General features: G+C 39.1%; 11 protein-coding genes, 3 long non-coding RNA genes and 1 other non-coding gene across 24 annotated transcripts in view; 9 read left to right on the top strand and 6 right to left on the bottom strand.

The window, feature by feature from the left end:
* The window catches only part of got2a (glutamic-oxaloacetic transaminase 2a, mitochondrial), an 8,121-nt gene extending 253 nt beyond the window's left edge, over positions 1–7,868 (top strand). The window contains exons 2-10 of the mRNA XM_007256231.4: positions 3,270–3,426; positions 3,663–3,791; positions 3,905–3,964; positions 4,072–4,233; positions 4,988–5,092; positions 5,186–5,336; positions 5,498–5,663; positions 6,001–6,151; positions 6,356–7,868. Coding sequence (XP_007256293.1) covers positions 3,270–3,426; positions 3,663–3,791; positions 3,905–3,964; positions 4,072–4,233; positions 4,988–5,092; positions 5,186–5,336; positions 5,498–5,663; positions 6,001–6,151; positions 6,356–6,478 — 1,204 coding nt within the window. The 3' untranslated portion in view covers positions 6,479–7,868. The remainder of the gene's footprint in view (positions 1–3,269; positions 3,427–3,662; positions 3,792–3,904; positions 3,965–4,071; positions 4,234–4,987; positions 5,093–5,185; positions 5,337–5,497; positions 5,664–6,000; positions 6,152–6,355) is intronic.
* A 667-nt stretch (positions 7,869–8,535) lies between these two features.
* si:dkey-12e7.4 (SDR family oxidoreductase) lies at positions 8,536–14,146 on the top strand. Its single transcript, XM_007256232.4, has 6 exons — positions 8,536–8,804; positions 11,143–11,194; positions 11,300–11,487; positions 12,466–12,624; positions 13,102–13,212; positions 13,707–14,146. Exons 1-6 carry the CDS (start codon positions 8,658–8,660, stop codon positions 13,818–13,820), a joined length of 771 nt encoding a protein of 256 aa, XP_007256294.3. The 5' UTR covers positions 8,536–8,657; the 3' UTR covers positions 13,821–14,146.
* On the top strand, positions 9,442–9,560 carry LOC125804645 (5S ribosomal RNA). Its single transcript, XR_007440803.1, has one exon. It is a non-coding gene; the product is annotated as a 5S ribosomal RNA (ribosomal RNA).
* Positions 14,147–15,194: 1,048 nt separating the features above from the next.
* On the top strand, positions 15,195–25,618 carry syt19 (synaptotagmin XIX). The gene is made up of 7 exons (XM_007256255.4): positions 15,195–15,971; positions 17,364–17,559; positions 17,812–17,882; positions 19,653–20,051; positions 20,822–20,941; positions 21,077–21,188; positions 21,961–25,618. Exons 2-7 carry the CDS (start codon positions 17,385–17,387, stop codon positions 22,266–22,268), a joined length of 1,185 nt encoding a protein of 394 aa, XP_007256317.3. The 5' UTR covers positions 15,195–15,971; positions 17,364–17,384; the 3' UTR covers positions 22,269–25,618.
* A 6,602-nt stretch (positions 25,619–32,220) lies between these two features.
* Positions 32,221–50,890, bottom strand: chka (choline kinase alpha). 2 transcript variants are annotated; one of them, XM_007256233.4, is made up of 12 exons: positions 50,491–50,890; positions 48,988–49,096; positions 46,557–46,610; positions 39,798–39,911; positions 38,275–38,408; positions 37,648–37,752; positions 37,315–37,373; positions 36,968–37,055; positions 35,090–35,198; positions 34,887–34,993; positions 34,523–34,604; positions 32,221–34,037 (listed from the first exon to the last, which is right to left on the bottom strand). In XM_007256233.4, exons 1-12 carry the CDS (start codon positions 50,721–50,723, stop codon positions 33,978–33,980), a joined length of 1,254 nt encoding a protein of 417 aa, XP_007256295.3. In that variant the 5' UTR covers positions 50,724–50,890; the 3' UTR covers positions 32,221–33,977. The 2 variants fall into 2 exon arrangements, with proteins under 2 accessions (XP_007256295.3, XP_015463078.3); XM_015607592.3 differs by lacking the exon at positions 46,557–46,610.
* Positions 50,891–54,407: 3,517 nt separating this feature from the next.
* Positions 54,408–63,136, bottom strand: kmt5b (lysine methyltransferase 5B). Its single transcript, XM_015607604.3, has 10 exons — positions 62,752–63,136; positions 61,209–61,529; positions 60,869–61,016; positions 60,526–60,691; positions 60,298–60,407; positions 60,045–60,211; positions 57,744–57,763; positions 57,503–57,639; positions 57,154–57,350; positions 54,408–57,024 (listed from the first exon to the last, which is right to left on the bottom strand). The coding sequence occupies exons 2-10, from the start codon at positions 61,360–61,362 to the stop codon at positions 55,634–55,636; spliced, it is 2,490 nt and encodes an 829-aa protein (XP_015463090.3). The 5' UTR covers positions 61,363–61,529; positions 62,752–63,136; the 3' UTR covers positions 54,408–55,633.
* A 2,882-nt stretch (positions 63,137–66,018) lies between these two features.
* On the top strand, positions 66,019–70,758 carry si:dkey-12e7.1 (F-box protein). 2 transcript variants are annotated; one of them, XM_007256234.4, is made up of 3 exons: positions 66,019–66,494; positions 66,642–66,732; positions 67,806–70,758. In XM_007256234.4, the coding sequence occupies exon 3, from the start codon at positions 67,867–67,869 to the stop codon at positions 69,001–69,003; it is 1,137 nt and encodes a 378-aa protein (XP_007256296.1). In that variant the 5' UTR covers positions 66,019–66,494; positions 66,642–66,732; positions 67,806–67,866; the 3' UTR covers positions 69,004–70,758. The 2 variants fall into 2 exon arrangements, with proteins under 2 accessions (XP_007256296.1, XP_007256297.1); XM_007256235.4 differs by lacking the exon at positions 66,642–66,732.
* A 2,700-nt stretch (positions 70,759–73,458) lies between these two features.
* anpeplb (alanyl (membrane) aminopeptidase-like b) lies at positions 73,459–88,079 on the top strand. The gene is made up of 20 exons (XM_007256236.4): positions 73,459–74,594; positions 75,452–75,588; positions 75,827–75,972; positions 77,854–77,974; positions 78,070–78,224; positions 78,901–79,014; positions 79,396–79,539; positions 79,681–79,746; positions 81,924–81,989; positions 82,167–82,300; positions 82,621–82,703; positions 82,795–82,928; positions 83,435–83,490; positions 83,588–83,735; positions 83,841–83,929; positions 84,442–84,546; positions 85,019–85,186; positions 85,663–85,803; positions 86,055–86,136; positions 87,367–88,079. The coding sequence occupies exons 1-20, from the start codon at positions 73,996–73,998 to the stop codon at positions 87,523–87,525; spliced, it is 2,847 nt and encodes a 948-aa protein (XP_007256298.3). The 5' UTR covers positions 73,459–73,995; the 3' UTR covers positions 87,526–88,079.
* An 881-nt stretch (positions 88,080–88,960) lies between these two features.
* On the bottom strand, positions 88,961–100,694 carry arpin (actin related protein 2/3 complex inhibitor). Of its 4 annotated transcripts, XM_007256240.4 has the most exons (7): positions 100,577–100,694; positions 100,276–100,346; positions 93,841–93,916; positions 92,986–93,118; positions 91,613–91,819; positions 89,598–89,761; positions 88,961–89,095 (listed from the first exon to the last, which is right to left on the bottom strand). In XM_007256240.4, the coding sequence occupies exons 2-7, from the start codon at positions 100,332–100,334 to the stop codon at positions 89,087–89,089; spliced, it is 648 nt and encodes a 215-aa protein (XP_007256302.1). In that variant the 5' UTR covers positions 100,335–100,346; positions 100,577–100,694; the 3' UTR covers positions 88,961–89,086. The 4 variants fall into 4 exon arrangements, with proteins under 4 accessions (XP_007256302.1, XP_049339417.1, XP_022535417.2 ...); XM_049483460.1 differs by lacking the exons at positions 100,276–100,346; positions 100,577–100,694 and adding an exon at positions 98,062–98,140; XM_022679696.2 differs by lacking the exons at positions 100,276–100,346; positions 100,577–100,694 and adding an exon at positions 97,248–97,344.
* Positions 100,695–106,713: 6,019 nt separating this feature from the next.
* Positions 106,714–109,082, bottom strand: LOC125804559 (uncharacterized). The gene is made up of 3 exons (XR_007440668.1): positions 109,056–109,082; positions 107,757–107,816; positions 106,714–106,799 (listed from the first exon to the last, which is right to left on the bottom strand). It is a non-coding gene; the product is annotated as an uncharacterized LOC125804559 (long non-coding RNA).
* A 2,096-nt stretch (positions 109,083–111,178) lies between these two features.
* On the bottom strand, positions 111,179–112,750 carry LOC111194744 (uncharacterized). The gene is made up of 3 exons (XR_002651207.2): positions 112,220–112,750; positions 111,674–111,776; positions 111,179–111,381 (listed from the first exon to the last, which is right to left on the bottom strand). It is a non-coding gene; the product is annotated as an uncharacterized LOC111194744 (long non-coding RNA).
* Positions 112,751–122,156: 9,406 nt separating this feature from the next.
* igf1ra (insulin-like growth factor 1a receptor) lies at positions 122,157–253,355 on the top strand. Its single transcript, XM_007256243.4, has 21 exons — positions 122,157–123,553; positions 143,569–144,129; positions 221,025–221,328; positions 222,876–223,012; positions 224,321–224,465; positions 227,544–227,752; positions 230,398–230,524; positions 230,769–231,004; positions 231,389–231,556; positions 231,671–231,878; positions 238,841–239,118; positions 240,595–240,737; positions 241,064–241,229; positions 241,800–241,902; positions 241,991–242,061; positions 242,143–242,372; positions 242,522–242,629; positions 244,732–244,894; positions 245,089–245,218; positions 246,718–246,852; positions 251,402–253,355. The coding sequence occupies exons 1-21, from the start codon at positions 123,475–123,477 to the stop codon at positions 251,868–251,870; spliced, it is 4,170 nt and encodes a 1,389-aa protein (XP_007256305.3). The 5' UTR covers positions 122,157–123,474; the 3' UTR covers positions 251,871–253,355.
* Positions 214,883–218,169, top strand: LOC125804558 (uncharacterized). Of its 5 annotated transcripts, XR_007440667.1 has the most exons (4): positions 214,883–214,925; positions 215,120–215,173; positions 215,540–215,895; positions 216,543–218,169. It is a non-coding gene; the product is annotated as an uncharacterized LOC125804558 (long non-coding RNA). The 5 variants fall into 5 exon arrangements; XR_007440664.1 differs by lacking the exon at positions 215,120–215,173; XR_007440663.1 differs by lacking the exon at positions 214,883–214,925 and having other exon boundaries at positions 215,040–215,173.
* A 3,456-nt stretch (positions 253,356–256,811) lies between the features above and the next one.
* On the bottom strand, positions 256,812–262,594 carry pgpep1l (pyroglutamyl-peptidase I like). The gene is made up of 5 exons (XM_022679691.2): positions 262,229–262,594; positions 261,914–261,966; positions 261,263–261,379; positions 259,574–259,800; positions 256,812–258,492 (listed from the first exon to the last, which is right to left on the bottom strand). Exons 1-5 carry the CDS (start codon positions 262,263–262,265, stop codon positions 258,285–258,287), a joined length of 642 nt encoding a protein of 213 aa, XP_022535412.1. The 5' UTR covers positions 262,266–262,594; the 3' UTR covers positions 256,812–258,284.
* A 1,141-nt stretch (positions 262,595–263,735) lies between these two features.
* On the top strand, positions 263,736–274,726 carry synm (synemin, intermediate filament protein). The gene is made up of 4 exons (XM_007243145.4): positions 263,736–264,746; positions 267,385–267,509; positions 269,119–269,189; positions 269,302–274,726. The coding sequence occupies exons 1-4, from the start codon at positions 263,940–263,942 to the stop codon at positions 271,503–271,505; spliced, it is 3,207 nt and encodes a 1,068-aa protein (XP_007243207.3). The 5' UTR covers positions 263,736–263,939; the 3' UTR covers positions 271,506–274,726.
* The last annotated feature ends 13,632 nt before the right edge of the window (positions 274,727–288,358 follow it).

Here is a 288,358-nt window from a genome sequence, read left to right as displayed (position 1 = left end):
CTAGAAAGCTAGGTTAATGCCTGGCTAGCACAGTGCATCCATTACCTAGGTGAACTATTAGTTAGCTAGCTAACTTGAGGTTAGCTACTTTACTTAGGTTTAGGCCTGAATGAGTGATAAGAACATTTGTTGCTGCACTGCTAAAGTTATGTAAATTGAAGATCGTTAGCTAGCTAACTGAACCCTACCTGTCAGGTAACGTTAGCTAGCTAGCCTGAGCGCTAAGCTAAGTGTCAGAACTATTACTATTAGTTACCTAAGGCTAGCTTAGCTAACTGTGACATTTAAGCACTTCAGCATGTGTAGCTGTTAATGTAACATGTTTCCCCAGGTTAGCACAGCTTGATATAAACAGCCTTTTTATCTAGCCTAACACTGGGTGCAGAAGATGAACTGGCTTAGTTAGCTAGCTGTTAGTTAGCATGTTCAGCTGAAGGCCATAGTCGTGCAGTGCCCGGCTAGCTAAAGCTAGCCTTAGCTAAGTTAGCTCGTGTGGCTATTCCAAGGTTGTTTCGTGTCTCAGGGCGTCTGGGTTTCCTCTTGCAGGGTCGAGCCGTCCAGAGAATCGGGTTTCGTTTAGTCGTTAGATAGCGACGAAAGTTGTCAAAAGCGTGACGAGAATAAGAGCTAAGACCATATTTGTCACGGCATTAAATTAAGAGAGTTGTGGTTTGGAGGTGTGTAGTTAGTTTTGGTAACTCGGTAAAATGCGGACTCGCGCCACATACTTGCTTCGCTAGGTTACCAGCAAAATGGTTATTTATACGATTATGCTTACTAGCTTAGCCAACCTAGCCGGCTAGATTAAAACAGAACATTTTACTGTGTAAAGTGAATGAATTCAATCAAACTCTGAGATAACGAGAAGCTCTAAACATTTATTACTGAGCTGACTAGCTAGTTAATTTAGTTAGGTTACAACTAAATTTACTCTTACCACAATATTCAGTTCTGAATCAGTTTCTTTGATTTTGCTATTTATAAGTTTATGTTTGAGTTAAAAATAAAAGTTCATATTCATAAAGTGTTCAAGAGTTCAGAAATCAATATTTGGTGGAATAACCGTAATCCAAATTTTCATGCATTTTGGCATGTTCTCCTCCACCAGTCTTACACACTGCTTTGTGTCACTCCTGGTGCAAACAATTCAAGCAGTTCAGCTTGTGATCATCCATCTTCCTCTTTATTATATTTCAGAGGTTTTCAATTTGGTAAAATCCAAGAAACTCATAATTTTACATCTCATCTCATCAACTGGCTCAGTTTTAACCTTCTCTTACAAGCACAGCCCTGATATTTAGGTCTGCAGTTTTAATTCCCTGACCTTATCAGATGCATTATCACTGATCATTTATTAGTGGCTAAAAAGGCAATTTAAATCACAATAATACTTTTGCCATTCTTATGTTAGCACATAAGTGTGTTTCATATTGGTTATTTGCTGGTAAATAAAGGGCAAGGTCGGTCATAAGTGAACAAATATTTCCTCAGTCCTTTTTGGCTTGATACTGTATAAATGCTAGCTAGGTTCCAAAGTGCTCTTTTATCAAAGTGCACAGAGTGATCATCAGATATCAACTGAGCTGAGCACACTCACTGAATTTAATAGATACTGGCAGTATGGATAATCTTTCATGAAGCATTTTAGATAGAGATGTTCATATTTAACATACCCATACCTATCATACAAGAGTGGTAATATGTGCCTTAGTGCAATTATAAAGTATAGACATGTCACACAGAGAAAGAGCGACAGAGAGTGAGAAAGAAAATATTAAAAAGGCAGGCACACTTAGTCATGTTTCTTACTGTTTCTGTAACTATCAAACAGTAATAGAACTGCGTAAAAAAGAAAGTTTTCCAGTGTGTTTTTTAAAAATATAACCCTGCTTTTTTGTCTCTTGATTACTGAACACTAAACTGGGTGAGTGTTTTTGCAATGAAGGACATCACATTTTTCAGCAGTAAAATATTGCATTTTAATAGTTATAGTGCAGAGAGAACTTGCAGGTAAAACATGATACTTGTGCAACTGTGTAGGGACGTGATAAGCTTTGTGTTTGATTTGTAAACTCTTGATTTACACTTATCACACTCACACTGGAAGTAAAAGTCCTGCTGTATGTCTGCAGAGGGCATGGCTTAGGGAGTGTCTTTCAAAAGATTTCTCATTGGCTCACACTGGGAAGGTGGGGGCAGGATAACAAACTTTATTGGCTAAACCTTTGTGGGTGGGGAGTGGGTGACACTAGTTTTTTTAGCTTTGTCTTTTGTTGATGCTGTACAGTGTACTGTATACTTTATTTTAATAATACTATATAATTGTCTTTAGAGGAAATTTTAGTATTTGGTTAATAATTGGAGTATGGAGTATGGTAATTGGAGTATTTGGTTAATAAGTTGAAAGCGAATCAAGAGAAGACTTGGTTGGTTTTAAAAGAGAATTGAGGGAAATTGCAGGACTTACCTTTTTGAGGCCCATTTAAGTGGGTTTCACATGACCCGCTAACATAAGCCTCATTAGTGCTAGCAGTTGCATTTTACAGTGACTGTTGATGAATACATTGGAAGAAATCCTCAGCTAGTTTAATGAGGAGATTAGGCTGAGCACCACTTCTCCTAATCCAGTTACAGGTTGTGCAGATTTAAACATTTTAATGCACAATTACTGTTCCTATAAAAAAAAAAATAACAAAGTTTGTGGCACATTTTATGTTCAGTGTGTTGTTCTTTCCAGAAGTGCGAAATTATACAAATTGTATTAATTCAGATTGTGCTCTTAAATTTTTTTTTTTTTTTTTTTTTTTTTTTTAAGTTGGTTGGATCTTAATTTTGTTTTTGTTTTTTTTATACATTTGCGCATAACTGAAAATTTAACACTACTGAGGTTCAGGTGTTAAGATATAGTGAAAAAACATAGCCTGAACCTATTCTTGGGGTAAACCCCAAATGAATGCTGCACCAGCGTGCCTGAGAGTCAAGCTATTTTTATGTGCATTGAACTTTAGATGTTGACAACGCTCCAAATTCCATTGAGACCAGTTCATGAACTTGGCACTTAGTAGTCCAGTTAAGTTATGCAATCAGTATTTGACCCGTATTTTTTTTACCAGGCCTTTTAACAGGCGGTTTGTTAGATTATGCTGTTTTGACGTTTATACAACATATTATGTACAGTGCTGTATATATTTGTTATTGTTTTATTATCAATCTATGCAAGTTATAAATGCTTTATATTGAATAAAAAAAAAACTGCTTGTATTTTACAGCTCATGGTGGACTGATGTACAGATGGGCCCACCTGACCCCATCTTGGGGGTCACAGAAGCTTTTAAGCGTGACACCAACCCTAAGAAGATGAATCTTGGAGTGGGAGCTTATCGTGATGACCAGGGCAAACCCTATGTTCTTAGCTGTGTTCGCAAGGTGCAGCTTAATCTTTTCTCTTTCTTTAAGACTTAATTGAAATGAGTTGTCTTCATAGATTGAGCATTGGTTTACATCCGGTTTATATTAGGGTTCAGCTGTTATTTTTTATTATTATTTTTTTATATTCTTAAATATAAGTGGTAAATAATTATCATTAGCACTTTATACTTGTATTAATAGCTTTCAGTATGGTGTTCTGAGTTCAGAATTAATTTATGGTGTATTATTCTCAGGCTGAGGCTCAGATTGCTGCTAAGTCCCTGGACAAAGAGTACCTTCCCATTGGTGGCTTGGGAGAGTTCTCAAAGGCCTGTGCTCAGCTGGCTCTTGGTCCTGACAATGAAGTTCTTAAGAGTGGCAGGGTAAGCAGAAGATCCTTGGTGCTATAATGTTTGTTATTTAATTATTAACAGTACCTGGAAGAAGAGCTATTTAGTCAGATAATAGTAAATACATTTTCCTTTTCTGTACACAGAGCATCACTGTCCAGACCATTTCAGGAACAGGCTCTCTACGTGTTGGAGCAAATTTCCTGGTTGGTAAATAATCATTCAGTGATTTCATATATGGATCCAGAATAAAGTATAGATCTTATTTTCTTGTGACTTTTTTTTTTCTCTCTATTCTTTTTTTGCCATGCAGTCGCGATTCCACACTGCTGTTCAGGATGTATATCTGCCTAAACCCTCTTGGGGCAACCACACTCCCATCTTCAGGGATGCAGGCATGCAGCTGAAGGCTTACACCTATTATGACCCGAAAACATGCGGCTTTGATTTTAAAGGAGCCCTTGATGACATCTCAGTAAGATTACATGTTTTTTAATTGGAAAACAAATGGATTGAATAAGCTAAAAGCTGGTTTGGGAAAGAGGGCAGTCCAGTAAAAAATTATATACATAAGTTGGACATTTTCATTTTTAAAAAAGTTATTCATTTAAGGAAATATGCATTATTTAGTTCATATATACATACAGCCACTAGAAAAATGACACAATATTTATACATTCATGCACTTTGTAAAAAATGCACATTTATGCATTAGTGTTTGATGTTATTGGTGTATCCCAATCTAGTCTCTTTAATATTATTCTCACAAAACACAGTTCTGCACAAGGACAGAAGGATGTCAACTTGTGTTGAAAACTCAGGTGCTAAAGACAACAAAAAGTAAAATAATGTCCAGTGATTTTTTTTTGTATCCAATTTTTATGCATTTCTTTATTTCATATCTAAAATATTTTTTATGCCTCAGTTTGGTGATTCTGTCCATTCATGGAAACCATAGGGTCCTACAATAGTTTCTCAACTCTTCTTTTTCCCCTTACAAAATTAGAAATTGTTAGTAGTGTAGTCATCAAAATATATTAATCCTCTCTATTATAGATGCTATCATGATATCATTAAGCACCATAGCTAGTAAATCATTGCATGTATACCTCTGGAACTATAGTACCTATGTCTTTGCCAACAGTTTAGTAAATGTCAGTGTATATTTACACAGGGCAGTGAACCTACGCCATAATAGATGGTAATATACACCTGTTTACCTCTCTTAGAAAATTCCTGAGAAGAGTGTGATTTTACTCCATGCATGTGCTCATAACCCAACGGGAGTGGACCCAAGGCCAGAACAGTGGAAAGAGATGGCTAGTGTGATCAAGGTACTGTATATTATACTTAAGAATATGTATAGTTTAAACAGAGAAACAGTTGTAGTAACTGTTTATGCATGTGCTTTAATCTCTCTCCCACAGAAAAGAAATTTGTTGGTGTTTTTCGACATGGCTTATCAAGGCTTTGCCAGTGGAGATATTGACCGTGACGCTTGGGCTGTGCGCCACTTCATTGAGCAAGGCCATAACATTGTTCTTTCCCAGTCCTTTGCTAAGAACATGGGTCTATACGGTAAGTGCTACATGCAGTGATGGGCCTTGTGTTATGCAGTAAATGAATGGGGGAAAATATGGATTCCTATGTAACATGGTTTTTATACAAAGAAAGTAGGCTTGGAAAATGCTTAATTTGTCATGTCCTGGAATTAAATTGTGGGTCTGTTTGGTGGACAGGTGAGCGTGTTGGAGGCTTCACAATTGTCTGCAAGGATACTGAAGAGGCCAAGCGTGTGGAGTCGCAGTTGAAGATTCTCATTCGGCCAATCTACTCCAACCCTCCCATGAATGGAGCGCGCATTGCCGCAACTATCCTCAACACACCTGAACTCTACAAGGAATGGTTAGTCCAAAATAAGTAACACTTTTTTTGACTGAAAGTGTTGCACATTTACACATTTATGATCGGATCACTCTAACCACTGGTCACAATGTGTATAGAGGGTGCATCTTTTTAAGTAAACAAGCTATATTTAAATTTCATCTGATCACCAAAATGAAGTTTGTACTGATTGGATCAAATAGGTTACAAAAATGTGCAGTTGTTTCTGGTACTGTGACTACGCTTATACCTACTTACAAGTCGCTAAGTCAATTGTGGAAAATGCTAATTTGTGCATTAGTGGTTTCCAGATTACAGCAGTAACAAAATGTCCTTTCTTGTAATTTTTTCCCCCTAGGCTGGTAGAGGTAAAAAGCATGGCTGACCGCATCATTAGGATGAGAGAGATGCTTGTCTCAAACCTAAAAAGTGAGGGCTCCACTCACAACTGGCAGCATGTCATTGATCAGATTGGCATGTTTTGCTTCACTGGACTCAAGCCTGACCAGGTTAGTCATTTAAGGGGACTGTTACATATCACCTGTTAAAACCGTACTATGTATGTTATGTATACATGTAACCTAATGCAAAATTTGCCATGAAACAAAGCAAAGTCTCTATTTATTTAATTATTTTTGATATGTAATTCAGTAATGGTTTGTCTCTGTGTTGATGACTTTTTTTAATGTCCTTTCTTTTTTTTTTTTTACCAGGTTGAGCGTCTGATTAATGAGTATTCTGTCTACATGACAAAGGATGGCCGTATCTCCATGGCAGGAGTAACCTCTGGAAATGTGGCATACCTGGCACATGCCATCCATGCTGTCACCAAGTAAAGCCAGTGCTCCCACACTGGTTGCAGACTGTAGTGGAAGTGGAAGAAAGGAATTAGGAGTTGCACAGGAAAATGTATTTCATATAATTAATTTAGTTTCTCTTCTTGGGGGGGAAAGAGTAAAGTAGGACTGTACTGTATTCTTACAGCTCATTTGATTGGAACCATTATTGTTTACATGTGATGAGCCCCTATGCATCGACAGACCCAAGACTAGTTGAAAGATGGCACTTATCATGCATTTTCCTTAGATGAGAATGGAGTTAGCAGTGAAACTAAATTAATATTGTCCATATTGGAAAGTTCCCAAAGAGCACAATGTGGTGGTGGCTATTTTTTTTCTTATGGTAAATTAACTGCACCACTTGTAAATAAACTATTTTGAATCTGAACTCATTATCAGGAAAGATGAACATTAAAACTTTTGGTCTGCATTTTCTTGACTGCTTATCATTGATTGTGGAACTTCACACCAGATGAAAAGGGCAACTATTATTACCCCTATTTATCTGATAATTTGACTGCAAGAACAAGTAACCAGTAATCATGGTTTACTTTCTTTGTCCAAGCAGTATTGATGGGCATAAATAAATGTGATACCAATAGAGCAAAGGCACTTTTCAGAGGAGAATGTGTGGTCAGGAGTGGGGAGGGGGGTAGGATGGTCGTACTGTGTTTCAGGTGTGTTCTTTTGTGTGTAATTTATTGGGGTGTCATATCACTGTAACTACATGGCTCATGCATCTCTGTTGTAAATCATAAACTGAAGTAGAATTTCATGCCAAGGTTGAAGACATCAGGACATTATTTTTACACAAAGATGCATCATTGTTCTTACTGGGTGGGTGTGACTTATGCCTTGCACTTAAATAATTATTAAATTGTAAACGCCATTACCCTATCTAACTCTTAACTAATTTATCTAACCCGAAATTTAAAACGGCCTCAAAAGTTGATTACATGCTTGTCTTTAAATTTGAAAAAAAGCTTTACATTCATTTTCCTTTGTGGCTTTAAAATTCCCTTTAGTCTCTTCTACTATAAAATCTGTGAAGGAGTCTTTGGCCATGCTGGTTTCGACTGAACAAATGTGGACTATAACATTGTCTTTAATAAAATTCGTTTTACTGTTGTGTGAGGAAATGTCACTGGCTGAACTGTACACTTAAACAGGATTTTTATCTCTTGTCACAAGGTTAAATGCATGATTTGTGATGTTTTGCTAGATCATAAACATTCATGGTGAAGAATATATATATATTTTTTTTTTCATTCCTAAAGCAGATTAACCGGTCATCAGATTTCCAGTATGTTGTCAATTGTGTCAACATATGAAATGTTAAAACTCCTGTACTGTACGCAGTAAACGAATAAAGGTGAGCTTAAAAATATGAGTACAAGATTTTTTTTCTACCAACATTTGAGGCCTTATTAGGCACATCCACTTTTTAGTAGGCAGCATCCCGCTAAATAAAATAAGCATAGACTAGCATGTTGTAGTTTTTCATGCTGGTGCGCTGGTCAACCATCGCGACTGGTTGACCAAATAAGATTAAAAATTCAAAATCAAGATTTTCAACAGGATCATTTACAGAGATGTAGTCTACTTTTGTCTACTTTTACTTCACTACATATTTTAATACGTTTTTACTTTTACTCTGATACATTTTTAGATGCTGCATTGTTTCTTGTTTCAATTATAAAAATATTACAGATCATTCTAAAACTACATTATCACTAAAGTCAGAGCAGTCATCGGGTTTGATGAAGCTCATCATTGAGTGAATCAAGCAATCAAGCAGATCTTATAAGAAGACACACTGCTCACTTCCTGCCTTTTGCTCTGCTGTACTGTACTTTTACTTTCAGTTAAATTTTAGAATAAACTACTTGCAGTACTTGAGTCACTTAATATTTATGATTATTTTTTAAGTGGATTAAAGCAAAGTGAATGTACATCATAGTTTAATGCATAGATATGCCTGTATAGCAGATACAGCACAGTCAGTAGAGAGCAGTCCTCGCTTTGTGCAGATCCTCTTTAGGTTAGGGAGCTCTGTAGCTAATTATCCTATCATGTGACACTCGGGGTTAGAGACAGACAGACCGGAGGTGCTGTCAGTACGGACAGACAGACACCCTCTTATTGCTGTAGAGCTTGCCGGAGCTGAGTTGCCACCATGAGTAGCGCGTTTAAGAGCTGCAGGAGTGTGCTGATAACTGGAGCTAACCGGGGGCTCGGTCTACAGATAGTAGAGAGCTTAGTGAGTGGAAGCTTTTGTCCAGGGAAGATCATCGCCACGGCAAGGACTCCGGCCACCGCCAAGGTAAAAAATAAATAAACAGCTGCACAGACTGAGCGCTCTGTCATACTGTAGTTTATACAGGTCATACTGTAGTTTATAAAAGTGAAGATAATCGTCTTCTCTCCACACTGCTGTCTTCACACATTTACTGTAGTGGGCGAGGCCTGTTTCAGGGCTGACCTTTTTATACAAACACACACACATTGTATAGAGAGGAGAACACACACTTCAGCATGTGATCCATCCGGGTTCCTCAGACACTAGAGGCGCTCTCCAGTCATAACACGTGGTTTATGTCTGCAGCAGCCCGGAGATCCAGTGGGCGTGTATAAAGGGTGGAGCGTATGTCAATCATTTTCGACTGCAGCCAATCAGATACTAGACTTTCGTTGTCGTTCACTTTTTATTAAGCCAATTGACAACAGGAGCTATTGTAGTTAGTCCTGCCTATTAGGCTAAACCAAGAGAAGCTATATGCCGTTCTTATAGAAGTAGCTGAATGAAAACTATAGAAATAGACCACTTAAAAATGACGAGTTTCTTTGAATTTACCAAGTTGAAAACCTCTGGAATATAATCAAGAGGGAGATGATTACAAAATATTGATTTGAAAGACTGTGAGTGTGTTATAAAGAGGCTGGATAGGAGCTGTATGTTAGCTTACGGCCACACCACCCTGAGAACGCCCGATCTCGTCTGATCTCGGAAGCTAAGCAGGGTCGGGCCTGGTTAGTACTTGGATGGGAAACCGCCTGGGAATACCAGGTGCTGTAAGCTTTTCCATCCTCTCTTTATTTTATACTCCCTGCTACTTTCTTCAAGCTATAATTTCACCAATCTTTGAAAGTGTTCACTCTTTAAAATAAAAGGATCACTGTAAACTATGTTCACAATAAATACTAAAGTACTTTAAAAATCTATGGAGCAGATTCTTTATTTGTGATTTTTTTGTTAGCAAAGTAGTGATACCTCAACACATCAGGAGGGAGAAGACTAACACATGCTTCCTCCGATACATGTGAAGTCAGCCACCGCTTCTTTTCGAGCTGCTGCTGATGCAGCATTGCCGAGCAGCCAGCGCGCTTGGAGGAAAGCACAGCGGCTCGGCTCTGGTACATCAGCTCTGTGCTGCACTTGGAGTGATGTGGGGAAAGAGCGCCATCTACCCACCCAGAGGGAGCAGGGCCAATTTTGCTCCCTCTAACGCCGGCAGCTTGATGGCAAAGCTGCATGAGCTGGGGTTCGAACCGGCGACCTCCTGCTCATAGTGGCAGCGCTTTAGACCGCTGGACCACTTGACGCCCTTAGTTACTATTTTTAATCTGAAATTCTAGCGATTAGCTCTATTCCCCCCCATTAATTTAGGACTGACTCTCGGGCTCCCTCTAGTGTTCTGCAGTCATTTTTTAAAGTGGGTGGGCTCTCCATTAACCGGCTCTAGTTAAGGCACGGTAAAATGCACTTTCGCCATAGAGCCCGCATTACTAAACTCCAGGCTTTTAATTCAGATAATGTTTAATCTGGTTTCAAATGTTTATTTCAGAACATTCCTGTTCCACCAAACTAATTGCAGATGCGTTTCAGCCTAACTGAATCCCGCAACCAGTATAACTTAAATAAAAGTTGTATTTATTATTATAATTTTCTTTATTCTTGGTTAATATAAGATGTATAATGAGGTCTATGTTTTAAGTATTTAAAGATTAAAAGATTGAGTTGACACATTCGTGTTGTAATAAAGGTTTATTTGAGTGAAAAAGCTTTAAGGGAAACGAGACAGAAAAGGTCAGTGTAGGAAATTAGGATGGCCACTAGATGGCATCGTACAGCCACGTGTCATAAGCTCTACAATACTCAACTATTTTTCAGTTAGAACAAAGTCTGTCCATATTATGCGTACAGCCGTTTCAAAGTTCCATTCTATTTTTCATTTTTATGTTTGAAAGAAAATTCACCTTATCCTAATCCCACTTATCTAATAGGTCATTTTACATATGAAGTTATCTTACATATTAAGTTATTGCTAAGAAGTTTCAAGAGCAAGAGAATAGTGGAGCACTGTTGACCACATAAGTCAAATTATGAATTATTCTTCATTTGCCACTTTTATCATCCTTTATAAATAAAGTTCTGTTTAACTAAACATTTCACTAAATAATTTTACATCATACCTAGCTATTATTTCACTCTCTGTTGTTTGTAATAGTGGCCTTTGTTAATTTTGTAAATTAAAGGTCTCTGTGTATTTAAAATCTGTTTACGAAGATTTGAGATATTTCTTTGTGCTTTTTTCATTCTACTTTTACAATAGCTTCATCGTGAAATATATGTTTAACATTGTTTTACTATTTTTTAACAGGAATTACAGAGCCTTGCAGAAAAGCATTCCAATATACACATTATCCCCCTTGGTAAGTTATTAAAAAGTTCTTAAGATTTCCATTTAAACTTTTAAAGTTTTTATTTTTACTGTAATCAAATGCTGCTATAAACCTCACTCACCTCCACCTGTGTAGATGTCGTCAGTGAAGAGAGCATAGCGAAGGCTGCTGTGGAGGTGGATCAGATTGTGCAGGAGGATGGGCTCTGTTGCCTCATCAACAATGCAGGAATCAATGTTATCGCTAATTTTGAGACTGTAACGGCCGAGAAGATGCTGGAGAACTTCCATACTAATTCTGTAGCTCCCCTCATGATCACCAAGGTTTGATATTGTTATTATTAAACATGTGGTAAATGTTAATTTGTGATTTCCACTATAAACTGGGTTTATTTAGAGAACAACTTTATAACAGATGTTTGTCTAAAACTGTTAAAGAAAAATAGCTTAATAAAGAGGTTAAAGGAGTTAATACTGAGAATTTGGTTTTAGACGCATATGAGATTCGGCATCCCCACCAAACCCTGTTATTAAACCCACAACATTATAATCTGCAAAATCGTTAAAAAATGAAGAACTATAGCTTTGTAACTCTAATTAAACACATTCAGTTTAATCATCGCATTGTTTCTTAAACATAAATAATGTTGCATAGTAAAAAAATCATATTGCAGAAATAATACCTAACAAGTTGGTATCATTTCTACCACTTACTACATGCCTGTTAAAAAAGAAAAAAAAATCAGTAGCAAATGTTTTAGAACACAATACGTATTGTATTGCAGCATTAAAATTACAAGGGCACTTGGATGAAAAATAGTTGAGTTTATTTTAAGACTCCTATGTTTCGTCAATAAGTGTGCTATTATTGTGGCAAATCTAAACAAAGTGTGAGACTTCATTTAGCATGTATACATGCTAAAGTCTCCTTTGTCTTTCTATCGAATCTCATTATTGTCTAGGAGAAACAACAGAGATAATAAGGAGATCTACTTTTTAATTTTTTTTTTCCTCTGGGAGTTTTTTTATTTTTAAAGCCACAGTTGTTGTCTCACATGTTGTAGCAGCTATATGAAAACTACTGCCCTTCATTTTGACAACACTTTGACAATGCTTTTTCTTGGCTGAACCTGGACTTGTACTATACTGCTACAGTCACTTAGCACAATAGGGATTCTAAAACAGTATAATGAGCATTATCCTGAACAGCTTACTAAGAGTTTAAATGATCGTTAACTCTATGATGCTGTGGGCTAAATTAACTGGGTTCTGACTGATTTGATGCTTTGTGTTGTCTGTCAGGCTATGCTTCCAATGTTAAAGCGGGCAGCAGCCAGAGAGACTGGCATGGGCATTCACAGAGCAGCAGTCATCAACATGACCTCTCTCCTGGGCTCAGTGGAGCTAAACTGGGGTGAAGGTGCCAACAACTTCAAATGGTACCCATACAGAACATCAAAGGTATGAGTGCCTCAGCTCCTGACATTTCACATTCAACTAATAAATAGCGTTTTTTAATAATTCATAAAGAGGATCCAAGAACTGTATAGACCAGATATTCTCAACCTTTTCCACCTCACAACCCACCTGGTCATAACTAGAAATCATAATAGCCCATTGTTTTTTCGTCTATGCAACTTATCCATATCTGTTGCCTTGATTGTGTAAATCGGATGGCTTGAGTCATTTGTGTGTTTATGAATGTTTATATGAGATTTACAGTTTAAACTAAATTGATCTGTCTATTTTTACAAATACTAAAAACATCTTCCCATGTAAACTTGGTGCAGTTACTGGCTCAAAATAGATTACTGCCTCCCTCTGAGGATGGGCTTCACGACCCACTGGTGGTCTGAAGACATGATATAAACTACTCCACTTTTTATATTTGGGAAACGTTAAAAGTTAACAAGTTGTTTCTTTGGGCTCATGTAACAGAGTGCGCTGAACATGATCACTAGATGTATGGCGGTGGACCTGGAGGCAGATGGAATCCTCTGCATGGCCATCCACCCTGGCTGGGTGCGCACTGATATGGGTGGGCAGCAGGTAAGCCATACGTACACTTCTCAGTGCGGTCAGTGAGTGTACAAAGCTGTTTGTGACATACTGTAGATAGTCATCTACAGACATGTGTTGCCTTATTGTTCACACATGTTTAATAGCCACTACAGAAGCCTTGTATTGTTCTTGCTGGCATTGTGTGTTATTTCTTGGGTAATCTTAATTGCTTAGGAACAAAAAGCATAATAATTTGAATAATTTAATGTTCATCATTCAATACATTAGTTTTTAGCAGAGTTTCTACATCGTTATTCATGTGATCAATACCACGGTCATTGCCATCCACTGCACTGAATTTTATGTTGTGTTCCCGGTCTCACATTATTCTGAGGATCAAGGAAGGTTACATCGCCACACAGTTTTGGAGAAATGGAACGTCCCATTCATAAATCATAATTCACATAACTGTAATGTTCAAAGACAATAATGCAAGAAATGCATTAAATGCAAGTATTCTTAATTGATTGTTTCTTCTACAGGCACCACTCAGCACAGAAGAAAGTATCTCCTCTGTCTTGGATGTGATTGGTGGATTAACAGAGAAGGATCACGGCTCATTTCTGCATTACACCGGTGAACCTTTGCCCTGGTGATGTGATGCTGCCAAGGATTAGCAATATAAAATATTATCAAAAATACTGATAAACTATTAAGATAATTATCAATTATTTTATTATCAATAAAATAATATCAAGCTTAAAGAAATACAGTTTTTGTTATTTATTAGTTACACTGCTTTATGTTTTTCACTAAAACCGTCATTGTTAGTGTTACTTGTCGGCAGCACTTTATTCTTATGATCAGTTATTAGGGTGATGGAGTATGAAAACAATATCCTATTATCTTACAGTGTTAAGAACATGACTTTTAAAGCTATGCATAACTTTCACTAATCTGATTAAATTGTGTATAAAAGCCACGTCAGTGTATTGTTTTGTTAAATATAAGAAGAGCAGACTGTGGGTGTTCTTATAGACTGGGATCTTGTTTCTTATGAATGCTTCAGTGTGATGTGAAAAGTACAGTGTTCTATAAATAGAGTTAATATTATTAAATACACTTTGATATGACAAACATTTACTGTTGCTTTGCATATGGTGATTAAACTGAACATCATTGTCATTGCACACATTTTCACCAGCAAACAAACCTAAAATCAACAAGACGCTTCCTTATGTTCATCTCCAGCCCATTTCCCGGTCTACTGTTCACATGTACAGTACAACTCAAAAGCCCAGCACTATACAAAGGGGGTTTCTTACTAATTTATTGTCAGTTATTATTTTTCAATAGATATTTTTAATGTGAAAATATCATTATTGCCACACAAACTGTATATCTCATTGGGAACATAATGAATGTTTTTCTTTTTCCTGTAAACTTAAATATTGTGGTGATGAACCAAAAAAATAGAAAAACACAGCAGTTTCTATTTTGTACTTTCATTATTTTTGCTATGCACAGTACCAGTCAAAAGTTTGGACATACATTCTTATTTAATGTTTTTATTTTGCCTAAATTGTAAATTAATGCTAAAGTCATCCTGACTATGAAGAAACACATGAAGAATCATAGTAACTTAAATAATTCTGCGGTGCTGTTAACTTGCACTTTCTGAGGCTTGTAACTATGATAAACTCTGTGCATCTTGCTCTTCCTTTCCTGGGATGGTCTTATTTGGAGCCAGTTTCATCATAGCACAGCTATGAAGTTCAGCACAGCTGTTAACTGAGAGCCATTCCAGGTGACTCTACCTCATAAAGCTCACTAAGAAAATATAAAGATGTCACCTAGACAGTTTATAATATGTGAAACGTATACAATCTCTATTTAACACTTTTTTGTTTACTTTATAATTCCAGATTTTTTTTTACAGAGGTTAGATGACAATTTAAAAATAACGAAAAATCCACTGAAATTAAGATGTATCCAAACATTTGCTTGGTACTGTATATACTTCTTTGAGTGTAGCAGTCAGTGTTTAGAAAAGGTAAAGAGGTGACAAAAGAAAGTTGCATGTTCCTGTCAGGGTCAGTAATGGGACCAGGAGGGGTTAAACATGGACCTTATCTGGGTTGTACACTACACATGGGGCCTAAATTATTAAAATGACTAGATCTTTGAGGAAATTTAAAAGGTTCTTCAATTCAAAACATGTTCTTCTAAAACCTTTTCCTGAAGCATCTTAAGGTTTTTCTCAACTGTTTCAAAATGAGAAGGCCCTAAAGGTTTCTCAAGGAACTTGTACTTTCCCAGTAAAATTTCCACTTGAGCAAACCCATGGACCACATGGAGCCCACCTGGAACCCACCCAGCCCACGTTCCACCCTTGTGAGCCCCACATGAGCATGTTGTCTAGGTTCAGTGTAAGGGTAAAGAGCAGCTGAATGAGTTCTATAAGCTTCTCTAATCAGTAATCTCGAGAGCTAGCAATTTGAATATTGTGTTGTGATAAAGCGGCATTTGCAAAGGCTGAGCAGTCAGGTTGTAAAGAAGAGTCACTTCTAGTTAAAGTCGTTTCAGAAAGGTGCCTCGTCCGCTCATACAAACATCTTCTGAGTTTTGTTATGAATAAGAGATGGAGACACTGAATAAGAAAGTGCCCTGACTGGTTTTCACGGGTGTTTACTGATCGTCTGTCAGCTGATGTCTTCAGTAAGCTGAAGTCTAAAGATGGACACGGACTAAAGCTACTATGGTTTTACAATCGATAACCAGCATAACGTCCAAATTCCTAGAAAGAGGTGAGGTTGATCTTTCATTTTCTTCTGTTTAGTCTGTTTTCATCAGGAAGGTAAAAGGAAGAACATGTTTAGTGAGTCCAATGGTTCTGTAACTGTCAGAAGTAAAGTTACATAGTAATGAATGGGGATCTTGTGTTGCTTGTTGGATTTATCTGGTCATGTTTAGGAAATGTTCTGGTTGTTAAAAAGGAATTCCACATTTTTTTATTTATTTTCTATTATTTCAGCACAAATAATAATTTAAGATATACAGAAATTCATTGAGAGTAGTTTGGTGTTAGGAACCATATGTCTGGAACTATGTGTCTCATGGCTTTTGGTCTAAAGTTACCTCACAAAATGTGTATGCAGGTTTGGCCTTTAATGTCCTTTAATGTCTATTTTAACACATTCATGATGGAGAGGTAGATGTAAGGTGTTGCAGGGCAAAGTAGTACCCAAAGGTTTAAGATTGACTGCTATTTTATTATTTCTTTACACATATTAAAAAGACACATTTTTGATGTTGTAGAAATTCTTTTTCTCTCTTTTCACATTACAGTTAGAAAAAAAATCTGCAAAAAAATCTGGAAAATGTAGAATTCTTCTTCATTTTCTTCAAATCTAGACACATACATCAATTGATGGCTATAAATGACCTGGCTCAGGTGTGAATGCCATCCTTGCAAAGTGAAATAGCATCTCAAAATACTGACTAATCTCAGAATAATTACTTAATATCTCAAAATATTGAGAAATCATCTTAAAATACTGAGAAAGTATCTCAAAACAATGAATTAAGATATCAGAAGTATTTAGTATCTCAAAACAATTATCTAAAAATAATGAGATTTGAAAGAGTATCCTAAAAAAGTGATTTATATAAATGATATTAAGATTATCATCTTAAAATAAGAAGGTAATATCTCAAAATATCTCTCATAAAAGAAGAAAGAAGATAGTATCTCAAACATAAAGAGATGTTCTGTCTCATAATGAGATGTTCTGTTTCATTTGATAGTCTGTCAAAAAGACTTATTACCTCAAAATTACTTAGTATCTCAAAATAATCCATAATATTAAAATAATAAAAAATCTTCATAAAATGTCAAGAAAGTGTCTTAATATTATCTGAAATTATCTTACAATAATGACTTAATAGCTTAACTTTTAAGAAACCTCCACAAAACTAGAAATCTCAAATGGACAGCAAAAATTGGTGATGTTTTCTTATATTTTCTATTAAGTATTAGTAGCAGATTTCCATATATACATTCATATTGCAGTAAAGTTGAGAAGTGCCCTTATCACAAAAGTGCCAGCCATGCACTCTATATTACTGTCTGTAATTTGAATAACAAGCAATAGACAATCAGTTAATCTAACAGACACCATTGACTTCTTTCTCTACAGGGCTGTAAATGGCAGGGGAACATGTCTTTCCCAGCTCCTTTAGAGAACTCATTCTGGGACATCCGTATACCTCTTTCACGGGAGGTGAAGTTCAGTATTTTAGGGATTTCTGTCACTCTTCTCTTCGTGGCCCTCTGTATTCTGTTATGGCAGCTTTGTAGATACTGCACACAGCCACCCACTCCTGATAATGATGGTAAGTTTAAACACAATTCATTTGTCAATTAAACAAAACACAATAGTCCACAATAATCCAAAACAGGGATTAACACTAGTCGTAGATGATATTTTCCTTTCAGTGGAAAATCTCTTCATAATGCTGTTTAATTCAAGACTAGGCTTAATCCCTGCCTGGAGAAAAAATTAAATAACGTAAATCTGCATTTGATTGTATATTACCACACAAACTGTTATTGCAGGATAGTAATATTTTTACATTTCGTTGCAGTTATTTCTCCAGTATTAGATGGACAGTCTTATGAAAACCTTCAAAACAACTCCCCAGCTCCCCACTACCAGGTGAGACTTGTGTCTTATTAAATGCAGCCTGAGTGACTTCTATCATTGAACATTCCTCTTTCCAGAGTAGAGCATTCATTCTACAGCAGTTCTTTTACTGTGTAAATACATAATCCTATTCTTAGGCACACAGTTAGTATGTCTCTGGCCCTTCGTGTGCATCCGCCCTCTGACTTAGATTAAACATGCAGTGTTTAGTTTGGAAGTGGGTGTTTCATAGCTTGAGGTAGAACACAGAAACTGTGTACATGATCCCTGGAGCAGTAATTTAGGTTTCATGGCACATATATCCATTCATATGACCATTCAGTCATGGTGATGCATAATGGAACATAAAAAAAGGCTGTTACTATGATCCAAAGGTTCCTGATTCAAATCCAGAATTTTGATGCTGCTTGCCACCAGTCAAGTCAAGTCAAGTAGTTTTATTGTCAATAATGCATATGTACAGGACATACAGAGAATTGAAATTACGTTACTCTCCTTCCCAAAAAATACAGCAGTACAGAAACTAGATATATAATACAAAAGAATGGGAGACACTATATGTACAATAACAAGGGTACAGTAGACATGCGTGAGACAGAAGACAACAGTGCAATAGTAATCTAGGTGAAAATAAGATATATAATATAAAGAATGGGAGACACTTTATGTACAATACAAAAATAGACGTAAGATAGAAGACAATAGTGTAATAGTAATGGGGGTGATTAAGATGGGATAACAGTTCTAGTATAAACAAAACCCATATAAAACAGTAGTACAAATATGGTAGGATAATAGCTTAAAGCTGTTCACAGTTTTATGGGGAATTAATCAGCAGCCGGACTCAGAGGGAGCACAACTGGGTCCCTCTGGTGAGTGGGTCCCTATGGTGATTTTGATCAGCACAGGCATCCGTAGCTGCCTGGCACCCTGAAACTTAAAAAACTGTTGATGCAGAATTGCTAGGCAACCAATGCAATAGGCAGCTCTTCCCAGCTCTGATACATCAGCTAACAGATGTCTGTGCTGACCAAATATCTACAGTGGCTTGCATACATATTTATACCCCTTGAACTTTTTCACCTTGTCACCTTACAACCACAAACTTTTATGTATTATGTTGAGATATTGAGGGATAGACAAACATAAAGTAGCACATCATTGTGATGTGAAAAAAAAATATACATTATACAAATGTTTACAAATTTTAATCGCCAGTGTGGCCATGGCCCTCCTGGCTGATTCTTTGTCCAGTGCTCTCCTTGCTCGATCTGTCAGTTTGGGTGAACATCCATGTCTTGGTAGGTCTGCAGTAGAATACTCTGCAGTAGCATGCAGTAGAATACTTTTTTTTTAATTTTGGATGATGGCTTAAACAGTGCAACAAAATTCGAGATTCAAACCAGCGACCCATGAATCATTGTGAGAGTGTCTTTTTAGAGAACCATCTAAACAAGCCTGATGCATTTTGTGAAAAAATAACATAAGGTATGTTTTAAAAAAAGAAAAAGTGTGCAGAATTATACTCGAGTATAATTGCATGCTGCTGTACAAAGCCATGAACTACATAAATAAGTTCAACAGATATATTCCCTAATAACCGGTCTGGTTGAGACAAGTCTGACTATTTAGTTTGCGCAAAACTAACCAATACAAATATAGAAGTACAGTACAAGCTTCCAGCTAAAACTTCAGACATCAGTGGGGTCTTGTTTGATTAAGTCAATGTGAGATAAGAGGAGATTTACATTTAAGGTTCTTTATTTCCATGTTATGTCTTAGTTGGAGTGCCGCCATGATGAGGCGGAGCGGATGAGCCGTTGTCTGTCCCGCAGCTCTGACCTGGCGAGCAGCATGGACAGTCTGGGGGAGCTGGATGAGGAGCGTGTTCAGGGAACGCTGCGCTTCTCGCTCTTCTATGATCAGCTTCAGTCACGTCTGGTAGTGACAGTGCTGGAGGCCAGAGGCCTGGCGATGCGGGAGTTCAGCCGCAGTGCTGACCCTTTCGTTCGCCTGCGTCTGCTGTGGGCCTCCAAGGAGGATGATGAGCAGCGACTGAGCTGCGTGCTGCAGGAGTGGCAGACTCGGCTAGTGAAGGACAGCTGTAATCCTATGTTTGGGGATCAGTTCTCCTGCATACTACCCGAGGAGGACGTGTCCAGGGTCACTGTCCGCATGGAGGTGAGGGTTTTGCTGGGGGTCATAATATCAGATTATTGGTTATAGTTGAAATCAGGGTTACTAATCAAGTTCTCTAACTAGTCCCAAATTATGCCCCAAACTGTATAGTTCTCCTTTAAGGTCACACTTATGTGACATCAGCAGTGTATGCACCTATAGCAAACTTTAACAAACCAACTAATGTATCTTTGTTGAAGCAGAACAATTAATGTCAGATTTGTATTATTATCAATTTGCGTTTTAGGATTTATATCTCTAAATAATTGTTTTAAATTTCTAACTTTCTACTCTGCAACAATGCTCACAGTTTAGACAGAATCCACATGCTCTGATTGGTCATGGCTGCTCTTAAAAAGGAATTTGGTTGTTAAACCTGTCCGCTGCTAACAGTGTTGAGCTACAGACAGACAAACTGATCTGTTTTAAATAGGTTGTGTTCCCTCACAGGATCTATTCAAACAACTAGTGTAAACTGTGTGTTCTGCGTGAACTCATTACACATTCACAAATAATTTTCCTGCCTCAAACATAAATGACAAGTTCATCTTAAAAAATATTTCTTAATTCACATTTTGGTCTTTAAGTTGTTTTTATGCCATATAGATGTATTGGTTTTCCTGTTCATAGCATGTAAACTATAACTCAACAGTTGAACGCCAATCGGCTTCTTTTTTAATCATTATTTCATTATTACACATTATGGATCTATGTGTAGTATTTCTACAATAGTAATAATAATTACTATTGTCCTAATAATTGTTCACTTTCAGGTCAGAGATTTTGATAAGTTCTCCAGACATGGAATCCTTGGGGAAGTCCGTGCTCCTCTCAACAGTCTAAACATCATGTACCCCTTGGAAATGATGGATGACTTACAACATCCAAAGAAAGTGAGTTGTTTTGCTTGGAAAAAAGAATAAGAGCAAGAAAAAGAAAATGTAGGATGTGATAAAGCTGCAACACAGTAGATCATTTGTAAAGTATGCAAAGAATTTTAGCCCACATATCTCTACATTTATTTGTAGGATGCTGTTGGAGAGGTCCTTCTCTCTCTGAAATACATGCCGACATCTCAGAGGCTGGAGGTTGGAATTCTAAAGGCCAGGACCATTTTCAGGTCCAGTAAGGCAGAGAGAGGTAAGCTATTTCTGATTAAACAACTTTTCTCTCAGCTTTTCTAACACAAAGGCATTAATACAGATTCTAGAAAAGCAGTTAAATCAGGATTTCTTTGGTGCATAGACCATAGATTCCATAGAGTCTATAGATTTTATAGCAGTCACTTACTTTAGCATACAACTCTACATCATAAAACCTTCAGAATAGGTTATTTTATATAATAGATATTCTAAGAAAATAAATATTTATATTCTTCAAATAAATGAGCAATTCTCAATAATGACTGAACTGATCCAGTTGTTCAGTTGTTATTCACCGTTTTTTTTTATTTGCAGATGTGCATACATATTAAATAACAGCACCATTTATAGCTATCAAACATAAAAAATGAAAAGCAAGCAGCTCCATTAAAAAGCTTTTTTATTTAACATGGTATAAAATAACTTATATATATATATTTCAGTGCAAAATATATAAATCACTGGCACACTCTGGCCATAAAAGAGCTTTTTTTACAGGTTTCTTAATAGAATCCCTTTGGCAGGTTCTATATGTAAAGATGTACAATCTCAATTATCCTATTTGGACAATTGCGTTAAACCAGTAATTTGATTAATCAACTTATTTGATTAATCCAAGCACTACTTCTGGACAATAGCCATGAACCTACACAGTCCATTACACTTAATAAGGCTTATCCAGCTGTAACCCAGGATTCAGGGTGCTGAATTAGTTCATGGGCAACCAGTCACACAACACTGTGGTGTCTTTTGGTGTCTCTGTTTTGCAGTGCTCTACGCCAGAACCAGTGTCCTGTGCAACCAGTGCAAAATTCGACATCAGAGGACACCAGAGAAGGTTCGGTGGGATGTGACAGTCTTCAACGAGGTCATGATCTTTGTGCTGCCAGACACACAGATCAGAGAGTGCTCCATCACGGTGTCCATCTATGAGATGCGTCCTGGGAAGAAGTCCTCCAAGCGCCTGATTGGTCAGGTCACTTTAGGGAAGAGCAGAAACATAGAGGATGAACATTGGAAGCTCATGATGAGGTCACTTCGACAGCCAGTGGCCAAATGGCATTTACTCTTCTTATAAAGACAACTTATCCAGGCTGAAGGATCATAAACCAAGCGTTAAAGGGTTTAAATTCAGGTGCTGGAAGCCCTTAAGCCAACACAATGTGGGGACACTTATTTCAGCATACCAGCCAAATACCAGATTTGGACCAGTTCTTCTGCACCTGAGATGGATCTCCCGGCTGTAAATGACTACGCACTCAAAACATGATGAACAATATTTTTGTTATTGTGCAATAAAATTAATATGGTGATAATTCAGCACATTCACATTGCTAATGCATTTGTTAGCAGTCAAGGCAAAAGAGTGTTCTTTTTCTGTATGTAGGGATTGATGAATGTGAGAAGATGGGAGGCACTGTGGAAACACATGACTGACTTTTATACAGCTCTGATCCACATGATATTGAGCAAATAATGATTTCAGGCTTCCATTTTAGTGCTCTTTGCATTTTCCAAGATACAGTCTGGATCCACAAGATGGCACACTAGCCACACATTTTTTTCCACACTGGATTTAACGCCACATACATTTGAAGCTGGAGAGACATACACACAAATTGTACTGTTGCTTACACCATAAGTAAATACTTAAAGCATTTTTAAAAGATTTTTTCTTTTAAATTCTTTTAAAAAGCAGTAGTATTCCTGAATGGAGAGGAAACACACTATTCCAATTAATGCCATCAAAGTGTTCCTGTGACCCCTGCAATGCCAAATATATACTTTATTAAAAGAAAGTAGTCAGGTGAATGGGGCTGCTAATAATGCTGGATATATTCTAGTGGCAAACCTAGGCCCAATATTATTTCCCCTACCCCTTGTTTTCGAGTGTAACCCTTCACCTTGGAACAGAGTTAAATTTTCTTCCTAAGAATTGGGACAATACTTCTTCGGAGAGCTACAGTTCAGCAACCAAACTTTTGGTTAATTTGTAAACTTTATAAAATAGTGGTAAAATAGTGGTTATCATAACTTTTAACAAAGAAAATCCTCAAAACTGAGGGTTACTGTTGTCGCCACTAACTTGCCAGAGATTCTCGTACCCCTCTGTTTTGAGTGTGCCTCTGAAAAGTCTCTGTTTGAAGGATCATGTAGCCCTAACACTTAACTTCCCTTCCCTACCCCTTCAGCCTAACCAGAATCAGGACATCCTACCCCTTGGCATGCACATGCAAAATGTATGCATTAATAAATGGTCAGTTCTAGAGAAACTTGTCCATTCAGATTTTTATGACAGTGTTGTTATATTTATGATATGATTTTGAGCTTAAACATGAAACATAAAATGTGAGTAGTCCCCTTTAAAATAAGTTCTACAGAATAAGGTATAATGTCATTTCCCCATGTTTACTTTACACTGTTTAAATTTAAGTCTCATTTAAATTAAATGTTACTGTCCTTTAATGTTGTTCAATTTAATTTATTTATAAACCTAATCTTTTCCCAATGCTATATAAGACACTGGCAACAGTCAAGCAAGAAATAGAAAATGTCAAACCACTGTTTACCCAAAGCCATACATTTCCACACAAATAATGTGTTCATGCATTTCTTTAACACTGATTGTTTTAAATGTTTCAGACAGCAGAGGGCTCCGCTGCACAGTGTTGGAACTTAATGGTAATTCCTAGGTGTGGCAAGGAGACCTTCAGTCTGAGCCACCTAGTTGTAACATCCTTGTTTGATCTAAAGTTGTGGCTCTTAAGAATAAACTCAGGGGAAATAAATAACTGATAAAGACTGACCCATATCGGAAAATAGCAAGGCTGACCAGATATGGAGAAGGCCGTTCCCACGTCTCCAACTTCATAGGCCTCTTAAGGACACCATATAGAGGAGAGCTGCAGAATGCCAATGGTTTGGGCATTTTCTTACTTGGAATGATGTACAGTATGAGGTGGTGACCCATCCAACAGGATTATGTGGGACTAGTGGAACATTGGTTCCAAGTGAGCAAGAGTTCTTAGTTCTGAGGGTTATACGTGTGTTGTTCCTGGGACCATATAGGGCTCTCGAATGGGCTCTCCCCATTGTTATAGCCCACTTTCATCTCAAATGGGGGCCATCTAAGCCCCATGCGTGTAAAGTGTACAACTCTATGGGGCTCATGTTTAACCCCTTCTGTTTCCCGATTCCTTACATCCATATGTGGGCAAACATGGAACCCTTGGGCAAAATTTCCCTGGTCCCTGTTGGACCCTTGATACAAGCCCCACATGGGTGTGTTGACTGGGAAATGATTTATTCTATGCATATTAAAAGCCAACTGTCGAAATGGCCTTCTTAGGATATTTTTAATCTTGTAGAAATATAGAAAAACAGCTGACCTAGTTTAAGACCATCTTATAAGGTCATCTTATAATGATTTCAAATATTTGGTCTTATTGCCTTTTTTCCTTTTTCCATTTTGCTTCATACCTTTGCTTTGCTCATAACAGTGCAGTATAGTATTATACAAGGCTGTGGCAATCATTCTGTTTGTTTCTGCTGATACGTAACCAGGCTGGCTCTCTCTGGTGTCGCTGGCAAGGAAAGAGATTCTTGCACTGGCCTAAAAAAAACATTGATTGCATGACCACTGTCCTGGGCACAGGCTAAGCCTGTTATTGTGCCATGTTGAGTTTTGAGTGGAAAATTACAATTCGCTGTGCGTAGTCCAGGGGTTGGGTGTGTCTTGAATACCTTCTTATCAGATTAACTTCAGCATGTCACTTGTTCGGCAGCCATGCACCTTATTTGGGTACACTTCCCATATTGATCTTACCTATATTACCCTGTAAATAAAGTAGATCTAAAGTGTTGCCATTTCAGTGCTTATGTTCATACCTTTGGTGTACAGGGTGCCTTCCAATCCAATGACTTTAAAAAATACTTTTTACGTTTTTATGTAATTTTGTGTTGCCTGTCTAGTCCTTATAGGCAAGTCTGTTCACTTGGGGGCCATTATGTCAAAATCAGCCAGCAGTTTTCTCCAGTCATAAGATTCCCAGTTTCCCATCTCTTTAAATTGTCTGGGATTAAAACGCTATCACTTGAGTTGTTTATTTTAAACTAAAAGAGGACAAAATATTGTAATAAATGACATTAATTGAGACCAAAGTGTGTTTTCTCTGGCCAAGCTGCACCTCATGATTTGCTGATTATTGAGGAACACTAAGGCTGCTGATGATACTGATACAAGAGCTACTGAACACATGGAGATATCAGAACAGCAGAGTCCTTGTTTGCTTATTAATGCACAGTTAAACCAAAGTAGCCCAGGATTAGGAACTGATGAGTGGCGGAGTGACATTTTTCTTACTGACTGTCACTTTAATGAATAAAATCTGTCCAAATCCTTGTAAACACAGCATGTCTGATGTCTGATGTCATGACAGATATCATAATGAGCAATAAAAGAACTCTCATTCATCATTCACCAATGTTGAAATTTATTATATTCCCTTTGTTCTCATATGGTGCATACTTAAAAAAACAGACTGAAGACTACAGAAAAAAACACATATAATATAGTAAAAATATTATATCATATAAATAAATATAATAAAAAATATATTTAATAAAATATGTTGATCATAAAAGAGAGAAAGAAAGAAAGAAAACGAGGGTGTGTCTGGGGCATACGAGAGAAAAGAGAGAGTGAGAAAAATGTAGATGTGAAGTCAAGGTGAAGTAAAATAAAGTAAAGCAGTCAGAAGCAGGGGGAGCATTATCATTTACAGATTACTCAAATCGGCTGTTGTGTACAGATGAGGTAAAAATGGGGGGTGCGGTGCTGGGTGCTTGATTCAATTTTATTATACGGCAAAATAGTGGCCTAAGAGAACTTTTTAAAATGTTTTTTAGATTTACCACCATTTTATCATCATCAACATTATATATTCATCATTGTCAAAATACTGTGCTTTTTGGCCCTCAAGATCTTAAAACAACGACTATGCAGAAATCATATTTTCTCAGCATAATTACCTTGTTTTCACATGCATGCATTTGACCCTCCTGTCATGGCAAGCTGCTCGACAAGGTGGACTGTTTTAGTGAAACCTGGGATTTAATGAAAACATGGTTAACCTAGATTGACCAAGACATTTAGAACTGTTCATGGTGACTTTATTCTGTTTTAAAAATATTGTTTTATTTTTTACGTTTATTTTAATTACTGTGGACACCTTAGGTAAATGTGGAGACAATAAAAGAAATATTAAGTAAAATGAATATTATTAATTGCTGAACAGGAAGCATGTGTCTTTAGTTCCTTTAAAATACAACATTTGTGATCTGACTGATCTCAAAGGGTACTTTCTTAAAAGGGGAGTTTATCCTATGCTGACAGCAAGGGCAGGGAATTTTCAGGTAAATTTAAACAGCCTGATATTCATATTCTTATTACACCCCTCCACCCCACATTAAAGAAGCTGTGTAAAATATACAAGATACGCTGATATTTGTAATAATGTGTTCATTCATGAGCGAATCCTGAAATAGGTATTGTTACACTGTGTTTAAGTTAGTACCTATTTCTACAAAACATAATTTTACATCAAAACACTCTGAACGACTTTGTTTGCATTTCTAAAATTCAGTAATGTGGTGGTTTTAATAGTGGTTGATACTCCTTGGGAAGTCCAGTACTTTTAAAGACTTGTATCTACTGTATTTCTGATTGTTATGCAGAATAGAAGCAAATGCCTCTTTTAATTAGTAGGATGGTAGTTGCTTAGGACAGCTTGGCTCCAAAATGCGTAGAGGCTCCTCTGGCCGGAACCAATCAAACTCAAGCTATTACTCTAAAAGCTCTTCAGACTGCAGACCCAGGAACAACAGAGGCTGAAACACTGGCTTATATAACACCAATATCTCATCCAGACAGGACACTGCGGCGTGACATCACTAGGAAGGAGACAGCGAAAATCCTTAAATGTGCTAGACAAGTGCATTTACTTTATTCCCTTTTTAAACTTTTATTTTAATATTTATTACATGATGATTTTTAAATAACAGTTTTAAGTTTGTTACAAAATCAGGGGGTAGATTTATACAGGTGAAAGAAAAACATCTTAGATGCCTAGTACTTTCTTAATTTTATATATAGAAAAAAGATTAACTATTCACTGCACAGCTTTAACTGATTAATAAAAAAATTTAAATGTGGTTCATGATAATGTGGAAACCTCTTAAAAATATTTTAAAAAGGGAAATTCAATTGAAAAGTCAATAGAAAAGTCCAAACAAAAAGTATATGTCTAGTTCATGAGTTTTTAAACTGCAGAATGCCAGAATCCTCATAAAAACTGCTTTTTTGCGTTTTAAGAAGAAATTTCTTCTTAAGGACAGTTGGTGAACGAGGACCGTTCTTTCAAATATCTTGATGTTTATTAAAATAGTAAATTTTTCTTAGGAAAGCTTTTGTGAATTCAGCCCCTTCTGTAATCTAATCCAGCTGTGTCTGCTAAAATGAGCCCAAGGCTAAAACTGAATGTTGGATTGGTGCCATCTCTTGATGTATAGCTTATGGTTATGTAATATGACTTTGATGTGTTGACAGGAATGTATGGGATGTTTTACTGTGATGTTATTTCTTAACAGCTTGGGACATGATGTGCTGGTCTGAGTTGTTATTCTATGTAACTGACGGTAACATAGAATAACATAAGGATATAATGCAAAGCGCTGCTGAAGGTGGAGGAAAGAGATATACAAAAGCAAAACATAAAAAAGGACAGATCACTCTTCCTCTCTGTGGTGATGAGAGTTGCTGTGAAGCCTTGGGGTTGACCAGATGATGTTCAGAATCCTCCCTGTTTCCTGACCACCTGTGTGATCTATGTGTGTGTGTTTGTGTGTGTGTGTGTGTGGTTGAGAGAGAAAGAGAGAGTGTGTGTTTGAATCCTTAAAGTGATTTAGCTGTGCTGAAATCCTTCCAGATCTTCCCTTTTGGCACCCTTTAGTTGACGGATCTGCCAGAACACCTCCCCCTCCTCCATCAAACACAAAATGAAAAAACTTCTCTGGCCACAGCGGCTCCCTGGCAGCCGTCTCTCTCTCTCTGGCAGCGTTCTAGATATCTAGCTCACGCTGCTGCAACATTGTACTTGCAATATCCTCTAAGTGTCTCTTCTGAACTAAAGTTATGGCTTTAATTATATCACCTGCTATTCATCACTGGACGGTGGCGGAGCAGGACTGCAGTAAGAGGAATAAAAGGAACTGTGCTATAAACCAGAGCGATTAGAGCAGAAGGCTGTTGCTGCCCAGGCTTAGTTTCAGCCACCATTAATAGTTTCTCACAAACGCAATGACATCACTATTGCTACGTTCACATCACCAGAACAAAGTTGCTTAAATCAGGTGTTTTACCATAATTGTGATACATGGGTTTCTGTGATATCAAGGTTGAAGCCAGCAACAAACCATTTGATATTTTCTTGAATTCTCTGCACTTTTGTAACTCTGTTTTTAATGAGTTGCTGTTCACACAAAATCGCATTAAAATACGTATTAATTTACCAGAGCATAAAGAGTGAAAAACCTTAATAGGGCAAAATTGTATTTGGGATGACAGTCTGAACATTGCCTTTCATCATGTGTATGTGGTTCTAGATTGGATTTGTATCCAATTTGTAGGCAGATTAGTAGAATGAAAATGATCAAATTTAAGTGTCCTTTATGACTTTACACAAAATAGGGCTTTCATCATCATCCAGCAATGCTGGAATAACACAATGCATGAACGTATCAATCTGCCCATGTGTGCATTTCTGGGACAGAGTTATTTACATTACAGATAGATACAGGAACTGTATACAGAATCTGTCATGACAGACAAAATATCCCTCTCTTGGATTAGCTTCCGAAATAATTAGATACAAAAAGGTCTAATAAAACCAAAGAAAAACCAAGAAACGCACCTTAACATCATGAAAAGTACAGTACATACCATTGATATAAACTAGATATAAACTAGGTCATTCAGAGTGCATTTTGATATGAAACCAAACCCACCAGTGAACATTTTGAGCTGGAGTTTGTGATGTAGAATAATGGCAAAGCGTGTTTTTTGGGATCTGCTGGACCTTATATCACCCTGCATGTATCTCTCCTGTAAATGCATTTGGGATAGAATCATTTTGAGAATATATATACAAAATACATAAAAATGATTTTTATTTTTTTTTGTTTTAGTCTCCCAAACTTGATCCATTAGTAGTCATGATTAGTTTATTAGCACCACAAATATCTACTATTACTAACCTTTTTTATCTATTTCTTGCAGTCATAATCCTGCCTTACATTTACATATTTAACTACAGAGCTTTTATATCTTAACTCTTAATAGATTATTAAAATCATTTAAACACACACAGGTGATTTCTGGTTAATTACATTTAATATTTTAAGGATTTTAAGCAATGTATAGCTACATAATACATGTATGAAGGGTGTAAGTGTATTGACATGTATATGTATGATGTATAAGACGTATTGTTTGGAACAGCCCTCTATCTATTACATCCAAATACATTGTGCGAATACATTCATACATATAGGAAGCGATCACATGCATTGAAAGCAACCATATGTAACATTTTCCCTTTTAACATAGATTAAATCGAGTAATAGTTGTCTCTGTTGTTGCAGCTCAGGGCATGGGACACCAGCACTATTAAACTTTGGTGGAGCTGAATGAGAGATTTAGTAAAAAAAAGTGAACTAGAGCAGTTTAACACAGGCTCAAAGCTTGATTTCTATTAAAGATAGAGCTCCAGGGGGGTGAAATAAAACATAAAAAAACCTTTTAAAAGATATGAGGAATATACTATTCTGCTAATGACCTTTACTCTACATTGTACTCATTTCCTGTTTACTTGCTAACTTGGTCTGGAATTCTGTTTTAAAAGCCGTTTTCTGTAGTAAAAACCCTGAATGAGTTGCTTTAAATAGGTTGATAAAGACATAAACTTAATGAGGTTTCTCAGCCACTCTGCACGTGTTCAGCTGTGCACGAGTAACCAAGCTACTTATCTGAGAGATCTGGAGTGGCCAGGCCTGTAAGCTGGGATATGAGAAGATTAATCAGTAATGGGAATAGCACTAAATGACAGGACATTAGTGAATTACTCAATACCACACAGCAGGCAAACACAATGTTAAAATGCTGCAGTGTGTTACACTGTACCTCGCCACCATTCTTTCCATTAATCCACAGAGATGATTAAATACCTTTTATGGGAAATATCTGTCTGATATCAGCTAGTGTCTCCAAACACTATCTTTATCAGTGTTTATTACTCCTACTCACTATTTGTGTAGTGATAATACTAATCGGTCACGCTGATCACATAATGACTGACTGCGTGATGAAACAACACTGAATGGTAATGTTTTTTTAAACACTTGCAAATAACGTTACTCACCTGTATTACTTTCATTTGGCAAGTAGCTCAAATGGATTAAAAGTATTAACTAAGAATTTGGAAACCAGCCAAACACTGAACAGGTCTTATGTGCTCTGTCTTAGCTCAATACAATGTGTAACAACCTCAATTACATTTTTTAATTTTCCTTTTTTTATCATTAACAGAGTTTTCCACAGAATGGTAAGAGCAGATGTGTGAACGTTTGGGAGGATGTGTTAAATTTAGCCTCTTCAACCACGGACGCAGCTCTTCTTTACTGGAAGGCAGTGGATTTATTTAGCTCTTTTTGTGTATTGGGTGTAGATTGCTGTAAATAAGACTAAATAGCCTGTATATAAGAATGCATATAAAGTAAAACATATTTTAAATCTTTACTCACTACAATTATAAAAATGTTACGGATCATTAAAAAAAAAAAATCCTTTATCATTAAAGCCAGAGAGGTAGATGCTCTGCACTGTCACTGGGTTTAATGAAGAAGCTTAATCATTAAGAGAATCAAGTGATCAAGCTGTATTATAGGAAGACTCCCATTCTGCCTTTTGCTCTGCTGCCAGTCTGCAATATGATTTTCAAACCATTAACTGCTTTCTTTAATAACTACATAACACAACACTGTACTTTTACTTTCAGTACCTGAGTCGAACATTTTAGAATAAATTACTTGCAATACGTAAGTACAAAACATGTTGTACTTCCACTAAAGTGTGGAACTCAAGTCTGGGTTTCTAGTACTTTATACATGTCTGCCTCTACCTAAAGGTATGTCTTTTTTACTGACCATTGCATTTTTTTTATTTACTTACTTATAAGTTGTACAAAGTGACTTTTATCAAGCACTTAATCTTTTTTTTTTTTTAACTGTGATTAGGTTCTGGCCTCCAGTGCAAGGAGTCTTGGATTAGAGCCATTGTTTACATTTAGCTGTCTTGTCTTTTTTTTTTTTTTTTTGTGATCCTCTTAATTAGCGGACTTATTTAATTATTGTTCTTAGATTCTTCTTTTGTTTTTTCATTGGTAATTTGTTTTTTTTTCCAGTATATTGGCTGTAGTCTTTTCTTAAAGAACTGGTCAATTACCTTCGGAAGGCTTCTTCTCTCCTTGCCCTTTTTTAAAAGTTGTAATGTGTTGCAATAATGTGCACTTTTCTTCTAAAGCCTAGTACCTGTGTTTGTTTGTGTGCTTGTGCTATTTCAGGTTCCTATAGGTAGGCATGATACGGGTTATAGCAGTGCCAGACTTGCTAACATATGGTATTAAATGACCTGAACAGGGCTGTGCATGTAAGACATCCCAGAAATACTGAAGAACTAAAACACATTTTCAGGAAAGAATGGTCCAGTGCTCAACTCTTTTTTCGAAAGGTAATTAAACTTAAGTGTTCACTTACTTTTTCTTGCCTGCTCTGTGGCTGTAATTAAGCCTCAGTGTACTCAGCAAAAGAAATTAACAGAACAACTGTTTATGTGTTGTTATCAATTGTAAATCAATTGTGAAAATGGTGAGTTGTGTCTTTCATTGTGACATATGTTAAATGATTATCAGACCACATTTTATCATTTTATCATTTTTGCATAATTTTATTTACCGTTTATAAGCACAGTCTGCATAATTACAGAACACTGATGAAGTTTGCAAAGGAATGAAAAAGCTTCTCCCTTTTTAAAGAAGTATAGCATAACTACATTACAATACACAGAGAGCAATCTGTAGAATGATTTGAAATCACCCCATAGAACTGTACACACATATCCTTTCACGGCCTGGGGAGTTGGGACAGGTTCATGTCTGACATTATAGGATATGACTTATACATTATGCTTCATTACATTCACCCAACTCTAGCTGGTTGTAGATACCAAAACACTGACAGAATTAATATTACTGTTTAAAGAGATTTAAATATGTGGAATTAATACTTAGATATTACACTGGTGATTATAAAGAAAATTGATTTCAATTCTTTCAAAGAGCGCAACTTTCTTATTAAGAAAAAACACATCTTCCATTCAAGGAAAGAGAAAGTTCTTTATAGACCGACCAGTACTTTCTTTAGGGACCGGTACAAAGAGTGACCTTCACAGTAATGTTAGCAGAATTAATACACTGTCTCAGCACTTGCAAGTAAATATTATAACAAGATACTCAAAAATATAGTATAGCTTAGATTGTAAAAAAAAAAGTGAAATATTTATCACAGTTTAGTACATACATACCAGGTTTAAAAAAAAATAATCACAGAGAAGTAGTGTCCAGTTTTAACTGTTATTACAAGGTAATACACACTGAAACATTCTACAAAATGATCTTGCAGTCTAAAAAGTAAAAATATACAAGCTGGTATATAAAAAAATGATTTCAAAAGGGAAAGATTGTCATTAAGTGACACGACATTTAATTTGACAGTTACCACTGTATGCACAATTTGGATGAGCCAGTAAAGCTAATAGAACTAGCTGTTACGACTCAGTGTTTTTCTCATGTAATAACAAATCACACTCAGACGCAGATGGCCCAGTCCCACAGGATATCTGTTTTTCACTCTATTGCTCTATTGACCTACTGCCACAGAAAGAAAATAAACAGCTAATGGTTGTTCAAGTAGAGAAAAAGAAGAGGTAAAGCCACAATATTAAGGATTGTAAAACTTCACATAAAAAGTTGGATGAGTGTAAAAATATCCCACAACACTAGAAATCGTTAAATCTACAGTGCCAACAGAGTTTGATCTGTTGTACCGCTTTTTAGCTTGAGGTCCATGTATCTGAACCTCATTCATTCACATTTCCTACCATTGGCTGTAAATATAACAGAACGGAGTATTGCCTACTGCAATAAAAATGCCACACGTGGCACTTCAGGGTCGAGTACTTTTCCACCACAGACTGGTGCAGCTTAGCTTCTAGTTAGAGTTAGTGCAGTATAATATGATATGTTTGTCTATCTGCGCAGCCAAGTATTTATACTGGCTTTATATTTTTTCATGTTGTTTTGCTGACATTATTATAATCTATCTTTTGTCTGCCCTAAAGCTTTTACAACCAGGCAGGTGTGAATGAAAAAAATTGGAGCTCAAAATGGTTAACACTGAGAAGCAAGGCATGGCACACTATTCAATACATCGGGCCTGATGCAGAGTGAAGGTAAGTGGCACTGGTTTTGGTCCATGCAGCACCTTGTAGCCATTACAGTAGCAAAGCACCCCTCTTTCTAGTGAAAGCCAGGTCATTGGTCTCCACTTTGCTCCTTTCAGCTTAAGACTTAAGAGCAGCAGCTGTCCCTCTGTTCTGTGTCCCTAGAGCATTAATTCAAATGCCCAGCTCCTTCTTCAGCTCAAAGTACGAGTCAAACCTGGCCATGGCATAGTCCTGGAGGGCGGGACATTAGAAGAAAAAGAAAATGGAATGGGGTGGGTGGAGAATGAGAGAGACACAACAAAATGTCAGGAGATCAGAAGTGATGTGGAAATTTAAACACACTGATGTAACACTGATGTCAAGCTGTCGTAACCTGCAATATCCTCATTTGATAAATCTTATTTTGCCACAAAAAAAATACTGCTGACATAAAAAGTCCCCTTGAACCAGTAAATATTTGCGAAAGCCTGACACACTGCATAATTCTACTGTCATGATACCCTGAACAGGCAAATATTTGGTTTCGGTTGTCAGGCAGCAGAAACACTGCACCGGCCCTGTGTACACTTTGACTTGTTCCATTAATGAAGATATAAATGGTGTGCTCCTTTCTTTATGCACTAAGCAAAACTCTGTAACTGTACCTTCTGTAAGCAGAAATAAACTGAAGGCTGTTAGAAGCTTTACATAAATGCAAACATATGGAAGAGGCTCACCAGATAGCCAAACTCGATGGTGGATATTCGCGCCTGGATTATGGACCACAGACCCCAGAAGAAGTGGGAGGCAAGGGCAAACCTAGTTCAAAAGCAAAAAAAAAAAAGTTTATTTAAATTTTTGGGGAGGACACGTGAATGCCGAGAAACGAATGCCTGTTTTAGGAGATGAACGTCACACTTGGACAGCTTCCAAGGAATTATTTCTCAACCCCTGGTAGCCCTGGAGGCCTAGAGAGGGCAGATCATTACTGTTCTGATTTACAGTGCTCTGAGAAAAAAGCACTTTTCATCTACAAACATGAATATATACATATAGCATAACTGACAGCATAATTAGAACAAAACAATAAAGCATAGTTACCTGTTAACTTCCACCAACATGTCCTCTCTGAGTTTCAGCTGATCTTCCTCACCCAGGTTCGCTATTCCTGGGTCATACTCCAACAAGTAGCTTTTGAAGAAATGCATCTGTAGGGAATACAATTCAAAGAACTAGTTATAGAGTTTCTGGGGATCACATCCACAAACTAAATCAACATGCTGGGGTCCTTTATATTCTCATACCTGCTGAGCTTTGGTGGGGTAATTCTTGGTGGTTGTTTTGAAGTATGGAGACACGTCGCAGGTGTAGTCATAGGTCCACTCACAGAAGAAGTTTCCGATGTCAAATCCTCTGCAAATCAAGGAGAAATACTTTCATAAGGCACACAGCACACAATGCCCAGAACACAATGTTACAGATTACAGTTTGTATTTTCTAGCTTGTGCTTATGTAAGGCTTTTTAATCACAATACACAATTTGCACTCTTTGGCCAAAGTCTACACATTGTACTTTTTGACTTTCAGAAAAATTCTCCCACTTTGGAAAAGACAAGTATAGACATGGCCCGAAAAACTGCTAATCATCTGGCAGATCTTCTGAGCTCTCAGAGAACTTTCACAGCTGCTGTGGAAACCATACAAAAGACTCCCTGGATTGAGTGATACAGTGAAACTCGACATGACAGCTTTCCTGCATGATTTCAAAGACCAAGAATGCAGTTAGACAGGACATAAATCATGCCTACACACGGATGGCTTTCCTGAAGCTTAGGACAAAATGTTCCCATTTACGGGACTCCCTTCTGTGATTAAAAAAACCCCAGAATCACCACTTCAGTGGTCCCTTTTCTAGAAGCCACAGAGCGACACATTTTTTTGTTTGTGTGTCCGAGGATGCTGGGTGAAATCCGATCCATCTTGTGTTGGAACACGTGTGGGAATGTTAAGGGCCTTGACAAAAGTGTTTTGACTGACCAATGGGATGGCTGCCAGAGACTTCAATGTCTGCAAGTCACTTCCAAGAAATGAGGCACCCCAAGCATTCCAGACTTATCAGACGCAGCGCTCTGGAATAATACCGAGGGCAGACATTGAAATAACCACCACCTCTGACTTGGACCCAAGTATATAACAATCAGAAGCTCAAAAATGAACCAGCATATCAAGCCATTTTTAATACATAGAATGTGCACGGTGTGTGTGTGCTGAGAGAAGCACTCTACATTGTCTCTAATATTAGCCCATGAAAAGTCAGGCAAATGAAGTGGACGGCCTTAAAAGGTCTGCCCACGCACTTCAGAGGACAAAGTAGATTGTCCTCCTGGTGGGGTCGGGGTTTGACTAGCTTAAAGTGCTTGGCACAAACCTCTTAGTACTATCAGTTCTGTCCTTGCAGATCTCTAAAGACAACCAAGCTGTGCAAAGTCACACTGAGAAACCAAGGCAATTCACCCAAGACACAGTTCTCTAATATAAGATCACTATCATTATCTATTTCTCATTTGTACCCTAACTCATTGTTTTCAAGGGGAAGTGGTCCTCCAAAAAATGGGCTGCTGGACATACATTTAAATAGACCCACACAGTTCAATTTAGGGCAGCATATCTCTTTGTTTTGTCCATCCCTAATTCGTCTGTGATACTAAGCTGAAGCTGAAGTTAGATATCCTCTAGCTTCTTACAAAATTTGTATATGCCTCCTTAAATCATGCAGCTTTTTCAAATGACAGAATTTAACTTAGAATAGGATTTGAGCTGGCTAGCTACAAATACCTCTAAAATATCTCCCTTTTTTCTTCCATGTAGTATAAAACTTCATCCTACCCATCCATTCCAACAATACCTGTGACATCCAACCCCTTGGTGCCCCTTGGTGCCCCTTGGTGCCCCCTGGTTTCCCCATTCATTCCCCAATCCCAATCATTACAGTGGTCTTTTAGCAGAACATGGTATATCAGTATCCAATCAGTACAATTTAAATAAATAGTATCATAAAAGAAAATGTGGAGTGTTCTCTTCCTTTCCATATATATATATATATATATATATATATATATATATATATATATATATATATATATATATATATATATATATATATCACCACAAAACTTTAATACCTGTAGTTGTAGCTGCTGTACTCAAAGTCAATCAACATGAGTTTCTGCTTGTCCATGTTCTCCCGGCCACTCAAAAGCAAGATGTTTCCTGTGTACAGTTGAATTAATGATACATTTAATACAACCCATAAAGCAAATATTGTGGCTAAAAGTGGCAGTTTAAGCAAATAGGCTGATCGACCAATACACGTCTAGTATCTCAAGATAGTTTCTTTAGTTTTTGTACATTTATACAGTAAGAATAACACTTTGCACAACAAACATGGTTAAAAATTAGCTTTAGCCAATCCTGAGGTTTAAAATCTAAATTTGTAGGTAAGTAGAAATGGAAAATGCTTTAGCTCTACCTTCTTGTAAGTCATTGTGGCAGAAAACAACAGGAGATTGTGTGGATTCCAGTAGACACCTACACACAAACAATCAATTATTTAGCTTCTCATGCTTTAAATAATGTCTACATTCTATAGCTTTTATTTTCTGTTAATCTGATATCTTGTTCTCAAATTCTAGAGCTGTTATGACAAAATGTCCCATTAAAGAGGAAATACCAGGAACTACTTTGAGAAAGGATGAGACAGTAAATGCCTTTGAATGTTAAAGAATGTATTTGTTTGAAGTGACTGTTTAGAATGTATCTGGAATGTGTAAGTGCACTCTCTACATTTCCTTCTTTGCTTTACCTGAGGCTCTCCATCTCCTGACGCAGATTGTAACTCATAAGCCGGGAGAACTTGTGCAGGTGTGTCTCTCTGGTGAAGGCCAGGCTCTGCACCTGACTCATGTATCTGCATATTTGGGAGGCACAATGAAATGGCCTTGAGCAACAGACAGTAGATTGCTTGGCTATAAACAGTAAACAAAACACTCTCTCAATCCGCTTGCAAATTCCCAGCCCTGTTCTTCGTTTATGTCTCATTCCGGCTTCAAATTGTCTGAGACTTTCTCTTTTTGGTTCTTCCATCTAGGCATGTCCTTTACTATCATCTAGAGCAGGGCTGTCCAATCTTATTCACAACAGCCAGACGGTGAGCAGGTTTTCATTCTAAACAACCAGCAGTACACCTGATTCCACTTGACGCACTTCTGCTTGGCTGGAATGAAAAACCTGCAGCCACACCGGCCCCTTCCAAGCAAGATTAAACACCCCTGATCTGGAGAAAATATAACTAAAATACTTGAGCCAAGAGCACATGGTCATAGCTAATATTTACCTACAGCTGCCTCTCTGGGCAATTACTCAAAGTTAAGGGACTTTCCAGTTCATCAGCACAATATTTACTATTAAAACCAGGATTGCATTCACTCACTTTTCCATGGTGCCAAACAGCCATTTGGGCTCTTTGTTGAAAGGCATTCTCATCCTGTGAAACTTGGCAATTTTCTCAGCAATCTCAGAAGATATGCTGGGAATTTTCAGCTCATCCGTATTAAGCTTCCGGCTCTGTGGACACAGAACAGGCAGGATTGAGAAGGATAAGATAATTATTTATTTAGTGAAATTATTTGTTAGTTCTGCATAACTAGGTAGCGACTCCCACTTAACCCCCCCCCCCCCCCCCAAAAAAAAAAAAAAAAAACATTTATAAGCAATATGTCTAAATTAGGATGTGGTATTAAATGCTGGGTGTAACTAAAGCAATGATTTCTATTTTAATAGGGCCAATATTAGTGATTTTGTAGATGCTGGCCTTGCACACATTATAGAGGGAACAGAAATGTATTAAAATTAAATTATAAAATTCTTAAAATTATCTTACTATAGATTGACCTGACTGACCAAATTCTGACATGTGTAATCCAAATCAACCCAACTTTGCACATTTAAAGAAAGTATCCCAAAAAAATGTGGTAGAGGTAAGTTTATTTATTGGCGCTGTAATGCAAAAATGTTGTCTCTATTTTTGCCGTTTGCATTTTTTAACTAAATTTAAATATGGCAGTGCTTTATCACAAACCTATGATCAATTGACCAATAGAAATGCTCCAAAACAGACTTTGAATAAAATATTTTCAAACTGTAGTTGAGAAGGTTTTTCTTCTTTCTGTAAAATAGATGTTTTGAAATACACATTTTTTTATTGGAGAATAATGATCTGTAGATATTATGCTTCACATAAATCAACTGTGACTATGATAAAATTACAGTTCATTTGTTAAAGCACTCGTTGGCAAATTGATGGATTTGTAGAATGAACACTGTTAAAGTGAAAAAAATTGCAAATCCTTTACAGAGGAAACATTTTACTGCACAAGTACTGCTTAATTTTTTTAACATAACATATAAAACAAACATGTGACATACAATTGTATGTATGTCAGCTAATTGTATACATTATGAATTTTTTCAGTTAGTTAAATTCAAAACTGGTGTGTCCAAATCTTGTGTGCACACTAGTATGTGCATTAATTAAAAAAGGAGGATGTAATAAGAATTTTGCACCTAAAATTCATTTGTCCAGTAAAATTACATAATCCCCACAATTAGATGCTATTTTTAGCCTCTGGTAAATGAAGGGCAAGTGTTAATGGATCAAAATGCCCACTGCAATTAATGAAACACCACTGCACATGAATAGCCCACCACACACCCTCACAGATGCACATGCAAACTAAAAATGGCCACCAATGAATGAACCCTTTTGAGTTCCATGCAAATATGAGAAAACAAACATGAAGGCAGTCATGCATGCTGTTTTAAACACACACACACACACTTGTTTTCCTATCATCATGAGGACATTTGTTCCTCACACTCACGCACATGCAGACACACACGCAAACAACCCCTTCTGTCTGATCGATCATCATGCCTTTACACTGTAAGACTCACTGGCACAAACTGCTCCAGTCTCCCCTGAGGGAAGATGCCATAGAGCTTAGGGCCCAGCTGCCTCTCGGCCAGGATGGCAAACATCACACTCTCCAGGATCATAGCTTCAGCTCCCTGCAGACACACAAACACACACACATGATTTAACACATGCTCTTTGGTCAAACAAAAGGTGCAGTCACCTTGCAGTCTTCTCACATTTAACCTTCAAAATCCCACCGCTAGGACGAGCCCCAGCAACTGGCGAATTGGAAGGTCAAGTGACTGGGGCTGACATTGGAGTACTGCTGGAAATCTGTTCAGACAGGACAGTGGGAGTGTTAGTAGGGGTCGTTAACACTGGTCTTCCTTAGGAAAGGGGGGTTAGTAGGACAGTGGGACGAACTCATCCACCCTCAGAGACAGTTTAGGCTAATGACTAATATGCTCAGGCTTAGTTATAACAAGCTTATTGGTTTCCTCTCAATGGAACCACAGTTCACTGAATATAGGAAATGTAGCAAGCTAATAAGCACAAATAAAAAATACAAACAAAACAAATAGACGTAAAACACTAGAACTCAACATACAAATTTAAATAGTTTGAAAAATATTTTCCAATCAATTATCTATTTGAGATAATATTGACAACATCATTACAGTACAATCCATTTTCCTATGTCTTCTGTGTTTGTTACAGTACAGTCTTCATCTAAAACCCCCTCAAATAAAATGAATTCATTCTCCAACGATTTTAAAGAAACGGCAGCTTTTCAAGCAGGACTAATGGTCACATGTGACAGCAGCACTACAGCAAGTTCAACTTAGCGAGAAAGCAACAGCTCCAAGAAACAAGTGGACGATTGTGAGCAGAAGAGCTGAGCTTGCCAAACCCCTCCAGTCTTTAATTGTAACTGCTTAACTGACAATGACATCAGGCTTTTTCAAAAGCGCCTCAGAATTGGATGTGGATGCCAAACACACTGAATTCACTAGTAGTTTGCCGCTTATAAGAAATGCAGTGTAATTAGATTTTTACAAATGTACAAAATGCAATGTATCACAAGAAGTGAGCAATGTATTTTTAGGATAAAAATGTAAAAAAACAATATATAAAAATAATTAAGAAAACTTTTACCCCAGTGATCCCTGTATGCCTATAGAGACATAATCAATATGATAGCATAGTGCTCTGTGTCTGTCCAATACAAATACTTATGGACCCGTATCATGTTTGCTGTCTCTGTGGTGGGAGACCACAGGCTGTGTTATGTAATGTATTTTGTTAGTGCTGATGTGGGAATTCTGACATGAAAATCTTCTAAGCTCCTAATCTCAATTAGAGTAATCATGCTGGCACACATTTCGTACATGTCATTCCCACAGACTGTGTCAGGAATGCGCCATTGATAATGCATTGACAGTTGAATAGATTCATCATGGATTTATTTTTTTTTTTTACATTTTTCTTTTAAAACAAAAGTCTTTTATTTTCTAAAAAAATTAAAAACAGAGTTTAAAAAAATACTAGAGTATATTTGCTATAAGTTGCTGGCAGAAGGGCTGGAAGGTAGTTGTTATAGTTAAAAATTACAACACAAATAATGGTTTTGAGAGACTGTTGGTTTTACATAAAGAGAATATGCTAGTATGACACAGATTAAATATGTTTTGCATGTAGACATGAATGCGTGTTCTTACAACCCAAATAAATGTGCTATTCACATTACATTATTCTTTCTATTGCTACCCTGATGAGTAAATCACAGTGTGAGTTATTCCCCCAGAACACCCTCTTAGTGGAGTTATGTATCATAACTAAGTTTTGGGAGTGATCCACGCCCTCACTCCTCCCACTTCCTTCCCTATTTAAACCGTCACTTCCTCTCTACCTGCTCATTGAACAAACCTCGCACCCACCTCCTCCCCATCTTCCTCCTTCTTTAATTTTATTCTCTTCTCATGTTACTCTTCATGAGAGGGGGGCTTCGGCTTCACGCTTTACAGCGAAGCTGCCCTGAACTCCACCCCAAATACTCTTGAGTTCGCTCCCCCTCTTTTATTCTTCTCTGCCCAGTCAAGGGCGTGGGTCAATACTAGCAAATATATGGTTAATACTGCCTGGCGTGAGAACTAGTTATTAGCTACATCACTAAAACATGATTGTGCAATCTTATTTATAAAGATGGTAATTGTTGAAATGTAAGTTATGTGAAGACTAAGATATTAGGTGAGTAAATCAGTTTCAGTGGAGCTGGATAAATAAATACAATTTGGTCAACATATACAATAAACACAAAATACAATACATTACATTTGTTTAAAGTGTTGCTTTTTGAATGTACTGTATATTGTGTTAGCTGTGTTGTAACTACATGGCTACAATACTGTTACAGTAACCCTACAATTTATACTCCCCATGTTTACTCAGCAATTTATTACACTTCAGTGACTTCATTACACTCTGCCTATAGGATGTACATCTCCTGGTTATACAGTATGTAAAGGCTGCAGAGGGAACTGGTCTATTAAAGTGATCCTCATCTCCTTGTCCCCTGTGTTTAGATTCATGTGATTTTTTCGCACTATGGCCTCCTCTTCTGCAGTGTGAGGAACAACATCCTGTCCTCGACAACAAAGCAAAACAGGAACATGAAGAGCTGAAGGAAGCTCCAGCCCCACAGCATGGAAGGAAGCAGCACTTCCTCTAAACGCAGGGCCTCAACCTTTCACACAAGGGGCTTGAATCGTCAGGAGAAATTAGTTGCGGAAAGCAATTGGAAGTACTGAGATATGAAACATTTAGGCCTAAATTAATGACAAACTGTGTCTTCCTCTATTGTTTTGCTGAGGGCTTTATGGACTTTGTAATTCTCTGCTCATTAACATTGTGTTTAGTTTAAGAGGGCATATACTTCACCCAACTTTCATAAACATTTTGCACAGGATGGCCTTAAAGCAGCTAATGAACAGTTTTTGTAGCTACTGAATAATGAATCTTAAGATTAATAACTAAATTATAAACCTAAATGTGCAGTTTAAATGGTTAAGTCCCATACTTGACTTACTTTTTTCGCAACAGAATAACTTGCATTACTTTCAAAGTTAAAAAAATAACAGGTGGTAGTTACTGAGTAATGTGTCTACAGATTTATAACGATGCTGATTCATAATGAGGCCTGCAGCCTACCACGTCATGGACTTTTAGGTGCATGTGAATTGCAATAGAGGATTGGCAAAAGATTTATCCTAATTTAGATACAAAAGACAAAAACTGTCTCAATGTTGTTCTAATGCTCATTTGTAAAGAATATAGAATGCAAAAGCTGGATAATTGTGAACAACTAAACATATTAAACATGTTGCATGTATGACATGCATCCAGTAACTACACTTATGGCTGACTTAAATAAACAAAAGGGACAACAGGAAGCTTTTCACGTGTAAATATTCTGCCGTTAGTAAGGTAGTTCCTATCCATTCTATCTATCTGTGAACCATTTGAGGCACAGACAGAAGGTTTAAAATGTGTCAGAGGTAAAGGGGTATCAAAATGTAAGATTGATGAATATGGACAAAATTACAAATCTATAAATTAAAGAAGATTTGAGCTGTGTTTAAAATGTGTCACTTATTAACTATATTTTAGCATTTAATAAAAGAGTACTGACTAGTGAACGACCAAACAAAAAACTCTGCTTTGTTTGCGCCACTCTGAGGACTCTTGAGGACTGACACAACACCACATCCATACCTCCTCCTCTGCTCCTGACCGGTCCGCACCTGCTCCAACTCCATCCTGCCAACTTCACAATCATTACCACCTGCACCTGTTAACTGGACTATGTGTTATTTCATGAACACATTTATATATGCTCCACAGTTTCCCCTCATTATTTTGTAAAGCACTGCAACAATTCTAATGTACTTGTTTTGCACTCTTCAGGTCTGAGGATCAAGCATTTACCTTTGATGACTACGCTTGCTTATGCCGTTGACTGTAATCTATAATCAGAAAGTTTGTAAAAACTCAGAGCATGTATTCGACTCTATTTGGCTCACATATGGCTCAATATGCCCATTATTTATGACATCATTCACTTTTCATATTTTTGTTTGGCTGCTCTCTTAGTGATATCTTTGTCGACAACAATTTATAAATATGTATAGCTGGTTCAGTAATGTTCACTATGTTGTGGGAATATTACAAAGGCCATGCATTAGGTATTATGTAATATTAGAAATTCTGAGCTTTGATCAAAGCATAGCCTGTCTAAGCACATGGTCCAACTCCAAATGGTGACAGGTCCACGTAGCCATTAAGAGATATTCCTCCAATAAGCTGTGGAATATCGACCAATTAACTTCAGCTATTAAGAGGGACTGTAGTTTAACTCATTGTACCTTGGGAATCATACAGTAGAATTATCAACTTAATGTAACTAGTAACATAAATTATTCAGTAACCTTTATAAAACTTTATCTATAGCAGGCTTGTAGTTATGTGACAAATGTGAGGAACTTGATAGATGCCCTTTATGAGGTAAGGTTCACCCTGACCTGTTCAAATATTGTTTTATTTTCAAGCTATAATAATCTGGTGTCTTTAATTTGACAGCCCTGGATAAGGGTGGCGAAGAACTTCACTCAAAATTCTGCATCACCACAACTTGAGGGTGGGCTTAGGATAGGACCCATTCCTTTGTGTTCATTACCCTCTTCATCCTCAGGTATTACTTGGCTGGTCACCCATTTCTTATGCCATTCTGATAACCTGAAATGTGTGACGTCTGTTTAGCTGCCAAGATGTTGTTATGATTTGGTTTTCCAAACCTAGCCTTTCCTTTTGTTCTAACCTGGCCACCTCCCAAGTTGGTAAAAAGTAATTCACTCTTAACCGTGTGCATTAGGCAAAGAAACAGAGCCCTTTCAGCAAGGCATTACGCTGTGGAATGTTCATGAAATGCACATTTTATAGGACTGTCTGCAATAACAGCAGGAGATCTGTTTATCTGGAATGGACAAGAATTTGTTTTTTTTCCTTTAAATATTTGAGCAATATGAATATTTTTATCCATAACCATTAATTTATTCTTATACATATTAAAAACAAAAAAGTGAATTACCAAAATGTGTACGGCAAAAAACAGTCCGGTTTACACTACTGTCTTGTCAGTTAAGAGCACAGAGCACAGCTTCTGCTCTGACCGGTTGGATGACTAAATCATGTGATAGACTCTCTCAACAAACAAATATACAATGAATGATTCACATGATTCACAAACAGTTTTTCTTTTACCAATGCTATAAATCTTTCTATCTATGTACACTATTTAAGTGTCAGTGTGTTACTAGGTACATTAGTGTAATATAAAGCATCCATCACTAATTGATGGTCATTACAGGCCACATTATATGAATTATACAAAGTTCATTTTTTACGTGACACGTAAAACATACAAGCTTCACAGCTGTGGATCACTGACTATTAAGTTTGGTTCCCTGGGCAACACCTGCTGCCTCACTCTCTGGCTTAATCAATCTCTCTCTCTGTTTCCCACTCTCTGTCTCTCGCTCTCTGACTAAGCAGTGGTCATGTGACTTCAGGGCAGGGCAGCAGCTGTGGGGTTTTTCCACTGCTTCATGCCCCATGCAGATAAGCCCACTCAATCAGCAGTGAGTGGACTGCAACATCCTACACGGCGTAAAGGTCTACCACATCATAGAGACTGAGTAACTAACTACACATGGAGCTCATGCAGGGTGAGCAGAGTGCAAGCACTGGATATGGGATAAGTAACTCTTGCTGAACACATGCAGAACAGAGCACATGCAAAGTAGTGCAAAAGATGAGTCCAAAGAGGGCAGACGGACGAGCTGTCTGATGCCTGACAGCAGACAGTGGGGTTAAGCTTCTAATAGGATCCCTCACTACGTGCTTGTGATGCCAGTAATGTCATGCCAGTCTTCTGCGTCACGCTTTTGCGTGTGTAGGTCACTAATTCCTGGTCATCACTCCTCAAAGAAAGAATGGAACTGCTGTAAAATAATATTAGTTATATTGGCATTGTATTTTATAGGTATATTAACTCAACATTGCCCAAGCAGTTTTAATATTTAAGACATTTAAGGCCAATGTCTAAATATTTGCATTAATTTTTTAAAGTTAATTGCTCTTTAAAATGGTTTTATATTCTCATTTTATCAGTGCCATAAAGTCTTTTTAAAATGACAATAATATAAATTATCACAATAATTTCTCTGACAGTAAATCATCCAAAGAAATTGGATATTTCAAGCTTTTGATTTGGACTGCATTCATTTCAAGCACCTCTGTGCTGTAGCAACAAGCTAACATGGCAGTCCAGGCCATGTTTATGGAAGAACATGACTTTTAAGGTTTAAGGAGTCACAGCGAGGGCAGTTCAAAACACAAAACACTAGAAGACCCAAATGATCTCCAACTAAGAGGCCTGTGCTGAGAACATAAACACAACTGGGACCCTCCAAAAATAGCATTATAATACCATGTCCATGTACAACAGATGTCTGTCGTGAAATGAACTAAGTGCAGAATGTAGAGAAGAATATTAATTTTAAAAAGAAAGTCTAATTTTATGATTAAGTTACGTTCTGTGGCCACATATCTTATGAGGAGGGATGATGAGAAAATTCCTAAAAGATTCTTAGAGTTTTAAAAAGACACGCAGACCTCACACAACACCCAAGGAGCCCCAAAAATAATATAAAAACCAAAACCCTTTTCCATGTGTTACTTACTTGAAAGTGATTGTCTTTGTTTGACTGTCTGGATTCCCCTTTATTACAGGACATCTAGCAATGAGAGAAAAAGCAAAAGACTAACCATGAGCACAAAGTGTTTGTTGTCTTTTTCCCCTTTTTAAAAAAAAGCCATTTCATCATCTTCAGAAGAAGGCAGCAACAGACGATGAAAAGTGGTCCCCATTCAAAGGTAGAAAGACAGTTATAGTTCAATACATTCTATATAGACACCGTGTTGCAAAAACAAGGCAGGACCCGTTTTAACAAAACCCATATTACATTAACATTATCATCCATCAAAAGTGGAGAATACAAAAGCATAGGACGGACTGAATAATTGGGATTTTATGGCTGTCTGTTTGAGATACGTGGGTCTCCCAGGTGGTGACCCAAGACTTTTTTTCCCTTCTTTTCATAGTTCTCTCCGAGTTCAGCATTTCATTAAGCAGGTTTATAACTGCAATTATCAAAACCACATTCCAGCTGACTGAATCCTAGGCTGTGTTCAAATAATGTTTAGGACAAGACTCCATTAGCTACTATTTTAGAAGAGAATTAATGTATTAATCTAAGCGGTTTGGTAACCACAGTGCACAATACAAACTTTCGTCTACGTTCGGTGTTGACATATAAAATGGCTGTTTTACAACAGGTCACCATGAGCTACTTTCAGAACATGTTTACAACTGGCATTAATATTCATTTTTGGAGATTAGTTTACAATGAGATATCACTTGTCCACATGAAATGATAAGTATAAATACCTCCAAAATGCACTGTGATTGGATTAATATAAGAGCACCAGAGATGAATCTCATCCATATTCAAAATAAGTGTTAACAGACAGGATTGTGACAGACAAGGGGAAATGGAGAAGGTGAGTAAAGTCTGTTTTCGACTGTACGAGTTTTCTGTAAAACCCCACAGTACACAGTTTCACTGATCAGAAACTGTTGTTTAAAGGAGGTAATATAGAAATGATGTACACGCTGTTGTGCTTTTATGTAGGAAAGTAAAAAAGTCCAATCTCATCCAGCAAAGTATATATAGATACAAAAATACATGTTAATGCCAGGTATAAACAGGCCCTCAGTTTGAGGTGCAGAAAATTCAGGTTTAGGTGTCTGAAGCAATAACCAAACTATAAGGTTGAATAAGGTAATGGCTCCAGCATTGATTGCGATTTATATCCAAGGTTTCTCTGACTTAACCACTGACTCAACAGACTGGAATGTGGACTGGGTACCACCTCATCAGAGAAGACATTGCGCACTATGAGCTTTACAAGTCTCCTTTCTTTTTATAGCAACTGATAACCACCTCGAGACCATTGATAAAATCAGAGGAAAGGAAAGCCTGCCTGTCCTCTGAACTGCACTGCTGTTGTATACTTAAACTTATACTGTTTTTGCATTTGTTGAAGACGTGTGTAGAAAAAGCAGACAGAGGAAGAGAGAAATGCACACAGAAAGGGTCAATGACATAAGGTTTAGGTTTGTTTTTTTAACATGATGTGCGAGAACTTGGTGTGTCCTTGTTTCAATGCTGTGGCTTCATGGGATCTAATACTGTACCGTGACTGGTATGGTGGGATCACCTGGAAACAAGAGTGCTCAAGGCACGCTCCTTTGGCAAGCCTACGGCAAAGAAGACACGCATGTACAGCCATGGAGGTACATCACCCAACAAATACGGCAGTCCTCATTCAGACACCAGCATGCAGACGGACAAAAACGACACGCATGCTCTCATTTTCCCTCCATAAGCATACATACACACATACATACATTCCCTTTCTCAATGAGAATTACAACAACATGCCCACCCTCTGATGTTGACCTTAATGAAAGATACTTTTAAAAACCTAAAGTTTTATATAATGTTAAGCAAAGTACATCTACATTGACATCTGTAGGGTTTTCTTGTATCACATGGGGGAAACAAAATATTGGTCTAACATAGTAAAAATGATTTCACTTGGGATTTTGAATTGATCCCAATGAGGTCAATACTGTAACTCTCCCCACAGACTCTTATCAGCTTACCTGTTAATGATTGACTGACTTAAAAGCAGGAATGTGAATGAAGTGAGGAAGGGACTGACGTGAGTGTGGTCCACCTACTACAACCAAAGAGGTTAATCTGGCCTTATCCTTCTTCCATATTACTAACAGACTGAACTGAGTATCCTCAGCCATCTTAACTGAATGACTGTGGCCACAGACAAGTGGTTTCTATTTGTTTTGTTCTAGGGTGGGGCTAATATGGGGGGGGGGGGTTGTGCTAGGTGATTGTGTGGAAACATGTTTAAAGCATTCTATGTCATGGCAAACCACCATTACCTCACTACACAGCATACAGCAGCTACAATGAAACTTAAAGCAGATGGAAATGGTCTTTGTAAACTGGTGTGGATGGCGAAGCCCACCTGCAGAATGGCTCCGTAAAGGCGCAGTAGCACGTTCCTCGGCTCATCCCCAACACTCTGCTGCTCTTCTGGGAGTGCACAGAGAAACAGCTTGTTACTGAGACCCCCCCTGTGATTTAAAAGTGAGGAAAAGGCAAAATGAGAGGAATTTCATTATCAATTTAGGTACACAGCATTCTATTAAACTTTATAAGCCCTACATTGCTGTATCCCTGCTGAGAAAGCATGAGCAGCTCAAGCTGGTAAAGCTGGTTGATATGAGCAGCATGGGTGTTGACAAATAAAATCAATATATTTGTGGTTGATGGTTTAGCTGGTCTACAAGCATTATCAACCTGAACAAAATAGACAACATAGAGCTCTGAAAAAGAGACCACTTAAAAATGAGTTTCTTTGATTTTACCAAATTGAAAACCTCTGGAATATAATCAAGAGTAAGATGGATGATCACAAGCCATCAAACCAAGCTGAACTGCTTGTACTTTTGCACCAGGAGTGACATAAAGATATCCAAAAGCAGTGTGTAAGACTGGTGGAGAAGAACATGCTAACATGCATGAAACCTGTAAAAACCAGCGTTATTCCACCAAATATTGATTTCTAAACTCTTAAACATTTTATGCATCATTTGAGGTCTCAAAGCTCTGCATTTTTTTGTATTTTCATCCATTTCTCATTTTCTGCAAATAAATGCTCTAAATGACAATATGTTTATTTGGAATTTAGGAGAAATATTGTCTGTAGTTTATAGAATAAAACAACAATGTTCATTTTACTCAAACGTATACCTATAAATAGCAAAAGCAGAGAAACTAATTTAGAAACTGAAGTGGTCTCTTAATTTTTTCCAGAGCTGTATATGACAAGCTTGAAACTTGACCATGCTGGTTAAAAAAAACATGACCAGCAAAGCAAGATGATGCTGGTTGACCAGCATAAACCTCATAATCCCTCAACAATTTGATTTTGGTTATTTAGTAATTTGATTTGCGAGTCTTGCTGCTCAGGCTGGTCAACAAGCATAGTCAAGCTGGGCCATATGGGTCTAGTTTGGCCTGGCTGATCATACTTGTAGACCAGCTAAACCACCAAACTGGTCCCAAACTGGTTAACCAGCAAGCTTACTAGAATAAGGTGTGTTTTGCCATGATGGACAGATTTCTAATCACACTCACTATCAAAAAACAGCTTAGATAAAAAAAAATCTAAAACCAAAGCATCTACTAGAAAAGCTGGCCTTGTCCTGGGTTTTTTTATAAGGGGTGTGACACCCTGGGTGCTTTTGCTTGTTTTTTTCCAGCCTTAATTTAAACAAATAACACATACACACTAGATAATTAGCTACAATGGCCCAGAAATTATAGTTATTAGAATATAAATACGGTGTATCATGGATGCTGAACCAGGAATGACCCCCTATTATGAATTAATCGCACCCTCTCTAGGCAGTCTAGTGAAGCAGCGGACCGCTGAATAGGGAATACGCCACAGATGAAGCCCTACCTGATGACTGTGATCTGGAAATCATTTTCTTCAACAGTCTTCCAGGCTCCGTGGAGGAACTCTCTGCACCACAGGAACGCCTTATGCTTGGTCTGCTGGTCGGGCTCGTCTGGCCGTATGTCTTTACAGGCGGGCTCCGTGTCCGGCTGCACCTGGAGCGCGTTTTCTGTCACTAGTAAACCCAGAGACATGGAGGGGGACGAGGAGACCCCATTGATGAATTTGGTCTTCATGTCTGCCTTTACTGAGGAACTCGGGCTCTCACAGGCCGCGGTGACTGTGTTGTGTGTGCTGCAGGAGCGGCTCTGACTGTGGGGAGCGGGGAGGACAGACGCGCGTACGCAGTACCGTTAGCTACAATGAACTAGTGCGCCTCGCTGCTCGCCCTGCCTGCGTGCGGATGGATACACCGTGTATGGCGTTTGTTGTCCCGCGCGATTGGCTACAGCAAAGAGGTGAGTCACTTCGTCGTCAAGCCACGCCCACCACCCTCTCTGATTGGTCAACGGCGGCACAACCCCACGATCCCACAACAAAAATAAGAACGTCGAAAAAAGAGTTTTGATGATTAGTCGATCTGAGGTATGGACTCACCCCAACGCCCATAACACTGAGATAAAAATAAAAATTACTAAGTGTGAAAAATCACTGCAAATGCAATTTATAGGCAAGCGGAATGTTCTCAGACTTTGTAAATATATACAACTCTGGACACAATTAAGAGACCATTTCAGTTTCTGACTGATTCTGCTATTTACAGGTATATGTCTTGAGTAAAATAAACACTACTGTTTTATTGTATAAACGACAGACAACATTTCTCCCAAATTCCAAATAAAAATATTCTCATTTAGAGTATTTGCATTTGCAGAAAACGAGAAATGACTAAAATAACAAAAAAACGAAAAGGATGGAGAGCTTTCAGACCTCAAATAAGGCAAAGAGCAAATTAAGAGTTCAGAAATCAATATTTGGTGGAAAAAACTTTTTTCTTGCATCTTGGCATCTTCTTCTCTTACACGCTTCTTTTGGATAACATTATGCCACTCCTGGTGCAAAAATTCAAGCAGGTCAGCTTGGTTTAATGGCTTGTGATCAGCCATCTTGCTCTTGATTACTTTAAGGTTTTCTACTCTTATTTTTTCCCAGAGCTGTATATACACTGCCTGGCCTAAAAAAAAACCTTTCAGACGCTGCACCCATTACAATGGACATCATCATGTATTTTCTTATTTTTTCAAATATTATGTTGCACATAACCCTAAGTGAGACCTGTTGTTAATTAGAATAGACTATAAATGAGCCAATCAATAAGTGTATAAGCCAATGAAACAATAGCTTAGCCCTGCCCACTGCACTGAAAAAAAAACGCACTAGAGCCAAAGAGGCAAACTAAAATAGTTTATTTTTACTAATTGTATGTTATTTTTATGTTACTTTTTCATGTTTATTTTAGTGTTTGCGGTTACTTATTTTAGTAAATTGGATTTAATGTTAATATAGATTTTATATAGAGTTTTTCTTTGTGTGCATAACATATAGAAAATAGTATTATTATTCATATATTTCCATCACTGGCACAAAATTTAGGTCTGAAAGAGTTAACTAAGCAAACAAAGTGGGATTTATGCAGTTGGTTAGGTCTAGGTTCAGCAACAGTATGTGCTGAAAGAATGAGGTCAGCTGACTACCAGAATATACTGAATATAGACCAGGTTATTCCATCAATTAATTTTTTTCTTCCCTGATGGCAAGATGGCAATATTTCAAGATGACAATGTTAGGATTCATCAAGCTGGAATTGGGAAAGAGCGATTCCTGGGTTATGAAATCATGACTTTCACACATGGATTGTTCACAACAGCTCACCACATTTTTCATCCAGACCTTAACCCCATTGAGAATCTTTGGGATATATATATATATATATATATATATATATATATATATATATATAAAGAATATATATATATATATATATATATATATATATATATATATATATATAAAGAAAATAAATTATGGTACCATGGTTTCATCCAACAGTAACAGATATTGTGTTAATTATGTATAGATATTGTGTTAAACCGTACGTTTTAATGTAAATTTCATCTTGAAAAAAAAAGTGGCGTTGATCCTCCCGACAGGCAGGCAATTTTGTCAGTGCTCTGCCTGATATTACACTAACTATCTTGAGAGTTTATATTTAAGCAAAACATATATCATTAAATTAAAGTATGGCTTCAACTCAAAACACTTTGGTTTCATCTGTATGGGACTCGGCATCTTATTAGTGTACTGTTCATTATTTGTATGTAGAAGTTTAAATGTTTAAATGAACGATGAATCCAACTGAAATGCAGGTGCACATACACCCCAACACCCATAACACAGAGTTTATCAAGGTACATAAAAAGAATACCTGCTAAACTGGACTCTTAAGAATTTCTCCTTAAACATTATATATAAAGATTTCAAGTTTGATACAAAACATTACTGAAAATCCTAATTGTAACTGTAAAAATTGTAAAAAGTTAAAGAAACTCTCATAAAAGTTAAAAGTAACTATTATAAAATTGGAGCTTTCCTAAACTTAATTTTAAAATCAATATTTTCCTGAATACAATTTCTAGTCTAGTCTAGTTTTAATGTCTGTTTTTGAACATGAGGAATTTCGGTCGATTCCTGTTACTGATCGGATATTATTAATTGGAGTAGAGAGTAGACTCCAAACAGAGAGTGGAATTCTCCAAGGCCCAATAACATTTCATCCATTGGCCCTACCACTTAGGCATATGTATGGGGTAGGGTTTGCCCATTCTGGTTAGGCTGGAGAGGTTGGGGAAATCTAAGTGCTATATGGTCCTTCAAACAGAGATTTTTAAGACACACTCAAAACAGAGGGCTGACGATCACTGCCAAGATGGCAAAGTAAACGCCCGAAGAAAGCCACAAATTTTCGTATTTTCCTTGTTAAAAATGACAATAACCACTAACTATATTGCCATAGTTAAATTTTCTGTGTTTTATGGCCATTTCCTTCATAACAAGCACAAAAAAGATGAGTCTGTCTCATGAGCTTTGTTTCTGGTTCTATACATACATACATACATACATATTTATATGTTTGTATTTAAGCCAGATTAGGACTGATAAATTCTACATGTTGCAATTGTCTCATATAACATGATATTCCTTGTATAGGGTTACAGATAAAAATGTCTGCTATTTTAATTTAATGACTTCATTCCTCAACCATGTATTACCTAATTTCTGCAATGTGTACAAATGTGCAAAGTCTAGGAAACATTCTGGTAAAGTGACTATGACTGTATTGAGTGAGTCATTACACCATGTGGGAAGTGAGGACGTGTGACCTACACTCCTGCCCTTCTCATTAGTTTAGAGAGAAAGGAATAAGCCCCAAAAAATGCAGTGTACAAGATATTTATCAGGTTTCAATAGGCTGCATAGATCAATCTGTGCAATTACATCTAAAATCTCCAGCCAAACAAACTATAAGATTGTCATTTTACAGATATTCTGATTTTTATAATGTTATGAATGAATACTATGATTTTCAGTCACAGTAACAAACTTCAAGTAACATATCTGTCTTTTGCTTATGAATTCTGCCAGTGCCTTAGAGCAGTTTTGGATTTACCATAAATGAGGCCCTGAAAGCAACATGTATGGGCCAGCAGCAGGTAACTGAAAATCACCAGTTATGCAGACAGTCTATATCATATGACACAGAATGTTTGTCACTTCTGCAATAAACACTAACGTGTTTCGTCACAAAACAGGAAGGTCTTAAAAACTAAAGGTCAAGTTAAATAACTTTAAAAATCCTTACATACTGTTAAATCTTCACCAAACATTTAAATCCTAACTGAGGACACATGCACACAGCAAAATATATTGAAAATGACTTTTATATTGTTTTCAAGTACTCAAAACAGTTAAATAAAAACAGGTTCCAGAATATACAGAGTGAGCAAGCTCCCCCAAAATGCATGTATACATCCCACATTGATACTTTCATCACTTTCTACAAAGGAATCTAAGAAGAATGACAACTTGGGAGATTTTTTGTGATCATTTGTGAAAACCAAAATCTGAGTTTTTGGGAACCAGAAAAAAAAAAAAAAAAAAGATAGAGAATGTCAGCTGCCTACTCATATTGTGAGTAATTTAATTAAAGACTAAAAACTACTCTCCATAGTTACCTCACTGGCCAAGCACAAAATGCACAAAGCCCCAAGGTCAAAAAGTAGTATTTAACTAAGATTTGGGAGTAAGTACATTTTGTAATATATACTTTTGTTTTGATGAACTTTTAGCCACATTTTCTTATTAGGGTTAATAAGGTCAAACAAACATTTCTTGATGTTCACACGCTGTTTTAGGTGTCTTAACTTTTTAATGGACCAGCACCAAGCCACAATGAGCACCATGGCCTTGGATGGCCAAAATATCTGTACACAATACAAAGAATTTGAACACAATAAAAATGATGTGGAGAGAATTATCAGTTTAGTTTTTTGTAGCCCCTCTGTACAGTTTTTCACGATTCCCTTTAGACAAGTGAAACACATGATCTTTAGCACATCTGAACTAAAAAACTGATGCCCAACATCTGAGGTGGACTCATGCATTGTGTTTCTGAAAGTGGATGAATATATCCCAGCCCTTTTTGCCTCTCACTTGGCTGAGATGTTGAAGGAATAGTCCTACCAAAATTCATTCAACACCAGTGATGATTGGAAGCTTGCAGGGCACATTAGCAACATGCTAATTAGATCATGCCAACTGCTGGCATTCAGTGCCCTACAGGCTTTTATTTGACATCTGTATTTTGATTAAACTATTCCTACAATGGGATAAAACAGCAAAGCTGGACAAAAACGGTGACAAACATCTGCACATTAAACAGACTCGGATAGAATTCATACATATCTGTACACTTTTTATAATATTTATATTCGTAAGGAATAAACAATAAAGAAGTGCCATCACTAAAATGTAGAGAAAAGATATCTTGTGTCAATTTTAATTGTACACTGCCATTTTTTCACCCCCATTTAAATTACATAATTCAAATGAACACATGATTGGTAGGAACATGGGTTATATACACAGCTTATGCATTGAGTCTGAGAGACTGGTCCTCTCTTCTTCTAGAGGAGATGTCAATGTCTATGGAATCTTTGCCCACAATCAGACGCAGGCGTTTCGCTGGTGGAAGTGGGATGAAATCATCCTCGTTGTCAAAGTAGTCCTCCTCCTCATCTTCAGAAGTCAACGAGTCCTCCTCAATGTTCTGCCCCACCTGAGCACCCACCTCATGATCAAGCACCTCCCCCGCCTCCCTCTTGACTATCCCTCTAAAGGTAACGTCCTCAGGGTAGGTCCTCCGTAAACCTGCTCCATCCTGCTCGCGCTTCAGCTGGATCTTCAGCTTTGTAGAGCTGCTGTGAGGACCATGGCCAAAGCCATTGTTCAGCTTGGCCACATACGAACCAGCCCGCTCCTTTTCACGTTCCTTGCTGAACTTAATGCTGATTTTAGAGGAGCTGGACTTTGTATGTGTGGGCTTGGCGTCCCGGGCTTCTGCCTTATTGCTGCTGCTGCTGTCCCGCCGTCGTCGCAGCGTTAGCTTGGGGATGCCAGTGTTGTTCTCCAGGATCAGCTGGGCATCATAACGAGTAATGCGCCGCTTCTTCTTGCCCTTCCCACGGCGCAGTGGCTTACCGCTCTTGGTCAAGCCATTGTAGTGCTGGTGGTGGCCCGGGAGGCCGAGTGGCACCTTTCCGCAGTCGGCCACGTCAGCAGCCCGGGCCGCATGCCGTAGGTCTGGCACGCCCTCCTGGAGAAAGTCATCCCCATAGGAAACCCCCGTGTCCTCCTGCTTTATCGTCCTCCTCCGCCTAGGGCAGGTCCCTTTTCTGGGACAGCTTGCTTCAAGGCTAGGGGTGTTCATCTGGTGCTCAAGAGTCACCGGAACTGGCTCTCCTGGCTCTGTCTTGAGGGCCATGCTTCCAGCTAGCTTGGCTGGGCTGCTTGACTTTGGCCTTCGCCTACTGCCAGCAGCTGCCTCCTGAGCACCGAGGGAGGTCTTGGTGGACCTACGAGTTCTGTAAGGGCAAGGAACATTGTCCTTACACGATGAAGCACCCTTTGAGGAGTTCTGATTGTTTTCGTGAACTGCTGTGCGAGTCACACTACCCCTACAGCCAGACAGTTGGGCAGGCCCTCGTCTGTCCGCATCTCTCCTGGAGGACTGCTTTACACTCAAGCTCCCAGCGCTTATACGGCTGGAAGTTTTCAGCTCCGCTGATCGACGCCATCTCCTTCCCTTAGACAAAGGCTGTGTGGGCTTTGATTTTAGTCTCTTTGGTAAACTGGAGTTGGTTGTTTGACTTCGTTTAGAGGATGAGGTAGAGGTAGGAGTGCTTGACAGAGTTTGCCTTGTTACAGCTCTGGCTTTGCCATGCTTTTTGAGACAGGCCTGTGATGTCCTCTTCCGTAATGCTTGAAGAACATGAGAAGGAAAAGAGACAAGTCAAACTCATTCAATTATCTATCACAAGATTCAATTTTCTCAAAACCAAAACAAAAACACATTAAGCTCATTAAAGGTCAGTCTCTGCTTTCTCTTACATGTTTGTCCACTTGGTGGTTCCTGAGACTCTGCTTCTGTGGAGGCAACAGACTGACTGTCTGAGTTTCTGCATCCCTCCCCCATTTTCTTCAGTCTGTTGAGGCGCTTGTCAGTCTCCCTCAGGCCATACTTGCTATTGATCACTGGGACCTCCACAGGCAGTCCTGCTTTTGACTTAAAAGCACCAGTGCCGCGCCTGAAATGATATCAAATTGAACACAGCAGAACATAAGCCTATGCCAAACATACAATTAAATTTCTTCTTACATTTTACACTTTTGTTTTTAAATAACTTAAGATTATCAAGGTGCTATGCAACAAAATAAATTCCTCAAAAGGCTGCAGTACCTTTCACAAGTATAGCATTCACAGAATTCATTGTTTTCTCCAAAGAAACCATCTCCATAGTAACACGAGATCTCTTCTCCTGGTTCAATGTCCCGTAAGACCTTCACACACGCAGTGTCTCGACCTGTTGATACAAACTATAACAAACCCTCCAGTCAGCTATTTTAATTTTAGCACATGCAGCTTGTTAACGTTCACAGAAAAAAATTACCCTTTGCCATACAGGAAAATTTGTACTGACCTTGCAATTTGGCCGACAGTCTGAAACAGAAAAGGTAGAAATGTAGGTTTACTTAATTAGACAGATAACTTGTTCATGAGGGGAGTTTTTTTGTGTTTTTGAGTGGAGTGTGTTGAGAAGTCATTGTCCATGGTTTAAAAAATATATTAGCATTAGGTTATTGTACTGATACAGATAACATCAAAAGCTAAAAGAATATAACATGACTTTGCTGCTAGCAGTGACAATTTTGCTCTACTGAAACACAAGAAAAAATACACACTTTGATTTACTGCAACTCTTAAGTAGGGCTGTCCCTAACGATTATTTTTTAAACGATTATTCTAACGATTATTTTTTTCGATTAGTCGACTAATCTATTTATTGAGAAACATATTTAAATAATTATTATTTTACGTTTTAAAGCAAACGATAAAATACTATATTTATATATAATAACAACAACAGCAACACAAGCCTACTAAACCAAACCCCACACTTATAATCACTTACATGTACAACACGTTTAGATCTATAACGCTAAAAATGGATAAGCTCCCATACACCACAACCGTGTGTTGCACTGTTTTCTGTGACCGCTAGATTTTGTGACCACGGGCAAGTAGTTCTCAGCAGACCGGTGCACTGGCCGATTCGAAACGTGTTCGTTTCTAATGTTTACCCCGACTGGCCAAAACGGTTAAGTTTAGGGCTGAGGGTAAGGTGTAGGTATAGAAAGCTTCCGTTTTGCCAATGAACGCTCATAACCGTGAGCACTGGTCACAAAATTCCGACGGTGACAGAAAACGGTGTAACACCGCAGCGCCGACGGCGCTAGCTAAAATAACTTAAGGCAGCTAGCTTAGCTAAACACCTGAACTTATGAATAATGCTACTTTTTCTGGAAACTGCGAAATGCCATGCACAAATATAAACCAAAACTGTATAATTTCTGCCTGTGGCAGGTTTAAAACCTTTGGTAGACAGCCTTAAGTCTTTTTAAGGACACCCGCGGAGACCCTGATGTAAACGGTAACTTACTGTGTGACCCTGTTGACATAGTGCTCCTGGATGTTTGCGCTATAGTGCTCCTTTTGCACATATGGCAGAGGACCACATTGTTGCCCTTTTGCGTTAAATGCTCCCAAACTTTAGATGCCCGCTGGCGTTTTTTTGTAGCCGTTTTCACTACCGCAGTTCTACAGCGGGGGTGTTGTGCCGATTCTGTCCGCTAAGCGGGAGTCAGATTCAGCAGAGAGTCGGATTCGGCACAAGCGCGGCTGCACCTCGCGGTCCGCGGTGTCAGTTGTAAGCGCTCGCGCTAGCCGCAAAATACGGCGGAAAACACTGAGGGAGCTGCAGAATTATGTCTGTGTCTCTCTCTCTGTGTGTGTGTGTGTGTGTCTCTCTCTCTCTCTCTCTCTCGCACGTGAACTCCTCCGCGTTTGACTTGCAGAACTGTGTTTAGCTGTTCTTAAAAATCATTTTAATTAAATAATAGTTCTATGCTTCTATGTTACCGTGTTAATTAACATATTTACGACGCGCCGACGCACGTTATGCAAATCGATGTATTTTCGTAATCGATGACGTCGATTATGTCGACGCGTCGCCCCAGCCCTACTCTTAAGTTTACAAAATATATGGAAAAAATAAAGCAGCGATGCATAAAATTTTTAGAAACTACAACAACAAAACAAAACAAATGAACACAAAAATACTGTAAAAAAAAATATTGCAGAAGTAGCACTTCCAAAAGATTTCAAGAGACAAAACAGAGCCAAAACACAGGAAAGTTACAGTTCTGTATGGATAGAAGGGCTCATTATATCCACAGGGCAATGTGAAGACACATTGGGACCTTGGTTTGTCACCAACTTGTCATGAAGCGAATAATCTAGCTCAAGAACATTTTTCATTGTGCCACAGCATAGCTGAGCTGGCTCATAGACTGTATAGTTCGACTGATGTTTGAGCTCTGCAGCATTAGCGCACCTTGTTTAGCCCAGCTGTTGGCAATCATGGCTAAATTGCTCTAAAACAGAAGTGGTTGGTACTAGTTTCTGCATCCTCCTGCAAGGTTTTGTAACTGCTTGGGCCACCGTTTTATATATGTGGTAAAAACACTGCACTGCACTTTGTTGGTAAGTATTCAAGAGTTAAATAAACAAAAACAATTTTCTCCAGTTTTGGCCAAGATTTTTAAATTTCAATGCATCTAACCTACACAATTGGCTATTAAAATAATCATATACTTTAAGAGTGGGCCATTTCGTTTTCAATCTTTTCTTAGTAGTAAGGCAAAATATATTATACACGTACCATGATTTATGAAGGCAGCAGGTCCGAGCCAGAGCTGAGCACAGTTCTTTCGCGTAGAGTACATGACACTAAAGTCATTCTCTCCATGCCGTAACAACATCTTTTCTTCACTTGCAGACAGCTCAGCAATGCAGCCAACGAGGTGTTCAATTTTATCATTTCTTTTCCTAAAAATCAAATTAAATAATTAAAAATGACAGATCCAAAAATGAAATTTAATCCTTAATGATTTTATACATTAACTGCAGCTTACCAATCTTTTGTTGCTACAATTTTGGCTCCATTTTGCTCTGATGAATAGCGACTGCATGGAAGAATCTCAAACCCACTGTCCGCAGCAAACATACGCAAGTAAACAAACACCTGCACAAAGAAATTAAAATATAATATTAATAATTCAGGAATAAATGTGCAAAATGAAATACAACTAATGTGTGCATTACAGGAGTTTTAAAACATTCATGTTTATAATAGTACTTACGTGTGCTTTAAAGAGCTTTTCCTGGGCCTTGGTCTTATTGAGAAAGTGATGTCTGCTCCAGTCTCCAGAGGTTAAAGCCTGGAAGGCTTTCTCCAGGTTGTCACTCTTCTTGAAGCGTTCAATCACATCTCTTAGCTCTGCTTGTCGACCCTTGACTGGTCGAAACCTAAAAACGTAAAAATCACCCCAAGGTTACAGACACAGGACCATCTAATTTCAAGGCTACCAAATATTAAGTAGTAAATACATGGGTGTGTGTTACAAGCACTGATGTACCGAAGGTCATGCATGCACTACAGAAACACGAGCGCACACACACACACGTACGCACGCGCACACACACCTGGTGTTCATTTTGTGGGTCTGGAAGCCCAGGTAAGGGTCTAGGATCAAGCTGGTGGACAGGTCATCATACTCGCACAGCTCTTTTGCAGTCATCCCAGAAGAGGGCACATGACGCCTCTCTGGTTCTGCAGCTGCTCCGCTGAAACCTGAAGCACAGTAAACACAAATGAGCTGAGCAACCTGCTGAATACAAATCTAATTGAAACTCTGTGAAACTTAGGACATTTTAAAGGAAGTGCTAACTGTAGTTAAACAATAATGTCTGAATATCTGTATAAACTTAAACACTCCAGTTTTTTTCTGCTACATCTTTTCAGCAGTTTAACTGGAGTACTTACGCCTGCTGCATCTCCTGCCACTAGGGGAGCCCTTGCTCTGGCGCAAGTGGGCCCTCTGCGTGTTCTGCAGCCTGGTCTTCCCAACGGGCTGATCACCGGAGAACCTGCTGCCATGTCTCCTGCCATTCAGCACCATGTTCTTGGTTTCTCCCATCTACTTCATACCAGCTGGCTCCCTGGTGAAGGTGCATTTAGCTTGTATGTGCTTGTGAGAGATCATGCAACATGTGGGGAAATGGTGCTACTTGGTTTTATCTCCTGCTTGCACGGGCAATTCGAAAATGTGCAGCAGCCTGATCCAGATCCTGATCCTATTTCCTCCTGTTAAAATAACAGAAATGTAATTCAGTGCAAAGGGGTTCTGTATACGACTACTGACAGAACATAAATAGGTTGTGCTTAGATGGTTGTGTTTTTTGCACAGGGAAAAGTTTGGACGTAATATGAAATCTGAGTAGGAATAGGAATAGAAGATATATTGAACCTTTGATTGTGTGACTGAACAGTGGACAAAATAAATAAATAAACAGATAAAAACGCAGTGTATGAACAGTTTATCCTGTGGAGCAGGCTGAGATGCCGGTTGATAGCAAAATATTACTGAGCGCAGACTGCCACCCACCGGCTGTTAAGAAAAATGAAACCAGGTGCCTTGAGCTCAATTTAAAGCTACATTTTCAAAACATTTAGCTTAGCTAGCTTGGCTAAGCTAGCTGTTAGCTGCTGCTCATGTGTGACTGTATTAACTTGTTATTATTATTATTATTATTTTTAATACATCTAGCTAGTATCTCATTGCACAAATCTTCAGCAATCAATGTTCCAGAAGTCTACGCTAGCTAGGTTAACTTAGCTAGTTACACATTAAGAGAGCCAAAAGGTTAGCTAGCTAGCTGGCTATCTAACCTAGCTAACTAAGCTAAGCTAAGCTAACTACTATCGAACCCTTTTGTCCATTTTAACATTCACAGGACACACCACGATATGAGCCCAAAATAATCAACAATACACCATAATGTAATGCCCACCGCTCAGTCTGCATATCAGCAAGCTTAGCTGCCTAGCAAACAAGTTATCTACGATTATATGAGCTTTGGGTTTTATGAAGCTTATCATAGCTAGCCAGATTAGCTAAGCTAACGCTAGCGTTTCAAAATTAGAACACTCCCGTCGACTGACACCAAGATCTCAGCTGGGCTAACGCTACCCCGACTAGCATCGAGTTAGCGAGTTAACAGGTCCAGAAAATACTGAATGCCTACAGCTGGGTGAATTTATTACACTAGTGCTCGATGATAAGGACCGTAAGGGCCCACAGCAGGTTAAATCCCTGCCCCGGGGTTGTTTAGACAGCTCGTTATTATTAACTAGCTGCGATAATCGACTGCTTGCCATCAGCTGGGCCTGAGAGACTCTCAGGTTAACTATAGCTCTAGCGGTTAGCTCACACGCTAACCGCCCTGTCGGCTAACAAACGCACCCGGAAAGTGCAAAACAGGGAATTATCTCGCTCCGGAGAGTCGATCGCCGCTTTAATACTTACTTCGCACTTTTTCCTAAGCTGAGCCCTGTCCGTCACGAGCGCCCGGGGCGAGCGGGGCGGCTCTGTAAATCTGCCATATAGCAAAACAAAAAATGCCAGATAATTTACATTAAAATTCAAGATGGCGACTTGAGTGGAAAGGCAGCACACAGAGCCTCCTCCGAAAGAACTAGATCCCCAGAAAAGCCGCTCCGCCGATCCGCCGGGGCTCTCTAGCCCGCTTCCCGCGCCCGTCCCGATCCCAGTCCGGCCAAATAAACGCGGTCACGGAAGCGCGCGGCGGTTCTTTTTATCAATGACAACAGTGTCCTGCGAAACTCGGATGTGTACAAAGAGGAGCGCTGTTATTTCCCTTTAAATGTCCCCTCGTGTGACTGACTGCGCAGCTCACCGGCGTGCATAGCAACAACATCCTCCTCTCAGCCCGAGCCAGCAGACTCACCGAGGCCCCGGGCTCCACATCTAACACACCTAACTACTGCTGCCTTACCTAACTACAAACCTGTTGCTGCACAAAGCACAGTTTACACACATTTAACACAGCACGAGACCCTAAAATCACACTCAGTGAGACAAGCCCTAACTATACCCCTCTATAGCATGGTTTTGCCCTTAAGGAACAAAGCAAACTTTTAGTTGTGTATATATATATATATATATATATATATATATATATATATATATATATATATATATATATATATATATATATATATTTCTTCACAGACTAATATTAGAGATATTTTTTTTACATTTAATATTGGTGGTAAAATCTTTTCTAAAACCAAAGCAACATGGAAGCAGTGCCAGCAATTAGTTTCAGCTAAAATAATTTTGGAGACTGCCTGCTCTGCATGCTTTAGGGAATTCCCTGCTTGAGATTTGAGCTTAACTTGTGTTTAACATAACATTTAATCTTGGGGGGAAAATAATTTCTGGAACCAAATTAAGCTACATGGAAGCAGTGCCAGCATTTAGTGTTTAAGCTTAAATTAGTAGTTCAGGAGAATCCCTGATGCTTTAGGAGCATCCCTGCTTACACACACCTGAGCCAAATGATCAGCTTCTTAGTCCCCAGGCTCAAATCTAAAATCACACCCAGTGACACAAGTCTTAACTTTAACCCTCTATAGCATGTTTTTTTTTTACATCTGTATGTTTATGTTTTTTTTTAAATATAATGTAAAACACATGTCTGAACAGACTTAAATCATCTAACATCTACTACTGCCTTAACTACAAACCAACCCCTGCATAGTGCCCAATTTACACACTTAATACAGCACTAAAGCCTAAAATCACACCCAGTGATGCAAGTCCTAACTTCAGCCCTCTATAGCATGGTTTTGCCCCTATAGGCAATAAAGCAAACTAGGTAAAGTAATTCATTTTTTCATCTAGACTGCTAGATAGGTAAGATATTAAGCTAATAAAATAACAAAAACAAGCAAAAAAACCATTAATGTAATAGATATGTGCTTATTTGATACGTGTACAAAAAAGCTCTACAAATATTTGTGATTATATCAGTTATACTTATAACTGATAAATGGTTCTTTATTACAAAATAAAAAGTGTATATTACATTGTTGAGAGAGGTAATATGGATAACAAATAACACATTTATTTTCATTCATGTCAACACACTGCTTTGACTGCTTAGTTTGTGGATAATTACAAGTTTGTTACAATGGTGTTTGAGATCTATAAATATTGTAAAAATTCAGAACCTGCAACTGCAGCCGTATTAAAAAAATATGAAAAACTCTGTCTCTGATATTAAAAACAAGTAATTCCAAGTACAAGTGGAAACTCAGACTACAGAAATACACACCCCTCATTTCCAAGGCCTTTAATAAAACCATGATTGTAAAACATGCAAATCATGATTTTGCATAACTTTTATTGCTCATCTATTTGAAAGCAACACAGAGTTTAGATGAGACTGTTTCAAGTTAGCAGAAGATGTTCTTAAAATCACCTCTAAAAAAAGTCCAAGGTTCAATTTTAGGGTTTTAGGGATTATACTAAATGCCTTTAAAAGCTACATCAGTAGAAGTTATTACATAAAATGTAACAAATGCGCTGCCTGATAAATTACATTGTTAAGACATAAGTATTTCAAACATAAACAAACACATACTATATACTACACTTTGTGCATGTAACTCAAATATATTTACGTACAACCCCAATTCCAAAAAAGTTGTTACCCTGTGAAAATGTAAATAAATGTAAATAAAAGTATATTATTTGCAAATCTCACAAACCCATGTTTTGATCACAATAGAACATAAAACCCATATCAGGGAGACGTTTTACCATTTCATGAAAAACATTAACTGATTTAGATGGTAGCACAAATCTCAAGAAAGTTGGGATGGGGCAACAAAAGGCTGAAAAAGTTAGAGATACTAATAAAAAACGCTGAAGTAAAAACAATTTGTGGATAATTCATGTGACTGGTCATAAAAAGAAAATCTTTAGAGGCAGAGGTCTGTAAAAAAAATCTGGAGAAGCCTCTTTGTGCAAGGGACAAGGCTGATGATCGGTACTGGATACTCATGATCTTTGGGGCCTTAGGCAGCACTGTACTGAAAATTAAAATTGTACAGAAATGTCTAGTACAGAAATGATTCTGTACTAGAAATCACTGCATGAGCTCAGAAACACTGAACAGAATCAATGTCTGTGAACTAAAGCTGTATCATCCAAAGACGAAGCCACTGACAATAAATGTTGCAATTCATTTAGAAATCGAGGGACCACAGTCTGAAGTGGAGAGGCACACAGTCCATTGTGTTATATCAAGTCCAAAGTCAGTGCAATGCTTTCCCAGAAAATTTTTACAGCACTTTATGCTTCCCTCTGCTGACAACTTTTATGAAGATGTGGATTTTATTTCCCAGCAGGACTTGGCATACTGCCCACACTGCCAAAAGTACCAGTTGGTCTTATATAATATTTTATTTTTCTGTGATACTGTTTTTTGGGGTTTTCAAAAAGTAACGTTAACTTTTTAATGATATTCTCTGATATTTTATGATGCACTAGTACTTCTCTCAGACTGTTGTTCTTTGATTCTGTGCAGAACATCTGGAACGCCTAGGTTAAAACCTCTTGAACGGTTAGTTCAGAATAAGAGTGATAAGTGAGTCATTGCTACAATGCTTCAAAAGCCGTTTTAAACAGAGAGAAATCAGCTTTATGATCTGTAGAATATAACTGCTGCTTTCCTTATCAGGAAAAGTGGGAGCATGTTGATGATGTCATGCAGTCAGAAAGAACAACAAGAGCCCCTCTCACAGAGACTCAGAGCCACAGCCACCAGTTTAGCATTACTATCACCTCCCTTTACAGATAACAGGCTCAGCGAGGCTGAACCCAGTCAGGCTCGGACAGTAGTTTAGAGGTCAGCGCGGGGTTTAACCCGCTGGCTGGAGATAAACGCGCTCGGTTAAAGTGTGTCTCTGTAGTTTTGTCTAGGTCCGGACAGGAGCGCTAATGCTAACCTGCAGCGCTGCGTTAGCTTCTGTGTGTTTTTGTCCACTTAGCTAACCCACCTAACGCTAGCTAACATAGCCGGGCTTACAGAGCCAGGGATCCAGCTTTAGAGCTGCATGTAATTTGCATTGTGAACGGCACGATAACTAATATTTACCAAGCTGTTCAGGTTAGCTTTGTCTATTTTACCCTTCAGTCCATCATAATGCAGTGCTTCGAGGGGCAGCCGGTATGCTGAGGTAAGAAAGAGCATTTTACCGGTTAGCAACTGTTGACATGTTTAAATGCTAACTATTCAGATAACTTAGCTGTCTCACACACACAGTGTAACGTTACAGTGATCAGATCGCTGTCTTTTTAACCCTCCTGTTATGTTCATTTGTCAGGAACAGCAGTGGTGTTCCCCGGTTAATTTGACCCAGTGCATGTTTAATTAACCACAAGATGTCTGAAAAATGCTAACAAACAGTGTGAAGTGTGAGTATTTCATTACTAACTCTATTGCTAATTGTTCTATCATTATTTAGTGCAATGGTGTTCCTTACCTCTAACAGGTAACGGTTCAATTAGGATAATTCACTCGTTTTCCATAATAAAATACATGTGCAAACCTTTTTAGATGTTTCACTACATTTGAAAGACCAACATATAACATTGAAACATTAAAATTGCAATTTAGTTTTAGTTTTAGTTTTTGCAGGGGGTGGTTGCAAATATGTGATATGAACCATTTCTTATTATATGTTGATTACATTAATTAAGGCAAGCAGAAGAAGTTTTATACTGAAAAAATACTTTTAACTATTTTTTCTAGATCTTCAAACTTTCAATTTTGACCCATAACATAACAGGAGGGTTAATTAAAGAGTAACACATAGTAAATTCGTGTTACTTGTAAGATAAGCACCTAAAATAAAACAGTTACAAATTATACTAACCTACATATTTATATTCAGCTCCGTGAAGAATTAAGGGATCACTTCAAGATTATCAGTTTCTCTTTATTTGCATTATTTGAGGTCTGAAAGCACTTCATCTTTTACATTATTTTGACCATATCTTATTTTCTTCAAATAATGCTCTAAATGACAAATATGATCTACATCTCTCTTTTTAATTAAAGAGTAACATATTGTATTGTCTAGTTTAACATGTAAGAAAAGCACCTGAAATAAAACAGTTAAAATTATTATACTAGGTTATATGTTTATATACTGTATATACATATACACAGTCAATATACAGCTCCGTAAAGAATTAAGAGACCACTTCAAGATTATCAGCCCAAGGACTCTTAATTGGTGTAGCACAGCATCATTACCCAGACCTGGAAATGAACCCCAGTCTCTCACCTGGTAGCTCACTGGCAGGCGGCAGTGTTACCCACTGCACCACACCAGCCACGTTGTCATACCTATAAATAGTAAAAGCAGTGAAACTAATTATTTGAAATGGTCTGTTAACAAAAAAAAAGAACCCATGTTGATATATGTGACACAGACCCTTTAAAAAAAAATGCATAAACTGTACACTGTGCTCTCTCACGACAGGTGGAAATGTCTCAGTGAATGAGTGTAACAGAGGCATGAGCTCTTTAGAGCTTTAGGACTGATGTGTGAGATCATGCCTCCAAGGAAGAGACCTCTTGTTCCTGTAAGCACAAGAAGACGGCTGAAGGCGGACGATGATTACTTTCCTTTTAACTTTCTGCCAGTCGAATGCCAGCTCCACGTGCTTTCGTTTCTCAGTGAGGTGGACAAGTGTAACTCCGCTCTTGTGTGTTCTAGCTGGAGCCGCCTGGTGCGCTCTGGAAAGCTCTGGAGAGTGGCAGACTATTCTCGACGTGGTGTGTTCCATCTCGGACAGGAAGGACTGCTTGTGTCCAACAGGGAATTCGAGCGCTGGAAGTCATGGGTTCACCATTACACACACCACCTCATATCCCGTGGGGCCAGTCTGCTCACCCTAAAGGCAAGCTTTGACTTGGGGGACCAGTGCAATAAATGGGGAGAGCTACTTTCTCACCTGCTGGAGAATGTCCACTGCAGGGATCTCAGTCATTTAGACTTGAACTGGACGTTCACCCTGCTGGAGCCGCTGGACCTCCGCGTTCACTCCAGCTCTAGCTCTCACCAGGACAACATCACCAAAATGGACCAGGTCAACAACTTCCAGATCCTTTTAGCCAGACTAGCTCAGAACTGTCCGCGAATCACCAAGATGCGCCTGCACTTCGACTGGTCAGAGTCATCGGTGGCTTTGATAACTCAGTTTCAGCACCTCCGCGTCTTAGAACTCAAGTACTTCTGGGTATTTAAAGGCGTAAGCCCTAGCACCTTGCAAACACTGACCAAATCGTTGCCTAACCTGAAGTCCCTTACTCTCCATGTGCTCGTGCCACTTCGGAATCTGGGCATTTCATACACTCTTGAATCCCTATCCCTGGAGTTCCTTGATGTCTCCCCCAGCCGAGGTTTGGTCTTCTCTTGCCTCAAACTGCCTGCACTCAGAGAGCTGCGGGCCAAAAAGATTGTGCGGGGGATAACTTTGGACCGTCGCACCAGAATCCGGATCCAGAGCAGGTGGCCTTGCCTTTATCAAGTCTTGCGGGAAGGAACGCCCAAGCTGCAGGCTCTCAACAATGAACGGCTCCTTCCCAACTGGAAAGAGCAGAGTTACGGAGAGCTTACTTCCATTCTCCAGCAGTCCTGCTACTGCCTCCAGCATCTAGACAGTTGGCTCTGGTGAATAAAAAAAAACTAGAAAAGACTGTCTAGATTTTAGACAAGATTGCACACTTTTATGAAATCATGGTGCCCATCTACAGAGGTCAGAATAGAAGAATCCCCTACATAGGACAAGTGTCTATCACATATTCAAAGGATCAGTGTGGTTGCAGGTTTATCAGCAATGTAGGAACACACATGATCAATTAAATATATTAAATAAACCAGTGGAGTCAAGCCTGAAAACCTGCGGCTATAATGACCCTTTAAAGATAAAAACTGGACACCCTATTTAAACTAAAACAGAAATAAATATGAAGCACCATTTTGGACCAAATGTTCACTGATTCACAGCTAAGTAAACGACTTGAAAAAGAAGAAACAATAAGCAAAAAAATCAGGACAGTATTATTCTTTTTGTTGATGTTGTTATTGCCTTCACAAAATGAAATGCCCTAAATCTTTTTCTGTTCTTGTTTCATGGCTAGGCTAAATCCAGACTAAAGACCAAATACTCCTAACCATCAGCAAAAGTTGATCCAGTTTTCTGTAGATGTAGCTCCATGTCTTGTCTGTTGAAGTGAAGTACTGTGCAATTGTATGAAAATATTCTGTCATCATGGTCAACAAGGAAAGGAGGGCTGGGTTTCCCTAAAGCCTTTTAGCAAAAGGTCATTGTTAAACAGTTTGGTGAGCATCACATTTAAATGCTCTTTCTATCATTTGCAATGATCGTAATAAAACCAAGCTTCTCATTTTGGAAGCCTTGGTAATCTTGCTAGCCTAGATGACTCCTGAAATATATGCTAGCTTACCATAAGGGGGAAGCAGTGAGTGTTGAGATGTGTAATTGAGTGAGTGTGATTCAGATTTGATTTAATTCATCTGATATTTCTTTTATTTTTAAATTCCAGAAGTAAAGAAAGAATAGTGTTTCAGTAACAGCATAATGCTTTAATATTTCAAACCATCAGTACATTCATTTTTAAACTTTGCCTCAGATATTAGTCTTAATCGTTTTATTTGAGTATAACTTGAGTAATTATACTCTCATGTCAGCACTAGATTGAACATGTTTAAAAGCCAGGTGTATCATTTCAGCTGGTATTGTTCAATAATTAGAAGTCTTTCTATGCACAGGGAGTTTCTGCATCTTATGCTTTACTTGCAGTAATAATTTAAGAATCTCTCCAATCTAGATTTTATAATCAGAAAAAGCAGCTTTGAATTGAACAAATCCTTTGAGGTAAATTTCAGATAGCTGCACTAGACCAAGGACTATGCTCACATTAATATTAATATGTACAGAGATTATATGCTATAATGTGGTTCTGTAAAGGATCTCTGATAAGAATCCCATCTTTTTTTAATGAAATCAAACCCTATAATCATTTACTGAAGCCAGAACGGCTTTGATTTGTTTGTAGATCCAAAGACTGATGGAGCAAGTGATGTGTATTTTTATGAATAGAAAAAGTGTGGCTTTGTGTGGAAAGTTTTTTGTTCTGTCATTGTTTTCTTGCGCATTAAGCATTCCTCCACAAGGAGAACTATATGTGTAATACTTCATACTTATCCATAGAGGTCCCCTCAGTCTCAGTTTTGTATTCCAGATATTACAGTCAGAATGTCACTTTTACCCTGTTCAGTTTGTTTTTGGCCCTTGCACTGATTTTTTTTTTAATGGCTAGGGAAAACCATGTAATGCAGTGATTATGGAATATTGCCTGGAATTGTTATCAGCTGCCAGAATAAATCCAGTTTTATTGGACAGCAATGTAAGCCTCACCGTGTCTCTGTTTATTACAACACCAGTGTCTTTATGGCTGGCATCACAAGTTAAAAAACACAAATAAAACTTTAGTTCCTGGTCTTCCATAGATGTACTTTATTGTTGTTACTTTATTGTTGAAGAATTTGATTTGGGTGTTGGGTTGAAGGTATGTTTAGGATTAGCTGTAGGTCCAGGGATATATTTATAGGGTACGGATTTGTTAGACGATAGATATTTATGTAAAAGTTAAAATACCAGTTTACAGGAGATTATTTTTTAGAGATTTACTGAAATAATGCAAAAGTTAAACAATTAAAAGTAAGCGCCTCGTAAAAATCCTCTTAACCTTCTTGTTGTTTATTTCAGGTTAACTAGTTGTTTAACTGTCATATTATAAATCCACACTAATGATCAAACTTATACAACTAGTTTTTTTGTGTTTGCACCAGATCCAGAATTACATTTGGAAAATTTGCCATATTACATAATTCATATTTAAACACATCAAGGGACAACAGAATCAAAGACAACCATGTTCACTGTACTTGTGTTGGACACAGATGGAACGTGGCTTCAAACTTAGTCATCTGTGCAGTAAACACACACAAACACACACACACCTGGGTTTAGAACTCACAACCCACATCCCAGTCGCTTAGTTGATGCTAGACAGTTATGGTGTTTCTGGTGGTTTCTAAGGTGTATCAGGTGGTTGTTTAGGTGTTCTGAGAAGTTGTTGTGGTACCTAATGTGATTGGTTGAGTATTATTAGTGTATTTGAATCATGCACACCCAATAAAGTCCTAGTGGAAGAGGAGTGCCTGAATTCAGATACTGCATTATATTTAATTATGTTAGAATTTGTTACATTATGTATACTTATAATGACTGGTCATTTTTGTTCAGGAACACCAACGATGTACAAAAGTTAATTAAAACACACATAGTTTAATATATACAAATGTAAAAAGTATATTGTTTTGTGTTTAGATGTCCAGTGTGAACACAAGCATGAAAATTCATGATATTGAACATTTCATGAACATTTTTTAGAGATCAAATTTGATCAGTACATAATAGGTGGGTTAATTGTATCAGTAAATGAGGGCCATAACAACAAATGTGAACATTAATCCAAAGTAAATGCTTAATGTTTGCAAAATAAAAAAAAACCAGCTGACCTCAAATGTGACCTCAAAAAGTGAGCAAATGTAATCTGATTATATGAACTTAAATTTTGCCAAAGACTAATAAGAAGGGTGGACTAGCTCATTACTCTTTTCTTGAATGTGTTTCTCATAATCTTGACAGCCATTTTAACATAAATAAACATGTATATATACTATTAAGCAGAACCTTTTAAGTAGTTTTAGTAGCCAGAAAAATTCAACTTTTTTACGTAACAGTATGCCAGGTTCACACGATGGCAACTTTACAGAGGAAAGAAAAAATAGATAACTTCTTTTGAAAGTCTATATATAATATTTTGGTACATGTCTTTTGGTCCATTCATCAATTTTTACTAAATAAAAATACAAACAAAAATATATATGTTGCTTTTTTTCCTCTTTTTAAACCCACATTGTTATTAAATTGTTACAATTGTACAATTGTTTAGTTTCACATTCATTTAATAAGGACAGGAATTGGTTTAAATAAAAATCATACTGATATTTGTGTCTAAACTCAAACGTGTGTCTTACACATTAAGAGAAATCATCTACGGAAGTATCTTAAATGACGCATTTCTTTTAGACATTCCTTCATCTGAACATGTAATCTTTAGACTAGTTGAGTAATTTAGAGGTTATGACTGTGTGCTGTAATCCAGGAGGTGATTTACAAGAAACACAAGGAAATGTTTTCCCCTTTGATCAAAGTACGACCAGGTTAGATATTGTTCATGAACCATAAAGACATAAACATCCTAGTAAATATTGTTGTAAAACAAGGTACAGGTAGTTACACTCTTTGTCCAAATGGTTGTGGACACCTGTACCTCTGTTTTCCTTTGAATGCACCCATTACTGTGTAAATGGTCACATACAGCTTGTCTAGTCTGTAGAATGTTGAAAAATATTGCCAATAGAATAAGACACTCTGGAGAAGTTAAACATGAACCCCAGCATTGAGCTTTGGAGCAATGGAACTGCGCCCTCTGGAGTGACTGTAACTCAAGTCAATACTTTTGTGGAGTGGAAGATGAGCTTGGTTTGAAGTGAGGTGGCGTGGTGATCATCCATGTATTCTGACCACATAATGCCCTTAATTCTAGTGGAAACTTGGACAGTAGAGACAGTTACTCCAACAATTCTATTTAATAACCTTGATTTCAGAAGAAATGATGAACAAGCAGGCATCCTTGCACATTTGCCCATATAGTTTACTTCAGTTTTTGCTTCAGCAACACTATGACACCCACAGGTGGTCATTTTTCACCACTGAGACTGTTTGTCTTGATGTCTCTATACTTTCCTTTGCGTTTCCATTGTAACACACCCAGTTCCTTTCTGGTGCACAGAAACGTCCCGAGGCCCGGACGTGTGTTATTTGTTTTTACCACAGCCAGGCTTTTCTTTTTTCTATGTTTCTATCTTCTCTCTCTTCAAGTTAAGAATGTGCAAGTACAGGGAGGGGAAAAGAGCTCAAATCTCCTCCCCTAACACTCTCCTCACAGAAACACATGCTATCAATTTTACTTGCATGAGCTGCAGGTCAGAAGTGGTGGAAAACTAAGGTTGTCAGTGTCTTCTCTATAGAAAATTCAAAATCCAAAGTTTTAAGGTAAATTCATGTGAGGATCTCTGGGCTTGTGGCTGTCGGCATGGTTTCAAACAGCTGGATCATTCATCTTCAAGACTTGTACATGATCTAGTAGTGTGCACAGTATGGAATACCCAGTGGATACACATGGAGACTTCTCCTCTTTCTCTGGTTTTGTGTGGTAGAGCTTGTGCACATCTTTTCTTCTCACCGGCATCTTCTAGCAGGTTGATCATGTTTGGAGGGTAACAGCTTTCTCTGGTGACATTCTCCTTGGATTGGGGAAATCAGATTCAAACATCTTCTCTGCTTGATCATCCTTGCTAGTTAATGTGTAATCCCATGGAAGGTGGTGCTTTCATGCCATTGAGCGTGCATGTTTCCTGGATTTATGAGAAGGTTCAGAGTCTAATAAAGGGACACGGGTTTCTTACATAGCTTCCAGTCTTTCAGCAGGGTCTCTCAGAAAGGACGAACATGGGTAAGGGAGTGTACATCTCCAAGGGCCTGGCTATAGCCACAGTGGTGCTCACTGTTTCTGCAGTTAGTGGCATTGTCTTGATGGTCGTCATGTACCAGCTTCAGATAAAAGAAAATCCACCAAAAGTGCCACCGACACTTATTCCTACTACACCGATTCCGACTGGACCTCCCCCGAATCTGAGACTTCCTGACAATTTGATTCCAGAGAGATACGAAGTCTTCCTTCAGCCTTACTTCTATACGGTGCTTGAAAACAACACAGTACAGTCTCATGTTTTCAAAGGGAACTCAACAGTGACGTTCAAGTGTGTGAAGGACACCAGGAGTATCTTCCTTCATGCCCTTCAGCTGTCTGTAAGCAATGTCAAGGTGACTGATTCTGTCACAAGAAAGAATATAGAGGTGGAGAGGTATGAAGTGCATATCAACAAAACCAATTTCTTCGAGATCCAGTTGAAGGAGGTTTTGAATGGAAATGGGAGCTATTATGAACTTTTCACTGAATTTGAAGGGGAGCTCCTTGACGATTTGGCTGGTCTTTATATGAGCCGCTACACAGAGAACCCAGTTAATGAGGATGATGATCAAAAACGGTAAGTGTCATTGCTATTGTTCATTTACATTCAGCTACACATCTTCGAGTGTGTGTACTCATTAGGCACTAGTCATGTAAAACCTATTTACTTTTGTGGAAGAATTTGAAAAGTCTTTCAAAGTAATTTAATCACGCATCAGCTGAAGTCCAAGAGACGTGCTGCATGTTCTCCTGAAGTTGTACATCACTGCAATGTATAGTAGATCTAGATCTGGACCTCAGATGATCTTACAATTTTAATTAAAACAAAAAGCGTTGAATAATATAATGAATCATTTTAAAATTTATAAAAAGGTGCTAAAGGTGCTAAACTTAACTTGAATAAATCAGAATGTGTATGGAATGGAAATCACGAGAAGAAGTTTAAAATTGATGTTCCAGAAAAGGACAAATAAAAAATGTAAGAGATTCATTTTGATAATATTAATTGTGTAGAAAGTAACGAAAAAAAAGTAAGGACCTTGTTTCTGAAGTGCATGATCATTCCACTGAAACTTAATTCACAGCAATTCAAGTGAATTCTCACACTCTTTTAGCACAATGATCAGGGACATTTAGAAACTCACACATTCCATTTAAATATCATATTACCCAAGGCAATCTCTTGTCTGGAGCAGTATTTATGTTCTCTGCTCCGAAGTGTTTATTGTAAAAGGAGCCCCTAGTCCAGACCCTCACCTTTTCCTGTGGACCGTCCCTTAGCTTTGCTCTAAACAGCAAAACATTTTTTCTGGATAGCTTCTAATTGTCAAAAGAATGATGGGACATGGAATTATGCTTTGGAATGTCTGGATTTCCTGTCTGTGTTTTGTGTGTGTGTGTTTACAGTTTTTGGTAAATATCTTTCCCCAACAGATTTCTCATGGCAAGCCAGATGCAACCCACAGATGCAAGGAAAGTATTTCCTTGCTTCGATGAGCCAGCTTTGAAGGCAGTGTTCAGTATCACCATTATCCACAGGCCTGAAACCAAAGCCCGATCAAATACCCCAGGTAAGACATAGTTATGGGGCTTAACTCGACCGCACATCCATATAACTGTCTGTTTAAACAAATGTTATGTGTGCTCACGTAGAGCACAACAGAAATGAGTATTATAAAAAGTAGACTTAAATTCTCTGTAATTGACATGATTTCACTTTGAGCTGGAAAGATTTGAAACTAAAGATTCCATCTTACATCTCACAGCATAATATTATATCATATTTTTGTGTTTTTTCACTTTCAACAGGAGAAGGAAAATATACGGATATAGATGGAGAGCAATGGATTGTTACAAAGTTCGAGCCAACCCCTATCATGTCTACGTATCTCTTGGCGTTCACAGTCAATCAATTCACCGATAAAGAGGTCAAACTTGAAAACAAAGAAATAAGGGTCTGTTTTTAATTTTCTCTTGAGTTTAAATAATAATTATTGTATTAATATTATTATGGCAGTCAACATTTTGGACACACCTTTTCTTTTAATGTTTTTCTTTATTTCTTTACTTAATATTAAATATATCAAAACAAATAAGGGACACATGGGATTATGTGGAAACTTAAAAAGAGTTTATCCTCCACAATCCCCTGATCTAAACCTCTAAACTGAGATGGTGATTTGGGATGAGCTGGAGCTTCACAGTGTAAAAAAAAAAGCAGCAACTATTGTTCAGCACCTCCAGTAACTCCTTCATGAGGCTGAGAAAACATTTTTAGGTGACTTTACCTCATGAAGTCACTAAAATACCAAGAGTGTTCAGATCTGTCCTCAAAGCTATATGTGGTACTTATAATAATCTAAAGTATAAAACATATTCTTTTTGTTTACAAAATAGTTTCACATTTACAATCCAACACATTGAATGGGAAGAGCTTTGTCCAAACTTTTGACAGGACCGGATTATTCTTAAACAAATACTTTGAATTGTAACAATAGTTTTTGTGACTTGTTACACTGGGGATTTTTTTAAGGAGATTTTATATGTAAAATAATAATAGTATAAAGAGGTAGAAAGTAAATGATAAAAGGTTAATGTTTCCAACACTGGTAAGACTACATGAATATAAATTTTGATGCCAAAAGACACGCTTGATTCATCCCATCCTTCTGTACCTACTATCTGGCATATCATTTAAACTCTGATAATTCACATTGCATTGCCATGATTCAGTATTACAGTATTACAAGATAACACCTCACAATTTTTATAGGTGTGGTTGTTCCCAAGCTGTTCCCTAAGGGAACATGTTATGATCAATTTAAATACTGCTGTCCTGTGACTTTTGGCATGTTAGTGTATAATACAGTTCAATAATAAAAAAAAAATAGAGAAAACTGAACCCCACAAAAGCTGAATCATCTGGTGTTTTTAAATTAATGGACTGACAAACCCAGAGCTCAGAACATTTTTGATAAATTAGATGGTAAAAAAACAGAACATTTTGGAGACATTTTGTAAGATGTTTTACGTCTCCCTAAGATGACTTTAAAAGCTGAAAGCAGATGTCTTGATGATCTGGATGAAAAAAAAAACTAAAGTAAGGGGTGGTCTTAAATGTTTAATGAATAGTGTGTATATGTTGCAGTAATGTGTGCGTGCTGCACCATATATACACTATTCTCTAAAAGATAGAGCCTACTCTTTACCCTTGGGGCCTGTGGGTTTAATCCTTGCTCTAGTTACCTCTCTGTTTTTTTCCCACCACATAAAAACACAGGGTAGGTGAACTCACCATAATACATAATACCCGCTAGGTATAAGTAACTAAAGATTGATTTATATTTTCCAAATTGAGCGCTGTGGAAAGGAGGGGGTGAAAACATGTTTATACTCACCTGTGGCATGTATCTAAAGTGCCTGTACTTTCTGATTTCTGCCCCATCTTCTCTTCAAATGTTTTAATTGTCCTACATGGCCTCCGCGTACACACAGCCGTGTAGTAAATAAAAACCCATGTGTGTGGTGTGGCAATTGAACAATGTACAGAGCTCACTATTGGCTAGTTCCCTGGCCACAGAGTATTCGGTACAGGATTCTGAACCCACTGTGACCCACCGTGCCCAGTAATCATTACACTTTTGCTTTAAAGCTTTGTTTTTGCAGTACTCATCTGCCATTTGTTATCAGAGGTATTTAGAGCAAGTCTTTATAAGACACACACTGTTTGTGTATTGTGGTAATCTCACAAATGACTGTATGTGGTATTGATTTTGAGTTTGTTTTCTGAACCAAAATTTTAATAAATAATCAATGGATTTCAATGTGTCTTCTAGATATGGGCCAAACCTGAAGCTATAAATGCTGGCCATGCCAGTTATTCATTGCAAATCACCAAGGACATTCTGGCTTTCTATGAGGAGCTTTTTGGTTTGAAATATCCGTTAAGAAAACTAGGTAAGCAAAAAAGCAGAATTTCATATAACAACACAAAAATCCTTAAAGAAGTGAGTTTTTCAGGAAAAATGTCAATTCTATGTTTCTCTTCACAGATCAGATTGCCATTCCAGACTTTGGTGCAGGTGCTATGGAAAACTGGGGTCTAATTATGTACCGGGAGACTGCCCTACTGTATGAGGAAGGTGTATCATCCACCTCCAATAAGGAATGGATTGCCACTGTGATAGCTCATGAACTGGCTCATCAGGTACAGCTAGTTTAATTTTTTTGTAATTAATTTGATCCAATGTAATTTAATCCAGTTCAGTAAAGAAAGAGGCCTGAAGGAGGGAGGGTTTTAGGCAGAGGCACAAAATGCATAATCTAGGGTCTATATCTTCTAGAGTGTGGGTAAAACTGGATGGAACAGATGTTTAAAAGTGGGAACAGAAGTTTAAAATTTTATCATTGACAATAAAATAATATTGTCTAATTTTGCCCTGTATCATCAAATACAGTTTATCCTATGTTAAATACACCTATAGGACACAAAATCACATTTATCAATCCAATGGCATTGGAGATTCTTATTCAGCACTACATCCCATTGTTTTTACAGAAAAAGTGCACCCTTTGGACACTTTTTAGGCGGAGTGATATAGAAAACCTTTCATAACAACGGCATTTTCTATTGGAAGCTAAGAAGGGCACCAATAGATGGGCACTTATTAAGGGCTATTATTAAAATTAATTGATCTGCAAAGCACATCATGATAATTTATAGCAAGAAGGGGCAGACAATATTTTTTTGTGGGCGACCAACAGGGCACGTTGTGCAAAAAGGTTAAAATTATGATTTATTAAGAAATGTTGCTATTTTATGTACTAAGAGTCTTTGTGTGTTTATGACTCTCACTTTATAATCTTCTGCCCTGTCATTTCAGTGGTTTGGAAACCTGGTCACAATGAAATGGTGGAATAACCTGTGGCTGAGTGAAGGATTTGCAACATACATCTCATACCTCGGAGTGAACAAAGTGGAGCCAACCTGGGACATAGTAGGTTAAAAAATAAAATAAAATTAATTAAATTATTAATGTAAGCTATATTTCACAATTGGCACTAAATGTTACCAAAAGTTGTGCATATCAATCTATTTACTAATCATTTATTGTTCTTTGGTAAGCTTTATTTGTATTTCGAATAGCATTTTAATCAGACACTTCTTCGTTCTGAGTGCAACAATTTTTTTGGACGACGAGTGAATATTTATCTGTTTTTGTTTTTGTGATTTCCCTTTGGTGGTGCACTTATTTTTCAACTTTTTTTTAAATATTAAAATCTAAATATTGTGATGCATGCTGTTCCAGAATTATATTTTCTCTATGGCATATCCAGCCACAGGACTTACACATATAGCTTTGTTCTGTAATTTCCAGTTGGATCTTATTGTTCTGAAAGAGGTCCAGCCTGCCATGGAGGTCGACTCTCTAAACTCTTCACACCCTCTCAGCTCCACAGAGGCTGAAATACAGACTACGGCTGAAATCTCAGATCTCTTTGACAGTATCAGCTACAGCAAGGTCAGTCTAAAGTCCTCTCACAGCCTATTCTGTTGATTGTGTTTATATTTGCTGAGTATGTTTATATTTCTGTAATAGTAATGTTTATATGTGTTTTGAAACCCACATAATTTTTCCTTGCCTTGCATGTGATTGCAATAGGGTGCAGCTGTGCTCAGAATGCTGTGTGCTCACATAGGAGAGACCGCGTTTTTCGAAGGCCTTAAGGTGAGAGGAGGCATGCCTGTAGCGAGAGTAAATTACTGTTCAGGATATAGTTATACTACATTATACTATATTATTCTGTATAGTAATAATTTTCACTGTACAAATAATGATAAATAGCCTATTTTTGTGATCAATTATTTATTAGGTTGTATACACATACATAAACAACACACAAAATAGTGGTTATTTAGTAGTTTATTTTTTTATTTCTTGTGGTTATGTTTGTATTATTTCAAAAACAATTAATGGGTCAAAAATGAACCCTTATAAACTATTATCAATGAATGGAATGCATTTAGAGCAGGAACTGAGGCAGGGGTTGTATATTTTGGTTTAATTAATATAAGAAAATTAATAAAAATCAGTAATCAGTATTAAATCCACATGTGCTCATTAAAAATGTCATTACAAAACCACAGACATCAGTATGAAGTTGGTGCCTCCTTTGTTTGGTATAATAGCCTAGATTGTTGTGGGGAGGTGTTCCACTAGATTTTGGAACATGGCTGCAGGGAAACACTTACAGTACTTTACCTAATAACAGCATTAGTGCAGTCACGCCCTGATGGTGGAGGATAAGACCTGGCTTGCAGTTGGTGGAGCAATTCATCCTAAATGTGTTGGGATTATGAAACACAATAAACAGCGGAGCCTTTTTTATGAGGTTCTATTTATGCACTTGGTCACTGTTGAAAGTGTAGAGTTTTCGAGAATGGCACTGCATGCTGCAACATTTCCTCTCACTGGACCAAAGCCATCAAATCATGAAAAAAGCTCCAGATCATTACTCCTTTTCTACAGTTGGCATTATATATTCTGTAAATCAAGTAGTGCTCTCCTGGTGTCCTCCAAACCCAGACCTGTCCGTAGGAGTGTGGTTCATCACTCCAGAGAACCAATGTCATTGTGCATGGTGATCATGGTAAAATACTGGCCCAAAATGGCAAAAAAGAAAAAAGGCATACTTGGTTCTCAGCCAAAAAAGTGAAAAGACTGATTAATTTATACAAAACAATAAGGTTTTGATGATGTGATAAATTAATGTAATAAATAGAGTGTGTTGGTGTGTCTGCTAAGTATGTCACACTAACTATTTTTTGGGGATGATATACAGTATTGTCCCAGAAATAATGACATCTCACTTTTACTCTATTTTATGCCACAAATATTATAGTATGACAGACAGTATGAAACCCTATCACACCCTTACAAAAAAACAACAAATTTTTAATTAAACAAACCAGCAAAAAACATTTTAACATGCTTGACAGCTCCATTCTTTGAATTTGTGTGATTTCTAATTTATAATAACAGCACTGACAGTTGGCCAGGGCAGCTCTAGCAAGGCAGAGATCTTATTAGTTGGAAAACATGAAAATTTGTGACAGTGCCGCTCTGAACATTGTACTGTGTCAGGGGACTGTAAGCAAGGCCGGCCCACGCCTTTATGGGGCCCTAAGAAGAATTTCATTTGGGGTCTCCCATACCACCAGCTCACCATCAGATGCTTAATCTTTCTATACATCATTCCATTCTCTACACTGTGTGTGTAACATACCCACTATACCCACTACTGGTGTTGTCTGTATTGTTTTTAACCATAAAAGCGAAACAAAATTAACATTATTATTCTCATGAATTTTTACTTTTAAGAGTGGTGTGTAATTGTGGCATATTAATGTCATTATTTAAAAGTAACATCAGCAGAAAAGAAGATTAATCTAGTATTGGCATGCCAACTATTTAAATAATATAAAAAGTGATTTTGCAATTTAGTTTGTATTATTCAATGTTTTTTCTTGAAAATATCATTTTTATCACAATATCTTGATGCTCTTGGGGCCCCCCTATACGTATAATTTGAGTATGCCTTGGGCCGGCTCTGACTGCATGACTGTCTGCATGAGTTTATGCACTGCATAGTCTGTGAGTGTGGTTAAAATAGAAGTACTCTCTGCTTGTTAATGTCGTTTTTAATATTCATAGGTCTTTAAATACCTGCAACTGTATCAGTATACCTCGTAATACATCAAATATGGGTTACAGAGACATGCATTATTTAATTTAATTTAGATTATTTTGATTTTAAAATAGTTAAGGTCTGTTTATTAAATATTAAGCACTTTATCATTGACATGCTTTGGTAATCTCATATATACATGTATGTGTCTTTTTAGCTTTATCTTAAAAATAACCAGTACCAGAGCACCGATACCACTGACTTGTGGAAATACATGAAGGAGGTAAATATGAGCATGGCTATTTAAATTTTCAGATGCAAACAAATACAGACAGAGATTTTTTTTAATGTGATCAAATTTATTAACATAATGCATTGATTGATATCACTGAAACAGCCATACCAACATGTGCTTTCATTAACTAATCAAACACTTTTTACACTAATCACCCCTAATCAGGTCTCCACTGAGGATGTTGAAAGCATTATGTATGGATGGACAGAGCAAGTGGGCTATCCAGTTATCAGCATAAACACCAGTACTGGAGAGATCTGGCAGGAACAGTTCCTTTTAAACCAAACAGGCGACTACGGGTGAGTACCTAGCCATACAGGAACCTCTCAGAGTGTAGTCCTGAAGCACAGATCATTCAAACTTTATTGGATGCCAAAATGACCGTCAGAGTGAAATTCAATGCTGGTTTCACTGCAGGACATGGGGAGTTCAAAACAGAGGCTCTGTGGGCCACTTTAATTTCCTTCTTAAACAAAACAAAGTCCTGAATGCCTGGTGTTTATAGATGCAGGCAAGCCTTCCCTGTGGACATTGGTTCTGAGCCCAGTTCTTCTTATGCCCAATTTATCGAGTGACAGAAACATCTTGTGAATGCTCTATTTTTCTGTGTTCCCTGTAGGCTTGAATGGCAGGTTCCAATCAGATTTATGAAGTCCCCACTTTTTAAGGTAGAGAAAGAAGTACTGAGAGAAAAGGGTCCAGGTAAGACACACTTCATATTCCCTTTTGTTAAAATACAATTAGAGACAACTCTTTAGCAAATTAATATTAAAGTGGCTTGTTTTTTCTGTAGTTGCTAGGCCTGCCTATGACCTGAAACCCGGAGAATGGCTTCTGGCCAACATTAACTGCACTGGCTATTACCGAGTCAACTACGATGAGGAGAACTGGTATAAACTTATTGATCAGATGGAGACCGATCATCATGTGAGTATTTATTTATAGTCTTTGTAAAACTAATTTGAGGTTTGATTATTGTAATATTGTAATATTGTTTTTACATCATTTGAAATCCTCACCTGTCCTTGCGAAGTATTGCCAACACATCTGTCGTTGTGTATCAAGTGTTTTCCTGTTTGTTTGCTATTCTGTGTATGATTTCTGATTTGTCTATTTGGTCTACTCTTTCCTTTCATTTCATTCTTGCCGCTCTGGTTCTAGTTGTCCTGTTGGTTTTCTACTAGTTACTAATTTTTGCCTTTGTCTTATGCTTTCTGCCTTGTCCAGTCTAGTCCATGTTTGCCTTTTTTTCTAACCTGTCATAAGGTTTGTGTAGGTTTAACCCAGTTGTTTACCATCTCTACCATTAAAACCAATTGTTCTAAAATAAATGACATATTAAACATTGAGAATGTTTGCACTTTTAGAGAGATGAAGACCTGTATTACAGCAAAGTTCACTTTCTATTTTACAGTGTAATGTTTATTTTATAGGATATCCCACTCATCAGCAGGGGCCAGCTAATTGACGATGCGTTTAACCTTGCTCGGTATGTTCTTTTCCATTTACGTCCCAGTAGTTCCATAATCCTCATATTGTACAGTATTTGAAAACTGTAATATTCATTACTTGCATTTCTTCTAAAGGGCCAAATACGTCAATGTCACTTTGGCACTGAGCACCACAAAATATCTGATAAATGAGACTGAATACATTCCGTGGGAGTCGGCCCTGAACAACCTGCAGTATTTTATCCTCATGTTTGATCGCTCTGAGGTCTATGGCCCCATGCAGGTGAGTGAAATCAGCAGCACCTGGTGAAATCTGTGTGTGATCAGGACTAACTGTGTGCATATACCTTGTTATTTATTATTATTCTATATATTTATTTGCATACAGAAATATCTTCGGAAGCAAGTTGGGCCACTGTATGACTACTTTCAGGAATACACAGACAACGCGACTGTTCCAGAGAAACACTCCGAACAGTAATTGAGTTTCATAGTACTTATAATACCTAGTTATCAATCAATAATTCACAGTAGTTATGAGTAATTCATCATTGGTAATGGGAGATTCTTTGTTATTTATTATTACTTACTGAAGAATTTATAGTAGGTATTCATTATTCTGAATAAATCTTAATAATTACTGTAAAATCCATGGTACCATTATACATAATAGTTTCCCAATAGTTACTGAATTATACTTAGTGGTTGTGGCCTTCCTGATAATGGTTGTGTTGTTAATTGATAATTCATAGCAGTTCTTAAAAATAATAATTCTTAATAATTGCTTAATTGTTCATCATGGTTACAGTTATTAAATAATTAATATTATTTACTCTTCATTAATTTTAGTTTCTGAGTAATTTATAATAGTTGTCTAATAATTCACAGTTGATTGTTGGTACTAAATGATTAAGAGTAAAATAGATACTAAATCATTTATGTCAGTTAATAAATAACTCATAGTTGATGTGTCTTACCTTCCTCTCCAGGTTTAACCAGATAAATGCCATCTCAGTGGCATGCAGCAATGATGTTCAGGAGTGCACAGAAATGGCAACCAAACTCTTCAAAGATTGGAGAAACGGTACCAATCGGTAAATAACCATTATATTGTGAGATTAAACTGTTTCACATCTTTGTTGGTTTCCAAACAGCTATCAAGCCAAACAGCTATTAAGTGTTTTTTTGGTTTATTATTGTGACATAAGCCTGTACACACTTTTGCACCCCATTTATTATTATAGACAAAAGTCCTCAAAAATATGTTGTCATCTGCAAATGAATTTAATTTGAAAAATATGTTCAAAATATTATTTACTGAGTCCTGGTTCCTCCCAAGGTTTCTTCCTCTTAGTGTGAGGAAGTTCTTCCTTGCCATTTTTTTCACCATCTCCTTGGTGCTTACTCATAAGAGGCTTGGAGCTGTATCTTTGTAAAGCTACTTTAAAAAGCTCTTTATAAATAAATTTAAATCAATTTAAAATGTATAATGACATTATACTTCAACCAAAGCAAACTGAATTCAAATGCTAAATAGTGGAGGTTACTTTCTTTTTTCCAACAAAGGATCCCCCCAAACCTGAAGTCCACCATCTACTGCAGCGCCATAGCATCGGGAGATGAGGACGACTGGGATTTTGCATGGAATCAGTATGAGAAGGCTAGCATTGCCACAGAGAAGGACAAATTAAGATATGCACTCTCCTGTACCAAGAAAATGTGGCTGCTGAACAGGTAAAAGCACCTAAAAGTACTGCTTTAGTAATGCATATAGTATTCAACTTTACACAGAAATCATATTTTCAGAGCTTTAATCCCTTGAAAATAAGATATTATGAGATTGTAATGTCACTGATATCAGAGGTTACTTTATTAAAGGGGTGGTTATCCCAAGATGATGGGGTGGATAGGGCAAGTTTTAATAGCTTGATATTTTTTCATGGAAATAGCTATAATAATTGAAATGCCAATTTTTTTTTAAACATCTTGAAAACTATAAATATATGAATCAAAACCTCAAAGAAAACTGTATACACCTTTCAAGTGCAGTTTACAATTTCTCTATATTTTTAAGTTAAGTATAAGTTTTCATTCAGATAAAATTTGAAAAATGTATCACTAAACAGTGTTTGTGTGGAATTTAACACAAACGGCTCATTGTATTGATATGGATCCACCTACAATTTCACATTTGTTCTGTTTTCACTCAGATATCTTGAATACACTCTGGAACCCAGCAAGATACGGAAGATGGATGCAGTCTCTACCATAAACCACATTGCTAGAAATGTAGCCGGACAAGCTCTTGCCTGGGATTTCATCCGGGCCCACTGGACGGAAATAACTGAAGAGTGAGTAGAGGTTCCAACTGCACTGCTGAATAACACACTGACGGTTTCACCCGCTTATCATCGTCTCTCTGTGATGAAGTCATGAGTTATATAAAAGGTGCCAAAGATCAGGAGCAATTCACAGGTTGAAGGTTGAGTTCAGAAGTTAATGATGAGCCCTTAATGATTGTATGCAGTTTGTCCCTCGGTTGCCAAGCAACGTGATTATGCGTTCTTAGAACACCTATCTGACTCTCATTTCCTCCAAACAGGTATGGAAGTGGGCTAATGTCTGTTGGCAGTCTGATCGATGAAGTGACGGAGAGGTTCTCCACAGAGTTCGAGCTCCAACAGGTGAACTTCTCATGAACCTCCTGAAACTTCTCCAGCTTAAGAACAGCTTATGAACCCCGCTTCCCCTCAGTTCCCACAGTTATGAGCTCATACTCTCATCAGTGCTTCATTTAGACCCTGTTCTTCAGACTGTTGTAGTTTCAGAGCCCCATTTCAGTTCCTAACTCTCAACATCCTGCTGTACAAAAACACGCATATCTGACACGGGTTAACTTTACAACAGAAGGGTTTAGGTTTAGGTTCCATTTTCCAACAGAATGTTAAATGTTAATTCAAAGTGAAAGGCTACAATAGTGAATGACCTGCTTAAATCATTACTGACTAATTTCTAATAATTACTGAATATATGAAAGTATTTGTTGAATAATCTGTAGTCGTTACTGAACAATCTATAGTGATTACTGAACTTTTCAGAGTCAGTACTAAATAATTTGTAATAATAACTGAATATATTAAGGTATTTGTTGAATAATTTGTAATAATTACTGAATATATTATTTTTTTATTGAAAAATCTATATTCGGTACTGAACGTTTTATAATCATTACTAAATAATTGGTAATATATTGTGATATTTACTGAATATATTATAGGTATGGAACTTTAGAGTAATTACTGATTAATTAGTAGGCATTGCTGAATAATTTGTAATTACTGAATATATTGTAATATTTACTAAATAAATTATAGGTATGGAACTTCAAAGTAGTGATTAATTGGTAGGCATACAGAGTATACTATATGGTTTACTGAGTAATATGTAGTATTTACTGAATAATTCATACTCATTATTAAGCGATTCATATTAATTACTGAACAATCTGTTGTGATTACTGAATACGTTTTTGTATTAACTGAATGATTCAAAGTAATTGTTAATAGTTACTGACAGTTTGTGTTAGAATTGTGTGGAGTAAATGAAATGGCCAGAAAAACATGGGAATATTATTGTATGTCATACAATACATACTTTTTTTACACTTTTAATTCAGAAATGAATTCTGTTACAGTGTAATATTACAGTTACAGTTTTTTAACTGATATTCTACAGAAAGTTGTTTTAAAACTGCAGGCTGGGGGGGGGGGGCTGGAGTCATGTTAACAGCTGGATACTGCATGTACGTGGTTGTAGTGAGAGGTGTAGTTCAGCTGGTTGATATTAAGTCAGTTATACTGGAATAACTCGGAGTGCATGAGCTCATCTCATAACTGTACTGTATCTCTGTGCAGCTGAAGCAGTTCAGAAGGGAGCATTATGGTGACGGGCCCGGGCCGGCCGCTCGAGCCCTGGAGCAGGCGATCGAGAGAACTGAGGCCAACATTGAGTGGGTGAAAGAGAACAAACAGACTGTGATGAACTGGTTTCTACAAGAGTCAAAGGACCACTGAGTGTTCACAGGTCTGTGAAACCCTGTGCACGCGGAGCAGAGGAGAGCCGGCGCAATGAAAAACAGATGTAGAGCCATGGCATGGTGATGGAGACAACATCCTGTGTTTCGCAATGTTTCTTTTTGTCCCCCCTCAACGACCAAAGACTGTAAAGTTCATACGGAAATCCCATCATGTTAAATTCACAGTGGAGATTATGTGCCTTTTAAAATGACTGTTATATAATGGAAAACCCATTTCCCTAAAAATCCTATTCCTATTTTATGAAATGCCTTTTTTTCTATGGTCAGGATTTAAATAAGATTTTCAAATTTAATTTGAATTTATTTTTATTTTTATCAAGCACATGTTTATCTGTACAACTCTGCTTTGTTTACACAGATGAAGTGCCACTTACTAGGCATATTAAGCACTTTTTAAATGCAGTGTATATAACACTTGAAATAGTGTATTTTGTAAAAACAGAAATTGATGATTGATATAAAAGTATATATTTTGTGTATAAAATCTTTGTGCTAGTTTCTGAAGTAAAATAAACAAAATTTCTAAATATACATTTTGTTTGACTCCTGATTTCCTTTGTAAAGTAATGAATTGCTTTATTAGTAAACTGCATCAATGAAACCCTTCACATAAATACTGTATTCTTTTACATTGAAACACTTTTCCTAAACGCAAACATCATGTAAGATGTATCCATTTTTAACATACAAGCACTTTTCACAGCCCAGCATACAAACACAAAATCTGTGTTTAATTTGAGAGCAATAGGAAACTCTTTACATAAAGACAGGAATATTTTTGTTAAAATACCTTATGCTAAAGTAATTGCACTATTGTACTGATGAATTCATAATAATATACTTTACCAGTCCAAAGGTTGGACACCTTCCACCTTCTCCTTTCATCCAGACTATGAAGGAACACATAGAAGGAATCATTTAGTAGTTTAATGTGTTAAATAAACCAAAATACTCTGTGAAGCAATTAGATGAGCTCTTATCTGTAGTGCTTTTAACATAATATGTATTAAAACATTATTCAAATAGAGTTTTTCACTGTATACAAACATTACCTCTTTACAACACAACTGATGCTCTCAAACACATTTAGAAATTAATTTTGACGAGTTCAGCACAGCTGTTAACTGAAAGCTATTCCAGGTGACTCTACCTCATAAGGCTGACTGAGAAATGCCAAGATGTATAAAGCTGTCATCTAAGTAACAGGTGCTAATTTGAAGAATCTAAAATATAAAATATATTCTTTTTGTTTACTACATAATTCCATATGTTTTTCTTCATACTTTGATGACTTTAATAATTATCTACAATGCAGAAATGTTTAAAAACAATACATTTAAGGTATGTCTAAACTTTTGACTGGTACTGTATATGTGCATTTTACACAACCCAGCACACAGACACAAAACCTGTTTTTGTTAAAAAATGGCTTTTATTATGGCACATATCAAAGGTTTATGTAATTCCAACTTCATACGTAAAGTGTCAATATTCATATGTAAAGTGTATTCATACATCTGTCTTCTTCTGTGTACTGATCAGTCATCCTGAAAGAGAAACAATGATAATTAAGGTCACTCATACAGTATTTACACTTTTCACTGCAAAAAAAGGTCTTGGAATATATTCATTTAATGAGACGAGATAGTGCTGCTACCTGCCCCATTAGCCCAGCTAGCTGAATTGCCTCATTTGCAATGCTGCAGTTCGCTTTTAGCCTAGCACAGATTCTTTCTTTTGCTCACACTTTTAATGTTTATTTCCCAGCTAGTAGTGTCACGCAGGGCTGCAGTAATGAGGCCAGTTTCTCAAAGCACCCTGAGGTCATTTGATTCCAATATATAAATATAAACTGATACGGCAACAACTGCCTTAGAATACTATATATATATATATATATATATATATATATATATATATATATATAAGCACCATGTTCTCAGGAAGTGGTCACTGACTATTGCTAATCCTAATAAACCACTCCTTAATAAGAGGCCATATTTTATTCCAGACAAGGTCAGTATTAAAAACAGAAGGCCAACAACGTACCCACTCTTCATCATCAGCTCCTTGGCCCTGCTCAGCCGGTTTTGAATCACTCAGTGTATCTGCTTTGTTGGCCATTATTTTGTCAGTCCACGATGCCCCAGTCTGCTCATCTCCAGCAAAATTGCACTTTGTCACTGTTCCGGCATCCACCTTGGCAAAGGAGACTAAAAAAGAAAGATGGGGGGGTTAAAAAGCAATTAAAGCCATTTTTAAATATACTCAAAATACTGGAACTTACTAAATAAAATGATATAACTTTATTAATATTTGTGTGTATGTGTGTGTATATTAAGATGTATTACATTCATAGACATGGTTCAGAGTGTTCGTTCTGTACAAACTGGGGTGTTGATATTGAATTTTAATGATCGCTGCTCTCCTGGCTATCCCAGGAGAGTGGATGGGATGGAGGATGTGGCTGTGTGTACAATAGAGGGGAAATCAAAAATGACTTGCTAAGCTATCTAAGTTGTGTAAAAAATAATAATTATAGCTGCTCTTTAGATTCATTCCAGACAGTTGAAGCTTATAACAAACTCTTAAACTTTGTATTTTTTACTTAGGATGTCAGTTTGAGCATTGAATCCCTTAATTAAAGCATTCCCCCATTCCCCCTCTACAAAAACACACAGACACTGTTCCAAACCAGCACAAGCACACTAAATAGTGCATAAAATATAATATTCTGCCAGTAAAAGTGCATTCATTAGTGAGGTTAGAAAAGTGTAGGAATGTGTGTGGTTTGGGATGCAGAAAGTATAACTGGCACAGTGGAGAGGTGGACTGAGAATGAGGCCAGATTGGTTTAAGAGGAATGCTGCCACTTTTTAAAGTGAAAAAGAGAGCGAGAGAGCTGTTCAGAAAAACTACAGATCTTTCACCAGCCACTATGGATGAAAAGAACTAAGACCCCATTTCTACCTGATCACTTTATTTCTCTTGAGTATCGGGATTATATTTGGATATGGCTATACCACATAAAAATGCAAGTGTAAATGCTGGGTATGCATCCAATAATATACAGTAGCAACTCAAAATATTTGTCCGAAAATGGCAAAAAGAACTTTCGATATTGAGTGAAAATACTGAATAATTTATACTGAACTGTGTCTCATTTATTTAAAGTTATGTTGCAGCATTTCCTATAACCTCGACTTGATTAGCACTGCTGGGTAACTTACGATTAAAATTACACTGCTTAAGTAACTACTGGGGTACATTTATGACTGAAATGTTGTAACAGATTTTTTTCAAGCCAGATAAAAATTCATTTAGGCAATAAAATGTATTCAATGGAGAAAAAAGTGGCAAAACATATTCTGTATTTGTACCAATTGTTTTAATTTGTTCGGTATGTTACATTACATACATATAATATATATAATATATACAATACCTTTTTAAAATGTATTTCTAAATTTACCACATATTTTCCCCAATTTGGAAGCACATGTGGTTAAAATCTTATTAGCATACAATCCAGATACTAAATCACATGAAGTGGTCGGGTGTAAACAGTGTCAGAATAACCCGATCAGTAGATCATGTAGATGTCTGGGGTGCTAATATTACAGAATTTACAATAAACATTAAATCAGAAAAACAAGTTTAACACTTTTGAAGGAAACTGACAAGTGTTAATATATATATTTTTTATGTATTTTCAATTAATTATTTTTTTTATTGCACAGAAAGTCAGTAGGTAAACATAGATATTACAAAGCACTGTGAAGGGTCCAATAAAGGGTCCAAATGGTGGGAAAGAAATACTTTTGGCACCTTTACGCTGTATATAAGATTGAAGTGCTTGTTATAAGGTGATGATGAATCCAGTGTCTATTTGAACAAGGAAAACATTAAAATGGGCTAGGCAGGGCTGGAATCCCCCGAGATAAGTGTGTACTTCATGATATGGCAGCAGCTCCACCCCAACACATGGCATGTCATAAACAGTATCATGTCAGCAGCAAGACATTCCCTGGTTTACAGCTTTGCGGAAGTGATAATACACTCACAGATAAAGGGGCCATCTCCCTTGGTTTTTAGACGGATTTCTTGGCCACTTTCCAGCTCCACCTTCTCCATCTCAGTCTCCAGTATCCAGAAGGCAAATGCTTGTTTGGGGCAGTGCTTCTCTGTTACTGTAATTAGCTCCTTCTTGTTCACAATGTCCTTCAGCTGGTCTTCAGTAAGTCTATCTGACTCACCTTTGGCCTCCTGTTCTGTTGGGTTAATAAAAAAGTATACACAAACTAATCAGACGGTTTTAATCATCAGGGGTCTGGGCAATCAACACTCTGTTATTAAGATGTAGAGGGAGTCACAGTTCATAGTCTTCACAAATTCTGCCATATCATTTGGATTCAATACAATTAATGTAAAATTCAACACTCTACTAAAGTAAGGTTTCCATTAGGGGTGTGCCATATCGTATTGTACGCGATAATATCGCCAATTTTTTTCAATATCGTGTACAATATTATACTCTGAAATATCGTGCCATATCATCAACCCCTAATTATCACATCAGGGTACTAATATTTTGCTGTTTTTAGCAAAAGAAAAATTTACACTGTTCTCATTTCCCATTTTATATCTATTAGGAGACAGATAATATTTGTCCAGTATCATTTAATTTTACTTTAATCCTGGATATATGGAGATATTTGTAGAGCATTATTAGTATCATTACATTCTGGATCATTGACTTCTGTTACAAATCTGAATAATTTCCCCCTTTTTTGTATTTCAAAGTAAGAAAATTTAATATTCAATTTGGTTCAGTAGTGTTTTCTTGAAATCATTTTTTAAATTCAGTATTTTATCCTATCGCCAAGAGTATCGTTATCGCGAAAATACCATGAAATATTGTGATATTATTTTAGGGCCATATCGCCCACCCCTAGTTTTCATCTACTTTAAATATATTTCAGTGAGTTTGTCACCCACAGTTTGTCAAAATGAAATCATCTCCTCTCCTAACTAAAAGGGGAACGCCAAAGTGAAAACAGAGAAACTCTGTACATACTCACAAGACCAAAGGGAAACACACAAAATAAGCTGAATCTGAAGCAGTTAAATGCTTATTACCCACTGGCAGGTCCTGGCTTTAATACAAGTTAAAAGTAATATACTGATAAGATTATTGCCTGCTTCATATTTAGTACATGCAGTGGGCTATTATTGTATCTATATATAAAGATGCGTAAACCCATGATAATCTGAGAGTGGCACAGACATCAGGAAACAACGGCACAAGCTTTGATAGAGCAGGACTTGCAGACTGCACAAGAGTTACCTTAATGCCTCATAAACTAATCACTGTTTATCACATGACACTGAAAATAACCAGTTTCTTGTAATCCACTTTAGCAATAAAAATACTTACTGTAAGATGACATAAGATAACCTGTGTTGACCTTCTTGGTCTCACTGAAATTGGGCTCGATCTCATTTCCTTTGGCATCATACTTTCTGCAGTGGATTCGGCTAGGCTTCACATACAGAATATAATAGCGCTCCTACAGTACACAAGAAAGAAGAATTATACATGTGTGCGTTCAACAAGGCCATAAAATGGACCATTCAAGTACCTTTTTCTTAAGTTGTATTATTTACTACATTTGTACTATGAAGTAACACATGCAACTAGGTAGTAGACAAAAAGTGTTTGACCTTCATATTTTGGCTTGTTTAAAACTATTTTTACTTCGTAGTTGCATATTCGTTCCTTCATACTTTTGGTGTCTACAATGTAGAAAATAATAAATATAAAGAAAATACTGAATGTGAAGGGATGTGCACAATATTTTTACTGGCAGTGTTTGTATGTGTGTATATATATATATATATATATGTACTGCATATCAATAACGGCTCCCAGAATCTAGAATAAGTGGCCCAAGTGTGAACACAAATGCACACGCAGGTCACACAGACTTTTTTCCCCAATCACGTTTGTGAAAGAAGGGGAGAAGGAGAGAAAGGTGCTTCCCTCGTGTGTATATTCATGAAGCGCGTGCAAATCAAAGAGGGTTCTGATTGGCCTGTTCTCTGCAAAAAGTCTGAATGAAATATAAAATTTGTTTCTCCTCTCAGGTTTTTTATTTTTGGGCAGGCAATGAGGAGGTGGTCCAAGTCCAGGTCCAGGTCCAGTGGTTCCTCTCTGAAATTAATTTTTGCAGCTTGGGATGTGTGCCTTCATATATATATATATATAGACCCTCTCTGTCTGTAAAGTTACCTTTCTGTTGTTGGTGTCTGTGATTGCATGACGAGACACATCAATAAAAGTCCCCTCCAGAATCACCCCAGCGCCTCTGCAACACAGCACACACATTCACACGGTCATTATATCAGAGTAAAACTGAAATAATGCAGAGAGAAGTTTTATAGACTGTAGTTTTCCTCTCAGACTGTTTCCAGGCGCAGTGAAATAAAGGCAGCAGGTTTAAGAATTAAGGAAAACAGCGCTGTAGTTTAATATATGAGGTAACTTAAATGTGTACCTCTGATAGAAAGCCGGGTCCCAGACTGTAGAAAGTTTCTCATTATGAACCGGTTTATTCTGAAGCGCAGTGTTATCATAAATCCGGCTCATTCTGATTTACTCCAACTTTTCCTGTGTTTTTCCCACTTCCTCGTTGTTGTTTGTGATCAGGAAGTGAGCGGGCAGCGCAGTGTTAGACTGTAACTGCATGCGGACTCTCTAAACGCTCACACCCCATGATCTATAGATCAGCGAAACCCAGCAGTTTCTAAAACTCAGCCTCCTGCTGCTGCTGCTGTTGTCTTCCAGCTCTCTAAAAAACCTAAATACAAACATATGCTAGCTTAACCCTTTCAGACCCTGCATCCATTACAATGTACACCATGTATTTTCTTCATTTTTAAATGTTTTGTTGCACAAAATACTAATTCAGAGCTGTTGTCCATCAATAGAATATACCATGAACCAACCAATAAAAGTAAAAAAAAAAAACAATGAAACAGTAATCCCGCCCACTACCCTGAAAAAACAGTAGTACCAGAGATTGTAACAGCTATTATTTATTAATTTATTTATTTACTAATTCAACCCTCCTGTTATGTTAATTTGTCAGGAACAGCAATGGTGTCCATTTGATCTGGTGCATGTTTAATAATGTAAATATTTTATTACTAACTCCATTGCTAATTATTCTATCAATATTTAGTGCAATGGTGTTTCTTCCCTCTAACAGTTAATGTTTAATTAGGATAATTTCTCCTTTTCATTAAAAAAAATACATGTTTTACTAATTTATTACTTTTGAAAGACAAACATATAAAACACAATAGTTTTACATAACATTGAAACATGGTCAGTGTAAATAATTTTCTGACTGTATCCAAATTTAAAATAAAGAAGAAATGGGTTTTCATCCATTTTTTCATTTTTTTTTTAATTCCAGCCTTTTACAAACAGATTTTCTAGAAAAATGAAAAGTTGAATCTTCTCTCAACTTTTAGATTTGTCTATTTTTATATCTTGTAACACAAATCTGATGGTATAATACAACTTGCAAAATGCAAAAATTAAAATTAGAAAAATGGATGAAAACCTATTTCTTGTACACTGTAGTTTTTGCAGGGGGTGGTTGCAAACATGTGGGTAAACAACTTTCATATTATATGTTGATTGCACTAACTAAAAACTTTTTTTTCTAGATCTTCAAACTTAAAAACTTTTAATTTAACCCATAACATAACAGGACGGTTAATGTGATTTATTTTCTATGTGAATTTTATAGTAGATTATTAGAGTCTTCTTGTCTGTGCATTGCAGGAAGAAAACAGCATTCTTACACTTTTTCCTTCACAAATAATTCAGGTCTGAAAGGGTTAATACCTAGATATACACACACCTGGCAGTTTATCTGCATTTTACCTTTACTCTTCCGCTTTAATGTGAACAACAATAAAATAAACATTAATGTGCTTTTTTTGTTAGTTAATTCTAATACAAATACCCTTTTTAGCCATCTAAAAACTTGTCAGTTTTTTTTATTCCCTACACAAACCACATGAACATGACAGGTAAAAGAGAGACGTTCTGGAGAAACATTATGCCCAACGAGCAAGTGAATGCTTGTTACACTGTCACACTGATTTGTGTTAATTTACATTTAAGTTTTACCATTTTAGGAGTTGGTCAGTCAACTGGCTGTTGTAGAAAACAGTGTTATCACTGGTTGATCAAGATGTAAGTGCATGTAGACCACCAATAGTGGTGGTGAAAAGACGGGCCATATAGAGTCATATTTAAAGCTGTTTGGCAACTGTAAAAAAACAAAAACTGATGTAAAATCATTGCAAAATTCTTTGTCATATACACTTCTCACATTTCCAAAAGAGGTTTGTATGGTCATGTTTTATTGGACCTGACAACTGGGAAGGCCCCTGATGTCAAGCACACAGAACTCATTATCATATTTTTAAAACCAGTTTGAGATGACTTTTGCTTTGTTGCATGGCCCATCTTAATGCAGAAGTAGTAGATGGGTAAATTGTGAAATGAACCTGTATTGCTATCCTTCTGCTGACCTTTTTTTTCAACAAACCCATTCTTTCTGACACTTATTGGGTGATTTTATATATTTTCTCAAGAGATGTTGTTAAAATCTCAGACCAGCTGTTACAGAAGTACTTAAACTGTCTAGCACCAACAATGATGTCATGCTCCAAATCACTGAAATTACATTAATTAAGTCATTATGATGTGCTACACACACATTCACACCTATTGGTGGCTGTCTGTGGTCTGTCAGACAGACACTTGAGGATTCCTCTCAAAATTAGTGAGAATTCTTCTGCCAGTCTACCAGTCCCTTCAGGAGTAAGGAGCTCACCAGTGCACTCTCTCATGTTTGTGATATTCCACACAGTTGATTTGGGCAACCAGAGCGTTTGACCTGTGCCACTTATTGTTTCATTTTTGTTTTGTTTTTTTCTGCCTCATAATATCTTCTCTGACTTTCATTGGCACAGATCTTGCTTCATGCTACAGACTCCAAAAGTCTATCCAAAGCTGAATATCTTATGCCGGCACTAAAAAAAACAAAAGAACACAACTAAATCATAAACTGATGAGAAGCCAAATGACCCAAACTTTGTGGTGTACTGAAATTAGGAGGGCTGTGTAAAAAAATGCTGTAATTTCAAAATGTTGAAACCAAAATGTATGCAAATACCCTGAAAAAAAAATCTGGAATGTAATTTTGTCAGATCCATCTACACATTGTAATTGTGGGGTAATTTACACAACATAGTTTCATAACCATATGCTGTGTCATGTCTGGTGAGAAGATAAAGATATGTTTAAAGATAAACATGTCCTTACCTTAGGCATAATGTGAAGATAAAAAATACCTCAAAAATATACACAGCTCTCAGAGAGAAACACAAAAGCTACTAAATACATGCATTCATACGAAAAATAGATACAGGAACTTTGTATTTCGAAATTCCTCTGTAGGTCATTCATAGATCATCAGTTTACAATAAATCATCTATTAAATGCTACTTAACTGTAAATGTATGTAACATATCATGTTAATTATAACCATAGACCTAACTCTAAATCAAATTCTTTGATTACTCCTTTCACATCATTATTATATTTTGACTTACATATGTGAAGATGAGCTGAACACAAGTATCATGAAGCCAGCTAAATACTTCAGTGACTGGGATGCATTTCCTTGGGAATAGAGCATGCATTCAGGATTAAAGACTAAAAAAAAGTGGACAGACCACAAGGAGATGCCACAGGAAAACCTATTTCAGCCGACTGTGCAAGGTTGAAGGTTGAAGTTCGGCTGAACATTCATCTTTCGATAGAACATTAAAACCATACACCAGGCCAAAGCTCCAGTGGTTTGAATATTAAAAGGGAATGTCAGAGACAGGCCCAGTTATTAAAACTTTAATTTAACCCATAACATAACAGGACGGTTAATGTGATTTATTTTCTATGTGAATTTTATAGTAGATTATTAGAGTCTTCTTGTCTGTGCATTACAGGAAGAAAACAGCATTCTTACACTTTTTCCTTCACAAATAATTCAGGTCTGAAAGGGTTAATACCTAGATATACACACACCTGGCAGTTTATCTGCATTTTACCTTTACTCTTCCGCTTTAATGTGAACAACAATAAAAAAACAAACATTAATGTGCTTTTTTTGTTAGTTAATTCTAATACAAATACCCTTTTTAGCCATCTAAAAATGCATGCATTCATACGAAAAATAGATACAGGAACTTTGTATTTCGAAATTCCTCTGTAGGTCATTCATAGATCATCAGTTTACAATAAATCATCTATTAAATGCTACTTAACTGTAAATGTATGTAACATATCATGTTAATTATAACCATAGACCTAACTCTAAATCAAATTCTTTGATTATTCCTTTCACATCATTATTATATTTTGACTTACATATGTGAAGATGAGCTGAACACAAGTATCATGAAGCCAGCTAAATACTTCAGTGACTGGGATGCATTTCCTTGGGAATAGAGCATGCATTCAGGATTAAAGACTAAAAAAAAGTGGACAGACCACAAGGAGATGCCATAGGAAAACATATTTCAGCCGACTGTGCAAGGTTGAAGGTTGAAGTTCGGCTGAACATTCATCTTTCGATAGAACATTAAAACCATACACCAGGCCAAAGCTCCAGTGGTTTGAATATTAAAAGGGAATGTCAGAGACAGGCCCAGTTATTATCCACAGTCTCCGGTTCAGTGAGAATCTGTTACATAACTTCAGCTTGTGGTTTCTAAGCTATTAACAGTGAATATTTTGTGGTAGTGTTTTACTGTGGCAACCAATTTACATATTTTGGCATTTCTCAGCATAAAACTGTATGTGATTTGTTTTTGGTGAATAAACCACATGATCAGATGCTTTAGCTGAAAAGGCCCTGAAACATGAATTTCAATAGCTCTTATTTCAGGAGAGTCTCCTCTGTTGATACTGGAGCATAAAGCCAGCTGTTGCTTTATTGATGAACAGCACGTCATTCGGGTTTGATATCGAGAGATAAATATGAGATATAGATCGGAATTCCACACAGGGGTGTTATAGTGAGCTGTGGAACAAAGGAAATGTGTTCTCTTGAATAACAGTGCTTCAGCCAATACTTTTGGGATGAGTTGGGGACTTTGGGATGAGGTGGGTGGTGATCATCCAACATCCTGAACTCACTAATTCTTTTGTTGCTGAATGTAATGAAATCCTCACAGAAATGCTCCAAAATCTTCCCTGAACAGTGAAGACAGTCATTCAAACAATACTGTGACAAACTCTTTTTAATATTCTTGATTTCACAAGAAACAATAATGAGCAAGTGTACATAAATTGTTTCATATTTTGTGTAAAATCAAAATAAATCCCTGTAGTAGAGTTACCCTTCAAAATTCCTTAAGAAAGTAAGTAAAGGTGAGCAATGTCCTCTCCAACACAGGTGTTGCTCTAATGCAGTTCTAATTCAGTTTGGTCTTAACCCACACTTTAACACTACATTTGCCATTTCTCAGGCATTTTAATGATGATCTTTAGTTTTCAACCTTCCAAACCACTTCTGGACCAACATTTTTAGAAAATGTTGAGAAAAGCATCACTACAAAAAAATGCCCTAAGATACAAATCAGCAATTGTCGCTTTTGTTTGCAGTGGTGTCGTGAATAAAAAACTGGACAGCTCTGAACTGGAACCAGCTCCAGCAATAGGTTTGAGTATTAAGGCCTCATAGTGATCGCTTCAATCCTGCCTTGGCTGTGCAGCCAACTGCTGGTGTGATAATTTGGCAAGCCATCACATACGACACCGGCTCAGCTATATGTGCAGGACATCCTGCGGACATGTTGTCTTTCGTGGCAGGGCTTCAAACTGACTTTTTTCAACAGGATAATACTCACCCATATACTGCACATACTGTTTTCTGAGGAATGTCTTCGCCTGATTGCAACACGTCCTTGACCTATCTGGTCACCAAATTTATAGTCAAACAAGCATTTTTGAGATCAGTGTGGAGGCCAGCTTTGGCAGTCTAAGAGTGTGCAAGGTGTGGTTTTTTATGTGTAATTATGTTCTCCTTCTTAGTGCATTGTTGTTGTTTTTTTCATGAATATTGTACTACTGCTTCTTTCCTAGCTGTTGGCTAATTTGACAGTCTAAAATACTTAAATGCCGAGTACAGACTGCTCTGAAACCTTCCACATCCAGACCCATTTTATGCATCACAATTTATATGAACGTCTTGACTTTTTTTTACGCTTGGGCGTTGTACCAGGTTTGTCAAATGGTATCTTCTCTATACAGCTTCTTCTGGCCTTTCTTACCCCAGTGGGGGTGACCACAGATCTATCACAGTATGACACGCCCTCCTGATCCTGGATGAATAATAATTTCAATATGTTAGAGTCTTTAATAGGTGAAATGAGGCAATTGAATTTAATTATGGCTTATTTTGGGTCAGACTGTTCCATTCCTGAAGTGATCCTTGAAGTTCAGCTTGGTAAGGTATCATTTAGTGGCTGCATAAATCAGATGATCACAGTGCACACACAGCTGTGGCATACTTTCAGTAACTGCCAGAAATGTGGCCATAAGGAACAAACTGATATGAACTATGGTAGGACAGCTTACCTTTGACTCAGGGCGTATGAGCTTTCTTTCCATAACTTGAGAACTGTGTGGACTTTCATCTGAACTTGCACCTATAAAAAGCATAATATCAGCCCAGTGCTTCACATAAAACAGGCTCAGTACAGCATGCGAGTTCAATACATTCTTTGTCTTTTATAACAAAACATGAGTCTTATTAGACAGTGGAACCCGGGTTCTCAACTTAAAAGCTATGGAATCATGGGAGTCATTATATTAATGTCTCAATTTTTCAAACAATCTCTGCCTTTGTATGCCTTCACTGAAGCAATAAAAGACTCACTCTGTGTTGGGTGGAGCTGGAGTCGTATGCTCAACCACACGTTGCGTCTCTGACTCCAGTCCCCAGGAGCCTCCACTTCATAGAGGCGCTCCCTCTGATCCTGGTGGGTCTCTAGGTACTTCTTGCATACTGCACACAAACATGTTGAGATTAGGTGTGTCAGAAACATCATTCAGTAGAGGATATGGTATTGGTAAAATGCTCCTACAGTTAACCTAAGATCTACTTGTTGCCAAAATACACAGAGGGTGTTCAAAATCACAAACACCACATGAATTCCCACACTCTGGTCTTTGTAAGAAGTTGGCTCAACCTAAGCCATCAAAGTCAATAAGAACTGAATGAATACAAGCTTCAATAAACCAACACTGTTATCTGAGAACAAACTTCATAACGGACTCTCCATCTTGAATATAAAAGTTATAGTTAAAAAAAGTAGCCTGTCACACATGGTTAATGTGATGTATGTAATTTACTATAACAAAGCATAACAGCACGTTTTAATTAAACATTTTAACCGACTAATTTATTTACATATATTTAGATTTATTTACATTTTTATTACATCTATTCATTGGATTTGACTAATCGTTGCATAAAAAACTTTCCAAAAAGTAACTAACTTAATTTTATTTCTCTAAGGAGGCAAAACTGTTTTAACACTAACAGTATGCTGTAAAGCTCTGCCCATCCCTATATGTTATAATGACAAAACAGACACATTTCTATCTCATTCTTCTCCTCTAAACTCATTCATCTCCAAAGTCTAAGTGACTATTTTAAAGAATCAAATGTGACATATCAAACCTGTACATTAAGATAATTCCTAACCACAGCCACTTTTACCGACATTGCTGGGTGGTTGCTATGGCACCTAAGCTGGTTGCTGTGGTGTTCCTAAGTGGTTCCTATAGTATATCAGGTGGTTACTATGGTGTTATTAAGTGGATGCTATATAGGCTAACAGTATAGCAAGGTGATTGCTGTGGTATTTTAGGCAGTTGCCAGAATATTGCACAGGGAGTTGCAAGGTGGTTGTTTGGATACTATGGAATCTTCAGATTGGAGAGAGTCAAACTTAAGTCATGAGGCTTTGCTTTTGATGTCTGTTGATCAGTACAAATATATAACTGATAATTATAACTGATATGAGATAAGTATTTCCAGGATAACTAGAACAAATCTTTTTGCACCCTATAACCGATGTAACAATACAAATTCAGAAACAATCAGTTCAGTGAAACTTAGATAGTGCTAAAATAAACGAATTTACTAGTCTAAACCTGTGAGATAAGTGCTAGAAGATTTAATAACAGTGTACATCTCTTCTAAATAAAGATGGTGAGAGAAAGACTGTTAACACTTAAAATGGCATGCACTGCCATTACTTAGTGGCCCAGCACCAGTCCCCATCAGCCACCTGCAGGATATCTGGAAGTTCTCATTTCTCTATAACACACAGAACGTGTACCACAAGAGAATCCTGAAATAAACCAACAGCATCTTCACAGACCCCACACATCCTAACCACAGCAAGCTGCACCCTCTAGTTTCAGGCACAAATTACAGTCTGAATAACCAGATTAATTAACAGTATTTAAACACTTTGGTTCATAGATCACATTTTTGTATTTCATTTTAGATGTCTCCATGCTTTTTAACTCTATCATCTGAGTACACTCTGAAAACAACATGTTTGGTACTTGTTTAGTCTGAAATGCAGCACAGTTTTGCAGTGTCACTAATGCTCCACTGCATATAGCAAGACAATTTGCATACTTTTGGATAGATAAGATGTAACTGTTACTGTAATTCTGTTATGTTATATAAAGTCAGGTCTAAATGCAGGCTGAACCCAACTGAGCATGCTTTTTTTACTAACTGAAGACAAAACAAATTACAAAAACCCACAAACAGAAACTAAAGGCAGATGCAATAAAGGCCTGGCATAACATCTTAACAGGGGATCCAAGAATCCTAAAAGTATTATTCTCTAGCATGCAAAAAAGAAGCCACATGTCAACACAATCCAAAAATGCCCCAATCCTCTCTGGGCCAAAGCTCGTTTAGAATAGACTAAGGCAAAACGGAAAAATATTCTGTCTAAATAATCAAATCAAATTATCCTACAGCTTGGTATTAGTGCACAGTTCAAGAATCTGTATATCTCTGATAGTATGAATGGTATTAGTACCGATGGTGTTGCATTGCATATTTCAGCAAGACAATGCTAAACCACTTACTGCCACAACCATATACAGCAAGGTTTTGCAGAAGATCACCACAAAGCAGGCCCCACCCCCGTCTGCTGAAGTGTGTTCAATAAAAAAACTCTATGCATGGTTAACGTGTACTGACTAATATGAAGAGGTGTGTGAAAACACTTGTTCACTCTTCTGGCTCTAACTACCCACTATGCCATGTGTGTTGTCAACTCATGCTCACACCAAACTGTTTTAGACAGGTTCTACACACATGTCAAAGTTTCTATAAATATACACCCATTTTACCATCACATATTTCTATACACAAATCTGGATTGTTGCATGAGAGGTTGCTTACATGCATTCAAAATCTGTTTTTTGCATGCACGCTGTTTATAAATGAGGCTTTTGGAGTTTGTCAGAAACCATCTGGACTTTGGTTGAAAGATACAGTCAGAACTCTTCGGGTGAAACACACCATCAAATCAATAACAAATGGTTACCGGAAAACCAATTTAATGGATTGGATTGACCACCTCGGTCACTGTATTTAATTAATATTAAATACACCAGAAGTATGAAGGAAGGATTTTGCAATTTTGTGGTAAACAAAAAAAGGTTTCCACATTCACCTGCACTAAACCCAGCTGAGAGGAGCTGCACGAGAAAATAAAGAAAAAAAAGCATCTCTGGGAACTCCAGAGTATTAGAGAACTATTCTAGGAGATTCCCTCAAGAAGCTGACTGAGAAAATGTCAAGTGTGCAAATCTGTCATCAAACATATTTTAAAGGATCAAATGTAGAAAATAATAATAATAAAAAAACTGTACATTAAGATAATTCCTAGTCACAGCCACTTTCACCAACATTGCTGGGTGGTTGCTATGACAGCTAAGATGGTTGCTGTGGTGTTCCTAAGTATTCCTATAGTATATCAGGTGGTTGCTATGGTGTTATTAAGTGGATGCTAGATGGGTTAATAGAATAGCAAGGTGATTGCTGTGGTATTTCAGGCAGTTGCCAGAATATTGCACAGGGTATTGCAAGGTGGTTGTTTGGATACTATGGTATCGCAGAAGATTGTTATGGTGTCTCTACAGGTTGTTCACATGCCACCAAGTGTTTGCTATTGTACCCTATATTGATGGTTGGGTGTTATAGGAGTGTTAGTATTATTACATTACATCATTACATTAATTCATATGGGGAAAAAATCCACATTAATCTGTTGGAAAATGTAGAAACACTGTAAATGTTACACGTTATAAAATCAGAGCAAACAATCTAGAATTGGAATGGCGTTTGTACCCCGTGCCTTTTATTTCAGCAGCATAACTGTTTGAATTTTATACAGACATTGTGTCACAATGCATTTTCAAGATTTACTCTGAATGAAGACATTATTAAAATATAGAGGAATATTAATCTTCAATTTGAAGTACATTTTATATAGTTTTACAAAGTACAGTTTTTGCAGCTTTCCATGAGAGAGTAGACACATGCATGACAGGAAATAAAAAAATAAATCTTAAGCTGGGGAAATATGATTTCTGTTCAGATTAAAGTCTTTTAAATATAAAGAAAAATAATTAAATCTGAAAACACCTTGGCAAAATATAAAAATAGAAAAAAAAGTTGCAGAAATGCAGTATATGCTTCTTAATATATAATAATTCTAGTTTTGCTGTTCCCAAAATATTTAAAAAAGCAATGTTGTTCTCATGTGTTTTACAGCTGAAAACCAGCTTTCCCTTTTAATGGAAAAGTATTTTTCAGCGGTCTACCACCACAGCATCCCTGCTTCTCAAACAGTGCACTAAATGATGAATTCTGGCACACGTAATGTTTTGATTTCCTCTATGATTGATTTATTCTGATTTTAAGCCTCATGACAGTCTGCACTATGTTGGCTCTAACATTTCTTTGGTCCTCAAAACAGCAACTGGCTCCAGATGCATGTGCCACATCTAAATCCATCTAGTTTTCTTAGCTGTCTTGTGCTTGCAGCAACCATGCAAAAAAACAGCCGGTCAAGAAAGAACTAGACCGCCAAGTGTCGAATTACTTTCATAAAGTGTTAGCTTTATGTTTAATAATACATTTAAATCAACTGTGATGGTCTGTAACCATATAACCATATTGTGAAGTCAGTCTACTGGAATTAATGGCCTAACAACAAAAGCTGCTTCACAACTACTTACAGAGTGTGATGTCCTCAAAGTAAATGAAGGCAGTTAAATGGTGGTGTCAAATTAAGTTATTTTGTTCTAGAGGATCTTCTAATAGAGACATTGATTGTACAATGATGATTTTGAATTCCTTACCAGTCAGCTGAATACAGTAATAAAAGCACTTGAATAAACATCTTACTCATAAACATATCTATCTTTACAATCCTAAAGATAAGGATGTCAATTTGCTGTCACGTTAAGCATATGTTTACACAGCAACACCTTTAAAATGATTATTATACCAAAAATACATCATTTTACTGATTATGAAAATTATGCAAATTATACTTTTAATGTCACACTATGTTAATTACACTATTTAGTAAGGCTGTACACTGGCAAAGACTTGGCGATACAATACATATATATATATATATATATATATATTTCAATACTGTCAGCAAAGCAATATTTTAATTAAAGTTGAAGAAAACCGCTATAGTAAAAAAACATCTGAGTAAAATCAGTTAACTATTTGTACAATTATAACAGTAGGAACTGAAAACACACTGAAAACACTGCTATCTAGTGGGTGGGGTTAAAAACACAACACAAAATAAATTCAGAATTTCAAAGCAAAATATTTACAATCCTTCAATCCTCCAAAATGTAATATCAATATTTTCTTACATCCCTTCTATATAGTATGTAACTACTACTAACCTCCAAACATGCTGGCAGATATAGGGTAGCTTATTCCGATTGCACTTTCTTTCGGCATGGAGCTGCAAAAATCCTGGAGCATCTGTAAACCTAGTCCATTCTTCCTCCAGCGACTGCGCACATACACTGTGTCCAACACAGGGAGATGGTAACTTTGACCAGTGCAGCCATCGCACAGGCTACCTAGAAGAACAATGTTGACACAGGTAATCAAAATGTGAGATGGTACCTCCAAAACAGTTTAGGCCAAAATATTAGTATCTTCTCTTTTACAGCACAATGTAATATTAATTAACAGGAGAGGGAGTATACTTTCTATACTTACTTGATTACTCTTTAAAGTGGTATATATAAAAAGGCATTTGAGGATTTTCTGGAATGAAGCTTTATGATAAAACACACCTTTCTTTTTAATGGTGTAAAAGCCAACTGCTTCTCCATCTTGCCAGAGGATTTTTGCATATTCCCGCATGGGATGAGTGGAGAAGTACATGTTTTCTCCCAGAGGCCTTTCCAGTATTCCAAATATGATCTGACTGAGCAGGAAGAGTATAACTCTCTCCATCACTGACTCCACCTGTGATAAATAAGGTAATTACATGTCTCTATTTTCATTACTTATTTTGTAATAAAAGCTAAATCATATGCAAAACTTGGAGTTCCTTTTCTAAAACACAGGAGTAACATGCAGCATGTGGAAGAGTACTTTTAATAAATGCAAATAAATAGCTGTGATTGAGTATATTATTTTGTTTATTTGTTAATTTATGAGTACTGTCAAAATGTAGCAAGCGATTACATCCAACAAACCTACCAGACAACTTCATTTTTGTGATATACTCACAAGCAAAAGTCCACATCTGGATTTGCTTGATGTCTTTAAAACTTCATAAATGGGCCACCATTTTCTGTGCAAGTATATTGCAACCACTGAAATAGGAGAGTACACTCAAAAGGGTCAAAGGAATTATAAAAAGATACAGTAGTTCAGTGACTGAACAGGAGTTTGAAAGCTATTAACCTTGGGTGTCATCAGCTGGTGCATGAAGAGCCAGAAGGGAGTGAGGTGGATCATCATCAACAAAGAGATTTAGCTGGCCTATATTCTCTTGAGTTACTTTCACCTGAAAAAAAACATTATTAAATCAAATGTGGTTTATCATTTGGATAAACTTGTTTCAAACAGTCTATGCTAGTCATCCAGGTAAAAACATACTCTATGCTGGCAGGCAAGCAGGTTTACCAGATCTTGACCAGGATAGTGTATGTGGAATTTGAATTTGCTCTTGCCAAGCATGGTTCTTCTTACTTACAGACCAGCTAAACCCCTGCTCGTTTTGAATAGTCTAGCTGGTCCAGTGTGAAACATGATAACAAATACTCCATTCACCCATAGCATTCTGAAATACAGCACTTTTAGGCGATGCTCCCTTGCAATGCTTATGATAGGGGTATAGCGTTGGGAGTGTGGTACTTGTGGAGCTTGTTAATGGTGTAAAAATAGCAATTTTTTCCATGGACGACATCATGCCCTTTGTGTTTATAAGCCTGTTGGGACTATCAGTTTAAAGTGCTGTATTTGGGAATGCTGGGGGTGAAAGGAGGTGGGCTATTTGACAAAAGCTTGTTCTCGTTATCATGAGTCACTACAGCCCAAGTCCATTTCATGGTGGATATCTCCTTTAAGGTGGTGGAAAAGCTGGTAATTCAGGCAAAAACATACCCTATTCTGGTAAACTAGCTAGTTACCCAGCTCTTGACCAGCATATAGTATCTGGCATAAGATTATGGTCATACTTGCCATGTAATTAACCAGCCCACTCCTCAACCAGCTTGGTGGATGATAAGGTTTAGTTATGCAGCTAGGTCAGGTTGATCATAGGTTCAGACCAGCTAAACAATCAATAAACCAGGCAAATAAAAGCATACACTATGCCAGTCAGCCAGGCTATTTTTTCCTCATCAGCAGGGTATATTAAAGATGTGATGTACTTATTTTAAACTAGCATAATAATAGTCTAATGTTCACACCTTATTTCCACTGGGCAGGTTGAAGGTCTGCATGTCTGACAGGTATTTACCAGAGTCAGGTTTCAGTTCATCATAGTCCTGACAGGGAAGGTCCACAGGGTAGCGGCTCCCTGAAAAATTAAAGTTTTTAAAACTTTAGTACAAGTCAACCAATAAGAGCCCAGACCCATTTCATACCAGAACATGTCAGCTTTTATGAAATGTAAAACATTTAATTAACCCTGATATTATGTTAATATGCCAGGAACAGCAATAAAGCATGTTTAATTATCCAAGATGTCTAAAACCAAAAAGTTCCTGATAAACAGCGTTGACATATTCTATCAATATTTAGTGCAATGGTATTCATTGTCTATAACAGGTAATAGTTCAATTAGGATAATTCACTTTTTTATTATATGTATCCAACCTTTTTTTTTATATATGTTAAACAAAATATAAAAAAAACAATAGTTTTACATAACATTGTACTTTTGTTTTAGTTTTATTTTTTGCAGAGGGTGGTTGCAAATATGTGATTATTAAAAAAATACTTTAAACTATTTTTCCTAGATCTTCAAACTTTAACTCCTTATGGGCTACAAGTGTAGGTGATGGAAAAAAAACTATTTTCTTTGCAGTAAAATAAATTATTTACATTTTTAAAAATTTGAAGGCACTGGAAACTTCAACAGAACCCTTGGAAAAGTTGTTCACTCTCTACTCCACTTCAAAATTAAGATTAAGATCAAGATTAAGGTAATGCTATGTATTATCAGGCAGAAAATTGACAAAATGCTTGTCTGTTAAGAGGTTAAAACGGGTCAGTTTAACTCATAACATAACAGGAGGTTTAAAGCATTTAAATTGTTCAAATGGTTGGAAACAAAAAAAAAATACACTTTAAAAATGAACTAACTTATGTTTATCTCCAGCACTAACCCAGCCCACTAATTATACAAGGACTGACCTGACACCTTACATTTTAACCTATAAATAGAGGTGAAATAAAACAAACAAACAAACAACGAGTTTACTTAGCTTTAATGAAATAAACATGTTTTAGGAACAAATATGCATACTGAAGGCTTCACTGAGACCGCACTGTCCTTCTCCTTTAAACTACCCATCTCTATCCAGCTCTCAGGACCTGTCTTCAGTACTGCACGATACTCTCTCAGCTAATTAGGCTGTTTGTTTAGCTTCAGTTCTGTGGATAAGAGTTCATGTTTACATGTTCGGGGGGGTCTGTATATTGTTCTGTCACATAGTTTATTTCTCTGGATTACGGAGTTATTTCTGTCGGTCTGGTCTCTTCTTAAACTATATATAATAATTGGACACAGCCTAAATAAAAACAGTGCTCCTACCTTGCTGTGTGACAGACAGGTTTGGGCTGGATTCCATTTTGAATGCTGGATGACCTTTGGTGTTTTTCTGCTGGTGAAACAGCGCTATCTGCTGGATAAGGAAACACGGTGACCCGCACTGCACTGCACACCGTTTCACTCTTTAGTGAAACGGTGGTTGGTGTGGTGCAGTGAATAACACCACTGCCTGTCAGTGAGCTACAATGTGGGGAGATTGGGATTCCATTTCAGGTCTGGGTGACTATGGCTACGTTCACATTACAAGCCACATTGCTCAAGTCGGATTTTTTTAACAGATCGGACGGTTTTGGCTATATTGACGGTTCACATTCACAAATGTAAGTGAGCTGAAAGAACAATAGCACCATCACTATGATCAGGAGATTGCTGGTTTGAATTCCAGTCATGCAGCTTGCCATCAGCTGCCGAAGCCCTGAAAGAGCACAACTGGGCACAACTGAGCACTCTCTCTGGGTGGGTAGATGGTGTCTAACACACTGCCCCAACTGCTATTGTGGTAATGTGGGGAGCCACTGCATAAGACAGACGGTCACCCCAGTAGTGATATAAGTAACACTAAGCAGCCCAGCAATATGTGCACAATATTCTGTGGCCACGTGTGTTGCCTCTCATGACAGGGCATTTAACTGGTATTTTTTATCAGGATAAGGCTCCTTCACTCACTGCAAGCGTTTCACAGGAATGTCTCCAGTAAAACTGCAACAAGGGTCTGTCCGAACACCAGATTTATTGCTAATTAAGCATTTATGGGACTTGCTTCAACAATCTGCATGTGTATCCAGGGGTGTAGCAACAAATTCAGGGCCCGCTACACTCTCAAAGTCAGTGGGCCTCTATCCATGCCAGTACACAAGGAACGTGAGCGAAAAAATAAAAATCTGGATTTTCATGGGCCCCTCTCCCTACTCGGGCCCTGGGTAGTCAGGTCCACTTTTCCCCCCACTACCACGCCCATGTGTGTATCTTTGGGCAATTGTGCCACAGAATGACATACAGAACCTGTATACCTCCATGGCCAACCATATCTCATCTTCTATCCAGGCTAGAGGCAGCCCAACTGGGTACCTTGGACTGCTTTCGAATATATATAATATATCTTTTTTTCATCAATCAATATTCTTATGGGCCTGACTTCCCCTTAAAGTCTTAAAAAGCTATAAAACGGCCTGTTTAATTCTAAGGCATAAAAACAGGTCTTAAAATAAAAAGATAAATTACCATATGGCCTCTTTAAGATAAATAAAACTCACCAGTCCTCCTCAAAAGTCAGATTGTCCATTAGAGCAGTACACTGAGACCTATTCTGCTCACTTCTGAAGCCAAGTCTGCAAAGCATGACCACACTCCTAAATGCAGGTTTTGTTTCTACACAGCAATGAGTCTGTAAATTAGGCCAGGAGGGGGCACGCCAGATGTTGTCAGTTCTTTCCCCATCTACACTGACATTGGCCTATGAGGTCATGAACACATTGTGCTTTTTATCCCCAACACCTGCAGCCCCCTCAAGGAGAGCTCACGGAAGGCTGTCCACTGAAACACCAGCACTGCCCTAGAATTAGTTCTTCTTAACCCTCAGCTTTAAACTGCCTGGTATATACACTAAAATGCCACATTTCATGGGACAGAGACTAAAGTAAAAACTCCCTTATTCAAGCCAGATGCTGCCGGTCATGATCATTACCACCCAGTGCACTGTCCACAGTGGGTGATAATGCCTTTTATGATATTACTCCCAGTACACATGTGACACTATGGATAGAGGAATGTTAAATGCCAGCACATGTTCAGAAATGGAATGTCTCATTCACTGGCAGGCCTCGCTCAAACTCCTTGACGATAATTCGTCTTGCCATGAGCAAGCTAACCTTTTTCACAAGATAACACCTCACAATTTAAAGAAGTGTGAGCATTCCCAAACCACCTCCTGAGCCATCCACTTCACGATCAGTTGACACACTGCTGTCCCATGACTTCTGGCATTTCAGTGTACACTACACCATATATGCACACGCATACCACAAAATAAGTACATAGCAAAGGTTCAAGTAGGTAGATACTCGCTCAGTAATTATAATTAATATAGCATGGTATGTTAACCCAGCTAGGGAATTGATCTACTACTTATTTAATTAAAATGTCAAGGAATACAGATATTTAAGATTTTTATACAAAGGATGAGAAGAATTTTTTGGAGATGTTTCTGGATGCACTGCAGTGCGAGAAGCTTGTTTGTGCTGGAGAACAAAGCAGCTGCAGTGTTCATACCATCCACTAGATGGTACCAGAAAGCAACAGAAGGGTTTACCTGGGAAAGACAGAGACAGCATTTTAAAATGTCTACGAAATAAAGCCCAAAATGCCTAAAAGCAGGTCATGCAGGGGAAATTATATATTAAGATGCAGTCAATTTCACAGACAAGGATTAAGCCTAATTGTAGACTTTATTTTACTTTCTCCATTCATAATTCTGTGCAATCCAAGACGAGGCTTAAACCATAAGACCACCTAAGATTTCTAAATAGATCATCTCTGCTGCATTGCATTCATAGAATGAAATGAATATGTATAGAATATAGAATATATGAAAGCTAACTTACCAAAGTTATAGTCTAAGAAGAAAGGAAAAAATTGGCCACGGTTCATGGTCTCAGTGTTGAAGCCATTCACTGGAAGGTACCAGGAAGCAATAGGAGTGTTCACCTGAGGAAGCGGGTGATAGTATTGTAAAATATTGATGCAATAAAGCACTAATGCCTTCTAAATAGGTAATCTCTGCTGCATTGATTTCATAGAATGTCAATTTATTTACAACAAAAACGTTTGAAAATCATACTCGTTACATCCACTGTGCTACCAAAAAAAAATCATAGTCTGGTGGGAAATTTGTTCTGGTTAAAGGTCTCAGCTTTTCCAAAGCAGTTGCAGGGTTATCATGTGGCAGTAATTGATAGAGACATGTCCTGGGTTGGGTGGCCCATTTTGCTTACACCCATTGTTCATTTTTTTTCTTGTTATGCCTAAAAAAAAAATATTGACCACCCAGGCCCAAAGCCACCGCTGAGAGAACAACACAGCACCCTGGGAACTGTTATAATTTTGTTTTTTGTTTTCACCACAGGGCTGACTGGAATAAGAACACTTACTGTAATAGACGGCTGTGCACTGTAGGCCTGCAATTAGATTCTGCTGCATGGTTATGGCTTGTTGTTGATGTTGTTAATATCCATTGGCACCTCGCTTACTGCAAAAACAGAGCAATGGATAATCTCTGCTCTCGTTCTTAACTCAGCTTCCTTTAGTTTCTCCTGGCTCCTTTCCTAACACCCCCCTGCACACAAACCACCAACTTCCCACTGAGGAATTGCCGACATTTCTGGAATTCCTATCGCAGGGAAAGGCCAGCTTGGCTTGTTGAATTTGTTTTTGTTGAGCCGTGGGTTTATGATCTTAAGGGATCAACTGTCACCCAGCTGTTTAGCTGCTGAGGATATTTGGCATCAGAGCTGTTGTTGTGAGAGGTGAACTCGGCCTGTGGACCCACTGCTGCAAAACACCTGCGGGACGCCTGGTTGGAAGGCAGTGCAGCAATGAGCATGTCCTCATGTCACGCACTTACCTCGGCCTAGTGCTTTAGCTGAAACCACTATCGCGTGCATTTTACGGCTGCTTGCAGGCTCTTGGCATGCAACACACCTCATGCTCAGGATTCTGTGAGTGTCTTCTATCCTGTCACATGATCAGGCCTCTGTCAAGAGGATTAGAAGCTAGGCCCAGGCTGCTCTGAACTCAACCCCTCCTTTACAACTCATTTATCCCTTTATGTATTAATGATAACAGTAACAATAATGCCGTGATAAGATCAATTCTACTGTAGTATAGACAGCTTTCACCAGGCGATATCTCTTGGAGATAGCAAGAACCATGTTTTTTTGCCATGCGAGAAAGGTCAGGTGTAAAACTATATGCATGCAGAAATGTGTAATTCGAACTACAGTATGTATAATTTAATTATTGAACTTCAAGCTCATTTAATTAATTTCAACTATTGCAATCGTAAGCCATTTAATGCCCAGTCTGTAAGATCATAGTAGGCTCCTCACGATAAAGGCACAGTGGGTAATCTCAAGCTCAGCAGCATTAGCTAATAGATAATACCATGTAAGCTTTTTAGTGCCAACACAACAATCCAATTGAAGAATCAAGGGTTAGCAAGGCAGACAAACACTACACACCAAAAACTTCTGTATCTGGTTCCTTTCTTAGTCCAGAAGGTATATATTTGGGTGTTTTTTGTCAATAAAATAATTTTCAATAGTTTTATAGAACTCTAGAACCTAGTTCATGTTTTCCTGTGGTTCGTGTAGTTTTGATCATTTATTTATATTCTATTTTCTATACATTTTTCTCCCTAATTTGGAAGGTCAGTTACACTACCCACTTATTATTAATCCTCTCCCCATCACTACCAATGCCCCCAACATCAGGAGAGTGAAGAATTGTTCATCAAGGAACATATCATTAAAACTATGAGAGTTTGCTAAATACACTTATAGTTTACTGTTTGTTTTTATTGTACAATATATATGTGTTATAAGTTTGTTTAAAAAAATGTGTCTTTTAGATTATAAAAATAATATTATTATATTATAAAGTGTTTCTTACATTTTCTTTTGACATTTGGATGCAGACGTCATTTAATTTGTTAATTCATTCATCCATTCCTGCATTTCAGGCCTGCAACACATTCCAAAAATATATAGGGGGCAGTTTAGAGCACAAATAATGTAAGAACAATTTTTCAAATTGCATGGGAAAAATTACTAAAGTGTATAACAGATTCATATTGATGATATTGATGGTAAACTGACTAAAACTGGGAGAATAAAGTTCCTGTATTCATATTATTCCTACTGGAGCTGTTGCGGCACTATGTGACTTTGGTGAAGATCTGCTGCAGGAACTGCATAATGCTGCATAACCTTGTAAAATGTATTTTAGTATTATTCTTCCGCATCATTTACCATGCTTTTTTCACTTTATTGAAAATTTATCGGATTCCAGCATCTCTTCTGACTAACTTCTGACTAATTAGATAAACTAGGTAATAGAAGGCCACAGTGAATAGTGATCTTTGCTGAAGAGAGCTTTGGAAATGGCTAAACTAACAGACACACACATAAAATCACAATGTACTGAACAATTAATTTATAAAATGTACAAATGTACTATGTATTTGTATTTGCCCTAAGGTGTATGCTTACTTCTCAGATTTTCAGCTTGACATATCATTTTCCAAGGTGTTAAAGCCTAAAACAGCACTGTGTGCCCTGTGAGAATGTGGTTTTGGTGTAGGAACAGTTATCCTCTTTGTGGACAATAAATGTGAAATCTGAATCAGAACACGCCCTTCTGGACTTCCTGTTCTCAACATGTTTAGATGACAACAGTTGGAGACATGAGGAATGTCTCGGCTATTCTTTACAGAAGAATAGGAAGGCGATACGGCAGCGGACGCTCGTGTAGAACAGTCTCGGGCCCTTGTCTTTGGAAGACAGAATTGGAGCAGAACAATAATGGATGTGATCGAATCACGTTGCCGCACAGCAAAACAACATACCACCACCACCCCCCACCTGGAATATGTCAATCCTGATCAAATGCCTCTTGGCTTCAAGCTGCCTCCTTTTTCAGCCTTATGATTTTCAGGAATCTCTTTCTCTTCACATAAACATAATTGTCATCCTCCCCTTTCTATCCTCACCCCCATCCACCCCCCACCTCATCCTGCTGCTTTAGCTAAGTGAAAAACAAACAGGCTCTCGTTAGCATGAGCGAGGCGCCTGTGGTAAACACTCTTATTTCCACTCCAATGCTGAGGGCAAAGTGAAACTGAATGAAAGCACTCCAGTTAGACGCTCCATGACCATGCCCTTCATCAACAACTGCCACATGAAGCCAAGTACACAAATGCAAGCTGACAGGGCCACCGGCATTTGGTGGCCCACCAGGGATGTGCGCTTTTCTAAAGGAACTACCTCCATAATGACAAAAAAAAAAACTATCAGAATACTTCTTGAATTTTACTGCATACAAATGAAATATTTTTGTTTAAGTATAGATAATAAAGTTATAATCAAATCACCTGGTTAATGGAAGTTTGGATCAAGTTGTTGGGTTAATTTTTGGATTCGGGTTAAAAGTTAAAGTTAAGGTGTTTCTAGTTTTGGAAGGAAATTTGACAACATTTGAATAAATTCTAAATCACACAATGTAAAAGACAAAATCAAACAACCTGTTTTGTTACTGTGCCTTAAAAACTAATGTACTGTATATGCAAACAACCTCTGTTGTGATTGGCTGCCTTGCATATAGCCTTGCATATAGCCTTGCTCAAAAGCAGTCTGAGCTAAAACTCCTAAGAATCTAATATGGAGAGGCTGGGGCTAAACTGTTGTAGACTGAATGAACAGATGCATGTAAATATATAGAATTTTTTGTCACTATGACAATGGATTGAAGGCAGGCTGATTTTCCAGATTGTTCTCTATTAAAAGAGCATGTAGACTGACGTATGTTCACACATCTGTTTATCAAGACTATTTACAAACTTTAGGAATAGTTATGCACTACATCAAATTAATTTACCGGACATGTGTTCTCACTGAACACAAAGAAACAATGTAGCAGTAAGAAGCTGTTGGTATTGAATGAAACTGTAAATGTGTGACTCTAATGATGACATATGTATGCGATTACAATATTGGAGCAAATTAATACGTTTATTGGGTAAAATGGTAGATGAGAGGAGGCCCTAGTACCCTGTTGGACACCTCTAGCCTGGATTAGAGAAAGAGAGAGAGAAAGAGAGATTTGCTTGTTCTGGTGTGAGCTACTCACAGGTAAAGGTTCTCTTTGATCTCCTCGTGCTCATATTCTAGTCCCATACATAATTCTGCAGCTCTCTCAGTGTTTTCTGTCGTATTTTGCGGCTAGCGCGAGCGCTTACAACAAACACCGCGGACCGCGAAGTGCTGCCGCGCTTGTGCCGAATCCGACTCTCTGCTGAATCCGACTCCCGCTTCGCGGACAGAATCGGCACAACACCCCCGTGGCTGCGGCGGTGAAAACAGCGCTTATAAATAAATTAGTTTAGTTTCACTTTCAGTTTTCGTTATTTTATTTAAAAATAAAAATATAATTAAAAAACAGACGCCTACATCTAAGACTATTTTCTGGAGCCCGACCCGACCCGGCCCGAGGAATGTGGTGGGAAATCTCGGCCCGGGGCCTCGGGTCAGGTCGGGTTCGGGCAGAGAATCTAAGCTCTAGCCTGGATACAGGATGGGATATGGTTACACATGGAGGCGACAGATTCCAAATGGCATCCTGCAGCATATTTTCCCACAGATGTTGTTGGACCTGTAGATTCTGCAGACTCAAGATTACGTCCCAACTTGTCTCATAAATCCTTGATTGGTGATGAATTCACCAACTGGTCAAGCCAAGGATGTGGTGCAATCTGGCTGAGACATTCCTGGGGAACCGTGCAGTGTGTGGGTAAGTATTATCGTACTGAAGATGTCAGTTGGACATATTGCTGAGTCGTTTTTGTCCATAGAATCACTACTAGGGGTGACTGACTGTTGTATGCAATGGCTCCACACCAGCAGTTGGGGCTGTGCTGTTTTATAGTAAGGGCAGGTTTTGAAGTACTCACCAAGGCCTCAATATTCAAACCAGCCTATTGTCGGATCTACAACAGAAACTGTATTCATTGCAAGACATGGTGTTGGTCCAGTGCTTAGCAGTTCAGGTTTTTAAATTATGTCAACACTTCAAACAAGGCGACAGTGGCTGGCTGACAGTTGCCTAGATGGCATGCAATTTGTTAAAACAACCATCTTGTTTCTTTTTCATATTTAATGATGCCCTCCCTCTTAACAGCTGGGCAAAATATATTTCAGTCCATTGTAGAAACGTGTATTCAGTAATTTAGCAATTGCTTACCAAGAGGCACACTTTCCAAAAGTAGCGTCAGTGTCTAATCATACCACACCTGTAATAATTTACATATCAGCCTGGGACATCACGGCATGCTGAGTTTTGCAGCAATCTGGCATGTGTCTTTCGCTTGTGATAATAATTGAAATGAATCTTCCTGAGTAGTAACCAGGCAGACAATCAGTAAGGATGATTTTCATAGCACACAATGTTCTTAATAAAGGCCATGATCTGTCAGCAGATATGGACAGGCTGTTTTATTGCAAGGTATTGCACACAAACATTACCTTATTTGTCCATCGTGTTTCCTACTGCAGGTGACAGATTCCATTTAAACTGCCTAAGAGTGCATCATTGTCGTTACCTCAAATGTTTGCTCTGTCCTCTGAAAATAGCCACGCTACAGCAGGGAGCAAGAACTTCTGTAACAATCTGCAATCTGTTCTCATTAGCGATTATTGTGCTCCCCTAAAATGATGTACACTGTACCTCATGGAGCCTTGGTTGCTGTGATTGTACGGCCTCTACTGTGTCTATTTTTAGGACTGATCTGAACATCTTGTTCCTACCCTTTTAATATCAGTGAAATGTAGAAACAGTGTTTAATGTAATAGCATGCCTGACATTACAAATAAACAGCAAATGGCCAAAGTGTTGGATGGAACAGACACTTTAAATAAAGAAATACTGCTGTCCTTCACAAACAGATGGTGTTTTTAACATTTACAAAAATATCTTTTTATTGAACAATAAAAAGACACGCTGTATAAATAAATCGGGTTTACTGAGAGGACGTAATTTTCCATTTTGGTCAAAAGGCGGCGCCAAATACAAGCTTGCATTTTAACTCAGGCGAATTAATTGTCTAAGGTCTAATAAAGTATAGTTTAAAGAAACAGCGTAGAAAAACATTTATTTGGCTACAGGTTTCCATGTAGCTTTCTAATACGACCAGACCAGCGTTTCTACAGAACTGGTGTAGATATTTTAAGGCGTGTGTTCAACATAAAGAGCCCTCATATCCATAAAACACGTAAACATAATGCTAATATTCTCAAACCAGACAATGCAAGATTCCCCACGTTCCAAGAGTGTATACTGAGATTAAATGAATGTCACTTATTATTATGATTACACATGCCATTTTACTTTCATTCTTTTTAAATGTTGGCTATAGTCTACCCATTAACAAGCTGAATCTACTCAACACATCACACTGTAAATATATACAGCTCTGGAAACTCTGGACTCAATGAAGATTTGGTTCCTTGATTTTAATAAATTGAAAACCTCTGGAATGTAATCAAGAGAAAGATGAATGATCACAAGCCATCAAACCAAGCTGAACCACTTGATTTTTTTGCAGCAGGAGTGGAATAAAGTTATCCAAATGCAGTGTGTAAGACTGGTGGAGGAGAACATGCCAAGAAGCATTAAAACTGTGATTACAAACTAGGGTTTTTTTTTTAGAATAAAACAACAACGTTTATTTTACTCAAACATAAATCTATAAATACCAAAATCAAAGAAACTAATTCAGAATCTGAAGTGTTCTCCTAATTAAAAAACTAAGTGTTCTCTTACAAAAAAACTAAATCTGATATCATCAATAAGTAATATCCATGAAAGACTGCTCACAGGATCTCCTGTTTGTCTACAAACACATAAATGTCTGTCATTGTATTTCGTTGTGTCAGCTGTGATGGCAGAATTAATGTAGAAAAGTACATTGAGATATTGGAGCAACTTAAGCTGCCTTCAAAACAATGACAACAAAATTTCCAGAAAGGAAAAAAATCCAGCTCAAGATCAGCTGGTCATCAGGAAAATCTTCTTGTGCTGGTTAAGAGCTTTTTTTCTTTAACTTTTGTTGGCAGCGTTTTGAAGCTAGCTTATGTTGCTCCAATATCTCTATGTACTTTTCTACATTAATTCATAAGCAGGGTTTTGTAACAAGACAATGCAAAACCACATGCTGCACGTATTACAAAGGCGTGACTGAGGAAGAAGACAGGGCAGGTGTAATACAGGGCCTTCCTGCAGTTCTGACCTGCAGGTAAAAATACTAATGAGCCTGTTCTGCTGCACACCTTAAGATGCGTTTGCAGGATGAAATATCACCCGGAGCATTTGGTATCATCGGTGCTGAACATCTTGTAAAAGTTGTGAGAGGGAACATGGAAGGCAACAATGCAAAGTGGTTATACCTTTGGATTATTTTTTATGTGTTTTAGACTGGAAATATTGGAATGGATATATATTAACAAATAAAAATGGTTAATAATGCTGTAAATGACTTTTGTTTTTTACATAAAATATAGAAGTATATAAAATATAAACCTGACATTAGATGACTGGATCAGTGATCAGTGTGCAGCAGGAGATCTGCGATCTACACACCATACCCTGCTGAGGGAGTGTGATGTGTAGAGTGTGAAGATCATTCAGTCTGTGTGAAACCCCGCGATACTCAGACCCTCTGAGTCCGCTCCGTGTGTCTGAATGAAGCTCTACACCGGGTTTTAATTGCAGCTCACAGGAGTGTGTATGTGAATGTGTGCGCGCGCGTGTGTTGGTCATGGGCAAAATATGTGCATGTTATTATGCACACCGAAAACGTGGATTAAAACCTCTGTCGTTTCGATCGTGAAATAATTCAGGTTAAGCAACTACGATTAGGGTTTACGGTCATTAGGAGCTATTTTTATCCAGAATAATCTTCAAAACCGCGTCTTACTAGGTCTGAAAAGCCTTATCCGCGACATTTCCTAAGCCCATGTAGGGTAAACAAACCCAGACCCCCCTCTCCCTCCAGCACAGCGCAGTGATGATGGGCACAGGCTGACTGGTCTTCTTCAGTATCAGCTGTATGGAGGCTCCTGTGTCGATACTGAGTCATAACAACAGTGGAGCCCTTGTGTGATGTTCTGGGTCTTTAAAAAATAATTTACAAGAAAATCTACCATCACATACACATGTAAACAATGCAAAGACGGAACAAAGGACTATCGTTCTTTTCTTATGAAAATAAATAATACATTTATATGTTTAAACATAATTAAAAGCCAATAAATAGAAATATATTCCCTGCTACAAAAATCCAGCTGGTCATCCAGAGAAAACATAGCCTATGCTGGTCAAGAGCTAGTCAACGAGCTAGACAACCAGCATAGGGAATGTTTCTTTATATTTCTTCTGTGCTGGATTTTATTTTGCAATAAATAAAATAAATTAGCAAAAACAGATGTTTAAAGAATATCACCTATCTGTTTCTCCAAATGAACCCTTATAGTATGTGATGGTGTGATGTGATAATATTTGCCTGAGGGCAACACTTTGACATAGAGGGCTAAATTGGTTGTATTAAACTTAAATGTTGGTGTGTTGCTTCAATACATAACAACAAACTGATATTGATTGTTTTATCATCTATCACATTAGAGAACTTGGAAAATTTGTAAAGTTTGCAATTACAGCTTTGGAAAACATAAGAGGCCACTGAAAAGACGGTTTTCTTTTATTTTACCAAATTGAAAAACCTCTGAATGTAATCAAGAGGAAGATGGATGATCACAAACCATCAGACCAAGCTGGACTGCTTTAATTTTTGCACCAGGAGTGGCAGGAAGTTATCCAAAAACAGTGTGTAAGACTGGCCGTTTCTTATTTTCTGCAAATAAATGCTCTAAATGACAATTTTTTATTTGGAATTTGGGGAAAATTGTGTCTGTAGTTTATAGAATAAAACAACAATGAGCATAAATCAAATAGCAAAATCAGAGAAACTGATGCAGAATTGTTTTTCAACTCTGTGTACAGAGAATGTGTGGCCAGCTGCAGATATTCATCCTAACATGCTGATTCAACAATGTTTAGCTGAACTTAACCAAATTTCCCAATATCCTCGTCTTTCATCCACCCTTTTCCATACCTGTCAAGTCTCCCGTTTTGGCCGGGAAACTACCGTATTTTACTCCTCTTTCCCGCTGTCCTCCCGTATTAGTATTTTCCCGTAAATTTCCCGTATTATATTAAAATAAAAAAATATATATTATTGAGGAGACATGGCACTGACCGCTCTGTGTCTCTTAACCAATCGTGGAGCCGGTTCAAGGAGAAAGTCCCGCCTTTCAGGAGAAACAGCCAATCAGCTTGCAAAGGAGGGTCAGTGTGGGGAAGCCCCCCGTCGCAGTTGGAGCTGCTGATGTTAAAACAGATCTGGATATACAGCGATTTTTCTTAAAGAAAGGTAACGGTAGGCTAATCATGGAAACTGTGATGAGATTTTTCTGATAGCTACTTAAAAATACTCGTCTCCGAAATAAAACACACGGATTAAACCTTTTAAAATAAACAAATTTACAGCTTGTGACTCAGTTTAACTAGAAATGTGGAGAGGACCGAAATTAACTGAACTGATCAGGGGTGGAGTGATCAAAAGAAAGAAGTATTAATTAAAAATTATTGTGTAGGCCCCTTAGGACAAATTTTTACTGATGAAACATATCTGGTCCATGTCCTTTTAGTAAAAGCTCATGATACTATGTTTAGGTCACCAACAGTCATTTTGCAGAATTTGTGCACCCTTTGTTCAATTTTAAATCCATTAAATAAATAAAAAATATATAATATAAAAGAGTGCATTTATTACAAAAAAGACATGAAATCTTAATTTTTTTAAAAAGAAAAGGATTTTTAATTTGGCTGTATTAAAAGAATGACATATGTAGGAATGTCCACAACATTTCAGATTCTTATAATCTGATTGTAGTGTGTAAGTGGTTCACTTGTGGTTATTTTAGATTTTTTGTAAACCTGTCTTAAAATGTAAGGGATACTGAACCTTCGTTGGGCTGGTGGGACGGCTTTAAGCGTACAGAGGAAAATATCCCTTATTTTTTAATCTAAAACTTGACAGGTATGCCCTTTTCATCCACCGCACAGAAATGCGACATTGTTCTGATGGAGAATTCCCACGCCGCTGGATCCTGGCATACTCCACTCCGGTTTTTCCCACTCACTTAGCTACCGTGTGTGTGTGTGAGTGTGTGTGAGTGTGAGTGTGTGTGAGAGAGAAGCCAAGGGTTGTTTACAGCGGCGATTCTCCTGAGCTGAGCTGAGCCCGTCAGAGGAGTCCGTGTGGCCGTTGCACTGCAGCCCAGAGCCGCTGCCCACCCTGCGGAGCCGAGCCGAGCCTGAGGCTGGTGATGTCGGTCTTTCCAGATAAAATAGCCCGATAATAACAGTGATTATTACAATATTCTGTGATTGCATCTTGTTTTTCTGTCGACGAGGGACAAAACAGATCTGTTTTCGTGGAAAAAAACTGATCTGGGTTTTTTTTTATTCGTTCGTTCTTTTTCGGTTTGGAGAGAGAAAAAGGAGTAAAACAAGCCGTAGGAGGATTTATTTCGACTAAAAACAGATCCAGCCGGTGGATGAGCGGAGCGGAGTGAAGACAGGCGGACAGGCAGCGAGGAGAGAGCTGAGAGAAGGAGGGAGAGAGGGAGCCGCTGCTGCAGCTGGTGGTGGTGGTGGTGGTGGTGAATTTTTTTCCCAGTCGTGGCGGATATTTTGGATGGAGCGCTGTTGGGAGACTAACAAGAGCGGCGCGTTCATTCATAGCTGGCCTCGTTCATTCTCTCTCTGAAGAGACCTCGCTGCTCCTCCTTGCTGCTCCTGCTCCTGCTTCTTATTCACACGTCGCTGGGATTCACCACGAACGACCACGGGCCTACAAATATACAAATACACACACATATTTACACACACATATTCATACACACGTTGCTAGCTAACGCTACGCTACATACGTTCACACACACGCTGGTGCTGCTGCACAGTGGGGGCATTTTGGCTGACTGGCGGTCCGAGGGGCTGGACCGACAGCAGCGAGGATAGCTGGCTATATCAAGCTGGCTAGGTTAACTAAGCTAAACCTAACGTTAGCCGACTAAACTAGCTTCTGGGGGGCTTTTCTCACAAGACATGGAGGCTGAAGATGCGGACTGTCGTTGGTCTGAAATTCGTGGCTCGACCGTTACCAGAAGTCACACGGCGTCGGCAAGCCGCTGGCAGGAATAACGACATGTTTTAACGATGTTTTATCTACTTCATCTGAACGCTTTCTTATCTCTATGAAAAGGACTGCCCGTCTGGAAACGTTTGCTTTAACCCAGGTTTTGCTGGGTACCTTGTTTTTGTTGTAGTTGTTGTTCTACACAGCTCGCTTTAAGACGAGATAGAAAGAAAACAACAGCCCGGATTTGTGTTTCCCCCTCATTCTCTCCCTCACACTGGCTGAACTGTCCACTCGGAGCTGCGTTTACTCCTTTTTTTCCTAATATCTGTGGAACAAGGCCTTTCTGCTGTTGGAGGATTGATAACTGAGACAGGAATGAGGAGTATATCGACCTTATTTTGGGGTCTTGTGCTCTGGCTCTTTGCGAGCTGCCCGTGGACCGCAAGCGGAGAGAGTAAGTTCACTAGCAATCCTTCAACTAACCTACAAGCTATCTAGCTAACGCTCTCTAGCATCAATGTTTTCCCTTCTTTGTTTATTTTCTTCTTTTCTTGTGTCATCAACAAACAAAAACGTGTAAACTACACGTGGATTTGTTTATATATGGTCCCATATATCTGTAACAGGCCTGCAGACCCGCGCAGGGCTGATGCAGAGCTGGGGATAGCACTGAGAATGCTCCCTTTTTCCCCAAATTTCACCTGATCAGTGGAAGTGCTGTTCGGCTTTGCAGGAACATCAGACCTCTTTAGTCATGGAATGGCTCACAAGCATAGAAAAACAAGCAGTCATAGAGTAAACCCCCTACACACACACACACACACACACACACACACACACACACACACACACACACACACCTTAGACTCACCCAGATAATTTGTGGACTGTAGTCAATATCCAGTATCTATTTGTTGGTCATCCTTATATTTGCTGATGCCTTTTAGCACTAGGGGCTTATCTACCTCTATGGCATGAATTATATTTTTTGGAAGATTAGAAGAGTCCCTGTGGACATAGCAAACTGATCAAATTTAGATTTTGACTTCTGATATCAAGCTGATCTCTGTTCTAAAGCAAAGACGCACCCAAAACATGCAAGGTAGGAGGAAGTCTCCTGGACCAGAAATAAGTACAACTGCTTCATCATGATTAATCTAACAAAAGTGATCTAACTGCACAAGGCAATATAGGCATATACTTCTTAACCTTTTCTTGCACATATACATATTTTAATTTCATGACCCACGTGTATTGTATTGGACATAGATATGACAGTAGTATTATATTATAGACAAACAGATAGGTACATCTATAAGTAAGTAAATAAGTTGTTTTGTTGCCTGAAGGCAGCATTATTCCATAGAGGGTGATTTATTTGTCATGTGGTTAAATTAGCATATATATATATACCTGGCTCAACTTCACTGATACACTACAATGCTACATGCAACAAAATTCACATTCATAATATCTAGAGTGTGCAGTACATGCAGAAACTTCTAGTGTGATTGCAGTTCAGCAGGGTTGCTGTGATTTAGGTGTTGGTTGCTAAGGTGTTGCTTGGTTGTAATATAATTGAATTATTTTGTAAAGTCCAAAACCTTTTGACAGAAATATGAACTGTTTGGCTAATAGAGCTGTGTCCAAATGCTTGACTAAATGTTGATATCTGGAGACATTTTGATATAGTGTCATGCCAAAAGATTTGCCTAATAAAAACTTGTGGCTGTAGTATGGGTGGCAAAACAAAACAAAAAAAAAGAATTGATCCAAAAGATTCTCTTAGCATATCCTACACTTTTATTAAGAGAAAGGGTGCTGAATTTTGTGTTTGTAACTTAAAAAATGTGACCTCTAAAGAAGTTTTAAATTCTGCCTTAAAATGTACAAACAAGCCATAGCCATAGCAAAGTCACAGTCATAGTAAACCCACAGAAGTCCCCTACACACATAAATTGTAGGCTGTTTTCAGTATCCAAATATTCATTTGTTTGTCATTCCCATGCTATTTGTGCTAATTAATTTCTTATAGTACCAGAGGCTCATTTATTTATCATGTATTTATATCAGCATATATCTACAGTATTTGCCTGGGTCAAAAAATAAACAACAACTCTACATGCAGTTCAGTTTACATTCATAAATAAGATTACCAGCACAGCACTGTACAGTACACACAATCTCATGCCTGCGTGCATATCAGCAAAGATAAGTGATAAAGTGACAAACCCAGCAGCTATGTGGCAATCCTGCTGTTCAAATTTTTTCAGACATATTTGCAGTTCTTTAGAGACCACCACTTGGCTTGAATATATATATATATATATACGGTATATATATATATATAGATAGTGAAGTAGTACAGCTTCTGCAACATTAATCTCAACAGAGCCAGTGCGGTTCAGCAGAGCGTGATGCAGCAGGGAGTGTGTGTCAGTGTGTTTTGCTCCACATAGCTGAGGATGAGAGTAGAGTACACAGTGAAACAGAGAGAGAAATAAAGAGAGAGAGAGAGAGAGACAGAGAGACATGCACACATGTAGCTGACTACAATGAACATGTGGCCATTTTACCTTCTGCAGACGTGAGCATCCTCGTAGTACCCAATGACCGGTCTTTTAGAACTAAAATCTCAAATTAAAGATCTCTGCAATGTAGTTTTTTTTACCAGTAAAAACTCTCATGTTAGACATCAGCTATTAATTATGTTGCCAGTATTAGTATAAAATATTCAGATCTGCACTTTTTACAATTGATTTACACCCTCTATCTATACTATCTGCATCACTAAAAACTCTATTTACAGATATCTTTACGTATAAATTTTTTTAACGTGTAATTCTGACTAGTAAAAAGTCCATGTTCCCAGGTCTGAAAATAACTTCTGATTAGTACAAATGATCATTTAGGATATCTCTAATGTAATTTTGACTAGCAGAATGTGCATGTTGCATATGTGCAGTGTATCTATTTATTTGTATCTCTATATAATTTAGATATTTACAACTGAATATTGATTAGTAATTATCTAAAATAAATCTAAAACTACAGTTTTTACTAATAAGAATAACAGTAAAGATTTAAGAATTAATCCACAAGAATTGTGGATATATGGTCCATATACATGTAAAAATTACTATCCATTGTGTTATATATAATTTATATAAGTATAACCCCAAAAGTCTGTGCAGTGCTTATGTGGATATTTTAAAACTAGCAACTATTATATATTTCACTACTTAAGCCTACAGCCTACTATAACTTGTCAGAATGACTTTTTAGATCTGTAGCTTTATGTTATTTTCATAGCTCATATTTGAAATGAGATAGAGAGTGGAACTGTAGTTAGTTTTACCAGCCAGCAGTTGATAATTACGGTTGTATGCAATGGTAAAAGTATAGAATTAAGTTTTGCCTCTTTGTCAGAAGTTTACAAGTTCAATGTCATGATATATTTTGATTATATCAAAGTATCAGGTCACATTTAATTTAGACTAAACGAAGTGGCCAATTTTTGTAACTCAATGCTGTAATTATGTTTTTTGAACCAGATACAGCTTGTTTAGTAGGGCTATGTATTGGTTAAACTTGGTAATGCAATGCACATTACGACTGGGAAAAAATACTGTCACAGTAAAAAAAAAAAGAGAAAAAAACACTATTGTGTTTACAAAATCTGTATAAAAGTTTACTTTTCATGTAGTTACAATAGTGGGATATAATGACAGAGACACTGTCAGTTTTTTGTAGTTTGATACAGTATTACAAAACAAAATATTGTGATATAATGTGAAATCAATATTTTTTTACACCCCTGAGGAATGTACACAACATTGCAAGTGCTTTCAATGTTGACTTAATGATGACTCAGAAGACTCATTTTCAGAAAGGAAACCCACTAGTTATGTCATTTTTATGGAGTTTACAGTTTTTTATAAGTTGTCTGAAGCATAAAGTTAATTACAGTTAATTGCCAGGTCCTGGACAGACTAAGTAAGGCAGACAAAACACAACCTAAATAGGTATAAACTAACTGCTTGGCAACAGACATGTTTATTTAACAGGTATTTGTCATGCTTGTTATGAATAAGTAAATGTTATATAGCTAAAACATCCCTGATGACACTAAAATGTGTGAGGCTCAGTCAAGCTTTTTATAGTTCTTTTTTTTTTTATCCAATTTTTTTTTGTGATAAAAGACTGACCCACCTCTGATTTCTTACCAGGCAACGTCAACTCTTCATAAGCTGTATTCTTAGAAAGGATCATAATTGGACAGATAGCTGCCTATACAGATTAAATGTGGAGAAACTTGATATTTTGTTTGCCTCTCTAAAGGATGAGGTAATAATGAACCTTTTTTTTGAGATTGCAGAAAAGCATGTGATTATGGGAACTTGCTGGTGTTCCAGACTGTCGTCCCACATCTGTGTTTCCAACTGACAGAAAACAAAGCCAGATGACAGCTTAGCTACTTAATCAAATCTTTTTGTTTTCAAAGTCTAAAAGTGTGCGTGTGTAGGTTCAGAGCTCGACTGAAAATAGTGAGTTTTAAAGCTTTGAACTGACATCCTGATAACTTTTTGTGTTGGGGCTGGTGGGCACATGACGAATACTTTTGCTCTCATAACTTGGAGGGGCCACAGATCATGTTGTTGGCAACCCATTTTTCTCCCAGTTGTAAACACCACAGCATTAGGTCACAATCTGTTATGATCTATTTACTTCTAAAATGTTATTTTAAGAAAGTTGCAACACTGCGTTATGTAATGAGTGTGGCATATGACATTTTTGGCCTGCTTTTCAGTGTGCAAATAATTAGTCCAGCTTTGGATTAGGATCAAGTTGGTATCATTGTTTGGAGATTGACCGATATATGAACTGGACAGAGTTGTTGTCTGTTATTCAGTATTTTTACAGTAAGGCTTGTTTGTTTGCTATTGATATATTGATCTGTATAAGGTTTTTGATGTGAATAAGTGTAAACAAATAATGGCTTTATTATACGTGGTTGTAGATTAGTTTCTTTAATTGTAGTTAAGTTTTGTTTAGTATATTAAACTTTTGCACCAGTATACTGTATGGGAGGCATGATGGCTTGGCTTTTAGCATGTTTTCATGTTTCTCTATGTTCTCCCTGTGTCTGCTTGAGTTTCCTCTGGGGACTCTGGTGTCTTCCCACAGTTAAAAAACACAGAGATCAGGTGAATTAGATACTCTAAATTGGCCAAAAAATGTGATACTGCCAATAATTGCCCAGAAGTAGCTTACTGTAAATTACCTTGGGTGTAAGTATGAATGTGTGCATGATTGTGTATGACCCAGATATGGATTGCCGGTCATTTCTGGTTGAGAGTATGCTGTGCGTGATTGGCTGCTGCTTTTTGCTGTTAAAGTGCTGAGTGCGGATGAGTGAGTGTGGTTTTATAGAGTGTTGATTGTGAAGGTGCTATATAAGTGTAACGTCATCAATAAAGCAGTTACGCAGGCAGCATGATGGCGGTTTAAGGTTAATAATGATTCCCTACTTGCAGGGATTACTGTACTGTGGCAATATTTATTATTTCATGAACTTTTTAAATGTTCAGTTACTCAATCAGTAAAGGCTGTTCTTTCAGGCTTATTATATCTTAAGCCAGGCGGACACTGTGCGATTTTTTTAATCGGATGCGTTCTGGAGAGCTCAAACTGCACGTTCGAATCGTTTGTCGTGTATGAACAACGCCTGCGATTCATCTGCACACACTGTACGGTCCGACTGACCTGCTGCGACGGGGGAGCTTACACTGCACGTCTAAACGCAGCCCGTAGGCGGAGCTTTCTTTGCGTACAAACTCTCGCTTCAACACAACGCCTTGCAAAAGAAAGCGCTTAGCTTTACTTATTTGTGCCCTGTTGTGCGCTGAAAGTCCACGGAAGAGACGTACCGTACATGGACTCGCAGGTGGCTGAGGCGACGTGGACTCTACGGGTTGTCCGTTTTACAGAAGGAGAGCGCATAGAAAAATGACTGCGCGTCAGGCTGCGAAAGAAACACCAGCAGCTTAAATAAAATAAAATAATTTTATTTTTTATTCTGTTTATTGTTTATGTAAAAACTGGTTTTGCAACACTGAATATTAAACAAGCAATCGGTTATTCAGACTGGATAGGGACCCTCATTTACAGTGCCGCTGAGCATTAACAGTTTAAAAGGGATTAAAAATATATATAAAAAATAGGAAGAAAAAAATGACATTTATTATAGACGAATAAAATATATACGTAAAAAAGGAAAAATAGGACCTTAAAAAAAGATCATAAAAATTGACATAAAAGGTAAAAAAAATTATATCTTATGAAGATATATATTTAATGATTTGATTAATAAAAGAAGAAAAATAATTAAAATGAATAAATAAAAAATATAAAATATAAACTCATTAAAAATTCGTTTAAAATAACCCAGGCTTTCTGCAGAATAATCAAAGTTTCAGTTAGTTTCAGTTTCAAATCATGAAAAAAGCTCACCAAAACCTCAAACTATTCTTTATATTTGACTATATTTACTTACAGGTCCTTTGCTTGTACTTAGGCCCTTACTTATTTTTATTCAACTGAACTGGGTTTCTGTAGCCTCGCACTGAATTCAGCTCCGGGCTGCGAAAGAGAGCGAGAGAGAGGCGCAGCGCATTTTGTCTGATTTATCTTGATTAATTATCAGTACTTTATTACTTTATTAGCTTTAGTAAGTTTAATAGCACTAATTTTACTACACTTCTCCGACCTTATTTATTAAAACGTTTATATTAGAAGACAGAGGTTAATATGCGGGCAATGCCGCGCGCAATGCCACGCGCTGCGCTAAGCTGGCTTTGCGTGGCTAATATTCTGGAGCACTGGACGAGATTTTAATTAATAAATTAACATATTTATAATTTTAATAAATTTGCCCTGGCTAAAAGAAACGAATTATAAAATATAGCTTTATATTTCTGTGCATGTTTTAAGGTTTATATAATTGACGGGCAGCACCAGAGGCTGACAATGTGCTTTATTTTTCAGATATAATAGCAAAGTGAAATAAAATAAATTTATGTTTGTCAAAGATATTTTCTCTTTTAATTTTTCTTTTCAAAAACTCCAGCTATTGACTGAGAATAAGCATCTGTTGAAATTCTTAAACAGCAGAATTCCTGTGTCTGCTATATTAAGATATAAGTCTGTGTACCGAACATAAATATACATATAAATCCTTATAACTGACAGAAATAAATATGACTAATAATTATTTATAGTTACTGTGCAGATTTTTGGAAAAACAGGTCGTAACTTTAAGAAATCGGCCCGCAAAATAGCTCACACTGTGAGACAAGCGACCAAAATTTCTGGCATGTCAGAAATCCCTGGTCGCGTCCGACTGCTCATTCGCAGCTCGTATGGGCAATTAATCGGACATCGCTTCCCCTCTCACACTGCACGACAAACGACGCACGATCAAGCTAAAATTCGGCCCGATCATGATATTCAGTCGCATCCGACCAGATCGGGCTTAAAATCGGGCTAAAATCGCACAGTGTCCGCCTGGCTTTAGTTGGGTACCAAACCCTGACTTTATTAAAATACAACCTATAAAAACAGAATGCTATAAATAACAGTATACTCGTTATCGACAGATACTTAAAAATCTGGCATTGCTCTCAGTATCGGAAGAGTGTGTTCAGTTTGTGTGAGTACGCTTGCTGTAGAATCTTCAGTATGACTGCTGTGTGGGTCTGTTAAGAGGCGTATCCCCACCTACAGGAACAACTGACTTCAGCCAAGGTCTGTGAGTGTTTGAGTGTGTGTTATTTAAGCAATAAAACACAAGGGAGTGTTATCATGAATAACATCGCATCTCTGGCATGCCTGTTCAGCTCGTGCCGTACATCATCCACTGCTGTGATGTTAGTCATGAACACACAACCTTGAGTGTTTTTATTTTTTGTTTCTTATAGTTTTGCAGAGTGCAGATTACATTTTTTAAAAAAAGTTTAAATATTTAAAATCACCACTTTATTCCACTGAAAATGTTTTGTTTAACATATAGAATGGCATGCAAATGTTTGAGCACCCCAGTCAGTATATTTTACTTTAAATGGTCAAGAGACTAGAAAATTAAGTAATTTCCAGATGAACTGATAAGAATTATTATTGAATGTTTATTTATGTACATTTTTATGGTAACAAATGTGAATCTGTGTTTCCCAAACATCTAAAGGATGCAAATTTCATAGCTTTTCATATCCTTAAATCATCAGCAATCAGAATCCGCAGGCTCCTCTAAGCAGCTGCCTAAAACTTCGAAATAATTGTTGCCCACAAAGCAGTAGAACACTGTAGAAACATAGTAAAGTTTTTTCAAGTACTTGTTTTCTTACTTTGTAATATAATTTAAGTATTGCAAATAATTTCTAAAAAAGCAATCTTTGTGTAACTGTAAGATATTGTCAAGAACATTAATTAAAGGCTTGGAAAAAATAAATTAAAGGCTTGGGAATACCGACTGATCACCAATCGATTGGAAATTTTGACCAAAATTGATAGGAAGGTTTTGGAGTGGCTCGTTGCTGCTCATGCTATCAGATTATACATGTGACAGTTGCTACCAAGTCATCTAATCCAATCAGTGTTTCTTGTTCCAAATTTTGTTGTAAGGGCAAACATTGTGCTTCAAATCACATAGCATTCCCCAGACCGTTAAAAAAACCCTTGCAGGCCGCTGTATTTGCATTTAAAAGATTGTAATGGAGTTTGTTGGACCAGGATCAAATCTAGTCTGGGACTATATTTTCCTTTCAATAGAAAAAAATGTCCATTGAAATTGCTTTTAGTCCAAGACTAGGTTTAATCATTGTCTGGGAATTTCCCTTATAACACATTATGCTGAATCAGACTAAGCTGACCAGAGATCAGTGATAACCTTCAGACGCATCAAGGATTCAGTGACGTTAGCAGCAAGCACATTCAGGCGTTCTTTCTGCACGCTTTGGCGAGACTAGGGGGCCAATTTCACAACACTGGTCTTACATCTGTGGGGTCTTTTTCATAAAGCATAGCAAAGGATTTACTGACACACTGAGCTCAATCACTTCTTGTGAGAGCAGAGCTCTTTTTGTATATGGTAATGCAATAAAAATGTGAGAGTAAACCAAAGGAATGGTCAGGTAATGTTGAACAACATAAAATGAGTTGTTCAGTGAAAAAATGTAATAAAAAAACTAAGATTAGCGGAAGCAAGTTTCCCCAGCGCATATATCTTACAGTAAGCAGTGACCAGTGTTTTTGTACATAGGCTGACAGTAATAAATAGCAATTAAATACTAAATAATGGTGATGATGCACATTTTGGTAAACAGATTATGCTACACATGAAGAATTTAAGTTATACTTATACTAATGTCATTAGATCCCATCGTTATGATGGCACAATCTTTTACTCAGATTTTATGACTATAACAGTGCCTTTTTATACTATTAATTTTTTTAATATAATTTTATTTTAAATTGTTATGCCATTTTTCACCCAATTTGCAAGGCCAATTACCCAACCCACTCAGTAGGACTCCCCTATCACTAATGATGCTCCAACACCAGGAGGGTGAAGATGCATGTGAAGTCAGCTACCGTCTCTTTTGGAGCTGCTGCTTATTCAGCATTGCTGAGTAGCATCACAGCATCACAGCAACTCTAATTCCAATACATCAGATGCCCTGTGCTGAGCGACATCACCCTTTAGAATGATGTGGGGAGAGAGCGCCATCTACCCACTCAGAGAGAGCAAGGCTAATTGTGCTCTCTCAGGGCTCCGGTAGCTGATATGAACAGGATTCAAACAGGCGATCTCCTGATCATAGTGGCAGCGCTAAGCAGGCTGGACCACTTGGAGCCCCACCTATGACAGTTTTCATATAATGTGATTTATAATTCACCTCTGTTTCGCAATACACATACTACATATACACAGTTTACATATCACATAAAAATGTTCTGTTTTCCATAATATAGGACCTTTAATTGTTTGAGTTTTCGGCAGTGGATTATTAAGTAAAAGTCTTTCTGAATCTGTCACTGCAGAAACTACGCTCCTGAGTGTGTTTGCTCTAAGCATTCTTACGTGCTCTGAATGCAAGCAGTCTGAAAGATTTGCCGCGAAATGAATGGCCATGCTCCATTAGAACGTCCTCTTTGGTCTCATAAACTTTTTTATCCCATTCATTTTAATAATCTGGTCAGGCTAATAAAATGTAATTTCGCCTCCTTTCAAGTTCTACCGCAGTAAACTTTCCATGCCATTTCATCCAAGTATACGGCAAACAAGACTCCACGGTTCATGGAGCGAGAGGGAGAGGAGAGACTCTGGGGTTTGAAAATAGAACGTGTAAAAATACATGGCCGGGGGAAAACAGGCAGGGTTTTGTTAATCAGAAGAGTAGGGAGTTTGTGAACTGTTTCGCCGGCCCTTTTGCCGTTCACACGGGCGGTCTCCGGACTGCTGGCCTGCCCAAGCTGCCATCAGCCTCTGACACACATTCAGTATTTAAAGGGAAAAGCAGAAAAACACCCTCTGCTGAGCGCCAGTATTAGTCATACATCTGCCCTGCTGACTCCTTAGCTGGAACTGAGAACCTGCTGAGATTAAAAACTAAAACTTTATTATGCTCTACACACACACACACACAAACACGCTACAGCACAGGACCTTCAGCTCTATCCACTGTAGCCAAAAAGCTAGGAAGAAACTGCCATCGCCAAGGTGACACATCCTGAAGGGGCAGCAGGGTAAAGGGGTGGGCTGTGTGAAGGGGGCGGAGTCATGTCCCTCTTATTTTGCTGTTTGTTTGCCCACCTTTCCCCACGCTGGTATCTGCAGCTCTGCTGCTCGTGACTGAGACAGTGTGGGCCTCTGCTCATGACTCACACACTCTGCACTAGCCAGACACACACAATCACACATTCGCACACGCACTCTCTTTACTTCTCTCTTAGTCTCTTCTCTACTGTATAACTCATTCTTTACACTCTACTTTTCTCTTTCAATCTCCCTCACATATTTCTTCTTCCTCTGCTTATTCTACTCACCTTCTTTTTCCACATCTATCCACATATGTATTATTCTCTCTCTATGTATCTTATTCTCTCTTTCTCTTTTTATTTATGTCTCTACTTTTCTTTCTGTCTATCTTTCTTTCTTTCTTTCTTTCTGACACTACGTCTACATCTCTTTCTATTTCGATTTTTCTTCTTTTTTTTCCCTTTATCTTTCTCCCTCTCTGCTGGTCTTATTGTCTCTCACCAACCACTTCTTTGCTTTGTCTCACTCTCTGATGTGTGTGTGTGTGGTTGTGTGAGGGTGGTATATGTGGGAGCGGTCGTGCTGGCTCGTCCCGCGCAGCATGGCAGTCTGAGTCACTGAATGTGTGTCACTGTGCTAGTTTTTGTGTCGAGAGCTGCAGTGGCAGTCAGAGCATCTTCGGGCTCCGGTGAGCTGCCAGATGAGGTTTAAAGTGCTTAATTAAACCCTTAATTTAAAGAGGGCTGTCAGATTATATGCTTGTGTGTAATCCAGTGGCCACACGTACACTGTCAAATGCAAGGGGAGTAGTTGGGTCTAATGGGCCAAATGAGCCACTCCTCCACATGCTTCATTTTACTGTAACTCATTTCCAGCACATTGTCATCTGTTTAAATACCACAGATTGTGTAACTGACCATTTTACATATCTTATAGATATATACAATGAAATAGTTCACCTTCCTTGTTGTGGTTTGAGAATAATCAATTAATGGCATGAAATTAATGGAACAATAACTATTATTTATTTCATTGGAAAAAAGTTGAAACGACTTTTGGTTTGCTTTTTATTGTGTGGGTTTATGTATCAAAAACAGCCATAATTGATTTTACATGGTTATTCTCCAATCTATAAAATGTAAAATTATATTCTGTTTTTTTTTTTTTGGTTGGGTCTTCCAAATGTTCTTAGCACTAAGATGATACTTAGATGGTCGAGAGAGCTTCACAATTAGCACTGGCAAGATGTTTTTAATGCTAAGATGCTTTTGGGAAACTCAGCCAGGAACATTATGACCTGTATGATATTATCTCAGCATATCACAAAGAAAAAAATATTAGTAGGAATTGGCAATATGGCCCAAAAATATTATCACAATATTAAAGAATTTATTTCAACAAAATAAATCTGTAGAAATAATTGTAGAGTTTATTTGCAAAAATAAATAAAAGTTTAATGTTTAGTGTACTACAATCTCTGTATCTGTTTTGAAAAATTAACTTTTCAGTTATAGAAACTGCTTGTATTCAGCATCACATCCGATTCCAAAACTTTTCCTATATTCTCTGCTTTTGCTTTTGAAATCTGTTCACCTTTATTGGTAAAAAAAAATATTAATAATTACCAATTGCATGAACCAGCGTTGCATGAACGTGTGAAATGACATGTGTTTAAGCCATGGTTTACAAATGTGCGTTGTTTGATCTCTGTCAGGTTGTCTAGAGTGACACGCTGACTGATTACATAGGCTGGAAGTTTACTGCCAGGTATGCTTGTAAAGGAACTTTGTGGTTGTGATGGAAAGATTGTAGAGTATGCTAGTGTTGATAAGGCTGTTTCTGAGGGCTTAACTGCTGGACTGCCTTACTTGTTATCAGTAGGCACATTTCCGAGGAAAGCATGGCTTGTAACGTTCGTGAGTGACGGTCAAACGTTTTGCTCTTCACCCTCTCACCTAGCAGCCCCTAATGGCAGGGCCAGGGCTAGCTCACGCTTGGGTGGGGGGAGGGGAGTAGGGAGTGTTGTGTTACTAGTCAGGCTCTGACACATGAGCTTGTGCTTTTGATGTGAGGGCCACTGAAGGGAAGTGTAGTACCAGACCAGTGGTCAGATGACTTCCAGCATGTGGGGGATTAAGCACAGTTGAGGTGGCAGGTGCGAGCACTTTGGAGTGGCAGCCAGGGCCTTGGTCACGCTCCTTCTGATGCGTGAGGGGCTTTACTCAATCCCATCATCCCCCAGGAGTGCTCCAGCGTGCAAATATTTGCCCTAATTGGAACAAATGGACAGTAAACATTGTTGTTTCTGTTATTCAACAGGAAGCATGCCGGAAACATGCAGGCTGCAGGCTCAAATAGCGGATGAAGGGGTGGTGGGGGGGAACAAATGTCTTACGAGGCAGATTGACTTTTAAACCTTATTATGCATCACATCAAGCCTCAGAACCGCACTCAAACAGGCCTCCTGTAGTTAACGACAAAAAGGCCGGAAAATGACACAATTATGTTCTTCCGAGAATAGTCACTTACTCATAAACGCTTCCAGTAACTTCTGATAAGATATTGATCTGTCCCAGAAGAGATTCTTTTTTGTATAAAGATTTATGCGTTCTATATTATTTCACACTTCTATTTCTCACAGACGCCCTGTGCTGTGGACATCACGCCAGCAGCTTGATGGCAAAGCTGCATGAGTGTGGATCGAACCTGCAACCTCCCGCTCATAGTGGTAGCGCTTTAGACCGCTGGACCCCTCTGCGCCCCCCACACTTCTTGTTTGTGTGGTCATACACACACACACCATATGGGCATACAATGTGACCATTTAATTCAGGTGTTATTCAGTCAGAACCTGGTTTATGGTTTAAGATGTACTTGGTGTTTACCACACATTTGTTTACTTACGATGACTGCCTTGTGTTCCTGCATCTGTTTGGTGAGTTTGTTGTGTGCATAATCAGAAACACACAAAACACTAATTTTGAAAAACTGATTCGTGCGTCTGTATGATGCGGGCCTCTAGTGAAAGTCACACATGGCCAAGTATGTGAACTATTATGTTCCCAATTTAGCTAGCTATTGGCTATGTGAACACATTGGCAAACAGCAAGTACTGTACTGGAGACGGCTATCATATTATGCTTTGCAACCGGGATGCTTGCACAAGCAGCACAGGATGATTGTCGTATTACACTCTGCAACTGGGGAGCTGGCACAAGCTGCATGGGATGTTCGCTGTATTATACTCGGCAACTGGGGTGTTGAGACACATGGCACTCAGCCCAGCTTTTGGGCAGAATCTCACGTAGATTCAAACCAGATCTGGGCCAATGTATCCCCAGTGGGTCTAGGACTATTCAGATTCGAAACGGCCCGAGTAATTTTGCTATCAGGGTAAAGTCAGATCTCACTTTTTTAGCCACAATAAGAAAGCTGAGGCTGCAGTGGGCACAGGCTCACCTTAACTGGACAGTTAAACCCTGCATTAATGTAGTCTCATCTGATGAGTCCTGGTTTTTGTTTTCTTGGCACACTTTGGGCTCATGCATACCAATCAGTAATTCTTTACAAGTCATCCTATTTGAGTATTGGTGCTGACCATGTGCATCCCTTCATGTCCACATTTTACTCCTCTTTTGCTGGCTACTTCCAGCATGGTTACACATAATAACTCAAAGCAAAAGTCATCTCAAGCTGGTTTAATGAAAATGACAAAGAATTCAGTGTTCCTCAGTCTGAATAAAATAAATTGTCTAAATAATTAAATAGGTATTTGATAATGAACATTTTAAATCTGTATAAAATGTATGAAATCTGTATGAACATGCTTTAATAGCAGTTTGTTTTATGTGTACATGTCTTATATTGTATGCACAACATTAGCGGGTGTGTCAGATTCATTTTAAACTAAACTTTACTTTAGTACATTAATCAGTACTTGAACACTTTACTATAGAACTCTTGAACTTTTAAAGACCCCCACATTTGTTCAGGTGCACTGAGGCTTCATCTATGAGAGGAGACCCTCTAGCTGCCTCTAGAGGTGTTCACCCCCTCTACTGGGATTCCTCTGGAAGGCTAGGTTATCAAACGCAAACAGTGGACGCTGGATTCCCGATATGTGTGTTTGCGCAGTGGTGTGAATGCCGTGCTCAGAGGAAGAGGCGCCTGGGTTTCTGTTTGCTCTCTGTGAGCTCTGTGGACTCTAGGCGCCTGATCTGAAGGACGCCGGCCTGTTCCTACGCCACTCGCAGCCTTTCGGTGCCATGATCAGATTTCCTGCTGCTTGATGTTAATGAGTGTAGTAAAGGCTCTCGCACCTCCTCTGCTTATCTTTTTACAGGCCTTTCTTTAAAAAGTAAACAGCAGCAAAAGATTGATGATTATTCTGCTTTCTTTCTGGTTTAACTGCTATCACTGGTGTCTGCTTCAGGAGATCTTATCGTTTAACCAAAATGGGGCAGAATAATAAAACAATAATGATATAAAATAAAGATTTAATGTAAACATTGGTGTCAGACCACGACCACTAGATAGCAGTGTTTTACTCAGTCTTACTCAGTTTTATTCTTCTATTTATTCTCTGATTTTGATGATAGTGAGTTTTTTTCTATACTATTACATTTTCTTTATTTAAGCAATCACAATATATCGCCTTGCTTACTGTATTGCAATATGTCACAATAAATTTAATCGTAACCCCTGTACCATGATGTGTATCATATCGACAAGTTCTAGCTAATACACAGCCCTCATATAGACATGCCAAAAATCTGATTGATACAGGGCTGACCCTCTGAACATAACCTTAAAGGATTTGGTAAATGTAAATATTCGACACCCACTTTAGGTTCAAGCCTTATTTCAGATGTTTTTAGCTATAAATATTAACAGATAAAGATAAAATAAACTTTCTTTTTCCAGAATTTATTTTTATGTAATCACTAGTACTATATTAATCTCCAGCTGCTGTGGTCGAGAGAATCCTAAAATCCCTACATAGTGGAACTTCCCACAAAGATCTGGGTCAATATCCAAAATTACTGCAGGTCAAGAGGGACTCAGGATTTTCTGAGGATTTTTTCCTTTTCATCGGTTGATGTTACAAAGATCTGATTTTTGTTTTCTCTTTTCGTGCTCCCTTGTTGTAGTTGTTGGACACTCTGGGAGCTCAGAGCTGCTGTAAGCAAGCCCTGCAGGATGGGCCAGGAGAAAGGGGGCTTAGATGCCTTTCTCGCTGGGCTCGCCCGGAGCCGTGTTTACGGAAGAGCCGGATTTTCACAAGTGGAATGGGAGCCGAGGGCCAGGCCTGTATATATGTAGCCAGATTCATAGTAGAGGTCAGCAGGGGGGCAAATGTTTGTGTCAGCTGGTTTAAGGCAGCTTGCTTGGTCCACCAAGAAAGAGATGTTTCATTGTTTGTTGTTGAAGGTACCATTTACTCCATGGAATTTATTTATGATATTTGTATTGTATTTGCCAAAAAAACCCCACTATGACAGATATATGTAGCTGATTTGTTATTGCTTTGTTACGGCTTGTTCAAAAAATAGTTACAACTGAAACAACTTTTATAACATCAGAATAGGGATGCACTGATGTGGAAATTCTGGGCCAATGCTAATATCTGATATTGCAGATATGCTAACAGTAACAGTTAAATGTTTGGACAAACCTCATTGACTAGGTGGATACTAGAAGCAATACATTTAAAACGGCCTGTTTTGAAACTTTCACATGTGGAAAAGGGAGTGATTAATATATTTTTAAACTTAAAATTGCATCATCACACCTTTTTTACAGACACAACTCTTTTCATTATTTTCTTAAAAAAAATTATACAAAAGCCACTTTATGCCAATACATTGTACTGCAATGACACAAATTGGGAACATTTAACGACATGATCTAGTTGAACCCTGCTCAACTATATGCAAATAAACAGTTTGCACTGCGGCAACCACTTATCAGAAAATAAATTTCCACATTCCCTTAAAAACTGCTGAAATAACTTTTTGCTTATGATAGTGAAATTATACCAACAATCAGCAAAACAATCATTGCAAAAAGTGCAAATACATGTTTATTATTCTGCAAAACAACAATAAGAAATGAAATTGTTTGCTGGTGCAGCAACCTGCACTAACCACCTAGTATTGGCTGTTGGTATTGGAACCTTGTTTAGGATTATGAGTACCGGTATGAGGAAAGAGCATGGAATTGGGCAAATACCTTATATCTGTATAGGTATTCATGCATCTTTAGTTAGTGCCATCTGTTCTTATATAAACAAGCACGCAAAGGAAACACAATGGAAAATATCAAGATAAACTAAAATTATTGAGGCCATGTCTATATATTATATGATAAGCCGATAACGTAATTATTGTGAGAGAGCTACTGACTTTTATTGAAACAGTTTATAGTAAAAGTTTTTTAACTTTACATATCATTGCAGCCAGAGATTTACAAAAACATAACGCTAAATTTAACAATGATTTCCTTTTGTAAACTTTCCTTGTAAATCATAAAGCGGAAATGTTTAGATTGATGAGGTGTGTATGCAAATGAGTGACTAAAGTCTCTGAGCTGTTTTACTGACAATTCCATCTCCTTTTGTTCTGCTCTGCAGTGCTGGGCAGTCTCGTCTTCCTCTGTCTGCGTATCTCTTTCTCTTCCCTTCTCTCTCACGCCAGACTGTCTGATTTTATTAATGGATCCGACAGGAACTGAGGAGCTGAGTTTCTCTTTACCAACAAACAAATTAGTCTTTGTGTTTGTGCTGCTCTGAACTCTTCTCCCTCCCTCCCTCTCTCTCTCTCTCTCTCTCTCTCTCTCTCTCTCTCTCTCTCTGACTGCGGGAAGAGAGAGAATGAAAGAAGAAGACGAAGAAGGAAAAAAAAAAACCTCAGGGATGAAACAAAGGAGACATGCAGCTCCATGGCTGCCGAGCGCGGCCCTGGGGCATTTGCGACGATAGGAGAAAGCAAATACTATTTTCTCGTGGAGCAATCATTTCCGTTCTAAATTTGGACGCCTCTAGTGCACTGACAGGAGCGGATAAAGGCCATTCATCTTAATAAACAATGCGCTATTTTGAGCGAGCTGGATGAATGAGGAACTTCAAATGGGATTCGCATTCTTGGCAGTGTGTCGTTTCAGCGGTTCAGGAGTGTGTCAGGCCAAAAAAAGAAAAGAAAAAAAGAAAGAAAAAAAGGGTTTTCCTCAGGAGGAGGAAATCATAAAGCAGGAAATATTAGCAGAGCAGTGATTTAAACCTGTTTAAACTGTATGGAAATCAGAGCACAGTTCCCTGAGAGTGACATAAGGCCCGTTGTTCTCGCTCAGGCTGCTACTGTATATCTGATGGGGAAGCGGTGGGAAGGTGGTGTGTTGACATGGCCAGGAGATGGCAGCTGAAAACTCTTCCATTCATCTCATAGCTCAGGCTGGGCTGGCTCTCAGTGAGAGGGTGACCTAAGCCTCTTAAAGAACTTAAAAGGTTTAACCAAAGGAGTTCGTATGTCAAGATATTTCTTCTACTGATCGCCCTCGCTGCCTTCTAGGGAACATGTTAAGAAACACTACATTCTGTAGTGTTGTTGTGGCCCCGTGTTGATAATGATGCCTACACTACACAAGCCTGTGTTTTTGTAACAGTTTATTAGAGCAGGATTTTAATGCTGCATTCACATTGACAAGTGACTCGGTTCAGATTTTTGATCTGATAATGTGGCATAGATTGCATTTTGTTCACGTAAAATCTGATCTTCTCAAATCAGATATGAGTCTCTTTCATACGTGCTTCTACATCAGAAATGTATATCTGATTCATGGACATATGAAATTATTGTGGGTGTTCAGATATATCTGATTTCCTTCTAATCTAAATTATGATCTAGGATTCAGATTAATGTGACAGATCTGAATTCTTTATGTCAGACCCAGTCGTTTGATTCACTTTCATATGTCGTCCTAGATTGGATATGTATCCAGTCCATAGGCATGTTAGCCGTCGCTCCTGCGCCAAAGATGAAATAAATTAGCTACTGGGGAGCTATTCTCACTGACAGCCACAATTAAAAGGAGAAATAATTCTCCTAAATGAAACATGAGCGTTTCATTTGTGAGTGTGTGAGTGAGTGAATGAGAGAGAGAGGGACAGAGAGACAGACAGACAGAGAGGAGAAGAGTAGGACACTCTGAACTCTGTGGTTGTGCATATGGGTTGTTTTCTGTGTGGACAGTAGACATGGATGGCCCTTTTTAAAACACAGAGGTCATGTGGGGTCACTCTGCAACATTTTTTTGAAGCTTCTTGGATTGCGTGTCCCACTAACGATCATTCAGAGAGCATGTGTTGCTGTCCCTGCATCATGCCTCTTTGTGTAAAGTAGGAACAACGTGTGTCCTAACACAACAGAGCCTTTTATAAGCTGTTTAAAGTTGTGAGCGTTCACTTTACTGTTTATCAAATGCCGTTGTGTGTGTCCTCAGGACTTAAAAGATGAGTATTCTTCTGCTCTGGCATAAAAGCTGCAAGCTATAAGATTGCTTTACATTTTGCCCAGCTTGATTATCAGCATGGAGTAATTGTTCAGAAATAACTATAAAGTAAGAGCCTAACGGTAAAACGCCAGCTTGAAAAAAGTTGGAACAGCATGGAAAATGCAAATAATATTACTAATTACAAAACCCAGTGTTTTTTACATTTACATTGATCTTTATTTCAATGCAGGCGCCAGAATTGGGACAAAATATTGATGTTGTGATATATCGTATCGTTTTTGTTTGTGATACTTTGGCATCAAATATTGTTACTTTTATTGAAACATGGGCCTTTTAATCTTTCTAAGACTCACCCCACGTTAAAATAATAGTTCCTGGTTTTGGTGCTTAATTAGAAGTATTTTAATCTCTTCTGTAATACTGTAAAGTTGTTGCTGTAAAGTATTATAGAGAATTGTCTTGGGATATATTGAGTATTGCAGAATCACTGTATCATGATATCGTCAGTATGAACCCAAAAAAAAAAAAATTTTGCGATTATACATCCATTTCTGCATTTCAGGCCTGCAACACTTTCCAAAAAAGTTAAAATGGTAAAGCATTTACCACATCCTAACATTGCCATTCACACTGAGCATACCAAGCAATAAAGTCTTTAATGTTTTGGCACTACAGTACAAATACAGGTAACACTGAAGCCTTATGTTAACCATGTCCTGAAGTGTTGTTAACATCTATGGTCTCTGAGGTATTTGGGATAGACCAAAGACAAAAAGAACCATTCAGACTGTTATCAGAAACAAGTCCAAAAGAATGGTCTGTCTTGCTATGAGGTTGTGTCAATACACTTATGTAGTTGCAGCATTAATGCAGAAAATTACATCCGTCCATGCTTTTTTCAACAAGAACTGCAACATGCACAAGTAGTAAATGCTTTACTATCTACTTTCAGTTTGTATTTAAAAACACATCTTAATTTATTTTTCTTGAGACTCCAACACATTGTATATGTTGTATAATAAACATAAATTATGAGGTTTTGAATTGTGGGACCACAGATTTAGATACAGTGTGTGAACTGCAAGTCTGATTTGTGTGTGGGATCATTCTCTGATCATATTCTGTATTTTTTTTCTCTTTTGCAGTCTGTGGTCCTCACATCGATATCCGAAATGACATCAGCGAGTTCAAGAAGCTGGAGAACTGTACGGTGGTGGAAGGATACTTACAGATCCTCCTAATAGGAGACAAGAACCACAACCCATACCAGGAGTTCCGCACCCTTAGCTTCCCCAAGCTCAGGATGGTCACCGACTACTTGCTGCTTTTCCGGGTGGCTGGCCTGGACAGCCTCAGCATGCTGTTTCCAAACCTCACGGTCATCCGAGGACGCAACCTCTTCTACAACTACGCTCTAGTGATCTTTGAGATGACCAGTTTGAAGGATATCGGGCTGTACAACCTAAAGAACATCACTCGAGGGGCCATCAGGATCGAGAAGAACCCGGAGCTGTGCTACCTAGACTCCGTGGACTGGTCGCTCATAATGGATGCAGAGTTTAACAACTACGTCGCTGGGAACAAGCAGTCGAAAGAGTGCGGAGATGTGTGCCCAGGGATAATGGAAGACCGACCTGAGTGCCCCCGGACCAGCTTTAACGATAATTATAGCTACCGCTGCTGGACGTCCAACCACTGCCAGAAAGGTAAGGATGATGGGATTTGTATTAATAACAGTTGTTGCTTTGCCTGAAGGTGAAGGACGGTACTTGATGAACTGCAGTGTTTGTCTATTGTTGAAGAAGGTTAGAGATTCTGGGTGTCCTAGGAAAAGTAGTTGTTTCTTTGAGGTGTTGATCTTTAATAACTATTAGGATCAGTAGAAACATTTCTGATACACTTTCACTTGCTATAAGGTGGAAACCTTCTTACTTTGTCAGGTCACTAAATTACTAGTTTAATGGCTATTATTGTCCAGTGTTTGCAAGTTAAAAAGGCTCATTTTTTGTTATCCAAATAATTTTTATTAAAATTTTTTTTAAATAAAATTTAGTATTACCTTTTTTATTTGTATACATTTAGTCTAGTTAGATTTGTTTTTGCACTGCAGTTTATTGAGTCGACTAAAGAAATTTACTACATCCTATCATCATCACCTACGTTTCCTGCGTCTCTCCATACTTGACATTGATTGATTGGTTTGTAGTAGGGCATGCGTCAGACGCCGGCCTGTGTTGTGCCATATTCGGCCTCCCTGCCAATATCTGACTCTCTTCAAGTGCACACGCGTCGCACCACAGGATTAGCGTAACAGAATAACTTACATATTCCTTTTATTTCTATATATATATCTATAGTTTGTAGTCTACAGTTACAGTAGATACAGGAATTGACAGCAAAATGTGTTGCACCCATACTGCTTGGTGACGTGTGCACATGAAATTTCATTACAACACCAGTTCTTTTTCTTCTTCGGTTCTTGTTTATTGGTTGAGGATATCCTGCCTCAGCTATCTCTAATTGGTCTGAAAGTGAAAACTATCCAAAAATGTTTTCACACTGTAAACAAATCAGATTAGGGTTTTGTTGATCTGGATTGAGACCAAATTTCGATCCTTTGGTCAGACCATGGTTCAATGCACCTTTCACTCCCTCAGTTCTAGTTTAGACTAAACAAGGCAAACAAGGGTGTGAAAGCATTCTTAAATTAATCCAGACTACTGTGCAAAACTCCTTTAAAAAAAATCCATGCTCTTTTTCCTTATACGTGTGACCTTTAATTTAAACAGATGCAATAGCAATATGCAGCCAACTCTAGCACTGTAGTATGTGTTAGGACGTCAGAAGCTGGAGCTGGAGATCTGTCTCTGGCAAGTCTTGTCAGGTAAATATTTGCCTAGTCTTATCTATGTTGTGTTGAGAGACTTGCGAGTGCAACTCTCTCGTCATTAATTAAAAGCTAAAACAACAGCAGCGGATGGTGAATGCTTTGGCTTACTTCTCATCCATGAAAGGAAAAGAGAGACCAGAGGTGACACTCTGTTGTTGAGAACCTGTTGGCAGAAAACAAGTTTAAAAAGCAGTTCAGACTTTTCTGATGTGAATGCTGTCCTGTGGACTGTTCTTTGTGAAGAGGTGGGGCTTTAAGGTTGCTCTCTGACAGTAGGGTACTGTATGTTCTGCCATGGATAATACTGCACTGTAGTGCAGGATGATATGGTCAAAATTGATACGCATCATATATATCAAATTTTTATATACAGCATACATTGTACAATACACTACCTACACTGCCTGTGTACGTCATCACACACACAGCCATGTCACCAGACTGCAGATGGCTTTAGTATTATGCTCGTTATGCTTAGTTTGAATGCAGTTATTGTAAATACTGTAAATACTGTTAAAACTGTAGACCAGTGTTTTATAGATGGATGTACTTTATTCATCTAAAAAAAAACATGCCAGATGTTATTTTCTGGAGACCAGATATGTCCTAAAAAGTGACTATAAAATAATGTTTCACATTAATAGCTGAAATAAGTTGCTATGTAATAGCAACAGAATTTCAAAATTCAAATAAACATTTACTTCAACTTTAATTTACTTTAATTAAATATCCTATAAAACCTTGATACTCTATATTTTTTGTTTATATTGAGAATAGATTTCTTTCATTAATACAGTCTGGCCTGAGGAATTATGTTTCTTAATATGAAGCCTACAATTGCAGATTAGCCAGAGTGGAACTAATATTATGGTATTGAAATATCGAAAATGTGTTTCAAAATCCTGTGTGCTGGATCTGTTCCAAAGCCCAAGTACAGGAGGTCTACCAGGACTATATATAGGAGGTCTTGACAGCACACTGTGTTTTTCCACTGGGTGCCAACACGCCTTCATCGACATGCCTTTATCTAAGAGATGGTTAGTTCACGGAAATGGATGCCAGCATGTCCCTCACATCTGGCTGGGGGTTTGCCTCTGAATGCCTGGGAAATAGCAGGCTCCCACTTTTCATTGTCTGCTCCCTCTTCCTCTTTCAAGCACAAAAGAATGGTGGGAAAAAAGCTCAGTGGCTGAGAAAGGACTCTTTCCCAGCCACGGCCTTCAGGAGGCCCGTTCAGGCCTTCAGTGCAGCGTTCAGGTCTGTACTCGGGCCATATGATCCGATGCCTGCCCCTCCTCCCTGTTTTTCCCTACAGCGGCAAAACAAACGGAGGAAATCGAGCCTTCCACTGATACGTGTTGTGTTGTCGACCCGAAGCAGAGGACTGTTTATTGTTGTGTGGATGGAGCTGATACTGGGGATTCCTAGTATGGAGGCCACTGTACAGAGGAACTGCCTGCCAGGGCTCTGTATGACCCTCAAGAGGGATAAGCGGTGGACTGAACGTGGCCCTTTCTTTCCGGTGACCCTCCTGTGTTGCTGATTCCGGCTGTTCCCGGCAGCCTCTCCTAGGACGTGTCGACACCTGCTCCCCTGCACACCTGTTCAGTATGGTAATGTTGTGTCTGAATGGTGTGTCTTTGGGGGCTGAGTGAGTCATCTATATCCAAGGCTCGCTCTGCACAACGCAAAAACAAAGGAAAGGCCTGGTAGTCACAGCAGAAAAGGATCTGTCGAGGGTCCTACTAATACACTGGTGTTTTTCCAAAGACTTACTGGAACAGGCAGCCAGCCACTACCTGTCCAGAGGTGCTTTTCTGCCTCTGCTTTCTCAAACAAAGCAGCAAAAGGGAGGACAAATTTGCTTTGGAAATGGTGACATCATAGTTATTTATCCTTTAAGCTTTATGCTCTCTAAGCTTTTCCGTAGACTCATGAGGAACCACTGTTACCACAAGTGTGGTAGTTCAGTTGGAACTGTTGATTACTTCTATGATCAGTTAGCCTATCTACTGTTATTCAAATGATGTATTTTCAATATTTTAAGCCTTCTTTCGTGCCTTATCCTTTGCTTCGACACCATCTTCTTCTTAATATGGTGTTGTAACATAACAATAAAAGCCTCTTGTCTGCTGACAAGAACATATCTGTAGAGATTGGTAAGAAGTCAGAAAAACAGTAGAAACAGGAACTGCCCACATTGTTCTTTTGATTTTTTTTGAATGGGGAAAACAAGTGAAAGGACAACTAAGCCCAATCTCATCTTGTACTCCGACACCTTTTTAAGGTACTGAGGTACTGAGGTACAAGGAAAAGTGGGTGAAATCCTCTTCATAAGAAATTGGACAACCCTTCGAAAACTTCATTTGACTTCAAAAATAAATAAATAAATGACTTTAAAAAAGAGCTATGCTTCATTTTGTGGGTACTAGTGGTTCTCTTAAGGTGACCCTGCCAGTAATTTGTTGTGACACCAGAGGAACAGTACTTTAGTTAAATATAGCACATCATATCTTTTTAACGTGTGTGGGGGGGGGGCAAAGTTAGTTATTAGCAAGCTTCTTGTGCGATTTATATCGTACAGCAGCCTCAGGTGACTGAATGGAGCCATTGCACCATTTAAAGTGGAGCTTTTTTAAGTTTGTTATGAAGAATCTCTGCAGGGACTGAAGGGAAACTGAAGTGAACTCAGACATACACAAGCACATGAAAGTACAACCTTGAGGGTTTGAAAGCTGAAGATTAGGGCTAAAGGGAGTGAGCATAGCACAGTGGAGAGGAGTAGAGAAGTGAGGGACAGGTCGTGTTGAAGGGTTGGCAGGAGGAGGAGAAGTATGGCGGCTGATGGAGACCTCAGTGTCGCCCTGCCGTCGTCCCGCCGCCATCCCGCTGCCGTCTCGTCGTCATCCCGCCGCCTCTCCGAAGCTCTTGGTCCAGCCTCTCTGGCGCTCTTTGAAGGGCAGATCCACCCCCGCTTCTCTCTCTCTGTCCGTCTTTCTCTCTCTCTTTCGCTCTGCTCCCGCCGTCCCACCCCCTCCACATAATTGCCTTGTTTTTCTCGAGCGCAGATGTTTCTTCAAGGGCACGCAGTGGTTTTGTAGTCAATCTGGAGCAGGGTTCTCTCTGACAGTGGCGCTCTCTAATTACGCCACTGAGAGATGCTGTCCGCTTCCACTCTCTCGACTCGCTGCGTGTCCGTGTGTTTGTGTGTGTCCGAGAGTTAAATGGGACGTGGATGTCTGGTCCAGAATACTTGGGATTTCTTTTTGTCTTCTGTCCCAAAAGTGTCGGAACACAGAAAGGAAACATTCCTCAGCATGTTCGATCATGTACTTACTTTTGTCCTACTACGTGAGGAACTGTGTGTGTGTGTGTATGTGTATATGTGTGCAAACACACCTCTTCATGCAAGACTTTGATTGAGTGCCGCTCATTGTCTGCGGGCCGCCTGGGCTCTGCTTTGTTTGTTAACTAAATGATCAAAGCGTCCTGACATGCGCTACCGTCTAATAAAGCGGTCGCACACGACTCGCTGCTGAAGTAATGTCTCCTGCGCTCTGACCCCAGTCATCAGGACATGAGCAGCCGTCTTTGATGAGGCTTCCCAGACCACGGAACCCACCATATCAACATTTTTCACATGGAACGTATAATTTCTTTACTCTTTAACCCTTAAAGAGCTGGGATTTTATGTGGGTTTCCCTTAAAAATGAGCAATGGCCGTTTTGATTGCTTGTAAAATCTATCGTCTTCATAGCTTTTCTACACAATCACAATCAGCTATAAGACAAGAATAAAACCACCTGCTCAATACTATGTAGGAGCACTGCCTGATACATCAGAAAAATTAAGGTTGTGATATTTTGTTGTTCTGCAATATACACTCATTTACATTTACTGTTTTACTGTTTTACGGTTTAAGGATGGGACAATATATCAATATCACAGTCTATTGCAATGTTTTGATCGAATTGTATCAATAAGTGGCATCAAATATTTATATATATTTTTTTAAATGTAGGCGCTCTAACCTCTGAGGACTCGACTCAATGAAGGTTAACTAGTGACACTTTTGGTTAAATGTGTGTCTGAACATGATAACAAAAAACACTTATAGCAGTCATCCAATTAGTTTTGAGACATACTTGAATCCCTTTTTATTTTTTTTAAAGGCTAAGGCTTGTGAAGGCTTGTTCATTTGGGATGTCTCGGTTTGTTAGTGTGATGGTCCTCAAATGAACCCTGATGGACTCACTGGGTGAAATGATTGTGGAGTTGAGCTGTATGTACCTGTGTACGTGTGTGTGTGCGTGTGTGTGTGTGTGTGTGTGTGTGTGTGTGTGTACGTTTAGGACATTGTTCGGCCAATCTGAAGAGAGGTGCTGGTGAGGGGGAAAATGTCACAGAAATGTCAAGGGTAGAAACACAACATGAGGCCCTGAGAACAGGAGCAGCCCTAAAACTCCTCCCTTCTTCTCTTCTACTTCTCTTCTTCTCTTCTACTTCTCTTCTTCTCTGATACTAATCTGTAGCAGTTTTTGTAATGTGCTATCCTCTTTAGGCATTCTGTAGTAAAGGCAGGGGGTTTATATAGAACTATGTGGGACTCTATGATATGATATCACAATATGGGATTACAATTGTAAATATTTCAATATGTATTGACATGGGATAGCAGTTTGCAAACTGATAATGAAGTGTCACCTCAGGATACAGCTTGAGTTTGGGAACAACCACACCTGATAAATTGTGAGGTGTTTTCTTATGAGTGAGATTAAACACTGGCCAGCAGGCTCATGGCTTGGCGATGTGAATTATCCACATGGATTTAAGCCTGATTGGAAGTAACATCCCAAATTTTGCGTCGATCCACACTGTCACGTGTGGATACCGGAAGTCTATCATAGAAGTCATTGCCACCACAGTGGGTAGCCCAGTGAGTTTTAATGATCGTGACATGCAGCATCTGGCTAGAATTGTCAATTCAAACAGACAAATGACTGTTTAGCTTCAGTGGGACAAGGCAAAAGTCATGGGACACTATACTTGCTCCATATCATTTGACATGTCAGTGTATTGTGATTTATATTTAAAGATTTGAAGATTTGCAATAATTTTGCAATATTCTACGACACATTGATACATTCCATATAAAATCTCAAGCTCTTTAGTAAAATATGGACTTTTCACGGTGTCAGAAATGATAAAATATTGCTGTTTATTGATTTTTTTTTTTTTGGCCACAGTTTTGACACGACCACCCCCACACCTCTTCTCTTCTCAATCTGCCGCTATTCTTATCGGACGCTGTTAACAGCTCCAGCCATTAGATTAGCTTTTCACAGTGTCCACATCCCTGGCTCCAGCACCGTCTACTCTCTCCAGTGACCTGGCCAGCTGCTAGCTTGGCTGTGGCCTTGTGCTCTGTGTGTACATGTGTGTATTTGTGTGTGTGTGTGTCTGTGTGTGGTGTCTAGTAAGTGCGTCTGCTCTGTGGCCTGCTTTCTGTTGGGCTCTCTCTGCTCCAGACAAACGCGCCGTCCAGCCACCCCCGACTGAGGAAGGGTGGGGGGATTTGTTGTTTGGATGATAAGGTCCAGCCCGAGGCCACAGCCTCACACAGCACCATCACACACACAGAGCTACTCCCAAAAGTGTCCGTCTTCCATCCCAAAAGGCCTAGACACTTGACTCTGAACTGCATAGCTGACATGTTTTACGTTCCTTGCTGGTGCTGCGTAATGCAGAGACTGGTGGGATTTGAAACACTGGCCAGTATGTATCACCAGGGGCTGTAAGTTAGAGTGAAGAAGAGAGAAGTAAACTGAGGTAGAGCGAGTCAGAGTGAAGTAAAGCCAGTGATAGATAGGTAGAGCGACTCAGTGTGAAGTAAAACCAGGTAGAGCAAGGCTGAGCGAGGTAGAGTGAAGGTAGAGCCAGGCAGAACAAAGCAGACTGAAATGGAGCCAGGCAGAGTGAGGTAGAGTCAGGCAGAGCAAGGTAGAGTGAGGTAGTGCTGGGCAGTGTGAGGTAGAGTGGGTTAGAATGAACTAGAGTCACACATAGCCAGACAGAGTGAAGTAGAGCAAGGTAGAGCGAGGTAGATGCAGCGAGGTAGTGTGAGGTAGCAGTAGAGGTCCACAGTGAACACACACACCAAACTACTACTTCTCCTGAGGAAAATAATTCCAGCCAAACCATGAGTCAACAAAAAAACTGTGGGGATATATAACAGCATTATCGCACATCACCATATCTCTGCCATTAGTAATTTTGATGTGTGTGATCACTTCTCAAGTGTGCTGTGTGTGTCTGTGTCTGTGTGTGTGTGTGTGTTTGTGTGTGTGTACATAAACACCACCCTGCCCCTTGCGCAAGCACAGACCCCTAAGAGGGAGAGGGCGTTTACCATGTTTCCATAAGTCCCGATTTCTCCTGTGCCAATTGCAGAATGGTTTACATTGGACCTTATAAACACTCATTTATAACCGATTCTCCAGACTGGCCCACAGCTGAGTCCTGTCTGTGTTTCCTATCAGTTCTGCAACAGGCTTGACCACTGCCTGTGTCTGGCTGCGTCTGACAGATGTTATTTTATTTTAGCTAAAGTGTTTCATCAGATTGGTCTGAGCCGCTAGTGGTCAGTGGGAGACCAGCAGCGGTGGTGCCAAAGTCACAGTGACTGGTCACAAGGTCTGTAAGGTCAAATTTCTCTGGTGAGGAAACTGAGTCTGCATTCAGTCCGTCTGTCTGTGGCTCTCTCTCTATCTCTCTTGGTCTCTCACGCTCTCTTGCTCTCACTCTGTCTGTCTGTCTGTCTGACTTCTGGACGTCTTCACTACCAAACACACACAAACATGTACTGTGCATCTTGAGTGTGTCAGCCTTTGGTTGATATTAGCCACAGTTGTTTGCATCTTCTACTTGTGTTTCTTGATTTCTTTCTTTTTAACCTTTTCATTAATGAAGGTGCAGAATGCTAGAGCAGAAAAGTCATAAAACATTATTAATACTTTAGGTGTTTTTGAGTATGAAATACGTAGTACAGACAAAGTGTGGTTTGGATGGACACTGTTATCACACAATTCAGAGCAATACAGAAAGGGAGCAGCTATTCATGTCAGGAACAACAGTGACATATTTTGACATACCAACTCTTCATCACTTCCTTTAAGTAAAAAAGACTGGAATAATTACCAATGTTACAGAAGTTACAAATGTGTGTCATGTGTTTCTGATACAATGCTTAAAAAACACAACTACACTATACTGTTATATGCTGTGTGGCCCCTTTGAGCCATGATGCTGACAAAAAAAAACAGCCAATCCAAGCTTGTCATCAGGAAATATTCTTGTGTAATTCTGTGGCAAAATAAGAAATGTTGTAAATTTGTAAATTAAATAAAAAGCTGCATTCTTTCTTCACAATCAAAAACATGCTCATTATTTATAAATAATAGAACAACTTGTAATATTCGATAAATATTGAACATATAGAGTTTAGTATATGTTAGATATAGAGCCATTGAATCTGGTTCAGGGCCAATCCAGGCATATTTTAATGGATCTGGAGTCTTAGTTTTAATCACGGTGTTCAGTCAATTCCCCTGATAGGGACACCTCTACTTGTATGACATGTTTAAATGATGTTGATTAAAGGAAAATATAATCAGTTAAAATAAACACTATAGACATTAACTTTACCAGTAAACTTAACAGTCAGAATAGGGCAAAAGTCTAATACCATGATAAACAACAAGTATCACACAATTTACTCAGAATTTTTTTTTTTTATCACATTAACAATAATATATCATATAGACACACAGCATGATCAATGGCTGAGAGATTTGAGTGCTGAGTGCACTCAAGCTTGAGTAGTCAGATGTCTGCCCTGCTTTAGATCCAACTTTATATTCCTGTATGTTTGGTATGCTGCTTATTACTTAGATATGGATCATGGATTTATTATTACATCGTGCCTTGCTGCACCGTACAGTGGAAATGTACAGCTATAGTTTCAGGTAGAGGTGACCCTTTGGTTCACAGTGATGGTGGATGCAGATTTACAGAACTGTGTGTTTGAGGGAAAGAAAGAGAGAGAGAGAGAAAGAGAGAGATAAATGCCTTTTATTAGACATTCCTGCAGCTTTACTCACTATCTTAGTGAGAGCATGAATGAGAAACCTGCAGAGCGGGCCTGTAGTGGAGTGGTCGCCCTGTGTGTGTGTGTTGAGACAGGAACACACAGCCACAGCCAACTCTTTTGTCAGGAGGATGCTGGTAGTGTCTGTGTGTGTCCGATTTTGTTTTCTTCCTCTGTGTGTGTGTGTGTGTGTGTGTGTCGTTGCTCGGGGTAGTGTGTTTTTCTTAAAAGCGCCGCAATCCCAGTCCTTGCCCAGACATGCGTGGGCAGCTTTACGTTTCCAGTGTGTTTTTGGGAGCTCTATGTAAAAGCAGCAGAACAGACAGCAGGCTGGCTTCCAGCTCCATCTCGCTCAGTCCTGGGGGTGCATTACACTAACACTGACTCAATATCTCCATCTCTAACACGGCAAAGTGCCAAAACAGAGAAAAGAAAGAGAGAGAAAGAGGAAGGAAGCTGTTGGACAAGCTTGCTCGTTCTTCTTCCAAACTCTGTTTGATGATTTGTCCAAGCAGTAGCTTCTTAAGCTCTGCTCCGTGTAGTTGATGAAATATAACCAGATGAAAAAGAGTAAAGGAGCTTGTCTTTCTGACTTAGCTCCACATTAACCAGCTCACTCCAGCCCAGCTGTTGTGATCCTCCTTACACTGTTAGTCTTGAGTCCTGCTCAATTAGCTTTTGGTTTTGTGAGACGTGGAGGAAATGGTCAGTCTGAGGATTCACAAACACTCCTACACTCTGCAGATTAGCATCACAGGAAAATGTAACACTAATTTGTAAATATGTGTCTTAGTCTCTCCACACTGGTCTCATTCGCATCCATTGTACTTTGACTCTTGCTTCATAAATAAATTACTCAGATTTGAGACTGAAACAATTATGTCTAGAAAAGATAAACAAATGAAACTAAACTGATTAACTACCTTAAATTTAAATACAACACATCAAGACAATCTGTAGTTGCCAGCCTAGTGTCAGCATAAAGTATATAAAGTAAAAAAATATTAAGAGCACAGTATTATGGGTATTTTGAAGAATTTTGTATAGATGACTTTAGACGATTACTCAAGTAATTCAAGTTACTCGATTACAAAAATTGATCGATTGATTTTCTGTGCCTCGAGGAATCATTTAATTATTTTATAACGCAGAGCACGGAATTTAGCACAGACTTTTAATGTGAAATAGCGCACAAGTTGTCACGCACGCACAGAAATCAGGTAGAGGAGGTTTTTGGAGCGGAAAGCAGGTAAGTTTATTTTACAACAAATCAATTACATTAACATTAATGTACCTTAATAACATGATGACAACCCTGTGTAGTGCAGCTTATTATTAATACTGTCTAATGTGTGTGTTTAGTTTATTACAATGGAGACAAGGTCTCCACTTAATACAGGCTTTATGTAATCAGTAAAAACAGCGCTGTGGAGTTTATAAATAAATACATGTTAAAGTTACTCTGGCCGGAATGCACGGCCATGAACTTACTGTATTATGTAATTTAGTCTTAGTTGTGTCAATTAATTAGATCTGAGTAGTGTAAAATGTAAATAAATAAACATTATTTCACAGGTTTTTCCGAAAACATCCAAAAACATCCAACACTGGCAGATCTGCCATCGCTGCTGTTGAGAAGCTAAGATGCACAATATAAAGCCAATGTTTATGCCTTTATTATTGATTAGTGTCCTATATTTAATACTTACAAGAAATCATAAGTTTAAATAATTTAACCTAATTTATGAAATTATTAATTATGTAATTATTACTTGTGGTATTTATGTCTGTTTTGTGTTTTATTTATTTCTATTTGTGTTTACAATGTGGAAATGTATGTTGTGAATTTGAAAAATTAAACCAGTTGGTCATTCATTATTAAGTAAAATTTCTTATTTTATGAAATCTCTTATTTTATGTTTTATCCAATTAATTTAATCAAATAGATTTTTCAATAGAGTACTCGATTATTAAAATAATCGATAGCTGCAGCCCTAGATGACTTCAAACTGTAGCCTTTTAAGCAAAGTCAAGCAGCTTTCCTTCTTTCTTTTTTACTCTTGTTGAAACAGTTGTAGCCGAATTGGGGGCTCGTTCAAATACGCTTTAGATATGTTTTTAATTATTTAAAAGCTAATGTCAAAATAGTATGTGACTATTCACCACCCTGTTACTTTACCTCAGAATGAAACACACTTATTTCACTTTTACAAAAAACAATACTTCTGATTTTAATTGGCTGGTGTCTTCCAATAGCATTTAACATAAAGTAATTACCAGGAATAAAAACTATTTGCAATATTCTTACAGTGCTGTGCTTAGCAGTTAGCTAGCTAAAGAGATTTTATCTGTTTGGTTTGGTTAGTGGGCACATTCTCTGTTTGTGTTAAGTAATTGCATCAGTGTTAATTTTGTTAACAAAAACTATATCGAAATATCGAAAACCGGATGAAATTTTTCATCAGATAATCAAAACTAAATAAAAATCTCAAAGACTGATGAAAATTATTTGTAATATTTTTTTTTACAAATTGACCAGTAATTGGAAACCAGCCGCTCAACACAGTGTCCTTATGACCGGTTGCCTGAGCCCCTCACACAGCGGCTCATCTGAGTAATGGATTGGTAAACACACATTTTAATTAACATTAAAATTAGACTAAAACTAATAATAACCAACAGACTAAAATATGACTAAAACTATTATACATTTGAGTCAAAAGACTAAGACTAAACCAATTTCAAAATCACCTGTCAAAATTAACACTGAATTGCGTTTAGCTTTGAAAGGCTTGGTTTTATATACATTTTGGGGTAAAAATATTTTGAGCCGAGAGTGTTGTCAAATCATGCTATGCTACTACTATGTACTGAACTTAATAATAAAAGTACTTAAAAATAAAGTAGATGTTACTACTGTATCAGGAGTGACCCAGTAAAAGAGTAGACACATGATGATTTGCGTGTTAGACGAACTGTAGCAATCCGCTATCAGTTGTATGAGAGATGAGAGAAGTGTGTTGGATTTGTGTGGGCAGGTGTTCTAGGACATATCAAAAAGGAGTTTGTCTGAAAATCTCTCTCCTCAGCTCACGTTTTATCAGGCTCTTTATAGCCCCACTGGTGGCTAATCAAAGGACTGCACACTGACAACACAAACAAAACAAACCAAATCATATAAAGCACAGCAGCAGATGCAAAACAGGAACACGTTGAAAGAAAATTACAGTATACCCTATAAACTGAATTTAATTTTTTTTTTTATAAATTAAATATAATGATTCAATAATAAAACATATATCTGTAAAGATTTTACCAAAACACTTTACATTGTTCCTCAGACAGCCAGCTCTAAATTAAAAGCATTTGAACTTTGTGTATACTAACACTTATTTATGTTCTGAAAAAGGCCTGTTTGAGGTAATTATTCCCTCACCAGATGCTGCACTCTTGTTCTGGTAATTGGACATTGATTATAAAAATGAAAGTAGAAAGAAATTGTAGTAGTTCTGATTGCCTTTTTGAAAATGTATTTAATTATGATGCAAAATAAAACAGCGTATACTGTATTGTGTAGTTTGTGTATATTTGCACATTCCTGCCAGCCTTGGGGTTGCATGTATGTGAGACTGTTGTGTGTGTGTGTGTGTGTGTGTGAGAGAGAGAGAGAAGCTGCATGCTGCTGCTGGCTAATGCTGTACAGAAGCAGTGATTCATTCGCCCCTCTCTACACTCATTCATAAAAATCTGGGAAAATACTACGACTTCCTGTCAGAGTGCTCCAGCCCAGCGTGTGTGTGTGTGTGTAGATATATCTCTCTCTCTCTCTCTTTCTCTCTGTCATGTGGTGTTTCTAGTTTGAGCTGTGATATTGAGTGTACTTTGATCCCAGCTAGAGAATATATAAACATTTACAGTCTCTAGATTTGGATCTACTGTTTCCAACTTTTCCTTATCGTGCTTGAGCTTCTACCAGTCAGGCAGGGCTTACTTTAGACTACACAGCTCATGGTCAGGCCAGGCTTATGTCGTCAAAGACAAAAAAAAAACGGTGTTTCTGTGATATACTTAGGATATGTTTGCGTTCACAGCCTTAGAGATCTACCCACAGACCTTTAGTTATGTTTAAGAGATTATTCTTAGGGCTTGAGTAGTTAAGAGTGGATTTTGAGGTAGAATTTGGGTCATGTTGTTGAAGCAAATGTTTTTTTCAGCTTCGGGGCTTTATCTGATGGTGCCATTGTTGTTTTCAGAGGCTTGTAGATGTATTTGTTGATTTAGTCAGTTTTGGCTATGTAACTGCAATACACTGTACCTCAGTATTTAAAAAAATGCTACAGTATCTCCAGGACTTGCCTGATGGCCCAGATTTCTGTTCTATGCTCAAAATATCTTGTTTATTCCTGTTCATTCCTTTAAGAAAGCCATAGGTTGTAAAACCTGTAAGCTGGCGAGTTTAGTGATTATATAAGTTTGAAAGAAAATAAAAGCCAGCAAAAAAAGTGTCACAAAGTGTGCCTTTTCACTGTCACTACTAAACCTCTATTAAAACCATTCACTTGATTTTGTGCTCTCAGATATGATGTTTGTTCTGTAAATATGTGTGATGTGAAGCTTAGTTAGCTGAGGCATATCTTGCTCTGTCAGTTTTAGCCTGTTAGCTAACTGTTCTCAACATAACTGATCGATTACGAGCCTGAACGCAACATAACCTGTATTATTTATACTTTTTGCCAGTCCAGCTTGAGTTGCTTGAGTATTTTAGCAATACTCATGTTAGTCAACAGCACAGCTGACTATTTACTATACACTCCATGGATTTATTTTTGCTGAAATACTGATTTAAAAGTGTGTGCAGTGTTCACTTAGCATTTTTTTATTTTATAATAATGCAAAACAAGATGCTACAGAAGCCATGCTAATGCAGGAACTAATACTGTACTGGACCTTTGCTAGAAGGTGACTCTACTTAGCGACTGTGCTAAAGAGGTGTGTTGAGCTACAAGCTGGGTAAAGGAATCTGTTTGTAGGTTTTTCCCTTAATTCACAACTTTGTTAAAAAGAAAATGGCTTGTTTTTATGGCTTGTTCCTTCTCGGTATGAAGTGAGTAGGAACTTCTTAAAAATGTTCTTTATTGGGTAGAATAACATGGCTCTTGGTGGTACATCCTAAGAACTAAAGGAAAGCCATGTGTGTGGGAGAGTGTGTGTGTGTGTGCATGTTCTTTTGATCTTAGCCATATGCCTGTGTACAGTAATGTGTGTGTGCATGTTTATGAGCATGCATTTGGGTCTTGGTAGCTAGAAGAGGCAGGAAGCTGCTGGCGAGGGGACAGTTCTCTGCTTGTTCAGACTCAACGGATGAAAGAGACTCATAAAATTACAGAGCAGAGCTGCTGGAGTTCCTGAGCCGAGCTCTCACTCTGAGCAACTCCACATTAACTCTGCACCAACCATACTCACCTGAGAGCGCAGAATCCAGCACTCTCTCACACCTACAACACCCTCTCTAGTGTCTCTTTCTGCCCTTCTCTCTCTCTAGCAGTTTCTTTCTCTTCTTTTTAGTCCTGTTTGTACTTTTTTTTCCTTTTCTTCAGACTTTTGACTCTTCATTTTGTTTGTCCCTATCCTTGTTTCCTTTTCTATTCTTTTTTCTCTGTTCCTCTCTTTGTTGTCCTTTCCTTTTTCTTATTTTCTACCCACTTAGCTCTCTCTTCCTCTTCTTCTTTTTCTTTTTCTACTTCTTAATCTTCTCTCTCTCTCTCTCTCTTTCTTCTTTCTTATTCTCTGTTGAATAGGCACAGGTATTCCTCTTTCTCTATCTCACTCACTCACTCACTCTCTCTGTCTCTCTCGCACTGTGGGCGAGTGAGTCCTTGGCTGGCCTCACTCTCTCGTAGGAATCACCAGTTGGCGCACCAGCCTGGCGAGGTTTGCCAAGGGTGAGACGTGCCATCCGTCTCTGCTCTTTCAGCGCCGCTGCCAATCGTCCGCTTCCGCAGCGCTGCAGCCCCTCCTGAAACAGACTGATATTCACTACATCTGTCAGAACTGCTGAGTGTGTTTCGCTAGAAATCTGAAAGAGAGCACGTCTGATTCAGAGTGCATTAGGAGAGCAGAAATAAGTGGGTGCTTTAGAACACGCTGCATTGATTTTGAAATTTCGGATAGATAGATAGATAGATAGATAGATAGATAGATAGATAGATAGATAGATAGATAGATAGATAGATAGATAGATAGATAGATAGATAGATAGATAGATAGATAGATAGATAGATAGATAGATAGATAGATAGATAGATAGATAGATAGATAGATAGATAGATAGATAGATAGATAGATAGATAGATAGATAGATAGATAGATAGATAGATAGATAGATAGATAGATAGATAGATAGATAGATAGATAGATAGATAGATAGATAGATAGATAGATAGATAGATAGATAGATAGATAGATAGATAGATAGATAGATAGATAGATAGATAGATAGATAGATAGATAGATAGATAGATAGATAGATAGATAGATAGATAGATAGATAGATAGATAGATAGATAGATAGATAGATAGATAGATAGATAGATAGATAGATAGATAGATAGATAGATAGATAGATAGATAGATAGATAGATAGATAGATAGATAGATAGATAGATAGATAGATAGATACTTTATTGATCCCGAAGGAAATTTACCAGCCAGTAGCAATTACACAACACAGTCGAAACAAACAGTACACAGTCGAAACAAACAATAAGTATTATAAAATAAAATAAAAGAGCACAGTGAGGAATATAAGACTCTAAACTATAAAATTATAAACTGAGACTTAAAAATATATACATAAATATATAAATACAAAAAAACTATACAAAGTGTGAAAGTAATCAGTCATAGATATGAGGTAGTGCAGTAAAATAATAATTTAAGTATAGAAGGTATCAGCAGATATGACAATATTAAACATAAACCTGTGCAAGTATTGTATTTAAGTAAGGTGCGTAGTGTAGTGTCCAGGGGTGCAAATTTACAAGATGTACAGTAAAGTGTCCAGGAGTGAAAAGGTACAGAGTGTACAGTAAAGTGCCAAGTGTCCAGGGATGCAAATGAACAGTATATACAGTAAAAAGGCAAAAGAGTCCCAGCGTGTAGATGTGTAGGGTGCTTTCCAGTACAGATAAAAAAAGGCTGATTAAGAAAGCACATATTGAGACTCGTTCCTCATCTGTCCTCTCTCTTCCGGCTCCACTGGGAGGAGTTGAAGAGTCTGGTGGCTCTCGGAACGAACGATCTTCTCAGTCTGTCCGTAGAGCAGCTCTGTGACAAGAGCCTGCCACTGAAACTGCTCCTCTGATCCATGATGATGAAATGCAGTGGGTGACCATCATCATCCATGATGGAGAGTAGTTTTTGCAGTGTCCTCCTCTCTGCCACCGTTACCACAGAGTCTAGCTCCACACCAACCACGGACCCCGCCCGCCTGACCAGCTTGTCCAGACGCATCTCGTCCCTCTTCTTCACGATTGTGATTAGTTTTTGGCCAACATAAATAATTTGAGTCCTAATTCAGTCACTAACTACATAAGCTGAGCTGACTGTTTCATCATTGAAATCATTGAATCATTTCCTAAAGAATCACACTTGGATTTGAATCTCAGTGATGTCACAGATAGTACACACAGCACAGTTTGTGTGTAGTGTGATGTCCAGCACCTCTGTATCTTTCAGTTCAGGTTGCGGTCTGGCTGTTTTTATAGCAAGCACTTTTCTGCAGTGCTGTTTGAGTTTGTGTGTGTGTGTGTGTGTGTGTGTGTGTGTGTGTTGCACTCATAGCCAGTGTGTCCTCTGTCTGGCCAGAGACGTCTCAGTTTCCCAGGAGAGCGAGAGCCGTGCCCGAGAGAACCGCACCATGACACAGCCAGGTCGAGAGCAGCACAGCTGTCTTACTACACATACACACAAGTGCACAAACACACACACACACACACACATGCTCAATCTGCTCACCCATTCTTCCTGTGTCAGATGCGTGGCTGTGTCCATCATCTGTGCTGAGTTAAAGTCACGCCAAAGTGGCACAAGTGCTCCTACACTTGTGCTGTGTGTGTGGTCTGATTTGTCGCCTGTTTATACAGCATGTTCTCTTCTGATGTGCGTAGAAATGGCTGGATGTGATTTTATAGACCACTCAGATACATTTAAGAAATACTTAAGATTGTCCAGAATTCATGATTTAGTGTTTTCTTACTTTTGGACAAAAACTCAGTCCACGCAACATTCTTGGGGTATAACAGTCCCGTTTCTTCCATTTTTTTTCCTTATCTCCTTTAAAAGGTGTATGTAGTAGGTCAGCGAAGAAAACTTTGGGTCTTTGAGCCATGAGTGCAAATCTAACATTACCTAGACTAACAGTAGCTATAGTCAAATTTATTTTCTATAAAATGTTTTTAAATATTTGTATTAAATACAATTTATTGTTATTTATTATGAACTATGTATTGTGAATGAATTTGATCATTCATCATTTAATCATTTAATAAAAAAAAAAATAATTTGATTTAATAGACTTTGATTTTAGTATTGTTTTTTATATTAACTAACCCACTGCCTACTTAATTATAGGCTATCATTAACTGAACCATAGGTAAATAATAGGTGGTTGATGTTTACATTAATACTAGTAGTAACATCTGGCACTAATATATTCATTTTAAAATATTGTAATAAATCCTAATAATATGTGTAAGATTATATCCTATTTTTGTCATATTATCCAGCATTACCATTCAGCCAATGCACTTTTGTGTGTGTGTGTGTGTGTGTGTGTGTGTTTGGTCTTGTACCCCTCTGTAGCTGCGGAGGCGGGGGTGGGGGGTGTTGTTTATGATGGAAGAGTGGAGGCGGAGGTGCATTAGGCTGCCTTTTATCTCTCCTGCTCTTGTGTCCGAGGAGAAAGAGACAGAGAGCATGCAGGCTGCTAAACACACGACACGGCCTTTGAAATCCCTTCTTCATCATCAGTTACTAAATACAGTTCAATTGTGTATGTTGTAGAGAGAGAGAGAGAGAGAGAGAGGGGGTTCTTTTACACGTAACAGACTCGGCTCATTCTGGTAATCATTCAGATATTTGATATTAATATGGATCATTCTCGCTATGTCATTGTGAATTTATGATGATGACAGGCTTGGACACATCCTTCATCACTACTTTGTTTTCGTGATAGTGGCTGCATTTCCTGCTGTGTCTTCTGTTTACTTCCTTCATACTTTGTTTCGTTTGTCTCATACACACACCACCTAGACATGCACACACTTGTAAATAAGCCTGTTTGGAAATTCCTGTTCCCCTTATTTGCTTGATGTCAGACTTAATCCATTTTAGCTTTGCTCTGTTTGTTTCCCTGTGGCATGTAACAGGGTTTTTGTTAGACTGGAGGCTCCATGTATTTTTTCAGGTCTGTTACCAAAAGTGAACAGTTCATAAAATAGCTGGCTGGCTGTATGACTGTTGTCTTAGCATGTTTTATGGTTTCAGTAAGAAAAACAACTTTGGAAATCTTGGAAAACTGTAGAACTGAAAAATCAACTAAAACAGAAATCTTCACATTTCAGTGCAGAAGATCATCAATGTGAGCTTTTTAACTATAGCTTTAAAACAACGAAACATGTTTAATGGTTACTACAGCTGTGCTTGGGTGTTTACTTAAAGAAACCTTGATAATGAGGCTCTCCCATCCAAAGAGTTTCCAGCAAGCTTGCAGCTTATTTAAACCCCGTTTTAGCTGTTAAATATGGTGGTGGTAGTATCATGCTCTGGTGCTGTTTTGCTGGCAGTGAAACTGGTATATTGCAAAACTGGATGAAATAATGAATAAGGGGGACTACATCAGAATTCAGCAGAACCTAAAACCATCAGCTAGCTAGACAGCTAGATGGGGCAGTGATGTCTCAGCGGTTAGAACACCAGGTTTTTGATGACAGGGATGGGGGTTTAATGCAAGAGATTGGCAAGTTTGCCCAAAGTTTGTACAATTCAAAGAGATCATGATATTCTCATTCATTATAAGTGTATGAAAACTTCTGACCACAATTGGACTCTTAATTTTAAGGCTTTGATGGGCATAAAGCTAAGCACAGCAAAATTTACCCATCCGTAAAAGACTGTTTTATTAGATAGACAGTGTACTCCAGTGTGGGCTTGTAACTGTCTCCCAGCTTTAGCATCTCTAGTCTAATCAAAAACATCTCTTCTGCCCGTCGATTTTCTTACATGATGCGTTGGTGGTCCAGGACTTTTGATCTGGGTCTGTTTTTTTTTATTTATTTTTTTTTTTGCCCTCCACCAGATGCTTCTCCTCCAGCCGCCCAGGATGCTGCCTTAGCCCTGAGAGGCAGCCATTAGCACTACATGCTGAATGCTAGTGTTTATACAAACATTCCCGTAAAACGTCAAAAGCACGGCCCCAGATGTGAATCTTCCAGCCACTGTGCTGTGGACAGCGAGAGAGCGGGGGGGGTTCTGTGCTTCAGTGGGAACACAGAGTCAGCTTTGTGTTTGGTGGGAGCTGCATTGTGCAGCATTCATGTTTTGGCTCTGCATACGCAAGTCATTCATGCGAACCGCAGAGCTCTCTTTTCCCTCTGGGTTATATTTACTCTTCTGCATATGGGGATTTTTTTTACACCCTGCCTGCTCTTCCCTTCCTCACCCCTTCCTTTATCAGTCAATGGTTTGTTTTCGAACGAGTGGCTAATTTTGTTTACATCACAGTCATTAGGGGAAGGTGATTGGCGCGGCAGACGGCCTACGCCGCTGCCACACAAATGGCCGACTGTAGTGGATGTTGGTTATTAGATTAAGCTCTTTGTTGACCTCCCGCCCTCGCCTGTTTCCTCTGCTCCCGTTACAATGGTTAACTGAGTGCGGTCGCCCTCACACACACACACACACACACAAACATATTTCTGCTTTATTCCATTGTATGCTGTGGCCTTCAAAGCATAATGTGTATTTATTTTCTCAAGTGCCAGTTCTCCCAAAAGGCCTGTTAAAATCTCAAGTCACTGTGGAATAAACTGTTCTGAGTTTATTGATAGATATCTATTCAATTATATTAACATTTTAATTTGTGTGCCCTCTGATCTGATTGGATTACCTTTATACTTCTGTTATTTACATAATTCAGCCATACATAAATATTAAGAAAATTATAATTTTATCATTATACACATTTTTTTTAAATACTGTGGATATTGTGGTGCTGAAAGAACACTGACCAACAGCATTTTTAAGAAAACAGTGTAATTAGCTCAGTTATGCTACCATATGCTACTAAGATTACGTGATTTACTTGTTATTATTTTGTATTTTACTCTTTAACTTTTCCAGTTGAGGACAGGACAATCCCTAAACTGTTCACGCTTTATTGGGAGCATGGAATTGTCAAAAATCTTTTGGCATGGTGAAGCATTAGGAGTTCCTTTATTGGAATTAATGGTACGAGCCAACTCCTGAAAACCTCAACCCCACACCATAATTCCCCCTCCACCAAACTTTCTCCTGGCAACCGCCAAACCCAGACTCATCATTGGGATTGCTAGATGGAGAAAGGTAATTTACGATGCCAGAGAACAAATCTCCACTGTCCAGTGGCAGTATGCTTTACACCAATGCACTCGGCACTTTGCATTGCATTTGGTAAAGTAAAGCTTGGGTGCAGCTGCTCCTCCATGGAAATGTGGAGACTTTGGAGAGGCTCTTTTCTCTTATATCTAGGCTGAAGTTAAGAGGATGGGTGTGTTCTGTCTAACTGATGCTGGTAGCATTTCATCTGGAGTGCTCAAATGACATGTAAAGAGAGTGACGGACACTTTTATGAAATTTGTGCTCCTGGCAGAAGATGTCTCCATGCTCAGAACACTCTGTCTTGATAAACTGTCATCGCTGGACACAGTCTTGTCCATAACAGTGGCCTGTGTAAAAAGGCAGATCAGGTACCGCTGGGACATCAGAGGGTCATTGGGTTTAGAGTTAGGGTAGAATACCGTGCCTTTCAATATCTTTGATGGTTCAGGGCCTTGTGAACTTTTAATTCTGTAATTCCTTACGTACTTCGAGCGTCAGAGGTTTTAAAAGGCCAGTGGCATTGAGGCGCCTGCTGGTCATTTGCAATGACATTTTCTCTCAGGATGTGATTGAGGCAGAAGAAGCAGATTAGGTCCCTGACATTTGGCTTGAGGGAGGCTTTCAAAAAAATCTGAATTAATTTCTATTAATTTTATTTCACCCAGTACGTTACACAGACTTTTTGATTTGTGCAGTGGTACAGCAGAAATGCTGTTGGATATTCCAAAATCAATGTAAAACAATAATAAAAATGTTTAAGCTCCTCAAAGGTGTTTTAGCCCTTGTTTTGGCTTCACTGATGTTTTCCTGTCCAAAAAGTAGTTTGGTGTGTGTGTTCAATGTGTTTCTATGCCTTACTCTCCCTCACTCTGCCTCCAGTCTAGTTATGTCACAAGAACGCAGTAGTGTGCAGTGTAAAGAGCTCCCTCTGTAGCTGCACGTGGGTAATGCAATTTGAGTTAGTTGTTGGCTGCTGCTGTATTTTTTTTTTCATCTTGCCTGACCAGGTAGTTTCAGGCACCCTCAGTATTCTGCTACAGAATGTCCTTGAACCCCTTCCAGCTGATATCATGTGATGCACTTGATGACATTCTAACGAACTGAGAAACATTATCGGCTTTAAGCAGTGAAGCACAAAAAACTATTTCAGACCACCAGGGAGGGAGACTTCCGAGACAGACCTATTCCACTCTGTGCGTCACTGTAAGCAGTGGATTAAAAAAACCTGGCTGGGGACGGTTTATTTTGCATTGTTGGAGTGTATCCATCAGTTATTAAGAGAAGAGAACAAGGCTTTAAACACTTCCTTCAGTACTTCCTTGGTGGGCAGTCGCCTTTCCCTGTGTGAAATTCTTTAATGTCCTTCAGAATCAAAACTGCACAAAAGAATGTTTAAAGGAGACGTATTCCTCTTTTCCATCTGGATTTTGAACTCGTAAATCCCCCAAATATACAGATATACTGTACACTGATACAGTTGAAATGTGAAACCGGTCTTAAGCAGAGCCAGAAGTATCAGAATAGGAAAAACATGTAAACTTGTGTCCCATGACTTTTGCCATTTCCCATGTAAGCTATGGAAAGCTGCACTGTCCTGTGGGATATGCATGTGAAACCTCATCGTACTGAATAAATGTTCAGAATTTTATGCCTCCAGTGGAGAGGATTTGCTTGTCTTTTTGGATGGACAATTTCTACCAGAAACCACCAGTCACGATCATTACCACTCACTGCTGTCCAGTGTAAGTCTAGTGGAGAGTCACCTGTCTGTCTGTATGGACAATTTTAGCCAGATGCCACCAGTAATGATTACCGCTCACTAATCACTGCTGTCCACTGTGGAAGGTAATGCCAGTATATGACATATTTCTGGTACACATGACACTGTGGATAGAGGACTGTTAAATGTCTCATCCATTTGGCACCCCCATCCCCTATCAGGCCTTGCTCAAATTCAAGCTGGCCAGTGTTCGTCCTCACTCACAAGATAACACCTCACAGGTTAAACAGGTGTGAACATCCCCAAGCCATCCTCTGAGGTAACACTTCATGATTGATTAACATACTGCTGTCTCAATATGTTGTGCATGTCAGAGTAATAATATTGCAGAACTACATATGCTAAGAATTTTGTACCCCCAGTTGAGAGGATTTGTGGCATTAAATGCTTATGTAATTTCTGCTAAAGCTGTTTGTCTGTTTGCATGGACAATTCTGACCAGAAGCTTCTAGTCACTATCATTCCAATGAACAGAGCAATGGGTAGTAATGATCTGCATCAAGGGACATGGCAAAAATCATAGGACACAATACTAGTGCCTGTCCCATGATTTACTGTAGCTTTCCAGTGTAATATGACTCCACATCCAAGCAAGTGTGTAAGAGATACACACAGACCACTTTTTACCTTTCTCCCTTGAGTACGTGCTCAGCCAAACAGGTTCCCTTTCTGCCACAGCAGTGCACTGTGCTGCCAGTTTAGCCCAGGTGTTGTTTGAGAGCACTGTGCACCTGTGTGTGTGTAAGAGTGTGTTTTCAGCTCTATGACTGGTGAGGGAAAGCAGTGTCACTGGAGAAAGGAACAGAAAGCCATGCTGAACTCCCCTCCTTCGAGAGGGCATGAGATTTATGGCGTGAGGGCTGGCTGCGCAGGTCACGTCCTCCCGGAGAACAGAGGGAACAAGAGAGGGACACTGATGGACAGAGTCAGACAAAAAGGGGAGGCAAGCTGAGAGCTGAGGGAGGGAGTTTGCATCCCTGCAGAATCGAATGCGCCCTGGGCGAGGGCAGCCTCAAGGTCCGGATCAAACGCGCTTGTCACCATTCACTCCCAGTGGTGGTGTTTAAGGTTGATGAATGTGAGGCCGGGGCCGGGGACGTGGCCTTTCCTTTCACTGATCACCCATCAAGCCCCCGGTGCACATCACTGGAGATGGAACTTGCAGAAGCTCGTTGCAGTCACTGTGTGTGAATCGCAGAGTAGGCTTTTGTTTTAGAGCAGTCACAGCTCAAAGTTAACGATTCCTGATTCCTGCCAAACTGATCAGTTTGACACATGCAGGGTGGACATAGAAATGTTCAGAATATAAAGGAAAAGTGCAAATATTTCAATGTGGTATCAGTTTTTTTAATTCACTGGCAAGACCATGAGTAACGAGTCAATATAAAAGTTTCTTTGGCTGTTACTGAAATATCTGTAACTTGCTTTGATATATAATTGACAATGTTGGTTGTAAAAAGTTGTCAGTTACAAAATTCAGTGTCAACAAATCAACAGCACCATGCTACACGAGTGCTGGGGCGATGGAAACCTCCCCAATTTTGCTCAGCCAATTACCCAACCCACTCATTAGGACTCCCCCTCCTCGGACACATGAAGCCAGCCACCACTTCTTTTTTTGAGCTGCTGCTGATGCAGCTTTGCCGAGTATCATCACAACACGCTCGGAGGAAAGCGCAGCGACTCGGTTCCAGTGCTTCATATCACAGACGCCCTGTGCTGCCGACATCACCCGTTAGTAATGTGGGGAGAGAGAGCGCCATCTTCATACCCGGAGGGAGCGAGGCCAATTGTGCTCCCTCTGAGTTCCGGCAACTGATGGCAATTGTGCACGATCATCCCTAGGGGCGATGAAAACTTAATGGGAGAGGGGTCGTTTTTTTTTTATAATTTTATTTCGAATTTTTTCCCATTTTCTCCCCAATTCACACAGCCAATTACCCAACCCACTCATTAGGACTCCCCCTATCACTAGTAATGCCCCAAAACACCAGGACAGCGAATACTAGCACATGCATGAGCGGGGTTCGAACCTGCGGCATGGCATGGCAGAAATAATCACTGACTAATCAACTATTCAACAAGATAATTAGATTAGTCAGCCACCAAAATAAACATTAGTGGCAGACCTAGTTTTATTACACAGACCAAGCTGCCTTCTGTGCAATGCAGTCTGCATATGCATTTACATAGTTGTATTGAGTATGTTCTTGGCATTACACCCCTCCACAGGCTACATACAATTCTTAGACCCCATTAACACCTGGTCACTTCATTTGATTATGAATTGCATTTTATTCTGATAAAATATTTTAGCTGCTGTAGAGAAATAGAGTAAGTACTGTCTTTACCATAAGTACCTCTAGGATTGGAGTTGGGTGAGGATCATCTAACATTCCGATCTTACTAATGCTCTTGGTGTTGACTGCCATTAAATCCTTACCCCAGTGGTCCAAACCCAAGCCTTTCTTGGATAGCAAAGACATTTATGGGTGCTAATTTGATTATTTAACTTTATTTTATGTTTAAATAAATGTACAGAAGTGTGAGATCGAGAGGGAAAAAAGAGAGAAGTGAGAGAGTGAGGGAAAGCACAATTTCTTTCTGTCTTTGTGTGTCTGTAATTGTAGGCCTTGATTGGACTGACTCTTAAGGAGTGCATGTGACCTTTTTTTTTATCCTTGTTTTTGTAAACTGACACACCCGACAAAGGAATCTTCTGTGGCCGGGGCTGAACTCGGTTCCCCTGCGTAATTACATAATTACATAGCCTTTGACATGGCAGGTTAGTAGGGTTATCATGAATTGATTGTCATGCATCTTAGAGACCCTTCATCCATAGCATTCAGCAACAGTTTCATGCCTCATCTTTCTTTTTTTTCCTTCCCCACTAAAGTAGGAGGGGGCGCAAAACCAAAAGCGGCGTCGACAGCTATTGAATTTGTCGCCCTGCTCTTTTGCCTTTTTGGCAGCGCCGGTGATCGGCGAAGAAAACACGAGCGCTCTGCCTTTTACAATGAAGGCCTTTGTTTTCTCATCGGCATCTGAACCATCAACCATTTTCTAAATAGTTTCCAGCTTATTAAAACAGTTCCAGACCGTGACTGTTGAACGGGCGGGTTTTCATTTAATTGCTTGGCATCCGACTCGCTCGTGGGCTGCGGGCATCCTTTGAGGCGGGAAGCTCAGGATCACTCGGGCCAGAGAAACGCTGGTGGCACCTCGTGCCAGACAGGGCTGTGTTGGACGGGCACGGCTCCTTCAGAGAATGGAAGGGATGTTCTTTAAGAAAGTCAAATGCCTTTTGACTGGGATTTTCTTTCCTCTTCTTCCTCTTTCTATTTAGCCCCTGTTTTGTCCTCTTGTGCTCTCGTATCCATCTTGGCTCCTTTCTGACCTTGTTGCTTTGACAGACTCAATAATCATCTTTAAACCGCGGCTGTAGCAATGTGTCAGCATCAAAGCTCAGTCTCTAGGCTGCATTATTTCATACTGCGGGTGAAAATGAGCAAGAAATTAACTCTGATGATCAGTGTCAGTCGTGTCTTCCAGTGCAGATTAATGGGGTGTTTATTTAGTGTAGGACCTCACAAAAGTTATCCCAGTTTTGAGTGCTTGGAGTGGCTTAATCCAGAAGTTTGAGGTCCTCAGCTGAATGCTGAATGAGCAGAGCATGAACCCGGCCTGAATTGTGCTTCCTCCCCACTAATGAGATGGAGAATCTGGGAGAATGTGGCGTTTCTGAATGTTCTCATTCAAAAGTCACAGATGAGCTCAAATCGCTAACAGCTTGCGCTTCATTGCCAGTGAAAGAGCAACAATTGTCCTCTGCCTGGACAAGATGAGTAGAAGCTGCGCAAAAGCCACAAAGACTAGGCTATGCTGTCTTAATAAGGCCGGCCACAGGTGGACGCAGTGTCCCGAGGCACAGCCGGCTGAATTATCTGCCACTCATAAAGAGGCATAAATCTCCTAATTGAGTGCCGCTCTGTTAGACCTGAGGAGAACACCGTGTTCCGGGAATAAACAAGACCTTTTCCGACGTTATCAAAAGGAAACCCATTCATCTGATTTAATCTTCTCTCCGGCTGCCCTCCTGGCCTTTTCTTCTGATGTCTCGCAATGCATTTTAAGGCTATTTTTTAAGATATGTCTGATGGCTTCAGGAGGAAACGAGTTCTCACATGATGTCCAATTGATTGTTATTTTTCATCTGACGGTTACTCGCTGTTCCTGCCTGAAGGAGTTCATTTTCATCCTCAAATGTGGAATACCTTTTTAATATTAGACTCTGAGACAGTGCATGTCCTTAGGTAGAGCGAGATAGCGAGACGGCAGGGTGGGCTGGGAACTGGAGGGGAAAGAGGGTTCTCTTCAGAGAGTTCAGCCTCCACTTTGTTTGGCCTTCAGGGGTCAAGAGCAATGTCCACACACACACTCACAGAGTCCTTGAAGGGGTCAGTCCAACAGGAGGTTGTCGTCCCCGTGAGGCCTCCTGCTGCATTCTGTGGATTCCTGAGTCTGTTTGAGAGGAGAAAGAGACCGATAGAGAGAGAGAGACAATGGCTTTGATTTGTATAGTGAGGGAGAGTGATGATGGAGGAGGTGGAGGTCGAGAGAGGTGCTTAACTGTGGTTTAATACACAGAAGCTGTATGAGAGTTGTCTGTGAGGATCCACCATCATAAATAAACAGTGTAACTTGTCCAGCAGAAACCACAACCCAGACATCTAGAAACACCATATTAACAATATGGGCTTCATTATATCAAGAAGCCAGCTATTTTTAAGTTTAAGCCACCTGAAATTAGGGTTGCAGCGGTAACCGGTTTCACGGTATACCGTGGTATTAAAATGCACGGTTATCATACCGTGTGTGTTTGCTTATTACCGGTAAAACGCAAGCCAGCGGAGAAACTCACCCGCGCATGCGCAACTCTGCTCCGCTTCAGCTGCTCAGCACACAGCTGTGAGAACGGCAGAAAGTGCATCAGACTAGAGCTTAGATTCTCTGCCCGAACCAGACCTGACCCGAGGCCCGACCCGAGATCGGGTCCGTTCGGGCCGAGATTTCCCACCACATTCCTCGGGCCGGGTCGGGTTGGGCTCTAGAAAATAGTCTGAGATGTAGGCATCTGTTTTTTAATTATATATTTTATTTTTAAATAAAGCTCTGGTGTGATAATCACTATGTTAATGCTAAGTAACCAATTATTATTGTTAATGAAAACGAACCAAATAACGAAAACTGAAACTTAACTAACTTAATTATAAGCGCTGTTTTCACTCCCACAGTTCTACAGCGGGGGGTGTTGTGCCGATTCTGTCCGCGAAGCGGGAGTCGGATTGAGCAGGGAGTCGGATTCGGCATAACAGCGGCAGCACGGCTGCACCTCGCGGTCCGCGGTGTTAGTTGTAAGCGCTCGCGATAGCCGCAAAATACGACAGAAAACACTGAGAAACTGCAGAATTATGTATTGGACTAAAATGAGCACGAGGAGATAAAAGAGAACCTTTACCTGTGAGTAGCTCATATCAGAACACGCAAATCTCTCTCTCTCTCTCTCTCTCTCTCTCTCTCTCTCGCACGTGAACTTCTCCGCACTGTGTTTAGCTGTTCTTAAAAATAATTTTAATTAAATAATAGTTCTATGCTTCTATGTTAGTGTTAATTTACATAATTCTGATCATATTTCGCTCATTCAAACAGCCTGAAAACAGACTTGTAATCTTGTAATCAACAAGCTTGTAATCAATGTGGCCGTAAAGTCACAGCTAAAGGAGGAAATACATCAAACCTGTTCTCCCATCTCCGAGAACACCACCCCGCTGTGCAGCGCAAAGTATGTATTCAGTTTATAATTTTAATCTGAACATAAATAAAACCTCTTTGTAGTCGTGCATAACCCATGCGGTAAGCGCCCGCAAAAGCGCTGAGTTATCCGAAATTCGGGCACGCAGGTACAGGCGTGAAGTGCGTGCTACGATGGATTCACGTGTCCGTGTAAAGGTACTGGCCGGACTGGACGTGAAAGACGCCATTCATTTATGCGTTAATTTTCAAATTCTGACGTGCCTGTTTTTCATATGTTGAAGGTTTTAAGTAGTGAAAGCCTTAAAATAGAAATCTCTATTGTGAGGATCATGTCAGAAATAAATCCCCTCTTTCTGCAGTATCTGGTTATATACCAACTTTTTTTATATATATACACTCTTAATGCCCTTAAGAGTAGTGGAAAAACATGGTTTCCTTCACCTGATGGTGTAGTTTCTACAATAAATAGTTAATTGAACAAAAAAATAATAATATATGTAACAAACTGTGATACCGTGATAACCGTGATACCGCGGTATTTTCCGAGACGGTTATCATACCGTGAAAATCTCATACCGTTGCAACCCTACCTGAAATACTATAACAACCAAAACAACACCAGCCACCTTCCTTTTGCTTTTGTCTTCCTTATTGTTTCTTTATTTTTTCTTTAATTATTTCTATATTTTTGTGCCTGCCTTACATTCCTTATTGGTTGATCCAATTCCCAACATACAAAAATCATATTAACCACCTGGGATACCATAGAAGGCAGCTAGCACATTATAAAAAAACAACTGGCATATAGCATATATTCTTTCTATGTTGTAATTGCTTTTATTTCCATATCTTCCCTTTTAATATGTCTTTGTCTTAATTTCGGTCTTGCTTTTAATTTCTTTTCATCTTCCTTATTATTTTATTATTTATTATTTTATTATTCTTTCTCTTTTTCTTATTTTTCCTTCATTCTTTTTCTTTCTTTAATACCTTTTTGTTTGATGTTCTATTTCTCTTTTTTCAATATGTATGTCTATATTTCTTTGTATAGCTTTTTACTTCCTAATTATTTTCTCTTTCTCCTTTTTTCCTTTCTTTCTTGTCCTTTTAAATGCACACAGTGAGAATTCCTAGAATGCCATATGACCTCTGTTGTCGGGTGAAGTCGAGTTGACTCACTCAATCTAAAAAAACAATATCTCCACTTCACCGCTTTCTCTCTTACTCTCTCTCTCTCTCTTTTTTCAGTCCCGCTGTTTTCCATCATCTTCCTCTTCCTCAGAGCAGCTGCTTTGCTGCTTCACCCTTTGAACATCTCCTGCTTAGCCCAGATAAAAGTGCCTGAACTGGACAGAATTACATAAAGGCTACTTTTTTCATCACTGTTTTTGTTGTTAGCCTTTTTTTTGGGTTATGTAATTAAAGAGAGAGGACAGATCCTTTTGTCCTGGTGGAACTTCACCTCTTTTTGTTTGTCCTTTGTTTGCTGCTCTTCATTTGGATATCTGAGTCTGTGTGAGGATACGTTGAATGTGTGATTCATTACTCATCGGTTTTGTTTTCTTAGAAATGAAGTCACCTAGAGAAAGCCTCCAGGGCACTGCTGCTTATGCTCCCACAGTATTTGTGCCATATTTTTTTCTGTCTAGCGTATTTTTAAACCATTATTCATGATTAGCCTATTTGGAGTAGTGAGATTTGCTGTTGTTCTTAATGCTGCCTTTGTTTGTGACCAGGGTTCGGGGTTTATGATGTAGGCAAGTATTTTGTGATGTAAACAGATTTAAGATTCAGTCATGTGGGGCTCGGTCTGGTGATGACGTGAACTGTTTAAATCCTTCTTCTTGCTTTACATGATGTTTTGAGTCTCATTAACAGGGTTTCAAATAAGGCAGAATAGAGCTTGGCAATATGTCAGTATTGTATTGTTATTGATAAATTAAAAAATTCATGCTGATATATAGAATGCCAGCAGGGAGAGACAATAAAGTCTTTAGCATCGTTATTCACTCTTTGTATTAGTTAACTTTGGGTGCTTTTCCACTGGCATGGTACCGGTGCTGGTGCCATGCCAGAAAAGAGAAGAGGTATCTGTGTATCTCTTGACAAACGGGCTGTATTTTCAAGCTTAAATATACACAGGTATACTGGGATAGGATAGTAACGTTAGCTGAGGTAACTTAGCCATAGCATTTGTTTGTTTACCAAAGGACTGACTGGCTTTTTCTGTATAAATTTCAGTTCACAATGATCTACTGTGGATTTTTGTAGTCTCCATAGAGCTTAAATTTAACACAGTACTGTTAAAATACTGCATTACACGTTGTAACGAATGGTTCTTTTCAGCTGTAAAAGCCTCCTTACTAAATGTTTAACCTACACTCGTTTAACCTACCTTTCTCTCTTCTCTCCTCTCTCTCTGTCTTATTTTTCTGTCCCTCCTATCTCACTTCATGTATCTATCATTTCAAATTAAAAGCTCTCTACAAAGTTTTGTAATTGCAATTGTGTGATATTTTATAGAACTTTAAAGCAGAAGCAGTAAGATATGCTTTAGCAGAATTTGTCTGCTAAAACAGTCAGAGAACTGGGGTTCGGAACATGTCTATTAGTGTGATTGTGTGTATGTGTGATTGTGTGTTGATCTATATCTACTTCGGTGTATTTGTAACTTTTCTTTCAGTCTACCTTTCAGGAATAGGAATAGCACCACAAGAGATGTCAATCTCTCTTTCTCTCATTTTCTAACTATCTCTCTTTTTCTCAGTATTTTTGGCCCCGTGGCCCAACATCCATTCTCGTGTGACCCGTTCAGGAAGTTGGGTTGTAAATAAGAACCCACACCCTCGAAATAGCTCTCCTCTCGGATAAAAGCCTCCGTATCATCAGCCTGCTTGACTAATAGTTCCGAACACACTCACGGGACCAGCGCAATTAGCCATGTTGAATTCCACACATTTTTGTAAATGTTTAGGCTGTCGAGGCTGTTTGAAGTGCTTGCGGAGTCGGCGTGAGCCCATGCCCTGATTTATGCGCTGTGCTGAAACTGTTTTTCTGAATGAATCAGGATGGCCTTTGTTTCAGAGGAGTAGTATTTAGCTACACTATAAAAAATATCTGTAAAAAGTGCAGCATAAAAATCTGTTTTAAGTATAAAAAAGATAATTATATGCAAGATAATTCTAAATTATTTATGTTTTTACATTTTTTTTCTATCATACACCACAGTTCTACTGTTAGTGTAATTTAATAGTTATAGATGCTGCAAATAGTTGACTTAAATGTAAAAATGTAAGAATTAACTTTATCTACATACAGTATAGGTTAACTGTTCATTTATAAACTGCAAAAAAACACACAGTAGAATAAAATACTGTCAGAACTTACTGGAGCACGTTGATAAAATTATTGTAAATTGTATATTTTACAGTGTACACATACATATCTTTAAAACATTTATGTTTATGACAGACAATACGGCGATGTAGTGTGTAGTTTGTATCTTAAACTAAATTATAGTTTATTGGTTGTAGCTTAACAGTATACATTAGGGGTGTAGCAATAGGAAAAAAGCAACTACGTTTCCATGGTTATATGTACCATGATTCATATCCTGATACAGGCATTATGATTACATATTATAATACTGTGCGCAAGACAAGATATAGTTTTTTATATCAAATTGGAGAAAACCTGTCATAATGCACTGACATGCCTAAAGTGATGGGATGACATGATTATTAAGTGTTTATTAGGGGGTGACTTGGGAGAACCCACACCAATATTAGTGCATATCCACCGTCATGGAACTGCCATCGCTCTGTTTTACGAACCTAATTTTGAACTGTTTCGCTACATTACCAAAAAAGTAACAAAAAAAGGTTCTGTAACCAGGAACGTTCGTTTGCTGGTTTCACTAAAACTGGTGGAAACACAGGCTGGTTGAACAGAACTGAACTGAACAGAACTGGTTCGGGGATCAGAGTTCTTTAATGGAAAATCATTCAAAAAATCTAAAAGAAGGTAAAAAGAAAGGTTTCCCAGCAGTTAGAGTATAAAAGGAACACAAATTTAACCACACTCTGTTACCAACCGTTGTGATATTTTAATATATAAATGTAAGGCCCCTAATTTAAAGGGATGCTTAATTAAATCAAGTTAAATTTAGTTTTTAACCGCAAGTTGTCCAAGTTTTAAGTGTACATAATACTGTATGTACTATTTTTATGGATTGTTACTCTCTTACCCCACAGAGTGTACATGTATGTGCACATACATGTTTGTCTGTGTGTGGGAAGAGTGAGCAGTTGACTCCTCTACGAGTCTTGAGGCTACAGCTAACAGCTGCAGGAACTTGAGAAGCGGAGGAGAGTGCAGAGAAGACTGGAAGAGTGAATTCCTCTTCCTGTGGAAGCTTTGGTCAGGAGGTTAAGTGGCCCTCTGCTGTCTTCAGTTGCTGGACACACATTTAGGGACGAGGAAAGGTGAGGAGATGAGAGTATTTTCCCCCATGTTGTATTTAAAGCAGTTTTAAACCAAACATGCAAATGCGAAAGACTTCTGCGTCCGGTCTCCGGCTTAACACAAGCTTAGTGTATGTCGTTAGCTGGGTGCTTTACATTGTTCAGACAGTTACATAAACATGTTTTCCCTTATGGAAGTCTCATTTCTGTGTAACAAGGCCCAAACCAATTTAACACCTTGCCTGTACCGCTTAGCCCTACCCCTTTTGCATGTTCCTGTTCTTGTTGGGACCAGAGGAGTATTAGCAATCGTTTAATGTAGTTTCAATGCATTATGGCTATTTTCTAATACGTATCAATAGATAGTTAGTGAATGGCTAGGTAGGGAATAGATAACTTTAGATCTTTATCACAAAGTAATTAGGGGTGGACGATAAGAATTAATTATTGATACACAGCAGGCTCATTGATAAATTTAATTGATTTAAATTTCAAGCCACATATGATCTACAGTGATTTTCTGTGGTCTTGATAAAGTTTTAATATATATGTAGTACTGTCCAAAATGGTGTATGCATTTTGTATGTGTATATATATACAGCATCAGTAAACACTGCCATGTTTCTGTGTACATGCGTAAACATATGTGTACATATACATCATCAGTGTTTACTGATGATTAAACCACCATTTGTTCAGCACAGCTTCCATATACATGTTGATGAATCTTGTTCGTTTTGCTTTAACACTCTACTAATCAGCTCCCAATACAATTATTACACTGTTGTGTTCATATATTAAATATATTTTAGCAGTAATGCTACTGAAGTCATATAAACACCAATAAGATCACCAACACACAGTGTTTGCGTATAGCAGTGGATTTAGCCCGCACGAGTGTTGCAGTAAATCCCAATTTAGAGCATTTAGCCTACTGTAGAGAGAGGTGGATGTGCAGCGTTTGACTCTGCCCTCTCTCTCTCTTTCTCACTCTCTCTCGCTCGCTCGCTCACTCTTCACACATGCATACACACGCACACACACTTTATAAACAGTACTGCAGTCAACCTAATGGTACACTCTGTTCCAGACTGGACACGACTTGTTTTGCTACTCTGGCCCTGCGCTAGCCAGCTGGGGAGGGGGGCTGGTGGAAGAGGGGTCAACAGGGGCGTTTTATCCATTCCACACGAGGAGCAGGTCAGCGTAGAGCAGGTCGGTCAGAGCTCTCGGCTGCAATCGAGTGGACAGTGAGATGGAGGGAGCTCTGGCTGTTAAAGAGGCAGATGGAGAGCACGCAGAGGGGAGGATTGAGGAGGGGGGTTTAATGTTTTCTCAGTAAAATGCCCACCTTCCTCTTTTCCGTCCATTTTTACCTCATCCCTCACTCCCTCCCTTCCTCTCTTCTTCATCTCTTCCCTGCCCCTCGCTTCTGATCTCAAGTAGCACTTAGACAGACAGCTGGCCAAACAGGCTTAACACTGCCGTGGCTAGTCTGGCCTAAACACCTAAGCCCATTAGCTCCTCTGCGGAGCCCCAGGCCTGCTAGTCATCCTATTGGTCAGCCAGGGCTCAGACCCCAATGTTTTGATGCTAACTTGACCTTAGGGGTCGGGTGATTGCGTGTCTTTGGCCTTGAAGCGCATTAGCCTCAAACCCTGACCCCTAGCGCACTACGGCAGTGTTGACGTGAGAGTCTGGTCCTGTTGTTCTGCAGTAGAAAATAACCTTCTAGAATGTGTGTAAATGTGTGTTTGCATGTGTGTGGATGTAGAGGACTGCATGTGCTGCAACTCCTTTACCTCCTTGCGTGTGTTTTTGTGCGCCCCTGTCCGTGTGGTCTTTCAGGCTAAGCTGTTGTGTGCCCTGAAGCCCCTTGCACCAAGCCCTCTGGAATGTCAGGCCTCGTACGGCAGGTGGCTGGGTGGCCGGGAGGAGCAACTGCAAGGACTGTGTGTGTGTGTGTGTGTGTGTGTGTGTGTGTGTGTGTATTTGTCGATAAAACCCAAGAGTAGTTAGTGTGGTATAATCATTGCACACGTCTAGGAAACTGGATATATGTCCCCTAATAATTTTTACATCTACTCCCTGCATTAACAATTCTGTACAAATTGTTTACCACATTATTACAACACTTTTTAATATAATTTTGTACTATAATACTCTAATAATTGTACTATAATACTCTAATAATTGTCCTTTTTTTAATCCAACAATTTCTAAGCTGGCATTCAGGCATATATTTAAGCTCATAGTGCATGCTGCTCTTGGTATGTGTGTGTGCAGGGTAGTCTTAGAAGAGGTCCTGGTTAAGATTATGGAAGGCATGTGGGAAGAAGCACTTCTTCATCCTCTTTGTGTATGTCTTAAGCAATTAGAAGCTCTTACTTTACTACAATAGGGAGAAAAACGTCATCTTTTGGGATGGCTAGGGTTCTTCACAATGGCCCTGGCTATGGTCCTGCACTGCTTGTTGTACATGGTCTGAAGGTCAGGTAATTCTTTGTAAAAGATTTTCACAGCTGAACGCACCACTCCCCAAAGGGCCCACCTGTCCTGCTTGATGCTGTTCCCAAACTTAGCTGTAATGTTCAGACTGAGGATACTTCTGATGGTAATTCTGCCACATCTGTCAGCAGCATCTTTCTAGAATTGCTGTTCTGAAAAATTAAATCAGAGTTCTTAACTCTCATTTAGTGAGCCAAATCATATTTGTTATTATTATTATTGACAAAAATTTAATATCAGATCATAATAGTGCCTTTTTTATTAGATCAAATGGAAAAGCATATCCTGTTCTTTTCTTTTAAACCACTCATTATTTGGTAAACTTATGAATGAACTGGTGTAATCCATTGTGGACAACTAGAGAAGTTTGCTTTGCCTTAGGGAGGAATAAGCCTTGCCTCTGAATCTACATTAGTTCTTTTCTTTCTTTCTTTTTTTTTTTTTTTTTACTGTCACACTCTTAGCTTCCCATCACTGCTGTGTGAGAGTGTGTGTTGACAAGGCCTGTCCCACTGTGAACACTGCCCAGACTCTTATGTTAGCTTGGGTGGTTCAGCATGCCGTTTAACTAAAGTAGCTTTGCTAAGTGTGCAGCTTGAATGATGGATCTAAACAGTAATGTGGATGATAAACATAGAGTAAAGGCTAGCAAGGCAAAGGGGCTAGTTTTCTGGTACTGAAATCATGGGCAAATCTGTGAAACAGATTAAGAAGACCAGTCAAAACATGGGTTAGCATATAAGTGCTGATTTTAGCAAATCGTTTTAGGAGGTTAAGAGCATCTTGCTTTAGTGTCTTTTTTGTCTCGATTCACGACTTTCTCAGGCTAATTGCCAGCGCCGATTCAACACAATCAGTTGGCCCAAAAAAAGCACTACAGGAAGTTCAACTACAAACAGAAGCAGTGCGGGACACACCACGCGGGCTATGGGCAACGGTCAGCCACTGACACTCACTTCCAGTCCTGGCTACATTCGAAAGCTAACGGTCGACTTGTGTCAGGGGCTTTCGTCTCTCTCTCTCTTTCTCTCTCTCTACTTGCTCGCCCTCTCTCCAAGGCTATTATGAGATTGACAGTGTGCTATTGGAGTCGCCAACAGATCGATGGACTCGGGGTCCTGAGGGCTGACAAAGACACGCTATTCATCAGCATGGGTCAGAACACATTTAGCCTTGCTCCAAAAGCACTCATTGTCATTCAAGCACCATGTTTATGGATAGAGGGGGAGCACAAGCGAGGGAGGGGAGATGGAGGGAGTGAGGGTAGAAGGGAAGGAGGGAGGGCGAGAGAGAGAAAACAGGCCGAAAACCCACTGTGCAGTGTACTGGGGTGGAGTAAGGGCCATGTGTAAAATGTTGACTATCTGTGTTGAAATATTAAACAGTAGCCTACGTGTGAAGATTTTTACTCTCGATGGCTGCCTCAGATCACCCACAGCTGAGGTTTAGTTAAAGATTTAAGGTGAGGGGCTGATAGGGTTCATAAAAAATAATATTGCATAAAGAAATCACTGTAATTAATTAGAAATAACAACAAGTAACCAATACATTTACATGTCTGTTACTTTGATGAGATAAAGGTTTATTTGACTGATTCGATTAATTTTTCTCTCTCTCTCTCTCTCTCTCTCTCTCTCTCTGTCTCTCTCTTTCTCTGTCTTATTATATCTCACCATATCTCTACTTTTTCTCCCTCTCCTATGCCTGGTTTGTCTTTATCACTCCCCATTCCTTTACTATCTCATTGTGTTTTAGTATCTCTATCACCTTCACTTTCTGTTTCTCTCTTTCTCTTTCTCTCTCACACTTTTACTCTCAATGTCACCCATATCTGCTTTCTTTCTCTCTCTCTCAGTCTCTCTCTTTGTCTTGTTATGCATGTGGGGTCTTTAAGTTGGTGTCTTCCAATGATGCAAAAAAAATATATATATATATATATATAAATAAAAAAAAAAATATATATAAAATATATATATATATATATATATATATATATATATATATATATATATATATATATATATATACATCTGTAAAACATGGGGTTGTGGATTCAGCTGGCAGATGAAGTGAAAAGCTTTAAATGTAAATGTAAAAAAACAAGCATAAATGTTCAGAATGGCTTTGGTCACTTGTGCAACTTCCACCATATCTTCTGCACTGACTTGACCCAAAGGTATAAATCTAACATTTAAAGCAGGGAAATGGTTAAGTGTACCAATTTGAAACACTTTGAAATAAAACAAGTTGTAAGGTATTAAAGACTGGGTCAGAACCTTTTCAAAACACAATGCAGACCTTGTGACGTGTTTCTGGTATACAGTAGTCAGCACCTACCAAAAGTGCTCCAGTGTAGGACAACCATAGCTATTTTCCACTAACCTGGAACAGGCTCTGTTCCGATACACACCTAATTTTGAACCTTTTGGTGCGTTTCCACCAACGAAAATTGTGTTCCCTGTTGGAACCAAAGAATAAAAGGTTCTTCAGTGCAAAATGGGAGCTGTTGTGCAACACCTTGTTATTGACACCTTTTATCTTGTGACCTATCCTTGGTTCCACTTGAACTGGTGCAAATGCAGGCTAGTTCACTGAAAAGCACTAAGGTTCCTGAAACCAGTTCTAGAACCAAATTTCTTTTGGTTGAAAAGAGCTACCAGTGAACAGGTGATCCAGGGAGCGGTTTATGGGGGTCCCACCTTTCAATGTATTAATTAAAGGCTCTACTGCTTACGTCTTGGTGGCAGATAGAACAGGACATCTTAATATGTCTTGTGAAGTCCATATTCAGATCTGTTGTGGTGACACAAGGGAGATCTAATCAGTATATAGTATATAATAAACAGCTAGTACTAATGTTATGCTTTATCGAAGTCTATGATCTATGAGTCTATGATCACTCATAGTAGGGCACTTCATTTCCCATGTGTTTTTGCGTGTGTGTGTGAGTGAGTGAGACAGAGAGCAGCCCTTTTTGTCTGCATCTTCACATCTGGATTCAATAAAGGCTGTTTGGCGGCTGAGGGAGGAGCCGGTATAAATAGAGTCCCTGCTCAAACCACACCGCCCCTCTCTGACTCCGCCCCCACGCTGGGCCGTCGCTAGCTGCGCACTGTAGTGAGGTTGCTGTGGTGTTAGCCTAGCGCTCCCTCACTGTCGACTTAAAGGGACAGTTGTTGTTCAGTTACGGAGGCAGTAGCTCTGTGGAAATTGTGAGGGCAGCTTCGAACGACAGGGTGGAGGAGGCGGGTGGAGGAGTGTGTTGGGGCTGACTGCAAGCTGTGTGTGTGTGTGTGTGTGTGTGTGTCTGTGTCTGTCTGTTTGTGTGTGGCAAGCTGGGTGGGCCTGGAGGACATGGAAAAACTCTTGATGAGGGCGGAAGAGGTGCACTAAGTGGTGGTATGATTAGTCTCTATACTTGCGTGCCACATTTGCCCCTGTGCACAACTATCTACACTCACATGCTCGCACTTAAACACACACCACATATACACATACACTCTTACTATGGCTTCTCAATGAGTGATCACTTAAAGCAACAGTTTGATGAAAAGCTGAATGGACAGTTGGCTAAGACATGCCTGTTGACTGTAGAAAAACATGGACACTCTGGGCTTATTCCCTTCCGTTCTACATAAAAGAAGCCAAAAGTTGTTGAACTTGCAACCAGAGTCTGTGCAGCAGACCAAAGAGACAGACTTATTTATTTGGTAGACCTGTCTCCTTCTCCCAAAACGAGCGTCCCAGACTGCCTTTACTGAGTTTACAGTGCAGGAGGCTTAAGGACCAGGAGCTAAGCAGATTTTTCTATTGGATACCCAGTTCATCCACATAAGCATAATGTTTAACAGTAAAAGTACAGTTGATGTGTTTTATTTTGAATTGATTTGAATTGCTACCAAATTATGTTACTGTTTGACGCTGAGACAAACCAAAACTACAGCGATCCAGTTAAATCTCCAAGCTGATGTGAGAGAATCAGCGCACACTAGTTACTGAAAACTGGCACTGTAACATACAGTATAATACAAGTGTATTAGAACCCCCAGGTTTTTCTATTTTTCCCTCATTTTTATTGACACATGTCTCACATTAACGTTCTACTGTAAGTGTAAAACTACCTCCTGTTAGCATCCTGTAATAAAATCCAGTGACAGGTCAGTGTCGCTCAGCTTGTCCAGAAATGCATGCTTATGGCGAAAGGTTATGGGATAGAAGTATGTAAATTGATCATGAAGTGTTGCCTCAGAGACAGCTTGAGAACATTCACACCTGTATATTGAGAAGTGTTATTTACGCTTTGCCACACCCCTATAGAAAACGCTTTACACATGCATTTCTGGACAAGCTGAGAGACATCGACCTGTCTCTGAAAGTGATGTGGCAATACAGAAATGTCCTAGATTTTATTACAGGATGCTAATAGGAGGTAAATGTATTGGTTGCTACATTTGTCTGTCTTAGCATATCATGTTTGATTGACTATATTTAGGGTTTTTTGTTGTCTTTTCATGCTTTTGTTTTAAAACTGCAAGGCAGCTCTAAAGTCTGTTTTCATGAACACATGTCTCTGTGCCCTCTCTTTTTCGGGAGCAGAGAGACCCCCTGCCCCACACCCCTTTTCTGTCTGTTGGCGTTAGGGGGTTTAAGGGAGGGGCTCAGCCAGCCAAGCCACGCCACGCCAGACCCCCCTCTTGCTTGAGCGAGTTTGAATCTGTCTGAGGGGAGCTGAAGACATTGCAGCACTGATGAACTCGTTCACCTCTTGTGAACGCACTAGTCTGCATGCTCACACACACACACCCACACACAAAAACACACACACACACACAGGTGCGGCTGAGTGTTTGTAGAAGTCCTGCCTGTATAGAACTCCATCCAATCACCTACATCTCTGATTGGTTCATAAACCTCAGAGCTAGCCTGAGATGAAGATCCAGAGGGCTTGTCTTTATTGTTTGTGTAGACAGGGCTTCTGTTGTCCCCTATTAAACATATATATTAGGTTTGGGGCTTTTTTCTTTGTTTAGCCGAGCTTCTTCTTCCTGAGGCATCCAAAGAATTTTCTTCATCTTAAGTAATATGGATTTTTGAACGTCGGCACTTGGAAAGCTCTTAGAACAGCATTCCAGAGGGCTGTACTGTGGAGGTCAGATACTTAAAGTGATACGACTACCTTAAAACTTCCTATGTAGATGCTCTGTTACCATTGTTTTTAAATGATCAAAGTAATTTATTTTCTGTTTCTTTTTAAAAAGTTACATTTAAAAACCTAGTTTGAGCAACAAAAAAAATATATACATTTTTTAAAACGGGTCAGTCCCATGACAGTATGCTTCTTGTGAGCTTATCTTACTTCCCATACCTAAAGAACACTGGCTGCATGATTAATAACGAAGAGAGTATATCTAGTCAAGCTTAATGTTAAAATTGAAAATTGTATCCTCGATATGCTTAAAAAAGTATATTGTCGACACGATATGATAAAATATTGTCATATTGCTCACCTTTATATTTGAATTGTCTAAACTACAGGATATGATTAAAATTATGTACTATAATACAATATTACTGTTTTTAAACAGTATCTGCTTTGTTTTAAAGAAAGAGAGAAACTTGTGTTCTCTGTAACACAGATTTTCTGTGAGTTCAGTTGTGTATCGTGTCAGTAAGTCAGTCAATTAGTTATGGTTGTGTGTGTAAGGAAGCACATGCTCCTGCAGTTGCTGAGACAGTTTGAAAAGCAAAGTCAAAAGGAAAGGTTAGAAAAGTAGCATAACAACAACAGCCCCCTCCTCTCCAGACTGCGGCGGCTGACTGTGACCCTTGGTCGATAAATCCCTCTGCCAGTAAGGAGGGAGTGGGTGGTGGTGGGTGGAGGAGTGGAGGGGGGAGGACTGGGATCAGGTGCTTCAGTGTGACAGCCTCTTTCTCTGGTATTTGTCAGCAGCCAGGAAAAGACTGTAAAACTGGGTAAAACTTAAACTTAAGCAGATCCAGAAGCAGCTACATTACATCTCTTAAACCTTTGAGGCTTGAAGGTTACTGAAAGAAACTTGTTTTCTGGGCACAGGTAAAAATAAAGCACACAGGAAGTGATGAAAGAACTGTAGTTTAGCTGGGTCTGGCTCTGCTAATACTATTGTTTTGACCAGTCCAGTGGATATTCTATCTGCATATTAATTATATTTTTTAAGCAAATAAACCAACATGTATGGCACACAAGCAAAGATTTTTTCCCAGCCTGTTACTGTTATTAAATAAAAACGCTAGTAATATTATCAAGTAGGGCAGGGCAATATAATAGAAATCTATTTTGTATTTAATATATATATATATAAAAACATTTTATACAAGATATACAAAAAATACCATATTGTAATAACACTTATGCTATGTGTGTTACAATCCGATTGCAATTTACTCTAAAGCTTTGTTAGTTTTTTTTTTTTATAACTGTTTGTTTGCATTGTATTTGCATGCACTAAGTATTCTGCATCTTAATCTGGTGGTATTTTTTTTTTAATAAAAATTACTTTTTTGTTGTTTTATTTATTTATTTATTTTACATTATTGTTATTTTTTGACTCTTGGTTAGTCGTTGTTGTTGATTTTTTTCTACTGGATATTTAAAACTGTAGCCTTTTTGCCTGCTGAAGTATATTCTTGAAATCAATGATTTTTTTTAGGGTTTTTTCTTAACCCCAAAAATATAATAAGCAATTATTCCAATAACTTAAAATTTCAAGAATTTAAAGCCATATCTCTCACTCTTAATAGACCTGGTTTAGTTTAATGGTTTGTAGTGCATATCAGTAAATCTGACTAGGGGTGAAACGATTACTCGAATAATTCGAGGTCCTTGATTTAAAAAACTGATTGATTAATTTTCTGTGCCTCGAGTAATCGTTTAATTAATTTTAAAAAGACAGAGCATGAAAGGGTTAAACAGACTTCAGTAGGCACTCAGGACCAGGTGGAGAAAATACGAGTAAACAACTCTGTACTACGTCATTGTTCAGGCTTAGGAATCGGAAATGAATGTAAGCTCACTGACCACCCTGACCGCCCTCCTGTCCATGTCGAAATGTGCTTAACCTCATCCGTACCCAGAGCAACATCTAACAGAATGAAGCCCCGCTACCCTCAGCTAGTGTCTCTGCTTTTGATTAAGCTCTGCTTCCTTCTCTCTCTTTCACTCTCTCTCTCTTTCTTGCTAGCTTTCTCTTTACACCCTTGTATTATCCCCACAATTCAGCCATTGTCTTTACAGGGTAGCTCCCAGTATGTGGGTCTGGGACAGATGAAGGCTTGGCTAAGTGGAAGTGTTTCCCTTCAGTGTTCCCTTCAGTGTTCTGCTGCTCGTCACACACGACCTTTATGCATTGTGAGATGGTGATGAGCTCAACTTCTGCTGTCCACTTTTCAGCTATTGTGTAACATGGAGATCCATGTTGACGTGTGCTGCTAATTTGCCAAGACTTACTGATCCACAGTCAGGCTGCTGTTGCCAGCTGCTGTGTCATGATTGCACTTAAGACATTATTGTGGGCCAACCATGGAGCGGGGATGTCGGAATGGGACGTGATGAGAATTGGAAAGATGCATGTAGCAGTTCCAGTTCAAAATCCAATAAAAAAAAATTCAAATAAAAAAAAAAAAATCTTATATTCAGTTACATGTACCCAATTAATAGCAATGACCCCAAGAACTTCAGCATTGAGTTTCGACCAAGACTGAATCGATCTGTAATACAGCCACAAAATCTAGCTATGAAAGGCTAATTATTGCTAATGTCTTCTAATTATTAAAATGATTATTATGACATTACGCACTAAAGTGTTCGTATATATTGGCTTTTGATCTTAGTTAGTCATTTCACACATATACATGCAGCAGTGCACAAACCCATAGTGTGTGCCTGTTGGGAGCTATGCAAACTTTTACATCAACAATAAAAAGAATGAATAAGCAGGTCAGTTTTGCTCTGCTGAGAAGCGTTAAACACATCCCTTAAAGGGAATATGGGGGGAAGTGACACACTGATTGTAATATGTTTATTGCATGTTACGTCTAAAACACACCCACGATTAATTAAGAGAATTAGTGCATGCCTTTTGCGTGTTTCGAACCGTGCAAGGAGTACGCTTCCCACTGATACAATAGCAAAGACACACTGACACCTTAAATGTCTACATTTTTAATAATTGTGACCATCAAACCACATAATATTTCTAATCAGAGCAGAAATCTGGGTCATTCCAAAGGGTTCACTTCCTTTTTCAAGCCTGCATTGTGGATGTGTACTCAGTATGCTTTAAAATGCTGTGTTATGAATTTGGGTAGATCAGTTTTTATTAGTATTATTAGTTTAGTTAGATGGTATTTGTATTCACATTAACTTTGATTTGGATAACATTTAGAAAACATTATACAGATCATTTTGATGGGTAAACGTACTTTTTCTAGTCTGCAAAGTGTTCAGTCCTAGATAGACCTGTACAACATTTTTTGTGTTATTAGTTTAGATAGATGTGTTATTAGTCGTTCTACAAAGAACCTTGGGTCAGTTTGAGTATACGCTCATAAACCAGCAGCACAACGCTTTCAGAGCTCCAGCAAAGGGATTTGCTACCAATCAGTTTTGAAGGACAGTATGTACAGTATGTGTGGATGCTCTCACCCCCAGCAAGCTTGATATAGAATGTTCTTTTTTTAAGTGCTTCATATATCTAAAATGGAAGAGAGGAGGTGGCGTGATGGGGTTGGTGGTAGGGGTGGGAGGGGACGTTGTGGCCCTCGTAAATGTGCCATTCCTGAGCTGTGAGGCTGGTAGGCAGGGGAGTTTGATTGAGGCGCTGGGAGATGCGCATGGTCGTAAAAGTGCTTCAGGTGTGCCTGGAGCTCCACACACACACACACACACCACACCCGAAAAATGTCAGCCTGCAGGCGCTCTGGAAGAATTCACCTTTAATGTGTTGTGGGCTGTGTTAGGCAGGACTGCATCGTTAACACTCTCAATTGTTCAGACACTAAGAATTTATAACTAAATGTCTTACAAAATGTCATGTTTTCTCAATTATTGAATCCCCTTAACATGCTTAATATATTTTTACTACTTTGTACTCAATAGTTTATTGTGTTCATAAAAAAAATCTGCATATCCCATTTGTTTTTCAAGAGTTTTTGTTAATATTGCTAATAATGATGTCACATTATTGTTGATGCTATTATGGGTTGCACCACATGTTATTTTGACACAGAAAAATGTTATTTTAACATTGTCAGTTGTCAGTACTGATGTTTTGTAAAAAGGGAGTAAATATACAGGAGAGGCACTACATATATACTGTCTGTTAAACCTTTTCTGGCTGAACATTAAACTGTCGGGCAGACACTGTGTGTATATACAGTATGTTTACACCCAGAATCAGTTTTTCTCACCTGTCATCTTTCTTAGTACTTGGCTTTATGCATCATATACTCCCGTCTCAGCTTGACAGCCTATTGATTAACAGTCTGTTCTCCCTCCTAGGCACTGCTGTGCTAGTTTGAACATTCTAGGTAGCTTTACATGTTCAGAGCAGGTGGACGTGACTAACTCAACGCATCTGCCTGTGAAGTTCCTCTTTTCCTGTTTTTTCTCCCCACAACCTTTAATATTACAGACTGATTATTATAGATTGATGGCCGACAACTGTCAGTTCCACTAGAACAGCTGACCGAAAATGAATACTTCTCTGCAACTGAAGGGATGACTGACCGTCTAGACAGGCTCGTTTCAACAAGTCTGCTTTTCGATTTTTTGCTCTTTTCACAGCTCACAAAAGTTCGATTAAAGGTTTACAATTGTAGAAACTGTAGAAACTGTGGGTTCTCTTGTTCAGAATGGCTATACAGCCAGAGTAAACTATGATTCAGTGTTAGATAAACATCACCTTTGTGATAAGCCTTACTTAAACATGTGGTAAGCGTTACATTTGATAAACTTTTTACTTTAGCATTTGTTATATTTTTCTCCATCATGTAAAAATAGCTTTATTAGAGAAAAATGTTAACACACCTTTGGCGAACATTCCACCAGTGCTTTGAAAACATTACCTCAACATTTGATAAATGTTACCTCAGATCTTGGTAAATGCTACCTCTATATTTGATCATTGTTCCCTCAACATTTTTTAAACAGTACCTCAGCATTTGTAAACATTGCCTTAAGGTTTAGTAAATATCAGCTCAGTTTCTGATATTCTGTTTTCTCACTGTTTGATAAATGTTACTTCAATAATTGATAAATATTATCTCAGCCTTTGACACTACTTCAATATTTAATGTTACCTAAGCTTTTATATTATTTTAGCATTTGATAAATTACTTAATTGTTTATTAACATTGTTTTATGTTATCTCAGTGCTGAATGTTACTTTAGTGTTTGATATTTTACCTCAGTGCTTGACAGCTGGTAGCCCAGAATTTGTTAGTATACCTCAGTACTCAACAAATATTACCTCAGTGTTTATATGACCTCATCTTAGTATATTAAACTGCATGTTACATTTTATAAATGTTACCTCAGCATTGTTTTGTTAGCTTAGCATATGATGAATGTTTTCTCTGCATTTTATATGCTTGGTAACTGTTACCGCAGTGTTTGCTAAATGTGACCTCATAATTGAATAGGTTACATCAGCATTTGACAAATGTGTCCTCAGTGCTTAATAAATATTACCTCATTGTTTGATGTTGCCTCAGCATTGTTTTGTTTTGTTAGCTGAATGTCTGACAAATGTTACCTCAGCATAGTAAATATTAAAAATATCTGAAGATGTTAGCAGTTAGCGGTTGTAAGTTTCAGAAAGTTTAAATTTAAACTTATAGGAATGCGCAAGCACGTGTGTGTTTGTGAGTTTGTGTGTGTGTGTGTGTGAATGCATGTGTGTGGGCATTCTGTTAATATTTGACAGAGTTTTCAGCTTCAGTCATACCAGCTGGCAGAATAGGCGGTTCTCTGTAGTACTGCCAAGCCTAACCTTGGCTGTATCCAGAGCTGCTGTAGCCAAAGTCTTTTGTTCTTCTCAAGAAGCCTAAGGTGTATTTGCATTCGGACATTCTGCTGTCTTATATGGAGACTCTGAAGATCACCAGGATCTCTGCACTTTCAAAAAAACATTAAAAATGTTGAAATTCTGCTTCTATACTGAAGTTTATAAAAGTATAAAAGTGCAGTTGTAGTGAGTTATTTTTGGTGAGACTGTGCTCTGTTATCTTGATTACTGTTGGAAGGAACTGTGTGTAACTGAGCTTGATGAGGTAGGGCTCAGAGAGGCTGTATTTATCTTGGGAACTCGATGAAATCGGGGAAATGTAGATGTGTGTTCTATATTGTGTTTTACAAGGGAAGTCCTACAATGGTTTATCTTTGAGAACATGATGTTCTCTGTGCAATTACTCAAGATACAGCAGTTCATAGAGGAGCATTCTTTTTGCCCATGCATGTATTACTAATTTGTGTTTGTTTGAAGAAGGTAGAGTAAGGAAATGCCTTAGGCCTCTGTGTGTATGTTTTTGCGAGTGTGTGTGTGTGTGTGTGTGCGGTTAATCCATTGATTGAGCTGTGTGAATGAAGCTTGAGAGGGCTCTGAGTGAGTAGTGCTTGTTCAGACCCCCCTCTTTCCTAAAAAAGAAACACCTCTCTGGAAATGGTAGCCTGCCTCTGTAGCAAAAAAAGTAGATAGATAAAAGCTGTCAGTTAGACATTATGACGTGAATATGTGCACACTGAATGCTGGGGTTGACCATTTTTGAAAAGTTGCTGATATAGAAATCAAAAACAACAAATCGTGTCATTCACTCAGGTTTAAGGAATGCGGGCCGGCTTTGGGATCACATGTGTAATTGGTTCTTGCGCGTTTGGTCCATTAGTAGATGTTTTTGTTTGTTTGGCTCTTTGCGAAGCCCAGTCCTGAGGGGGAAGGGATCTATGTTTGGCACAAACACCTCCGCGCCGCTCTGCGGAACGAGCATTTTACGTCTTTGTTTTTGTTGTTTTGCTCTGACTAATTATACGGTGCTTTTGCCTGAAGCATCACCCATCCAACCACCCAAACCCCCCCAAACTCTAGTCTCTCTGCACCAGGGAAAGAGCTCACCGGCCCTTGTCTGCCCGCCACTGGTACTGCAGATCAGCTCGGCCAGCTCTGCACTGTGCTGTGTGTATGTGTGAGGTCTCAGCCTGCAGGCAGACAAAGGCCATGTTTTTGAGAGCAGGGGCCCTGCAGTGGGCTGCAGCTCCATGGCGCTGCCCGGCCTGGTCAGTGTCGCTTCCGCGGCAGACTGTGGAGTGTGTGTGCGTGTGTGTGTGTTGGGGTTAGGATTGGAGAAGAGGGGGTTAGGGGGTTCAGTCCCTGAGCATTCTGAGACTGCGTCTTTATGTCTACCCTGACTGTGACTGTGGCACAACACTGCACAAAGGGAGCCATTGTTTGTTTGGGGGGGCTGTGTGCGGGGGTATGGAGAGGGTGGAAGCTATTCCGTTTCATTCATTTCTGGAAGTCCTGTTCCTTCGAGGTGGCGAATTCGTTTCCTACGGCCCACCCTTTCTGTTCTTTCTCTCTCTCTTTCTTGTTTTCTCATTGCCTTGGTGTGTGTTACTCTTTGTGACACTGCTTCCTGCATGTTTGCCTCATCTAAGCTCTGCTCATGTTGTACATGTTGTACGTGTGTTTGTGTGTGTGTGTGTGTGTGTGTGTGTGTGTGTGTGTGTGTGTGTGCGTGTGTGTGTGTGCTTCGCAGTGTTTGGATGGCCAGTGCATAAGCGCCCCTTTATCCCTCTTACCCCCCACCTGCGCTTTCACAAGCCCTGTTGTTATGGTAGTCTCCTGGGTATTGGGCAACATGTTGCTCTGTCTAAGAGAAGCGTGTGTGTGTGTGTGTGTGTGTGTGTGTGTGTGTTGGGGCCAGGTCTGGGGCTAACCATAGTATTGGTTTGTGATGAGCTGAAGGAGGTGATTCTACTGCATCAGTTTCAGAAAGTAATAATTAGGGTTGCAGCGATATGGTAACTGTGGAATATATGGGTCAGTTCCAATATCTAATACTTTTCCTGTTAATATTGGTCAGCGTTGAAATATGATATATAAAACATTAGAAAACATTTATTAAATGTATAAATTGGGACTAAATATACACATGGATTTCCATTATGAAACTTTTTTGTGTGCTTTGGTGAAACTGGGCAATATGGCCATATTTATTATCAAAAAATGTAATCAGCCACAGTTTGCCATCTAAGTATCTTACATAATTTCTGCTTTATTCTATTAGCTTGTTATTGTACTAGTTCTACAAATTCTCTGTGTATGGTGAACTGTGTGGTCTTGTGGTCATTATGTATGTTTCAGCAACGGCAGTGATGTGGTTGTTGTGGGTGGTGCTTTGCTGTCCGGGTACAGGAACTCCTTTAAGACAACATTCTAACTATTCCAGGTGACTCTATTTCATGAAGCCACTGAGATTAAAATACCTTGAGCCTGCAAATCTGACATCAGAGCTAAATGTGGCTACTTAGAAGAATCTAAAGTACAAAACATATTCATCAAAAGGAAGGGAACACATTGAATTAAAGAGGTGTGTCCAAACTTTTGACTGGTACTGGTAAATTTCCCTTTTTATCTCTAAAGTTTAAAAAGTGGAAAACATAAATACAACAGTACCAATACATAAACTGTAAAATTCTAACCATCACCATTTCGTTAGACAGTGCTGCACACAATTCACAAAATCTCATTTGCACTCCATTGAGATTAACACTGACATAAGCAAGTTTATTATGACTGGGTTTATTGTGATAATGATACATAAACATATATCATTATATTGCCAAACCACAATTCTGAATCCCTTTATCGATTATGAAGGAGGAGTCAGGCCCCAGTGTCCAGGCCCTGATTCCTGCAGCGATGTTTCACCTCTCCAGCTCACACAGTTTACAGAGCCCGCCTTAATCCGACTAAGAGCTAATCTGTCACATGGGGGGGGGGCGGAGCCACCAGACTGGCTGACTCACTCCATTCCCCTATGCCCTCTCTCCCTCTCTCTCCATCTCTCTCTCCCTCCCTCTCTCTCTCTCTATCATCCTGCCTGCCATACCAGACAAGGGACACCTGTCTGGTACAGAGATCAATCCTATGATTCAGGCTCGTCCACACCAGCCACTGTTTACTTATGCTCTCTCCCTCTCTCTCTCCATTAATACCATCACACTATGGATGGAAACAGATGAATATGTTCCCCCCGTGGTATTGTGTTTAGTAATAGAAGAGAATGTTCTAGACTCACCCCCTCGTGATGTCCGTGCACACTGTCGGCTATATGACTCTTGGGAGACATCAGAAGAGCCCCTCTTGAGCCGCGCTTTGAAATGACCATTAAGATTGATTTTTATGGGTCACGGTTAAATAGCTCTGTTTTCGTGGGAGTGTGTGCGTGTCCTAAGAGACGGAAAGAGACACCTAGCCAGAGAGAGAGGATGAAATGGTAGGGCCATCACTATTACTCGATTACTCTAATCGAGCAGTATATTTCCCATTTCCCTTTTACTTAAACTGTAGTTTATATGTATTTCACTGAGTGAAATGTTTCTATCTAATTGCATGAGATTTAGCCAGCATGGATAAAAGGTTAAAAAAGGCTATTTTACAACAAAAGATCCTGAAGCAGTTACAATAGCCTAGCTATCTGTTCTAGCTATCAGTTTACTCAATCTTATTGATTAATTATTGTAATTGTTTAGATCTTAAATTGTCAATTTAATACACTTTGGGTTGGGTCAAGTTGGCTGCGAAAGTCTAACTACAGGTGCTGGTCAACGAATTAGAATAATTTGAAATAGTGCAATCATGAAATTCTTTGAATGCATTTTTTGTGCAGAAAGCAAATCAGGTGTTCACCGCACCTGTCCTACTCGTTAGACTAATCACAGAACTCGTTACCTGGAAAAAAATTTGCTCAGCTGAGCTTTCCAAAAGGCCCATTTAGGCCATTTAACTGTGACACTGTTGTTTTATTGAATTAGAATAATGGAGAAACCGTTTCATTGAATTAGAATAATTTTTATTATAATTACAATCATCACTTTCTAAGTATTTTGTGGCTGCCCCCTTGGCTTGTATGACTGCCTGAAGTCTCCGCGGCATCGATTTGACCAGCTTGTCGCAAGTTTCCGCACTCACAGCTTCCCAGGCAGTGGCGATGTTCTGCTTCAGTTGGTCCAGCGTAGTAGGCTTTCTGTCGCGAATTTTCCGCTTGACGATGGCCCAAAGGTTTTCAATGACATTGAGGTCAGGCGAGTTGGCCGGCCATGCCAAAACTTCAAGCTGTTTTTTAGTGAACCAATCTTTGGTCGACTTTGCCGCATGAGCCGGTGCAAGATCCTGTTGAAATATGAAGTCTTCTTCGCCGAACTGTTCCTCAACAGTCGGAATCAGGAACGTTTCCAGAACATCTTGATATACGGCAGCATTGACAGTCTTCTTGAGGAAGCAGAGTTTCCCTACACCTCGAGCGGACATGCATCCCCAGACCATAACGCTCTGGGGAAACTTGACGGATCTTTTCACGCACTCGTGGTTGTAGGTTTCGCCACCACGACGCCAGACACGAGGACCTTGGTCACCGAAGGAGATGCAGAAGCGTGATTCGTCACTGAAGACCACACTTTCTGCCAGTCTTCAGCAGTCCACTCGCCGTGTTCTTTGGCCCACTTCAGCCGTTTCTCCATTTGTTTCTTGTTCAGCATCGGTTTTACTGCTGGAACGCGAGATTTGAAGCCGAGTTCGCGCAGACGACGGTAAGTGGTTGATCTGGAGACGTCAGCGCCGGTCTGCTTGTTCCACAAGTCGGTGAGCTCGGAAGTGGACTTGAACCGGTTGCTGACTGCGATCTTTCTCAGCTGCTTGTTATCGCGAGCAGAAGTTTTTCGGACGCCGGAACAGTCGGTGCGCTTGCTGCAGTTTTTCTTGAGAGCTTTGCAGACGGAAGACTGGCTGATGCCGAGCTGCTCAGCAATTTTAGTTTGGGTCAAGCCTTGTTGGCGAAGGTCTTGAATTTGAGCCACTATTCCGGTTGAGAGGTCGCGCTGCTTACCCCTGATTGATTTTACAACTTAGAAATTCTACTCAACCCTGACTTTATACTGCACAGTGAACACTCTTCACAGAAAACAAAAATTCGAGCATTTATTCTAATTCAATGAAACGGTTTCTCCATTATTCTAATTCAATAAAACAACAGTGTCACAGTTAAATGGCCTAAATGGGCCTTTTGGAAAGCTCAGCTGAGCAAATTGTTTTCCAGGTAACGAGTTCTGTGATTAGTCTAACGAGTAGGACAGGTGCGGTGAACACCTGATTTGCTTTCTGCACAAAAAATGCATTCAAAGAATTTCATGATTGCACTATTTCAAATTATTCTAATTCGTTGACCAGCACCTGTAGATCCCTTTACTAAGTTTGATTAGCATTTAATTACTTCTCTAATTCAGTTATAGCTGTGTAATAGATGGTTATATTGGAAGGGTTCAGTTCTGTGAGAGTGGGCTCAGCCACCCATGTTGGTAATGCACACAGTTATACTGGGCCACTTGACTGAGTTTTTTTTATTACATTACAAACAAATAAACATCGGGGAAATATCAGAAAGAGATAAACTGGTGTAGTCTGAGAGTGTGTGTTTGTGTGTGTGTGTTTGTGAGTATGCCTGAAAAGAAAAGGTGAAAAGGGGAGAATAGAGTAATGATGTCACCGGCAACCAATCGGGAGTGTGAGCTCGGGAGCATTTCAGGCCTGTCAGCTGTCCTGTTCCATCCACATCAGAACACACACACACACACACACACACAGACAGACGCACGCACAAACTCTCACTCACACAGAATTTTACTGTCTCTCTCTCTGTCTCTCTTTCTGTCCCCACTGTTCACTTAGATGTCTCTCCCTACAGTCAGCTTTGTTCATCTCGTGCCTCTGACGTAACTGCTAACTGTCTCTCATTTTCTCATTATAGAGCGCAGCTGAAAGGCCACTTAAAGGTAATTGCCGTTGTTAGTGTCAATAGCCATTAAAGATTACAAAATGGCCATAATTTCCATTTGATTCATTTTATAAGCTGGAAACTTCAGCCGTGTTTGCAGTGGGTGAGAGAGGGAGAGATAATGACGTATGGGCCAGTGCGCCCGGACCGTAAACAACACACTTTTTCTTTTTTCCTCTTCTTTTTTTTTTTTTCCACACTCCACCGCCTCTGCCTTATTTGGCCACGGCGTTAGCTGACGCTATTAGGAGCCTCATTGTTTATAGCCTGCTAATAGTTGCTTAGCGTAATCAGATCTTTTTAATCCCTGCCGTAAAGCTGCACCACAGCACTGGCCTCCCAAACAATAGGTGGCAATAAGGGGGTGGGAAACTCAAACTGCAGCCTCCCTACTGTTTACGTCAACATACTGCCACCTGACCTATCGACACGAGATTACACCTAACAAGATCAGATAAAGGAAAGTCAAAAGTCGTATAACATGATCATCGCATGCTTGAAGCCCCATCTGCAAATTCTCCGTCAGCTGTGAGAAGAAATTTTTCACTATACTAACCTGGAGAAAAAAAATTAGCCATGCATTTTATATGTGTATTATATTTAAAGAGTTGCAAAAGCACAAAGCAGCTTTACAGAGACCTACTTCATGTCGTATCCTCCTTTGAGCAGGCTGAAGGGTGACTCTAAAGGCATTCATTCAAGGAAACAAGACTTGCTACAATAATGAAATTGAAAAATGGCCATACAATAAAATAAAAAGTGAAATAATGTTATAACAAGAGCAAGCCTTCAGCTACGAGAATGGAAGCTACTGTAGGACTCGTACTCAATATTGTGTTAATGAGGTGAAGGGATACATTTGCTGTCCATGTAGGTTAAACATGCACAACCATTCAGCATCACCCTGCTGTCAACAAATCAACAATAAGAGCTGGAACAGGGCAGCACTGATGTGGATGGGAGGAAAGTGGGGAGCCACACTGGGGCAACACTAATGCACAAAGCTGGAACAGTTAATCTCCAAACATCACCAAGAGACAGAAAAAAGAGAAATAGAATTGTTAAAAGGGACTAAGGCAAAAGGCCAGGCAGGTAGCTGAGGCATGCTCAACAAGATGCTCAACAATAACTTTAAATCATTCAAACTTAAATATACTTGGTAATGGAGGATGGGCAACTGTTCTAAAGCAGGTATGTTATGGATAAAGCAAATATGTGGGTAACCAGTTTGGGAACCACTGTTTCATTAGATCCTTCTGTTTGTTTTAAAGACTTGTGACCTCCGAGGGTTACATTTTTAGGCCCAAACAATTTAGCTTGTTTTGAAATGATATTCATATTCAACAAATTACTAAATTAATTACTTTAAATTCTAGTCAAGTCAAGTCAAATTGATTTGTAAAGCACTTAAAAACCACAAGGGCCAACCAAAGTGCTGTACAATACAGAAGTATGAACAACACAATGTATAAGAGTAAACAACAATAAGATATAAGATAAGTAAATAAAAGTAGCATCAGCGAACAAGATTCAGATTAACCCAGGACATACAGATAAGTTATTTGAACTTGCTAAAAACATTGAAAGGCCTGAGAGTACAAGTAGGTTTTAAGATTAGACTTAAAAACCGTAATTGTTGGAGATTTAGAATGTTGCGTCTCAAAGAGCACTTTTAAAAAGTTAATTGTACGTAGATTTGTATATCAGATTGTTACTGAAGCAAGATGTCTGAACTGTGCTAGACTTTGTTGAACAGGGCCTAGAGTGCGTGTGTGTGTGCGTGTGTGTGTGTGCACCCATACGTTTTCTGTGTTTGTCTGAGGGGCCACAAGCAGGCGGCATGCCACCCCACTTACCGGTAGAGCCACAGCCTCGTCAGTTACAGTGCACATGAAAGCAGAGAGAAACAAAAGCGCTGAAAGGAGCCAGGCGGCCGGCGTGCTCCCAGCAGCTGCTGATTCTAAAGAGCACTGCAGCACCAGGCCTGTCCTCATCCAGCACAACAAAAACCACGGCCACACACACACACCCTTTACACTCGGCCTCCTCCCCACTCTTCTCCCAAATTAAACAGTGTAAAAGAGTAGAAGTGTGCCATGTTGTGTGCAAGTGTGCCGTGTTCTTTGCAAGTGTGTGTGTGTGTGTGAGTGTGTTTTGGGGGTGCCAGATGCTGAATGTTAAGTAGCTGGGGATGCCAGGCAGAAAGGTGGCAGACGCATGCCGACTTCTAAAAGAGAAGAGAAGAACCAATACAGGAGAGCTACAGAGGAGGAGGGTGAGGAGGGTGGGTAATAGAGAAAAAGAAAAGAGTAGAAGGGGGAGAGGGAGGTAAGCAAGAGGTAGAAAGAAAGGAAACAGAGAACTCAGACAAGCAGGAAAGAAACGAGAGTAGGAATAGAAAGATGGAGATCAGAGATGAAGACTACAAAGAGAGAGTAGAAAGAAGAAAATACAGCCTAAATATATGCTTAAATAATAATCTGTATTGTTTAAACAAATAAAATAACTATACAGTTTGGGCTGTCTAGCCTACAAAGTGGCAGGTTTCTTGTCCTTAAAACTTACGGTTTGGTCTTTGCGTGTCATTTTATTGGAGAAAAAGAAAAGGACAGAATAAAAAACCTGATGAAAAGAGTAGGGTTTACAACAGGGTACAGTAGGGCTCAAACAACTAAAGTGCATGGACCATTGAAAAGAAAGAGAGGAGAGGGAAAATAAAAGAAAGCAAAGAGAGAAGGAGACAGGGGTGAGAGATGTAGAATTAAGGTGGAAGAGAGTTCCCTCATGGAGAGAGCTTAAATTAACTGGAGCTGAGCTGTGAGATGCAGTGATCTTCACAAGCTCCACTGGCGACTCACCTAAACAGTGAAAAAAAAAACACCTGGACTGTTTCAGTGCTGCTGAGGATTTTCCTTATTTTCTGAAACAAACACGGACAAATACTCCCACCTCCTGACTTTCTTATATTCTTACATTTCTGCTATTACGATGTTCTGTTAAGGTGCTGTGTCATACTAGGAAGGTTTACAGTACCAAGATACAGTACATTGACATACCAAAGGGCATGGGGTTGCTATATGTAGATTGGTCTTGATGTGTTACCTCAGGAGATGTGTATAATTTGTCAGGTGATATCTTGTGATTAAGGCTGAGCACTGGCCGAGTATTGAAGTTCGAGCAAGTTTTAATAGTTTTTGCTTGAAGGATAGGACGTTCTATTTTTTCAAAGTTTTCGAAGTGCATAATACTACGAATAATACGAAGTGCTGACACAAACATATACACACTATTTTGGGGTAAGTAAAAATGATTGGTCATGTCCAAATATTGTTCAATAAATCAATGACATGCTTATTGTGACAGGCCTACTCATTAAAATCTCCAGAATCTGAATCATTTCATCTCGTAAGCGAGTTTGCCTTCCTTGTTTTAATTTGGAATTTAACACTCTTTGTTTGTTACTGTACATGTAAAACTCCTGTACGTCATTTATAAACTGATATCCAGGGTTTATAATGTTAGCGTTATTGCTGATAGTAATCTCATACATCCCATATTTTTTTACATTTACTAATCCACAACGGAAGAGCAGCTCTTTATACCTGAATGGAAATAGAGCGTGTTACTCCTCGGCTTTTGACTGCAGGCCAAAAACTGAAGCTGCATTACAGTTTGAGTCCCGTTTGAGTTGATGTCATATACAGATGTCATTTTTAATCCAGATGTACCAGCAGAACTCTGTGGGCGGGTGTGCATGAGTGTCTGTGGGTGTGTGTGCATGTCTGCGTGTGTGTGCCGGCAAGACTGTGCTGCTGCAAAGGTCTTGATGACTGCCCACAGAAATAGGGCTTGGCAGACACAAAGCAGTCTGAACCTGGAGACTTGAGAGGCGGCTAGACGCTTAGTGTCCCCACTTTACCTCTCTCTCTCTCTCTCTCTCTCTCTCTCTCTCTCTCTCTCACTTTCTCTCTCACTCTCTCTCTTTCTCTCTCTCATACACACCCACACACACACACACACAAATGCTGTAGTATAATACGCCACTGAATGGAATATAAGATGAGATGTGACATTAAAGGTTAAACACTATCTCCATTGATTGGACTTGTATTGACAAAGTGTACATATGTGGATATACAGTATATCACAAACAGCTGCATCAGTCCCCTGCATGATTTTTTTGTATCATATGAACAGTTTTAGAACAACACCTTTAAGGACCTGCCTTATAATGCACTCGTTCACTCATTTATACATGATTAGCAGACTGAAGATTGCCCATAAAGTGCATGGTTTTTGGTGCTTCACATTAATGACACTGCATTTCATTGTTATTTAAAAAGAGTGCATTGACTGAACAAATAACATGCCACATGTCAGGAAGCAGGATCTTCTATCATGTTCCATGACTTTGGCACGGACAATTTTAGCCAGGCACCACTGGTCGCGATTATTATCACCCACTGTGCTGTCCACTGTGAGAGGTAATGCCTTCTATGAAGTATACCAAGTACACATGTGTGACAATGTGGATCGTGTGGAATGTTAAATGGTCATAAAACTTCACAAATGGAATGTCCCACCCATCTGATAATTTGATTAAATTTTCTTTGCCATCAGAATGCTGGCCATTGTTCAGCAACACTTACAAGATCACACTGTACAACTTTTACAGGTGTGGGCATTCCCAAGCCATCCATTGAGATAACACTTCATGATTGGTTGACCTACTGCTATCATATGACTTCTGACCTTAGGTTTGTTAGTGTGTGTATTGTGGAGTCAATAATCACAAACGAGAGTTTCCCTCTGAACGGTGGCAGTTGCTTAGTGTGCTTTGTTGTACCTGCAGTGAGACAGTGGCAGCAGAATAAACTCAAAGCCCCGTCAGCCAGCAGCCCACTCAGCGCTGCCAGGAAACCCCCTGCATCTAATAAGGCAGATCTGGGAAGTGGAGTATTTTTAGCTGCCGCTCACACCGAGAGGGAAACGCTGGCGGATCTGTGGAAACGGACAGGCGAAAAAAAAAACGCACTTTATTTGCATTAGCTTGTTGATGGCGTGTGTTCAGCACTTCAGCTCTGGACCCTCTGCACGTCTCTGTGGGGCTGCTCCGCTGGCACGCTGCTTGTCATGATGCTGGCACCGTTTTGGCTTGGAAGTCGCGTTCTTGGCTGTTAGTTCAGACATGTAGAGTGACTGAGGGCCTGCGATAGAAAACATGTCAAAGCACAGTCAAAGCATCTTAGTTTTATAGGCACTTTAAGGAGGAGAGGAAGGGCTTGCATGGTGCTTCCCGAGTCATACAAAGCACTACTGCATTTGTAAAATGGCATGGCACTGCCCAGCTAGCTTAACATGCTCGCAGAAGAATGTTAACGTTGATTTCTGTTACAATAAGCTTTGCGTTGAGTGATGAACTGAGAGAAAAATATAGTCAAATATCAGCCTATGGATCAGTAAAAGAGTGCCAAATATGGGCATACCATAGACTACAAAAGACATAAAACTTCAAAATCTATTCAGTCTGCCACAGTTTAGCTCCGCCCCTTCACAATTCAGTTCCCAGACATGTTTCAGATCTGATTGCTTTTGGAATTTGCATATTATATAGCAGCCTATCAGAACAGATCTCTTGTATACTAAAGTATGTATCCAACTTAAAGGTACAATAGCATAAACAGGGTGATGAAATCCAAGTGAGAATCTGGTATGTTGGATATTTTAAGCTTACAGGAGTTGTATATGTAAGGTTGATTACAGCCACAGCACAGCTGGTGTTCAGCAGCTCTCGTTCTCACTTACATTTAAAGGTGCCAGCCAACCTGCTATAAGCACCTTATAAGGTGTGTGGATGTTTAAGGAGTTCCTTCACAGTGGGGTAGTGTGTGCTTTACTATGCTGTAGTGCAGAACACAATGACAGCATGGTGATTCAGTCAGAAGAACTCTCCCTCCTTTATATTTCCAGTAGTGTAGGAGGTCTGTGGTATGTAAACCTGATGTAAATGCTGCTCCATAACAGCAAATTACCATCTTGCCTATGGCTACACAATGTATGCAAGAGTACAGGCAGGGCCTCGGAGCTATATTACACAACACCTTAAAATGAACAATAGACTAAATCTAGTGGTAAATGTTAAGATAATTACAGGATGTATGTGTGCGCGCTTGTATGTGTGCCAGCAAAAATACCTTGACTTTGTAGAAAAACATACTTTTTAAAACATTTTCACCAAGTATCGTTCTAATGATATAATTTTTATTTTACGACCAAGTGATACCATATATATGCTTGATACATTAAATGTCCAAATATTTATGGACACCCTTTTTTTAATTTTTTTTTTATTATAAACATATTCATCTACTTAAGTTGCAGCCATTGCCGGCACCAAAGGCACATATAGCCAAAAGGAAACTTACCCTGTCTAAGCATGGTCTGCATGGCCTGTCCTAACCGATCAGAGTAATCCAGTTCAAAACAACATCTGCCATAATCCCTTTGATATTTATTTATTTTAAATGAAGAATATAAATATTCTTGTTATAAGTCCTGATGCTTTGTGTCTCTCGCACATGGTAAGGTGTGCATTTTATTGACACTGGTATCAATTGGATATTAGTTCCTGTCCTATGAGTTTTGTATGATAAAAGTGAAAAGTGACTGACCCTGAAGACACTACAGTTAATTCTAAAGTTATCACTCCATGATTTTTCCCCTGTTGACTTTGTTGGGGAAGGGTAGGGTCACACTAATCCAGCAGTTATGTAGGCAGTGAAGGAAGCGTCTTTGCATTTCTTTCTCTCTCTCACTCTCTTGCTCTCTTTCTGTGGTTTTACTGGGTGTCTGCAGTGATCCACTCACAGCCCCTTTGGGGGAAAGGGTTTGGGTTACCGGATACGGATGAGGATGTGGTTTGATGAACAGAGACTGGATCCTGTAGCAGTGGATGCTGCTGGTACACTAAGAAAAATAAGTCAGTGTGTTCAGTTAATAGAATGTTTTACCTTTGAATGTATTAAAATTTAAGTAATAAGCCTTTACATGCTGCAAATAATGACTGTATCCATAATTAATTTGATGGTCCTTTATGATTTTGCTTAAATGATTCCTTAGGAGTGAATAAATATTTGTACCTATAAATAGAATATTTATTGCTATTTTGCAAGTTCTTTAATAATGAGCAGCTCGTCATCATTCCACTATCATGTGGACCAATCCATTCACTGAGCTTAATGCCTGCGCTATGCAGGCAGCTACATGCTGTTATTATGGGATTCGTAACTCAGCAGCAGAGCAACCTACAGACTGTCATCACCTATCAGAGTAATCCAGCTCAGAATATCTTCCCAAATCCACTCACTATTTATTTATTTATTTATTATTTATTTATTTGTTTTAATGAAGAATATAAATATCCTTGTTAAAAGTCCTAATGTCTTTTGTCTAATGTCCAATTGTCTCTCACACATGGTAAGGTGTGCGTTTTATCTAATACCACAGTACCACAGTCTTTTGTTCTTATTGAGGCTATAGGAATCAGGTTTCGAACTGCCAACAAATCTATACCCACTTTAAGCATACACACAAAGATGATCTTGTATGATCTAACCACTTTGTAGTCTTTAGGACATGACCATTACAGGCATTTTAAGGCAGATACATGCATTGTATTTATTTAATCTTTTGAGTCAAAATAAGCTGAGGCTAATGTATCAGCATGTTCCAGCCACTTGCAGTGCTAATCCACCCTTGTAGAGTTCCCACACTTGTCACAGTTGATGTTGTGAAGCATGCTGTTTAAAACTGAGACCAGCAATTACAATCAGGTCTCAGTGTTAAGACTGGACCTGTGTGTTTACATGTACGTTTTTAAAGTCATTTTAAAGTCACATACAATAGGACTTATAGTCTCTCTGCATTTCATAAACACCAGCAAATACCACGGCCTTAATGAGAAGTGTGAAGAAAAGAATGATTGCATAAAGCCATATGTTGCTGCTAGATGGACAGAGCTATGTAGGCTGACTGTGTGTATGATTTATGCTTTTTCCAGCACAAGACGTCTGAAGCACTTTCTGCTGTTTGTGTCTCAGTGAGCGGAGCTGCAGTAATAGTTTATACTGCTCTCTCGCTGATGCTTCTTTATTCCTTCGGAGTGGAGGAGAAAGAGCAAGGACACTGTGGCTGTAAAACTGCATTCATGTCAACAACTGTGACGTTTTTGGCTGTCCGTGTAAATGTTGCAAGGCAGACGGTCACATTGTTTCTCCAAATGTTTAATTTCTTTTTTTTTTTCTGTTGAGCATCTCAATGCCAGAATTGCCAAACAGCCTTTAAAAGACAGACAGGCGGCGTTCCTGCTGCTCTCTGTCCATTTTGTGGTCAGTAACATTTCACCCATCCGTGTCTGAAGACATGAAGCCTGTTGGACTGACTGTCTGGAGTGAGTGTGTGTGTGTGTGTGTGTGTGTGTGTGTGTGTGTGTGTGTTTGTGTCTGTGTGGTAGTAAGCACTGTTGGAGCGCCCCCCTCCGAGCCCCGCACCACAGAGGACTTGTTTACCACGTTTCTACTGCACTCTCAATAACATGTCAATCATCTGGGACCTCCCTCACTGGTCTGTGATTGGTCCATTGCACATTCCTCTCCTGGCGCCACCCCCCTCTGGTTAGGTGATTGGAAGTTAAGCTTGCTGAGGTTCATACATATGTGCCTGCCTCGGTCTTCCCTGTTTTTATGTATATATCTGTTTGCCTGTGTATCTACCTGTATTTTTCTATATGCTGTATATACACCAATCAGCCACTTCATTAAAACCTCCTTGATTTAATACTCACTGTTCATCTTAACAGTTCCATTAAACATATAGAAGCAGTTTGTAGTTCTACAATTACAGACTATAGTCCTGTATCTGTTTCTCTTCCTGCCTTCACCCTGTCCTTTAATAGTCAGGGCCCCACACCGGCTCAGCACTGCAGCAACAGTGATATGGTGGTGCAATGGTGTGTGTTGTGCTGGTACAAGTGCATAAGACACAGCGGTGCTGCTGGAGTTTGTAAACAACTCATTGTCAATGCTGGAGAGGGATGATCCACCAACAGTGAGGAAGGATTAGAGAATGACTAACATATACAGATGCCACACAGTGTTTAAAAACTCCAGCAGCACTGCTGTGTCTGATCTATTGGTACCAGCACAACACACACTACTAACACACCACCGCCTTGTGTGTTAGGTTGAGAATATTGCAAAAACACTAAACTTTCAGTAATCCCTAATGCAGTTTTGCCTTCTTTCATAACATAACAAATAAAACTTTAAAATCATCAGTGCGACCTCTAAAAACAATGTTGGTCACATTGCCGAGTCAGGAATTAGTAAAACCTCCTTTGGCAGAAATCACAGCTTGCAAGTTTATTGTCGCTGCTAAAGTACTTCAGTTTTTGTAGGCGTTATTTTTTCTTTGCCAAAGACCTCAGCATGTTCTGCATGTCTTGCATGTACACTTGAGGTTTTAAAGAGTTGATGCCTATTTGCAAAATTCCTGTGATGTTAGGGTAATGGGAGTACTATTCCAAAAGCTTAAGTTTGTATCTTTTACATGGTGGATTTTGAGGAATTTGTTGGATCTTTATCCCCCTGTAAACACATTTTTTCATTAGCCTTAACTTTTTGACATCCAGAAGAAATATTTAGGGTCTGATAGTAATCCACGGTTTTATTTTATGAAAGAAAAATATGTATTCCAGAAAGCAAAAGAACATTGAATCAACATTCATTTTTCATCTCTAATGCACTAAAAGAGAATTGATCTCCAATGTCAGAATTGATGTGTTTGTGCACATCAGTTTTATATTGATTCAACATTGATTCACCATTATGGCTTTATATGTATGTATTAAAGGTTACTTAAAATAAAAACATAAATCTTGAGTGTATAGCATGCGCTGTGTCCGTGCAAGTCCGATCTTTATGAACAGAAAAATATAAAAAGTCAACTGCAAAATCTTCTGTTCTCACAGCAGAGTGGGAGTATGAGAGTCACACAGGCTAATAAATCCTAGTCACTGCAGATTTCTGTATTTTTTAAATAAAATTAAAGAAAAATTGCATAAAAAAAAAATCTGACCGATATTCAAAATCCGTGACTTAATCCATTTTGTGTGATTTGTGACCTGCTACACATCTAGTAAAATATTTATATCGTATCATATTCTGTTATTTTACTGTAAATCAACCAATGTGCAACATTATCGTTTATTCAATGCTCTTTGCTATCAGGGATGTGTATATGCATGTATAAAAAGAGAGATAGAGAGAGAGCGAGAGAGAGTATATGTATCTGAATGTACAGAGCAGCTGCAGTTCAAACCGGATTTTTTTTTCGTCTCTTGGTGTTGAAGTGAATTCGAAGTGCGTCACGTCAGTGAATAATATGGAATATGAAAACATGACGGCGGTGTGTGTCCGCGCGAGCATGTTTTAAATCAGGCGATGTAAACCTGTGTAGTAGTACTGTGTGATGATGAGAAAGGCGCGCGCGCAGTGCACGTAGCCATGGGCGGGGTGACATGGCCGTCTCTGTGTAAACACTGGAGTAAGAGCATATGCAGCGGTGCGGCTTCCAGCGGCGGGCGGCTCCTCTAGCCCGCGCTTATCAGCAGCGCGTGGACATGTAACTGCAGCAGGCTGTGTCAGTAATAACAACTCATCAATCCTTCCTTAGCGCTTCATCACAATTCACCGAAAAATAAAACAAATAAATAATAAATAAAACGCGTCTCGCGCTCCGTCCTGTCAGACTGGCTTTCCCGCCACGCCGCACGCGCGAGAGGCGCAGGGATGCAGGAGGAAGAGGAGGAAGGGCGCAACATGGCCGAGTGGACCGTGCGTGTGTGTTTCTCACCATGCCACACCATTTATGTTTTTGTTTTCTTTAAAAAATACACTTGCAAAAAACTAAGTAAAATTATCTTATTTTAAGACAATAAATCATTTTTTCTTTTTCTTTTTCATTTTAATAATAATGACCTTAGTCTTACTTATCTCCCCCTTATTTTAAGTTAATTGAACTCAAAATAAGCAGAAAGTCAAAATGCAAGTTATTCTGATTCTCATGTCCAAATTTAGGCCAAAAATATGTAATATGTTTTTGATTTATTTTTTAATTCACTCATTTTGAGTCGTTGTGATTGCTTATTTTAAGAAATCTTAGTAAGAAAAATGTGCCATCCCCAGTAGCAGATTGTTTTGCTTAATATAAGCATTTATGTCTCAATTTACAAATATATAAATATCTATTTTAAGGCCTACAACAGTGTTTCAGACTGCTGACTGTCACATTGTTTATCATATAATCATACCAGAAGAAAATACAAGATACAAAATACAAGCTTTTTTCTTTTTTTAATTTTTATGTCAAATCACTTCATGCTCACATGTTGTTTAGGAAAATATTTGTTTCCTTTCTACACATTTCTTTCAGTGTCCTGGACCTAGTAAACTGTAAGCTAAGTTAAATCGATGTTTTCTAATGTTATCAGTGTTTTCAGTGAAAACCAATATATTAAGCACTTCCATCTTAAAAAAAACAACAACCCCAACCTGCTTCCTGTGTACAGCTGTTTGTGTTCTCTATGTAAAAAATAATGCCTAAAATAGTGTTTCAGAGTGCTGACCGTCACATTGTTTATCACATAATCATACCAGAAAAAAATACAGCAGGCTTTTTCTTTTTTAAATTATATGTCAAATCACTTCACGCTCACATGCTGTTTTGAAAGACAATTTTTCTCTCTTCTCCACTTTCCTTCCAGTGTCCTGAACCTTGTGACTGGTGCCGAGAACAAGTGGATTACCATTCTTCTCCCTGATTATACTCTTGCTCAGAACATTCTGGGCATTCTTTACACAGTCCACTGCTAAAACGGCCGCTTGAAGCCCAGGAAACAACATCCAAGTGTGTCAGTGGGCTCCTGCCAGGCCACTAACACTATGTTTTTACAATCCTCCTTATTTCCTGCACCGGCTCAGAGGGATGGATATTGTACTGGAAGAATCCCTCGCGCCCTTCGCTTTGGTGCGCTGCAGAGGAAGGGAGCGTGCGTGCCGCTCCTCTCATTGCAGTGATTTGGAGTGCAGCAGGGGCAGTGTCTGTGTGCTGTCTGACCGCTCTGTTTTCAGAGAGAGGAGGGAGAGGGCTGCTGCTCGGTGCACTGGGCCAGCGAGCGTGTGTGCATGCAGGTGTACGTGTATGAGAGTTTGTGTTTTCTCTGCAGTGCCAGTCAGTCAGGGTAGTGAGAAGTTCCTGCACAGATAAACAGCCTCACCACAGACAGACTGTTCTGTCTTCTCTCAGGTCCTGCATGCCGGCAAGTGAGGTCACTGTGCAAATGATTCCTCATGTTTCTATCATTCCTTCATGTATGCTTTTTTAGTTAAAGCAGTTTATGCAGATTTTGTGGTCGGTCTTTCGCTGTATTTCTTTAGAGAGGCCTTGACTAAGTGAATATTAAAAGCTTTCTTGTGTTAACCTCTTTCAGAAATATGGAGATTTGCTTCAACTGTGCTGCATTTACACCTTGTAAATTAGACCAGTGTAGGCCAGTTCTAGACCTTGTTTACCACGTCTAGTAAACCTAATTAAACTAAACTGATAAGCTGAGTTAGGTGTGTTTGAGTGAAGAAATCACCAAGCTGTGCTTGACTTGGGCCTTGCGTTGCTGAAACTGGACACCTGGGTGTGATGGCATAAGACAAGTTGCACGCATGCTTTTCAATTTAGTGCTCATGCTGACAGGTTCTTCCGTCATTACAATGGCAGTTAAAACCCTTATCGCTCATAGGGACAATAGAGGGCAAATCCCATTGAAAACACAAACTACTGTTTTTACAAAAGCAGCAGTAACTAGTAGCTACAAGCAGACTGCATTACTCCATATACTTCATATACAGCACATGTGTCAAACACAAGGCCCGCGGGCCAAATGTGGCCCGCCACGTTCTTTTATGTGGCCCGCGAGAGCTCGTAAGCTCTTAGTGTCTATAATAAATAGGTCAGAAGCGTTCTTTGACCAAAAACTACATTTCCCACAATGCTTGTCGATTGTATTACCCACGAAGTTACGGCTTACTCACTACACGGCAGTGTAGTCATTGATGTGGAAACCCTGCCGGAGGGAAGGTGTAACTTCATACAAATGTTTATCCCATAATGTCCAGAAAAAGAGAAGCTGATGCAGACGGACGGCTGTGCTTCAAGGCGAAAGACCGGTATGCCTTTTATGTTACGAAGAGCGTTACTGACCAAAATAAACGCTTTTTAGAAGAGATATAAGTTGTGTAAATATTAATATAATAAACATCACTGTCAGCGCTAGTTACAGTTTCACCGCAGCAAAGGACGAGGACGTGAATCACTTATCTAACCAGCCTTTACTGATTTCTGCCCCCAATAACCCTTTCAATAACCTCCAATAGCCTTTAATAGTCTTCAGTAGCCTTCAACAGTCTAACCTTGCAGCCGTGGTGTGTCCACTAAACTCCGTAGTTATAAACATCCTGAGGTTAGCAGCGCGCTAACTGACCTGATTATAATGTAATCCGAGCAGTGACTCCGTGACGGCTGCTCTAAACTGCTGCTGTTAGCTGCTTGGGCTGAAAGATGAACTGTAGAGAGCTGTATTATCCGGTTAGTGGGGTTAAAACCTTTATTTCACACACGGAAGAACTTAAACATTTTAAAAACGCTCCAGACAGGCTGAGCTGAGCCCTGTAGCCCGTTGCTGGGCTGTAGCTCTGACTGAGTGAAAATAGCGGGGCTTGTGCTGCTGCTGCAGCTCCGACTAGTGGTTGGATGAGGAACTGCTAAATCTGAGGAAATGCTAAATCTGTCACATGTTTTTAACAGCTCACAATTTTTTATTTTATATTTATTAAGCCTTATTTCAGTATCAAACGTTTTGATCAAAGTTAATATAACTTGTATTTTATGTCATTTCTATTCACTTGAATAGTTTGGTTCTTGATTGATGGAGTTTTTGGATTTCATAACATGACAAATTAAAAGGATTTATGTTAATAGAGCAACAAGCAAACATTTTTTTTCCATGTAACTGTAATGTTTGATTGAATAAATAATATATTGAGAGTTATTTAACATTAAGGAGTAATTACATTCATTTTATATTACATTTGGTTACATTTTATTACATTTATAAGTTACATCCGGCCCTCAGAGGACAGCCAATATGCCAATGTGGCCCTCGGCCAAAATGAGTTTGACACCCCTGATATACAGTCTATAAATACAGCTTATATTTGGAATAATTTTGAGGATGATGGATACTTCCGTAGTCAGGGCTCTTAGTCATCACATTCCTCTGCACACATACATTGTGAAGGAAAATAGAAATAGAAAGAGGCAGAACCTTTCTGGTGACATCACAATAGACATCACCATCACCTTGTTAGACTGTTCTCTCCATTTGATTGATCAATATTCTGCTAAGAAAGAGTCTTAATAGGACAGTCCTTACAAGGAGCCTATACACAGCCTATACTGTGTTCTTTCTACATTTCTACATTTCATGATGAATGGACCAATAGAAATGATTTTTAAAAAATGTTGGAATGTTGGAAATGCTAAAAAAATTAGTTGGAATAGCATATTTTTTCTTTTTTTTTTGATGTTTAATAGCAATATCTGGTCCCTACAAGCATACATTGTATTGGTTGTCTCTTGCTACCTGGTGTCCATAGTGATCTCTTTTACAAAAAACGCTGCTTGTCCATGGCCTCTCGGACTGTGTCGGACTTCCTTGTTAGGCACTGAGCTCTTGGTGTGGATGGGTGGAAGCCCGCCGTTCCTGGCATAGCAGTGTGTGGAGCATGGTCGGGTGGAAATAGGCCCGTACTCCCAGGCAGCCTAAAAATAAAGAAGCAGACCCTCTTTTGCTGTGGGTTTGTGTTTGGTCGCCATGGGAAATGAGGTCGACTTACAGTGTATGGTCTGTGAAATGGCACATTCTCTCTCTCTCTCTCTCTCTCTCTCTCTCTCTCTCTCTCTCTCTCTCTCTCTCTCTCCCTCTCTCCACCTCACACCCCCATTTTTCCCTTCTTTCCTCTCCTCAGTGGAAGGTATGCGTGTTTGAGATTTTTTCCCGTGGTTGAAGAATCTGTAGAAGTGCCGTGGTGCTTTTGTCAGTGAGCGATGAGCAGCAGCTTGACTTTGCCTGGACTGCCCCCTTTTGGTGGAATTCCAAGCAACCATGCAGCCTGTTCCCATCATCTCCACAGCAGCACAGCAATCATATCTATGGGTCAAGTGTTAAAGTGGGGAGCCTTTATCTTTAACCTGGCTTTTTTGGGAGTTCAGAGGTTACCCGACTGTCTGAGAGCGACAAGATATTCCCAGGGAAAGCAGAGCGAGTGCTCGGCCGACGATGGAATTAGATCTGGAAAGGGTGCAGCTATTAATAGCCCATAAAAGGGCCATATGGCTATTTAAGGAAAAGTAGCTCTCATTTACAGGCCCTCACTTTGTCTGCTGTGTATGTACCAGATCGTCTTCAGTATCACAGCTGCTGATTATTCCTATTTAAAGTGTGCACAGCCATTTAGGAAAGGAAACTGGGGTATATCTAATAAGGAGAGGGCGTAGATGTGAAAAATATACAAGCAAAGTCGCAACTGAAAAATAACCTTTATACCTTTGTAGACAGTTTCCCCAGTTTTTTTTTCTTACCCTTACCTCGTACTGAGTGTTCCACCTCGTCTTAGCCTGGCTTATGAGCCGACAGAATGTGAGAAAGAATGCAGAGTATTTGGGAAAATGGCAGGAGTGGGACAGAGCACAGATCCTGTGGCCTGAAAGAGCTGCTGACCCGGTGAGGTTTTGTATTAGCTGTGCAGCAGAGAGGGAGGATTTAAGTGTAAGGTTAGTCAGGTTGCGAGATGTTATGTGAAATATTTATACCGCAGTTATACTGAGCAGCCCCTCTTTGCTAGTGTAGAAAGTATGTAGGGTCTGTTAAATGTATCTGCCTGAGAAAGACATGCATGCACGCACACACACACAGACACAGACACATACACACCACTCACACACACAGAAACAGATGTCTTAACCAGTATTAATTACAGCCCTAAATGCAGTGGTCACGTTTGCCCTGTAATGTCTGGCGGAATGGTTCAGGCTCATAAATAAAGGAGGGGAAATGTTTCATTCAGACGCCTCTTTGGCCATGCCTCTCGGGTGTGCCACACACGGTGCCAAGATCCCGTTGCTAGGCAACCGCCACTGCCGTCCCTCTTGCTGCTGTCCTCTTATGGAGTCGGCATTCCAGCTCAAGGCATCCTGTGATGTCAGTCTGCTTATGTGAGCTCTGCCTGCTCACTGAGCATGCTGGGATGTGTAGGCATTCGACTAGCGTTACAGGTCTGATTAGGATCGGGGTTGGAGGTGTATTGATTCGCAAACGTCAGAGGTTTGATTTGATATGATTCAGTGGAGTCTAAATTCATTACATGCACTAAAAACAAGAAATGTAACAACATTTGCTTTATTTTATTGTTTCAAAATATAAAAATAACATTTTATTGGAGAATTAAACATTATTAAATTACAGTATTTAGTCTACGTATACATTTATGACATTGGTATTCATTTGGGCACTTGACATTTGAATCATAAAACAAGCTATAAGTGTTGCGCAAGTACTACTCCAAGCTGGTCATCAATGTCAATTGAATGTAGGTTCTGATGTTAAGTGCCCAACATTCAGTGGCAGGATGCCAGTGATGACAGCTGGCATTTGAACAAAAATACCAAAATTAAGGTACAATTCTAGCCAAATTAATGTTTAGTAACTGCAGTTATCGGTGTGGTGTACGGTGGGTGGTACCATCACAAAATATTACTGCAGTATACAGTATTAAGGGGTGGGAGTAGCTAGGGGTGGGAATCGTTTACTATCTCACGATTCGATTCGATTCCGATTTTGGGGGCCACGATTCGATTCAGAATCGATTTTTGATTCAAAACGATTTGAATTATAAAAATTTCTGCTTCTGGCTTATGAATCTTATTGAAAAAAAACCCTCCATAATATACACTGGTCCTGGAGCAGGTAATGTGTTACAAAAACAATAAAATGTGCAGGAATGTGGGTCCTCAGTGACAGAGGAATCACTGGGATATCACAATGACGTTAATGAACAATAAATAAATAACTAGAAAAGGTAAAGTTCGTGAACGAACTTTAAGTTGGCTTGGAAAAGAACGCTAATAACGTTAAAAAGTTAAAATGGTTGCTAAGCTTTTTCCGTCTGAAGAGTGTGAAGAGTCATTGATATGCTGTTAACTTTTGGCTAAACGCTAAATGCTAAAAACGCTGAAATCTAAAAACATTTGGTTAAACGCTGAAATCTAAAAACATTTGGTTAAACGCTGAAATCTAAAAACGTTTGATTAAACGCTGAAATCTAAAAACGTTTGGTTAAACACTGAAATCTAAAAACATTTAGTTAAACGCTGAAATCTAAAAACGTTTGATTAAACGCTGAAATCTAAAAACGTTTGGTTTAACGCTGAAATCTAAAAACGTTTAATTAAACACTGAAATCTAAAAACGCTTGTTTAAATGCTGAAATAGTAAAACTTTTGGTTAAACTTTTGATTGCTAATGTGTTGCTAGGCAGTTGCTATCATTTCTGAAAAGGTTTCTAAGCTGTTGCTACGTGGTTGCTAGGGTGTTGCTATGGTATCCGGGGTGGTTGCTAAGGTGTCGCTAGGTGGTTGCTAGGGTGTTGCTAGGTGGTTGCTAAGGTGTTGCTATGGTATCCGGGGTGGTTGCTAAGATGTTGCTAGGTGGTTGCTAAGGTGTTTCTATGGTATCTGGGGTGGTTGCTAAGGTGTTTCTAGGTGGTTGCTAGGTGGTTGCTAAGATGTTGCTATGGTATCCGGGGTGGTTGCTAAGATGTTGCTAGGTGGTTGCTAAGGTGTTGCTATGGTATCTGGGGTGGTTGCTAAGGTGTTTCTAGGTGGTTGCTAGGTGGTTGCTAAGGTATTCCAGGTGGGTGCTAGGCAGTTGCTAAGTGGTTGCTAGGCAGTTGCTAATGTTTTCCAGGTGGTTGCTAAGTGGTTGCTAGGCAGTTGCTAACGTATTCCAGGTGGTTGCTAGGCAGTTGCTAAGTAGTTGCTAGGCAGTTGCTAACATTTTCCAAGTGGTTGCTAGGCAGTTGCTAAGTGGTTGCTAGGCAGTTGCTAACGTTTTCCAGGTGGTTGCTAAGTGGTTCCTAGGCAGTTGCTAATGTTTTCCAGGTGGTTGCTAAGTGGTTGCTAGGCAGTTGCTAACATATTCCAGGTGGTTGCTAGGCAGTTGCTAAGTGGTTGCTAGGCAGTTGCTAACGTTTTCCAAGTGGTTGCTAGGCAGTTGCTTAGTGGTTGCTAGGCAGTTGCTAACGTTTTCCAGGTGGTTGCTAAGTGGTTGCTAGGCAGTTGCTAACATATTCCAGGTGGTTGCTAGGCAGTTGCTAAGTGGTTGCCAGGCAGTTGCTAACGTTTTCCAGGTGGTTGCTAAGTGGTTGCTAGGCAGTTGCTAACGTATTCCAGGTGGTTGCTAGGCAGTTGCTAAGTGGTTGCTAGGCAGTTGCTAACGTTTTCCAGGTGGTTGCTAAGTGGTTGGTAGGCAGTTGCTAACGTTTTCCAGGTGGTTGCTAAGTGGTTGCTAGGCAGTTGCTAACGTTTTCCAGGTGGTTGCTAGGCAGTTGCTAACGTTTTCCAGGTGGTTGCTAGGCAGTTGCTAAGTGGTTGCTAGGCAGTTGCTAACGTTTTCCAAGTGGTTGCTAGGCAGTTGCTAAGTGGTTGCTAGGCAGTTGCTAACATTTTCCAGGTGGTTGCTAAGTGGTTGCTAGGTAGTTGCTAACATATTCCAGGTGGTTGCTAGGCAGCTGCTAAGTGGTTGCTAGGCAGTTGCTAACGTTTTCCAGGTGGTTGCTAAGTGGTTGCTAGGCAGTTGCTAACGTTTTCCAGGTGGCTGCTAGGCAGTTGCTAAGTGGTTGCTAGGCAGTTGCTAACGTTTTCCAAATGGTTGCTAGGCAGTTGCTAAGTGGTTGCTAGGCAGTTGCTAACGTTTTCCAGGTGGTTGCTAAGTGGTTGCTAGGCAGTTGCTAACGTTTTCCAGGTGGTTGCTAGGCAGTTGCTAAGTTGTTGCTAGGCAGTTGCTAACGTTTTCCAGGTGGTTGCTAAGTGGTTGCTAGGCAGTTGCTAAGTGGTTGCTAGGCAGTTGCTAAGTGGTTGCTAGGCAGTTGCTAACATTTTCCAGGTGGTTGCTAAGTGGTTGCTAGGTAGTTGCTAACATATTCCAGGTGGTTGCTAGGCAGCTGCTAAGTGGTTGCTAGGCAGTTGCTAACGTTTTCCAGGTGGTTGCTAAGTGGTTGCTAGGCAGTTGCTAACGTTTTCCAAGTGGTTGCTAGGCAGTTGCTAAGTGGTTGCTAGGCAGTTGCTAACGTTTTCCAGGTGGTTGCTAAGTGGTTGCTAGGCAGTTGCTAACGTATTCCAGGTGGTTGCTAGGCAGTTGCTAAGTGGTTGCTAGGCAGTTGCTAACGTTTTCCAGGTGGTTGCTAAGTGGTTGCTAGGCAGTTGCTAACGTTTTCCAGGTGGTTGCTAGGCAGTTGCTAACGTTTTCCAGGTGGTTGCTAGGCAGTTGCTAAGTGGTTGCTAGGCAGTTGCCAACGTTTTCCAGGTGGTTGCTCAGTGGTTGCTAGGCAGTTGCTAATGTTTTCCAGGTGGTTGCTAAGTGGTTGCTAGGCAGTTGCTAACGTATTCCAGGTGGTTGCTAGGCAGTTGCTAAGTGGTTGCTATGCAGTTGCTAACGTTTTCCAAGTGGTTGCTAGGCAGTTGCTAAGTGGTTGCTAGGCAGTTGCTAACGTTTTCCAGGTGGTTGCTAAGTGGTTGCTAGGCAGTTGCTAACGTTTTCCAGGTGGTTGCTAGGCAGTTGCTAAGTGGTTGCTAGGCAGTTGCTAACGTTTTCCAAGTGGTTGCTAGGCAGTTGCTAAGTGGTTGCTAGGCAGTTGCTAACGTTTTCCAGGTGGTTGCTAAGGTGTTGCTAAGTGGTTGCTAGGCAGTTGCTAACGTTTTCCAGGTGGTTGCTAAGGTGGTTGCTAAGCAGTTATTAGGTGGTTGCTAAGCCCTGGCTGGGGTGCCAGGGTGTCCAAACTTTTGACTGATAGCTGCTCCATACAGCAGCTCCTCCATACACTCACAGTACTGGAGGAGCAGGGGAGAGAAGGGGTTCCGTGCGCAGAGCTGCTCGTGTGTGAGATGGAACTCTGGGCCCCCCATTCATTTCAATGGGAAAACTTCGTACGACATTTGTACGAAAACCGTACAACGTATCGTCGAAACGTTAAAATTTTCGGAAAGAACGCGGTAAGTTCTATAGACCGTCCGATTTTTGTCTTTGTATGTCAAAAATTGTTACCTACACAAACGTTCAAAGTTGTCCCCCATTCATTTCCTATGGGAAAAAAAAGCGTACGTTTACGAAGTTTTTACGAAAACCGTACGATGTATCGCTTAAAAAAGCACAAGCAACCTATTCGGGTATAGGTCCTACGATACTGCAAAGTTTTGTGGTTCTACGTCAAAAGCCCTAGGAGGAGATAGTGATTAAATTTTGCGAATAGAATAATAATAATAAGAATAAGATTACGAAGAACAATAAGTTGGCTTTTCCAAGCCAACTTAATAAATAACACTGCTTTATTACCAGGCTACTAGCGGTGGTGTGTAGGTGACGCTGCTGGGCTGATGTGATGATAGCAGTGGAGCGCTAAAGTTCAGGAGCAGCTGCTGATTAACTAGTTAATTTAAGGTCGTTGTATTTCTTCAGAAAGGGGGCAGGAGGTGGAGAAATTAATTCATATGGTCCATTCCTTAATTCCTCTGTGATGAGGAGCTGAAATTAGCTCTGATTAGCTTATTGTATTTTTCCGTTCCGCCTTAAATGCTGCAGCCCGCTGCCACCTGTAGCGTTATTTAAGGTGGAACTGGAAAGTTAGCTAGTTAGCTAGCTAACAGTTACTGAAACTAACTACTAGCGATCTTTTTTATGCTTGTTATGAAGCATTCTGCCATAAAACATTAAAACTACACGTTAATCTAATGTAATATAGTGCTTGTTCTGCCATCTTACCGGTGATTCTCAAACACCTACGCTCTGTGTGTCTGGAAGATCTCCGTTTGAAAGGACAAGCGCTATCCCCAGGGTTGCCAGGTCCAACAAAAATACCCAGCCCAAAATCAGTCTAAAACCCGCCCCTCAGAATCGATTTTGGGACATTTTAAATCGATTCTGAATCGTAGTAAATGAGAATCAAGATTCTTATGTGAATCGATTTTTTGGCACACCTCTAGGAGTAGCATAGGCTGCAAAAGTAGCTCTCTTTTTATGTGGCCTCTGCCCTCGTCTCATCCTACTTTAGCACTAAATTGAAAAATTATATTAGAATGAACACACAAAGTTCCATTTCAGTTGTTTTTGTTCACAGGGTCACAGACTGTGCATAAAATGCACACATGTAAATTGGTGAATTAATTTATGTTAAACCCTCAGCCTGTCTATTACATGTTTAACATTAAATGTTTAACTGCTGTGAATCAGGAGAGAGACACTGCTTAGCATTAGCTTAGTTAGCAGCCTGAAAGCATTCTGTTAACCATAGTGTGTTCAAAATTGCTTGACTGAAACCCCACTTATAAGCCTTTAGACGGGAATAAATCAGATCGAGGGACTGCAGCTGAATGGAAGTTATTTTCTGTGGTGTGATGTGTCTGTAGAACACTCACTAAGCTAAATCTTGCTGAGCTAGATAGCTCAACTATCAGGCAGCAGTTGTGGCCATCTTAAATGCACATGAATGAATGGGCTATTTTGGTTGTGTACTAAATAGACAGAACAAACATTTGACACCTCATATGTATCGTAAAATATTGAAATACTGTCCTACTTTAAAGGGACAGTCATAATATTTTATTATAGGGTGTACTATTATACTTCACAACCATAGTATAGTATGGTGAACTTGTCCGGCCAGGGAATTGAATCCTATTCTGCTATGTGGGAGAGAGTAATATAACCTGCTATGCTATGCCAACACATTAGCCAGAGTTACAGCATGTCTTATCCACAAACTAGCCTTCTAGTCACAAGCTTAACATGCTAGTCACGATACAATACAACTATACAGTTCAGTAGAATATGCTGTTATCTGTAGGCTATATATCAACTTCCACAAATATGCAATATCAATACCTTGAGTTTGATACAAAGTCATTAAGCATGTCTTTTGGCTCTCTGACTAACTACACTTGGAGTTTTGATACTTGGTGTTATCAAAGTAGTTTGGTTGGTACTCTAAAGGCATTGAATTTTGATACCCAGCCCCAGGGCTGGTTAGCAGCGATGTCTCGGGCCTGCCCTCTTTCATGCCTCTCCTGTTACCCACAGGGCCTTTTTCTCCCTGCAGCTCAACATGAGTCAGTGTGTCGGAATGCTGCCTTTATTGATCCCACGTTTGGAGACAATGTGTCCGGGTCCCTTCGCTCTCATTACTAAACACAGAGCGTGTTCAATAAGATTTGTTGCCGAAGGCCTAATTTGAAACACACCCCGGCCCTCCCCCCTCCGCTCCCTTTCTCTGTACACACTCGTTTTACTGCTAGGTTTCTCATGCTCACGACGGAAGCTGATCTCTCTTGGATGTGAGTGAGCTGGAGCTCCATGCGAGCGCCTGGAAGCCGGATCATCTGTGTTTTGGGTTACCCCTTCAGCAACAACACTGAACTGTTGTCCAAAAGCTTTTTGCCAGATCCCTGACTGCTCATAGGAAACAATGATCTTGCAGGGGTCAGAGACAAAGCTGATTCAGTTTAAGCAGAACTGGTACAGAAATGGTCCTTTGTTTGAATATGAATATGAATTTGATCTTGTAATCCGATGTGACGCCTGTGGAAATCTAGTTGTGAAAGATTTTTTTTTCACACTTTAATAATTGAATGGTCCATTATTCTCTTAAACAGCCCATGTTTTACATTTGTCCTATTTTATTTGTTTCCTTGAGGAAGTAAAAAATTATATGTTATTAATGTATCTCAGATGACATTCTTTAGTGCTTATATTTAAAGCCGCTTGTTTTTTATCACTCTGCCTTAAATATATAAAGTATATATATATATATATATATAGACAGCCTTGAATGGAAGGGCTACATTGCCCTTACTGTGCAAACCGTATTTTACTGTATGGTGGACAATTCTAGCTTCATTTCCACAGAGCGAATGAGATTAGAAAAATAAAGTACATGTTTTATACAGTCATTTGTTTAATTTGTAATGCATTCTGGGCAGAAATACTCCCTAAAACATCAGTGTGAGTGGGTGGGAAGATGGACTGCTGTTGTAGGTGTTTTGCACTGTGGGACTAAACATTGTTTTCAGGACTAATAATCTTTATGATGTTACTCTTCTTGTGAAGCAATTTAACTATAAAAAGTATTTTCTGTTAAATGTATGTAGGCTTATTTACAAGGGTTTTTGCCTTGAACCTCACAACCATCATACATGTCGAAGCAAACTGTGCTTTAGCTGCTGGAAAAACTCTGGTTTTCCTCCATCTCTCTCCCTCTCCTTCTCCCTCCCAATTCCCTTAATAGTCCCTAACTGTAATAATATTTATCTGTAGTCAAGCCAGGCTACAGTTTACTAACAAGGCTGGCATAGAGCAACGCGGGGCCCTGTGCAAACATCCCAAACAGCCTGACTCCAGCTTTCACTTCCTCCCTCCCGCAGCCCTTGCTCCTCCAGGACCGCTTTACAGGCCACTAATCTGACACTCTGGCTGCCCTTTGACCTCCATTGAGCAAAACACACAAACGTACATGCATGCATTAAGCTATGAGCTTAATGTTCTCCCGCAACCAATCCGCTCCCCTGTGTGCTTTGCGATATACCGTAGATCTAATAACCAGGCACTTATTGAACTGCTGTAGCTCTCAGGTTCCTGAGGTCCCTAAATGTCATTTCATTTGTGCTGTTTAGATCTATCAAGCTCGAGTAATGAACTCAGACTCAGAATAATGTTCCTCCCCACTATGTGCAAATGCATGATGTCTGTGTGACCCAGCTGTCTGTCTGCGCTGGGGATGCGCCCTTTCTTTTTGTCTGCCGCTAATCCACTCTCTTTTGTGTTTGTTTCATTTGCTCTACAGAGTGCGCACCCAAATGTGATCGGCGGGTGTGTACGGATAATAAGGAGTGCTGCCACCCGCAGTGCCTGGGGAGCTGCACAGAGCCTGACAACGACATGGCCTGCGCTGCTTGCCAGCACTACTACCACGAGGGTCGCTGCGTGCCCGACTGCCCACCAGGCACGTACCGCTTCGAGGGCTGGCGCTGCATCACCATGGAGACGTGTGCCCGGGTGCACCTGCCCAGCGAAGTAGACTTCGTCATTCATAACGGGGAATGTATGCCCGAGTGCCCGCCTGGATTCACTCGCAACGACAGTCAGAGGTGCCTTTTCTCATATTTACCCATTTACATACATCCAGGCTTTGAAACTAGAGCGGTCATTAATTTGATTATATGAAATAAAAACATTTTAAAAGTCTTTTACTGGTCTTAATGACTACCTCACACTTCCTTGTCATAGTTTTAGGACCTTTCCTTCAAATCAGCTTCCTATCTTCATTGTTGTGCCCTCTAGGTAAATGTATAACATTATGAAAAATAAGTAAATTAATATTAATTAATGTAAGGCAGGAAATCTTATAAACTTGCAGTTTGTATAGTGCAGAAAGTGCAGTTCAGGGGAACTGTGCAGGTCAAGATCTGAAAGATCCTTTTGGAGATAACTGCTCATATGCTGGTAAGAAAGGGGGATTCAGGGAGTCAGGAGATGTGGCACACCATTCCATTGTGCACCTGTAACATTTTAAAAAATGTATTTTTTTTTGTATGCTGAGTGCACTGAGGTGCATTCTGTATTTTTTTTAGTAATAAAGCAAATGTAGCTTAAAACCCATTATGGGCTACCCAAAAAATGAAGCTGTTGGAATGGCCCTAAAAGTTAAGTGACCTAAATATAATTGAGAATATATTCTGCAAATTGGAATGTGGAAAAATTCCATCTACCTTGATCTACAAAAAGCATTTGCTATCTATGATTTCGGCCAAAGGGAGTGTCATGAACTACTGAAATAGAGATTGTGAACCTAAAACACAGAATGTATTATTTCAATCATATTTATTTATTGTCATGTACTAATTCCAATGTATTTTTTTTATTTCCTGCCTAGATTTTTTAATCTACTTTGTATCTTCTTCACATTAAATAATCTTATTTAAAACTGGCATAACTTTTGAACGTATCTTTTTTTTGGAGACTGAGCTCGCTGTTGTAAATTATTTAACTAAGGCCAAAATCTGTCGTCTACATGCCCTGCTCCCATGTCAAACTGCTCAAGCCTCTTGCCTTGACATAGACGCACTCAAGGAAAAAGGTGTTGTTTTGACGAGCTGTGAGCAAGGCTGTGCAAACACACAAGGCAATTATTACTGACAAAGAAAACAGTGCAGACATTGTTAGTGGGAGCCCGCAGGTAATGAGATTTTTTACTGTGGGATTTGAGTCTGAAGTGTGAGTCTTAAAACCAGAACAGAGAAGCTCCAGTCACTGAACTTTGGACTTTTGCGTACTGTATGGTTTAAAGTTTAAATGTTAAGAGAATGATTTATCGCTTTGATCTTAATGTGTTTTGCTGGTTTGCATCTGTTTTAGTTTTTCATCTCTCACAATGCAAGACTGTATTAACCTTGTTTTGTCTCTGAACCCTTTTAATGATTCACAGTCTCCATAAAATCAAGGGTTCAGCCAGGGACTCGCCCTGTGAAATAAAATGACCTTGACTTTCTTTCTCTCTTTATCTTTCTTTCTCTTTGTCTGAAACGTGACTAAATGAACTGATACACTAATCATGTTGCAGTCTGCTCAGCGTGTAGTGGTCTTTCATTGACATCTTTTATCCTCTCTGTCCTTCTCTCTTTCTTGACTATAACAGTATGTTCTGCAGTGCGTGTGACGGCCTGTGTGATAAGGTGTGTGAGATCAAAACCATAGACTCTGTGGACGCTGCCCAGTCTCTACAAGGCTGCACAGTCATTAAAGGCAACCTGCACATCAACATTCGTCGAGGCAGTAAGTTCATCCATTCCTTTATCACCCCTCAGCTTGTCTCCCAATGTCCTGCCTTAATCCAAAACTGTTCTCATAGCTGAACACAGTCTGGGACCCTGCCATGTTTAGTCTATGATTTGCTATGCAATTTGTTAATCTCATCCATCAACAGAAGTTTGTACACACTTTATATCACTGTAGAATAGTCCACTGAGTCGTCCCAAAATGTCCGTCCAATAGGGCTGATTGATTAATCGTATTTTAATCATTATTGTATGACTTTCTGTGATAAATGCATTTACAGCTAAAGGGATATTTTATAGTTCTTTGTATAGTATTTTTTATAGTATTTTATACTCTTTGCACATTCAGCCACAGAGACTATTACTTAGGGATATTTCTAAACATACCTAAATGCTTTCGCCAGGGAGTATTGACCAATACTGAGTTTTGTGGTTTTGCAGATTTAGGGCTGGGCAATGTGGTAAAAATCTATATCACAATATAATTCTTAATTTCCGTCGATATAATGATATCAATGGTATTGATATGAACAGTATAAAAGCCACCACCCCTGTTGTGCATAATCACATACTAATAGAGCTTGGTGATATTTTATCAAAATATTTAAATACATTTTTACAGTACAGTAAATATCAGATTTTGGCAGCAGATTCTGCTATTCAGCAATGAAAATGCTCTTTCATGCACAGTACAGTTATTCTTCTTTAATTTCTGCTGCACATCATCCATTATCCTCTGTAATACAATGTACAGTTGGCTCTGTGTTCTTTAAGTAGTGAAGATATCCTTAATATACTTAATGTATAGTGATAAATGTTTTTATCATATCAACAATAAGATATTGCTATATTGTCGTTATGTATATGTTTGATTGGTCTTTCTTGTTTATTTATCTCCCTGTAGGTTTGTGTAAATAGTTGTGTAAAGGGTGAATAGTGGCAAGTGTAAAAACTATAACATCTGTTGTTTTTGTGGTTTAATGTGAACGTGAACTATAAATTAGTATCAGAAAACAAACAACCATATCAAATTTATGATTGATTCCTCAGTATTTTTGGGTTCTCCAACCTGTGCACCTAAAGGTATAAAAAAACAAACTGTCATGGGCAGTAAATGTTGACTGGATGGCAAGATAGAGCTGTTTTTTTTCGTTCTTTTTTTTTTTGCAGACAAGATGACAGATCTACATGCACATCAGCATCTTCATATGATCTCATTGATTTATTTATGTGTTTGTACTCACTGCAATAGTGTCACATGTCTCTGTCTCACATGGTTCATCTTTCTCTGTCTCTCTCTCTCCAGATAACATTGCGTCAGAGCTGGAGAGTTTCATGGGCTTGATCCAGACAGTGACGGGCTATGTGCGGATCAAACACTCTCACACTCTGGGCTCCCTCTCCTTCCTGAAGAGCCTGCGCTACATTAACGGAGAAGAGCTTTTAGATAAGTAAGGCTCTTCTCTTCTCATTCGGTCCATGATAAGTCTTAGGATATATTCACACAGCAGTCTACATAAACACACAGTTCACACAGTTTTTTAATGTAACCCATATCTGACATTTGTCCGATCAGTTTGCTCTGTGTAAATGAGCAATGCTTCACATAAAGTTTCGGTTTCAGATTTTTTCACTGAGAATTAGATTAAGCTTAATGTAAAGGGGAATGTTATTTAGCCATAGACACTGTTTTGGATTCTTTAAACTTTTTTTTGGAACACTAAACGGTTGTGACAAGAACCTACTAATACTATTGGAAGGGAAACATCAGACAACATTCTGATAAGATTAGTTACCTTTTTTATACCAATGAAATCCTTATTTACAGCTGTTGGCCTATTCTCCATCTACTCAAGTCCATTTTACCTTTTTCTTACAATCTGTTTTTCTTTATTTTTGTCCTAACAGTTGCACAAGTTCTAATCTGGCTGTTCAGACAGAATAGAATTGCAGCAAATTTGATGTGTATTGGAATTTTTAATTCCACGTTAAAGTGGTCAAAATCAGCGTCAGACAGGTTTGATTTTGTTCACACAGCCACAAATGTGTCACAAATGACGTAACAGATTGATTTGGGCCCACCATTTTATCTGCTGTGTGAATGTAGCCTTAGATACTACGTCAAGGACACTTTGCACACTGAACAGCCTTGTTTACAAACACAAAACTGGTGGGTGTGTTCTTCCACAGTTTAAACCGTGCAGTTTAATCAGGGTTGTTTTTTTCCATGTTTGTTTTTACAAGGCACACCTGGCTTATCTCAGCACACCTGTAGGCGATGCTGGTCTGCTGCCATATTGCTTTACTAGTTTGAGGAGACAGACACACACACATCAAGTGCCGCAATAAAAAAAACGAAAAACGTGTCCTACATCACCTACATCACCTTTTCCTTGAAACCCTGTTGATACAAAGAGCAGGATTGGCCATTAACAGTTCTCACCAGTAACACTGTAACACTGGTCCGGTGTGTATCAACCACTTTTTCCCCCTTACACCAGAAGAAAGATACATTTGTCTCTGACTCCCATCCTTTAAAAAGCCCCCCTTTTCAGAGTTTCAGGTCTTTCGGGTTTCCATAGGAACGCATGGATGTGATAGAATGCTCAGCGTGATGGAATGTACAGCTGTGAGAAGCCGAGAGCCTTCACACTTTTATGAGCTCTAAATAAAGCAGAGCAGCTAATGCCTCTTTTTACAGACACACTCTACAATGTTCATTTAAAGCTCACCTTCCGCGAAAATCCGATTTTTCTTGTTTTTTTGTGGAATACAGTAGGTCTCTCCGAGTTGAATGTGTACACCTGCACATTAAACTGTTTTGCAGCCCCCATTGTCTGCAGGAGCTAAGCAAAGAAATCCCCCCTCCCCCCCTCCGAAAAACGGGTGAATTTTGAATTATCTTTCTGCCTACGTAGGCAGAAACTCACAGACCAGCCCACCTTGGCTCGAGAAACTCCCAGAGGCGGAGCTGAAGCGACGCAACATCACCGCTCATCAGTTAGGAGGTGGGAGGCAGTGAGCGGCAGAGCGGTGGAGGGCCGTCGCAGTGCTCCTAGCCAATCAGAGGAGACATATTTGCATTCTGTTTGCATGTATGAATATTCATGAGCAAAGCTGGAATCCGGTCATTTTGGACACACCCCTAAAACAGTCCATTAAAAAAGAGCCATACAGAGACACCTGAGCACTTTTTTTTTACAAAAACGGCTCACATGTCATTCATTCATACTAGAGACCACAACTAGACATTTTAAAATGAAAGAAAAAACGACGGAAGGTGACCTTTAAAAGAATTTGGAAGTTTAAAGTGCTGTGACTCTGTGAAACAGTTTTTATATTAAAACTTGTTTTCTGGTTTATATTTAATTTTTTATTTAATTTATACCATTTTAAATCACCAGATCTTTTATATTGAGTGGTCTTGTAATGATTAATGGATAAAAAAAGGGTCTAAATAAATATAGCTGCTTTTACTCATTTACATCAAACGAGACCTATTTCACTTTTTCTTCAGAACCATGAAAGGCAATAACCCCCTCCCCAAACACATTTTTCTAAAAGTCATAATGACTATAGTGTTATATTAAAATGTTAATGTTGAAAAATTTGGGATGCCCTAGGCTCTCTGTTTCAGCCACATTAATGCCCATTGAAATTAAATCAGTTTTTATTACAATGCAATTTTATTACAATATTAGTTAGTTGGGACGTTCTTGTTGCCTTTTCTTGAACAATGAATAGCTAGAATGAAAAGAAACTGTAATAAAATAGGAGTAACAAGGCTATTTTTGTATGTAAATGTAAGGAATTGAAAGTTTAGATAATTGTGCAAAAGCTGAATTGAAAATGTCAGATTTCTGCTGTTCACAATTGATAAATAGACATATGAGATACTCTTACCTGTTTTGTGAATGTAGCCATTTCACTGACAAAGGGTAATTCACAGTGTAGCTAGATACTGAGGAACTAGAGATGCAGCATTTTTTTCCAGAAAATTAAACCAAACAAAATACTAGATAATAAACATTTTTGCAGGGTTTCTTTCATTTATCCATTTTTGTTTCGCCGTTTATTTCAATTTAATATTTTTTTTCTCTGAACACCATTTTCAGTCAAAAAAAAAAAAATTAACTGAAGCATATAAGATTTGGACCATTTGTGTTATTTGTATTGCCAGTCCTTGTATAATATGCATTTAAAGTTTTTAGAAGGGGGGTTTGGGATAATTAAGGGAGCGTAAATAGTGTCTTTCTTTCTTTCACTCTCAGGCTTTGTCCTGCAGAGGGTTGTGTTACGAACATTTACGAAGTATGATCTGTTGAACTGAGTATACTTTATACTGCAGAATGTTTCAGACCTTCTCACCTCCGCTAAAAATAAATACACTCTACCTACTCTTAAATCTCAGCGTGGTGCACACAAATAATTTATACGTAAAGCCAAAAAAGTTTTCCAATGAAAGAGCAGGACTTCCACTTCTGGAGTGTTTCTAGATCTTGCTCTTACTGGTCTATGTCTCTCCACAGTGCATACGCATTCTCAGCACTGGACAACCAGCACCTGCAGTACCTGTGGGACTGGAGCCAGCACAACCTGACCATTCGGGCAGGAAAACTCTTCTTTCGCTCCAACCCCAAACTGTGTGTGTCTGAGATCCGTAAGATGTGGGAGAAGACAAGTATCATTGAGAGGATGGAGGAAGACGATATCCGGAACAATGGAGAGAGAGCCAGTTGTGAGTACATTACATTACATTACATTTCATTTGGCAGACGCTTTTGTCCAAAGCGACTTACAATAATGAAGTACAAAAGTAATAGGAATTTAGATAACCCATTTTTAGATAGGGCTTAAAGGAGGTCGAAGGGAAATAAAGGGATAGAGAAGTGAAGGAGGGGAAGAAGGAAATGGGGTTAGAAGTAGTTAGTGTGTTAGAGGTGTTAGGAGAGTAAGTGCTCTTTGAAGAGCTCTGTCTTCAGGAGTCTCTTAAAGATAGCGAGAGATTCTCCTGATCTGGTAGTGGAAGGTAGTTTGTTCCACCATTGGGGAACTCTGTATGAGAACAGTCTGGATTGCTTTGTGTGAGTGTTTGGCAAAGCGAGGCGACGTTCATTGGAGGAGCGCAGCGGCCGGGAGGTAGCGTAAGCCTTCGAAGTGAGTGCAGGTAGGAAGGAGCCTGTTCTGTCATCACCTTGTAGGCAATTGTAAGAGTTTTGAATTTGATGCGAGCATCAACTGGTAGCCAGTGGAGCTCAATGAGCAGCGGGGTGACATGTGCCCGTTTTGGTTGGTTGAAGACCAGACGTGCTGCTGCATTCTGGATCATTTGGAGTGGTTTTACTACACAGGCCGGGAGGCCAGTTAGCAGGGCATTGCAGTAGTCGAGGCGTGAGATGACGACCGCTTGCACCAGGAGTTGGGTGGCCTGTTGCGTCAGAAACTGTCTAATTTTCCTGATGTTATAAAGCACGAAGTGGCAGGATCGAGCAACCGAGGCCACATGGTGCGTGAAGGAGAGCTGGTCATCAACCATAACACCCAGGTTCCTAGCAACCTTTGTCGGTGAGAGAGAGAGAGAGAGTCGATGCTTATAGAGAGGTTGTGTTGAAAAGATGGTTTTGCTGGTATGACCAGAAGTTCAGTCTTTGAGAGATTTAATTGAAGGTGATGCTCCTTCATCCAAGATGTCAGAGAGACACGACGATATCCGTGCAGAGATTGAGTTATCTTCAGGTGAGAATGACAGGTATAGCTGGGTGTCATCAGCAAAGCAATGGTAGGAAAAGCCATGTGAGTGGATAACCTGACCAAGAGAGGCAGTGTATATTGAGAAGAGAAGGGGACCCAGTACCGAACCCTGGGAACCCCAGTGGATAGGGAGTGGGCTGAGGACAGCTGTCCTCAGCCCACTGTCCGATGGTTTGTAGTAAGTTTGAGGGAATTGGGTCAAGCGGACACGTAGTAGGACGGCTACGTGTTAGGAGAGCCAGTGTCTCGTTCTCAGTGAGAGAAGTGAACGAGGAGAGCACAACGCCTTAGGTGGAGGGACACCGGGCTGCAGAGCATGTAGTAAGACTGCTACATGTTACATCAGTAAACTGGTTGCTGATAGCTGCCACTTTTCCAGTAAAGAATGATACAAGTGTTTCAGCAGTAAGGCATGTAGCCGGAGGAGGAGGAGGAGGGTTCAGTAGTGATTTAAAAGTAGCAAATAGTTTCCGGGAGTCTGTGAGGGAGCTGAATTTATTGTGATAAAATTCAGCTTTAGCAGTCATGATGCTGGCTGAGAAGGAAGCCAGGAGCAGTTGGTAGTTTTTTAGGTCTGCTTGTTTTTGGTTTTTATGCCATTTTCTTTCGGCAGCTCTGAGTTTGGAACGTAGTTCCCTCAGTGAGTTATTTTTTAGCCATGGCTGCGGTTTGCTAGAGCTAATGGCTCGAGATGTAGAAGCTGATTGTCTTAAGTTGTGTGTTTTTTTTATTTTTTTTTTTTATGCTGATCAGTTTTTTTTGGCTTTATCTATTAAAACCTTTCAGACCCTCTAAATCGCTTAAACTTGCATAATCAAAATAACATTTTGTCAGATAATTTGTTTTTTGTTTGCCTTTTTTAAGTTCTGTTGTGTTCTGTATTTTTTATTTTGTTCTGTAAAATGATGTCCCTTAAAAGTACAATACAGCATGTGTGGTCAAATGACTCAGCATTACTTCAGTCATTTACATGAACTCAAATATCAGTTAATTATCAGATTACTGCAGCTGTCTCATTATTCAGTAGTCATGTAAACAGCATACTCTAATTTCTTAGATCTCAGGAAGAGCTACATAAATATTCTTGTATTATTTTAGTCTTTGTAAGAGTAAATACAGTGAAGAAACTGATGTCATGTTTCTCTGTGAGCAGACACGTAAAAGTACTCTACAGCGAGTCTATCATCAACTAGCTCAGCATCTCAAGTTTAACATGTTTTTTTAAAGCTGTAAAAGTGTAAAGCTGTTTTTAAGATACAATAGATGTTTTTTTCATAATGGCCTATTCAGTTGTTAAAGGGCTAATACTTTTTGTTTGATTATCTCCTACACTGTTTTGTTTTTAAGGCAGCCTTTGCTTTGGAATTGCTTTGGCTAAAATCAGGAATAATGACTTCACTAATGTGGTTGTGCTGGAAGTATAATTGCTCTGTACCTCAAGCAGTGTGATGTAACAGCATCACAGGACATTCAGTTAACCAGAAAATGAGACAATGAACAGAACTTTTAGTTTAACCAAAAAATCACATTCTGTGATTGTCAGGACTTGTGTTTTGAACAAACAGAAGAAATATCTGCTGGAGAATATTGCTGGATTGTAAATATAAATCTCTTTCATGTCTTTCCCCTAAGGCGAGAGTCATATCCTGAAGTTTAAGAACAACCAAACACAGAGCAATCGAATAAAGCTCACCTGGGAGCGCTACCGACCGCCAGACTACAGAGACCTCATCAGCTTTATAGTCTACTACAAAGAAGCGTGAGTGTTGCTGTTAGTCTGCGTGTGTATTTGCAGTACAAATGGTAAATTCAATAAGTGATATTGTGACAGTGTGTTTACTTCACAATTTTTAGAGCTCTTTTTTAAAGTAGCTCAGTATTCTTTGTTCCATGATGATTCTCTCTCTGTAGCTAAAAGTTACTTTCACAAGAGTGTAATGAGACATTTTAGGGCATTTTCAACACTTGTGTTTGTTAACTGGGTATCTGGTTCTGCAACACAGACCGTTCCAGAACATCACAGAGTTTGATGGACAGGACGGCTGTGGGTCCAGTAGTTGGACCATGGTGGACGTGGATCTTCCTCCAGATAAAGCAACCGATCCAGGAGTGCTGCTGTACCCGCTAAAGCCCTGGACACAGTACGCCATCTTCGTCAAAGCCATCACCCTGGTGGTGGAGGATAAGCATACTCTGGGAGCTAAGAGCGAAGTGGTCTACATTCGCACCAAAGCCTCAGGTAAAAAACAGCACTGATGAGCTCTTGCTTAATAATTCAAAATCTTCTTTTTTTTCACCTAGAATCTGCGGTAGGCTTTCTGTTATCTACATTTACATACACATCTTCATTGTTTCCAACTTTTACATATATAAAACATGGATCTAATAAACAATTAATCTCATTTGTTAAATTGTTTGTATACTGTATTATTTTATATTAAAACTTGGGTATGAAACAACATATCAGTCAATTTTGATACAAATTTAAACAGCAGAGAAAAATTGATACATTTCAATATTAAGCTTTTTATTAGGCTTAATGCCTTACTTGTAAACACAGTTTTAGTCATGGATTAGAAAGGAAAAATGGATTAAAAATTTCAATGATTTGTCCTTTTCCCAGAACCTTCAATGCCCCGGGATGTTCGTGCTTATGCAAACTCCTCCTCGTCTCTGGTGGTGAAGTGGACTCCTCCCATCTCCCCCAATGGAAACTCCACCTTCTACCTGGTCCGCTGGCAGCAACAGTCTGAGGACCGTGAGCTCTACCAGCACAACTACTGCTCCAAAGGTGAAATGACAGAGTAACTTCATCGGACAAGTATTAATAAAAGGAATATCTATAGATCGTAACGTAAATTTACTTAAACTAGGACTAATGTGTGGATCTTTTGATTTATCACAGAATTGAAGATCCCGATCCGAATCTCAGCCACGGCCCTGTCTGATGGGGAGGAGGACACCAAGCCCACCAAGTCAGATGCAGGTAGTGCAGAGAAGGGGGCGTGCTGCCCGTGTCCCAAAACCAAGGAAGATCTGAAAGCTGAGGCAGAGGAACGTGCCCTCAGCAAGGTGTTTGAGAACTTCCTGCACAACGCTGTCTTCACACCCAGGTACAGTGATCACCTCATCTATTCCCACTGCTTCTCTCCTCCTCCTTCTTTCCTTATAAATTCCAGATCAGCTCGCGGGAAGGGCCAGCCGTGTTCAGTAAGAGTGGAACGAACAAGAAACAAAGAGCAGGCTGCTCTCATCCCTCCCTGGTGCTTCATAGATTTGGTCCAAATTCTTGTTGTCTTTTTTTTTCTCAGACTTCCTGGAGATGGGCTATCAAAGCAGCGCTGAGCTCATGGTCTCAGGGCCATGTGACTTAATCACATCAAGTGCGGGGTCCAGCAGGCAGGGGTGGCGGCGTAATCATTCCGACATGGTACAGACAAGATCAGAACAAGAGGTTTTTGGAAGGGGGCCGGCGCCGGCAGGAACAGGGTCTGGATGCGTGTCAGTAGAGCAGGAGAGGGTTTAGGGCCAGCATTCATGAAGCATCCCAGAGTACAGGTCTTGGATGGGGTTTCACCTCACAGCAATGTAATGAGTTCCTGATCTAATCCAACCTGGAGACAGCAGCGCTGCTCTGAGGTGCAGTATCAATGCAGGCCGGGGACTCCAGGCTTTTGCGGTTTTCACGTTACTCAGGCAACAGAGGTGGTCACATGTGAAAGCTTTGGCTGTAATTTGGAAGGCCCTGGCAGCAAGGGAGGCCAGGTCAGTGAGGCCGGGGAGCAGCCTTGTGTTGGCCAGATTTTGAGAGGACATCTGTGCGGTGTTATCCGTTTACCTTGCTTGTGCTCGATGTGTCCCGTCCAGTGCCAAGAGAGGAGACACACATATACACAAGCACAAAAAAAAAACATCACACAGGCATACAAGTCCTGGTTGCACTTTTAAATGCAATGTGTTGAAAGGTTATGTAAGGACACACATTGTCAAACACAAAATCACTCTCTGTGTATTTGTGTGTTTGTGAGTGTGTGTACAAGGTTATTGATACACAACTGTAGTTTTTGTTGGCAACTAGGGAAGAGGGGATGAGGGCTCATGCACTAGCCCACACAGATGTTTCACAAAAGCCTACATTTTAGGTTAGCTAAGGGGGAGGAGATTAATAGAGCTGTATTCAAAAGTTTGGAGTCCTATTTCATATTAAAATGTATTATTTATTATTTTGTATACAGTAATAACCTACTGTCTGGGTTCCGGGTTAGCAGACTAAGGCTCTGCCACTAAGATTCAAGGATTGCCAATTTGAATCCCAGAATCAGCAGCAGGAGTCTGAGAGAGATAATTTTGGGAATTAGTGGAATAGGATATCCTTAACATTAAAATGCTCTTGAAAGATCTGCAGATATTGTGTGACATAATCATGTCACCTTGGACCAGAATCTTAAAGCAGTGTTTCTGAATCCTTGTGCAGGGCTCCAGACTAACACAGTCACAGAAAGAGATGAAAGCTCTTTTGGGACATTTGTGTGACAGATATTTTGCATGTGGAAACACTGATTGTAGGCAATTTATGGATAAAATATGACTATACTTTTTACTAATGCTTAGTACAAAGTCTGTTTATGGGTTGAATTCTGCTTGTTGGTAATGCTGCAAAAGGAGGCGGGATAAGGTGGTGCTAGTGGGGAAAACACAGGGAAAGCCCCTGTGTGAATTAATTGTGGTTGGTGTGTTGCCATATCAGTCAACTGTGGAGCTTCAAAATTGGCAAAGGGAATCAATTTTTAAGCAGGCAAAAACACAAAAAAATATATATATGGTGTTGAAAAAAAGTTAGTCTGGAGCCATGCACACTTGAGAGTCCATGCTATAAAGAATTGAGGCTGTTAGTATTAGTGTTCCAAGTCTTGGGAATTGCATGCAATTGCAGTCGAGAGGCAAAGACGTTTGTTTAAAATCTTTATAACTGTCATCTTATGAAAGAATAAACAAGAATTACACTCTTGCATTTGTGCATTGGGGCAGGGTTTTTCCACAAGTCATGTGCAATGATGCCCCAGAATTACTTTGCCAGACGTCGTCTGAACTTTTGCAGCCCTATTTTAACAGAGCAGTGGTTTAGAGGTCATCCAGGGACAGCCATGCACAAGTTGAACCCATTTAATTTATTCAGGAATCAATGCAAAGCAGATACTTCAGCTGTAAATGTGCACTCACTTCTGGCAGGATAAATGCCTGTTGGCCCTCTTGTCTCATCTCTCTGGCTCTTGGTGATTTATTTTCCTCTATCCTGATGGCCTGCTGTGTAGCCACCATCCTTTAGAATGCACAATTCAAGACTAGTGTCTCATCTTTTAAGACCAGGTGACAGACTGGAGTGTGTTTATCCGTGGCGCAGTGAGTGCTGTGCCTCTGTCCCTTTTGAGTGAACCTCATATATTAACTTGGTGTTCTCCATGAAAGGAATTAATTCGAGAAAGGATGTAAAGGGTCTGAAGTAGGAACGGAGGGAGGTGGTGAAAGAGAGTGAATGAGGAGGAAATCTCTCTTTTCCTTTCTTTCTCTCACATGCTCTCCGTTCCTCCTCTCCCTCCTCACCTCACACACTCTCTTTTGTTCTGCGGGTGTTTAGTTTGGAGTGAGCGGCTGCCAAGAAATGTACAGCGCAGTCGTATGGAATGTTAATGAATTTCAAAGGAAGATCCCTTCCAAGCCAGCCGCCGGATGAGGAGGAAGAGAAAGAAGGAGGACAGACACAGGATGAGCGTTACTTATGTGATTTCCTCTCTTTTGCATGGTGCTAGATCAGCTGTGTGGGCATCAGGCCAATCAGAAGCTTCTATAATCAGCTTTGTAATTTTGTGTGGTACATCGAGGTATATTTGGTACATTTGTAGGGTACCTTTCCACTCTAGGGGAGGAAATGTAAAAGATGCTGCTGAGAATTTAAATCTGAGCTTTCTTTCTAATTACTATGTTATTCTGTATCCCCAGGGCCCACAATGTAAAGGTTACAAAAAGTATACCTTATGATTATCTTCCTAAAGTCTACAGTCTACATTGAGAAGAAACTGCTGACCAGTCACACCTGAAATAATCCAAGACATGGTTAACTTCTATAGTTATAAATTGAATCTCCGAGGCTAGTGTTGCTGCTGTTTATTAAGGCAGTGCAGACATGGTGATGTAGTTTAGGGAATAGTATCACTTACTGTGACCTATAAAAATAAAAAAGAGAACCAAATTTAACTCAAATTTAGAAATAAACATTTCACTTTATTATTAGTAATAGTAATAGTAATAACTTTGTTTAAGGAGAGTTAGAGCACAGGGCCAGCCTTTCTACACCGGCCTTGGTCAATTAGTGTCTGCCTTACTTAAGAGCCCATCAGTGGCCAGTTTGTGTATTGAACCTCACCACATTCCTGTGATCAATAACTAAAAGAATTTACACCCACCAGCATTTAGCTATGTGCATTACTTTCACTGTACTGGCAGAGATTTACGACTTGTGGTTTCCCTATGAGCATCCCATGCCAAAACGTATGGCTTAACTTGTGTGTTTGTGTGCCGTGTCTTAAATACGAGACATCCTCCGTCCTTATAAAGCCCCTGACCCTGCTTAAGTTTGTGAAAGAGGATTGGCTGTTTCAAGGGTGGAGGAAAAAAAAACAAAAGACAGGAGAGAAGAGAGGAGATTCCTAGAGAGTTACTCTGTCACGGTTCATTTAAGGTCAGCCTCTGCCTTCCACCTGACCTACAGACATGCACATGTGCAGTGACATGCAGAACCCCAGACTGCTTTTGTTTTATAGCAGCACATGCCTGCTCAAAAATAATTATCGTCAGTAGGTTAATTTATTTTTAGAAATTCAGTTCTCAAAGTGAAGCTCATATAATATATAGATTAATTACACTCAGAGTGATCTATTTCCAGTTTGTACTTCTTTTTACACTGATTATGGCTTACAGCTAAATCATTATCTCAGAAATAAATTCACAATTCATAATGAATATTGTGAAAACGTTGAGTATTTTAGACTCATGGTGTCCCACTCCAATCATCTAATCAATATAAAGCACAAGGCTTTTCTAAGAATTTAAATGGTCTCTCAGTCTGACTTCACAGTCGTCCAGAAGGCAGTTATTGTTTGTTCACAGAGTGCTGTATCCATATTAATGAAAAGGTAATATACACTGACATGTCAAATCAGACAGAAACTAGTATAGTGTCCCTTTTAGCACCGAGCTGTAGAGCAGTGGAACTTTGTGAACACACACTTGCACAATAGTGAAAGCACACACACATGCTCAATATACTGCACATCAAAGGCTTAAGTGCCTTGCTTAAGGGCCCAGCGGTAGAGGTTAGATCGGGCCCAAAAAATCCGACCCGACCCAGTCCGAGCCCGTGCACGTTCTTCCTGAGCCCGACCCAACCCGAACCATAAACTGTCATTATGAGCCCGAGCCCGACCCGACCCATAAATTGGCTGTTTTCAGGCTGTTTGAATGAGCGAAAAATGATCAGAATTATGTTAATTAATGAGAGAGACAGAGAGAGAGAGAGAGAGAGAGATTTGCATGTTCTGGTGTATGAGCTACTCACAGGTAAAGGTTCTCACATACTGTATCTCCTGTTTCTCTTTTATCTCCTCGTGCTCATATTCTAATCCCATACATAATTCTGCAGCTCCCTCTCCGCGAGCGCTTACAACTAACAGGGAGAATTAGCAGTGATTATCCTTCATCCTGACCTCCCTAACACTCTTAAAGTTGAAAAAAAGTAAAATCTTAAAAATATACAGGATGAAGATTATACTAATGATTTAACTGTATTTTTCCTGCCCGTCGTCACTCCTGTCTGTATATACCTGTCCGTCTTCCATGCTCATTATCTCTGTCTACATCTTTCGTGTCGGTGTATCACACGATCCCACACTTCTGGTCAGCTCCACTTCTACACAAACAGTCAACTTACTACCCCATCTTGTCTTTTCCATCTCTGAAATTAAATTCCATTGTGGGGTCTGACTGTTAAATCTTTGCAGAGACCCCGAGCGAGCGAATCGGTACGTGTCTCCTAAAGATGGTGCTAGGTAAGGCCACGGCCTCTGGGCTTCAGCTGCATCTGTGGAGTGGCAGTGGCTACTTTAGCGTCTGGTAAAGCGCAGTCGTTGCTATCGCATGCATGCCCTCGGCGGTGACCTGTAGGCTACGCCTTAAGCTTCATCATCACCATTATCACCAAAAAAACAAAGTGTGGTTTAAGTGTAAAGGCTCTTTCACACTGAGTCTGATTTGTTTGGCAAAAAAATCCACAGTGCGTAAATATATTAATGGATACTCAATAATTTCTGCGTCTGAGGCTTTAACATCAGGCGGACAATCTCTTTTGAGTTGCAGAGCACACAAATGAGCTTTATCTTGTTCATATTAGCATGCCAGTTATAAAACTCTATTCCAGATCAGGGCTGTAAAGCAGGGGGAGAATGGTAAGTCTTTTTGTAGACTTTTTTTTATTTAAGAGAGCAGAAAAAGAGAGTGGAAAGCAGACAGGGAACAGAGAAACACAAAAGTGGGAATTTCTGAAGTATCGAGTTTCTATCCCAGTTTATAGACTTTGTGTGAATTGCATCTTCTTTTTTTGTCTAAATAAATCATGCCTGATGTGAAAGAGCCTTTTTTACCTTTTCTTCACAGTACACCATTTCATACACATTGTAGCAGCCGCTTTGCAAGTTCAGAGGGTTTTCCGTATGCATTGTTTCTATAGTAGGTGCAGACAATAGCACTTTATTTTATTTATTTGTTTTGCATCAGAAGGATTTGCATCAGAAGTTCAATGTTCAGACTGTAACTGTATGAGTCATACCCCTCAAAGTGAGGAACACTGTGCTAATGCTAATGAACTTTAACCCTTATTATTTCCAGCTGTCAGTGACTAAATTATCTATAGCAGGGAGGTCTAAATTAATTCCAGTCTACGTGAGGCTGAGAGCTGAGAGCAGGATTGACTGGGGTTGGGTTGAGACCATTAACAGTTTCAGCATGTCAGCTGTTTGAGCATCAGAGCATTTCACAGTTCCACCACGGAACCACCCAGTCGGTCTCCCGGGAGCCATAGGTTTAAATAACTGCATCACATGTTTACAGAATAATAGGTTTTTACGGAACGTGGATGTCGTAGGTCATCAGATGAGCGTCAGGGTGTGTTAGGAGCAGGTGCTGCACAGGGTGGTGCTCTGGCCCTGTGTGACTGAATGCTGGAAGTTGTGCTTTTTGTACAGTAATCAGCTTGTGTGCTTTAGAAGACCCTGTGGAGAGAGTGCTGGATGCTCCAGCTCATTTTCTCACTCTCCTCTTCCTTTCTTTTACTTTTCTTTCGCTCTATGATTACAAATCTGTTTGTTTTAAACCTTCTATCTTCTTTGTTTTTTTCCCCCTTTACCTCTCTTTTTCCTCATCTTCTATCTTCTTTGTTGTCTTATCTTTTAATTTCTTTTCTTTTTGCTTTTATTTTTTTTTTTTCTGTTTTCTTTCTTTCATCATTTTCATCTTTCTTTATTTCTCTCCTTATTCTCTTCACTTTCATCCTGTTTTTGTTCCTCTTAATTTCTTTCGCCCTTCTTTTCTTTCTTTCTTTTCACCTCTTAATTTCTTCTCCTTTTTTACTTCTTTTGTCCCTTCTTCTCACATATCATCTTGTTTCCTGTTCTACTCAGCTGTTCTCTCTCCCAACTTCTCATGTATTCTCTTCTATCCTCATCTGCTCTTCTCATCTTTTATCTTTCTTCTCCATCATTCTATTTGTCCCCTCCCCATTTTTTCTTTCTTTAACTTTTCTGCTTTCTTCTCCTTCTTCTTATATTCTGATTTTTTTTTTTACCTTTCCTACCCTTTTCCCTATTTTTTCCCCTTCTCTTTTCTCATTCTTCACTTCAGCTTTTCTACTTTGATTTCTTTTTCTTTCTTATTTCCTTCTTAGTTATATGTTTCTGCTCCTCTTCTCTTCCTGTCTTACTGTGTCCTCTTTTTTATTTCTCCTGTAACTCTGCTCTCTGTCCTGCAGGCCTCCAGATAGACGTCGTAGGGATCTGTTTGGAGTGGCTAATGGTACGTTAGCTCGTGGTTTGGGCCGGAACGCGACCGGGCAGGAGGGCAACATGACGGACCCAGAGCTTTTGGAACGTGTCTATCCGTTTTCTGAGTTCACGGTTTACACTGAGTTCACAGAGATCCATAATCTGCAGCCGTTTACCGTCTACCGCATCGACGTTCATGCCTGCAATCACGAGGTGGAGCGCTGCAGCGCCGCTGCCTTCGTCTTTTCCAGGACCAAACCCGCAGGTGAGCCGGCTGCAGCCCACTCACTCCCTAAAGAACTGCAGTATGAACTGATGCCAGGCTTACTCAGTTCACCACTCACAGTCTCAATGTAATCTGGTTACATGCTTTAGAGAAGCAGCCAGCCTTAATGGCTACTAACCTGCCCATGTCATGTTCTTTAACTCCCAAAACACTCCTGCTAGATTTAACAATGGCTGGAAAGTCAGCAGTTAACTACTTTGTCCAACCTTGCCTTTGAGTTCCAGAAAAAACACTCACAGACTTCCTCTTCATACTGAGCTTTAGTGAAATATCTAGCGTCTTGCAGAGCATTGCAGTCATTAAAAGAGTGGGCGGATGTTTCTGCTGCATTTAGAGCACTGATTTAAAAAGAAAATATATATGAATGAATTAAAGACAAAAGTATAAAATATTTTCATACAATTTCATATAATTTCATACTTTTGAAGTACTGAGTTCAGATATATGTCAGAAGCTTCATAGCTGTAGTTTTAAATGCGTTTATTAATGTAAACTGAGCTTAAAATGCAGGATGTTTTTAATTTTTGTGATATCACAGAGAAGAATTTGTTTAATTGTTTGTAAATTATTTATTATATCTGCCTATTTAGCCTATGCCACTTTTAACTCTGATGTTATAAGAAGCATTACAGCCTGAACTGCTTTTTAAAATGAGATAAAATACATCACAACCAGACAGAATAATACGGGGCAAACCAACAGAACAACAAAATCTGCCTATGTAATTTCAATAGATAAATAGAAGTTGAAAATGGTCATGTTTTGGTTAGTAAAGAAATGTAGGGTAACATAGGAAAACAATACAACACAACTGTAGGATTTGTGCCTTTTAGGATACATTCAGAATAATGAACATAACTGTAGACTCAGAAAACATGAGAATATTTCATAAAATATTTGTAATTAAAATAAAATGAAACATTTAAAATTAAAAGCGATTAAACATTAACACGCTTTGAATTCGCAATTATAAATGTAGATAAACGTGAAACAGCTTAATTGTACAAGTTATTATTAAATGAAAAACTATTTATATAAAGTAATAGCATGTGTGACCATTTTATTGTCCTTATTTGCCAGTTGTCTGTAGTTAAGCATATTCTCCTAAAACTAAAGTAATTACTGGAATACCTTAACTACTGATATCATTTCATACCCCGTTATTTATTCAGCCTACTAAATAGTTTAACTTGGTTAAAAAACACATAAACTGCGAACTCTGTGTTACACATTTATGACGCAAATACAAAGCTCAGACAGGTGGAGAAAATAAGGGAAAAGAAAAATAAATATAGGCAGAATAAGGGATTGGTATGATCTGGAGATGGAGCTGGTCTGGATAGAAACCTCTGGGTTGTGGACGTGTATAACAGTAAACAGAGCAGGAGAGTTTTATTCATCATTTGTTGTCTTTGTAAGAGGGTGTCCATTAAGCAATGTTATCTCCTTTTCCAGAAAAGGCAGATGATATCCCTGGCACAGTGACTCATGAGAAAGATGAGAGGGTGGAGGACACTGTTGTGCTGAGATGGCCCGAGCCGCCTCGGCCCAGTGGACTTATTCTCATGTATGAAATCAAGTTCCGTCTGGGAACAGAGGTGAGGATCTGCACACAGAGGTGTTAATCTCTGACTTCACATTTTATTTTTTATTTTTACTGTAGCAATTTTGTATAATTATACACTATGGGACAGTTTCCCAGGCCAGGAATATGCCTAATCTTGGACTACACAGTTGTTTGAATGGAGATTATTCATTAATATTTTTAAATTATTTTATTTATTTACTTTGTGTATATTTTATTGAAGATACCAAAACTATGCAAAAAAGTATCCTCCTTCAGATGAATGCATCAGTCTGCATATTTAAACCTACTGATTTTGTATTTGTGTGTGTGTGTGTGTGTGTGTGTCCATGTCTTCAGCCGGAGAAGCATGAGTGTGTTTCCCGCCAGCAGTACAGGGAGCTGAGAGGAGCAAGACTGACCAACCTGGGCTTTGGCAATTACTCAGTCCGTGTGAGGGCTACCTCTCTGGCTGGAAACGGCTCCTGGACTGAACCAGTGTCCTTCTATGTTCCTCCACCACATCGTAAGAAACCTGCACTTAAAACACAATTAACGCCAAAACGTCATTGGTGGACCGATGTGTCACAGACCCTTTAAAAGTTGTGTAAAGATCGTTACAGCATTCTGTCCTTCACTTTAAATCATATGTCTTTAAGAGACATATACTGAACATCCTAGGAGAATAACAGGACAGTGTATAAATGTGTGATCATGTCACCTTATTTACAAGATAAAACTATCTAATTTTTAAAGGTGTATTATTTGCTTCTACAGGTCTGTTCCAAACATTTTAACAATTCAAATGCTTTAATGGAATGTTTTAGATATAAAAAAGTTTTGACACTATTTCTTGTTTATAAATTGTTGTTGTGTCACTTACGTTTTATCAGGATTTTAACCTTAAAACATGTACAGTCGTGTGCACTCGTGCAAACGAATGAGCAGCTCAGTTAATTTAACTGATTCAATTTTGGATTTAAAAATGTGTTCTTTTATAGGTAAAACAAGTAAAAGTAACCTATTTATAAGACATAAATGTAACTTAGTATATTGTGCTGTGCTGGTCATGGTCATGTCTTGTTAACCTCTACAGAAGCCTATGAGAACATGCTGTATCTAGCCATCACTATCCCCATCATAGTGCTGCTCGCACTCATCGCTCTCATCAGCAGCATCATCTTCATCAGAAAGAAGAGGTGAGGTGCCAGTTTCCAGAACCTGAATCAAAATGCAATAACTTGCTGAATGCTGATGCACAGCTGACTTTCATTCTTCTGTACACAGGAACAATGATAGGTTGGGGAATGGAGTCCTTTATGCTTCAGTGAATCCTGAGTACTTCAGCGCTGCAGAAAGTAAGTACTGCTTTAAACTGATACATTTAATGTCAGTATTATTAGAACTTGTCACTTATCTGTGTATCTCTACTTTGCCAGTGTATGTACCAGATGAGTGGGAAGTGTCACGGGAGAAGATCACACTGTGTCGAGAGCTGGGTCAGGGCTCCTTCGGCATGGTGTACGAAGGCATTGCTAAAGGTGTTGTTAAGGATGAACCTGAGACAAAGGTGGCCATCAAGACAGTAAATGAGTCGGCCAGCATGCGGGAACGCATCGAGTTTCTCAATGAAGCCTCAGTCATGAAGGAGTTCAACTGTCACCATGTGGTAAGAAACTAGGAGAAAATATTTGACTTAAGGCTTTTTCACACACAAAAAAATCACATATCAGTTGTATGTGGTAGGTAGGTGACATGTACAATATAACACCAGCATAGAGTATACACTCAATCTGCTTTGTTCTCTGATTGGTCAAGGTGCGGCTTCTGGGCGTAGTTTCACAAGGCCAGCCCACTCTGGTGATCATGGAGCTGATGACACGAGGGGACCTGAAGAGCTACCTGCGCTCCCTCCGCTCCAAACAGGTACTGAAACCTGCAGCTCTGCAGTTTATCAGCTCTTTTAGCTCATAACTCTAAGGATGTGCACAGATGGAGCAGGCAGGGGTTCATTTGACTTCCTGTGGTCCAAATTGGGCTGAAGGCTGAAATATATGGAAATGTTAAAAATAATAAAAAATCTGGAAATAACTTTGGACAGACACATAAATCAGTATTTCAAAATGTAATTTAGACAGAACGGCTTTTAAACATCAAACTGATGCATGAACTGTTGTGAGCAGCATAAATTTTGCAAATAAGAAACAGCAGTTTAGGAATGACGAAACCGGCATAATGAGCAACGTCCATAAGTTTATTCCTTATTAAAAATATGGTTTTCAACAGAAACCTTTAACTTTGTCTTTCATTCTTTTGGATACAGTCATTTTCCTTAGTTTACTGTAGCTGGATCTAGCACTGTTAGGAAAAATTACTTATTTTCCACCATTCAGGGGACTGGCTCTAACAGGTGTTTCTAAAATAAACCTTAAAGATGTGAACATTCTGACAGGCAGTAAAGTTGGTGGATGGAAATGAATATTTTAGGCTGCTGATTAACCCAAATTCAGTTTATAAAGTACCTTTCTTAATCTCACGGAAGCTTCACATCCGCAAAAATCAGAGTAATCAAAAATAAAACTCATAAATGACAACCATACACACACACACACACAATTTCTCAGCAGGCAGGTGGAAATACTTAGCTTAGCTTAGCTTAGCTGGTCCAGATAAATATCCCCACAAATGGTGGAAAAGTCCCGTTCAGCCCAACAGGCCCCAGGGTCGCGAAGCACAGTCATCCCAGTGTCCGGAAAGGGAAGGCTCCAGGCCGCAGACATTACCAGCTTGGGAGACATCACAGATGTAACGAGTCAGTCCAACAATGGGCCGTGAAATCATCCATGCTGTGTCGTGGAAACATGCATGCAGAGTTACAGAGCAGCACTGACAGAATAAACATTCAAGCTGAGGTGAAGTATAACCCTGACAGCAGGCTGCCGGAACACCCAAGCTTGACTATTCGCATGGACGATTCTAGCCGGAATTCGTTGGGCGCGATCATTACCAGACACTGTGCTGTCCGCTATGGGTTGTAATGCCTTCTAAAGCCCTATCCGGAAGGGATTATTTTCTCGGGGGACGTCTGTGAAAAAATTTCACACTTCTACTTAGTGATAAAACTCTTGCATCCGGACTGCAATTAAAAACAGGAGGACCGTTGAGTTTTTTGGTCACATGACATTGTGACCTCAAGGTGTAATTACTGTGCGTGGCAGAAGACAAATAGCTATTTTATTAAATGGGAGATTATGAAACTCAGAGTACAGGACTTAAACTACCGGAGGACCAAAGAGACCAAAGCGAAAAACTGTATGTAATTCAGCCTGTAAATTTTTTTAGAAGACGTCTGAGGAAAAACCCATACATGGTCATTCTGGACATGAATAAAATCACAGAGGACCCCCCCATAAAAGAGAAAATTACCTTAGGACCCCCTGAGAAACTAATCCCATCCAGATAGGGTTTAAGACATATTCCTGTGACATTGTGGATCAAGCAATGTTACATTCCTGCAAAATGTTCCATCCCTTTGGCACCCACATCAGTTTATTGCTTAAAGTTGCAACATGACACATCCCTAACATTTGCCATGAACACTAGTCGGTGTTCAGTCTCACTTTAAGTACTGCTGTCCCATGGCTCTTTATTATAGATGCTCTGTTTGTAACTGTTTTCCCTTTAGGCCAAAATTCTGTTGATTCATTATACTTTTAATGTTTAACATGGGCCACAATTCTTTCCAATATGACAGTTCTATCTAGTTCAGAATTAGCGAATTCCCTGTATACAGACCAATCCTCTCCATGTTATGCTAAACTGTATTAATCTAAATCTTATCACTATGTCACCAGTAATTCTTGGCCAGATATAGAGATGAATTGTAAACCTTACTCTCTTCCCATGCTTGTAATTTTTTGACTTGAAGTTATGAAACTTTCTGAAGTTAAAGACACTGTTGGAGATGAACATATAAAAAAACATTTAACTCTGTGTACATATCTGTTCTTTTCCTTCTGGTTCTGCAGCAGGGATCGTGTAGCCAGCCCCTGCCGTCGCTGAAGAAGATGATTCAGATGGCCGGGGAAATCTCAGACGGCATGGCGTACCTCAACGCCAACAAGTTCGTCCACCGGGACCTGGCCGCCAGGAACTGCATGGTGGCCGAGGACTTCACCGTCAAGATCGGAGGTGATTAATGCTTAAACACGCTCGAGAAGCGTTTGCCCAGTCTAAATGAAGTATTTTAGGAGCAGTGGAGGGTGCAGGGGAAAAACCCTATAAATCTTCATTGGATGAGCTTTGAAAGAAAGGCGCTGAAAAGAGTGGTTCCAGTGAGCAGTATCCTCTCATTAATCTGATCTCTGCTTTCCTCTTTTATTCAGACTTTGGCATGACACGGGACATCTACGAGACGGATTACTATCGGAAAGGAGGCAAAGGGCTACTGCCGGTCCGCTGGATGTCCCCCGAGTCTCTGAAAGATGGCGTTTTCACCACCAACTCCGATGTCTGGTAGGAGCAATGCACCATAAGTCTCTGTCAAACACGTTTGTACACACTGCACAGCGAATAGCTCTGCTGCCACCCATCAGGTTGCGGCTGTGTGTGAGCACATGCCTGTGCTGCTCTCTGTTTTACAGTGTAGACAGGAATCAGGCTCAGCAGCTAAAATGACACATCCCTTTTCGCTCGCCTAACTGCATTTCAACAGAATCTCAAGTGCTTGTATCCTCCAGCAGCTTCACTGTGTTTTCTTAACTCAGGCAGCAATGGGAAGCCTCACTGGCTCCCATGAGGTGCAAACATTTTTATGTGTTGTTTTTTCCCCACCTCTTATTTCCCATGTAGAAAGATACTACATCATCATCCAAACCCCAGCTGGTTGAAACTTGCCCAACTCATTGTCTCTAGCTTTTGCTCTCTCTCCCTTTCTCTCTCTCTCTCCCTCAGTCTCTGTGTCTCTTCGCTCCATTGCTTGAGTCCATCACCGCAGCAATAACGTAGTCAAATGGAGAAATACTGCCGTGGACCGGCTCCTTTACTTTGTGTGGTTTCCCAATCACTAGCGTCCCACCAGCTCAGTGCTGCGGTGCGCTGCTAACCTCCTCCAGATGTTCCCTAATGACGGGCTTGCGGGTGCCAGCCCCGTCCCCTCTCCGGATAGGCCGCATTTGAAGTGCTCTGGATGAAAAGGCCGACGTGAGCTCCCGTCCCGTACACCCATAAAACTCACCGTTAGGTGTCTTCATTTGTTCCTTCCTTTTTCCCTTTTTTTCACAAAACCTCCTCCTGCTTTGCTGTGGTTTTGTCTTTCAACACACTGCTGTTGCAGCCAATTAGATACAAGTCACTGTTGTAACAGGCCCGCTTTAAGGGCTTGTGGAGCTGCCTCTCTGATCCTGGGCCAGCGTGGAAAATGCGTCCTCGGAGAGTTAATGAATAATGACTGGCAACAGTGAGCGCTTTGTGCGCTTCTCTTTTTTTTTGCTGCATGCATGTGTGTCTGTGTGTGTGTGTGTTTTGTTTTACGAGGGACTCATGGAGGCCTTTCTGCTCCTCTGTTGCTCTCTTTTGCCGGCTGCCGGAGGACATATAGACTCGTTTACATTAATGAAGAACACATGGGCGACAAAAAACACTCCAAAATAAAAATAGTAGTAGTTAAGGTTTGCAGCTGTAGTTGTGTTCTTCTTTGTAGCACTGAACCAGTAAGGACTGCGAGAGCGCCTTGTTAGCTAGCAAACCTTCTAGTCTCTTTTGCAGACCCTCTTGTGTGATCGGACACAGTACTGTCTCAAACTTGGATGGCCTTGTTTTCATCCTGTCCAAGTGGATCAAGTTACACCAAGTCCACATAAAGAGATGGTGGAGTAAGCGCAGAAACAGGCTATTGTGACATTTACCAAGAATGTGGTTGTGGATGCTGGTTACAGTGTGTGTCGCATCTAACTCTTTCCCTCCCTTTCCCCATCTCTCTCTCTCCATCTTTCCATCTCTCTCTCTTTCTGTAGGTCATTCGGGGTGGTATTATGGGAGATAGCCACCCTTGCAGAGCAGCCCTACCAGGGCATGTCCAATGAGCAAGTACTGCGCTTCGTCATGGAGGGAGGACTCCTTGACAAGCCGGACAACTGCCCAGACATGCTGTGAGTCTCTCCTCTCTACCACTGTCCAGAAGTGTTTCTGCTAGTCCCGAGACAATTTTGAACACAGAAGCTCAGTTTAGCAGCAGATTTCCATTGTATCCAAGCTGAACCAAGTGCTACTGCTTGTTCACAATGTGAAAATGTGTGTGTATTTGAAAGCAGGGATGAACAGTTGCAAAAAAAAAAAAAAAAAAAGCAAAGTCAATCTGTGCATTATATGTTGGGATAAAAAGAACACTGCACACTCCACACACCAAAACCATATCCAAAATGTGAAGCATGGTGAAGGGAGCCACATGGTTTGGAACTAGTTTGCTATTTTATTTGAAAGTCAGTCCAGAACTTAATGATGCTGTAAAATCATCTGTATCAGGATTTTAATTAAATGAAACATATTTACAAGAAAGAATTATCCATAAATCCTCTTCAACATTGAGCAGATCTTATTTGAAGCTACAGGAACTGTTTGGTGGAGGTGACTACTGTTAAATAAGTTCTCTAGATTGTAGGTTATTCAGTTTAAGGGTTACATATGTTTTCTAGCCAGCACTGTAGATATTTACTCTGTGCCGTTATTAGTTTAGTTTGATTGTGTTGGTCGTTAATGGTAACTTAGATAAAGAGAATAATTCAATTCAATTCAATTTTATTTATATAGTGCTTTTTACAACAAAGGTTGTCACAAAGACGCTTTATAGGAAAATCAGGTCCACGCCTCTTATGAGCAGCACCACAGAGATGCCACTTTTATGGTGACACAGTGGCAAGGAAGAGGAAGAAACCTTGGAAGGAACCAAGACTCAGTCCGAGGAACCCATCCTACTCGGGTTGACCCGCTCAGTACAAACAAATAATAAACAAATAACAGAACAAAAACAGTACAGAGAATTAATGTGAACTATGGCTAATATAACAGGTACTAATTTATGAATATAAGAATGTGATGGGCACAAACTATAGAGCTATGGCTAATACAGAAACAGATACTGAGTGTGTTAATGATAGTCAGTGCAGGGTTGCAGAGCTGGAGTACAACACAGCGGGCAGTGGAGAGCCAGGCTGGGAACATCAGGAACAGGGCATCTCCATACATGTAAAAGAGATAGATAGAGAAAACTGAAAGGAAAGGAAGAGAAACAAAAAGCAGAAGGGTTGTGTAATAATTCAGATGAGCAGAAGGACAGGGCTGATTCCTGAAAGCTGGAACCACAGACGGACACATCCAGGCCGACCGATACATTTTATTATTATAAGAAATACAGAAATACAGGTAATTCCAAGACAAGGCAATCATATTCACCATTCTTGTGATTTACACACGATTGTGAATTGTGGCCATTGTCTTTAACCCAACATTTTGTGAGCATACCTTCTCTTGCTGTGGCACCCAGTAAGCAGTGAGGGTTAAGGGCCTTGCTCAAGGGACCAACAGTGTCAGTCTAAGGTATTGAACCCATATGTCTGTTATCAATAACCCAGTGCTCTTATCTACTGCACCACAGCCCTGGAAAAAAACGTAAATTATTATTGATAATAGAAATTAGCTTAATTTATTGCGTAGACTTAATACTAAAATAATGGAGTAATATGGGCCCTTTGAAAGAGTGCAGAACAAATGTATCTTAACCTGACTGAAAGTTAGACAGTATGTTCTCATTGGTGTAGCCTTATTAATCCTCCATTAGTAGCATGTTAGCATTTTAGAAAGGAGTGTTGCTTTGCTTGGGCTGACGGCCCTAAAGGCTCACTCACCTACATGAGTGAGTGCATTAACCCTTATGCATCCTCCCACGCTCTCAGACTATTTACGGACATGGTCTTGTGCTCAGATGCAGATATTACGTCAGCAGGTGTGCATGGCAGTGCTGGGCCTGACTGGTGACATTTACGTCAGGGGTTAAAAGGAGCTGGGTGAGCTCACAATGTCTGGGTGCTTCCTCCGCCGCAGTAAGCCGAAGCCCATAGAAGGGATGCCACGGCCTGTGGGTGAGAGATGCCTGCCATTCCCTCAGCCAGATCAGTGTCTGGCCCGCCTGCTCCAGATGGGCTTAACAAACCAGACAATTAGCACCAGTCACTGGGAACATGTTCCCCTCTGTGTGTGTGTGAGTGAGAGTGTTGATGTGTGCGTCATAGCGAAGCTGCACCGTGTCTTTCTCCTTTTCTGGGTCGGTCTAAGTGAACAGACATGTGGTCTTTCCCTTTACTCTCACAGTCCCCCCTCACACGCCCCTCCCTCTGCCGGGCTGACCTCACTTTACAGCGCAGGGCCACTGTTTCTCAAACACAAACCTCTGGTTTCTATGGCAGCCCCTCCGGGGTCTCCCGCTTCCATGAACATGTGTGCGGAATGACCTGCACATATTATGAACTCTATAAACCCCTGCACTTCCAAATAAAGAGTCACGAAGTCACAATCCTGACTAGCTGAACATGGCAACCGCACGCAGTAGCAGTACCTATAGCAGCAGAACAATCCAGGCCAGTGGTGGAAGAGCAGGGGTGAGGGGTGTGGCTAAAACTGAAAACATAAAAGGGTGGAACAGAAGCCAGTTTAAGAATAGGGAATTTTTTTTTTTTTTACGTTTTTATGCCAATACTGAGTTTAATATATAAACAAATATATATGTCAAATATATGTAATACATTAAATCAGGTCCAAGCAACTAAAGACATTAAGTAGGAAAATACATAAATAAAAACTGTAATGTAAAAAAAAAAATAATTAGGAAGGATGCTTTTCAGTGTGGGATGGCTGACAGAAAGTGAAGTAAAATAATAACCATGTGACAGGCGCATATACACCCCCACTCGTCACACACACATTGACACACAGCAGCGTACAAACCCAACTTTTACATCAACAATATACAGAAACCTGAATCCAATAACATTGCTATTCCTGTAAATGATCTGATCGCGTACCTTCACAGCATGATCTAACAGTTCCGTTTCCTCTGCTGAGAAGCTGCTTCATTAAAATAGCAATTTGCCAAAGTCAGAGCACATCTGGTTCTTAAAGGGAATGGCAAGTGATACACTGAAAGATTTATTTGATAATACACCCAAAACACCCATGATTAAATAAGAGAATTATTATTTGCCTTTTGCACAAGCTACGGAAGGTGTACTTTACCAGTGGTTATGATAGCAAAGGCACACTGACACTGAAACTGCATGGTGTGCGGTTGACGGCTTGACTACAGATTACTTAAGAAGGGCCAAGTGTATTAAAATGAAATTGGTCACAATCTGCCAAGGACAGGAATACGAGCACTAGCAGAAGTAAAATACTACTTTTTATAAAAATATTACAGTACTTAATAAATATATTATTATCGAAGAGGACGAACTGATATCATGCCATCATAGTCTTCTCTGCCACAAACTATACCTTCTCAATTCCTCTGAGACCAAGGGCATGTCAGTGATCTCATGCTCAAATATGATCAAGGATTTGACACCAGAACTCGGCCTACTGCTCTAAAAACAGCAGTGACCTATGATCTCCAACGACCTCCCTATCAACTGCCTTTTTCTGTGATGAACTGACCTGAGACCTGCCGCCTTCTTCTGTGCATGCTGAGAATGAAGGCTTAAAGTGATACTAAGCTGATCTGGGTGTTCTCAGAGACTCTGCAGGCTGACACTGAGCGGGTGCTGACAGGCATTTATTACCCGCCATTTTCTGATTTGACATCAGCCAGATGGCTCTCATAAACAAATGTGCAAGCCCAGCGAAGGCCAGGCGGGACAGGTCACTCGCGAGTGCCGGCCCGCATCCAACCATTACTGTCATTTATCAGGGGACGCCTTGGAGCCTGGTTTAAACCAGTGGTATAATCAACTTTTCCAAGGGCCTTTAGTGCAGGTCCTGAAAAAAAGAAGCCTCCCCTGTTATGGTGCAGGGCCCGACGAGAGGCGCGTGCCCTGGAATGTCTTAGCAATGCTGGAGAGGGCTGGCCGAGCTGACCCATATTCATTTATTTAAGTGAGGCAGTCGGGGCGAAGGGTATTCTTAGCTTGTTTGTGTAAGATGTGGTGAGTGCTGCTGCGCAGCGTCGACCTATAATGATCCTGTTTTTTTTTTTTCCTGATGTTGTTTTGAAGTTTTGTTTTCCCCCCAATGGCTTGTCATGATTGGATCTACAGACTCAGCTATCTCAAATTTCTTGTTGGTTTGGCACGGGATTAGAAGTGCGGCTACAGCACATGCAGTCGTTCTTATGTGTACGACTGTTCTGGAAGCTGTCTGCTCAGTGATGTTTTCAGGTGCAGCGGCTTGGCTCTGACAAACACTGCCACCTGTTGATCAGAGCACAGTCTTTCATGTCCCAGTGATGGTGCTTAAACAGTCTTTATTCTACATAGATTTTTTGCACAGATACATTTTTTTTTCACGATCATGATATCACACCCACAAATTATATGCAACAGCTGCTTTCATGAACTAGATAATAACTGAAAAAGTGGTTTATTTGTATAGTACTCTAGATATTTGCCAGAACCACATAGTTATTAGCTGTTGACCATTGTTTCTGCTCCACAGGTTCGAGCTGATGCGGATGTGCTGGCAGTACAACCCCAAGATGCGACCTTCTTTCTTAGAAATCATCAGCAGTATAAAGGAGGAGCTGGAGCCATCCTTTCAAGAAGTGAGCTTCTTCTACAGCGAGGAGAACAAGCCCCCCGACACAGAGGAGCTCGACATGGAAGTAGAAAACATGGAGAATGTGCCACTGGACCCCGCTTCCACCCTGGCCCCAGCCTCCACCCAGGTGGCGCAGCCCATAGCTCCAGGGACTCCCCTGGCCTCAGGCCCCACCCCCTCCACCTCCCCTCCTTCCTCATCAGCTTCTCCAGGAATGACCCTGGACAAGCACTCAGGACAGGCATCTGCCAACGGGCCCGTGGTGCTCCTCGGGCCGGCCTTCGACGACACGCAGCCGTACGCGCACATGAACGGCGGCCGTAAAAACGAGCGAGCACTTCCGCTGCCCCAATCATCAGCCTGCTGATTCACCCCCATGTCCCGCTCCCTCACCTCCCTCATACAGGGTAATCCATTGTCCCCGCTCTCTCTCTTTTGGCTATGTGGTGACATACTTCTTTTCTTTTTCTCGCCTGAAGAGTCAAACTCGGCAGTGTCGATAACCAGATAGACGATAAATCGCTACTGTAAATCAGTAGGTTGTTTTTTTATTATTACTATTCTCTCTGTTTCATTCACCACAGAAAAGAATTTGGGAAACTAAGAGTGCGTTGGACAAAAAAGAGGCTGCATAACGCTCTGGCAATATTTAAGATTACTCACCTTGACATCACACTGGGGAGCTGCAGCTGGAACCTCTTTTGTATCATTTTTTGTTTCTTGTTATCTTTTTCTTAAAGGAAGTTAAACAGTTATAGCACATTCTCTGCCAGAGAGTCATCTTAAAGAGAGATCTGCATATCAGCCAGCAAGCCCACCACCTGAGCACTTTTTAGTTTAATTACATTTTTGTGTGTGTATGTGTGTAGTGCGCTTTGCCAGGCTGCACATATCTTTCTCCAAAATTGTTTGATCTTTTTATCATCACAGCAGTAGAGAGCACATCTGCTTGGATTTCTATAGGTCCTCTTCGTTACCTGAATGGTCATGTTGACCATTGTCCCACCCATCATTGTCTTTCTTAGTCAATTTCAGATTCAGACGCGCCTCTAAAGAGACGGATGGGCCTTTTTGAAACTGCCAAATGTTTGCCAAATCGATACTTTTTATTTTTGTATTTATCATAAACATGTTTATGTTTTCTCCTTACTCCCCAATGATTCTTTCAATTGCAATGAACTCGCTAAAGGAGCTGCTCTGCTCCCCGGCTCTTCGCTACGGCTCTGATGGTATTGACTATGACATGTCTGGTCTGGTACTGACGCTGACAGAGCCATGTCCACTGCAGCCTCAGAGAGATGGACAGCTTTCTTGATGCCGTTTCGAATTAAAACGAGGACAGTGTGGCACCAAACGAAGACAAATAAACATGCACCAACTGCTGAGCCAAATATGAAGCATAAGGGATTGGCTCAGAAATGAAGCAAACAGTGTGAGGTAGGGGAATAGCTGGTTTCAGCATTTGTTTGCAAAGGCAAGTGAGGCATTGTATACAGCAGGTAATTTTTTCTTTATACTAGTCGTTAGTCTCTATACAATTCAGAAAATTCTATAAAGGTCTTACAGTTGTATGTTAGACCACCAGATCATTTACACACATCATTGGTTTGTGTCACTTTTGATAACTTTTTTACGGTTCTGATGTTCACTTCTTTGTCTGTACAGAAAGAAGCTGCTATTTTATTCTTTTTTTCTTTTATGGATGTTCTGTATATAAATATATATATAAATATAAAGAAATCCTTCAGGTTTAATATTTTATGATCTCCACTACAGTCCATTTTCTTATGCTTTATACTCTTCTAGCAAAAAAGAAACAAAACAAAACAAAAAAAAAACAAAAAAAGAAAAATCTTAATTCAAAACAGATTTTTCCCTTTCCCTAAGAGGTTGTCTAGATACAGTCCATTGCCTTCTGTTTTAAAATGAATCATTTTTTGTTTGTGTTAAATAATAATAATAATAATCATAATGATAGTCATTGATATCACTATGATTATTATTGTTATTATAATGAAATATGTGTAGGCTGTTGAAAATACCATAGCTCTGTGCGTGAGTAGTTTTGGCACCCTTGTACCAGTTGTACTAGCACTGCACCTACTCCTGCCCCACACACAAGTGCAACTCAATCTCAGGTCAATGTTAAGGTTTTGCTTTCTCCAGACTCCTGTCGTAGTCCCACATTGTCATTTCTCACTCTGTCCTTCAGTGCAATGGTGCCCCTTCGCTTCTCTGCCTCCCATTTCAACCTTCTACAGTACTATGCTTCCCCCAGTGCCTCATTCTCAAGTCAGGACTCATGACGAAACGTTTTGTATTTCTTTTTTTCTGTTAATGTTTGATTGTTTTCTTATATCATCTGGTATTTTAACCCATCTGCACAATTGCTTAGCAACTGACAGGGCTAACTGAGTTGTCCTAATTTGCCTTATGAACCCCATCTTCTCGCCAGCTCTCTCAAACTACGAGCAGGCATAGGCTCCGGTACATCTGACCATAGACACTCGTACTGTCAAAGAGGGCAGACGTAGGTCACAGGATATGTGTAATCTGTAAACCAAATACAGTAGGGTGGGTTAAAGTCCAGTGTAGTGGTCGTGTCATTTCAAGGACATCTGGGGGAAAAACTGAGTAGGTTTTACTGAGCAGGACTTTTTCTTTTCTTTTTTTTTGAAGGATTTCTCTTTGTATTTTTGAGAAGTGTCACCCATGACTTACTTGTCCCTTCTTAGAAGTCTCTTTCGCCCTTCTATAGGGTTATTTATTTTGTTCTATTTTATTCTTTGTGATATCAGTTTAAATCACTGTATAAATGGCCCAATGATTCAATATAAAAATATATGAGCTTTTATATATATATTATTTTTTTCCATGGTGTCATGACTGGGGGACTTTTTTTCTTCATTTCCTTCAAGCATTTATCTACCTCACTCTTTTTTTAAATGTATGTATGTGTATAAACAGATAGAATACATCTCACTATTTTCTCATATGTCTGTAGAGGACAGCCTCACTGTCTCTGGATGAAAAACGTCATCAGCATCACAAACCACACGCTCTCAGAGGACTGGAGAGAGGAGGGCTGAGAAGCTTGTAGTGTGCCTATTACATCCTATATTTGTGGATATACTGTAGTGTAGGCACCAAACTACCTGTAGCTCATTCATTCTGATTCGAAAAAGAAAATGAAGATATTTTAGAGAAACTTTAGCTGGGCTGGACAAACTACAAAAGATCTGTACTTAAGTAAAACTAGAAAAAAAATATAAGTGGAGTAAAGGTAAAAAATTGTGCTTATCCATGACAGAAGCTATAGCTTGCAGTGAACATAAACTAAGATCCACCTTGATAAATGTTACAGAATGGCTGTATAAAGCCCTTACTGGGCAGCTTGATTTAAACACAAAGAAAATTGAGCAGTCCTCGACCAAAAAAAATGGATCCAGCATCACAGTTCATCAGTTTTAGACCTGCTGTGAAAGATGCCTTTGACTTTTAGTATATTATTAATATATTGTGTAAAGGCAAAATGTTAAAGTAAAAAAAAGAAGTTTATACTATTTATATTATTCTGAACAATTCTGTTATAAAGAGGCTCCAGTGATGCAAAACTGTCAAATTTGCTGTTCATTTTTGCATCACACAGTTCTCCTTAACAGTAACTTTACTCATTAAAGTACTTTTATTTTGCACATTTCTACATAATAATACATTCTTACATAACTATTTGTTTCTTTATCCAATATAAATTTTTTAAAAGTAGAATCTGAATGCTATTCCTTTTTACTTTTATTCATGTACAGAATTATTGTCCATTGCCCATTCCTGAATTATAGTGGGTTAGTCCCAACTGTAATTTTATAGTGTCAAAAATTGTTACATTTAAGAGGAAAAAATTACTGTCTAATAGGCTTTGTACATTTCTAAAATTCCTTGGAGCTTGACTCAGTAATGGCAAATCATTCTGGGGCTCGTTCAGCTCTACCTAGTGAAAAAGATACGACCCACGTTCATTCAGAAGGACACGAGTGTGTATCTGAAACACAAACAGGACAAAGCTCTCTGCCATGCTCTCTCCAGTCCAAAAACTCACAACGATTTCCACAACCAGGAATCCTCACATAATGCAACTGGCTTTGAGTGTTTTTGCTTGCATAGTTTTATTGAAATAGTGTGACGTCCGACTTCCGGCCTGAACAAAACTGATGAATTTCCAGCGCTTTGGCTGAGAAGCACAATCAATTAAGGGATAAAAATAACAGTCTAGAGTATAGATGAAGCTCAAGCCAACAAAACCACTATTGGTGTTGATTGGTTACTGATACAGACCCTGTCTTTTTTACAAGCCAGACATAGACAGTGATTTCAGTCTTGAAAGATATTTGTAACCAAATTTTGTGTGCACTGATCCTTCCCCCGATCATCAATCAAGCACACTGACAGAATGACAGAGTGACCCATGTAAGGCAAAAATGGCGGTTGAGTACATACAAGTCATCATGCTTACATGCCTCTGACAAACCTTGTAATCTGGAACTTTTCCAGGAGTCAGTCTAGCTTCTGGTTCTTGTGCTGTAGACTTCAGACTTCATCTCAGTGAGTTAGCCTGTCCACGTACTGACAGGCGATCTACTCTACTCCTCCTCTTCAACACAACATATTGAACCTCCTCTCAGCAGCAGTCAGACCAGCGTGACTTTAGCTCTACACTTCCACCTGTCTTTAGTGTGTGTTGTAGCACTGATCACACGCCTGCTCCACTAAATTCCCCCCGTTAAAGAAGTACCACTGTGTTAGCACTTCAGTGCTGTTGCCTTGTCATTCCTTCATTCATCCGCCACTCACACTTGAACACCTGTCGACCAGCCAAAGATCTGAATGGTCTGGACCCAGTTTCTGAAACACTATAAGCCTGTAATGATCATACTGTAATATAGCCAACCTTATGAGTGATTTTGAGGTGTATGTAACACTATTTTTTATAACTCTTTGCTTTTATGAAACTCAATCCTTACCTTTAGGAGTAGCGACACTTTTTATATAGTTAAGATTGTGTTCCTTTGGGAAAACTGGTGTCCTTACCTGAAGTATTTGGCATTCTGGAAACCACACGCTGCGTGGACTTTGTTTTGTCACACCATTCTGATTTATTTCTTCTCTCGTTCTCTTTAAATGTTTCTGATGTCCACACGCACACACTAAGGGCCTAATGTCAGTAAAACATCATTCTCTACACTATATGCTTTTCCAGATTGAGAGAGAAAAAAAAAGAAAGACAAGATTGTGGAGGATTGATCAGTGCTCTCTCTCTCTCTCGTTTTTTTCCTCTATACTGCTGCTCACAATATGCTGCTTTACTCTTTCAGTTGTTAGGCCTATCCATTACAGTTGGTTTTCTAAAGCACTGGACAGTCGTTAAGGCTCAGCAGAACGGTTCCTCAAAACATCTACTGAGTAGACAAGAGGTCAGATCATCAATATACGACATGGAATACAGTGTGAAGGCCTTTGTAGTTCACAATCTTACCAACTTTAAAAGTTCTTCATTGCACTTAACAAAAAATGTTCTTTTAACTCCTGATTTGTAGTAATCTTCTCTAAGAGGAATTCCAGGGCTGAAACGTGGGGCCAGTGATAGGGAGACCTGGTTGGAAGATCAAGTTTTGCTGGAAATAAAAAAGAGGAATTGTTTAAATAAAAATCGCATTGTATTGCGTGGCACAAGACAGAATCCAAATCTCCATTCTTTACAAGGCCTTGTGCTTGTGTTGTTGCATATGTATATGGATGGGAGTGTATCACATGTAGATGTAGTGATGTACATTTTGATGTCTTTATAATGACAAAAAAATAGAGATCAGTGATATTTATTTCTGTTTGTTATTTTTTTCTTTCTGTAAAGAAATGGACAAAAGGGTTGGCCTTTTGCAAAGTGAATGTCAGTTTTCATTGAATGCTGCCAAGGTTCCTTAGTTACCTGTAGGTGACAGATCTACTACAAAACACAAATACATATACAGACACAAATAGGACAGCGATGTCCAGTAGATTACGGGTAGTCATGATAGATTTGACATGACTAGAATTTTAAAAGAGATACGTTTACAGTAGAAATAGCGCTTGTTGCAATGCCAGTTCTTTGCAAACCTGAAGGTAGACTGACTGAAAGAGTTTGATTTGATTTTTTTTTCTTCTCTCAAGTATCATATTATTAATTTTATTGTATTTCTTCAGAATGCAAAACCTCAGGTTTAGTGAAGATGCATGGATGCATTCTAATTGCAATAATGAGCTTGAGGTTTTATAAACATCAGTTTCCAGGCACTGTTATTTTGCTTGGCATTCCGAAACAAAAAAAAAAGAAAAAAGGGGCCTTGTTCTACTGTACTGAGACATTTTCAATTGATAATGCTTTTATTTTTTTCTTTGTTGCAAAGAAATATATCTGTGTCATTGAATTGATTGGTAGAAACTGATTTGGTGAAATGGCTTGGCTGGTACTCTTGTCTTCTCGTAAATTATGTATCTGAGGTCTCCTCGTTTTATTTTATTTTCTCCCCACCTCTAGTTGAGATGGTATACTTTTTACATGCCATTGGCTTAATGTGTATCTGAAGAATTTTCATGTATTTTCTTTTTTTTCCTTCAATTTTGAATTAAAAAAGTGAATGAGACAGAAACTGTGTCGAGCTTTGCTTGTAGCGTGTTTGTTGTGTTTAAATACGTCTGCTGTACGCTATTATGCTATTGTACTATTGTATCTCTGCTGCATTCTTCTTCAGGTGGCACTGGCTGGCTGGCACTCTGATGCTGTGGGTGATGTTCTGAGAGTGTCCATCTGGCGTAACAGGGCCTGGATGATGGCCTGGAGCTGTGGCACCAGTATCTCAGGGCGTGCCAGATTGCCAGAGGCGGGCACATGGATGAATGCTGCCCTCCTCTGCCCGTAATGTAGGGAGCAGTAATACACAAAATCACACAGGTACCTGCAAGGGATATCATAAAAGGTGGTTCCAAAAAAAAAAACTAAACTGCATATACCTTACCCACAGTTCTCTGCACATCTACAAAGCTGTATTGGCTCAGTCTGTGCACAATGCATGAATTATACAATTTGGTCAATGATAATAGGGATGAGTCATACATTTTTGACAATTTTTCCCTGTTTCTACTGTTATTATTCCTGAACCTTGATATCATTATTGTATCACAATTTTCAACGTTGGATTTTATTACCAACCCAGAGCTCATAATCATAGATGGCTGCACTGTACATCCCATTGGGATGTTCCTATGGTGTTTGGATGTGCAAAATACAGTATAATACATTATTATTAACAGGTAGAGCTTAAAATCTGGGACATATTTAGGTTAGATTTACCATAAAACACCAGTAATGGATGATAAAACCAGTTGTGGTTAGCTTTAAAGTCTTTAGCAGAATGCTTTTGGAATTGTTTTGAAATATATATATATAGATATCTGAATGTTTACCTGGAACCCCTTTAACCCATGTGTGACATCATTCTCAGGTCCGAACTCCAACTTTGGAGGTAAATAGAATGCAGCATAAATTGCTATATAAATCCCATCTAGTAAAAACATTACTTGTGACCAAAGACCATAAACTTTAAACAAATCTTTAAAGTATTTTAAATAAGCCTGAGAAATGTTATAATGAATTCAAACTAATGTAAAAGTTAGTTTACATTGCTATAAAGTTTGGCCTAAATCTGAGGGTATTTGTATCTATTTGAAATGTGTCTTGGCTAAATTTACACTTGCATTTTATTTGTGGCTATGCCTTATCCAGGTATAATCCTGATACTCAAGCAAATGAAGTGACCAAGTTCCAAAAAGGGTATTAGACCACCTCAAATAAGGGAGAATTAATAGAGAGTTTGTTATAAAGCTCAAGCTTCTATTTCAGAACAGTATTTTTTGCCTAAGGTACTGTTGAGAAACCCATCCCAGTTCAGATAGACAATGCAAACACAATTCTAAATATAACCCCAAAGTAAATTTGGTAACTGGCTTCCAATAAAAGAGCCATTAGCAAGTACAAACCTCCCAGCGTCCCTGGAATAGATGACATCCAGACCGAGCCCTTTTAAGTGCTTGGCAAGGGACCTCATGCCTATAATGGAGTCCAACTGATCCGCTCCTCCTTCAACGCAACAGTTATTAGCAGGACAGGAGCCACACACATCTCTCTCTTTGTAGCCATGGTTCTTGGCTGTTTGTTCCAGAATGATGCATTTGGCCCCTGGTGCTATGCCCAAGTGGACAGCAACCTGTTAATCAGACAGAATGGATGTGGTCAGCAGTGGATACTGGAACCCCTGTTATGATTTTAAACCAATAACAACTTACATAACTTCCAGTCTCTGGTTTCTGCAAGCAGCATTACACAGATGCCATATCCACTGGGCTGTAATGTACCATCTTGTGGACATGGCAGGACCTGGTTATAATTCTTTTGGACCGTTCTTGTTTTTGCCAGTGTTCCTTTTCCACGAATACATGCAATGTTTACTCAGGGACTTACAGAAACTCTTAGAGGCAGGCAGATGTTCCAATAGGATTTACTTAACACTTTAATCTACAAATTCCAAATGCCCTAACTTTAAATATTACTGTTAAACCTGTCTTAATGTTTAACACTGACATGCTCTTATCCTCACTAGTCATCGGGCCTGCAATTTTACCATGTTCTATTGATGCCAAAGAATGCTGCACAGACTATGGATCATTATAGCCAGAAACCACCAGTCATGATCATTACTACTTACTGCGTTGTCCACTGTGGGTAGTAATGCCTTCTATGACGTATTACCAGTACACACATGATGCTGTAGCTAAAGGAATGTTAAATACCTGCACAACTTCAGAAATGAAACGTCCCATCCATCTGGAACAGACTATTACAGAACAGAGACTAGTAGGAATAGCAGTATGTAAACTGACCCTGCAGTGTGACTTTTTTAAATATAAAACATCTTTCATAATTGTTTTTGTATGTATATATACGTATATATATATATACGTATATATACGTATATATATATATATATATATATATATATATATATATATATACGTATATATACGTATATATATATATATATACGTATATATATATATATATATATTTTTTTTTTTTTTTTTTTATGACACAGTTTAAAGAATTGACTTAAGTACCACCGTAAAAACGACCCTAGTGTGTCGGCACAGCGTTAAAAACCTACTCAATCAATCAATCAAAAAAGCCTGTAGTGTTAAATCAGGAAGCAGCTTGTGAGGTGTTATCTTCTAACATGCTCATTGCATGTTGATGGGAATTATCTAAAGTGGTAGTTTAAGTGGAATATTCCATTCCTCAACACACAGTATCCCCTGCTTACTGGAAATAGATCCACCCACATTAGACATTTCAATGGGTTACAATGATTGTGACTGGCTGTGTCTGGCTAAAATTTTCAAGTGAATCTGAAAATTTTCATGGGACACCACAGTAGTTCCTGTCCTATGACATCTGGTCTGTGTGTTTATAAATCACTGCAGATTATAGTACAGTGGAGGGCTGACTACATGCATGATTGTCTCCTTAAAATCTCATGTAAGAATGTTGGTACTGTAAATGGGCAAAAAAGTCTGGGGAATCCGACAGCAGCATGCCAGAAATACCAGAGAGTTTTGACACAGCCCTTGTCCAGTGCATCAATGTGATCTTATTTCTTTCATTTTTTTACTTGCCTTTGGTTTGACAGTGTGCCATATTTCAGCAAGGACTTGCTGCGCTTTTGAGTAACTCACAGGAATCTCTACAATGCAGACTTCACTGCCCTCTCTGAGGCCTGCTTTCTTCAGACCCTATGAAAAAAAATCGACACACATTAATCATACTTATTATGACTTGAAATCTGATACATGTATATTGCAAGATACTTTTCCAGCCAGGATCGTTCAGTTTAATATTGCTCTACCACACTCTATCACATTTGAAAAAGAAAAAAAATAGAGATCTGACATACTGACCATGTCAGATCGTAGACCTTTGATGAAATCATAATATATATCTCACTTTTTTCTAGGATCATTCAGCCAACTAAACGCATATTTTTTTTTAATTGCAGCCTAAGAAATATTCAGTGTTCTTATTTCCCATAACATATTTACTATACAGAGGGGCAATGGTAATATCAAACGTTAGATCATTTATTTCATTGGCATGTATCTATTATTAATCTGCAATGTAGGAAATTAATTAAATAAAGAAATTAAGAAAAATATTTAATTAAATGGGGTTAAAACTTTTGACGGGTACTGTATATTTCCAGAAAATATCTTTTTTTTTTCAATATTGTGCAGTCTAATATGAGTTAGTCTAAAAGTTAACTAAGTTACCTTTGCTGCTTCCCAGCTTGAATTCACTAGATACTGCCGGAAAGGACCAAACCCTTTAAAAAGGAAGAAGGAAATACCATACTTATAGCAACACCGAAACAGCTTGTCCAAAAAAACATTAAAAAACAAGTTTTAAGTTTGGAGTAAGAAGAAATGAAATATATTGCCAAAAAAAAGTCTTGTTTCAGGAACTTGTTTGTCTTTACAAAAGACGTTGTATTCTTTAGATTCAAATAATTTTAAAAAAGTAAAAAAAAATGTAACTATATTTAAATTCTCAATAAGGTAAGGTAGCACATGCTTACTTTAACAAACCTGTAACCACGACCAGGTCCTTCTGAGGAGAGTCCATCGACCTCGAGGAGATTTTAGAAATTAAACTGACCTATTCTTTCAGTTTCTTACTGTTTTCTTCCACAACATCCAACACAGTTCCTTTATAACTGGATAAAATTAGACAGACGGGTCTTCTCGGTCTCTGCTCCTCTCAGCGGCCACTGAACCGGTAAATTCCCGCCTCAGACTTTCACTCTGTCTCTCAGAGAGAGGGGCTGACTTTAGGAAGGTCAGAGAGTGACTGAAACAGGAGAAGGAGAAGGAGGAGGAGGAGTGTACCCGCGCTTCTGCACTGTCCATCTTCTTCCACTTGGGAGAGCCATGTCCTCACAGCGCTGAGAGGAGCGGGAGTGTGCGGACTCTCCTCTCACTCAGTAGTTTAGTTCACTCCGCCCGTTTTCAGGCAGACCCTCCTCCTGCTCTGTGTGTACAGCAGCGCACCCTCATAAACACCTTGCAGTAACAGGCCGTGGTGGCTGTTGTTTATAGTAGCTTTTACCAGTCTTAAACCTCTGTATTTGCACTAATGTTTTACTGGTTCTGTTTATACTAGTAATGTCAGTCTCTCTTTAATCCCTCATCATACCTAACCATACCTTCAGCGTTGAAATGTGATTGAAGTAATGTATGTTGTTGTTTCAACGTTGAAACAACATTTAATGTTAACATTTAATGCAAACGTTAAAATGTTAACATTGAATTAACATAATGTCCTCAACATTCTGAATTAGCATTTTACAGTTCATCACCATACAATAAAAAAACGGTTGGATGGAGGAATCCCTGCTTTTTTTCATTCTTACATGATTTGTAATTTTATTTAGTTGTACTTTAGTCAACCATCTCTGTTTTTTGTTTGTTTTTCTTGCTGTAACTTTGGGAATGTAGTAAGGCCATTTTAATTCTCTGTAAAGCTAGTTAACAAGCTTGCTAACGAGCATAGGATTTGTTTTTTTTCTGGTTGACCAGCTAGTCTTGAGCTGGATTTTTTATCAGGGATATAAAGACCAGTTAGCTAAATAAATGTGAAACAAAAAAAATCTCTTCTTTTCATTTTATTGTTTGCTTACAGTTGGATGAAATCCAAAATTCAGACAAATAAATATTTCATTTGTTTGCTAAGTTATACCAAGTCTCTCTGCAAGAAATGAATGTGTATATTGGAATCGGTATCAGTAGATATATACATAAGCAATATCGGATATTAGCATTTCACACATCAGAATTCCCACATCGGTGCATAACTAATTATTTATTTATTTTTAAATTATACGTATATAACGCAATATTTACTAATAAACCCCTCCTCATTCATGACTGGTGCAAGCCTGTCTGCGTACATTATATACCAGCCAATCGCAGACACTGTTGTGCAAGGGGTGGGCGGGGTTTGACTAAAAACAGGTGGGTAAAAAACAGCACCGTCCTGTCACATCTGCTGCTCTTCTTTTTCTGGAAGCTGGTAGAGGAGGAGGATGATGATGATGATGATGAGCGCGCCTCCTCCCCTCGCGCGCTCACTCACTTAATCTCTCACTCACTCTCTCTTACAGCAACAGACACAGAAAGTGCTCCTCTCAGCCCCGCTCTCCTACAGATGAGCACCACGGAGGGCTAACTAATTTTCTCCTTTATTGTTTTGTTTTATTTAGTTATTTTTACAGCTCCGACTCCAGTGAAAAAAAGAAAGATGTTTCACCTGAGGAGACCCTTCGAGAGCGAGAAGCTCCAGCTGCAGGAGCTGAACCAGAGGCTCGGGCAGTACCTGAACAGGGCGCAGCTCCTGGAGCAGGAGAACGCGCGGCTGGCCGCGGAGCTGAGCGCGGTGCGGCAGAGCAGGAGCGGAGGGGAGCGCGAGAGCGGGCGGATGGCGGAGCTGAGGGAGATGAGGAGGCTGGTGGAGCGTCTGTCCTTGGAGAAGAGCAGGGCGGAGATGGAGAAGGAGCAGCTCCGCAGAGAGTTCCAGAGCCTGCAGGCGCTCTGCTCCGACCAGACCTCCGTCAGCAGGGGCATCGGCGGTGAGCTGCGGGACTGCGAGCAGCAGCTGCGCCGCGCTCAGCACACCAACGGCGGCCTGGAGCAGCGGCTCACCCAGCTGCAGCACGAATACGCACTCCTGGAAGACTCCCACAGAAAGGAGGTGGCCCACCTCAGGAGCCAGCTGAGCTCCCGGGCCCTGCCCGTGCTGACCGAGGTCCACCGCGCGGCGGCCCCGGCCGTCAGCATGGAGCAGGAGGTGGAGGAGTACGCGCGCCACTTGTCCGAGAGCTGGATGGAGACGCTGGAGATGTACCGGCAGCGGATGGAGGAGATGGAGGGAGCGGTGAGGGAGGACCAGGTGAAGCTGGAGGACTTCAGGAGGGAGAGGGCGCAGTACGACTCCGAGCTGAACCGGCTGCGGGCAGAGGTGGACAAGCACAGCCAGGTCCAGCTGGAGCTCGAGGCTCAGCTCATGAACATGCAGGAGAACTTCAGAGGAGACGCCATCCAGTATCAGGTAAGAGAGAGCAGTAAAATATCAAAAATAGCCAAAAAATATAAAGTATAGCATTTTATGAATCTGCAAACAAATAAACACAGACCTCCTCTCTTAACAAAGTGGTCCCAGAGCAGGGACAGTGCCACACCCACCCTAAAAAAACATGGAGGCTGCTAGCTGTTTGTTGGCACAGCCCTGAGAGTAACTAGCTAGCAACCATCCATCCAGGTGAGAACAGCACACTAACTACTGCAGTACTGAGAACTCAGAAGAGGTGAAGAACAACCACTAATATAAAAAGAGGACACATAAGGCAATTCCTTTTCATTAAAAAAAACATTCCTCAGTTCCTGCATTTCAGGCCTTCGCAACAGTTTCCAAAATGTTGATACAGAAAAGTATTTACATTTTTTATCCTTATATAATTTCCATTCCTTCTCACATCACCTATAAGACATTATTACATTACATTACATTTAGCTGACACTTTATCCAAAGCGACTTAAAATAATAATGTACACAATGTTTAGCAATAGAGGCCACAGAAGTTAAAGGCAAAAAAAATACTAAAAAATATTTTTTAGGCTAGGCCTAAAGAGGCCAAAGGGAAATAGTGGGAAAGAGAAGGAAAGGTACTGGAAGGTAATTTAGTAAAGATGAAGAAGACATTTTAGCACAGATAAGCCCAAGACATAAAGTGTTTCATAAAATATTATTGTATCCTATTATTCTACTTCTATCTAATACTGACTAGTTTTAAGTTTGGCATACACTGTATAATATATATAAAGGTGATAAAGTTGATGCATATATAGAAGCAGTTAGTTTTATATTGTATATAGTGTGGTTTCAATAGACACTATTATCCCACAAAGCAGTCTTAAATAGAAACAACTTCTAATACATAATGTGGGCTACTCACATTTGGAACAATTATTTAAAAAAAAAGTGAAACTGTGACTGGAAAACTTGCAGTGATGCGTGTTGGCGTAGCAAAATAAATTAGCATGTTAATGGTTTTGTGCTCAACCATGATAAACTATAAAGGTAAATAATGTTTTTTTGTCACATGTGACACAGATGTTTTATCTTTTTGTCAGTGTAAACAGAACACTGAATATGACATTTGCAATTTCGATTTGGGCCGCATTAAAATGTTCTCTTCAGAAAGGATCTAGACTACCTTGACCACCATCAGAGTACAACAGGATTAGGTCACTTAATGACCTAATTCAGACTGTTGACTATGAGCCAGCCACCTGGGAGACTTGTCTTTATAAAATGCAGTGCAGTGGAGGAAGGTGTTGCAAGAGATCTTTAACAGGTGCATCACAGAAACTTTAAGGCCCAAAATAAATTCTGATTGCTGAGACAAATCATCATAAAACATTTTAACAAATAAACTGTCAGTATTACTAAATTAACTTGGTATTAATAACTTAAAAACTGGTGAATTGCTCCAAAAACCTGCTATTCACTAAAGACATGGAAAACAGCCATATAATTATTATACCACCTTCTCGATTCTACAATCACTGTTCATATTATCAAACACACTGTTGCTGATTGTTGATAAAGACTTATTTTCAAAATGTCTCTATGTAGGTAAAAAAGTCCATATCTGATCTTTTTCCTCATATGTGACACAGATGTGTATGTATGGCAGTGTGAATGGCAAAAAACACATTCTAACATGGTGCAGTGGCTTACCTCACTGTCCCATCACTGAAAACCTCCCTCACAGCTGTTTGGTAAACATAATATGCTGTGTGTAGCCTAAATGTTCAGTAAAATATGTTTAATGTTGCATTTTAAGGTTGCAAGTAAGGTTTCCATCTTTCATCTTGCATGGAGATTATGTTTGTTCCAGCAGTGCTGCACAGTAAAATGGTGCTCTCGAAACAAAACCCCCTGGACACTCCTGCATATCTGCTTTGCTGTTTTTTGGCAGTCATATAAGGGTTTGAATTTGTTACCAGCATATGAGCAGTCATTACTTAACCTGTGTGCACACAAACCTGCATAAAATCACTCTCCATCGTCAGGCAGCAGGTGATGAGTTGCTTGCACTTGGCCTTGTTGGACCATATTGTACTTCTAAGACACATCAGAAAGGATCTAGCCTACTTTGTCCACCAGCAGAGTACGAGAGGATTTAAAGGCTGGACGCTTAGCAGAATTACTTAATGACCTAAATCAGACCTTTGGCTATATGCCAGACACCAGTCAGGTCCCTTTTTTAAATTGAGAGCAGTGGAGGAAGGTGTTGCAAGAGATCTTCAACAGGTGCATCGCAGAAACTCTGAGGCCCAAAGAACCCCACAGGACCATGACAGAGCAGGTATTATTTCAATGGTGGATAGGTAGGAGTATCTAATACAGTAGAGAGTGTGTGGCCACAGCGTTTAAAAACTCAAGCAGCACTGATGTGTCTGATCCACTCAGAACAACACACACTGAAAAACCACCACTATGCTAGTGTCACTCACTGCAATACCGAGAATGATAAAAAAAAACTGCTTTGTGGTGGTAAGAGAGCTTCAGAGAATAGTATAAGAGTGAATAGGCCAGCTCCTGTTGGTCCATCTTTAATTTCAGATAATCAAATTTTCAGATGAAGAGAAATTGCCAAGCTAACTATTGTTCTCTCTTGTAGATAATCATTGAGGAGCTGGAACAAGAGCGCAATCTTCTGGCCAACACCATTTCGGAAAAGCTGAAGGAACATCAAGACCTCCTGCAGGTCAAGATGGGGCTAGGTCTGGAAGTGGCAGCATACAGGTAAGAGTCACTATGAACAACCATTGGCGACTGTGAACAAGTTGTTAAATAGCTTATACTGACGGCCTGAGATTGTGAACATGCAGGTAGAAATACACCAAAACATATTTTTTAACAAAATTAAACATTTGGCCAAATGCAAAATACTGAATGAAGCCCTTTTTGCCACTTTCTTTACTGTTAAACACGATAATGTCTATAGAGACATGTTTGCACAATACCACTATGTATGCTCCTAGTGTGTATGTGTGTGTTCACAGTATAGATGGGTTTAAATTGGAGGCTAAATTCCATCTATGCCCAGCACAAGTATGCTCTATATAAACCTGACTGGTGACCTGACTTGGCCTTTATCTTTAATGACTTGTGACTTGATTTGGACTCTGGCCTAGACACTGGGGCCTTGACTCTGACTCTAGACTAAGGACTTGTGACTTGATTTGGACTCTGTTCTACCTGCATGACTTTATGTGGACTCTATGCATAAAGTTTTGTAACTTACCTTGGACCCTATCATAAGGACTTGCGACTTGATTTGGACTTATAGAGCCTAAATACTAGTCACGTTAGTTGGATTCCAGCCTAAATACTTGTGACTTGTGACTCTAGTCTAATGAGGCGGACTTTAGCCTTAAGACTGGGGACTTGACTTGGACTTGTGTTTTGTAACTTGTGAAAATCTATGCAATAAGCCAAGCATTTTTAAGTTCTGTTTTTGGATTTTAATGTAGTATTTTATGTATCAGTAAATATAATTAATGACAGTGGTGTGCTGTATATTGATTTTGTATCCATGGTTGGTAAAATAAGGCTCTAAAGATGGCAGGCTGGTGTATCTTCTCACCTTCCAATATGTACACAAAGTAAATGCCAGACCTTTTATAGAAAGCTCCACCACACACACACACACACACACACAGAAACACAAGCATTCAAAAACACATGTTCTTACTGCTGCTGGGTTTATATTCTGTTGGTTCTTATAACAGAGTGTGTCTGCTTGGGATCCTTCTTTTAATTTTCTTATGCGGTTCTTTATTACAAATGTCCTTGTCTTTTTGGTCAGGTCACACTGTCATGGCTCCTGTGTGGAATATTTAGAATGTCTTCCTTGGTGACGTGTTGGGGAGGCAAGAGAGGCTTTTTGTGTGTGTCACAGCTCCACATTCTAAGCTGTAACGGAAACAGACAGAGTGCATTGTGGATGTTATTTTTAGTTTGGTCTTTCGGCAGACCCAGAGAAGACATCCACAGGGGAAACGTAGTGAACGCTAAAACGCTTCACTGAAGTATTTAAAGTGTTGCTTTTTGCTTTCCACTGCATGTGCCGTGCCGATATATACTATCACTATTAAGGTAGGTTTCCTTTAAAAGAAGACTGAAAGGGTATGACTGAAAGGAGAGTGTTATTTATCATGCTGGGGTTTTTTTCTACACAAGAAAAAGCTTATTCTTGGCAATCTTTTCTTCCTTTTGGTTTAAGGTTTTGCTTTGTGATGGCAGGGCAAGGTGGTCATGGCTCTCCAGACAGGTGAAAGAAATACCCCTAGGTAATCCAAATTCACAAAGAAGAGAACATTTCTAACTGTAGTTTTGTTGTGTTTCTCAGAGCACTACTGGAAGAAGAAGGAAGACATGTTCAGATGAGGTCTGATCAGCGTGCAAGAGAGAGAATAATAGGTATGATAATTTATTTTCCTAATTTTTTAAATTTTACTGAATGCAGTACTAAAACTAATAATAAAAGTCTCATTGTAGATTGTCTATTACATCTTGTCATTTTCTCACTTAGATATTAAACTGCCATCTCAGTACACTCCCAGGATCTCCACCACTCAGCCAGAAATGAGAAGCCTTCTCACAGGATATGGTGTTAAATATATGGAGCCTGTATCCAGCATTCGTACCTCAGCTACATCCAGTCATTTTGATTCCCAAAGACCATCTCGGATTGTGCCCATCACTATGTCGAAACATGCCCAACAGAGTCCTGCTGCAAGAAGGGATATGATCTCTTTCACCAAAGCAACACAAGCAGCAGCTGCAGCGAGCGCAGCCAAGACTAGAGCCTCAGCAAGTGACAGAACCAAAGACGTGTCACAGAGCGCACATAAAACATCACCTGACCTCCCTAAATCAGCAACAGGAAGTAAAAGAGCCTCCAGTGCTTCACCAACCACAGAACAGAAATCAGTGAGAGTTGTGTCGCCTCCCATGATGAGTCTGAGCAGCTCTGAAGAAAGCCACCAGAAGGTTGTTGATGAGAAATACAAGAGGTTTGAAACAGCAGAGACCGATCATGCCAAGGTATCACTGAAACCAAGTGAGGAAGCAGAGTATTTTCAAAAGGAAGTGTCCAAGCGTAAAGATAATAGAGATTTGAAAGATTCTGGAAATGTGGGAGCGAAGGTAATTGCAGGTGAGGAAAAAATATTAGACTCAGTGTCCATGGAAGAAATTATTGAGAAGGTCATGAAGCCAGCTGGCCTGGATACAAAGCTTAGTTCTGGCTCTGACTCAAAGATCACATATCACGTAGAGAAAACACAGCAAGAAGATGGAAGTACCAAGACTCAAATAGTCCTGCAGTCCAAAGTGGAGGAGGATCTGGATATTTCAGATGATTCTGCCTTAGAGGAATTCCTCAGCAAGGGAGTGACAAAGGTCTCACTGGAAGATATTGAGGGAACCCCAACAGGAAGCATGATTCAAAACCTGCTAAGTCTTGGTCTTCAAGGTGAGAGTCTTGAAAACAAGTCTGTTAATGTGGAGATCATAGAGGAACCAGTGGAATCTCAAAGCGATGAAGAAGGGGAGGTTGAAATTGAGGAGACTGTGGAGGTGATGTCCAAGCCATACTATAAACCTTCATCAATGTTTTTCCAGATTGAAGAGCCAGAAAGCGAACATCAGGCAACTCAACAACATGAGAACACCAGTGAGACAGTGACTGACTCAGAGTATGGCAAGAGGAGGTCTGTGCAGGTTCAGGAGGTATCCAGAGAGGAGAGTCTCCCTTATTATTCCCAGGGACAAGAGACTCAAGAGTACTTCGTTTCCACTCCTGAAGACAATCTTTCTGAATCTGAGGAGGGTGGTGGATTTATGTCTTATGGACATTATGGAGTGGTGGATGACCTTTCAGATGAGAGATACTACCAGGATGAACATCTTCCTACACGCAGAAGATACTCTGATGAAGATGACAGCATCAGAGAGTCACCTGAGTATGCCAAAAGAGACACTTTTCCACAGTGTATCATCGAGGAAGAAGTACGTGTTTCTCCAATAGTGCAAGAGTCCATGCTAGAGATCCTGAAAGAAGAGTCACTGGACCCAAGGGAGCAGCTGAGGGGAGCACTGGAGCAACTGGAGAGCACAGTGTCTGGATCTCTGAAAGAAGAGCTTACTCTTCTCACAAAAGCTGGTGGAGCTTCTGACGGTGTCTCTGTGGATATTAAGAAGGTAGAACAGGCAGCAGACAACGGAACGATGACCTTCGTGGCAGAGCTCAGTGTCTCCCAGAGCCTGGAAGAGTCTGGGCTGCTGGAGGATCCGGGAGAAGAGCTGTCGCAGGAACAGGTCTTAGAAGCACTGCGGTCCTCCAATCCTGGACTACACCAGGCCATTAGTGCTGGAGCTGGTGGAGGCTATACCATGAGAGTCTCCAGAGAGGAGGTCCAAACAGAGGGAATGCCTTGGATGACTGGTCTGGATGAAACTGAAGACTGGAGCAGCTCAGGTAGTGAAGTTGGGAAAACAGAAAAAGTCATCAAGCTGGGGCCTAATGAGCAATCGTTCACATTTCAAATGGATTTCAACAACGGCTCAACTGGGTCAACAGACTTACAAGAGGTGGATTCTCAAGGACAGAGCGTCAGATACGAAGCTGGTGTAGACGAGTTCCTTCAGACCCAGATGACTGATCCTTCATTAAAGGTCCGTCATGAGAAAAGAATTGCTACCGTTTACCTGGAAAGCCCAAAGGAGGAATAACTGAAATCCATATGAAATCACCTTGCAGCCTATTTTTCCATCTGGAATAATCTGATTCATGTGTTTAGACACAGAAAATTATGGGACACATTGGATATGCCAAAAAAACAAAACTCAAATAGATCTGAAGTTAATGAAGAAACCCCAACATCACAGTGACCTGAATTTGTAGTAGCACAGAAATAGCACATACATTAACCCCTGTATTCTTTATGCTTTCTATAGGTGATTATTTCTTGGTTTTTCCTTGATTCACACTTTTATCTTATGTTATTTCTTGAAAATATTGTCTTGATCTATATTTTTCTACTAGTTACATGATCTTTATCTTTTATTTTGATGATGCTTTAGCTTAAGTTTCTACTTTTTCATGAATAAGGTCCACTTTGTCTAACAGTTTAACCTAGACAGCGTGTATTTTCTGTGTTAGTGACTTTAACAGAGCATTAAATCATTTTTTTAAAAGTTAGCTGAAAAATGTAATGCAGGTTTGACCAAAGTTTAATTATATTAAGAATTCATGCAATCCATGTAAGAACAGAACATGAAAAAAATATTTGCTTTTATTTGGAGTTCAAATATTTGATCATACCATCTGAAAAAAGCAGACTTGCACAGTACAGCCTACATTTCGCTGCTGTCAGTGTTTGACTCTGCGATTAACTGGAAATTTCGGACTGTCCTTCCTGCCTTTTCTTAGATCCTTTAATCCTTAAATAACATTAGAGTGGAAATCACTAATCCCACCATCCTGTGCATCCAAGATGAGGGCTTTTACAGTGTTCTGTGCTAAGTGAGTGCAAGCAAAAAAGAATGACTGAGTGAGAGAAAGAGAGAGAAAGCTATACAGACCAAGAGCAATACTCACTCCAGTAGTGTCTAATAGCACTTGAACTGTAGTTTGGTGCCAATAAGTCTGTCAGAGCCTGAAACTCAGAACCAGGATTTGCTGTAGCAAGCTTGTGTAATGCGTGGTTATTTTAGTACCATTGCTCATGCTTCACATGCTGGTAGTGGAGGGAATGAGAAGGAGTGAGAGAGAACAGACAGGGAGAGAGAGAACGAGAGGGTGAAAGAGGGTTCGTAGAATAAGCCTCTTTAGAGTGTTCCATTAACACATGATTTCCTAAAGAGATGTGTAGGGCTTACATACTAACATATGGCTGGTGTCCCAATTGCATACCGCACACTAATACTAAAAGGTATATACTAAATACCATATTTTAATAGTGCAAAATATTAATGTACTAAACTGTTTTTACTAACAGGAAATGATAAGGCATCGCTAAGGCAAGTTCTCCTGCAAGTTATTCTGATGCCATTGCATGCCATGTTTCTCAAATTGTTTCAGACCTGAGTAGTAATTTCCTTTGTTTTGCATTGCGTTCTGAGTGTGCATCTTGGGTATTTTATACTCAACTTGTAGTGATTTTACATGCTCAACAAATAGTGATTAGTATGCAATTGGGACACAAACACCCTATATGCAATATTTTCTTATGTTCCAAAGCCGCCATTTTCAAAATTGAAGTGCAAGCATGTACAAGCATGTGCATCTTCTGCTCTATATTTTTGTATTTTTTCTTAACTTTGTCACTTAAACTAAGATACTGCTTTTGCCAGACTGTACACTGTAATCTGCATTGCACTAGTAGCCTCTTGATGACTTGCATTTGGTTTGGGGCATGTATAGGAATTCTCTACTTTAGAAAGCTTTCATTTAGCTCTGCTGTAATCTTTTTAGCCAAGGTTTATGCCACCTGTTGTGTCACATGTGACTGTATTGTGCCTGTTGCTGATGAGGTTATGAACAACACTTTCAAACCCTTTAAAGAAGCTTGCGTTAGCACTGAATGTGTCATTAAATACTGCAGAATTAGATTATCTGTCTTCAGTAGTCATTTATAGTGCTGGCGCAAATATATTGAACAATTGAGCTTTCATTCATTATGCTGGCATTTATTTCTCTACTTATCATTAATCAATTTTGTATAATGGTAATGTAGAGCTTAAAGTTGGCCGGTTCTAATAAGAAAGGAAAGGCTGTTAACTTGATGGCCTTCTTTGCAATGCTGCGGTCACATAAAACCAGGCTCCAATCTCTATGAAGACAGATCAAAAAGTTTAAAAAATTAACTTGTTGGTTACATCATCTGTGGAGGAGAGAGGATAATATTGTGATGAAATCGTGCCCCCTCCTAGATCTGCACAAGCACAGTAGCCAGAACAAGTTAAGAATGTACAGTTTTGTGCATTATTAATCCAAATGCTGATAATTTTTTATCAGACTATATCAGCTATTTAAAAATGTTTTTTTTATCAGTTATTTGACACTCAGATTCAAGTATGTTGGTCTCTCCACATTCGTAGAAATCAGATCCTGTTCAGTGGCATTTCAAATATGGCCACCAAGTAAACAGATAAGCCTATAGGTTCTAAGCCTGTAAGTTAACAAGCTCTTTTTGTTGAAGGACTGGGCTTTATCTGGAAACAGACACCACTCGGTTTTCAACCAGTGACTGATCTCTTCATTTATAACACCAAAGAACAATGCAATAGAAGCAATAAGTTCATACCAGTCATCTCAACAAACTGCATCATTCTGCACAACAACAAAAAACAACAACCAAAAATTTCTATGCAATATGATGTGCGCACTAAAAAAATTATATTATTAAATGATAAGAATAAAATACTCAGCAACAGGCCTATATGCAGAGGAGATTTAATTAATTATCATACATTTGTTTGTGTATTGATCTTAATCTTAAAAACACTTGGTATGCTATGTAGCATACATATTATGCTTGGCATAATAGCATTATATGCTAATATAAACTTCCATAATATGTACATTATGTTCAGAAAAAATTAGGAAAATCCAAAGCCTGTTAAATGCAATTTAGGCCAGCCCTTTATTCATTAGCTGCTTACAAACCATGATGCTTCGTTTACAGCACAATCTTCCCTTGTGGTAGAATTTGATTTCTTTGTGTTTCTTCTACACTTTTCTTGCATGGGAGAGGTACACTTGTTACACAGTAAACACATGCCACAAATTGTTCACTTTCACATTAAGAATGCAGTTTTGGGTTTATAAAGTTAGATATCTAAAAGAGTGTATTTCTGCTCCTAGAATATTGACGTTTGGCAGCTTTTTGTCCACCTGTAGCCTGGGCATTGGTTCACACCTGAAAAACAATAAAAGCAAATCTTGTGTGCTTCAGAGTCAGTGTTTTAAATCTTGGTTATGTTAGAAATGTGAAATGACACAAATACTGGGGATTACATTTTTGGATGTTATTCTACATGTTACTGTTGGATGCGTACTGTCAGCTTAAAAACAGATGCAATTGTATGAGAGAAACTGACAGAGTAACATAGAAAGTCTCTTGGAGAGAACAAACCCCCCTGCAGAGCTTGTCTGCCTTGCAAGAAATATTAGCTTGGTTTGCTGCCAATCCACACCTTTCCTCTAATGAAATTGGACTGTTCCATTAGTGCTGGGAATCTCATGGCATAAAGGTTCACTTCTGTAATAAAATACTTAGGAATGCTAGCCTTTGATTAAAGTAGCACAGTATTATACATGGTGACCATAAATGGACTTGTAGGCCAAGAAAGACTTCCACAGCTGACCATATATATAAACATGCAGATGCAGGTCATTAGCTGCAAGAGGCAGGTCATTAGTTAGCCACAAAAACAGGATGTGCAGGTTACAGTTTGTTAAAATGTACTTAAAAAATACAAAGCTCTGGAAAAAAGTCAAGTAAAACATGGTGGTGGGAATATTGTAACTTGGGCTTGTATAGCTGACAAAAATACTGACTCACATTGATAATAAATTGTATACTGCATAGAGACATCTTATCAGGTTGAATTGATTTTTACCAAGATAAAAAATGACTGTCTGGTGAATGTCTGAAGTGTCTGAATCCCACTAAGCCTGCATTCATATGTTTAAAAAAATATATAAGAATAGGCACCAAAACAAATATAAGCTAAAACCGCCAAAGTACTGTCTGCAAATATATGCAATAAATAACTAAATTTACTCTACAGTCCACTAAAACAAGGAATGAGAATTTGGGTTAGAGTTTCTAGCAGGTTTAGCTGATAAGACTTAAAGCCAGACTCCCTGTTGCTGAGCAAAGCCCAAGCATGAGTTTGGAGGAGAAGGAGGAGCTGGGATGGCAGTAGGGTACATATTTTCTTGAGGAGAAGGTTAGCATAGAGATGGAAAAGTTTTATAGGGCACATAACAGTTGAGAGACATCCTGTTAATGCCAGCACCTCTGGCAGACGGCTGCACTATGCAGGACTATGTGCTACACCCTGTCAGCATCACCACCAAGACTTAAAACTGGTCGTACCAGACTGTCACGGAGTGACTCAAAATGGCAGTGGGTCATCTTCAGTGACAAGTCTCTGTGGCTTTTGTCTTGGCCAAAACGAGCAAAGAATCTGTGAGTAGAAGCACCGTGCCCAGGTGATTATCACTCCACCTCTACTGCGGACTGCAGAAACTGCATTAGAATATTCAAGCTGCATGGAATGCATTATTGAAGGACACAGTAGAGGTGGGCGATACAAAGTAAATAAAGGGCCAGTATTGCCGATATCAATACCGATACTTTTTAATATTTAAACTTCATAGATCCAAAGGATCCAAAAGACCTAGGATAGAATTTCGCCAAACATTGTACGTGACAACAAAGTACTTTATCACAATCCACATTTTTGTTCAGAAACAATGGAACAAAACAAAGTTTGGAACATTAGGAAATGTTACATTTTTTGAGGTAGGAAAGGAGAAACCACAATACAAAAATAAAATAAAAATTATCACCTCACTACACATCTTTTCTAGTTCTTTGTTTCTTTTTTCAAATAGAATTGTGCTTAGGAAAAACAATAAAAAAAGAATTTTCTTCCTTTCAGTGCAATTATGTTTTTTTCTTAAATAAACAGAGTGTAAAAAAGGGAGAGAAAAAAAGCTTGAGTATCAATATTTTTACACAAGTATTGCTCAATACCAATAACAGCGTTGGTATCGATAGTATCGAGATTTGGACCGATCCGCCCACCTTTAGGACACAGTTAGGAACCTACTGCTAAATGCAGATACTAGCTAGATATAAAATGCATGTAAATATCTGGTGTAAACAGGCCCGTAGTGTATTCTTTCTGTTGGGTAAGCATAAGGGAAGGCTGGCTACTTGGCTAGGGAAAACTTGGCACAGAGCTATCTCAACCCATTCAGTTTCCACAAATAAAGCTTCCCCTCAATCGCCTCTCAGAATCAAAACACCTCTCAACACTTAACACACTGCATACTGGCCAGTGCACTGCTCAGTTCAAGCCATTTTCTGCTAAAGAGCGAGGGCCATCTGAGCTTTGTGAAGGACGCGCAAGAATGCCAGCTGACTTTAGATACGTTTGGCACTGTCTCAGCATGTCTTGGCTACTGGTTGATCACTAAAAGTGAGTTTCTATTTTCGAACCTAAAGCACTTTCATAAATGAACACACACATGCTCGCTTACTCTCTGACACACACACACACTGGACTCCGTACAGCTGTTATGTAAGAAGAATAACAAAGATAACCAAGCATTTCCACCAATGGTCAGATTGGATTCATGCCAAAAGTTCCTCTAAACTCAAGGGAAGGTGACTGTTCAGTGTTTCCTTGACGATTAGGGACGAATGAAGCTTGGAAAGATAGAACAAAGTCAAACTGAATGTTTTCATCACCTCTTTTCAAAGCCAGGGATGATGTAATGGAGGCACTTTTTCATCAGGAAAGCGCTTGTAAAAGCAATGCGTCTGTATTTCCACAATCCTGTTTGTGATGGAGATCAGTTCGCCTGGGCCTGTGCAAGAGGTTTCGCGCTGTTTTTAAAAACTTTATATGTATATTGTTATTAGTCCTTTTACATATATAGCTCATATAGAAGGCTTTATAGAACCCTTATAATCAGCTTGCTACCACCTCTTTGCACTCAGCCAACACACGCAACACGCAGTGTACAACAGCAGCAACCACATAGACCTAGGATGGAATGGTAATCCGTATTGGGGCATACAGACCTAATATTCACATGAGCTTTATGTTTTACACAGGGAGAACATGGAACTTCACTCACGTAGGGACTTGAACCCAAGACCCCAGCGCTGAGAGGCAAAGGTGCTTACCACCAAGCCACCATGCCAAATGTATAAGGTATAATAATAAGGTGCCTGCTAAATTTCCCTTCCCCCCTTATGGTGGAAAGAGACAATTAAAACAAGAAGCTAGTTAATACCAAAATTCATTTCTCTTTCATTGAGAAATTAATTCCAAGGCAAAGGGTGACAATCAAAAACAAGGGGTAGGGTTGTAAATGAGAAATGGGAGTGGCCCTTGGCAGTTGATCTTTCTAATATGTGGTGCACAGTCTAAAAAAACACAGCTTTACAGCTTCAAACATCCCTTCAACCATTTCTCAATCGCCTACACACCCCTCCTTCTCTGAATTGGAACCTAATGGACTGGATTCAGATTTTGAAACCAGTGGGGTGTTGCTCTGGGCTTTAGAGCTGCAGCTGTTGTGTTGATTACTCTGGAAAACACCTGACCTGAGTGCAGTGTTATCTAACTGGGGAGTGGGCAAAGGTTAGCAGCCCTGAGGAAGAGCAGACCCCCTGATTCACTGCCTGAATCTTGGACCCGTCTCACTCTTGGATACTACAAAAACAAAGCAACATAGCAACAGAGCTCCTTAACTTACAGACGTGTGGAGACTAGTTACCAGAAATCAGCCACCACACAGCGTTTTCTTCAGATCTTTTCAGGGTGACCTCAGAGGGAACAAATGTCAGTGTGTGTTTGGGATCTTTTAAAGAGAAGATTCTTTCATTTCATAGTCATAGTTCATACATTTCTCTAATGTTTATGAATGTTTTTTCTCAGTTATACCTTTTTGAGTGTTTACACAGATCCTGAGCAACAGGGAATAAACAGTGGTTATTCTTGATGTGGCACTAGCACTCTTATTTCAGGTCTGCTGCTTAGTAACTGTACTGATATAGACATAGGCGTAGGAACCGGGGGGGATGGGTGGGACATGTCCCACCCAATATTAGAAACAGGTGGATTTGTCCCCCCCAAAAATGATATCAGTTCGCTCAGGTCAGCTGTACTATTAATGAGGAGACAGACCGGACCAATCACGGAGCCGGTTCAAGTATTAAGTCACGCCTCTCAGTAGAAACAGCCAATCAGCTTACTGGTTTTGCGGCGCGCGGAGCAGAGGCAGTTTGCTGTTGGGGAAGCCCCGCCCCCTCGCTGTGAGATTTAGCAGCGGGATCGGGACGCAGCAGCTTCAGCTGATTTTAAAACAGATATGGATATACGGAGATTTTTCTAAAAGAAAGGTAACGATAGGCTAACCACTTCAACTGTGATGATATGTTTCTGATAGCTGGTTAAAAAATACACGTCTCTGAATCAGCACACAGTTTAAACCCACTGTGATTAATAAACTGCAGCTGTGTAAGCTTAATTTGGAATTAGCTAGATTGGGAGTCAGGGTTAAAGGAAAAAAATAAAAAATATATGTAATGTTTCCCTGTACCTGATCAGCTAATCACTTTAATTTTCAAACTGTTTATTCATTTAGGATTACAGGACTTACTGGGAGCTATATTGAACGAAAATTGATTTAACTAACTAGTTATCTAGAAGCTGGATGTAGATGATCACCAGAATTTCGTACAGTACTTTAAGTTGGTAGTTTAAAGCAGTTACTTAACCCCGATCACTGCCCTAAACTAGTGTTTTCCACCTGATCAGCTAATAAACAGTCATTTACTGAGTTTACCTGTTAAAATCCTTTAGCCCCCTATGGAGCCTAAATTAATCATGTATATCCACCAGAGGAAGCTCTAGAATATGCAGAACAGTTTTAATATGCAGTAGAATATATAAGAACAGGGTTGAGAAACACTGCTGTAACGTGACTTCTGTTCATTTGTATTTCACAGTAAGACCACATATCCTGACGTTTATAAAAGTCTCTATGAAACGTAAAGTTACATTCTTTTACATAAAAGGACACCATCTTAAGAAGAGCTCTCAGTAGAAAAAAATAAAAGTGCAGGAGAAAATGTAAATATACAACAGAATTGACATGCCAATACATAATAATAATAATAATAATAATAATAATAATAATAATAATAATAACAATAATAATAACAATAATAATAATCTGTTATATTATTTTAAATATTAGGTGATAACTCAGACATTGCTTGCATAATTTTTCTAACAACAGTAGCTGTAATGTGGAGTAACATGTTTAGGTTGTAAAATCACCTTATAATAATAATTTACTTTTAATTAAAAGTAATTTCCACAAATGTTGTTCTAGGAAACTATTGGGTGGGCTTGGGTTCATATTGGCAAATGTGTCCCCCCCAATATCAAGCCCGCTCCGCCCTTGGATATAGAACACAACAGCAGAGATGGGTGTGTCCTGCATATATCATATATACATATAGAACACATCAGGGGTATATGTCACATGTCCTGGATAAACCATTTGTTATTTTTCCAAAATACAATCTTTACTATAGTCAGCTTAATAGATCAGAAGGATTATATTTTCAGTAGTAAATGATAAAATGATCAGTATGTGTCATTAGATATTAAGAAAACATACAAAGTTCAAGCACTGTCATCTGTTGTCAGCAGAGCTTCAACCAGTACATTCTTTTTTAATATAATTTTTGTTAAATTTTTTCACCTATTTTCTCCCCAATGTACATGGCCAATACCCCAGCCCACTCATTAAGACTTCTATCACTAGTGATGCCCCAACACCAGAAAGTTGAAGAGAGAGCAAAGCCAATTGTGCTGTCTAGGGCTCTGTTAGCCGATGGCAAGCTACATGAACAGGATTGGAACCAGCGATCTCCTGGTCATAGTGGCAGAGCTTAGCCCGCTGGACCACTTGGACCCCCCCAATCTGTATATTCAAACTAGAACTGTGCAGTACATCACAGAAATCTCTGTGAATGTGGCCTAGTTGCTAGGTTTAAAAACACAACAACTGGGCAGCAGCCATGGAATCCAGTAAGCAAACGTTAGCTGCTACACAGCCTAAGAAGCCCTTAGCATTTGTCGAAAAAGCTCAGTGACCAAAGATGGTATAAATAGGAATAAATACTGGCAGTGAGTTGAAAAGGTGGAGATGTCGAGCTGCTACTTTTCTCCTGAACAGGTTAGCTATTTTAGCCAGGTCATTTATTACTACAAATTATTTATTACAGCTTAGTTTGTTTACTAGGGATGGGTATTTTAATTCATTTTAATGGTTTGTGTGCAGCTGGGATAACGAGTCAGAAGGTATTGAGAGCTTGCTAGGTTAGCAAGATTAGCTAAACTGATTTGGACTTTGCTGGCTAACACAGTTATGCTACATATGCTAACGTGAACTGTAGTCAGTCACAGCAGAGGAGTCAAAAATATAAGTCAAAAGCTAAAAGACTATATATTGAAATAAACATTATAATCTGCTCCTCCTCTGTGACTGACTGCAGTGCACGTTATTTTGATAATGAGCCCTGTACTAGTTGGCTAGTTGGCTACATTAGCTACATAGCTACATTTGGGACTAAATAAACAAACAACAGACACCAAACTCATCAACTAAAATGATCATCAGACTACCGATAAAGTAGTAATTAACATTATTTTGTCATGTATTTTTGTCATTTATAAAGTCTGGCTGGTTGGATCAGGTCTGTTGTGATAAGGAAATATAAACTGAGAAGGGCAGCAGATTCCCAGGAGCAATATTAAAATATGAATGTTGGATTAATGCTGTATTAGCTGGACAATATGTGTGCATGTAGATGTGTGTGATTATTTTGACAGGAGGGAATGTGTAGAGGGCAGTGCTGGACCCTGAGAACACAGTGGAAGACTACAGCCACACCCTCTTCTTCACTAAGCAGCAGAACAAGAAACACACAAGCCATTTACAGCAGCCCAAGGGAAGTGAACAGTCAATTCAGGGAGCAACCCCATAGACTCATATCCCATTTTCATACAACATGCCATTAGACAGCTGAATACACAAGAGAGTACTAATGGCCAATTCTCTTACATCAGCTAATAGACATCTGATACTTTTTATAATTTAAAACATATTTTTAGCAGAAAAGAAGATAAAACCTTTGGACACATACAGATTTTTTTTTTTAAATCAAATATTCCCGGCATTGCATTACCTACCACCCACAAAAATATGTAGGGCTGTGTATCTAGAGCTTATGATTTGATGAGATATATTATATTACAACATATTGTGATCTAAGAATTACAATATATGAGGCATTGCCTGACAACACTCTTTACATCTAGGACCTCAGACCATTTTTGGTATGATGTATTAATAGTTTGATGTACCTGTACTCAGTTTTTGAGAACAGCTAACATTTTTTAAAACTTACACATAAAATTAACACCACAATACAATATAAATATTATACATTTGAAAATCGAAAATGGTTGAAAAAAAACGATGCAGAGCTTTCAGACCTCAAATAATGCAAAGAAAACAAGTTCATATTCATAAAGTTTTAAGAGTTCAGAAATCAATATTTGGTGGAATAACCCTGGATTTAATCACAGTTTTCATGCATCTTGGCATGTTCTCCTGCACCAGTCTTACACATTGCTTTTAGATAAGTTTATGCCACTTCTAGTGCAAAAATTCAAGCAGTCCAGCTTGGTTTGATGGCTTGTGATCATCCATCTTCCTCCTGATTATATTCCAGAGGTTTTCAATTTGGTAAAATCAAAGAAACTCGTAATTTTTTATGTGGCCTGTTATGTTTTCCAGAGCTGTATACAGCAATATATTTAAACCATTATATTATGATACTCGTGTAAAACAATATTTTCTTACACCCCTAAAAAGTGAAGCTATTTCACAGGTACACACTAATGAAGCATGACTTTTCCCCCCGATAGACAGTTTACTTTAGTGCCCATTAGACATCCCTGTGTGAAGGCAGTCAGTGTGGCGACGACACTCTGGAGTGTTGTTTGTAGGGACAGCCTGCGAGTGATATGGGCCTCAGTACTCTCCCCTAATTCTCTGACTCATAGCCATGGCATGAGCCCAGAGTGAGAGGAAACATTATCCAGTGCAGTTCATAAATCACCAGCTACACATGGACTTACTGTTCACATTTAAGATACAGAACATTACCTTTAGCTTTTTAGATTTGAAGCATCGGCTTTCTTTCTTTTTTTATCTAGTGTCAGTGGTGTTTCAGAAATGGTATTTGTTCTGACTGTAAGGTGATTTTCTTTGTGACTCTGTGTGTCTGTAGAAGAAGCAGAAGAAACAGCTGTAATTTACTTTAGCAGTTACTTTAAAGCTCTTCCAGTCTGATATGCATACTCTATGTGCTTTCACTCATCAAAAGTCCTCATAGACACGTCGGTTTACTCAACCACCATCTTTGCAATGCTGGAGAGCAGTTATCTCCAATCATCAGAAATCATCAAGGATCATCATATCTTCTCTATGAATGCAGAGTGATCAAAATACTTGAAACAGAAGGTCAAATTACTGTTTTTCACAAAACACAATTTGCTATGGATACTGCACTTGCCCAGATCTCAACATTTAGGTGAGGTTTCCTTCTACCACACTGATACTCCTCTTCTCTGCATTTTTTAAAATGTATTTCTATGACCGAAGTGTCTATATTCATATTATTATTACTAATAACTTAAGAACACTCTTTAAACAATGTTAAAAATACTTACACTCCTTGGACCTAATGCTTGATTAATGTGTTCTTCTTTAAGAAAAGAACTAAGCAAAACAAAAATGTGGGGATGGTTAATCAGCGGTCATAATTAAAACAGGACTCACAAAGTCGCCCCTACATTACAGAGCTGCATCCTGTTTTGCTCTCTTTCTCTGGTGCCCGCTGTTCTCTTATGACTGGTAAAGAAGGGTACAGCTCTTGGACCTTTTATTAGAATGTAGGGTTGAACGAGTTTAAGAACATCCTGCTGTGCCCACCTCCTCTCTGGGGGCTTTGTCTTTATTAGATTTAAATCCACAATCTCAATCTCAGCCTGCAGTCTCATTGCAGAACAATACTCAGTGTTCCACACAGACTCATCCTCAGAGTGAAGGAATGCTAGTACATTTAACATTAAACTGATATTCTGATAAAAATTCTAAAAAAAAAAAATGTTATACTGGCTGACTATCATGTCATTTGAGAGCACCTGTTGGAATGTTATGCAGAGAGATGAAGGAAATTCATCTTTAGTTCTTCAATTGCTAGTCAATATAGTAAATAACCATATTTATACAAAAACATAAATGTAAGAGATATATAGTAATGCACAGTATCAGAGAGATGTTTCTCCAAATTTAGATTCACCTCAAGCAACAAGTGCAAAGGCCAAAATAGACCTAAATACACTGAGAAAATGAAACCTATTTTTTAACAGAAACAAATATTTTTTACTAGAGGGTTGTCCATTCACAAAGGTTTGCAAATGTTAAAAGTTCTGAATGAAAATTAGTTAGAAAACAGTTGGGAAAATATTTTTTGAATAAACAATGACATATCAAGCTATAAGTCACATGATTCTTATATCAGGTAGCATGGGTAGCAGTGACTGGAAATAATTGATCTGATCATGCTCATTCTTACTGGTCTCAATGCTGTCAACATTCTGAAATGCTGAATCAAAAAAAAAAATGGAACTGCACGACTCTTCTGGAACTGTCTTTATGCTCTAAGATGTATGTTTGAAATCAAGTGCCACAGAGATTTCAGTTTTTGTTTGCGAAAAGAAGAAGTTTAGTACAAAAAATAGTGGACAGGACCATAAAAGAGCATTTTACCATCCAAATGATCCCAAACACATTTAACGATGTAGAGCGTCTGCAGTTTTACTTGATCAAACACGAAAACACCTGAAAACAGTGGAGCTTAATTTATTCCCCTGAAAAATGAAAGCTGTTTATCTGATAGAGACATTTTAGGTGGTTATGGTTGTTTGATACTCATATATTTTCATTTATTTTGTTCCTTGTATCTGATCTCCTCAGAAATATCTAATGCATAATGTGACTGAGTGGCTGTTGCATAATTCTGTACATAAAAATGAAAAAATCTTTAAAGAAGGTATTTTTCTGCATAATATTCATACAATCCCATACATTCTATGATATTTTCCAGTACATTGAATAATCCATAACTTAAAGCTTTGCCGTGAATGGCTCACTTGTGTCTCTAGTGCTCACAATAACAGCTCTGAATGAGAACAATGCGCTCACAGTGTGTGTGTCTCCACTAGTGCTGGTTCCTGCGTAGGACGACAAGTAGCAGTGGTCCACAGAAAAGCCAGAGGCTGACATCATCCAGGGCGGGTCCAGACTCCACCAGCCTGCATGCTAACTACTCCAGCTCCTGCCTGCATTCATCTGCTGTAATGCACTGCTAACTCGATTTCTGCCCTGCACACAGAGGCAACAGCCTGCAAACACACTCTACAGCACTGGAAGTGTCTTCTGATTGAGTGTAAATGTGTACTGTTGCTGTCGTAACACAACCTCATATCTCTGAAATGGTAACTTAGTAGGAAAAAAGCAAAAATGTGCATTAATGTAGATCATTGGAATTGTACTGTAGAATTGGAAATTTTTATTGGCGCTCTTATTATACCTATTGGTGAAATAGTATAAAGAAAGTGAGCTTTTAGGAATTTGACAAGAGTGATTCAGTATATTTGACTCCAAACCATTTTAAACCATTTTATACAGGGATAAGGGTTTGATATGATAGTGAACATATGGTTATGCAGTGCTTTTCAGTCCTTTCTCCTTGTGTGCAAATAAAGATTTGCTTATTTTAAGCACAGTACCTTTGGCAACATTTCCAATATGTTCTACTTCTATTCTTGGTGATAGTAATTAACCAAGTGATTTGTTAAAATCACTGCTGACACTTTATAAAACTAATATCAAGGCTAATACCTTAATTACAGCAATTAGTGAATAATCCTTAAGGGAGGGATTTCAACAAGGCTGTTTGTTTATCTCCAGAATGCTTGACTGAAGTTCTCTCCCACATATTCAGTTTAACTAAAGTCTCCAGTGTGTAAGCTGGAAAAACCCTTGTGGCCTCTCTATTCCCTGCATCAGGATTTCCATTGGCTAGGCCCTCTTTTAGGTGCGGATGGGAAAGAAAGTTGGAAGTGGTCTTTAACCTGTGCCACCAATTCTGACTTCCTGCCTACACACAGTAACCTGAACACAGCATGCCATGCCGTTCCAAAGCCTGCCACACTCCCGGGCATCCTTAGAGGGAGGAAATTACATAACCTGTGGGCAGAAATCTAATTCGGCGTCAATGGTGCGCAGGCGTAATGTAATTAGGGATTTTTACATGAGCTGCCAAGCTGTCCTCTGAGCCTTCTGCTTAGTAATTGTTACCAGACTAAAAGTGACGTAGAGTGTGCATGAAGGCCTCTTCTCTTACACAACAATGTTACAGACACTGGCCAAGCAAAACAAAGAAAAAGGGCATAGTGATACATAAAAATACTCCAGCCTGCCCTTTAAAGGGAAACTTGTGCATATTCTTCTGTTTGTTTAAAGTTGTGCTTGTTTTGTGTCCAAAGTCTGTTTCTTTTCAGGGGCATGGGAAGTAGAGGGTGCTAAGGGGGCTGCAGCAACTCCAGATTTAAGGACTCTTTGACCGTAACTGCTAAAAATAACATGGTCCCTCATCTTCTCGTTCTTCTTTCCTGGTCAGGATGAGTCCAAAGCCTACCTAGAACCACTGGTCTAAAGGCAGGTATAAACAGTGAGTCCATTACAGCCTAGCATATTCAGATAATCTACTATGTTTTTTGCTGAGTAAAATTAAATGTTTAGTTTGTTATATACTGTATATGGGCACCCAAGACTCTTTGATGCAATAATGCAATGATGGAGGACCATTATTATAACATACCAGACTTGAGAGATCTGCAGCAAAGGTCTTGGTACCACATTTTATTACCCTCCTTTCATCCTATTCTCCAATGAGCAGGTGTTATTTGTGTGGTGGATCATTCTGCAGTGACACTGATATGGTGGTGTGTTAGTGGGTGTTGTGCTGCTGGTACGAGTAGATCAGCTGCAGCAGTGCTGCTGGAGTTTTTAAACACTCTGTTCACTCACTGTCCACTGTATTAGACACTCCTACATATCCTGATCCACCCTGTAGATGTAAAGCTAGAGACAGAAGCTCATCTGTTGCTGTTGCACAGTTTGTGTAGGTCATTTTCTAGTCCTTCATCAGTGGTCAAAGAAGGCCACTCATGGAACATTGTCGGCTGGATATTTCTGATTGGTGGATTATGCTCAATCCTGCAAATATACTATAAATATAGTACTATAGAACCTCACCTGTTCCCTCAACACCAGCTCTATAGCCAAGAGAGCTGAGCAATGCCTCTAACCTCTGTGGAGACTTAGGAAAGCACATGCCCCCATATCCTCATCATATTCCACTGAGGTACAGTAAAGAGCATCCAGAACAGAACAGCTGCATCAGTTTGGTTTAGTTAGGGAATTGCAACGTCTCAGACCACAAGACCCTACAGTAGATAGTGAGGACAGCTGAGAAGATCATTGGGGCCTCTCTCCTCTCCATCATGGACATTTACACCACAGACACACATATCTCACACTCACACACAAACATCTACCACATACGGATCCCTTTTTCATGCTCCCACCCTGTAACAGAATACTTTGCCACCTACATACTATATACTACTCCAGTACTGTTTACATCTACCCCGGTAACTTCTCTGTTCATATATGTATAAGCATATGAGCACACTGCAGCTGTATACAGCTATATACACATATCCCTACCACACACTCCTAGTAATAAGTCCACTGTCCAGTTTAGAATATCTGAAACATGAAATGCCATATTTCAAAGGCAGACTGGAAGGCAGGAATGCACTCAGTCATGTCTGAAACTGAGTTTAGTAATCTAGCCTTCCTTTTTGTCGAGCAAAAATATTTTCAGCTAATGACAACACAACCAAAACCTCATATTTAGCCATGAGCTGATAACTCGGCAATGTCAGAGCTCAATTTTTTTCTTTTGTTTCAGATACAGAGACCTTCTCAGACACAGAGACCTTTTAAGTAATTTAAGTAAGTGTTGGTACAGGAATGTAGGCTGTGTCTGAAACATAATCAATGCTGTCTGCTTAGGCAGTAATCAAAGGCCCAATCTCATTTGCTTTTTGTGTTGAAAAAGTGCAGAGACACAAATCTCATTTGCAACCCGCTTTTTTCAACAGAGTTACAAGGGAAAGGGATGAAAACCTCTTTATGTACCTGATACAGATATATAGCAGTGAAGCTCTAAAGTTCAGCAAAATAGCTGCTGGTTAACTAGTTAGCTTTAGGGCATTGTATGTCTTCAGAAAGGGGGCATACATTATTTATTATTTTCCAACAATCTGAAATAGCTTTTATTAGATGAAAATCTTTTAATAGCTTTGATTTGATTTGATTTTTCTGTTGCACATTAAATGCTGCAGCCTCTGTCATCTGTTGCACCATTTAAGGTGGAAAGATAAAGTTGGGTTAGCTAGCTAGCTCGCTACTGAGATGAACTACTAGCAATTTTTATACCTGTTATAAAGAAATTGGTCAGAAAATCATTATAACTACACATTAAACTATTCTTATAAAGTGGTTATTGTCATTTTTAACAAGGAAAACTCTCATATTTGTGAGTTTCTTT

The sequence above is a fragment of the Astyanax mexicanus genome, chromosome 9 (genome assembly GCF_023375975.1).
Source record: "Astyanax mexicanus isolate ESR-SI-001 chromosome 9, AstMex3_surface, whole genome shotgun sequence".
Classification (NCBI taxonomy): domain Eukaryota; kingdom Metazoa; phylum Chordata; class Actinopteri; order Characiformes; family Acestrorhamphidae; genus Astyanax; species Astyanax mexicanus.
Note: the sequence above shows the minus strand (reverse complement) of the source record. Positions and strands in the feature narration are given on the sequence as shown.

What these genes read in the sequence shown, in the direction of transcription:
- synm (XM_007243145.4), top strand. Translation starts at nt 263,940, where the DNA reads ATGTTTCACCTGAGGAGACCCTTCGAGAGCGAGAAGCTCCAGCTGCAG. An exon ending in CTGGAAGTGGCAGCATACAG is followed by an intron (nt 267,510 to 269,118) that starts GTAAGAGTCACT and finishes TGTGTTTCTCAG; the next exon opens with AGCACTACTGGAAGAAGAAG. An exon ending in TGCAAGAGAGAGAATAATAG is followed by an intron (nt 269,190 to 269,301) that starts GTATGATAATTT and finishes TTTCTCACTTAG; the next exon opens with ATATTAAACTGCCATCTCAG.
- anpeplb (XM_007256236.4), top strand. Translation starts at nt 73,996, where the DNA reads ATGGGTAAGGGAGTGTACATCTCCAAGGGCCTGGCTATAGCCACAGTG. An exon ending in AGATGGAGACCGATCATCAT is followed by an intron (nt 82,929 to 83,434) that starts GTGAGTATTTAT and finishes TTTATTTTATAG; the next exon opens with GATATCCCACTCATCAGCAG. An exon ending in GATGCGTTTAACCTTGCTCG is followed by an intron (nt 83,491 to 83,587) that starts GTATGTTCTTTT and finishes TTTCTTCTAAAG; the next exon opens with GGCCAAATACGTCAATGTCA.
- kmt5b (XM_015607604.3), bottom strand. Translation starts at nt 61,362, where the DNA reads ATGGGAGAAACCAAGAACATGGTGCTGAATGGCAGGAGACATGGCAGC. An exon ending in ACCCACAAAATGAACACCAG is followed by an intron (nt 60,692 to 60,868) that starts GTGTGTGTGCGC and finishes TTACGTTTTTAG; the next exon opens with GTTTCGACCAGTCAAGGGTC. An exon ending in ATTGTAGCAACAAAAGATTG is followed by an intron (nt 60,212 to 60,297) that starts GTAAGCTGCAGT and finishes TTTGATTTTTAG; the next exon opens with GAAAAGAAATGATAAAATTG.
- si:dkey-12e7.4 (XM_007256232.4), top strand. Translation starts at nt 8,658, where the DNA reads ATGAGTAGCGCGTTTAAGAGCTGCAGGAGTGTGCTGATAACTGGAGCT. An exon ending in GGACTCCGGCCACCGCCAAG is followed by an intron (nt 8,805 to 11,142) that starts GTAAAAAATAAA and finishes ATTTTTTAACAG; the next exon opens with GAATTACAGAGCCTTGCAGA. An exon ending in ACCCATACAGAACATCAAAG is followed by an intron (nt 12,625 to 13,101) that starts GTATGAGTGCCT and finishes CTCATGTAACAG; the next exon opens with AGTGCGCTGAACATGATCAC.
- igf1ra (XM_007256243.4), top strand. Translation starts at nt 123,475, where the DNA reads ATGAGGAGTATATCGACCTTATTTTGGGGTCTTGTGCTCTGGCTCTTT. An exon ending in ACCACCAACTCCGATGTCTG is followed by an intron (nt 245,219 to 246,717) that starts GTAGGAGCAATG and finishes CTCTTTCTGTAG; the next exon opens with GTCATTCGGGGTGGTATTAT. An exon ending in GACAACTGCCCAGACATGCT is followed by an intron (nt 246,853 to 251,401) that starts GTGAGTCTCTCC and finishes TCTGCTCCACAG; the next exon opens with GTTCGAGCTGATGCGGATGT.
- si:dkey-12e7.1 (XM_007256235.4), top strand. Translation starts at nt 67,867, where the DNA reads ATGTGTGAGATCATGCCTCCAAGGAAGAGACCTCTTGTTCCTGTAAGC.
- pgpep1l (XM_022679691.2), bottom strand. Translation starts at nt 262,265, where the DNA reads ATGGACTCTCCTCAGAAGGACCTGGTCGTGGTTACAG. An exon ending in CAAGCTGGGAAGCAGCAAAG is followed by an intron (nt 261,380 to 261,913) that starts GTAACTTAGTTA and finishes TTTTTTTCATAG; the next exon opens with GGTCTGAAGAAAGCAGGCCT. An exon ending in GGCACACTGTCAAACCAAAG is followed by an intron (nt 259,801 to 261,262) that starts GCAAGTAAAAAA and finishes TCTGATTAACAG; the next exon opens with GTTGCTGTCCACTTGGGCAT.
- syt19 (XM_007256255.4), top strand. Translation starts at nt 17,385, where the DNA reads ATGTCTTTCCCAGCTCCTTTAGAGAACTCATTCTGGGACATCCGTATA. An exon ending in CCCCAGCTCCCCACTACCAG is followed by an intron (nt 17,883 to 19,652) that starts GTGAGACTTGTG and finishes GTTATGTCTTAG; the next exon opens with TTGGAGTGCCGCCATGATGA. An exon ending in GTCCAGTAAGGCAGAGAGAG is followed by an intron (nt 21,189 to 21,960) that starts GTAAGCTATTTC and finishes TCTGTTTTGCAG; the next exon opens with TGCTCTACGCCAGAACCAGT.
- arpin (XM_007256237.4), bottom strand. Translation starts at nt 94,197, where the DNA reads ATGAGCCGGATTTATGATAACACTGCGCTTCAGAATAAACCGGTTCAT. An exon ending in GACCCGGCTTTCTATCAGAG is followed by an intron (nt 93,917 to 94,105) that starts GTACACATTTAA and finishes GCTGTGTTGCAG; the next exon opens with AGGCGCTGGGGTGATTCTGG. An exon ending in GGGAGATGGCCCCTTTATCT is followed by an intron (nt 89,762 to 91,612) that starts GTGAGTGTATTA and finishes TTTCTTTTTTAG; the next exon opens with TCTCCTTTGCCAAGGTGGAT.
- chka (XM_007256233.4), bottom strand. Translation starts at nt 50,723, where the DNA reads ATGAAGACCAAATTCATCAATGGGGTCTCCTCGTCCCCCTCCATGTCT. An exon ending in ATGTTGGTGGAAGTTAACAG is followed by an intron (nt 34,605 to 34,886) that starts GTAACTATGCTT and finishes CTTTTGAACTAG; the next exon opens with GTTTGCCCTTGCCTCCCACT. An exon ending in CCATCGAGTTTGGCTATCTG is followed by an intron (nt 34,038 to 34,522) that starts GTGAGCCTCTTC and finishes CCCGCCCTCCAG; the next exon opens with GACTATGCCATGGCCAGGTT.